At 44.0% G+C, this 288358-nt stretch overlaps 1 protein-coding gene across 1 annotated transcript; it reads right to left on the bottom strand.

The window, feature by feature from the left end:
• Positions 1 to 70811: 70811 nt before the first annotated feature.
• Positions 70812 to 193905, bottom strand: ERCC6L2 (ERCC excision repair 6 like 2). The gene is made up of 19 exons (XM_059656405.1): positions 193530 to 193905; positions 188081 to 188505; positions 173084 to 173206; positions 170514 to 170707; positions 168206 to 168367; positions 167599 to 167806; positions 160407 to 160547; positions 157430 to 157543; positions 157025 to 157144; positions 146906 to 146977; positions 146173 to 146318; positions 136713 to 136808; positions 133273 to 133372; positions 123708 to 123860; positions 118579 to 118659; positions 115895 to 117044; positions 109613 to 109767; positions 80972 to 81153; positions 70812 to 72808 (listed from the first exon to the last, which is right to left on the bottom strand). Exons 1-19 carry the CDS (start codon positions 193573 to 193575, stop codon positions 71842 to 71844), a joined length of 4635 nt encoding a protein of 1544 aa, XP_059512388.1. The 5' UTR covers positions 193576 to 193905; the 3' UTR covers positions 70812 to 71841.
• Between the last annotated feature and the right edge of the window lie 94453 nt (positions 193906 to 288358).

Raw genomic sequence — 288358 nt, forward strand, 5'->3', positions numbered from 1 at the left:
GAACAAATGAGCGTGTGGACGGAGCTCCAAGGCACGTGGCGCTGAGCGCCAATGGCTTCCCAGGGTCCGGGCTGTGGAGATGAAGCGAGCAGGCCCCACCCCCAGAGGCAAGGGATGCAGTCCCGGCAGGCGCTCTCACGCTGTCAAAACTGACCAACGCTCTCTTGAATCTGCTTTGAATGGATTTCCTCATCTGGGCCGGCCCACCCTCAGCTGGACGGCACGCGAGCCCTGGACGATGGGCATGCGCTGGCTGGGCGCCTGACCTTCTCTGCCGCTGCAGCTTGGCTTCCTCCTCACCTGTGAGTTCGTAAGTGTGCTTTCTCCTCTGAGGCAGGACTCGGGAGGTTTCTGTTCTTGTCTTGCCCGACCCCAGAGAGCTAGCATTTCACAGAAGTCAGAGCCTGGGCATCACGGCATCTGGGCCTCTGTTTCCTCATCTCTGAAAGGGGCCCTGCTGGTACTCACCTCCCAGGGGAGGTGGGACCAAGAGGCCAACACATGGAAAGTGCCGGAGGGGACTCCACCGCTCTGCGTGCTCCCAGCTGTGGCCTGACTCATGGCCCCTCAGGTAAATCCAAAGCCACATGGCCGCGGCCAGCAGCAGAGATGCTGGTTGATGTTTCTTGGAGACAGAGAGGATGTGGGTAAGTCATATACCGCAGGCAAAATCCTTGTTAGCCCTTCTTCCGTCTCCCCAAGGTTCCCCACAGGCCGGCCCTGGCTGCGCCGCCCCCCATCACCTTGACTGCCTTGAATGGTGCTACCACCAAAGCCCTGGTCTGTTAGATAATGGGAAGTCTCCGCAGCACCACTGTAAAATGAGGTAAGGGCTGTTCAAAGGCAGCTGGGCAGCACTACAGTAACTCCAGTTCACCCGAGGCCCACACCCAGCAGTCCCGCTTCTGCATGCCCTCGGGCTGTGAGGGTCCTGCTCATCGCACGTGGCCTGGAGGAGTGGAAGACAAAATGTGGAGCAGCAGGCTGGGTGTACAGCCGGTGGGAGTGAAAAGAGGCTCACTGCTCAAAGTAAGGGTGGGGAGAGGGCGGGGATGGCCGCATGGGCGCTGTCTGGTTGCTTGTTAGAAGTGCAGGCTGCTGCACACCAGATCTCCCAGCTCCAGGCCTGCGTGTTCACAAGCTGCCCAGGGGAGCCCACGGAGGGTGGAGCAGCACTGTCTATGGCACAGAGCGCAGCGGCACGCTCTTCCCACAGCCACCCCTGAAATGCTTGTCTTCAGGGGAAGGACAATGGGAGAAGAGGATGGAGAGAAAAGTTGATAAATAAAACTAAGGTGGGAACTACACAAAGGCAGTGAAAGTGTTTTCCAGGGGGAGGAAGGTCAATGTAGGCACCTTTTGCAAGAAAGATTGTTGGTGCAATTCAGTTTCTCCTCACTCCCAATCCTCATGCCCCAAAGGGACCCTGTGACTTGAGGACGAGCCAGAGTTCAAGGTCTCAGCACCCCGGGGCCCTGCCAGTGCACTGCTTTGGAAGTTGGGTTGCCTAGCAGGCTGCCACGCCCTGTGTTTGCCACGGCTGCCCACCAGTCCCAGTGCTCACACCTGGAGTCATGTGGAAAGAGGGAGGGGCGCTTAAGACAGAGCATTTGCAGAATCCAGAGTATTCAGCTAGAAATAATTTTGCCTTCAGTGTCTCAGTACTCTGCTTCCAGCCTGTTGGCTGCCTTACATAATTGCATCGAAGCTCTGGATGGAGGGCTGAGAGGGACTGTTAGTAGCAGAAGCATGGTTTTAAAAAGGAAATGCAGGGAAGGGAAGTGGAGCTGGAGAGTGGGAGGGACCCAGACCACTCCAGATTGCCCGCCCTGAGCTCCTGATTTTTGGAGCTGGCCACAGGACATTTTGGCGTCCTTATTTGGCATTTATTTACTTATTTACTTATGTATGTACTAGTATGTGTGTATGTTTCTTTCAATTCTTTGAAAATTTGGGAGAGCTCAGAGTCAGAAAACGCTGGGATGAGAATATATTACTGTTGCAATTACCCTTCCCAAATGGATCGCGTAGGAAACGTCACTAAACCAACTTTGCAAACAGAGGCCCACCTGCCACCCTTCATTTTCATGGCCAGTGACGAAACGCCGTGGTGGTGATGGGCCTGTCGAGATAGCGTTGTTGCCAACTAGAAAGGAGAAAATAAAGGATGGAAGGAAATGAAGACGGGTGTGGGGCAGGGCGGGGCCCTTCTTGGAAGCAGAGAGGAGACGGTTGGGGTTCCCCCCGCTCCCCAGGAGAAAACCTGAGGCCTGGAGACAACAAAAGGATTCTCTCCACTTTGCTCTTCCTTTCATCAGAGGCTCAAAGACCATTTTACAGAAATGAATGAGGTGCATCTTGTCACTATTACTATTCCTGTTTTAAAGATGGGTGCATGCCTAAGGTTATAAGAAAAATGAGTGATGGAGTACCCGTGTAATCCAGGAGTCCCGATTCTCCACACCCAGCGCTTGGGTTGAGCATGGGCTGCAGCAAAAAGTCTCCAAAAGGGGGAGAAGAACTGTGCGCCTGTGTGTGTGTGTGTGTGTGTGTGTGATATCTTTAGAATTCTGTGGTTGGCACTGTTTCATCTGTAAGACGCATGAGTCTTTCCTGCTCATCCTGCAGAGTGCCTGAGAGGATGGAAAGAGGTAAAAGGGATATGCAAATACCTTTTGAACTCTACCACGGGGTGCAAGCGTCGATATCATGCCAATGAAAGGCATGCTTTCTGTTGTGTTCGTTCCTCTCACCCCAACCCGGTGGGATGAGAGCCTCACTTCTAGGGCTCACTGCCAGCCCTGCCTTGCTCCCTCCCTCGCTTTGGTCCAGACCTCTGGTCACCCAATGCAACTGCCACGAGCCATTGTATGCCTCCAGGTTCCCAAATGTGGCAGAGTTTTCCCATCCTGGACAAAAGGTTAAAAATAAAGGCAATTGGGCGTTTATATCTACAAAGCCAAATTTGTTCAATTGAAAAAACTGTCCTTGCCCTAGCCGGTATGGCTCAGTGGATAGAACATTGGCCTGCAGACTGAAGGGTCCCGGGTTCAATTCCAGCCAAGGGCTTGATCCCCAATAGGGGGCGTGCAGGAGGCAGCCGATCAATGATTCTCTCTCATCATTGATGTTTCTCTCTCTCTCTCCCTTCCTTTCTGAAATCAATAAAAATATATTTTTTAAAAAACAAACAACAAAACTGTCCTTAATTGTGAGCCCCCGCCCTGCTTTTTGGTACTAAAATGCCATTCTAACATTTGGTGTTAAATGGTTGGTGCCAGTGGAGGGTAGGGTATTTTTGTTTCCTTAATGTGCTTTCTTGGAAAAATTACAAGCTGGCCACTTTATATGGGTCCTCCACCTTTTTTGTTTTGTTTTTAAAATGTTGTATTGGTCCATGAAATTCGACAATGTGGGGATCACAGCTACATGCTCAATTGCTTGCCTTCTGAGGCCGGACCCTGTGCCTGTGGTATGGATGGCAATCCATCTACTAGAGCTTTTATGTGACACCGATGAGGAGAGGAACTTGGCCTAGGAGGCCCATGTCTTAGGGGCGAAGCTTTCCCAGAATTCAGGTAAGCAAGTGGGCATCGGAATTCCTGTCAATGCAGGCAGCTGCCTGGCCCACGAGTGGGACCTCCACAGGGGCCTCCCCACAGAAGTCCAGGGGCACCTGCATCGCCCTGCTGCCCACAGCCAGCGTTTGTTCCCAGCGTCCTTAGTTAGAGTTAACAGAAAGACATTTTGCGTGATCATTGGGGGTAATTCAAGCCACTGCAAACGTTTGACAGGTATATTGCCCGTTAATTAGAGCTTTGTGGGAGGGCCGGCCCTCCACCAGCCATTTACAGCGTTGATTCGGAGGAAAAATGCAGTCTGAGTTCCAAATCGCTAAATTAAATCAAACTCCTGAAATGGTTCATACAAGGCGGCATCTGGGGCCCACCCAGGAGACCCCACTGAATCAGAAAACAGTAATTAGCATTTCTGTCACGTGTTCTTCGCGTTGCTCCAAGTCCCTGGGAACCCTCTGAGGCAGATAGGAAGGTGGCTGTTGGACTCTATGTAGTCACCACCTACGTGGGATCCGAGTTGTGATGGATCCAAGTATAAAGTATGCACTGTATTTCAAAGACATTAAAAAAGGAGTATAAGATATCTCATTAATAATTTTAATTGATTACACATTGAAATACCATTTTGCATATATTGTGTTTAAGAACATAGCATTAAAATTAATTTCAACTGTCTCTTTACTGTTTAAAATGTGGCTAGAGAGTGCTAACATACACATATGTGGTGGCTCACATTGTTTCCATTGGAAAGTTCGCCTCTAGACTGGACATAGGCAGGCTACAGCCCACAATCCAAATCCAGCTCATCGCCTACTGTTGTAAATAAAGTTTTATTGGAACACAGCCATACCCATTTGTTTCATGTTGACCCTGGCTGCTTTTGTGTTGCAACAGTGGAGTTGTGGAGTTGCACAGAGACCACAAAGCCTAAGATATTGACTGTCTGGCCCTTTATTGAAAACATTTGCTAATGCTTGGTATAGACCAGTGACTTCCAACCGGTGTAACTCAAGAATTTTTAAAAGATGCAATACCTGACTACTTAGTCAGGGGCACTGACCTCTTTTCCCTTCGATTGTCAGGTAAAAAAATGACAACAGCCAACACAACAATAGCTGTCCCAGGAGAAATGAATCAAAATTCTACCTCTTTTTTTGTCAGATCAGCAAAAAATTAATGTATTTTTCAGTGTGCCGCAGAATTTTAGTTATGAGTTTATGTGTGCCATGAGATGAAAAAGGTTGAAACTCACTGGCCCAGACTACCAGGGTTCGAATCCTGCTTTCCCCATGTATTAGCTGTGCGCTAGGCACGTCTCCTTATGTGTGCTTTCAGTCTTTCTGTCAGCGGGGCAATGATAAAGCAGACCTTCCTCTGAGAGGTTGTTGTGAGGATCAAATGAAACAATATGTATCAACCATAGAGTCAGTGTTCAACAAATTCGTCATCATCACCACCATTTTTCAGATGGCATGACGGGGGGTCAGACAAGTTGTGTGTGGCTCAGGGTCATAGTCACACAGCTCAATGCCATGCCTTCTAACTCATATTTAGTTATTTCATCAGAAGGCCTTTTAAAAATAAAACAAAAAGCCTCTTAAAGAAAAAAGATTATCAGATGCTGGGAGGTAAATTCATGGCTTGTATGGACCCTCTTTCTTCCCAGATGTGGCCTCAGAGTCATTCTCAACACAGCTCTCCAGGCAGTCAACACAAGTGGACTTGGCGTATGAGCTGAAACCTCGTTGTCATCCTGCTCTAGGTACATGGACTTCAAGGTCAGTTTAAAGACAAACTCCAATATAAACCACCTCTGCATATCAAATTAAAATGTATTATACTCCCTAGTTGGTTTGGCTCAGTGGATAGAGTGTTGGCCTGAGGACTGAAGGGCTCCAGGTTTGATTCCGGTCAAGGGCATATGCCTGGGCTCAATCCCCAGTATGGGGCATGCAGAAGGCAGCTGATCAATGATTCTTTCTCATCACTGATGTTTCTATCTCCCTCTTCCTTTCCCTTCCTCTCTGAAATCAGTAATATGTGTGTGTGTGTATGTGTGTGTATGTGTGTAAAATTTTTAAAAAGTGTACTATACTTTTGTGGTCCCCAAGAATTTTAGAGATTTTGAAAATCCTTGGGCATCTAATGCAAACAGCAATACTTTACGTTGACAAAATCTTTTGCAATTTCTACAATTTCTAAGACATCCATAGAAAGTTAACAGAGCAGATACAGTCACTCCATTTTCATAGATGGGAACACTGAGGTCAGAGCATTGGTGACTGCTGGCCTTTAGGAAGCTAGTGACGCCCTAACCGGTTTGGCTCAGTGGATAGAGCGTTGGCCTGCAGACGGAAGGAAGCTAGTGAGAGCAGAACTTAGGTCTGGTCTGCAGGTATCTGTGGCCACTTTCCCGTAGACCAGAATCCTCAGCTGAAGTGCGTAGAGGCCCGCCAGTGTGAATCTGTGAAGCAAGCTATTTGTGTACACATTCAGTGGGAAGAATCGTCAGTAACAAAAGGTGTACTGCCTTTCATTTTTCTTGAGACACGTAGCCTTCTGACCTACCTTTCTCCTCCTACGTGTTGATGATAATAAGGTATTTGCATTTGCTATTGAAGCAGAACACACCGCCCCGAAGCTTGGACACATTGACTGTCGCTCATGACGTTGTGGGTGGACTGGGCTCTGCTGGGAGTTCCTTTGGTTCCACGTGGTTTTAGCCAGAGCAGGGGTCACCTGCAGGCCCCGCCAGGATTGCTCGCTCCCATGGCTGCTGGCTGGGTGCCCCACTGGGGTTGCGCAGTGGAATGTACCAGTTCTTTCCAGGTGGCCTCTGTAAGAGGCCTGGGCTTCTCCCAGCGCCGTGGCTGAGTTCCAAGAGGGAGTGCTCCACGTGTGGAAGCTGAGACGGGTGTCATAGGCCTCGTTTGAGAAGTTACCAGCATCACTTCCACCACATTCTGTTGGTCAGCAAGTCACAGGCCAGCCCTGATTCGAGAAGCGGGGAACCTGACTTCCATTTCTGACGGCAGGAATGACAGTGAATCCCACGCCACCTTCACCCCCCGGCACATGGGCGCAGAGATGTGTCCCTGCTGAAGGGAAACGCGAGAGCAAACAATGGCAGGTGGCAGCTGGCCTCCTGCTTTGGCCTCAGCTAAGAAGTGAGGCCGTGGAGTCAGCAGCCGGCCCGGCCCAGGGGCTGTCGGCCCAGCGTCCCCGAGGCCCTTTCGATTTCCGAGAGAAGGCGCAGTACGTGTGTTCACGGGACGCCTCTGCTCTTTTGATGCGAGCTCAGCCTCTGCAGTCATATCGCAGGGAGCAATCTGCCTCGTGAGCCCCCCGCTTCCCACATCTGCCTTCCATCTCCGGGGGACGGCGCGTCTTGCATGTAAGCACCTGTCAGCAGGACAGCGCGGGCAGCTCGTTTGTCAGAGAATGTCGCTGCCCCGTGGTTGGAAAGAGAGGGCGGAGAAAGGGACATTAATTATCGTGAGACTGGGTAGCCGCCAGGCCAGGAGGCGCGTCTGTCACTCACTCACCAGCATTTGCTTGTCGGAGGGTCAATCAGAGTCTCCTGTGGACCAGGAGTGCGGCAGTGGCAACAGCGGTGCCAGGCAAACACTGTTTTAGACGATGCGCCAGTACTCCCTGCAGCTCTTTCCAGATTCCGGGAAGAGGGGAAAGGAAGACGGGGAGAGAAACCTGGGCCCCAGAGCCGCGCTGTCCCCCACGGGGTGGGAGAGGCCGGCGAGGAGGGGCGCCCCCTCGGGCAGCCTGAGGAGCCAGCCCCAGGACTGGTCCCTCTGCCCGAGCAGAAGGCCCTTCTACCTGCCCAGCCCCACTCGCAGCCCAGGGCCTTTCACCATGAAAACCAAACAGCCTTCAGTTCAGCGAGGAAAAAGTCCTTCCTGCACCTAATGAGGAGTTCCTTAGGGGGAAACTGTTCTGAAATCTGAACCCGGGAGCACTGCACACACTCAACTGTAAGCCCCCAGGACAAACCAGAGGGGACAGAAGCTGGGCTGGGGACCAGGTGTGCCTCCCAGGGTCTGCTTGAGGGGCTCCTGGGGTGGGGGTAGGAGCCAGGCTCTCCCCCGGCCCCGCCTTCTCTCCCACAGAGCATCTGTGTGTGAATGTCCAAGGGCGGGCGTGCGTTTGTTCACCATCCAATCATTCACCCAACAAGCGTTGTTTAGTGTCTAAAGAGCCAGGTGCCTTTTTGGGCTCCGGGAACACAGGCCCTGCACTCGAGATGGGCACAGCTATTCTTGGGGAACATGGGCTTAGCAGCCCAGGAGGACGGGGCTGTGGGTCAGAGGCCACCTGGCTCCTCCCTGACTGCCAGGTGGGTAAGTTGTGGGGCCACCGCCTGTGACCTCAGTGAGCTGTCAGGATGCAGCCATCTTCTTTTTCCAAATGTAATGAAGAGTTGGAGTCAAAACTGAAAATACATTTCCGGGGTGGGGGGTGGGGGGGGTGGGGGTAGGGGGAGCTCCACTTCCACTTCTGAGGGAAGGCAGTCTAGGAGATGCAGTTTGGGCGCCGAAATAGTGCTGTTTTCCAAATGTTTCTGAGGACTGTTCTTCAGGATATTTGAAATCACCACCCCGTAGCAAATTCCTTATTATGTGGGCAAAGTACACGTGGGAAGAGCACTAGAAACATGGACCCATGAAAGAATGAGAATTGTCATTCTGAGGACAGAATTCTGATTTGTAAGTTTTATGTAGTTAATTTGTTGCTAAATAAGACAACTGATTTTACTTCGCATGTGAGCATTATTAGAAGGAATTGAGACCCAATAGCAGCTAACATTTACTGAGCACTGATTGTGTGACAGATGTTATCTTAATAACTTCGTTGTGTTATCTCATTTAATTCTTGCAGGGACCATCTGAAATGGGGGCTCTTACTCCTCCCAGAGATGGGACCCTGCCCCCCGGTTTCCTGGTTCATAACTGGCAGGTCCTGCAATCCCTGGAGGCGAAAACCCGCCCCCTGGAGGAGCTTATGGGAACAGCCATCTGCCAGGCCCAGGGAAGGTAAATGGCAGCCGAGGAGGAAACAGGCTGAGTCCCCAGTCACTGCTTGTTAGGTGGCGGCAGGGCCGCGTGGCCTCCTTGCCTGCAGCCAAGTCCTTCTTCATTCGTTCACGCCGCCTCTTTCTCCTGCGGGGAAGGACAGCCAGTCACTGTGACCAGCTAAGGTGGCCCGCAGGCAGGGCCATGCACACTTTGGGGGACACAGAGATGAGTCAGCAAGTTTATGCTGAGAGCAGCACTTGCAGAGCAGGGTACGAAGCTGTGAGCAAAGGACGCAGTCCTGAGTGACAACAGGGTCTAAACCAGTGGTTCTCAACCTGTGGGTCGCGACCCCTTGGGCGGTCGAACGACCCTTTCACAGGGGTCGCGTAAGACCATCCTGCATATCAGATATTTACATGACGATTCATAACAGTAGCAACATTACAGTTATGAAGTAGTAATGAAAATAATTTTATGGTTGGGTCACAACATGAGGAACTGTATTAAAGGGCCAGAAGATTGAGAACCACTGATCTAAACCAAGCATGTCAAACTCACAGCAATGAATATTTTTTTGTAAGAAATGTTTTAATAAAAATTTTGTAACTTGCCGAAGCCGGTTTGGCTCAGTGGATAGAACGTCGGCCTCCGGACTGAAAGGTCCCAGGTTCGATTCCAGTCAAGGGCATGTACCTAGGTTGTGGGCACATCCCCGGTAGGAGATGTGCAGGAGGCCGCTGATCGATGTTTCTCTCCCATCGATGTTTCTAACTCTCTATCCCTCTCCCTTCCTCTCTGTAAAAAATCAATAAAATATATTAAAAAAAGAAAAAAATTTTGTAACTTAATTTTTACAATATCCTGTTATACATAATTATTAATGACAAACTACAACATTCGCTAATGACTGATTACTAGAATAGTGTTGCATTCATTTCCCTTACATGCCTTACACGCAGGTGCACCATTTCTCTCCACTAATACTAGCAGCGAATATTTTAGCAGCCGATGGCCACGTCATTCGTCTTGTACTGACTTGTTTGATGTGCGCCACAGGAAAGATTTCGCTTTCAGAGAACAAGAAAAATAGGTTTATTTGCATTACGCTTATTAATTTGTGTAGTTATTCAGTGTCTGGTAAGTTGATGTTCAAGAACAAATATTAATTTTTATTAAAATGTTTCATTACTTTATGTTACCGATGACTCATTTATTTCTGCCCTTTGTATTCAGCATGTCTCTAGAAATAAACCTACGTGTCTATGAAAATTGAAGATTTTGTTTTCTGCGGCCACATACACATAAACCTTGTTTATTGGCCCGTGGTAGCCTGTGAGTGTGACATGCGTGGTCTAGGGGGCGATGTGCAGCTTTCCAGGTGGGAAGCAGCAGGAGGCGTGGCAGTGCAGGGCCCATCACAGCCCGCAGTGGCCACAGGGCGTGGGCATGCGGGCACTCCCAGCTCGAGGCCAGAGACCCAGGGAGAGCTGGGAAGGGCCTTAGCGCCATGTCCCGGGCTGTGGTCTTGATTGAAGGAGCTGTCATTGAAGAGCCGACTGGACACGGAATCACGCTGGAGGTGAGACACCACCTAGCATGTGACACCGGAGGGGGGTGTGGGGGGGTAGGGAGAGCAAGGAGAAATGAAAGGGCGGGAAGGCCGAGGCAGGTGCCTTTCCCATATAAACCCACACCCAGTAAAATATACATAATGTGTAATAATGGAACGGATTTCAGTACCTAGCTACTTCCTTTTTGTTACCTATCTTTTTAAAAGTATTGTTTTTAAGCCAGCGTACAGGACGGCGTGGCGTGTTTAAGAAATTTAAAAGAGCAAATAGTTGTTTTTTATAAAATATATTTTATTGATTTTACAGAGAGGAAGGGAGAGGGATAGAGAGTTAGAAACATCGATGAGAGAGAAACATCCATCATCAACCAAGGTACATGCCCTTGACCGGAATCGAACCTGGGACCCTTCAGTCCGCAGGCCAACGCTCTATCCACTGAGCCAAACCAGCTAGGGTGAGCAAATAGTTTTGGAGCACTTTATCTATTTCTTGGGTGAGAGCCCCATGTGACGTGTAGACCTTCCCTGTTAATTAAAGCAGGTTTGTATGGGTGTCCCACCAACTGCTGTCCATGAACATGGACCTCCAGGTGGGAAGCTGTAAGCCCACCTGGCTACGTCTCTCAATATGCATTGCCCAGCACAGTCATTTCCCTAAATCGCCATCTGGGTTCACACACACACACACACACACACACACCCACCCATTAGTCCATAGCAAGGCTATTTAATTCTACTCTCCAACCAACTCCATTTTAGCACAATAAAACCTAAAGGGACTTAATGGCCAGCAATTGAGGGTCTGGTGAAATGTTTGTCTGGGGGAAGGATGTAAGAGATGAAGCTTTTGATCACTTTGGGAGCGACCTTGCCTGCGGGCTGGCACTGCGGTCTGGACTTGCTCTGAGTTTATAGGAGCGGCCTCCTGGCCTGGTCTTCGGGCAAAGTCACCGTCACACGTGCAGGGCCTGTGGTTCCAGAGCCTCCGCCTCAGCACTATCCGTGTTACACTGGCCCCTGGCTGCCCGGCCCGACTTCAGATGTCCATCTCCCAGTCCCTGTGGGGAACCACCTACTTCTGGTTTGGTAAATGGTTCATCATCACTGCATTCGACTTCCTTTTATGAACAATTAGGTGGATGCTGTCAGCACTGCTTCAAACCACTCTGTATCTTTCACTCCCCTCTACCCTGTAATTTATAAGCACTATGGGTCGAGAGAGAGAGAGAGAGAGAGAGAGAGAGAGAGAGAGAGAGAGAGAAAGAAAGAAAGGGAAAAAAGAAGCCTCCAGAACTTTTATTAGCTGCTGAAATGCATTAGGGTGCATAGACTTTGAACAGCACAGGAGAAGATAACCATGCCTGTAATTGGAATAACTCGCCTCAGTCCCCTCTCGGCTCCCTTTGCTAACCTCTGCATTGTTTTATCCCCAGGATTTATTGATGACCTGCGATCACCCCCTCCCAGGCCCCGGCCCGCTGGGGTGTTTGTGGGGGAAAGGGCAATGCGCGCGGCCCACTCCCTGACCCGAGCCGCCCCATAAATCAGGGCCTGCATTCGTCTGTGACGGTGAGACAGATGGCAGCTGTTGTTGGAGGAGCTCAACAGGAATCAAGGCCTGTGATCTTTCCTGTTGCTAACAGGCCTGATTTTTTATGGCTGTCAGCATCCTTGGAATGGCTGCGGGAGGCACGCAGGGAGGCGGGGGTGGGGCCGTGGCTCCCGAGCTCTGCTTTCTTCTCCCGTAAGGGGTGGGGGGGGTGGGGGGGCGAGCCACAAAGGGCTTTCCTTCTTCCCCACGGGCCGGGCCAGGGGCTTGGCCTCATATTCTGTTTCTGAAGAATTTTCTTAGAGCGTGTGAATGGCAAAGCTCAATGGACTAGTAACCAAGACCTTCCAGAAAGGAAAATGGTGGTCAGCTTCCCTCTGCCCTGGGCACAAGGACCCTTAGCCTCGCCCGACCTGAAAGACGGCAGCTGGAGTCACATCTGAAACTCAAGGGCCTCTTAGGGCGCAGGCTTGTTCCCCAACTACCTTTGATGTGGAAATACTAGTAAAAGCAATTCCTTAAGGCTACTGGTGATTCCAACGTTTGGATTGTTTGCTTTTCCAGAGGGATGGGCAGAAAATTCAGGAAGGATGAAGAGGTAGGATGTATGGGTAAAGGATGAAAAGCAAAGAGCTTGCCAGACAAAAGAAAGAAACGCCAGCCCGCTCTGAGGTACCTGATTAGGGGGTATTAGCGGCAGAGATCCGGTCATTAAGGTGGAGTTGGACCACAGTGGGTGCAGCGTGGAGTAAACAGTTTATTAACAGTCCTGTGTGGTCCAGCAGCCTGCCTCCAACACTCAACCTCCCAGCAAGAACAGTGCCGGCCACAGGGCAGGGCTGTGTGGCCCACAGCAAACAGAGCCTGCAGAGCCCAGAGGAGATAGTAATAGAATCCCAGATGCAGCCAAGTGCTTTCCAGGCAGGAGAGAGAGTCGGTTTATTTATTTATGTGGGGCTCCAGGCCTGCCTCAGACCACAGGGACACTCAGCTTGCAGACAAAGCAGATACACCCACGAAATTGCATGCAGCAAGTTCCAGTGGACGTCCAAGTTCGTAGAGACATTTGGGGTCTGCTGCGACCCTTACGGTAACTGTATTTGCTGCTGGGGGATTGAGCCTGCAGCCAATGTCCACTTCTTGAGTCTGAGTTCATGGACAGAAGTGTACATATATGACAGTTCCAATCTTACTTAGGGTCCTCTGTTGGCCAGTAAACTGACAACTACACTCAGTCTCCAGAGGTCTCACCCATTCAGAAAAGAAAATGAGCGAACATCCTCAAAGTCAGTTTACAAAGAAAAAAAAGCCACTCAGATGTTTCTGGAAAGGGCAGGTGTCCTGTCTTTCTCAAGACTGATTGTCAGGTGGGACCCCAGGTGTCAAGGGGGTCAGGGCACACAGTTTAGACCTTCTGGACTAATACAGCAGACAGCGAGGCAGGTGCGTGGGTTGTTCAAAGCATCCTTTGCTAAGAGCCAGGGCATTTGGCCTTCCGAGTCATCTCTGAGACTGATTATTGACTTCCATGTACAAGTGTGGTGAGACCCTGCCTTTATCCTTCCTTCTTCTGGGCTCACTTACAAGGAGGCAGCAGAGGCTAAACAGAAGCAGAAATATTTTGCTCCCCTTTGAGGTGACTGCTCTGATTAGGGCTCCACTTGAACGTCTCCCACCCCAGCTGTAAGGATTTGGGGGAGGCTTTTCCATGCGTGACCCACGTCCTTAGACTGGGACCCCAGGGAGGGAAGAGTCCTGCCAGCTCCTTCCTACCACGAGGGGACGTCCCACTGCAGGCACCAGACAGGGAGAGTTCCAGGACCTGAGCAGACAGAAGACCTACCGTGGAGGCAGGATAACGTCCCCCAGAGATGTCCCTGCTGTGACCCTCGGAACCTGTGACAATGTTACATGACAAAGGGGCTTTGCAGGTGTGATGAAGGGTCTTGAGATGGGGAAGTGAGGCTGCTGGGTCTGATGTCATCACAGGGTCCTTCTAAGGGAAAGAGAGAGGCAGGAGAGGTAGAGGAGCTGTGACGCCATTGCTGGCAGGAAGGGGCCACGAGCCAAGGAACGTGGGCAGCCTCCAGAAGCTGGAAAAACAAGGAAATGGACTCTCCCCTTGAGCCTTCAGACGGAATGCAGCGCTGCTGACACCTTGGTTCAGCCTAATGAGACCCATTTTGGACTTCTGATGTCTAAAACTACGAGATAACAGATTTGTTCTGTTTAAGCCTATGAATTGCGGTAACCTGCGGCAGCAGCAATCGCAAGCAAATGCACTCGTCATTCATGGAACGGTCTGTCCATGTGTCAACCTCATTGTTAAAACAGCATTGCTTCTCCTACACAGATGTCCAGCCCTGCTGTGGTTCGAACAACTCAGAAGAAAAGTGGAGCGTTGAGGTGGAATTTACTGTTTGAGAACAGATTCAGCAGCTACCATAACCATCAGGACAAGTAAATCGTGCTTATGAGAGCCGAGGGCAGGAACCAGCTAGGACAAATGGAGGGGCAGAGGCAAGGTGGGCATCCACTTTCATTCCGGGGTAATTCTGCTGTCACCGCAGTGTTTTGTAAAGGGTTCTCTGGACATCGCTGTCTTACAGGCCTGGCCCAGTGTCTGGGAAAGGCATGCTTAAGACTTTTTTTCTAATTGATAAATCTGATTTAAGCAAACACACACAGGCACACACAAATCCACACACAATTGGGTCCTTATTAAATTTTATCCCACCTGATGTAGTGAGCTTGGTTTTGCATACAGGCTAATGGAAAGGAAAGCAGGAGCTCACAGTGGCTGGAGTGTGGGCTGTGGAGTCAGAGAACTGGGTGTGAATAAATGGCCTCTGTTCACACTAGTGAATGACCTTGGATAGTTTATTATTGTCCCTGAATCTCCATTCCTTCCTGGAGAAGGGAGCTAATCCTCGTCCCGACCGTCACAGCATCACTGACAATGTTAAATGACAGTGTAACCGCAGAAGGCCAGCAGATTCATTTCTGCTCCTGATTCCTGGTGACCTGTGTGATCAGGGTGGTGCCCCAGGCATTTCCCTTAAAATGAAATGACACTGATTAATATCTTGAAGATGTTAGCCAATAACAATCTTGGCTTCCTAATGAAATGTGGGAGGGGATGTGGAGGAGGGGAATGGTTGATTAGCCAGGTGAGCCGAAGTAAAGCTCCCAGCACGGCTGAGGAAACCCCCATGACTGCTGGTTATGGTTCAGGAATGAGTCACCTTGCCTTGTCTTCTGGACACAGAGTGAGTGCCAGGAGGCTCACCTTTTGTGGGTAGCCCTTTCCAAGGTCACAAGCAAGAATGACTGTCCTTTCCAGGACTTTGAAAAATGTGGGTGGCTGGGCTCTGAGCAAGCCACCGTCAGGAATAGTGTAACAACTTCAGGAGGTGAGAGAATCACTTGCAAAAATCCAGGAAAAGTAGAAATCAGGAAAATTGGTAATACCCAATCTCCTAGCTATCAAAGAACAAAGCTATCGTGAACTCCCAGGAAACAATAAACCCTGGAAGAGATTAAGAATCGAATTCCAAAAACTGAGAAGAGAAGTGAACACAATGATTAAAATTCCAGTTCTGGATGGGAACCGAAGCGGGAAAATTCCAGGTTGAGAACTCAAGTTGGGCTCAAAGACTATCCCTCCCAACTCCAGTTCTAATTCTATCAACGCTTCACATCAAATAAGCTGCCAGGACTTCTTTTGCTCAGACAGCAGCTAATCCATCTGACCCGGAGGTAAGATATTTCTGAATAGTTTCTAAACCAACTGAATCTTGTCTCCCCTTGCAGTCCTGAGCGCTTGGGGAATTCCTTTCTTCCTCTTCTCCCACACCCTTCCTCCTTCTACTTTTGGGCATCTCTTCCTCATTCCTTTTCCTCCATATTCCCATGTTAGACGTCTGGCTGTGGGAAAGATTTAATTCCAAGAGGATACAAAATAAATGGCCTGGCTTAGAAGCCTTGAGGATGATTCAATAGCACTCTCACACTCTATGGTTGGAGGCTCATGGAGAAACGTAGTAAGGACAAGGGTCTTCTGTGGAAGGAGGCGAAATTAAAAACAGAACGAAACATTGATTTTCAGGGTCATACTTTGAGTTTAGCGCTAACCGTTTTATTTTCATAAAATAAAATACAAAAAATGAAAGTGAGTCCCTTATGTGTTGCAGCGGGATTAGGATGTCCTTGGGTTTAAGAAAAGCAGCATGGGATTGGTCAAAGCATGTGCTTTGATCCCATAGCAAGGAGGCTGCAAGTTTTCATGACTCAACAAATAGTTTAGCTGCGGCTTGCGAACCCTGGTGGGTGCTGTTGCCCTGAATACAATTTCCATCGGATTATGTTGTGCTGAGGCCTGGGTTTTGTTACTATTTCAGAGTCTTATCTCAGTTATCACATGTTTCAAATGCCAGGAAGAGTTGAATGCAGAAGCAAGGGCTACGCAGATGACACGAACTGTGCTACCACAAGCCACCCTCCCTCCCTCGCAGGTGATGCTGCAGATTTGGAGATCTTTCAGCGCAGCAGAGGGCATCTCGGTGGTTGGGGAGTGATATCAGGGTGTCTGGGAAAGACAACAAAATATGTGTGAGGCATGTTGAAAGCCAAGTCCAAGTGTCAATCTGGATTTACAAAGGTGACTAGTGTGAAAAGAAGCCCAAAGAAGAGTACTGACTGGTCCAGATGGCCCAGGATATGCTGCGTAACAAACAATCCCCCAGGTTTGTGCCTCACTGACACTCTTGTCCATTGCACACCTGCATCATGGCCACTGGGGACCTTGCTGATGAGAGCTCTCTCTGGACGCATGCCACCACCACTGACGAGACAGGACAAAGAGACTCTCACCGGTTCTCAAAGCTTCCACCTGGAAGTGACACGCAGCCCTTCCACTCTCATGTCATAGGCTAGAACAAGTCACATGGTCATGGCTAACTTCAAAGTATCTGACCATCTCCTTTTACTTTCATTTTCTAATAAAACACACGTTGGCCCAGGTGGTGTGGCTCAGTGGTGGAGTGCCAACCCATGAACCAAGAGGTCACGATTCGATTCCCAGTCAGGGCACATGCCTGGTTGTGGGCTCGATCCCTGGTTGGGGGGTGGTGCAGGAGGCAGCCAATTGATGGTTCTCTCTCGTTGTTTCTATCTCTCTATCCCTCTCCCTTCCTCTGTCTCTAAAATCAATCAAAAACATATTCATTAAAAAAAAACCTTCAAATTTTCAAGCCTAACACTCTGTTTTTTAAACTTAATCTTCATCTGAATTTAGTTTAATACCTGCAAGTGGAAAAGGTATCTATATATATAAAACCCTAATATGCAAATAGACTGAACAGAAGGACAACTGAACAACCGAACAACTGAACAACCGGTCGCTATGAGGTGCACTGACCACCAGGGAGTGCACGCGGAACATGGTGGGTGTCAGCAGCAGGCAACAGAGCATGGAACATGGCAGGTATCGGCCATGGCGGGATGGTGGAGCAGGTGAGCGAGGGCGCCAGACCAAGGCGGGGTGCCAGTTGCTGTCATTGGGGCAAGCCTCTGGTGATTACTGAAAATTCTTTGCTCCCGTGCACTGTGGTCCCACCCGGTACTCCCACCTGCTGCCGGCACCCAGTGCTGGCCCCAGTCAATCAGCGCCATCAGCAGATACCAGGGGTGGCTGCCAGCCCCAGTCACCCCTGAGGGCTTCTCCACCTCCCCCTGCTCCTGAGGGGCGGTTGGGGCAGCCGCCGCCGCTGGCACCCACTGCTGGTGCCGGCCCCACTCGCTCCACACCGTCAGTGGGTGCGAGCAGAGCCAGCGCCATCAGCGCCATCAGCGCTTGGGAGCGGGGCTGCCGGCAGACAGGGGACTGGGGGCCACGGCAGGAGGGGCCAGGCAGGGGCACGGAGGATGGGCCGAGACCTGGCCCTGTGCCCACCGAAGCCTCGAGGCCCACAGTTCCTTTCAAAGTGCATGAATTCATGCACTGGGCCCCTAGTAATAAATAAAAAGGGTCTGGATCATGTTCTGAGGTGTCATCCCTGCTGAATGAGGAGCCTCATTACAAGAGAATATTACTGGGGAGACAGAAGTATCAGGCTGAGAGGCTGACATGCAAGTCCACTTGCCAAGGGGAACCCCCCCGAACAGAAGCATCTTTGCTTTGCTTACGCAAGAGCAGGTCCAAGACCAGCGGCGTGGCAGAGCTCCTGAGACAGCCTCTGCCAGCGAAGGCGAGCAGCGCCTGGGAGGGTGGCCACGGAGTGTTGCTAGTATGTGCGTTTCTGTCTCTGGGACAGTGAAAACCTGCCTCCTGTCCAGTGATCTCCTCCAAGACCAAAGAAGTAACATGTCCTTTAGGGACTGAGGCTTAACAGTAAGCGTCATGGTTTGGAGTGGAAATATGCAACGGTTCCTCGAAGGAGAGGCCGGATCCCAAGCCACTCAGACCTGTATGTAATCTACCGATCACCCACAGCTGCAGGTCCTCCTGGGCTGGTGAACGGGATAGATGTAAGGTGCCTCCCGGGCCCCTTAGAAGTGAAGCTGCTGGGAGAGCTGCAGGCACCATCCTCAGCTGTCAGCCCCTCTGCGGACCGGACCACCTCAGGTACAGGCAGCTGCCTCCCTCAAGGCCACGTCCCGTTAAAGAGCAATCACATCCAGTGACTGACCGCTGAGGGACACCATCCCTAGCAGAGCCAGGAGCACGTGTCAGTGTCCTGAGGTGGCAACAGGTGTCAGGAAGGTGAGCAGGGAGCGAAATGCACTGTCGCTGGAGCCACGGGGGCGATCACCATGAGATCAGTGAGCCAGGCAGGGACAGACCACGGAGGCCACGACTGGCCACGAGAGCATCTGGGATTTTATTTTAAGGGCAAGGGGAGATAGGGGCCACTGGTTCAAACAGGGGCATCTGTGATTTAGAAAAAGACACTCTTCTCTCAAGCAAAAAAAAAAAAAAAAAGTTAATTGAATGATGAGTCTAGTGCACGGTTTGAACACCCATTCACGGTCCTCCTGCTGGACGGCAGGGCCGCAGAAGGCTGGCCCTGGCAGCGGAGACCGTCCGCAGAGAGGAGGGGGAGTGAGGAGGTAGGAAGGATACCAGCTCTGGAGTGTGATCAGCAGCATGCACGGAGGCTCATGGAAACAGTGGTTCCATAATTCAAACTGCATTTAAATCATGGCCAGACATGTGCACCCTATTAGGAAGCAGGCAGAGCCGCTGCTGTGAGGACGCACCCTTCACTCAGCCCGGCTCTCCCCACGTGCTCACTCAGCACCCTCGACGTGGGGGTGCACGTGCAGCCAAGTGTGCCTCCACCGCCCACACCCCTCCACCTGTACGCGCCCCATGCTGTCTGACAGCTGGCGAGGGCTGCGTTCCTGTGCACGGCTGGCTCCCTGTCTCTGAATGAAATGCTGTCTCTCTCCTATCAGATAGGAACTGTGTTCAGCTGCCAGTACAGAGGGCCAGCCAGAGCTGCTTAAATAAGATAAAGGCTTGTTTATCTCTCACATAAGAGGATCCAGACGCAGGGAGCAGACAGATAGGAGGAACGCGGACCCCAGATGATTACAGAGCTGCCACAGAAACCCTGGGCCTCTGCGTCTGAAAGGGGAATGCCCCACACGGTGTTTGATCTTTTAAAGGAGCCTTTCCATAAATCCTATCAACTGAGGCTCAGGTTCCGTTGGCCCTGACTTAGTTACCTCTCCTCCCCACCGTGTTCTGATGCAGACATATCGCTGTTTGTGTTAATAATAAAAATTCCCACGTTTATGACTGTAAATATTGTTTACCCCAGCTCCAAGAAATGAACCAGTTCTTTTCTTAGGAAGAACATTTATTATAAACGTTTAGGTTTTTCCTTGAGTTTCGACTAGCCTTTTTTTTGTGTTTACTACCTGCCATTATAGCTTCAGCGCCCCCCACCCCACCCCCACCCCCACCCGGCCCTGGAGTCTCCCTCCTATCAGCTATTCTGTTTTTTTTCCTCACCCGTCCTAGGACCTTCTGTTCTATGTGGCTGGAACTTTCTGCTTAGTTACTCCCAGCTCAGCAAACAAAGAGGTGCTACCCCAGGCACCACACCGACAGGAGTAAATGAACCATAATCCCCGTCCTGAAGGGTTTCACAGCCCTGGGATGGGGACAGGCCCGGGAAAGATGAGCAGTCCCGCCCTGCGCATGTACTCGAGGAGCTGGGCGGGCGGCAGCGCAGGAGAGGAGGGAAATCTCTCCGTGGGATCGAGGAGGCTTCTCAGGAAAGGTGGCACCAGGCCTTGGAAGAAGAACAAGGGAGCTGTGCTCAGTGGAGAGGCGGAGGAAGGGCATTCCAGGCGGAGGCAACAGGCACGGAGGACAAAGCCAGGGAGAGGACTGGCCCATCCGGGGGTGCGTGGAGGCCTAAGACACACAAGGGAGAGTCCAGTCGGTTGGTGAAGCGGGTCACAGCCTAAGCTACAGGACCTTCTAAGTTTTCCAAGTTCCAACCACCCACGTATGCATTATGAGCATGTCTTATCTGCAACTTGTGGGTGGCCTACGCAAGCCTATAAATGTAGGCAGAGCATTAACAAACCAAGACATTTCTGTACAAAAAAACAATAGTCTCTTCGATTCTGGTTGTTGGTTTTTCAGCCCCAATTCTGACAGGAGGCTGGCATGCTTCACCTGGCCCGCGCCTCCCCACCAACAGATTGCCGGAGGCCTGGGAGGATGTAACAGAGAAGAACTGGTGGAGTCACTCTAGTATGCAACATCTTGGCATTCCCATGGCACTACCAAGTGTTAGAATTCAAAACGGTTTAACATCTCTCTTGCACTCGAAATCTTCCCTGCCTTCGGACGCTCAGTGTTCTTACTTGGTGCATACTTTGCTTTCCTTTCAAGAGGCAGAGCTGGCCTGAGTCAGAGGGTAAAGACCCTCCCCCTTCCCACCTTTCCGGGTTATTGGGTTTATTCTGCGTTTGCACCATGTTTAAGTGCTTCAAAGGGGACCAGGGCAGACATAACCTCACCTCGCAGACTCCTGGCTCCACATGACAAGCCTCCTGGGGATTTTTACGATATTATTGGCTGAAAAACATTTAAAATATCTTTCCTCCATAAATGCATGGGTGTAGAGTTTCCCTGCAATGCCCACATTATGGGTAGGAAGTAGACGATTGGACAACTGTTTATTTTTTGGAGAGGCTCATACCTGGAGAAAAAATACCTCCCTCCCCCTTAATGGTAGAGCCCACAATAACGCACTTCATGATTGCTCCCTTATCAAATTATTTGCCCTTATAGGTTAAGGTGTTGTAGTGAGTTTGTAATAATAGCTCTTCAGGAAGAAGCAGAGAGGAAATTAGTATATGTGTTAAATTGGTTGGTGGAATTCTGCAACGGTGTGTGCGTAGGAAGGCAGGTAACACTAATCACATTTTGAAATCTACTCCTAAACCTAAAACCTACTTTGTAAATTTTGTTATGAATTTTTGAAAGTATTGAGTTTGCTCATTTTTTTTTTCTCCAACTAACAGTGAATGTGCCTCTGGTTTGACGCTGGGCACGTGAGGGGCCGTGAGGACATGACGACACCGAGGCCCTGCCCCACAGGAACGTGGTGGCCTATCGGCCAGAGGGGAGGAACCCCTCCTGCCACACGGTGGGCGCTCAGGAGGCCCAGGGGTGTTAGAGCCTGCGCGTCCCACTCCCCTGCTCACATTTTCAGATTTGATTTCTGCCCCTAAAATGAAATCCTCTGTTCAGACCAACAAGTTCCACTGTTATAAAGTGTCTTAGAGTATCTTTAAGAAGTCTTTCTGGTCATTGCTCAACTGTGGATCCTTGTCTTTGGTCCAACCTACACTACAGTGTCTTTCCTTGGCCTCCAAATGCCAGCATTGCCCCTGCGGACTCTCCTTCCTTCATGAAAGGAGGGTCAACGGCCCGCGGCTCCCATTCCAAAACTTCAATCTACTCCAATGTCATTCGGGAATCATTTCTAGGTATGTCTGCACACAACACACACACACACACACGTGTGTATATAAATGCATATACACATGTGTGTCTGTAGAGTATACGTTATGTATATATGCATATATATTACACATTATACACGCGTGCATATATTTGTGTATATATTAACATTTCTGCTTGTGCCTCTTTTCCCTTTGCACTAGAGGTAGGTAGTGGGTGATCGGACAATTCTTTTTTCCCAGTGGAAGGTCGTGGGGAGCAGCAGGACAGAGTGCATGTGATGTGTCTGGAGGTCAAAAACTGCGATATTGACAAAGAAATGAAAACATGAGTTGGTTTATGGCTCCAGATTTCACAGCTCAGGGAATACAAGGAATTTTGTAATAATCAAAAGAGGCATGTCCCTGTGGTGTCCTCATAACTGAGCTTGAGTCACGCCTTTGGAAGTGAGCGATATTATACAATTCTAGTGATAAGACCACTTGGAGTTAACGTGACCCAAGTCCCTGCAGGGCTTATCAGCTTCGTGGAAACATGGTGGCAAACATCCCTTCCACGCTGGGCCCCCATTTGATACCTGCATCTGGGGGTGGGCGCAGTGCACTGGACCAGGGCAGTGGCTCTCAACCGTATGGGCGCACAGAATCACCTGGAGAACTTCGAAGTCACTCCTGGCGGCGCCCCCCGCAGCGTCTCCCCTGAGCGGTACTTTTACGAGGCTGGCCCTGGGCCCTTGAAAGGTGGTTCCACAGTCCCACCAACTTTGGGAACCAGTGCAGTGGGGTCATCGGCCAAGACACTTGATATTTGGGGCCAGAAACTACCAAGGTGGCCTGTCTTCTCTCCTTTTCCAGAGTGGAAGGTCGTGGAGAGAAACAGGACCAGGAGCGTGTGATGCGTCTGGAGACGGGAGGCCCAGGCCCTCCGGCAGGGAGCAGGGGCCTTGTGGCTGTGGCCATGGCTGTCAGTGCCCGGCTTGTGGGGACCCCGTAAGAGGCCCCTAGGAATGCAAAGTAGGCAGCCGCGCTCTGCGCTCTGCGTGCCTGTGCCGGAGCCACGGTCCCAGAAACGAACGGTGGGGCAGCACGGAATCCGGAGGACAAGAGGACTCTGTTTCAGCAGATCCATTTATAAGGAAAACAGCAGACGCAAAAGGCACACATGGGAATATTGTTATTGGAAAGAGCATTTTCCTAAAGAATTTTTATAAATGGAAACTGCCTCAAGTTCAAGCCATATTTAAAAACACAACCACATGGGTGGCAGGAAGGAGGGAACAGCTGTGTTCAGATGTTTCTCGGAAGGGCTGCGCATCCGACCCCGTTTAGCTGTCTCCCCCAGGCCTGGGTGGCTGGGGTCCTGCTGCGCTTGGACCCACCCCCAGCCCTTCTGAGGCCTCTGTGACCAGCCAGATGGCCACGCCGGGCGCTGGGGGAAGGGCTATCCCTTTTAGAGATAAAGTTTCCCCCCGGGATGACTCAGGAACAACGCGTTTTGCTCCTGGAGGGAGAGTGGGCACTGACCACGTGAGCGAGTGAGAAGTCAAGCGGCCCAAGTCCAAGTCCCCGAGCGGTGTGAGTGCAGCTGAAGGCCCAGCGTTGCCTCGGGGTAGCTCGGGGATTTCCTCTCGCTTCCTTTGACCCATAATGGAATGGACTGGGCCAATTTGGGGTATTTCTGGGCGATTGCTTGGGAATGAATTGAAGGGATTTGGCGAATTGGAGAAAATAACTTTCTGAATAGATGAGGAGCGAATGCTTGTTGTGGTGCGCAGTATAGGCCGTCTTCTGTGGCATTTTTGGAAATTGCCATGGAACTTAGCTTTTCTAGAAAAAACCCATTTCTATGTGAAGTGAGGTATCTGGTCCACCCCCAGCTCCGTGCAGCAGGCAGTTGTCTGGGCCCAAAGCAGCGGCGGGCCCAGGGCAGGCGCAGAGAGATGTGTTTAACGAATGACAGAGTAGAGGTCGCCCCTGTGAACTCTCAGGAAGCATTTCTGAAATAGAATCGTCGCCCCTCATCTGCGGGGGCTACATTCCAAGACCCTCAGTGGATGCCCGAAACTGTGCATAGAACCGAGCCCTTGATATACTATTTTATCCTATATGTATATATCTATGATAAAGTTGAACTTAAAATTTAGGCACAGTAAGAGATTAACCGTATAACTAATAAAATAGAATGATTACAACAATATGCTGAAATAAACGTTATGTAGTCTCTCTCTTGAAACATCTTATTGTGCTGCACTCACCCTTCCCGTGATGTTGGGAGGTGACACCATGCCTACGTGACTAGATGAGGCGAGGCGGTGACGTAGGGTCGTGACGTGGTGTTGTGCTACTATAAGGGTGACTCGGGCACAAGCTACAGTTGATCTGATTGATAATTGAAGAGGCTACCGAGTGACAAATGGAGAGTGTATACAGTGTAGAGAAGCTGGGCAAAGGAATTGTTCAAGTCCTAGGCTGGGCAGAGTGGGACGTCTCAAGATTTCATCGTGCTAGTCAGAACGGCACACAATTTAAAACTTACAAATTGTTTATTTCTGGAATTTTGCATTTAATATTTTTGGACCTTGGTTGACTAAGAGTAACTAAAACTGGGGAAAGCGAAGCCCTGGATACGGGTGGACTGCTGTAGACAAAAGACCTTTAATACACATTTCCCCCAAATTAGTCATGTCAGCTCCCAGGAAACAAAAACTTTTCTGACCGCCTACATATTGTCTTATATCCTATACATGTAATCGATGTAATAAAATCGGTTTCTCCTACTCATGACGCCTTGTGAGCACATGCTATGGAATCAGGCATCATTCGGGAGCTTTGTAAATACTAACCCATTTCTGTCCTCACACGGGGGTAGGGACAGCTCCGCCCCTGTCACGTCCCAGGACATGGAGGCACAGAAGAGTTAGGGCCCCAGCTAGTGAGCGACGGAAGGGGGACTCCAGCCCATGCAGTTGGACTCTGGACCGTGCTCCCCTAACCAGCGCCCTGCACTGCGTCTAGGAGCCATGGCTGTGCCTGGCCAGCACTCACTCCTTCCTTCCGGGATGCCCTGGCCCACCCCATGGCTGATGTCCTCACAGGACTCTGTCCCTGGCCATGATTCATTGGTCAATGGATGTGCCCCTGATTCATTGGTTTATGAGTTCTTTCCCCAGTGTTTTTAAACTTGAAACTAGCAAAGAGTCAAGGTTTATTTCTTTCCAATAATGGTGAAATCCAGGAGTTGATTGGCAGGCACATCTGCCACCACAAGGGGAAGGGTCTCTGCAACCAGAGAGAGGAAGGCAGCTCAGAGACACGGGGAGAGACCAAGAATCCTGGGGCCTTGGACCTCTGGGTCCTGACGTTCCCACGGCTGGCCAAGCTCCTGCCATGGGCTCCATGGTCTCTGTACCAGCTCCCCTTTGGGCTGAAACTAGTTTGAATGGGGTTTCTGTCACTGACAACCTAGACAGTCCTGACTAGTAGAGGCCTTTTATCAACAGAGGAGGCCTTTGTCCAGGGAGGCATGGGAGCCTCTCCCTCAAGGCCTGCCCCACAAGATGGGGCCTGTCCAGGGGGGCTCACACCCTTGTTGTTACTCCTGATGTTTCCAAAGATGCTGCAGGAATTTATCCCGTGATCTCCTGTGAAGGGACTTTGCTGGTGGGGGAGTCTCTTTCCCTGCCCCTTAAAGTTAGGCAAGACAGGTGACTTGCTTTGATCAGGAGACTGCCTCAGAGGTGGGTCCTGTGACCTCCAAGCCTAGGCCTTAAACAACTGTGTAGCTTCTGCTTTTGCCATCTTGGATCACTGCCCTGAGGCAACCACATAACCACGGTCAGCCCCCTGGAGGGGAAGAGAACTCAAATGTCCAGTGAAGAGCCAGCGGGTCAATGGAGATGACAGTGACAACGGGACCCGCGCCGTTCAAGCTTGTGTTGTTCAAGGGTCAGCTGTCCTTTGTGGCCTACGGAATGCTTCGGCACCTATAACGGCAGGAGAGGGCTCTTCTTAGCTAGCAGGCTGCACTGAGGCTGAGCACCGCAGTGTGCGTAAGGGCTCAGTGTGTGATGGCTCCTGCCTGGGAGAGCGGGTATGCTAGCTGTGCACCGTCCCTCTCCGTGGATAAAGCCCTGGGTGTCATCTGAGCGCTGGTCCAAAGAACACAGAAGTCTGCTTGAAAGGGCCCCACTGACCAGATCTAGGATAATCTGAACATCAAAATAAACAGAGATTATAAGGAATTATAATCTTTTGAATAGGACAGTAATCGATGAGTCTATATTGAAAGAAATGAGTAAATAAAGAGACAAATGTGAAGAAGGAATGTGCTTTCTTACAGCCTAATGCCAACGAGCGCATTTATAATTAGTGGCGACTTTCCGTGGAAGGGCCACTCTGCCCAGCAATATTGAAACATCCGTGGCACAGCAGGTGGCCTGCGGGGAGAGGGGGGCAGGGAGGGGGGAGCTGAGGGAAGTGGGGGCGGGGGAGAAGCCTTTACATTTTTAAGTTTTTTCCTTTTGGAACACTCTACTGAGATATAATTTACATACATACAGTTCACACATTTAAAGTGTAAGATTCAGCGCCTCTTAGTATATCCCAGATTTGTGCACGATCACCACTGTCACATTTTGAACACTTTCATCACTGCCCCCCCCAAAAAACCTATACCTTTTATCTATCACCCCCATCTCCTCAGCCCCTTCCAGCCCCCGGCAACCACTAACCTATTCTCTGTCTGTAGATTTGCCTGTTCTGTACATTTCATGTGGACTCCTACACATACGGCCTTCAGTACCTGGATTCTTTCACTTAGTAGGTTTTCAATGTTTATCCATGTCGTAGCGGTTATCAGGGCTTCTTTCTTCTTAAACAAATGAACTAAAGGTTGTTAATTTCTTCACAGAGCAGGCCTAGAACTGGTAGCTCAGAAGGTCGCTGGGGCCACACTGAGGATTGTAAACCTCTAGTTGTTTTAAGAATAGCCAACAACGCAGACTTTTAGCCATTTGTGGTCTGCCTGCTCTGCACACCCTGGGAACCACACTGAGTACCTGCTGTGCATCCATGAGATGGAGCCCTAGGTTTTAAGGTCCCAAGTGCTACAGCCCTCTGAGCTCTCTCACCCAAAGACTTCCCGCCTGGTTGCTGAGCAACATCACCTGGACACCTGAGCTCCCTTCCCACCCCTCCCCCTGGATTTCCTTTGCCCTGCTCCCCTTTGGGATGGTGGCCCCCTTGCCATAAGGCTATGCACAGTCTCATGCTGTGAGGGATTCCCCTTGCATGCCATCCCATCCCAGGGCCGCCCCAGGGAACTTTGTGTGTGTCACTTCCTCCGAGGTCATCTCTTTTTCCTCCATCACCCCCTAATCTCTCATGATCCCGACAATTCCTTGTCATTGTTGAAGAGCATTTCACTATATGGATAAACCACATTTTGTTTATTCATTCATCACTTGACGGACATTTGGGTTGTTTACATATTTGGGCTATTATTTTTGCTGTTATGAGCATTTCATGTACAAGCTTTTGTTTGAACACTTGTTTTCATTTCTCTTGGATATACGTAGAGCTCGGTGTAGAACTGCTGGGTCACATGGTAATTCTATTCTTAATCTTTTGAGGAACTGCCAGATTGTTTTCCAAAGTGACCGAATCATTTTACATTCCCACCAGTAGTGTACGATGGTTCCTATTATTCCACATTCTTGCCAGCCCTTGTTATTACCTGACTTTTTATATTACAGCTATCCAAAGGTGTGTTAAATGGTATGTCATTGTGAGGTTGTTGTTTTTTGTAGCTTTTTTACAGCTTAAAATACTACACATTTATTTTTAAAATGTTATCTTTATTGTTGGAAGTATTATTGACGTCCTCCTTTTCCCCCATTGACCCCTCCTAGCCCCCCGCCGGCCCCATCCCAGGCCTTCACCACACTATTGTCTGTGTCCCGGGTTATGCATATATTCATGTACGTTCTTGGGTTATTCTCTTCCCATCCGCTCACCCATCCCCAACCTCCCTCTGAGATAAGACAGTCTGTCCCATATTTCTAGGTCTCTGGATCTATTTTGTTTATGTTTATTTTGTCCTTTAGACTCCACATATGAATGAGATCAAGAGATATTTGTCTTTCTCTGACTGGCTTATTTTGCTTAACATAATACTCTCCAGGTCCCTCCATGCTGTCTCAAAGGGTAAGAGATTCTTCTTTTTTGCTGCTGTATAGTATTCCATGGTGTAAATGTACCCCAGCTTTTTTATCCATTTGTCTACTGATGGGCACGTGGGCTGTTTCTAAATCTTAGCTATTGTAAATTGTGCTGCTATGAAAATTGGGGTGCATATATTTTTTCTGATTGTTGTTTTGGGTTAAAATAAATAAATAAATAAATGAATAAAATATTACACATTTATTAGCTCACAGATCTATAGGCCAGAAGTCAGTTGGGCTTGACTGGATTCTCTGCTTAAGCTCTCACAAGGCCAAAGTCTAGGTATCAGTGGGCTGGGCTCTTAGGTGGAGTCTTGGGGAAGAACCCATTTCCAAGCTCATCCAGGCTATTGGCAAGAGTCAGTTCCTTCTGGTTGTAGGACTGAGGTCTTTGTTTCCTTGTTTACTATCGATGAGGGAAGAGGGTCACTCTATGCGCCTAGACCCATCTCTTTATGATGTGCTGCCAATAACAGCACATCAAATCTTTCTCCTGCTTCAGATCTCTGACTTCTTCCTCAGTGACCAGCCAGGAAGAAACCCTCTGCTGCTAAGGGGCTGAACTGATTGGACGAAGCCCCCTGGGATAATCTGCCTTTTGAATAACTCAAAGCCAACTGATTAGTAACCTGAATTACATATGCACAATCTCTTTTGTCATGTAGTTTAACATCATCATGGGTGTGCTGTCTCCCCATAGTCATAGTCCCAGAGATTAGAGAGGAAAGTCTTGGGAAGCGTTTTAGGGTTTTGTCAACTCCATATATACCTATAAGCAACAGTTCTACAGGTGTCCCAGGAGCCAAATACAAGAATGTTCGTGATAAACCCCAAATTGTGATATAGTCATAAGATGCCATCTGGACAGCAGTAAGAAACACCAGTAAGTGAAATCCTGTACAGCAGTAAGAAATACACGAGATTCTGTAGAGGAGTAAGAAATACGCGCACGACAGCTGTGCTCATCAACAGGGACGGATCTCACGAACAATGTTAAGAAAAGAAATTTATCACAAAAGAATGAATAAATTGGCCCCTTTCATGTAAAATACACATAGAGGCAAAATGAGCCTGCCGTGTGGCCAAACTTTACTGCACAGGGACGCACGGAATGTGGTAAGACCGTAACAGGGAAGGAAAGGATTCTCACAAAAGTCAGGATGCAGTTACTTACGTCTCAGAGACTAGGACGGCGGGTGCCTCAGGGAGAGGAATGAGAGAAGCTTCTAAGTTACTCTCATGTTCTGCTTTCGAAAATCCTCACCCAAAGATATGTTTAGAGAGAAGGGAGCGGGAGAGAGCGACCATACACGTCGCGACTGGTGATGGAACCTGCAACCTAGGTATATGCCTTGACTTGGAATAGAACCGTCAACCTTTCGGCGTGCGGGCGACGCTCCAACCAGCCGAGCCACTGGACCACGGCTCCCGTTCTACCTTTTAGCCTGTTCTCCTTGTGGCTTTGATTTGTATTTTCTGATAACTACTGATGTGGAGCATCTTTCCATGTGCTATTTGTATATCTTCCTTGGAGAAGTGTCTGTTCAGGTCCTTTGTTCATTTTTAAGCTGGGTTATTTGGCTTTTTATTCCTGAATTGTAAGAACTCTGTATATTCTGGATACAAGTCCCTTCTCAGATATATAATTTTCAACTGTTTTCTCCTAGCCTGTGGGTTGTCTTTTAGCTTTCTCAGTGGTATCCTTGGAAGCACAGAAGTGTATAATTTTGATGAAGTCCAGTTCATGTATTTTATATTTTATTACTTACGCTGTTGGTGTTATACTTAAGAATTCATTGTCAAATCCAAGATCATGAAGACTTAGGTCAATGGGGAAAAAAGGAGACATATGTAATGCCATATGTAAGACTTGAAACAATATAGAATTTTTAAAAAATGATTGTCTTTTTCTAAGGGTTTTATAGTTTTAGCCTTTACATTGAGGTTGTTGATCCATTCTGAGTTAATTTTTCCTATAGCATAGGATCCTTTACACGTGGTTATGCACTGTGTCGTGCCATTTATTGAAAACAAAAAACAAAAAACACACACACGAACCCCAAACAGTTCTTCCCCCCACCGAATTGTCCTGCCATCATCCATGTCTAAAATCATGGGTTTCTTTCTGGGTTTCTTTCTGGATTCTCAGTTCTACTCCATTGATCTGTAAGTTTTTCCCATTGTCAGGGCCACCATATCGTGATGCTTAGAATGGAGGCTTTTATGTGACTCATTCCCCCAACTAATGAATCACTCAGGTCAGGCGCTGTCCCCTGCACCTAAGGGTGTGGTGCCTTTTAAAGGCGCTGCTGCCCTGAGTATTTTGTCCTGGCTGCTTCTCTGTGCATGTCCGTTGTTTCTCCTCCCTTTCAGCCATTCCATTCCATCCCGCCCCCCACCCCCCCCACCCCCCCCGTGGAATACTGCCCTCCACCAGGTCTCTTGCAGCTTCAAGGTCATCATGACCTGATCGAACTCAGTCTGCGGGGGATGGGGGCTCCTCTGCGCTCCCGATTCCCACGGACACAGGACTTTGGGGGTTTGACTCTGTGTCCTTCACATTTTCAGCTCTGAATAGAGAATGCCGAGGTTAAACCCACGGCATGAAACAGCTACTGAGGCATGGAAAGGATATTCCAGAAGTACGGGGACACTCCAGGGGAGAAAAAGAACATGGGTCCAATTCCTCAATATTTGGGACTTCAGCTTTCAAAAGTCCTCTAGCCGTCCAACCCCTGGAGGGAGGTCAAAAAGAGATGCTGAGAAGTGACCCATTTGTTACCAGGAGTACCATGGCTATAAAAACCCCTCTCGACCCGAAACATTTCTAAAAAGGGAAACTTTACAACCCCCCCCCCCGCCCCCTGGACCCCAACAACTGCCACCTGCCAACACCCCCAGCCGAGTTCCAGATCAGACCGCAGCCGGGCTGACACCCTGACGGCGGCCTCATGAGACCCCATCCCCCGTGAGACCCCATCCCTCATGGGACCCCATTGTCTTCGGACCTGGGCCTGAGCTCTTGACCCACAGAAGCTGTGAGATAATATACAGGCTTTGCTTTAAGCTGCGAAGTTTGTGGTAATTTGTTAGACAACAAAAGGGAACGAGCGGACGCACCAGTGGACGGCGCTGCTCCGCAGACGGAGGGAGGACGAGGGAGTCTCCCCAACAGCTCAGGAGGGGCGGCTCGCCCGCGGGAGTGTGGCTGGCATGTGTAGAGCAGACTCCCCAGCCTTCTTCCTCTGCTCCGTCCCCAGGCACCCCAACTCCTGTCCCTCATTAGTCTCCTTAAGTCTGACATTAAAACAGGTTTTCACAGACTAGAAAGCGCGGTGCAAGCACCCTTGGGCGTTGCCGGGCGCAGCCACCTCTCCCTCGCCCCCCCCCCCCTTTCCCGTTGGATCCCTGAACTCCTTAGGAAGCCCAGCAGAGAAGAGTGGGATGTCTGGGGTGGGTGTGTGAGGACGCACCCTCTAGGCCAGGGGTGGGCAAACTTTTTGACTCAAAGGCCACAATGGGTTCTTAAACTGGACCGGAGGGCCTGAACAAAAGCATGGATGGAGTGTTTGTGTGAACTAATATCAATTCAAAGTAAACATCATTACATAAAAGGGTACGGTCTTTTTTTCAATAGTTTTATTCATTTCAAACGGGCCAGATCCGGCCCGCGGGCCGTAGTTTGCCCACGGCTGCTCTAGGCCAGTGGTTCTCAACCTTCCTAATGCCGCGACCCTTTAATACAGTTCCTCATGTTGTGGTGACCCCCAACCATAAAATTATTTTCGTTGCTACTTCATAACTGTAATTTTGCTACTGTTATGAATCGTCATGTAAATATCTGATATGCGGGATGTATTTTCATTGTTACAAATTGAACATAATTAAAGCATAGTGATTAATCACAAAAACAATATGTAATTATATATGTGTTTTCCGATGGTCTTAGGCGACCCCTGTGAAAGGGTCGTTGGGCCCCCAGGTTGAGAACCGCTGCTCTAGGGGCTGCAGCCCGGCAGAGCACCGGTGGACATCTGGGGGTGTGTGTGTGAGGACGCACCCTCTAGGGGCCAGCAGAGCGCCAGGGAACGGCCGCGGAAGCCAGGGAGGAGCCGCCGGTGCGCAGCCCGCATAATAGCGGCCAGCCCAGGCCGTGCCACCACCTCCTCCAACTTCCCACCCCCACCCGCTCCTGCGGAGCGGGACCGCTCCCTCCCAGGCTCTGAGAGACTGTAGACCAGGAGCCCTCCCCGCCAGTCCTCTTCTCCCATAGCTTCTCCCACGGAAGCGCCAAACCGCGGGACCCCGCTTTTCCCCAGGGGGAGGCGAGGCCGCGGAGCGCCTTCCTTTCTTTGCACCCACCACGGTCCTCTCCCCGCAGCCCAGCCCGTGCCTCCCACGCGATGGGGTTCCCCCCTCCCGGCCCTCAAGCCCGCCCCGTCGCGTTCACTGCACCTCGATTGGTGGCTCTTCCCACCGTCCCTCCGGCCACTGCGCCCCCAGCACAGTTTGCTGGGCACACGTGCCGGGTGCAGGCTTCCTGCCGGGTCACGTGCACGCACAGGGTCTCCTCCCGGTGTAAGCTGCCTGCCTCCCTCACGCCCGTCGGGGAGGAACTGATGAGGCGCCAAGGCCTCCCGCCCTGAATCAGCCTCCAGCCAGGGTCCCCCAGGGCGAGGCCCGGGGTCCCACCCAGAGTGGGTTCGCGTGCACAACAGGGCTGCGCGTCGCCATGGGAACCTCGCGACCTGTCCAGGGGGCAGGCGCCCAGGGCGTTGGACACCCCGCGAGGTTAGCGGCCACCTATTTCCATTCGCCGCAGGAGGCTGGGCGCAGGGAGCCCTGGGGAATGCGGGTGACCTGACCGCAGCGCCTCTCTCGGGGCAGAGGGCAGCCGCCAGGAGAGGTGGGCTGCTGGGGACAGAGAGCCCTGCCTGTCCCCACGAGTCCCCCTGTAGGCGGCTCCGCGCAGCTTCCGCCTGTTGGTGGTGCACAGCGTTCAGGGCCCTGGCTTCCTCCCACCTTCAGCTCCTGCTTTACTTCAAAGCCCCCCCCCCCCCCGCCCCCCCAGCGTCCGCAGCCTCAGGTGACCAGCACCTGCAGGCTTGTCATTTAAGCCGAAAGCTCTTCGCACACGGAGTTCGCCAAGTCGCGTGCGGAGGCGTGAGCGAGTGGAACCGGGCGCCCCCCCCTCCCCGCACCGCGAATCCGCGCGCGGAGCCCTGGCAGGCGAAGCTAAGCCCGCACCAGCAGTGGAGGGTTTCCCCGCGCCCTGGCCCATCTCACCTCCTGCGCGGCAGAGACCGGCCCAGCAGCGCGTGTCGGTCCCGCTCTCTCTCGGCCCTGCTGTGTTCTGTCTTATGGTTCATGTCATTTACTGAGTCAGTTTCCGCTGATGGTCGTTGGGGTGCTCCGCAGTTTTTCCCGAGCGGGCTTCCGGGGTGGAAGTCTGGCTGGAGGGGTTGGGGGGGCGGCTGGCCGTCATCCCTGTGTCTGTCCCGCTCAGGGATCCACAGCCAGCGGAGCCCACGGACTCGTGGAGATGCTCCATCAGGCAGAGAGGCCACCACAGACACAGGTCGGGACAGGGCCCGGGAACCCACTGCTGAAGGAGCACAGACACAGGTGCTGGGCCCCTGGGTCCCCCATGGAGCCGCCATGGCACAGGGTGGGACGGTCGCGCTCTGGGAAGCCTGTGCCGTGGGTTCTAATCTAGACCGACCTCACTGGGATGCTGACTGCCCGCACTCTGAGCACAGGCCACGGCCTTTCTGCCTCGTCCCCCGGGCTGAGGCACCAATGCTGAGTGGCCTGCCCCAGCCACCACTCTTCTTGTCCTTGTGTTGCTTCTTTTAATTCCCAGTTTGAAACCCACCCCCAGCCCTGCTTTGCCCTCCTTGCAGCCCCTTTAAACACATGCACATGTTTTTATTGACTTTAGAGAGAGAGAGGGAGGGAGAGGGAGAGAGAGGAACATCGATGTGAGAGAGAAACACACATCCCGTATGCACCCCGATCAGGGGTGGGACCTGCAACCTGTGCCCTGACTGGGAATCGAACCGGCGACCTTCTGGTGCACAGGATGATGCCCAACCAACTGAGCCCAGTGGCCAGGGCAGAGCCCCTTGCTATAGCTTTTTCGGCCTCCTTTTCCAGGATGAACTGAATCAGGTCAGCAGGCCTTCATTGAATGCCTGCTGTTTGCAGAGCACTCCTGTCCTCCTTACCCTGTAGGGTTCCGAATGGCAGGCAGTTGTCTAAGGGATTCCGGGGTGTCCCATCACCCCCTTGGGCCTCGGACTCTTTCAGCCTCCTCGGAAGGTGGTCCCAGGATAGCGACGCACGAGGGGAGGGGCCGTCCCCCGCTCACCTGTCTCCTGCCAGCGCAGGGCTCCTCTGGGCTGTGCTCGAGCTCCAGCTCTGAGTGATTTGCTGGAGGTTGGGATGCCAAGGGCCACACCGGCTCGGGGCCAGGTCGGGCTTGGTGGCGAGGGACCTTAGAGGTTCCTAAAGCCAGGGCCGCGGGCAGGGTGAGGACAGACAACGTGCTTCTGCAGGCTGGACACGAGGGAGCTGTATCCAGTCAGAAAACGTCACCCACCCCTGTCCCCTCCTCTCACCCACAGTCCCCAGGGCTCTGGGGGGACACAGGGTGGGTGACAGACAGCAAGCAGCAGGGCCTCAGGCCTGCAACCGCCAGCCCGCCCCTGGGCTGTCAGAGAGGCGTGAACAATACGGCCGTTCACCTGGAGGCACAGGCCAGGCTCCATCAAAGCCGCGCGGCAACCTGCAAGCCGGGTCTCAAGCCCGCAGGTCACAGGGAGGGAACTGTGTGCCCCCGCGGACAAACCGTGAGCCCGGCGGAAACCTGGGTGGCAGCCTGGGTGGAAGGGAGGTGGCTCTGGCGGGGGCACAGGGAAGCGGGCGCATTATAAAGGCCCTTTGGGCCTTGCCTCCTGAATGGAGCTATTTATCGGGGAATCCATAATGTTGGAGCAGCTTGGACTCCTTGGCAAATCCCCGGGCAAACCTCTTGGCAGGCTTTCCCTGATGGAACATCCAGAGAGAAAAAGTCCCCTGTCCCCGTCCCTGGTAACCTCTGGCCCGGCCCACCGGGATCTTGTTTGCTCTGGCAGACAGGGAGCCCATTCAGAGCCCTGGGTGGCACAGCGGAGTCTGGCCCGGAGCGGTGAGGGCGGGGCGGGGGGCGGAGGGGGGGCGCTCTCTAGAAGCCTCCTCTGGCTCGGGCGGAGGTGGAGTGCTGACTTTATTCTGGCCGGTGAGAATGACTGACTTTACAGTTCTGTCTTGCCCCATAAACCAGAAAGCCACTTCCAGCTGGTGAAATGGGGCCAGGTGGGCGGTGTCTGGTGCCACCCTGCCACAGGAGGGTGGCGGCCGGCGGGCTGTGGTCTCTGCTGGCCACAGGGAAGGCGATCCTCCGGCCGTCTGTCCGTCAGCAGCAGGCGTGGGCGCCAGGCCGTGGCCGCTGCGAGCACATGGGCTGTGCCTGCCCCCGGCTGTGGACACCCACAGCTTCCCGGCTCAGCCTTGTAATTATGACGCCATCAGAGCGCTGTCTCTTTACACAGGAGGGGCCGCCCAGACGGTTTTATTTGCCAAGGGTGGGAAACACTGCCTTACCTTCGGCTCAAGCCACATCTGGGTAGGAAGAGGCCGGGAGTGAATTCCACAGCACGCTGCCCCGGGAGTCTCCCGTCCTTGGAGGTCAGACGGGCCCTGGTTGGCAGCCGCTGGCTGGAGCAGCCCAGCCCCAGGAGAGGACGACACCCCCTTTCCAGCCAAGGGCGGCCATCACGGGGAGAGCAGGGCACCGCAGGGGACGTGCGCGTTTCCCCCTCCGCCTTCTTGCCTTGCTGGCCACAACTGCACGCAAAGAGCTGAAGGCGACTATACGATGCTGAACTATTTAAAATGCTTAGCTAAACACGCTGGCTTGTTTGCTTTCTGCTGATAGCAACAGTGCACCCTCAGAGCCCTTTCAAAACTCCCCAGTGTTTCGAAAGTGGATAAGGGACTCATTCAGTGACAAGCGAAGTCTGCCCGAGCCAGGAATGAAGCCTGGGTTTCATGAAATGCGGACTAGTCACAGACCACACATGGAGGCATTTCTGAACTCAGCTCTGCCCACCTCCTCTCCCCCTCCCTCCCCCCACCCTCTCAAGCACACTCGTCCCACCCTCACTCCTCCTCCTCACCCTGAGGGTGGGGGTGTAAAAAGATAATTTTCCTCCCAGGCAGCAAGGTTCTTCTAGCTGAACATGAGACAGATTAACAGGAGAAAGTTCCAAAGTTTATTATCCATATGGACATGCAGGGTCCATAAGAATGTGACCCAAAGATGCCCGGGCAGTTACGGATTGTTTATGTGCCATTTTGGACAAAGGAGCAGGGGGCAGGGGTCTGGGATTTCAATGGGGAAGCAGGCAATTCACAGGTAGAGGACAGAAAGCCAACGCATGGCAAAGACATTCCTGCCGGGCCACCCAGAAAGAATGGGAGGAGAGGGATCCGGCAGAACCGGTTTCTCAGGGACCCTCCATCGGTCGCAGCACTTGTCAAATGGGCTCAGGAGGAGCCTGGGTGAGGATGCGGGTCCCTCCGGAAGCAGGCCCTCCGTCGGATTCCCGCAGGCAGGGGCGGCTCAGAAGTTGTAATTATGAGTCTTCTGTTTCTTAATAGCCAGCTTAAAATCAGCACCTCCAAAGGCACATCTTGGGGTGGCAAAACTTGGGTCCCCTTCACCGACAAACAGGGGTGACTGAGAGTAGCAGTGTCCACAGCCAAAGGCTGGGGTGTGGGGAGAGGCCAGGGCTAGGAGGTCCTTTGTTAGGCACAAAGCGATGACACACGGGATGACTCCGGTGTGCACCCCTAACCCCTACCCCACCCACCCTAAAGGGGCCTCGAAGAGAAGCCAGCGGCGCCTAAACTAGCTGCCAGTGTAAACGGGTTTTTGTGGTGTCCGAGAAAGGAGCCTCAAAGGGCACAGGCCTGGGAGCAGTTTAAATGCAGTGGCAAGATTACTGGGGTGAAGGCAATAACATGCTCTCGGGGTGCAGTGGGTGGGCAGCAACTGCTCTGAGAGCCCTGATAATCCTCCACATGTTTCCTTCGTTTTGGGGAATGAGCAGGCTTCTCTCAAACCATCCAACCTACTTCCTGCTCTTCCTGGGCTTGGTTCTCCTCTGAACCAATCCCTCTTCTGGATCTCCCGGGTTCCCGCCCCTTATGCAACCGGATGCTTTCCCAGGCGTGGCTCTGCCCCTTATGGTGGCCATCTTGCCTCCCCCAGCACAGGCACCCAGCAGAGGAGTTCCCTTCACTGTCCCCACACCCCCACCTCAATATGGGCAGGAGACTGGCTGTTCCCTGGGGAGATTCTTCCTGCTCACTTGGGGATGGCTGGGGGATTGAGCCCCTTATCAGGGGTGTGTGTGTGTGGGGGGGGGGGGGGCAGGGGAGCCCTGGGGAGCCTGGGATGGCTATAGCTTCCTAGTAAATCAGGCCCAATGTCCGATTCAGGCTCATCAGGCTTAACGTCCGATTCCATGTGCTCCCTTCCTGAACTAACTAGGCACCTACGTTAACAAACACAGCTGCCAGGGAGGACACTGTTGGGGCCCAGTGCAATTGTTGAAATCACATTTGTGTGTGGCGGCAAGAAACACACATTTCCCTAAAAATGAGGCCAGGTCTGTGGGTGGGAGCACAGTCCCAGAGGTAGGGAGGCCTAACTGCACAGAGCACTGCCCTTTATCCACGGTTATGGGAGCACTGCCCCCTCTCAGACGTGTGGTTGTGGGAGCACTGCCCCTATCAGACACGTGGTTGTGGGAGCACTGCCCCCTATCAGACACGTGGTTGTGGGAGCACTGCCCCCTATCAGACGTGTGGTTGTGGGAGCACTGCCCCTATCAGACACGTGGTTGTGGGAGCACTGCCCCCTATCAGACGTGTGGTTGTGGAAGCACTGCCCCTATCAGACACGTGGTTGTGGGAGCACTGCCCCCTATCAGACACGTGGTTATGGGAGCACTACCCCTATCAGACACGTGGTTGTGGAAGCACTGCCCCTATCAGACACGTGGTTGTGGGAGCACTGCCCCCTATCAGACACGTGGTTATGGGAGCACTGCCCCTATCAGACACGTGGTTGTGGGAGCACTGCCCCCTATCAGACACGTGGTTATGGGAGCACTGCCCTTTATCCACGGTTATGGGAGCACTGCCTCCTCTCAGACGTGTGGTTGTGGAAGCACTGCCCCCTATCAGACACGTGGTTGTGGAAGCACTGCCCCTATCAGACACGTGGTTGTGGGAGCACTGCCCCCTATCAGACACGTGGTTGTGGGAGCACTGCCCCTATCAGACACGTGGTTGTGGGAGCACTGCCCCTATCAGACACGTGGTTGTGGAAGCACTGCCCTTATCAGACACGTGGTTATGGGAGCACTGCCCTTTATCCACGGTTATGGGAGCACTGCCTCCTCTCAGACGTGTGGTTGTGGGAACACTGCCCCCTATCAGACACGTGGTTGTGGGAGCACTGCCCCCTATCAGACAGACACGTGGTTGTGGGAGCACTGCCCCCTATCAGACACGTGGTTGTGGGAGCACTGCCCCCTATCAGACACGTGGTTGTGGGAGCACTGCCCCTATCAGACACGTGGTTGTGGGAGCACTGCCCCTATCAGACGTGTGGTTGTGGGAGCACTGCCTCCTCTCAGACGTGTGGTTGTGGGAACACTGCCCCCTATCAGACATGTGGTTGTGGGAGCACTGCCTCCTCTCAGACGTGTGGTTGTGGGAACACTGCCCCCTATCAGACACGTGGTTGTGGGAGCACTGCCCCCTATCAGACAGACACGTGGTTGTGGGAGCACTGCCCCCTATCAGACACGTGGTTGTGGGAGCACTGCCCCCTATCAGACGTGTGGTTGTGGGAGCACTGCCTTCCATCTGCTGGGTGGCTGTTGGCCACAGGAATGTGAGGCTGCACAAAGGTGAGCCTGTGTATCTGCTCCCTGGCTGCAAACTGCAGATGGAGCGAAGTGAACCTGACTGGGGCCCATTTCAAGTTTGGAAGATCGTGGGTTTTCTTTTTTCTCTTTTTAACTTTTAAATGTAAGCTCCAGTGTTTCCAGAGAGAATGAGGCAGTTCATTCCTGAAGTATTTATGGAGCTTCGTGGGTGCAGTGACAGGTAAGTGTGTGGGGAAGGGCACGTGCCCAGCCCTCAGCCCCAGTCCCAGTCAGATGCTGCAGGGCAGCTCCTTCTTAAAGGACATGCTCCCCAAGGCCCGGCCCAAGAGACATTACTGCCATGTGCGGCTGGGCAAAGCTTGCAACGATTTTTCACGCCCCACCCCCTCCCCACAGCTGTGGAGCGATTGCCCTGGGAGGCGGGGAGGCGGGGAGACCATCTTCAGTGGCTTCTCACGATGCTTCCAAGACAGAGACCTGAAGAGAAGACCTGTCTTACCTCTTACACTCACACTTTTTGAGATGAGAAGATGAGTTAGCCAAGAATAAAAGTTGGAAGCCCAGAGGTTCTGTTTGGTTTGGAACAAAGAAGCCCACAGCCCAGGTGTCTCAACGGGCCAAACTCTTAACCTGAAGCAGTGCAGCGGCCAGGAGACGGAGCTCGCCCCTGAGCTGTCGCAGGTGTCCCTGAAGTGTCCTCATGGCCTGGGACATGCTGGGGAGATCGTTGACCCCGCTCCCCAGGCCAGAGCAGGAACCAGAGATGGAACGAGGGCTCCTGGCTGAGCGGCCACTACACAGGCGGGGAGTGTCCTCTCTCCACTCCCCTCCTGGGCTGACGGAGCCTGCTGCCTCCTCTAATGACGTGTCACCTCCCACAATGAACTCGGTTCTAACCAAGATCTGTTCTTCAACCGCTTTGCCCTCTATTCCTTCCTGCAAAATGGATGCCCAGCTTTCTGTCTTCCTGGTGTCACTGCTCCTGCACCCCCGTCCCTCCACCCCCATCCACTAGGTCACCCCTGGGTCAACAGGCCTCCGGAGGGGCAGGAAAACACAGCTTCCCTAGACAGTAAAACAGAGACCATGATTCTGATCTTGCAGATGGTGTGAAGATACAGTGAGATTCTCCCCTTTTCTTTAAGTCAGCAAATATTTATTACATCTTATTATGTTCCAGGACCAGAAATATTGCCAGTTCCCAGGTATTTGCTACATACTCTGGAACACATTAGCGGAGAGGGGAGTAGCTTTCTCGGACATTATAAATAGGTGTGGCCGTGACTAGAGGGCTCACCGGTACCCAGTACCTGTATCCCTCTCTTCCCCGTATGCACCCCAGGGGAATACATTCCCAGCCTCCCTTGCAGTCAGATGGAGCCACGTGACTGGGTTCTGACCAACGAATGTGAGCAGAAGCAACGTGGGCCACGCGCAGGCCCGGCACACAGGAACCTCCACATCATACAAAGAGGAACTCAAGTGGATCCCGAACTGAAATGTAAAACATAAAACTATAAAACTTCAAGAAAAACATAAAAACGCTAGATCCTCCAATAGGTCATGTGGTGCAGGGATAAGCAAAGAGTTCTTGGGCTTGACATAAAATCACAATCCATAAAAGATAAAAATGAAAAATGAGACTTCATCAGAATTTAAGAGAAAGACCCTGTTAAGAGAATGAGAAGACAAGCTATGACTGGAAGAAAATATTTACAAACCATGATTCCATATGTCTAGAATATATAAATACTTCTCAAAACTCCATAGTCAAAAAGAAACCACCTCAGTAGAAAATGGGCAAAAAAAACACGAAGAGACCTTTCGCAGAAGAGGGTAGACAGAGGACAGCAGGAGCAGGTGAAAGGTGTCAATATCATAAACCATCAGGGAGATGCAGGTGACAGAGACAATGAGATATCATCACACCTATCACACGGCTAACATGTAAAATAGTGGCAACACTCAACGATGGCGAGGTCGACAGAAACCGATCACTCGTCCATCTTGCAGGGGGAATAGAAAGCTACACAGGCAACTGTCTTCCACCCAGCGTTACACTCCTCAGCATTTATCCCAGAGAATTGAAAACGTATGTTCACACAGAGACATCGATAAAAATGTGCACAGCAGCTTTATTCATAGTAGCCTGGAAGTCTCTTTCTACAGGTGAATGGTTAAGCAAATTGTCGTCCATCCATACCATGGAATACTATCTATATATATAAAAGCCCATGTGACCATTACAACTGAACGATCAAAATGACCAGAATGACCGGCTGACCAGTCACTATGACGTGCACTGACCACCAGGAGGCAGACACTCAATGCAGGAGCTGCCCTCTGGTGGTCAGTGTGCTCCCACAGCCAACCTCCCGCATTCGGCCAACTCCCCTGGTCCCTTCCCCCAGTCGGTCTCTCCCCACAGCCAGCTGACCAACCTCCCGAGGTCCCTCCCCCCTGTCCCTCCCCCTGGCCAGCAGGCCCTGATTGGCCCAGCCTCTAGTTCAGCAATAAAAAGAACAAATTATTGCTACATGTAACAACCTGAACGAATCTCCAGGGAATTACATTGAGTGAAAGAAGCCAATCTCTGCATGATTCCACATATACATAATATTATTAAAATGACAAAACTATAGAGATTTAGAGCAGATTCTTGGTTGCCAGGGTTAAAGAGGGTGAAGTAGGAGAGAAGTGAGTGTGGCTATCAAAGGGCAGCATGAGGGATGCTTGTGGTGCTGGGACTGTTGCCTGGTTTGACCATGTCTACGTCGTCACTGGCAGTGTTGTTGTGCTAGAACAGTGATGGCGAGCCTTTTGAGCTCGGCGTGTCAGCATTTTGAAAAACCCTAACTTAACTCTGGTGCCGTGTCACATATAGAAATTTTTTGATATTTGCAACCATAGTAAAACAAAGACTTATATTTTTGATATTTATCTTATATATTTAAATGTCATTTAACAAAGAAAAATCAACCAAAAAAATGAGTTCGCGTGTCACCTCTGACATGCGTGTCATAGGTTCGCCATCACTGTGCTAGAAGCTTGTAAGATGTTACCATGGAGACAAATTGGGTGAAGGATACACAGATCTTTCTTATTATTTCTCCCTCTGACACATGACCTTTTCGCGTTTCCCTTACTCACCGGATGACTGGAGACTCTCCGAGGACCCAGAAGAGGGCAAGCCACAGAGGGAAGGCGTCTGGGTCCCTGAATGGCTGTTTGGAGTCAAGTCACGACCTCACTCTCGCACACTGGACTGAGTTGCAATCAAGGAAACACTTTTCCTGTGCTAAACCACGATGTCTGGGGGCTGTTTGTTACTGCAGTCGCTTTTACTCACCCTGACTAATGACCCATGGGAGGATCTAGGTCAGTGATGGCGAACCTATGACATATGTGTCAGAGGTGACACGCGGACTCATTTCTTTGGTTGATTTTTCTTTGTTAAATGGCATTTAAATATATAAAATAAATATCAAAAAATATAAGTCTTTGTTTTACTATGGTTGCAAATATCAAAAAATTTCTATATGTGACACGGCACCAGAGTTAAGTTAGGGTTTTTCAAAATGCTGACACGCCGAGCTCAAAAGGTTCGCCAACACTGATCTAGGGTTTTAATCTAAATTCAGGTTCCACAGGGAACCAATAAAGTGTGCTGATTTTTCCATGAAGCTATTTTGGTTTCTAGTGCGAAGAAATGACATTGCCCTGTCTGTGCACAAAACTGGGATCAGCTCCGCGTCAGCACGCACTGGCTTTCCTGGTCTGAGTAAGTCACTGGGCGTCTAAATGCTGTCCTCCTGGGCCTGGAGACTCAGTTCAGGAGGCAGGCGGGCCTGCATTTAAGTACCGAGGACTCCTCAGGCCGGGCTAGGGGCTGTGTGCCCAGCACTTCCTCGTGGTTCTCTTTGGACCCAACTCTTCTGGCCATCAAGTTACTCTCTGTCCTAGCCCCAGGGGGACCGTTCTTAAAAAACGAACCTTATCAGTTACCTCGGCTAAAAATAATGACAATGAAAAACAGGGCTGCTATTACTGCTATCATAGCTGGATGTATCAAACACCTACTATGTTCCTAGCAATATTTGTAAACAACCCCAGTCTCTACTCCTGGACTTGTGCTGGCATTTCCAAGCCCAGCCCTCCAGCCCCCCAGCCCTCCAGCTCCCTCTCCTCCCCCCAGAACATGCTCTTCACCTGGCACTTACCTGGGTGCTCACCTGGGCGCCCCACAGCTCACCCTGGGGGCAGTGTGCCCACCCTCTGAGGCTGTGCCTTCAGGAACAAGATGCGGCAGGCCTGTCCTGAGGGCCTGCACCCCAGTGCTGGGCAGAGCGCTCTGCACACAGCTTGGGAAAGTCTGAGGGCGCCTCCTAAGGGGAGCTCCGGGAGCGGGCCCCAGGCCTCTGGCAGGCCACCATGAAGCCCTGTTGCACTAGTTTCCCCTTGCTGCTGGGACACACTGGTAAAGCCTGTACTAGTAAATGAGCATCTTGCAGTCCTGTCGGCTTGGTCTCCCTGGGCTAACATCCAGGTGTTGGCAGGACTGCACTCCTGTCCAGGTGCCCTCACTCCCTGGCTCCCCCGCTTTCCTGTCCTCACAGCCACAGGGTGGGGCCTTCTCACGTGGCATCGCTCAGCTTCCTCCTCTGCCTCCTGGCACCTTCGGGATGACCTTGGGCTCAGGATGACCTGGACCGGCCTGGGTAACCCTGTAAGCTCCCATGTGAGGTCTGCGCTGGCAGCCTGAGTTCTGTCTGCTGCCCGAGCACCCTTCATCGTGGGAGGTGACAGTGTCGCGGCTCCTGGGAGTCAGGAGGTGGCCATCACACCCGCCACGCCGGCCCCCAGCAAAATGAGGAAAATGGCAGGGTAGTGACTTTCCCATGAAGCTAATTTGTTTTTAAAATTATAATTCTGAATGCATGAAGCGTCCTTTTGGAAAAAAAACGTGAAAAGTTGGCAAACTGAATTTATCCTGGTCTATAAAGTTCTAACTTGCAGGAAGCAATGCTTTGGCCCCAAGGACACCTTCCCCGCCCCCAGCGTCACTTACACAGGAGCCGGAGGCTGGCAACCTCACGGTGCAGCGAGGCTGGGTGGGGCCTGAAGAGCCACGGCCTGGCTGAGGAAGGTGGAAATGTGAGGGTGCCCGCGCGTGGCGCTTATCATCCCATTCAGACGGGCTCCCCGATGAGTGCCACGCTGGCTGAGGTGGGACCCGCCGGTGAGCCGCCACAGGTTAGCTGCGGGAGGCAAGCGGAGGGAACACGTGTCAGCATCCTTAGCCAACCTGTGGGCAAGGGGACATGTATATACACAGGCTTGTTTTAGGCTGACGTGGTTCCGTGGACTCAGAGGGCTGTGTGGTCTTTGACAAGTTACTCAACTTCTCCCAATCCGTTTCCTGACATCAATAAAACAAAGCGCACAGCACCATCCTCAAGGGCCTGAGGAGGCTAACAGCTTCCATGTGAGAGTGTTGGTCTGCACACATACTACACTGTAGGTGTACCAACAAAACTAACATATGGGTACACAAAGAAACATATAAAGGAGACTATAGCAGTCACTTTTATCCCCGCTACCCAGAAATCCCAGAAATAAACACTGGTAATTTTGTGGCGTACACTCTGTTGTCTCCTTTCCTTTCCTTTTTCCTTTCCTTTCCTTGCCTTGCCTTTCCTTTCCTTGCCTTGCCTTGCCTTTTTCTTTCTTTCTTTTGTTTTTTAATTGATTTCAGAGAGAAAGGCAGAGGGAGAGAGAGATAGAAACATCAACGATGAGAGAGAATCATGGATCGGCTGCCTCCTGCGTGTCCCACACTGGGGATCAAGCCCACAACCCAGGCATGTACCCTGACCAGGAATAGAATCATGACCTTCTGGTTCATAGGTCACTGCCTAACCACTGAGCAGCACTGGCCAGGCTGTTTTTTCATTTTTAACCAGCAAGAATAAAGCAATTTCAATACTTTAATGATATCCTACAGAATCCTACCAATGTAGACAACTGACTTTAGTTGGACAACAGAAGATGTTCTGATTTTTAAAAAATCATTTAAAAATATATTTACCCTCCAATATTTCTAGATACTCAGCAATACCTGCTTTGACTTCAGTCATGTTTTCCTTTTTTTTTTCCTCCTAGAAATTTCTGGGAACTTCTACTACTTTCTACAGCACTGGTCTGAAAGGACACAGCTTTTAGAACCACCCTGAGCTTCATCCATGCCCACAGATGCCAGGGAGCCCAAGGACAATGAAGGTCGGGAGGAAAGAGGACACCTGAGTCCTGTTCCACATTCCTGTCCTGAGCTGTTTATTTCATGACCCGGGTGGTGGCACGGTGGCTGGGCTCAGCCCACCTGTCTTCTGGCTCACCTTCCTGATCTGCTGGGCCTGGAACACTAAACTTTTCCAAACCCTCTAGCACCTGAGCTTGTACACGTGAGTTCAGGTTTGTGACAAGCCTGGGACTGAGAGCAGGCGGGGTCAGCCACTGTGGTTCCTGGCCAGCAGGAGGCAGAGGGCCTTCCGTTTCGCTGGCATAGACAGTGGTGAGCAGGTGTGGCTGTGTCTTGGTTACAGAGGAGGGAACAGCTCTGTGGTGGCTTTGGGAGTCATCCCCGAAAGCTCAACCTACAGGTGGCTTTCCAGCCCTCCCTCTGATTCTCTAAGCCAGTGGTTCTCAACCTTGGCTGCACATTAGAATCACCTGGGAATCTTTTTAAAATCCTGATTTCTGGGCCTCATCCTCTGAAAATTCTGTTTCTTTGTTACTAATGTTGTGGCCCCACCCCATCACAAAGACACAGAATTTGGCTGGTTGAGAACCACTGCTCTAAGCCATTTTGCTTAATTAAGCCCAATGCCCTCCCAGCAGCCAGCATGGATTCTGTTCCTGGCCGCTGAGCCCTCCCTGAGACTGCTGCTCTGGAGGGTCTATTAGGAGCGTCTGCTACACGTCCACATTGTGCTTGGCAGGAAGGGGCCCATCGGAGAAGCACTGTGACGGCTCACGCCATGCCGCAGCGAAGTAACTGACTCTTTTCTCAGCAGCCGTACGAGCAAAGTGCCGTTGTCCGTCCTACCGTACAGGAGGGGAAACGGAGTGGCAGGTGGATTAATTTACCTGTCTGCAATTGCTCATCAAGAAAGAGGAAAAGGCACCCTTATCCCTGCACTGTCCAGCTCCCGGGCCTACGCTTCATCCCCGCCCTGTACTACTCTCCGTGTGCCTACAGTTTGGGCCTGGGGCGGGGGACCTTGTTTCTGCCAAAGGCCATTTCGATATTTATCACATCATTCGCGGGCCATACAGAATCAGCAGCTGAAAAACTAGCCTGTTATATTTGGTGAAACATAGAATTAACTCACCCCTAATGGCTTGGCAGGGCCAGACCAAATGATTTCGTGGGCCTTATACGGCCTGCAGGCCGGACATTCCCACCCCTGGTCCAGGCGAAGTCTGAGAGCTGGTCTGATGTCTCATTTTTTTGCACAGAATAAAACCAAATACCATAAACTAAAGTACAGACATGCCTTGAAGATGTTGCAGGTTCGGTTGCACCACAATAAAATGAGTGTCAGAACATGAGTCACATGACTTTTTTGGTTTCCCAGTGTGTACAAAACTTATATTTACACTATACTATCCTATATAATAAAAGTAATATGCAAATTGACTCTAATGGCAGAACAACCATGACGACCACTGGACCAGTCACTATGAGGTGCACTGACCACCTCTTGGTCCCTTTCCCCAGCCAGGGGCGGGGCCAGCAAGCGGGCAGGAACAGCTGACCTCTCAGTCCCTTCCCCGGTCGTCAAGCACGGATCACCTAATGGCGAATGGGGAACTGGAGGTGGGTGGCAGTGGGGGCGGGGCCAGCTGCAGGCAGCTGGGGAAGATGGACCTGATTTCAGGCCAGGCCTAGGGACCATACCTAAACACAAATTTTGTGCACCGGGTCTCTAGTAATCTAATAAGTGTGCAATACCATTATGTTAAATAATGTATGTACCTTAATTAAAAATACTTCATTGCACCCTGGCTGGTTTTGCTCAGTGGTTAGAGTACCAGCCCATGAACTGAAGGATCCAGGTTTAATTCATGGTCAAGGGCATGTACCTGGGTTGCAAGGCCCAATCCAGACTCAGGGTGTGTGCAGGAGGCAACTGATCAATGTGCCTCTCTTACATGATGTCTCCCTCTCTCTCTTTCTCCCTCTCTCTCTTTCTCTCTCTCCCCCCTTCTGTTCTCTCTAAGAATTAATGGAAAAAATATCCTGGGGTGAGGATTTTGAACCAAAAACAAAATATACACAAACAAATTTCATTGCTTAAAAATGCTAGCAGCACCTGAGACTTCAGCAAGCCGTAACCTTTTTGGTGGGGGGTCTTGCCTCCGTGTGGACACTGCTGACTAATGAGTGGTGGCTGCTGAGGGCGGCGGTGGCTGTGGAAATTTCATAAAATAAAACAACAATGAGGTTCGCCACCTCGATGGGCTCTTCCTTTCACCTGAGCACTCGGAGGCCATTGTAAGACTGTCAATTGGCCTGATTCCAATACTGGTGTGTCTCAGGGAGTGGGGAGGACCCAGGAGAGGGAGGGAGCCAGGGGAGCCAGCTGCCGTTGGAGAAGTCAGAACTCACAATGTTTATAGATTAAGTTCAGTGTCTTATGTGGGCGTGGTTCCTAGCACCGCAAAACAACGACAATGGCAGTATCCAAGACCACTGATCACCCATCACCCAGCAAATAGAACAATGATGAAAAAGTTTGAAGTTTTGCGAGAATGACCAAATGTGGCACAGAGATGCGGAGGGAGCACGGGGTGCTGGGAAGGGAGTGCTGGCAGGCTGCATGGAGGCGGGCGCCCCAGCAGGAGCAGGAGGTGGGGCTGGCGCACCTGTGACTGGGCTGTATTTTGACTCTTGGATTTTGTTTATGTTCATTTGAGCATTTACAAATCAGACCTGAGAGATTTCCAAACAAGAGACCATAAAGACCGCACTGCTGTTAGGTTTTCCTACATGGAGGGTAGAGTTGCTCTTTCCCTCGCCCCCCACACCAGCCTTCCGCAGTGATGTTCCACAGGAGGCCTGCTCAGCTCTAAGGAGCTGACTTGTAGGTCCTGCATCTCACGTCTGGAATATTCAGCCAAAGTTACGGCTGCAAAAGTCGTGTCCAGGGTGTTCCCTAGGAGACATCGGAGGGCGAATCGCACTCCCTCCACACATAGTTCTTGCTTCCTTTGCAGGGAAGCTTCGCAGGAAAATTGCTTTTCTCTTCACTGCTCCACAGGGACAACGTATCGCTACTTGAAGAGTCGCGTGTTCCTGTGGTTGCTTGGTTTGGAATCGCCACAGACACTCAGACTTCTGCAAAACTCCAAGTATGAGCTGCATGGAATGCAACCCAACACACGATGTCTTCCATCCAGCAGAGCCCCAGCCCGCTCATCACCATCCTCGGAGCCAGGCCCCAGAGCCGCACTGCAGCATCAGGAGCTGGAGAACGTGATTGCAGTGAGCGCATCTCCGGTCTTCCCACCACCCGTCTGCTCATCCAACACACAAACAGGCGATGCTAACTCGATGGGATTACAGATGCCCAAAGCACCCAGAAGAAGGCAGGCCGGGTGCGGCACTCATCTGCTGAGTATGAAATCTCTCCCCCGAGGGAGTGCTCCGCACACAAGGCCAGTCCCGAAAGCCGATACCACCTTGGCCAGGGAGGGGCGGTGGCGCCATTGGGAACGCTCGCCAGCGGTTACCTCAGACAATGTAAACACAAAACTGGTGCTTGTGTTTATGTGAAGTTATTGGCAACAGGCCCATTCCTGGGAGACAAAGATTATCTTGTTTACAGCAGCATCCAGATGATGGACAAGACTCTGCATAACATAAATCCAAGTGTGGTGGGGGGCGCCGTTAGCATAAACAACTTCCCTCAAGCAAAACAAACCAGCCGAGACGCAAGCTGGAATTCATTTGTTATCCAGCCCGGAGCTGACTTGTTTCAACATAAAACAACTGCAAAAGCTGAGGGAGAGGAGTGAAGTCCGCGGGCATCGCGAGCCTGTCTTTCGGGGCTGCCGGTTCTGCAGAAGGTGTTTCTGGCTTTGTCGGGCCGCATTTCACCTCTGCGGTGCTGCCACCCGTGTCCCTGCCCAGGAGGGCGTGGCTGTGGCCTGTGCATGCAGGAAGGCCAGGGGGCCACCAGGACACTTGCCATTGTCCTTCCTAAAGCACTTGTCCTGGCGGATAAATCCAGACTTGGGAACCTTGTGAGTTTCACGATATAGAAGCAGACATTAGGATTTCAGGGTGAAGGCACAAAGCTGTTGTGTGGGCCCCGCTGGGCGATGATCGCTGTCCTCTTCTGGGATCAGACTTGCCTGGGACACTGCAGGCCCTGGGAACGCTCACCTAAGGGAGAGAGAAGCGAGCAGACCAGCCAGCTCCGGAGAGAGGAGGGACTTGGGGCTCCTGCTGACTCAGCAGCGAAGGCCCTCAGCAGGGACGGGGCCTGGGAAGCACAGGGACCCCAGAGCGGGTGTGGGCATGAAAGGAGGAAGCCTCGGGGGAGGCCACACCGGGAGCTTCCCAAGGAAAAGAAACACTGAGCCCTAGCCAGTTTGGCTCAGTGGATGGAGCGTTGGCCTGCGGACTCAAGGGTCCCAGGTTCGATTCCGGTCGGGGGCATGTACCTTGGTTGCGGGCACATCCTCAGTTGGGGGGTGTGCAGGAGGCAGCTGGTCAATGTTTCTCTCTCATCGATGTTTCTAACCCTCTATCCCTCTCCCTTCCTCTCTGTAAAAAATCAATAAAATATACTTTTAAAAAAAGAAAGAAACACTGAGTGCGTGCGAGCATGTGTGTGTGTGTGGTGTGCATGCATGGGTTTCTGTGTGTGTGTGTGTGTGTGTGCGCGTGTGCATGGTGCATGCATGGGTTTTCGTGTGTGAGTGTGTGTGTGCGTGGTGTGCATGCATGGGTTTCTGTGTGTGTGTGTGTGTGTGTGCGCGTGTGCATGGTGCATGCATGGGTTTTTGTGTGTGAATGTGTGTGTGTGGTGTGCATGCATGGGTTTTCGTGTGTGAGTGTGTGTGTGTGCGTGGTGTACATGCATGGGTTTCTGTGTGTGTGTGTGTGCGTGTGCATGGTGCATGCATGGGTTTTCGTGTGTGAGTGTGTGTGTGTGTGGTGTGCATGCATGGGTTTCTGTGTGTGTGTGTGCGCGCGCGCGTGTGCATGGTGCATGCATGGGTTTTTGTGTGTGAATGTGTGTGTGTGGTGTGCATGCATGGGTTTTCGTGTGTGAGTGTGTGTGTGTGCGTGGTGTACATGCATGGGTTTCTGTGTGTGTGTGTGTGTGCGTGTGCATGGTGCATGCATGGGTTTTCGTGTGTGAGTGTGTGTGTGTGTGGTGTGCATGCATGGGTTTTCGTGTGTGAGTGTGTGTGTGGTGTGCATGCGTGGGTTTGCGTGCATGTGTGTGGGGGGGCACAAGAGAAAGATCAGAGCACTGCCTCAGGCGGGTGCAGTACCCTTGCTCCAGCCCAGCCCGGGGGACACCAGAGTGGGAGGAGGACCAGGCTGCAGGGGCTGGCGGGGTTTTCTGCCTTTGCTGTCTGATGGCCTCATTCGTGTTTATCTCGGTGACCCTGGTGTCCTGCCCAGGGGAGGGTTCAGCAGGAGTGACCATCTGCGGCCACCTGGGCCTGCTCTCTCCCGCCGGCCCGGCCATCGGGAGCCGGCACCCTGAGTGCTCTTCTCGCTACTGACTGTTGTGCCGCCCAGGGAAGTCGCCTGTACCCATTGTCTATGGCCTGAACCTCTTCCCCATATGTTGATACCTTTGGCCTCTGAAAGCAAGTCTTTCTACCACCTAAGCCCACCTGTGTCCTGGCTGCCTTTACTGTCCACAGTCTACCGCCTGACCGCACCTTCCCTTCACCTCGACCACCCGGCATGTCCCTCAAACAGGGAACTGCACTCAACCGCTCTCTGTCTGGCCACTCTCCCCCACTGTCACTCACATGCTCTCTGATTTCAGAGACCCCCCAGGCCCGACGTCTCCATGTCCTTCTCGTCAATGAGGTGCCTTCTGATCCTACTTCACTCTCTTCTCATGCCACCACCCTCCTGCCTTCCCGCCCCTTCAACCTTGGCCTACCTGCCAAACCTTGACTCGGATCAGCGCACTGTCCATCTCTCTGTCTCACACTTCGGCAGCCTATAGTTACCTGCTGCTTTTAGCAAGGGGTCAGAAAGCTTAACAGCTCAAAACAAAATCCACTTGTTATCTCACACCGTTTCTGTGGCTTAGCTGGCGCAGAGGCTTGGGTCTCTCAGGAGGTGCAGGGGGTGTCAGCCCAGGCTGCAGTCATTCGAAGGCTGGACCGTGGCCGGAGGGTCTGTTCCCGTCTGGCTCTAGGCGGCTGCCTCGGTGCCTGCCACCAGGGCCTCTCCCTAGGGATTCTTGAACATCCTTATGACGTGGCAGCTCGCTTCCCCCGGAACAGAGCTAGTGATCCAGGGGGAAGCCACAGAGGTTTCTGTTACCCAGAGTTGGAAGTCACACACCGACACTCCCGCTACATTCTATTCCTTAGAAGCAAGCCACTGAGTCCAGCCCCACTCAAAGGCAGGGAACTTAGACCGACTTTCGAAGAGAGGAATGTCAAGTCATTTGTGGACATACAGTGGGGACTTACGAGTGTCCCGACTATTTTTTCGAGATACGAACCGTCTCTCGGCCGATTTTTTGCTTTGAGTTGCGAGCTAAAATTCGGGTTACGAGCAGCTTCAGATACCCCACCGCTAGTTGGTGCAGCGAACGTCACAGTGAACGCCACAACATCAGCCCAGCATCACGTGTCTCACTCGTTCACTTTTTGATTTGACATACGAGCAATTTGAGTTACGAGCTCCGTCACGGAACGAATTAAACTTGTAAGTCAAGGCCCCACTGTATTTCACAACCTCACCGCAGAATTCCTTCTTTCCCTCTCGTGACAGCTATCAGCCTTCTGTCCTGCCGCTGACTGCAGCCAGAGACAACGTGTGAGACCTCAACCCCGATGGATCCTGTCGTTCTCTGCTTCTGTGTTTGGGCAGCTGAGCCTGGATCCAGACAAATCCCAGCAACAGGCCCCGGGGGCCACGCGGACATGCCATCTCCAGCGTAGCCGGGCTCTTCTGCTCCAAGACCCGGCGACCCTCCTGCTCTGTGTTGGTAGCACACCCAGTGTCCAGCTCTCTCCTCAGTCCCAAACACCACCCCCCACGCTCCCTCTCCTTGGGCCATTTGCCTCTGACTCCACCGATGACTCCTGCTTCCTCTCTTCTCTCGCAAATGAATTAGTATCATAGACTATCTTCCCTCACATCTTAGGGGATGTGAGCTTTCTCTCCTTTTATTCAAGAATCATCATTCTTGGTCCAGTTCCCCCTCCTTCCAGCAGCCTTTCTAGTGGATTTTGGCCATGGAGTGAGAAGGCCCAAACTCATGTTTGTTCCAGTAATTTTTAAAAAAATACAAAACAAAATAATAGTCTGTCTTTGGCCCAATCTCTCCCTCTCCCCACTCCCAGGAAACATGCATAACTGCCTTTCAGAGAACGTCCTACACACCTTCCCTTCACAGCTGACCTTCTAGAAAGAGTGGTCCGTACTCTCGGTCACTTTTCCCTCCTTTCCCACCACCATCCACCTCTCCACCTACATCAGCCCGCACTTCCGTGGCCTCCATGGCACTGCCAGGGGCCGCCGCACAGCCAAGTGCACGGGCGCTGGGTTGTCCTGTCTGTGTGGCCTCAGCGTAATCCTAACCCCCCTGGCGTCTTTTCCTGTTGGACATGCTTCCCTGCCCCATTCTCCTCCGGCTCCTCACTTCTCTCTGGCTTTTCTGCTTCTTTTGAGAATGTTCTTGGTTTCTTGGAGGGACCTCAGCAAACTCATGCCACCCTCGCCCTAGCATTTCTGAGTCCAGTCCTTGTCCAGGAGCTCAGAACCTATGACCCAGCTGCCCCGGACACGGCTCGCGCCTGGAGTCACACATGAACCTTAACCTCCACATGCCCCAAAGTAGACTGATTGCATTTCCTTCCAAATGGGCATCCCTGTCCACCCGGTCACTCAAGTCAGAACCTGGGAGAACTTCCATCTTTCCCTCCTATATCTAACCAATTAAGTAATCTCGGAAAACAAAACCACAGCTAAAATGGCTGAGGCCACACTGCTGGGTTCACGGCTGCGGCTGCTGGTGCTGGGCAAGGCTCCTCGCCTGCCTGTTTTCTCATCCATAACCTGGGCCTGGTCACAGCACCTGCTTCATAGCAGTGCTGTGCTGATTGGGTGATAAATGCTTGTAACGCCAAAGGATGAGAGCTCGGTAAAGGCTGGCTCTCACCATCTGGTCCTCTTCATCTCCAGGGGCAGACATTGCCCATGCAGTGCTGCTCAAAGTCTGGCCCACAGGCTGGGACCAGCTTGGGAAGTGTTTGTTACTGGTCCACAATGAGATAAGTGCAGACATTGAGAATAGCCTTTAATAGCACTGAAGGCTGGCCAGTGTAGCTCAGTGGTTGAGCGTTGACCCGTGAACCAAGAGGTCGCAGGATGGATTCCGGGTCCCAACACATGCTCTGGTTGTGGGCTTGATCCCCAGGAGGGGGCCTGCAGGAGGCAGCAGATTGATGTTTCTTTCTCCTCAATGTTTCTATCTCTCTATTCCTCTCCCTCTTTCTCTCTAAAAATCAATAAAAAACATGCTTTTTTTAAAAAAAGTATAAAATAGCATTTAAAACTGATACAGCAATTTGACAGGATAATTTTAAAAAATATGTTTTTATTGATTTTAGAGAGAAAGGAAGGGAGAGGGAGCGAGAGGGAAACATCAATGAGAGAAGCACTGATTGGGTGCCTCCTGCACACCCTCTACTGGGGATCGAGCCCAAAACCAGGGTATGTGCCCTGAACTGGAATCAAACCAGTGACCCCTCAGAGCATGGGATGGGCTTGACCAACTAAGCCACACAGCTGGGCTGGACAGGATCATTTTATCCCTGTTGAACCTAATAATATATACGTGGGGTTTCACCACCATCAGGACGGCGACTATCAAAAGACCAGACAGTAGCAAGTGTTGGCGAGGCTGTGGATACACTGGAACCCTTGGGCACTGTTGGTGGGAATACAAAATGGTGTAGCCACGGTGGAACAGTACTGTGGCTCCTCAAAAAATTAAAAATAAAATTACTATACGATATACTAATTCTACCTTTGGGCATATACCCAAAAGAATTGAAAGCAGGGACTTGAAAATATATTTGCACACCCACATTCATGGCACTTTATTCAGCCTTAAAAAGAATGGACATTCTCACACATACTACAACATGGGTTAATCTTGAGGCCACTGTACTGAGTGAATGAAGCCAGCCACAAAAGGACACGTACGGTGTGATTCCGCTTACGTGAAGTTCCCGGAGCAGTCACATCCACAGAGACAGGAAGTAGGGTGGTGGCTGGCGGGAGCTGGCAGGAAGCGGAAGCGGGAGTTGCTGTTTAATGCTGGGTAGGTTCTGTTTTGCAAGATGAGAAAGTTCTGAGATCGGTTGTACAGCCATGCGAGTGTACTGAGCGCTACTGAACTGCACACTGGAAAATGGCTAAGATGGCACAGTTTATGTTATGTGTACTTTACTTGAATTAAAAACCTTTGATTGAGAAATTAGGGTTTGTATTTTGTATGTCTTTTTACATTTCCCTTTTTGTAGAAATTCATTTTACAAAAGTATCTGTCCGGGAAGGACGGGACACAAAAGGGCCCAAGTGGGCCCTTTGCTTCCAGCACAGCCTGGCAGGGTCTCCTCCATCCTCGGGGGTACCTGCCAGCAGCCCCCCCTCCCCAACCCAGGCCTCACCTGTGCCACGTGATCTTTCTCAGTGGCAAGGCTAACTTTGAGTCTGTCTCCTGCAGTTTTTCAGTTGCTTTTTGCTTGCTTCCAGACCCAAAGTCCTCAGCTGGGCACACAGGGCCCTCTGGGCTCCAGTCGGTGCCTCTGCCCAGCCTCACGGCCCTCCTCCTGGGGTGGACCTGCCACCCCATCCTCCACCACGGGGCCCCTCCAGGGCATTGGCTGTCCTGCTTGCCACGCCTTTCCCCAGGTCCGCCCACCCCCTTCCTGCTTGCCTGAGAGCCCGCCTTGTCCAGGGAGCCTCCTTGAAGGACGGGTTTCGCTATTTCCGCACTAAGACTGGCCAGGGGATGAGCCTCCTTGGCGCTGAGGCTGATGTAAGACACCTTGGAAGTCCGAGGGCAGGCTCTGTGATGGGCCTCGGTGGGAGCACTAGGCAAACGGGCTACTCTCCACCCCTCAGGTGACTCCTGGAGGGTGTTCCTGCCACTTGCCAAGTGTCTTTCCCTCCTCCAGGCACATTAGCAAACCAGCACAGTGCAGGGTCCTGCAGAGCTGAGGGGTGGGAGGTGTGCGATCACAGGGCCCCAGGGCATGAACCCTCTGTCCCCAACCCGCGCAGACGCCATGGGCTTCCACCTGGGGGAGCAGAGGCTGGGCCAGGCCTCTGGCTGCTGCCCAGCGAGCAGAGAGCAGGTCCGCGGCGCTTGGCGTCACCACCCTGAGCAGCTTGGCTGCTTCCCCAGGCTGGTCCCTGCGGGCCGTGGCCTCTGCTCCATCCTGCAGGGGAGACCTCGCACTTCCGGCTGGCACGGCCCGACCCTGCTCTGGGCACCTGGGTTCCAGCCGTGCGCCCCACCCCCCAAGTATGTTTTGTGATCAGCCCACATTATAACTGAAGACAGAAAGGGCGTCTCTTTTATTCTGTGAAAGGCGCATCATCCTGAGGCAGCCTTCCTTCTGGACAGCTAGTTCCCAGCCTCCCAGTGTGAGTGAGTGAGTGTGAGCGTGTGTATGAGCCTGAGTGAGTGTGTATGTTAGTGTGAGGGAGTGAATGTGTGTGAGTGTGAGTGTGTATGTTAGTGTGTGTGAGTATGAGTGAGTGTGAGTGTGTATGTTAGTATGTGAGTGTGAGTGTGTGAGAGTGTGTATGAGTGTGGGCGTGAGTGTGTATGTTAATGTGTGTGAGCATGAGTGAGTGTGTATGAGTGTGTGTGTGAGCATGAGTGTGTATGTTAATGTGTGAGTGTGAGTGAGTGTGTGAGTGTGTGTGTGAGCATGTGTATGTGTGAGTGTGTGTTTGTGTGTGAGCCTGAGTGAGTGTGTATGTCAGTGTGTGAGTGTGAGTGTGAGTGTGTGTGTGTGTGTGTGAACCTGAGTGAGTGTGTATATTACTGTGTGTGAGTGTGAGTGTGTGTGCATGTGTGAGAGTGTGTGTGCTTTAAAACAGCAAAAAAAATCTTTATAATACATAGACCCAACGTAGAAATTAGGAATTATTTATGGTTTCCTGCAATCCTCCCAGGTATAATATGTCAGATTCAAACTGGAAACTATGTCTGGGATGAAATCCTACTTGAAACAGTTTCTTGTGGTTCATATATTCATGACTGATGACTGGTGGCTTTGCACAAACAAAATGAATATTATAATTTTGTGGATAAGCAAATAAATTACTTTTTATAGGACTCAGGCACTTCCCACGGAAGCTTTGATTCATCCAAAGAAGTGCCTATGCACACAGGTCACTGACTCACCAACGTGCAACCCCTGAGGCCGGCTCTTAGGTTAAACAGGAGGCAGACTTCCTGCTTAAACAGGGAAATATAAAATGTCCAGATGCAGAAAGATTCTGTGTTGACATTCGTAAGCCAGCTGGGAGCCTGGAGAGTTTGAGGCCTGACCTCCATACAAGGGAACGGACCTTTGCAGGGCCCCGGAGCCCTGGGGGTGGGGCGGGGGAGGACAGCGCCTGTGGGAGAGGCCAGCGAGCACCGTGGCCCGGGAAGCTCTCGGGCAGGGCTGTGCAGGTCGGCCGCGGCGGTCAGAGCTCCATTGGCTCGCTGCTGATTTTAGTTGCTGCGAGGCGTGAGCGGTGCTGCAGAGTTTTCATGGCTCTGGACCTGGACATCACCAGGGACAAAAGATTCCCGCTGGGTAGCTCTCAAAGCTGCGGGGCTGCGTTTGTATGAGCACCCGAACAAGCCCCCCTGCCCCCCCCCCCGGGAGCTGCAGTGAGAGACGACGCCTGGACCCCAGGCAAAGGGAAACCAGCTACAGGGATGGGACCCCAGCTACAGCGACGGGACCCCAGCTACAGGGACGGGACCCCAGCTACAGCGACGGGACCCCTGCTACAGCGACGGGACCCCAGCTACAGGGACGGGACCCCAGCTACAGGGACGGGAAACCAGCTACAGCGACGGGACCCCAGCTACAGGGACGGGACCCCAGCTACAGGGACGGGAAACCAGCTACAGCGACGGGACCCCAGCTACAGCGACGGGACCCCAGCTACAGCGACGGGACCCCTGCTACAGCGACGGGACCCCAGCTACAGGGACGGGACCCCAGCTACAGCGACGGGACCCCAGCTACAGCGACGGGACCCCAGCTACAGCGACGGGGCCCCAGCTACAGCGACGGGACCCCAGCTACAGGGACGGGACCCCAGCTACAGGGACGGGACCCCAGCTACAGCGACGGGACCCCAGCTACAGCGACGGGACCCCAGCTACAGCGACGGGACCCCGGCTACAGGGACGGGACCCCGGCTACAGCGACGGGACCCCAGCTACAGGGACGGGACCCCAGCTACAGCGACGGGACCCCAGCTACAGCGACGGGACCCCAGCTACAGCGACGGGAAACCAGCTACAGGGACGGGACCCCAGCTACAGGGACGGGACCCCAGCTACAGCGACGGGACCCCAGCTACAGCGACGGGACCCCAGCTACAGCGACGGGACCCCAGCTACAGGGACGGGACCCCAGCTACAGGGACGGGACCCCTGCTACAGCGACGGGACCCCAGCTACAGCGACGGGAAACCAGCTACAGGGACGGGACCCCAGCTACAGGGACGGGACCCCAGCTACAGGGACGGGACCCCTGCTACAGGGACGGGACCCAGCTACAGCGACGGGACCCCAGCTACAGCGACGGGACCCCAGCTACAGGGACGGGACCCCAGCTACAGCGACGAGACCCCAGCACCGGGTTCGCGGGAGACGCCATGGCACAGGCCCTCTGGCAGGGGGCCAAGGTGCTGAAATTTCAGCAAAGCAGGCCTTGCTCGGCCCGGTTCCCGCTGCCGTGAAACGCGGCTCTTCCCTGGGCTCCCTGGGAAGCATGCGAGTGACTGTTCAGTGGTGGGTCCTGGGTCTCTCTCCGATGAAGGGAGCTCGCTCTATGGCACTGGCTTGGGGCTCAGGGTGTGTGGGGGGGGGCGTTCCGGGTGGGACACTCAGGCCCAGCCTGGAGCTGGGAGGGAGGGGCGTGTGGAAGCCGCCCCCGCTCTGTCCCCAGCACCGCTGTCCTTAAGCTGCAGGCCTCGGAGGACCCTGTCGAGGAGTTGCAGCTGGTGCCTTAAGTTTTCTACCTTTATTTGATCCCAATGTTGTCCAAAGTTAGTTGGATCTAATTTTTTCATAAAGGTGGGAATGTTTGTGTCCTGTTAATGTGGCCAGAGGACAGCCAGCCGGACCAGGCCTGTGGGGGTGGGGGTGGGGGTCGGGGTCGGGTCTGCAGGGACCGGGAGGCTGTGTTGCTGCCCAGCTGACCTAGGCAGTGGTCCCCGGGGTTGGGGAGCAAGACGTGCTCAGAGATCTTACACTTCAGTTGCCTTTGCAAACAGTTATGTAAACACATATTCAAGCTGGTTGCTGCCCTGAGGGTTCTGGCATGTGGTCCACCCACCCCCTGGGTCCTGCTGCTGGGCTCGCTTTATGGCTTTGGAAGGCAACCGGACTGGAGCAGGCCGCGGACTTTGCTGATGCCAGAAAATCATTTTCTCTTGGATCCGAGCCCTCTTTCGCTTGTTGAGAAGGGGGCTTGTTCTGGCTGAGCTGGCAGGAGATGCATCATCTTGTTGCAGAAGACCACTGAAAAACCAAGCGACGCTTTAGAGAAAAGGAGGGACACTGTTTATTTACCCCAGCGGACTCAGGGAATAACTTTCCAAATCTGAGAAAAGTAACATGCAGGGGGCTTCTCTTTTATATCTTCCTGGGGTCTTTGTCCCACAAATATGGATTATGCTTCCGGTCCTTTTCGCGGGCCTTGCAAGAAGGCCCCCAGGTGTTGGGGTCTCCAGGCCATATCTGATGGTTTGGCCTGGCGCCAGCGTTAATAACCCTCCCTCCGGGCAGTGCACTGTTCACAGTTTTATGGCCTCTGTCACAGGTTCTGCAAGACCAGCTGCTGGGAAGGAGGTAGTGACTTAATTATAGGTTATCAAGAACGTACACGGAGCTTGCTGGCATGGATTCCAGTTGGTAGCCCCCCAAATATCAGGGTTACATTGGAATTAGCCTTTTTTAGCCTTCTCAATCTCACTCCTTTGGATGTTCCAGGCGCCCAGTACTGACCTGACCTGGGGGGCGGGCGGCTTAGTGGATAAGCAATAATTCAGGCTTCGGCTCAAGTGTCCTTAGGGAGGCCTTCCTGAAAACAAACAACCCCAAAACAAACAGGCGGAACAACATAAAATGACCCATCCAGGCCTCTTCTGTTACTACCACTTAACCCTACCTGGAAGTATTTCTTTCTTTGCTTGTTGATGATCTTTGTCCCACTAGATGTGAGCTCTGTGAGAGCAGGGACCTTGTCAGCACGCTCACCGCTCTGTCCCTGGCATCTAAACAGTGCCTGGCTACAGGAGGCGCTGTGCAAAACCGTGGAGTGAACGAGTGTGCTTTAAAATGTGCAAGGATTTGTTTATTCACGTGGGTAAGACACTCAGAAATGACGAATGTCATGAAGGAAGGCGTCCATAGCACAGGTCCCTGTGCAGGAGGTACAGTGCGGGCGCAGGCCCAGCTCGGGAGCGCAGGGTGCAGTAGGCAGCATGGGCACGCATCTTTACCGTCTTTACCGTGGTTTTCTTGGGAAGCAAGGGGCGAGGCAGGGTGAGCGGCTGAGCAGGTTTAGGAGGAGATGGCTGGACTAATTTCCGCGAGCTCTGGGCTCGGGTGGTGACCCCTCTTTGTTCACTGCCTGGTGTTGAGTATTGCCTCTTGGAATGGAAAAGCCTGATGGAGGAGGAGGCTCTGTGCATGGGCTGTCCCTCCCCGGTATGCAAGGCCCCAGGATGTCAAAGCATCATCACATCTAGAAAATAAGCAATATGATTCAAACAGAATGACTCTGACATGTGCAGCCACGTAAACGGTGTGGGCAGAGGTATTCAGACAAAAGTGAGAACCAAACATACTTGGAGCGAGTGAGCTAAGAAATGAGGGGGTCATTCCCTTTCCATTGACCTTGAAATCGACCTTTCCTTTGGGTGGTTCTGTCAAGGGAATCCTCCGTGGGAGTGATTTTTCTGCCCCCCCCCCCCCAATGTTTTTACTGGAGCTTAACGTACATACAGAGAATCCCAGATCTCGAAGGTCCAGCTCATGAGTGTTCGCAGCTGGACACACCCAGGAGGCGGCCCCCAGACCAAGAAATAGAACGTGAGCAGCCGCAGAGACCCTCTTGCATCCCTGCGTTTCCCGCGGTAACCGCCATCCTGCCTCCCACCAGCGTAGGTGGGCTGTGTCTTTTTCACCTTCGTATAACTGGATTCATACTGCGTCTCGTTCTTTTTCTGATTATATTTGTGAAATCCATATTATTGCGTAGGGCTGACTCTCATTGCTGTACAATATTCATTGTGCAGGCGTACCACAGGTCCTTTATCCATTCAGACGTCAAGGGGCCTTTGGAAATGTTCAGTTTGGTGCTATCACCTCTCCACTGGCTTTGGGCCCCTGGGGTGCCGGTCAGTCTCTAACTGTGAGCAGCAGAAGTTGGCCTGGACTTGAATCAGGAAGGTGGGTTGATTGGAACCATTCTAAGTGGCTCGCAGAATAGAAGGAAACAGGGAGCAGCAGGCTTTGGAAAGGATTTGAATCAGGGCTCTCCCTCCTGGGAGATACAGAAGCGGGAACTCATGGGCAGGCCCTGGCAGGGCGGCTCAGTTGTTAGAGCATCCTTCTGACACGCCAAGGTTGCGGGTTCTACTCCAGTCAGGATGGTGGGGCTGCGGGGACAGAGCTGCATAGCCTGAGCATGAAGCCGGCGCTTGGAGGAGAGCAGAACTGAGTGGCGAGATGAGGACACTGCGCCTGGCTGACGTCCACTGAGCTTCTGTATCGAGCTGCTCCTGAAAGCAGCGCCCACCAGGAATGGTCCTTTTTGCTTAAGCCCGTTGTGTCATTTGCATCAGAAGAACTGCAGCAGATGGAAGAGATTTCTCTAGAAAACTTCAGAGGGAAAGGCTTGGAACCACTGCCCTGGTTCAGGCATCAGTACAGGGGTACGTGCTGGAAAGGAGGAGGTAGAGTCAAGATTGTTAAGGCTGGTGACTGAGTAAACATGGCGAGAGGAAGGGGCGAATCTGATAAAAAAAGAAGGTGCTCAGATCTGGCTGCTAAGGTCAAGGATTGACAGTAGAACCATTGAGTTAGGAGGTAAGTAGGATGAGCGTGGAGTTGAAGATCAAGAATTCCGTGTGAAGTGCCCATATGTCATCCAAGGGGGATGGTCACACCAAAGCAACAGGGGTGTGAGTCTGAAACTCAGAAGAGAGGTCGGGTGGTGCTGGAGGTCTGTGGTCACCCCCACAGATGAGTCAGAAGCATGACAGCGGATGGAGAATGTGTGGTGGGTACCATCCCGCAGCGCGGCACAGAGTCCGGGGCAGCCAGGAGCACGGTACCAGGAAGGAGCAAAACAGCCAGGAAGTGGTTCGCCGGGGGATGTCACAGGCCACCTCATCCCTCCCAGGAAAGCAAACTGAATTCCTTCCTGAGCACGCTCAGACCCATCAGGCAGTTTTCAAAACCCATGTCCCTGGCTTCCCGGTATCCATTCTGTCACACCTTCTCTTCATGGTCGGTCACTGGCACTGTCACCAAAGGATGGGAAGGAAAAAGACTGAGACAGGGACCCTGACAGGGGAGGGAGGGCTTTGGGGCTGCATGGCGGACGCTCACCTGCCCGTTTCTGAAGCGACTAGACTAGGAACAGGCCCGGGGCTGAGTCGCTGTCCCTGGAGCAGTAGTGAGCGCCTTCGAGGTGGTAACTCAGTTGACTTCTGGGAGGCACTTCATGCTGAAGGAGACAGATGTGAAGTTACTGAGGACGCTGCGGTGTCCCTGAGGATAAGTGCTGACACTAGCATCCCCACGGGAACAGTTCATCCTGAGAAGGAGAATGCCGCTCTCTCGGACGGGCATCAGGGCTGTTAGGACGCGTGGTCATTGCTTTTACCGACCCCGGCACCCAGCAACGCCTCCCGTCTGGCTGTCTTAAGTCCTATTTAATTCGTGTGCACTTCACATCCCCCGGATTTCTTGTTCTGCACCCAGAGGAGATGGAGCTCTTCCTGTCCGGATTGGAGGACACCTCCTCTTTCCTGCCACACCCCCGTTTGAGTGAGTAATTGAGCTTGGGTACCACACAAGCTCGGTGCTGACAGCCTCAGAGCTCCGTTCTGAAACTGTGCTGATTCTGTTTAAAGCATCAAGTTGTAGCCCTGGCTGGTTTGGCTCAGTGGATAGAGCGTGGGCCTGCGGACTGAAGGGTCCTGGGTTTGATTCCGGCCAAGGGCACATGCCTGGGCTGTGGGCTCAATCCCCTGCAGGAGGCAGCCGATCAATAATTCTCTCTCAGCATTGATGTTCCTATGGCTCTCTCCCTCTCCCTTCCTCTCTGAAATCAATAAAAGTATACATTTTTTAAAAAGAAGCATCAGTTTGTATGCCTTTTAGTGGTAACATAGAAAGCATCAATTAAAAACAGTTAAAAAACAAACCATGTTTACAAAAGTGTGGGCGGTCTCTACAAGCCCAGTGAGGGATGCAGCGCAGGCCCGGGGCGAGGAGGACCCGCCTTCTCTGTGGCCTTTGAGTCTCATCTTCTGGAGCTTCAGGAACAATAACTTAAAAATCACATCAAGAAGCCACAGAGCCTCTAGTGCAGCGGTTCTCAACCTGTGGGTCGCGACCCCTTTGGCGGTCGAACGACCCTTTCACAGGGGTCGCCTAAGACCATCCTGCATATCAGGTATTTACATGATGATTCCTAACAGTAGCAACATGACAGTTATGAAGTAGCCACGAAAATAATGTTATGGCTGGGTCACAACATGAGGAACTGTATTTAAAGGGCCAGAAGGTTGAGAACCACTGCACTAGTAGGAAGTGTATTCCAGGAAGAATAAAAATGCAAAAGTGTCACAGAACAGATACAAGAGCAAACAGATGGTGCCTGTTCACTGTCGGTCTCTGCCGGTCGCATCCGGGTCCTGGTCGGGCAGGCGGGAGGAATCACCTCATTCTCATGCGGGAAGTGATGTGATGTGGTGTGAGGTGTGGGTCCTGGGAGGGGGCCACGGCTGACTCCTGACTTCCCAGCCAGGAATGAATCATGGAAATCCCGCCCCTCCCAGGACAAAGGCAGCTCAGATAGGCCTCATTCACATGCAGGGGAGGTGGCGGGAGACTGGTGCTTGGCAGGGCGGGGAGGGCACGGGGCCTGCAGGGCTCCCCTCCCCGAGCCTGTTTGTGGGGAAGGGCGAATGTCACAGCCTGCGGGGGCGAGGACACCTGCGGTGTCTCCCGGGTGCAGCCGGGAGGGAGGGCAGAGGGGGCTGTCAGGGGAGCACCGGGGGAGCCAGATGGAGACACTGTTGTAACTTGTCTGTCCAGAACCTCAGACAGGAACCCAGTACAGGCAGGTGGAGGAGCCACGGGGCTCCTGGGGAATTCCTGATCCAGCCCGGCCTGGCACCCACCTGCCCATCCGCTCAGCTAACTGATGCCCTTGCCCCCTGGCCTCCAGACCCAGCAGGGGCTGTGGTCCCGCCCTGCCTGTTGGGAAGGCGCCGCTGTGATGGGAAACAGCTCAGGGGGCGGCTGGGCTGCTCACAGCTGCGGGCCCGGGCCCAGCTCTCCTGTAAAACAGATGATGATAGTACCGGGGAGGTGATCGGGCAGCTGAGTGAGAAGCCCACCTGAAGTGTGTGACAAATGACAGTGAGTCCTCAGTCGCCCTGAGCCCATGCCCTGCCCCAGCCCTCACAGAGGACGGGTGTCCGCCCCGAGGCTGGTGCCTCCTGCTGGGGAAGGGGTGGAGCGGGGCTGGGAGGTGGAGAGGTCTGCAGGCCTCGGTGGGAGGTGGTGGGCAGAAAGCAGGCCGGGCAGTGGCCTGGGGTTTGGGGAGTGTTTGGAAGGTCATAGGGGTGGAGGCAGGAGCCATGCCTGGGACCCGAGGCCCTCGCGACAAGCCCAGAGGCTTGTGAGTGGGGTTCTGGCTGGGGGTGGAGGACTTCATGCATCTGGGGGCCTGCTCTCCTCCACGCACCGCAGCTCCCCGGCTGCCAGCGGGGCGACCTGAGCCACCGGCTGACAATGCGCTTGGGTCAGGCCAGGAGGTCCATCTTGCTGAGCTCCCTTCCTCCGTCCTCCCTCCCATCCTCCCTCCTGTCCTTCTTCCCGTCCTTCCTCCCGTCCTCCCTCCCGTCTTTCCTCCCATCCTCCCTCCCTCCCGTCTTCCCTCCGTCCTCCCTCCTGTCCTCCGTCTCATCCCGACATTCGCACCCGGGCGCGAGCTCCGTGGCCAGAAGGGACGGCGCCCCCGGCGGGAGGGGACCCTCTGGGCCCGGTCCCACCAGTCCCCGCGGCGGCTGGGGAGGGGCTCGCCTTTCATAACCCAAACTCTGACCCACAGGGCCGGCGTGGTGTCCACGTGCGGAGCCCCTCGTGGGCTGTGCGCCGCCAACTGGGGTGTGTGCGACCCGAGGAATCGCCGCACCGCCAGCCTGGGCTCCCCGGCCCTGCCCATCGTGACCCCGGTGTCCCCTTCGCCGCACCGCCTGGCCGCTTGGAGAGCAGCGGACCCCCGCTTCCCCTGCACCCGGAGACTCGGCCTGAGGTTGGCGACTAAGCCTGTGGGGTTGGCGCTCCTGTGTTCCACCAAGCACCAGAGCGCATCGCACTAGCATTCTTCCCCCTTCCCCCCAGCCTCCTTCCCCCCAGCCTCCTTCCCCCTTCCCCCCAGCCTCCTTCCCCCATCCCCCCCAGCCTCCTTCCTCCTTCCCCCTCCTCCTCCTTCCTCCTCCCCCCTCCTCCTCCCCCCTCCTCCTCCTTCCTCCTCCCCCCTCCTCCTCCTTCCTCCTTCCCCCCCAGCCTCCTTCCTCCTTCCCCCCCAGCCTCCTTCCTCCTTCCCCCCCAGCCTCCTTCCTCCTTCCCCCCCAGCCTCCTTCCTCCTTCCCCCTCAGCCTCCTTCCTCCTCCCCCCAGCCTCCTTCCTCCTTCCCCCTTAGCTTCCTTTCTCCCTTCTCCAATGGAGACGACCCTGATTCTGAGGAGCAAGTGCCTTTCCTGAGGGGCTGGGGATGGGGCACAGATCTCCAGCCCAGGTTTGGGGGTCCCCTTCCCCCGCAGAGGTTTCCAGCCATGAGCCTCAGCGGCAGGTGGCCTTCCGGAAACTCACGGAGGAATGCTCAGATGCGCTTTCCTTTCCTGGAAGCCATTTCCACCAATACAGGCTCTCCGATAGGCGCGGGCCCTGCTGGAGGGCCAGGTGGGACCAGGGGGAGGGGACACCCTGATGGCTCTTGGGGACTGCAGCGCAGGCAGAGCAGCAACCCGCTCCTGGTGGCCGCACTGTCCCACAGAGTGACAGGCAGGGAGGAAAGGCCGAAGGCCCCACCCCCACTCAGCAGGAAGCCTCAGTGCTGCTGGGGATCCCACCTAGGACTCCTGGTCTGGCTCTCTCTTCCCCCTTTTGTGCCCGCGCCCCCCCATCTCGGAGGTTAGGCTTTTTGTATTTGGCCAATCCCAAACCAGGCACTTCTCCACTCGGCCACGGTGGCTCCTGCTGTCTGGGGTTCTAAAGGCCAAGAGGCCAGGAGAGGCCTTCCGGTCCTTTCAGGCCTGGCCGCCGCCCCGCCCGCCTCACCTCGGGGGGCCTTTCCTGACCGTCCAGCCGAGCACGCTCCTTGCCCTCCTGGACGCTGGCAGCCACCTCGCTTCCAGCACGCAGGGAGCACCCGCTGTGCCTGGCGCCTCGCTGGGCCTCGTGCCCTAACTCACATGCCCTCCGAGGGGACACGGCTTCTGAGCCGGCTAGTCCACCGGACGTTCCCCAGGGACTGCGGGCGCTGCTGGCCTTTCAGGGCAGCATGGCAGCTCTGGGCCACTTCAGACCCATGGCACCTCTGCTACGCTGAGCTCTTTTCTGGCAGGTCGGTGAACTGCTGCCCAGACGACTTGCTGGCGACCTGGCCTCTGCGTGCCCCAGGTGTCCGGAGCTTCCTCCCACGTGCTCAGCCCGCTGAGTTTTCCTGCCGGGATTTCCCCGCGCAAGTGGAGCAAGAGTGAGGTGTCCAGTAATCAGTGGGGGTGGCGGAGTAAGGGGCCTCCGTGAGGCAGTGCTGGGGAGAGGGATTGCGGAGGGAAAGCTATAGGTTGCTGGACATCGAGAGCTCTCCGGGAATGTGACCTGGGTGCTTGAGGAGAAGGGGTGCACTCGGGTCAGAGGCTCACCCCGAGGAACCTGGCGCTTTGCCAGCAGGCCAGGTGGGGCGTTGGCAGTGGGAGAAGGGCAGCGAGTCCTGGCCGGGCGAGTCTGCCACTGCAAGCACCGTGAGGGCGCTGGCAGGAGAGCAGGGCAGGGATCCGGTCATGTGAGAGCAGAGGTTGTTGAACACGTTGGCATTTATGTTTTGAAAAATTAAGAGTTTTGTTTTGATCAATGCTTGTATAATAGTTTCAGGAAAGAAAAAACTATGAATTAGCTATCATGAGCCTTCTCTTGAAGTCTCTCTTTCAGTCCATAAGCATGTCTCACTTTAGATAAAATAAAATCCAAAGGTAAAAGGTATTTTGGGGCCGCTAATTCATGCTTTAGTTTGACAAGATGACTTACTAGAGTTTCTTGAGAAGAAGGAAATTCAGAAATGCATACCTTCTCCCTTAGATAAGCTAAAAGAATAGAGAGTCCTAGTTACTTCTTTCAATGAGATGGGGGGGGGAGGGGGGAAGCACTTAGGTAGCCAAAATGACATCTGCAGAAAGACGCGTTCTTGGTTCCTAACTGTGAGAGAGAGCAGGACGTAACCAGGCACGAACGTCCGCTGGGCGCTGGCAGGTGTCGCTCAGTTGGCTGGAGCGTTGTCCCGGGCACCCGGAGGTCGAGGGTTTGATTCCCAGTCGGGGCACATACATACCCAGGCTGAGGTTAGATCCCTGAGGTTGGGGATGTATGGGAGGAGGTGGATGAGTGATGTTTCTCTCTCCCCCTTCCAAACGTCACGTGGAACCAGCCACGGGGGTAGGGTGGGGTGGGGACGGTCCTCTGATGAGGAAAAAAACAAAAAAAAGTCAACTGGACATCATCGGTGTCAGTGACAGAAAGGCATCATACTCCTATAATTAAGACTGGTCTTAAATTTGGACATTTAGAGGCTAAATATAACCACCGTACTTCCTTAACCGGCCACAAAGCAAACCGAGTCTGTGCTGACGTCTAGTTGGAGGCCCAAGGCTGCGCCCGGACGTTCTTAGGGGCCGTGGGAACGCCGGGGCTCGGGAGTGCAGAGCGGCTCCAGCGGCTCCAGCGGCCCCGCCGTCCGCGGGCCTCGCACGGGGCTGGGACGGCTCGGAAGCAGAGAGGTCAGCCACCTGAGTCCTGGCCAGCGACAAAGTCTTAGGCCGAGCTGCCCATCAGAGCTGTTGTGAAGCTCCAAAGTAAAACTGGGTCCAGGGCTGACCCTCAGCCTCCTGACCTGGAATTGAAAAGCCTCTGCAGGAGGCTCGCCCTGCCCTCGGGGCTGGGCTCCTCCAGCCTCTGACTCCCCGCGGGAGGGAGGGCCCCTCTGGATCTTTGCCCCGAGGGGCAAAGGGGAAATGCCCAAAGGGCTGTGTTCATACTTAAACTCTGCAGCGGTGGTTGCCCTTAGAGAAAAGTGGGCTGCTTTCCACGGCCACAGACACACATGGGACACGTGGGGGGGGGCGTGTTCGGGCTGTCACGGAGGGAACCTGCAGCTCACCAGTGCCAAGACCTGCTCCGAGCGGACCGCCCTCCCTTCAAGGCCGCCCGCCCGGAGGCCCTGCGTGTGGAGCGCTGCGCAGAGCAGGGGCGTGGAGCTGGGAACGGGACCACCTCGACGGCGAGTGAAGAATGAGGCGCGGGCCTGCAAAGCACTGGGCACTCCGGGCTCTGGGAAGCCGGGCGACCTCCGCGCGGGTGCCAGGCTCACTGTCCACCGGGCTGATGACACGGTGACCGCGGCGCTCCATTCCTGCCTGGCATGTTCAAACATGACCTCCGGGCAGGCAGCGACCCCTCTCTTTCGGGTTTTATCGCCTTGTAAACGTCAAAAAACCTTTTGGGAATTGACATATATGGTCATCAACTCTTACGTCAGGTAAGGGCATGAAAAAGACTAAAAACTATGGTCGTGTCACTAAAACAGGGTTATTTCAATATTCAGGCAGGATAACTTCAGAATTTAAAAACTGCACACATTGAACTTTAAAAGCTACCCTCGGCTGCACGTGGCTTTCTCGCTTTCTGTGGACTGACCCGGGGTGTATCACCAGCTTGTCTCTGCAAACCAAGGCTCCTAGGCCTTGAACACGAACACAAGGGCGGCCACCCACCCGCACACGTTAAGCTACTCAAAGAAGTGGTTTCAGGGCTTTAAGGGAACCTGCAGAATTCAAGTGCAAAAGCCTCTCAATATCTCGCCTCAGCTTCCAGTATTAATAACCGTGTTGGGTCTTGGCCGGCGGCTCGTTGGTTGGAGCAGCATCTCCTACACCAAAAGTTTCGGCTTCAATTCCAGCTCAGGGCACATGTTTAGGTTGTGGGATCCATTTTCGGGGCACGGACATACAGGAGGCAACTGATCGACGTTTCTCACACCAATTTTCTCTCTCAAGTACAAAAGTATATCCTCGGGTGAGGATTAGAAACAAAACAATGTGTGGAGTGCTAACAGCCAGAAACTATCAGTGCTTTAAAGAGACGTGAAAAAGACATATTGTGGCAAATAGACGCACAAAACTTAACGTGGAAGGTTTTTCAGTAACGATCTCATCCCTGTGGTTTTCAAGCTAGCGCTCCATGGAGCCACAGGGGTACTCCTCGAACCTGAAGAGCTCCATTTTAATTGCTTTAAATAGTTGAGCTTCCAATTAAGATAGAGTTCAACTGCTTAAAAGAATGCTTGAATACCACTAATTCAGTCCCTCTCCAATATCAAGGGGAAACTGAGGCCGAGAGAAGCCCAAGGTTTGCCCGGGGCCACCTGTGTAATTGGCAGAACATGGCGGCACAACGCGTGGCAGGAAGGACTCGTGTTGTCACCTCAGTGACCTCCAACGTTCGCGATCTCCCGCTGCTGCTCTGCCTGCTGGGCCTTCCGACCGGCTTCTTCTCACCCTGGGCCTGCGCCCTGCGCGCACTGCTGCTCGGGAGAGCGAGGACAGGCAGACCTTTCGCTGGCAACTGCCGGGAAGTAATTCAAACTCCAGGCCTGTCTGTTTGCTCCCATTTTGACTATTTCTGATGACAGTCTCTTTAATAGTATTTTATTATATTTGAAGGGTATAGAGCTAATATTTTTATGGAATTTTATGATTGTCAGGTCAGGTCCATGTACAGAATTTAAGGTATTTTATATTATGAAAGACATGCTTTTATTAAAATGCCTGAACTCTACCCTCTGTTCTATACACTGAGATGAAGAGGCTTCTATTTGCTTATCTGAGCTCCATGTACCACGGATCGCATGGGGAGAACATTTATGGCAAGTCTAGCTCACCACAAACACATTCACTTTGTAGCAAGCACCTGGGTGGTGAAATGTGGCAGATGATGTCGACACAACTCAGCTGCAAGTAGCAAAACAAAACAAAACACCCCCCACGCCCCCCAAAAAAACACCCTGAAGAAAAAAACTTTACATAACCTACAACAATGATTTTTCAAACTGTGGTTCTCCATCATTAGTGGGTCATGAAATGAATTTTGTGAGTTATGAGAACACACACACACACACACACACACACACACGCACACACATCCATGTACAAGAGCCAAAAGTGCAATAGAGGAGAAAATGCCCAAGTACCCTGATGCCTTAGGGTAAATATGATTTCATAAACCTTTCCCCTCAGTCATATGTCTGTATGAACACATATCTCCTGCTATGATGTAAAATATATTTCACAGCCCTCAACATTGCCCCAGCAAAAACATACTCGGCCGCTCGGACCCTGGAGGAGAGATTTCTTTCTGACTTCTTTTGGTCATTTCTGAGCAGTGGCTCCTCCCCCCGGGTCCTCTGAGGGCCTCTCCCCTCCATACAGTGACAGGGACCCCTGAGCACCACCGCTGCCGGTTCACCGCCCTTTTCTGGAAACGCCCGCCCATCAGCCTGCGCGAGCTCAGTGGGGAAAGCCGCTACGGTGCATCTGAATGTGGTCAGAGAAGCTGCGGGTGTCGGCTGCCAGGTGCCAGCCCGGCCAGGCTTCACAGACAGGGCCTCCGCTGTCACCTGGAGCAGCGTCGTACCTGGACCCCTGCAGCTCCTAGCACAGTCCGCGCAGGGGCTGAGCGAATGCTTCCAATGAAGGAATTCAGCAATGAGCACATGCCATTGGGTGTACACCGTATAAGTTAAATCCAACAGGATATAAGTTTCAAATAAAATATTTACTCATTTCTTTATAGTTAAGAAATACAAAAGTACTCTACAAAGCTTTACATTGATTAGGTCCTGGTAGTTGTATGAAAAGTTGAGACAGTGACATTTGGGGCTAAGGTAATAATCATACTACTTCAGTATCCTATCTCACATGGTAAAGTTATACATTAGCCCTTTGATTCTGAGCAGTTATAAACTTACTATTTTAACATAATACCACATATTCAGTTCTAGTAATTATTATCACCTACCAGCAGTTCTCAACTTGTGGGTCGCGACCCCTTTGGGGGTCGAATGACCCTTTCACAGGGGTTGCCTAAGACCATTGGAAAACACATATATAATTACATATTGTTTTTGTGATTAATCACTATGCTTTAATTATGTTCAATCAGGAGGTCGCGGCATTAGGAAGGTTGAGAACCACTGAAAGTAATTTAACAACAGTAGACATGATACTGAGGGTAAAGGAAAACAGTTAACGTAATAATTTTCAAAATGTTAGTAAGAACATGTCAGTGTACACTTGATTTGGGCAGGGGGTGAACATAATCTGGCCTATGATTTAATGGGATCTGGGAGAGTAAACCAAAGCTTTTTAAACTAGAAGGACGCCCATCTTGATCAAACTCGACCCCTTCATCTCTCACATTGGGAACAGCTGTAGACCAGGGTGAGTGACTGATCCAAAGTCACATAATGACTCAGCAAGAGAGATGCCCAGGTCTCCTGGTAAACACAGAATTGTTTCTGTTGCTTAAGAGGTTTACGGAATAAAATTAATTTTTATTCTATAAATAAAATTACATGTTATAATAAATCACATGAATAAAATCATAACTTTAAAAAGATCAAATAAGATATCAAGGGAAGCAAATACATGATAACATTTTGGACTTAAAAATAACCCTAGAGCAAGAGTTTAATAAAAATAAATGTTGACAAGTGTGTTCAAGTTAACATAATGAGGCTGAAAGAGTGTTGTAAACGTTGATGGCAGAAATCTGTATGTTTATGCATTATTCTTGCGTTTTGGTTGTGTTTTCATCTGCATCACTTGAATTTACTTTTTTCCACAAAAAGTTCTCGTTTGATTTCCAAAGCGAAGTTTCTGGCTCCCCTGTCCTGGAGGGTGCAGCCAGGGGCACTTTGTCACACAGAGTCTCTATCACTGCCAAGTCGGTGAGTTTGCTGAGACTGTCGTCATTCTGCTCATTCAGGATGTCCCAGAAATCTTTTGGTCTCTGTTTTGCTTTTTCCATGGGCCCTGAAAGAATTTTCCTTGGCAGTCGTGTGGGACTGTTCCCGTGACTTTTAAAGAGGTCATCAAGAATAGAGGTGTCACCCAGTAAGCCTACCACAGAAATCTTTTCTAACACTGCATTTTTTATCTTTTTGTTTTCCAGTTTGAAAAGGGGTTCATTTCTTGAGATGCCCATTCTTGTGAGGCCCTGCTGGTCTTTCATAGTATTTTCTAACCTCCTCTCACATGCTTCAGACTCCCTGCTCAGGGAACTGGACGCTGTGGGATCTTTGGATACTTGGCTGTGTTTTTCGCTGTCAGTCCCTTGGGCAGAGCTCATAGGTAATTTCGGAGTTTCTGCATTGTTAGAAAGCAGCTCTTCTCTACAGAAACCATGACTTTGAGGCTTAACTGATTTTTCCGTATATCTTTTTGGGCTGCAAATTTGAGAATTTTTTTTGGTAGAATCTTTAAATGACAAAGTTTTGGAATCTGGCAGCTTTTCTTTTATAGAAGACTCTCTCTTTTCAGACTTATTCCTGCCTCTCTTTCCTGCCTCGTGGACAGGTTTAACGAGTCCTGCAGCAGAATCCACAAAAAAATCTTTGACCTCTGGATGCTGAGAAGCATAAAAGTCTCTTAGCATTCTCTGTCGTTCTTCTGATGTGGCATTAGTTATATGTTGAGCAAATTCCTTTACAGAAGACAAATTAAAATACGAAGCCATTTCTTCAAATTGCTTTCTGAAGATTTAATGAACAAAACTAGTGGTTATTTTTATTACATTGTATTCCTAAAGAACTTGTCATCATGACATGAGATGTAGAAACAAAACAATCTTATTCCTTTAGTATATATTACCTTAATTCCATAATAAAAGTGCATTTTACACTAGCAGAATGTGACTTATTTCTTTACACTAGTGAAAAAATGTTTTAGCTCATGAAATCACCAACTTTAAAAATTATTCTGATTTATACTATTAGGTATTTCCTGGGAATTATGAGATCCTGGCAAGCTACTCTTCCAGTCAGCCAATTTATGACTGACATGAGAATAATAATTCATATAATCTGTATTTGAAAATCTATATTGCATTCAAGTTCCATAAAATAAAATTGTCAAAGAAGGGTCTTAATAAATAGAAAAGAAAACATTCTGAAAAATAAGAAAGGAATTTTTTACTTCTCTGTCCTTTTTCCCCTTCTTCCACACAAATACAACATGAAATTTCACACAACTTTTTGATGAGCCTAAACAAAAGTCCTAAACTTACAAATGTAGATTCTTTCTTCCCCTAATTGGTCCGATTTCAGTATAGACAGCTAACCTAAAAGGTAAGATGCTATTCTTTCCCCCACAGAACTAGGAACAAATAATCGTAAAATGTATATGGAGCCACAAAAGACACTGAATAGCCACAGGAATCTTGAGAAACAAGAACAAAGTTTGAGATATCGCATTACCTGATGACAAACTCTACTAGAAGGTCATAGTAATGAAAACAACATGTTACTAGCATAAAACAGACACATAGATAAATGGAAGAGAATTGAGAGCCCAGAAATGAACCCATGCCTCTATGGTCAATTCATATGTGACAAAGAAGGCAAGAATATACAATGGGGTAAAGACAATCTATTCAATAAGTGGTGTTGGGAAAACTGGACAAATACATGGAAAAAAAGAAATGAGACCACTTTCTTACACTGTACACAGAAATAAACTCACAATGGATTGAACACTGAAATGTGATATCTGTAACCATCAAACTCTTAGAAGAAAGCATAGGCAGAAACTTTGATATCGCTCATGGCAACAGTTTTTTTGGATACGTCTCCTTGGGCAAGGGAAACAAAATGAAAAATAAACAAATAGAACTACATCAAACTCAAAAGTTTTTGCAGAGCAAAGGAAACCATTAATAAAACAAAAAGATAACCTACTGAATGGAAGAAGATATTCGCCAATGATACATCTGATAGGAGTTAATATCCAATATTTATAAAAAACTCATACAACTCAACACCAAAACCCCCCAAATAATCCAATTAAAAATGGGCAGGGGACCCAAATAGATATTTATCCAAAGAGGACATACAGATGGCAATAGACATATGAAAAGATGCTCAATGTCACTAGTCATCAAAGAAATGCAAATTAAAACCACAATGAGCTATCACCTCACACCTGTCAGAATGGTTGTCATCAATAAAGCAACAACAAGTGTTGGTGAGGATATGGAGAAAAGGGAACCCTCCTTCACTGTTGTTGGGATTGCAAACTGGTGTAATCATTATGAAAAACAGTGTGGAGGTTCCTCAAAATATTAAAAAATAGAACTACCTTATGACCCAGCCATTTCACTTCTGGGTATTTATTTGAAGGAATCCCAAACACTAATTTTAAGAAATAAATGCATCCCTATGTGCACTCAGCATCCTATCTAATAAAAGAGAAACATGGTAATTAGTGTACCTCTGCTACCCTTCCCATTGGCTAATCAGGGCGATATGCAAATTAACTGCCAGCCAAGATGGCGGCCGGCAGCCAGGCAGCTTGAAACTAACATGAGGCTTGCTTGCTTCAGTGACGGAGGACTCCAACGTTTCCCGCCTGCCGCTGCCGGCCTCTGAGCTTGCAGTTTGAAACATTGTTACAAATATAGAAGCTAAACAAAACCCCAGAAACCTGCTTTCAGCCAGCTGGGATCTCAGAGCTGGAGTCGATACAGAGTTTCGATTATAGAACCCAAACAAACCAGATACCTGCTTTCAGCAGCTGAGGCCTAAGAGCTGGAGCCAAGCCTCAGAACTAAAGCTGGCCCAGAATATAATAAGAAAAAAAAAAAAAGGAGCGGTTGGGAGTTTCAGTCACCCGCCAGCCTGAAAACAGCCCTCAGCCCCTCACCCAGACTGGCCAGGCACCCCAGTGGGGACCCCCACCCTGAAGGGTGTGTGACCAGCTGCAAACAGCCATCATCCCCTCACCCAGGCTGGCCAGGCACCCCAGTGGGGACCCCCACCCTGATCCAGGACACCCTTCAGGACAAACCAGCTGGCCCCCACCTGTGCACCAGGCCTCTATCCTATATAGTAAAAGGGTAATATAGCCGAAACCGGTTTGGCTCAGTGGATAGAGCGTCGGCCTGCGGACTGAAAGGTCCCGGGTTCGATTCCGGTCAAGGGCATGTGCCTGGGTTGCAGGCACATCCCCAGTGGGAGATGTGCAGGAGGCAGCTGGTCGATGTTTCTCTCTTATCGATGTATCTAGCTCTCTATCTCTCTCCCTTCCTCTCTGTAAAAAATCAATAAAATATATTAAAAGAAAAAAAAAAATTAAAGGGTACTATGCCTCCCAGCACTGGGATCAGCGGAGCCGCGAGGCCTCCTGGCACCGGGATCAGCGTGACAGGGGGCAGCGCGCAAACCCCCTGATCGCCCTGCGGCTCTGTGTGTGACAGGGGGTGGGGCCACAACCTCCCTAACCGCCCTGCTCTGTTTGTGACAAGGGAAGGCACCCCTGATCAGCCCTGGTCTGTGCCTGACAGGGGGGGAGCTCCCCAAACCCCTGATCGCCCTGCGGCTCTGTGTGTGACAGGGTGCGGCGCCCCAACCCCCTGATCAGCCCTGCTCTGTGTGTGACAGGGTGTGGCGCCCCAACCCCCCCACCCCTCAAGGGCCCTGCTCTGTGTGTGACGGGGTAGAGCCATAACCTCCCCATCAGCCCTGCCCTGAGTGTGACAGTGGCGGCACCCCAACCCCCTGATCGGCCCTGCTCTGTGGGTGATAGAAGGTGGCACCCCAACCCCGCCCCCCCCCCCCCGCCATGGGCCCTGCTCTGTGTGTGATGGGGTAGAGCCATAACCTCCCCATCGGCCCTGCCCTGAGTGTGACAGGGTGCGACACCCCAACCCCCTGATCCGCCCTGCTCTGTGTGTGACAGGGGGCGGTGCCCCAACTCCCCTATCGGCCCTACTCTGTGAGTGACAGGGGGGAGCTCCTCAACCCCCTGATCGGCCCTGCTCTGTGTGTGACGGGGGGAGCTCCCCAACCCCATGATGGGCCCTACTCTGTGCGTGACAGGGGGGAGCTCCCCAACCCCTTGATTGACCCTGCTCTGTGCGTGACAGGGGATGGAGCCCCAAGCCCCCTGATGGGCCCTGCTCTGTGAGTGACAGGGGGCAGCGCCCCAATCCCCTGATTGTCCCTGCTCTGTGCGTGACAGGGGGCAGTGCCCCAACCTCCCCATCGACCCTGCCTTGAGTGTGACAGGGGGCGGCGCCCCAACTCCCCAATCAGCCCTGCTCTGAGCCCGACCAGGGGCTGCACCTAGGGATTGGGCCTGCCCTCTGCCACCCGGGAGCAGGCCTAAGCCAGCAGGTCGTTATCTCCCGAGGGGTCCCAGACTGTGAGAGGGCACAGGCCGGGCTGAGGGACCCCCCTCTCCCCCCGAGTGCACAAATTTTTGTGCACCGGGCCTCTAGTCCTATATAATAAAAGGCTAATATGCAAATTGGCCAAACGGCAGAATGACCAGTCGTTATGACACGCACTGACCACCAGGGGTCAGATGCTGAACGCAGGAGCTGCCCCCTGGTAGTCAGTGCACTCCCACAGGGGGAGCACCACTCAGCCAGAAGCTGGGCTCACGGCTGGCGGGTGCAGTGGTGGTGGTGGGAGCCTCTCTCATCTCCGCAGCAGCGCTAAGGATGTCTGACTGATGGCTTAGGCCAATGGACATCCCCCGAGGGCTCCCGGACTGTGAGAGGGCACAGGCCAGGCTGAGGGCCCCCGTACAAGTGCATGAATTTCATGCACCGGGCCTCTAGTTACTTATAATAGCTAAGATATGGAAGCAACCTAAGTATCCATCAATAGATAACTGGATAAAGAAGATGTGGTACATATAGACAATAGAATATTACTCAGCTATAAAAAAGAATGAAACCTTACCATCTGTAACAATATGGATGGACCTAGGAGGTATTATGCTAAGTGAAATAAGTCACACAGAGAAAGACACATACCAGATGACCTCACTTCTATGTGGAATCTAAAAAACAAAAACAGACAAAACAGAAACAGACTCATGGACACAGAGAACAAACTGATGGTTGCCAGATGGGAGAGGGGCTGTGGGGGCTGGGTGAAAAAGCCGGAGGGATTAGAAAGTACCGATCGGCAGGCACAAGAGTCACAGGGGTGTAAGGTCCAGCACAGGGAGCACAGTCAGTAACACTGTAGGAACTGTGTGTGGTGCCAGCGGGTACTGGACGTATTGGAGATTTCACTTCGTAAGTTCTATAAATGTCTAACACTATGCCGTCCACCTGAAACTAATATAATACTGAATGTCAACTGTAACTGAAAAATAACACACACGCAACAATAAAAGTACATATGTCACTTCAAATATTCGGGAAAAACAGACTGGCACTGGGTAAGGCGGTGAGTTGCTACTTGAGGAAGTGAGCTTCACACTTAGTATAAGACACTAATTAAAGCTGCTACATGCATGTGTGGGAGATGGGCCTCTGGGGCCCTGGTGGGATGGAGGCGGAAAGGTTGTCTCAGACTCTGCTCCTTTCCCCAGGTGAGGGCGCTGTGGACTGAATTGTGTCTCCCCCTACCCCACAAGTCCTATGGTGAGGCCCTAAGCAGTCCTGTGTGAGTATATTTGGAGACAGAGCCTTTAGGAGGTAACTACGGTTAAATGAGGTCATAAGCAGTCACCAGAGAGCTCTCTCTGTGTCATGAGAAGACACAGTGAGGAGGTGCTGCTGGAAGCCAGGAAGAGAATCCTCCCCAGGAACCAAATCAACTGGCACCTTGATCTTGGAGCTCCCAGAACGGAGAGAAATGTCTGCCATTTAAACTCCAGTCTGTGGTAATTTGTTAGGGCGCCCCGAGCAGACTAGGTATCACGGAGGGTATCACTTTGCTGATGCGGAGTCTGGGCCATGAGTCAAGAGAGCCCAATGTTTGTAAACATTCCTTTAAACAAAAGCCATAGATGGTATTGCAGCATGTGACTGAAAGTCCCCAAGTTTTAGAATTACATCTGTATTTAAATACTATTCCTTAAAACATTCATTTATTCATTCAACAAATGTGTATAGAACCCTCTGATGTGCCAGGCACTGGGGTAGGAACGTACAACAGCACAAGCCCTAGCTCCCTGTCTTCCAGAGCTTTCTGAAGGTCAAGCCCGAGCAGAGTGGGAAACCCCATGGTGGGGCCAGTGCCGCGCCCAGAGGGGACCTAACCAGTGACTGGCAGTGGGCACGGCAGAGCGGAAGGCTGCTCCGCTGTCCCCTGAGGCCAGTCAGGCAAAGACGAGGGATGAGGCCTTCCAGGGACAGGCCCTGGTGCACAGAAGAGAAGAGAAACGGACGAGGACCAGCTGGAAACCGCGAGGGGTCCCTACGCCACTTTCAGTTTGAATTCTGCACATAACAGAGAATCCTGGGGGTAAGATTTTTAAAAAATGTGTGTAAGTAGAGCTTATTTTTGCCACTCCCACAGGCACTATAGCGTTTGTTTCCTTTGATTTTAGGGGCAGTCCTCACTGCGCCTCATGGCTGTGGCCTCAGGTGAGCAGCATGGTTCCATCCTCCCCACCCCGGGCCTTACTGTCCCAAATCCAGGTACGAACTCTGGCTGATCAGCAGCCATGCTCGCGGCCAACAGAATATTTAATAAACAAACATAAGCTTCCAAGTTTCTGCCCTGGAAACTGCTTGTGCCCTTGCTGGAAAGCAACAGCATGTTCTTAAAAGGGTCCGGTTTTCACTTCACGTGAGGCAACCACGGTACTATCATTTTGTTTATTAACCATCTCCAGATCCACTCTCACGGTCTTTCTAATATTTATGTGTGAAGACTGCTATTTACCCAAGGCTTGGTGGTGCCTCAGCAGCTGCCCCAGGCCATCGCCTTGGCCGCTCGGCCCTCTGGGAGGAGGCTGCTGTGACCGGGATGCAGTCAGTTACGCCGAGAGTGTTACTGGAATTGCTCTCACACGGGGACTCTGCATTGCCCAGGAAGGCTAGTCCCACTAAGCTTGCTTTTCTGCTTTATAAATGATCTCTTTCACAACTTTCCTCTCCCTAATCTCTCCCCCTGAACTGATGACTTTCATTGTCCTTTAACTGAGGAAATATCACTGTATCTGTGCCCATCTTAGCCTCTTCTCTGTTAAGGCCTGGCAAAGACTGCATTTGGCCAGTGGCCTAGATCCTGCCCTCTCCTGCCTCCAGCACTTCACTCTTTTCATTCACTCTGGCATGACCTCTCTTTTCCAGACTGGTCTGTTTCCTGGACACACACAGGTTCTATTATCTTACCAATTAAAAAAACTTACCCTCGATCCCACAATGCCCTCCGGCTGCGGCTCCGCTTCATATTCCAACTTAAAGAGCTGTTGCGGGTCTGCCCACTCACTGTTTGCCCCCTCATCCCAGCACTGTCTACTCGGACTGCTCAGGTCCGTTCTCTGCTGCCCACTCCAGGGGCACTTCCCACAACATCTGACCCAGGTAAGAGCTCTCTCCTTTTCAAACTCACTTCTCTCGGACTTCCAGGCCTCACCGTGCCTCCTACTCAACGCGCCTTCACCTCCAGCTCAGTCCTGGGGCTCCTCCTCTCCTCCGTGCTCCCTACCTGTGCTCTTGTCCCAGGGCTCCAAACACCATTTATAATCTCTACGCAGAGATTCTAAATTTAAATCCTAGTCTCAAGATCCCAGAAGAGCAATCCATCGCCTGTTCAACATTTTCATAGGACCTCAAATGGAATATGAGCCAAAGAGAACTCCTGTTTTGTGTTTTGTTTTGTTTTAAACTCCAAACTTGTTTCTCTCTTAGTTTTCCCCGTTCAGTAAAAACAACCTGCTGCTCAAGACAGAAAGCTGGGAGTTATTCTGTCTTCTCCCTTTCCCAGCAACGAGTCCAACATGAAACACATTCATTTAGCTGTGTCTCCACGGCAACCACCCTATTGCAAACCACCATCACATGTCTAGTTAGTTCCTTCTGGTCTCCCCTGGTCCATGCTGCCCTCTTCCACACAGAAGCTGGACACTGTTTTAGAAACATACATCAGACCCTATCCTGCTGCACCAGCCTTCCCCTGCACTGGGAATAAAATCCAAACCTTCCCACAACCCACCACTCTGCCTCCTCCAGCTCCACCTACATCTCTCCCTTCATCCCATGCCACTCGCTCCTTGGTTTATTGTGTACTGAGTGCACTGGTCTTCTCTCGGTTCCTCAACACATCAACCCTCTTCCCTCCGCAGGGATGCTCTAATTCTGGTCCTTTGCCCAGTTATCCCTCGGGTCTCATGGTAAATGTCACTCGTGTGGTGCAGTCTTCCATGACCACCCAACAGAAAGGTAGTTACACCCCTCCCTACCCCGTTATTCTCCATCAAGGAGGCCTGACCCTTCCCGTCTCATAACAAGTGTACCATTATGCAATTACTATGTTATTTCACTTTTGAAATGTATGCGTCAATGCCAACCCCCATCCCACTGAACTATAAACTCTGTCTTTTTTTTTTTTTTTTTTACACTGTATATGCAGTACCCAGCACAATGCCTGGGTACATATGAGGTGTTCAACAGATATTAAATAAGCGAATGAATATAATGCACTTAAGTATTTCATTTGCCTACATAAAGTGATTTCCTTTTTTTTTTTTTTTTTTTTATCAATTCAGGGATTAGCTTTCTAAAAACATCTAAAACATTTGGAATTTAGTTCTTAAATTGTACAAATTCAGATTTTTCTGAAATATTCAGATGCCAGGTATGGCTAACATTAAAATAGTTTGTTTTACTAAGGAGCTGTGTTTCCTTTGAGAATCACTCTCAGAGTCCAGTGATGTCAGAGGCGACATACCTGCGAACCCCTCTTGGTGTTTCTCCCAGTATGAAGGTGGTCTGGTCGGTGTGGTAGACTTCCTTCTTCTTCTGGCTCACGGGGTGTGCAATGTAAAGGGGACATGAAACGCCTCCTTCACTTGCTTGTTGAACTTCCTTAGCATGTGTCGATGTATCTGCCTTCATTTTGTCTTTATATGTCTGAAAAAAGGGAAGGAAGCAAAACGAAGTCTCAAAAATAGTCATTTTTGGTCAAATTAGGAGACTGTATTGTTTTCAATAATCAAATATATCATATTCTCCAACTGATATTATCATCAGAAGATGTTAACATAGATATTTAAAAAGACACATCATCAAAACAGAAAAGTAACGGTAATACTATGATGTTTCCATTATAGCTATGGTTTAAGATATATGTTAAAGATATACCTTTCCTAAAGATAAAGTAAAAGTAATGGCAATAATATATTTCTATTGGCAAGACTGGGCATAATGATACACATGCTGACATCCACTATCCTAAATAAGAATAAAAATTAGTGATTATATAAATAATGGCATAAAAATGGGATATTTAAAAATTTTAATTTGGTAATTTTTCTCAAAATTATTAAGAAGACTTTCTCAGTTTTTATGTAAGTAGTGTAAGTAAGTAGTCAAATTGAAAAAATCATAATCTTTACGTGATAAATAAGAAAACATTTTCATAAATCCCACTTTACCTACTGGGTTATAAGAATATTTAGTGACTTAAAGATGCTAACTACAGTTAATTGAAATTATAGATGGAATCATATTTATTTTACAGACTATGGGTTATTTGGTTAACATAATTGTTAAAAAGAGTGGGCCATTTAAACTATATGGCTGCAATTTCCCTGACCAAGATGGTACAGTGAATATGTGGAAAGTTACCATCCCATTCCCCAAAAAGAAATACGTGGATACAATTTGACAATAAAATTGTATTTGAGTTTAAAACTAAGAAAGGAAAATCTCTAGGTGCCCAAAACAAAGAAGTAAGATTAGAGTGGTGAGGGGGAGCTGAAGCTCAGTAGCCACCAGGGACAGAGTCTTAAGTTATAGTTTGCAGGACTCCATGTGTGGAGGGGAGATAAAAATAATGTTTTAACTCCCTGAATTAAAAAAAAAACAGCCATCCAAAAAAAATACAGTAGCAGTTAAAATTATATCCAATTTGCAAGTTAAAGCAAGAAAACCCCAAACTGGAGACACAGGACAGAAGCAGGCTACCTTCTTACTCTAGACAGAATCACTGGTGAAAAAATGAAATGCCAAGCCTGTGCCATTTGTGGAGTCTGACTTTGTAGAACCTAGGTGACATGGAAAATCTAAGTTAAAAACTAAGAACCTCTGAAAATCATAAGATCTCAATGAGGAGTAAATACAAAAACATACCATAGGAAGGCATCAATAATCTAGAGAATGCTTGTGATTCCAATTTAGGATCATGTAAAACCCACCATCATGTAAGTGGCAGATGCAACAAATGTGAGAATATATATCTGAGAAACTATAAGTAAAGCCATTTGAAAGACTTTAAATCATTAGCATGTCCACAAAGAAAAAGAATGAATCTATCAGTAAGAACTGTATATTATAGTAGAGGCCCGGTGCATGGATTCATGCAGTGTGGAGTTCCTTGGCCTGGCCTGCGGGGATCGGGCTGAAACCAGCTCTCCGACATCCACTGAGGGGTCCCAGATTGTGAGAGGGTGTTCTCGGGTGACACACCCTGGAATTGGGCTCCCTCCTCTCTGGTTCCAAGTGTGTCACCTGAGAACTGCAGCTGCCAAGTCACCACAGCTTGGCAGTTCCTGCATGGAGTGTCTCGCCCCCTGGTGGTCAGTGCACGTCATAGCTACAGATCAGATGGTCAAATGGTCGCTTAGGCATATATATATGCAGATTTGAGAAAGAACCAAATACAATCTCTAAAAAGGAAATATAGTTTTGAAATTAAAAATAAAGATAGAAACAAACTCAAAATATGGGTTAAACAACAGACTAAACAGCCCTACTACCTACAATGATAGTTGATAAAACTGAAGAATAAAATTACTCAGAATACAGTACAGAGATTAAATAAGGAGAGAGAAAGAAATTAAGAGACAGAGGACATACCAGAGAGAACAGAGAAAATGGAAGAGAACTAAAGGCATGAATCCTCAAACCAAAAAAGGAGAATCCCAAGTAGAAAAAATAAATCTGTACCTTATTATATCACAGATAAAAGGAGTATCTTTAAAGTACCAGAAAGAAAAGACAAGATATCCCACCAAGAAATGATAATCAAACTAAAGGCAGACTTCTCATTAACACCACTACCACCACCACCATCACTACCACCACCAGATGATAGAGATAATGCCATCAACATGTAGAGAGAGAAAACTGTCAATCTAGAACTCTATACCCAGTTAAACTATCATTTAAGAAATTTTCCAGACATACAAAAACTATGAGAGTTTACTAGACAAAGATTGTTGATGACATATTATTTTTCTTTTATGGGAGTTCAATGGAATTGAAGTGGCATATATCAATGAATGTGGGTAGGTAATGGCTTTTTATTTTACCAATATTTACTAAGTACCTGTTATGATCCTGTTACCATGCTCTGCAATTGAGAACAAAGGTATTTACAAATACAAAGGTACAAAATACCCTTATATAAACATACACAAAATAAGCTTAAGGGACTTAAAACTGACAAGCCTATTTTTAAAAAATATGTCTTTATTAATTTTTAGAGAGAGGAAGGGAGAGATAGAAACATCAATCAGTGCCTCCTGCTCCCGCCCCCGCCCCCCCCCCCCAACCCCCACTGGGGGTGTGTTTTACATCACAAGAAAACAAGAGCCTGCAAACTAGGAATGTGTCCTGACTGGGAATTGAACCAGAGACCTCTTGGTTCATGGGCTGATGCTCATCCACAGAACCACACTGGCTGGGCAACAAGCCTATTTTTTTAAATTTTTTTTTTGAAGATGGCACATCTAGATTTTTCTTTTAAAAAGAAATCATTTATCTCTTTAACATATGTTGAGTTTCATTTTACTGAAATAACCTGAATATAAGACAAAACATCCTATCTAATAAAAGCCCAATATGGTAAGTGTCCGACCATTCAACCATTGACCAGTCGCTAGGATGCACATTGACCACCAGGGGGCAGATGCTCTGACTGGTGGGTTAGCTTGCTGCTGGGGTCCAGCCAATCGGGACTGGGCGAGACAGGCCGGACATGCCCTGGAGCCCTCCCATGATCCCTTCTGGGCTGGCCAACCTCCCGCAGTCCCTCGTCAGCCGGCTGGCCCCAATCAGGACTGGGCAAGATGGCCCTGATCAGCTCTGATTGGCCCCAATTGGGGCTGGGTAAGATGGGCCGGACACACCCCGGAGCCCTCCCACAGTCCTTCCCCAGTACCAATTGTGCAGTGGTGGGGTCCCTCCACCTGGCCTGCACCCTCTTGCAATCCAGAACCCCTTGGGGGATGTCAGAGAGCCGGTTTCGGCCTGATCCCCACAGGCCAGGACGAGGAACCCCACCGGTGCATGAATCTGTGCACTGAGCCTCTAGTAAGACATAACTCTCTGTCATTTAACAGCAAACCATTTCTAATAAAAATAGATTTCTTTCAAAATCTGCTGTGACTCATATGAACAAACACAATGTTGAAAGTAGTTTTTCTAAATATAATAAATCTTTTTAAAAAATATATTTTATTGATTTTTTACAGAGAGGAAGGGAGAGGGACAGAGAGCCAGAAACATCGATGATAGAGAAACACTGATCAGCCACCTCCTGCACACTCCCCACTGGGGATGTGCCTGCAACTAAGGTACATGCCCTTGACTGGAATCGAACCCTGGACCCTTGAATCCGCAGGCCGACACTCTATCCACTGAGCCAAACCAGTCAGGGCTATAATTTATTAAATCTTAAAAAATTATTGATAAGGAGAGGAAAATGCTGATCTTTAAAGATAAGTTTGAAAGAGATTTGAAGCATTTATATTACACCACAAGAAAAAAAGATGAATGTTAAAAGTTTCTCATAAAAAGACTCATTATCTTAGATGATCTCTAAGAAAAAATGTTTGCATGAGGATAAAGGGAGTAAACTGAAAGAGAAGGAACTGTGCCAACCAAGAACACTCCCTCCTCATAGACTGCAATTTCTGACGCCATGGAGAAATCGTGCCAGGTAATGGCCATTTTTAGTTATTTACATGATTATGATGGGTCTTTTTGACTCTGGAAGCATTACAAAGCTCATATTTTGTGTAGATACATTTTTCATAAATTGATTTTATAAACTCCAGGAAAATTTAGCCTTTCTAACCAAACCTATCAGATATGTGGATCTTTCTGTTTTGGCCCTATGCACGAATTTCATGCAAGGGGCTCGGCCCTCGCAGCCCCTTGTAGCCTCAGCCGGCCCTCGCAGCCTTGGCTGGCCCTCGCAGCCCCTCGCAGCCCCAGCTTCAGCCCCAGCTTCATCCAGAAGGTCATTCTGCTGTTTGGTCTAATTAGCTTATTAGCTCTTTATTATATAGGATTTTAAAACCTCATTTTACACAATAATAAAAAGGAAAAAGCATTCATCTCTCACATGAGCTCAATGGTTCAGATTTCCATTTTAGTAGGTACTTTAACACTTTACTGAAAGGAGGCTGTGAAACAACATTTTGTTCATCTAACAAACATTTAGTGCTCTTGATATAAAAGTTGGTTTCACTACTTTATAATAAAACTAGAGGCCCGGTGCACAAATTCGTGCACAGGTGGAGTCCTTTGGCCTGGCTGGTGATGAGGGCCGTCTCACCTAGTCCTGACCGGGGCCGATGGGGGCCAGCCAGCCAGGGAGGAACCACAGGAGGGCTCCAGGGCGTGTCCGGCCCTCTTGCCCAGTCCCAATCGGCCAGACCCCAGCAGCAAGCTAACCTACTGGTCAGAGCATCTGCCCCCTGGTGGTCAGTGCGCATCATAGCGACTGGTCAAGCAGTCAACAAAATGGTCAACCAATCTGTTGGACACTTAGCATACTACACTTTTATATATAGGACTAAAGGCCTGGTGCACGAAATTCGTGCACTGGGGGAGGGTGGAGGTCCCTCAGCCCAGCCTGCCCCCTCTCACAGTCTGGGAGCCCTCAGTGGATGTCCTACTGACGGCCACAGTCTGGCAGCAGAGGCTCGGAGCAGGCGCCCTGTGTGTATATGTGTGTGTGTGAGTGTGTCCCCACTGGGGGCCTGCCCCCAGCCACGTTGGAGGTTCAGAACAGTCACTGTGTGTGTGTGTGAGTGAGTGTGTGTGTCCCCGCTGGGGGCCTGTCCCCAGCCACGTCAGAGGCTCAGAGCAGGTGCCCCCTGTGTGTGTGTGTGTGTGTGTGTGTGTGTGTGTGTGTGTGTCTGCTGGGGGCCTGCTCCCAGGCGCCCCTCTGTATTGATCTCTCAGGCTCCTGGCCTTGCCTGTGTGCTGCTCTCTCCCTTGAGGTACGGCCAGGTCAGGGTGCTGTCTGTGGGCCACGCTTGCCTGATTGCGGATCGCTGTGGTGACCTGCGAGCAGGCCCTGCTGGGTGCTGCCTGCCCGTGGTGCCTGCCTGATTGCAGGTCACCGAGGCAATGCCTGCTGGGCTCACATTGCCAGGGTGACGCCACCAGCGTCCTGCCCCAGCCACTATGGGTGCCGCCATCTTTGTCACGGAGTGACGGTCAATTTGCATATTACTCTTTTAATAGATAGGATACTATCCTTTACAATAGTATCTATTACAACACAGATGCAATCCTTTATAATAGATTTCTTCACAATCCTTTAAAACTAATATAAGGAAAATAGTGCCACAGTGCAATTGCAATTGTAGTGACAGTTATAATTTATTATAAAGCAAAGCACAAGGACTGTGGCCAACATGAAAAAATTCTGGCTTTGTGAACTGGACTCAAACTCATTCATTACTACGTATGTCAAAGCTGCAACACTATGATACTGAGGCAACACATAAAGTAGCAACAGCAATGAAAACTCAAGTAATGAAAAATTCAGTAAAATGAGCTGGATTAGGAATTTAGAAGATGAGTTTGCTTGCTCAAGAAAGCAAAATAAATCTACTCCTCTTTCCCCCAGGGTATAAAATGGCCAAAATCTGGAACACTATGGCTATATTGATAGGAAATTTTGAAATTATAACATGAAACAGAAACCCCAGTTTTTGAAAAAATCCCCTGATTGTTCTAACTTTTTCTTAAAAAGCTTCTTCAAAATTATCCATCAAGATTTGCCTTGAGAAAGTACCTCTATATCTGTGATTCTGATGGTTTACTTAAGATTTACAGTTTTGATAATAAGAAATTATGAATATAAGAACTTTGTACAGCATTTGTATAAGTATTTCTGCTAATAAGTATTTTAGAAAGCTTGACACTGTTAGAGTATAATTTAGTTATTGCTATGTTCATGATTATTTCCATAAGTTATTGGATATTGCTAGGTATTTCTACTATAGTATTTGTATAAAAAATCAAATTCAACTTATGGAATCTTTATTAAAAAGAAAACAGTAAGTGTAGGAATGCAGTCATAATTTCTAGGTAGTATAAACATACAGTTAAAAATTCCATTTGATGATGAGATTTATTTCATGGAAATGGGGGTTCTTACGAAGCTTATTTATCAGAGAATACTGAAGTAATAATTCTAATTTATGAGTAACACATTCTCCTCCTTTGGACATACACATAAAATATAAAGCGGTCAGTTGCGAAGTCCATTGTCAAACAGGTCTAAAAGGGTAAAGGGTGGACTATGACCGATTATGTAAGTCCTAATTTGACTTAACTAATTAAAAACAAGTATATAATATGTTATCTTTACAAAAGTAATTATTAGCTATTAAAAAAAATCAGAATATAAAAATTGTTTAAATTAAAACATTAAATATATATTATTTCTATAATTGGTAATTGTTCCAATATATTTTGGCTGAAATAGTCTCCTCACCTACCCACAATTAAATGTTGAATTTGGAAATGGCTCACCTCAAAGACTTCATAAATATCTGCTTTGATTTAATTTTGATAAAGTTATAAAATTATTATTGATTTTTCTGATGTATCTGTAAAATGTGTTTGAAAATATATCATAAAAATTACTATTTAAAATTGTACAATATGTATTTTATAAAATAAAGCTATGATTATTTCAAGTTATAAAAGACATATATTAAGATTATAATAAATGAGAGGGCACTTTTATAGGAAAAAATTCCTCCTATAGTAGCCAAAGTGTATCCACACCTAATCAACTGTGCACAATTCTGTACAACTTATTTCTTTTTTAAAAAAATTTCATTTTTAAATTACAGTTTACATTCATAATGTATTAGTTTCAGGTATATAGCATAGTAGATAGACAACCATACTTTACAAAGTCTATTTCAAGTACCCACCTGGCACCATATATAGTTACTGCAATATTATTGGCTATATTCCCTATAATGTACATTACATCCTATGACTATTTTGTAACTACCAGTTTGTAGTTCTTAATCCTTTCACCTTTTTCACCCTGCTTCCCAACCCCTTCCCTGTATCTATGAGTCTATATACAACTTATTTCTTACTATCAAGTTTTAGGTTTATATTAGTCCTACCAGGGAAGTTTCTTATCTTCAGACCAATAGTATGAAACATTCAAATGATCTTTGATAATATACTTTCTTTTCCATTGATCCACTGTCTATATTTGAAGGCATCAGATCTAAACCTTACATTATTTTCATTGAACTCATCATTTTTGAAAGGCACACTTATAAAAGATAAGGCATATATAAATTTTCAATATGAAAGAGTGAGAAAAAATAAACTGACTTAAAAACTTTGCAGATAGTAATCTTTGATGTCAGTGTTCTGAGAAAATGTAAAAGTAAATATTCTTCCCTACCTCACAGCCATATGACTACATTAGCATTTTTCTACTTACTCTTCTACATATGAAATCTATCTTTATATACCAGGAAACTACACTGGGGTAGTACAGAGAATATTTAGGGAAAAGAAAAGCTCTTTCCATTAATAGTCTTTGAAGAAAAACATAATTTTGGAGGTAAATGACTGGAGAACTGTAGGGGACACCTACGTAGGAATAGCAAGGAAGTGAGAAAAGTTGATAGGGATCAATATTTCCCATACCCACCCTCGCCATAAAACACGGGGCAAGAAATACTGCAGTCAAGGAGAGTATGTTTCAAAAGCAATCATGAACAGTCTCCAGTTCCATTTGGCAGGCGAAATACGACCGTAATCTCTGCCATCTTTCTCAACCTCCTCGAGGCTAATTCCTGGAGATCCATCAATAGCTGGTGCGGATTATGCTGAGTTATTCTCTGCTCATCTGTCTCCCATGGAAGGCGATGGGCTGGTGGTGGTGGTGGTGGTGGGGGGGGGGGGGGCAGTGCACAATGAAGCAGAACAGCCCGAGAGGATGGGCCAGCTGTCCACAGTCGGCTATCAGAAATTACTGAAATGTTTTATTAAGCAAATTTTGGAATGAGTCTGTCTACTGAGCTGGTTTCTCTAGAAAACACTTTACAGACAGAATACACAGAACAAAGAGCAGTGTATATTTAACAGTCATAGGGACTGATTTTCCCTTAACCATAGGACCAAGCTTGATCAGTTACTGAGAAGATTGGAAGCAGGAAGAATATTTTCAAAGGAATGATGAGAAGGTCCTCTGGCTCTGACCCACTGAGAAGCCTGCGTGGAAGGAGCAATGGCAGTTCGGTGCTGCGATCGCCAGAGGACCTGCCTGCCCCAGGAAAGCTCTCTGATCAGCACCTTGCTCCCGAGAGTGGAACAGAGTCTCAGAAGCCATCCTGGGCATCCATGTGGCACAGGCCCTTACATTGACCTGATCACAGCAACGCTGCCACCACGCCTAAGAAAGGCAAGCACCCTTCCATTTGTTCCCTGTCATTAAGCCTTAATTAGTGAAGTCTGCAAGGCAGCGATGCTTTTGTTTACACATCTGTTCAAACAAAAAATTTAAAAAGCAGTGTTGGGTAAGGGCCAACACTGTAAACACATAAAAGTCAAACTTGCTTGTCTTTGCAAAGCAGGGAATCAGGGGTACTATACTAGTAAAAACATACAGCACGTGCAAATACATTTATTCAAATGGCATCCGAGAGTCTAAAATGTCAAAAACTTTTAAGGATCTTTGCACAAGTGTGAAGAAGCCTTCCTCAAAGTAATCATTCAAGGTATCTGGCAGGAGGTGGGAAGTGTCTCCCAGGACTCAGCAAACCTAAGGCAGCCGAGAGCTGCCCTGGTTGTCTTCTCTCCTAGAGAAAAGCCAGCTGGTTAGAAGACCTACCACAAACATATATGAAAGTCAGGTTTTCTGTACATGTTAAAAATCACATTCAAATCTGAAAAAAAACCACACTTAAATTCAAATAAAAAATGTTTTTTGGGGGAATAGATGGATTAAAGTTTGTAACTATAGCTACAATCTATCTCTATATAGAGGGGTGGGCAAATGTCGATTTTGAATAATAATCTAATAATATATAATATATAATATATAATATATAATATATAATATATATACATATATATATATGTATGTATATTATCTCCCCCACATTCAAAGGCTGTTAAATCGCATTGTTTACCCATATCTTCAGGGAAAAATATCACTTCTACTGTCGTGGTAAACAACCTGCTTCCCTATTTATAATGGTCTGGCCCTCTAGCAACTTCAGCGTGAAATTATAGCTAATTTGCCTACAAACGTCAGGTGGCCATAATAATCTGGCCACTCAGTGTATATAAAAGCCTAAGTGACCATCCAACTGTCTGACCATTTGCCCGGTAGCTATGAGGTGCAATGATCACCAGAGGGCAGACGCTTCGACCAGTAGAGGAGGGAGCTGTGTGTTAGGTTGCTGCCAGGGCACTGTTGGCCCTGAATCTGCTTCACACGCACCCCAAACCCAGAGATCAGTTTTGGCCCAATCCCTGCAGGCCAGGCTAAGGGACCCCCACCAGTGCACGAGACCACGTACCGGGTTTCTAGTTGTATTATAACTGTAAAGCTACGTTTGCCCACCCCTCTATCTTTAATACTACTTTGCTGTCTGAGTGAGCCATGAAAGGACAGCTGTATATTGACTGCCCTGAGCTTAGGTTCCTTTTTATCCACGACAGTCCATTTCTCATCATCCAAGAAGTTTCCCTATTTAAAAGGCAGACGAAGTGACAGCTGTGGGAGGACACACACTGCAAACAGAAATGTGGGAGCCCCCTCTCCTTGGGGTCTAACCTGAAGGCACTGCCATTCACGACCAGTGGTCAACCCGTGGGAAGGAGCCAGGTGAGGCAGTGTCAGTTGCCTTCACCAAAGCCCGCAGATGAGCAACCGGGAGGGTTTACTAATATCCCCAGTCCTCCACGGGCAGGAGGCCAGGGAGAAAAGTCCCTTTAATATTCCTACAAAGGCGAAAGAAGGACCGGAGCTGTCTGAGGACTGGGGGCGAGGCCTTACCCAGACACTTACTGTAAACCTTCGGGGAGGTTTTCTCTCTTTTGAGCCCATCGGGATCCGTAGGGTAGGGGATTTGACCTGGACTCCCACTTGTCTCTTCCATTTTTAAGTCACAATTCTAGCAGTCTGTGAAGAATCTCCACTAAGTGGTAATGGGCAGGTCCTTAGCATCTTATAGCCCTGATCTCAACTCCAATCTTTGTATTGAGTTTTATTACTGTAAACTTTTCTCTAAAGACTCTTTGAAGGTCTTATATTACACTAGGGGCCTAGTGCATGAATCTGTGCACCTTGAAAGGAACTGTGGGCCGCGAGGCTGCAGTAGGCACAAGAGTGGGTCTCGGCCCATCCTCCGTGCCCCTGCCCAGCCCCTCCCGCTGCAGCCCCCGGTCCCCTGTCTGCCAGCAGCTCCGCTCCTGCCACCACTACTCCTACACACTGATGACTCCAGCCCCGCTCACGGCATGGAGCGATTGGGGCTGGCGCTGTCAGAGGGTGCAAGCGGCAGCTGCTGCCCCAAATCACCCCTCAGGAGCAGGGGGAGGTGGAGAAGCCCTCAGGGGTGATCAGGGCCAGCAGCCACCGCTCACACCCACTGATGGCCCCAAGTGATCGGGACCAGCACCGGGCACTGGCAGCTGGTGCGAGTGGTGGCTCTGGCGCTGGCTGCGGGTGTGAGCGGGGCCAGGGCTGGTGCCGGCAGCAGTGCGAGCACTGGGCTGGACCGTGGTGCATGGGAGCAAAGAATTTTCAGTAACCCCAGAGGCTTGCCCCGATGACAGCGACCGGCGCTCCGCCTTGGTCTGGCGACCCTGCTCACCTGCTACACCATTCTGCCATGGCCAACGCCCGCCATGTTCTGATCATGCCCCCTGGTGATCAGCGCATGTCATAGCGACCAGTTGTTTGATTGTTCTGTTGTTCCACCGTTTGGTCTATTTGGATATTAGCCTTTTATTATATAGGATAATACTTGTTATATGACAAGATCACAGAAGGGTGGTGCTGATGGGAAAAAAGTTAAAAAGCCTTTCTTTGCAGCACCCGCACCTGACTGCCTTCCCAGTGGCTGGCACTTCCCATGAGGAGCCTAGCTCCTCATTCCCCTCCTCCATGGCCCCGGATGGAGGAAGTATAGGCTGACTTGGTCACTAGGCTACCAACGGTTCTCCAGCGGCTAGGAGAGAACATTTCAAGCAACATGCCACAAATGACACTGAGATATTGCAAACAGCTGTGAGATAAAATACAGATTATTATTAGTAATAACAATTACTAATAATCAATAATAAAGCACTTACAACTCTGAACGATTCCCTATAACCACATTATTTCACTCTTCTTACTCTGATACTAGAGGCCCGGTACATGAAATTTGTGCATGTGCAGGGGTGTCCTCTCAGCCTGGCCTGCACCCTCTCCAATTTGGGACCCCTTAGGGGATGTTCGACTGCCGGTTTAGACTCGTATCAGGCCTAAACTGGCAGTCAGACATCTCTCTCACAATCTGGGACTGCTGGCTTCTAACTGCTCACCTGTCTGCCTGCCTGATTGCCCCTAACCACTTCTGCCTGCCAGCCTGATCACCCGCTAACTGCTCCCCTGTTGGCCCGATCGCTCCCAACTGCCCTCCCCTGCAGGCCCGACCACCCCCAAATGCCCTCTCCTGCAGGCCCCATTGTCCCCAACTGCCCACCCCTGCAGGTCCACTTGCCCCCAACTGTCCTCTCCTGCTGGCCCGATCACCCCCAAATGCCCTCTCCTGCAGGCCTGATTGCCCACAACTGCCCTCCCCTGCTGGCCATCTTGTGGCAGCCATGTTGTGACGATGTCATGCAATGCCACCTAGGCTTTTATTAGATAGGATGCTTTCTTGAGTCACACAGGAGAGGAAGCAAACATTCACAGAGAAAGGCCGCATGATGTGAAATAGCAGTTCTGAAACCTTTTGGTCTGTGGGGGCGCAAGAAAACCCCAAAACTTTCCTCCCACCTTCTAAGTTCTTCTAGCTAAACTAATAAATGAACAGAGAGAGATCAACAGGAGAACTTGACTAAAATTTATGTTATGGATATGGTACCTTTGGGGGTGCCATAAGATATGAGACCCAAAGACTCACTGGGCAGTTAAGGTTTGTTTATATGCCATTTTGACAAAGGAGAAGCTGGGCAAGGGTCTGGGATTTCAAAAGGGAAATAGGCAATTCACAGGTAGAGGGGAAAGAGCACGCATGAGGCAAAGAAATTCTTGCCGGGCCACCCAGAAAGAATGGGCAGAGAAGGCTTTGCTCCGATCCTTACATCTGCCACACTTGACTCAAACAGGCCAAGGTGAATGTGCTAAGAAGGTTCCCTTCCTGAAGCAGGTTTTTCTATCTGAATTGCCTTTAGGCAGGAAGGGGGAGGGTCAAAGGTTCTGAGTCTTTTGTTTCTTAATAACCAGCTTAAAATCAACAACCCAAAAGGCCCATTTGGGGTGGGAAAACTCTGGTCCTTCAGATCTTAGAACACCATATACTTTAAAGATTATTGAGGACTCCAACGTTCTCTCGTTTATGTGGGTTACAGCCATTGAACATTTATAATCTTTATTAATTCATTAAAAAACAGGTCAAGCCGTGGCCCGTGTGGTTCAGTGGTTGGGTGACATCCCATGCACCATTAGGTTGCTGGTTCAATATCCAGTCAGGGCACATGCCTGGGTTGCGGGCTCAGTCCCTGGTAGGGGGCATGCAGCAGGCAGCCGACCCATGTTTTGCTCTTACATTGATGCTTCTCTCTCTCCCCCTCTCCCTTCCTTTCTCTCTTAAATGAGTTTAAAAAAAAGTAAATTACATGTTAACTTGATTTTAAAGAGAGAGGAAGGGAGAGAGAGAGAAAAAAAACCCCCACATCGATGTAGGAAACATCAGTCAGTTGCTGCCCAAATACACCCCAACTAGGGCTCAAACCCCAACCTAATATGTGCCCTGAATAGGAACTGAACCCACAACCTTTTGGTAGGGACAATGCTCCAACTAACTGAGCCGCCCAGCCAGGGCCTAAATAACTTTTTAATAACAACAAGAAATTTCCTATTATCCAACGCAAACAAAAAATGAGAGAAAAGAGTGGCTACGTTTTACTTTTTGCAAGCCTCTGTCTAAATAAAAGACAGCTGGATTCTCATATCTACTTCTGCATTCAATCTGTGGCTACAATGTTGTTTTGGTTGGAGCATATGAAGACAACCAGTCTCGTACAGATATGTAGAAGCCATCAGAATATTTAAATAGGCTTCTCAGACAATTCCTTTCTGATACTATATCAAAACTCAAGATTAATTTCATGTAAGATAGAAACTATAAAAAGGGGTTACATGCTAAATCTGACCAGCTCTGGGAGCCTTACAAACTTAAGAGACATGGGATGGTCTGACGTTAAAACCTCCTAACTAAAAGCCAGTCATGGCGGGCAGCCATGTCACAGGGTGGTGTTTTTCCCTAACGAAGGGCAATCTCCACCTTAACTGAGCCTGTCTGTGGTCTTTTTTTTTTTTTTTTTTTTCCATCTACAATAACATACTTTTGGCGTATCAAAGCAATTTCCCCTTTTCTGGACCCCTGGAAGCACAACCATTGCACAGAGACCACAAATCCCCATTGTTACTGTTATCATGTTAATTACTGATTATTAACTATCTAGCCTATACCCACCAATACAAAAGTATGTGTCTATTATTTTACTTTATTATACAATCCCAGAGATTTCCCTGCTTTGCTTTCTCCCACCTCCTGATCTATCACCAATGGACTTCCTTATTCCTCCTCCTTTCATTGTAATGTATAAAATAAGGTGCATAACTGCTATTCTCTGGAGCATTTTCCCAATCTGGTGAGATTTTGCTTTGTGGCAATTGTCATGAGTTTGTCTCATATAAATTTAAAAAATATTCTTATAGGTTTAGATGTTTCTTACATTGACATCAGTACATTTTTTATATTGTTAAAATTAAAATTTATTGGTATATCTTAATGGAATTTCACACACAATTTTGTAACATTCACTGGTCATTTGAAAAATACTGATGAACTGAGTTATGCGGATCTTCAAAATGTTGACATTCAATTATGCAACACTGTAAAATCGTATTAATTGTTAACAACACCAACTGCCTCACAAAACTCTATGGGCAGGGTTATGGTGGCAAACTGTAAGTTTTTCAATGTTTTAATTTTCACTTGAAAGCATGAATTTTATCACTGGCAACAAGTACTGTCTGTTGTTTTCCTTGAAGCCACATACTCCATAAGTTCATTTTAAAGAACATATTTATTAAGTACACAAATAAATAACCCCAATTTTGTGGCAGGCAGTTCGACAGACCGGAGCAGAGCAAGGACAATGGGCCAGGTACAGAAGGTCACCAGGGTGAAAAGGCCCGGGTGCCTAGCAACAGGCAAAGCTGGGAACACAAGGACCTCACTTCAAGGGCGACCTTTTCTCCCCCAGCATATCGCTGGCCATGTGGTGTAGACCCCTGGCCTTTCAGATCGCGGGCCATGCAGTTCGGACCCTCCTCTCACCTTTCCTCCCCTGGTATCTTGCTAGTCATGCAGGTTAGACCCCCTTAGAGGGGGAATGAATAAAGGGCTGGCAAATAGCTCTTAAGCATTAAGCCCCCATGACAATGAGGTTCTGACCTGCATCAAATACATGTAGGCCTCAGTTGTGTTTTAGGACCAGGAAAGCAGTAAAACCAGACAAGCGATATCACAGCTGCCCTCAAGACTAGCTGCCTTGACTAATGACCTCCTGCCCTGGTGCCAGCCAATCAGGGAGGCCATGACCCTGAAAGGACACACCTGGAAAGCTGATGCATATTCTACTGAGATCCTTCGCTAGGACCTTCCCTAGAATCCCACCTTAAAAGCCCTCAGGCCTGAGAGCTCACCGCACTGTGCCTGGGGCACACCAGTGCCTTTCCCCTTCTTGTAGTGAAAATGGCTGTGGGGATCTGCCCAGGTTGACCTCTGTGTGAGAATTACCAACAATAAACATTTGCTGACCTATTTTGTGCGGCCTACTGCCAAGTGGTGGTGTTTATAGACATGTACTCCATGGCCTGGTCCTTCAGCAGCCTGAAGAGAGAGCAAGCACACGGGGTATGGACTGAATGTAGTGCCACCGTGTCGGCAGTGATGACTGGTACAGAGAGTCTGGAATAGAGTGATCTCTGAAGACTAAGCCTTCATGGAGGAAGTAGAACTTGACTTGGATTCACCTGGGATGAAGAGCAGACAGATGATCTGGCTGGAGTGCAGGCTGAGTAAATGTATTGAAGACATGAACGCCAGGCAAACCTGAGAGCACTCCTCATTCAGATAAGAGGGGCTGTTTCCCCTGCTGATAAATATATTGGTCCAGTGGTAGACCTGAACAATGTCAAGTTATCTCAAGAGAATTTCCAGGAAAACTATGAAAGTTATTCCTGGAAAAGATAGTTTAAACCACTTAAAAAATTCTCAGAATATAGTTATGAGGTCCATTTTACCCTAAAAACAACCAAAAACCTATAAATGTATTTTAAAAGTATCAGTATGCAAGACACTATTTTAGGTCTCTGGGGTCATCAAAAGTGATTTAAAGCTATAGCTTGCTCTTTCAAAGTTCAGAGTTTATTAGAAAAGAAGGGAAAATGTGTTCTTAAAGAATTATAATAAAAACTTGGGAATCATCCTATCTAATAATAGACAAACACGGTAATTAACCGTACCTCCGACACGCTTCCCATTGGCTAATCAGGGTGATATGCAAATTAACTGCCAACCAAGATGGCGGCTGCCAGCCAGGCAGCTGAAGCGAACAGGAGGCTTGCTTGCTCCAGTGATGGAGGAAGCCAAGGTTCCCCGCCTGCCGCTGCCCAGCTCTGAGCTCCAGATGCAACAATGTTGCAATTATAGAAGCTAAACAAACCCCAGAAACCTGCTTTCAGCCAGCCAGGCCTCAAAGCTGGAGCTGCAACAGTGTTTCAATTATGGAAGCCAAACAAACCCAGATACCTGCTTTCAGGAGCTGAGGTCTCAGAGCTGGAGCCGAGCCTCAGAGCTGGTGCTGGCTCTAAGTTCCAGTGACAGCCATAGAAGGTAAATAAATCCCAGAATAAAAAAAAAAGAAAAAAAGGAGAGGTTGGAAGCTTCAGTCACCCGCCAGCCTGAAAACAGCCCTCAGCCCCTCACCCAGACTGGCCAGGTACCCCAGTGGGGATCTCCACCCTGAAGGGGGTGTGACCAGCTGCAAACAGCCACCATCCCCTCATCCAGGCTGACCAGGCACCCCAGCAGGACCCCCACCCTGATCTGGGACACACTTCATGGCAAACCAGCCGGCCCCCACCAGTACACCAGGCCTCTATCCTATATAGTAAAAGGGTAATATGCAAACTGACCCTAACAGCAGAAAGACTAGGAATGACTGGTCACTATGACACACACTGACCACCAGGGGGCAGACGCTCAATGCAGGAGCTGCCCTCTGGTGGCCAGGGCGCTCTCACATGGGAGGAGCTCTGCTCAGCCACAAGCCAGGCTGATGGCTGCCAGTACAGCGGTGGTGGTGGAAGCCTCTCCTGCCTCCTCAGCAGTGCTAAGGATGTCCGACTGCAGTTTAGGCCTGCTCCCTGCTGGCAAGTGGACATCCCCTGAGGGCTGCCGGGCTGCCAGGGGGATGTCTGATTGCCATCTTAGGCCCAATCCCCCGGGGAGCGGGCCTAAGCCAGCAGGTGGTCATCCCCTGAGGGGTCCCAGGCTGCGAGAGGGCACAGGCCGGGCTGAGGGACCCCCCCTACTCCCCCCCCTGCGTGCACAAATTTTTGTGCACCGGGCCTCTAGTCCTATCTAATAATAGACAAACATGGTAATTAGCCATACCTCCGCTACACTTCCCATTGGCTAATCAGCAGGATATCAAATTAACTGCCAACAAAGATGGCGGCCGGTAGCCAGGCAGCTGAAGCGAACATGAGTCTTGCTTGCTCCAGTGATGGAGGAAGCCAAGGTTCCCCGCCTGCTGTGGCCCAGCTCTGAGCTCCAGATGCAACAATGTTGCAATTGTAGAAGCTAAACAAACCCGGAAACCTGCTTTCAGCCGCCAGCGGGCTCAGAGCTTAGAGTGCCAGTGATGGCAACAGAGTTTCAATTATAGAAGCTAAACAAACCCAGATACCTGCTTTCAGCCAGCCACAGCCTCAGAGCTGGAGCCGGCTCTCAGCTCCAGTGACAGCTATAGAAGGTAAATAATTCCCAGAATTAAAAAGAAGAAAAAAGAGGCTGAGAGCTTCAGTTGCCCACCAGCCTGAAAACAGCCCTTGGCCCCTCACCCAGACTGGCCAGGCACCCCAGTGGGGACCCCCACCCTGAAGGGGGTGTGACCAGCTGCAAATAGCCATCAGCCCATCATCCAGGCTGGCCAGGCACCCAAGCGGGACCCCCACCCTGATCTGGATCACCCTTCAGGGCAAACCAGCCGGCCCCCACCCATGCACCAGGCCTCTATCCTATATAGTAAAAGGGTAATATGCAAACTGACCCTAACAGCAGAAAGACTGGGAATGACTGGTCACTATGACACACACTGACCACCAGGGGGCAGATGCTCAATGCAGGAGCTGCCCTCTGGTGGTCAGTGCGCTCTCACAGGGGGGAGCTCTGCTCAGCCACAAGCCAGGCAGCGGTGGTGGTGGGAGCCTCTCCTGCCTCCTCAGCAGTGCTAAGGATGTCTGACTGGAGCTTAGGTCTGCTCCCTTCTGGCAAGTGGACATCCCCCGAGGGCTGCCGGGCTGTCAGAGGGATGTCTGATTGCCAGCTTAGGCCCAATCCCCTGGGGAGCATGCCTAAGCCAGCAAGTGGTCACCGCCGAGGGGTCCCAGATTGCGAGAGGGCACAGGCTGGGCTGAGGGAACCCCTGCCCCCGAGTGCACAAATTTTTGTGCACCAGGCCTCTAGTTTATAATAATAAAAGTGTAATATGCAAATCGACTAAATGACTGAACAGCAGAATGACTGTCTGGACAACCTTCCGGACGACCACGCTATGACACCCACTGGTGCCAGGCCAGTCAAGGCAGGTGTGATGCGATTGGTTGGGGGCCCGGCCATCACCCCATGATTGCCCTGCAGAGGGAGGCCCAGGCCACCAGCCGGTGGTCTGCGGTGGGTGGGCAGGGCCTTCTTCTGCGGGGGTGATCCATCACAGAGCCTTGGCTGAGTGGGCTGGGCCTACCATTTTGTGGTGATCAATCGAGGGCACAGGCCGGGCTGAGGGACCTCCCTCCTGCCCCGTGAGTGCACGAATTTCAGGCACCAGGCCTCTAGTCTATATAATAAAGAGCCAGGATTGTAACAACTGATTATGACCAAAGGCTCGACCAGACCAGAAGTCAGTGCTGGGTTGCCGTGGCGACCCAGCACTGACTGCTGCGCTGTTGGCGCCCCGACCCAGAACTAACTGCCTAGGGGGCTGCGGATCAGGCCCAGAGAGAGGCCTGCAGAGAGAGAGGCAGGGTCTGATCTGTAACCTCTGTGGCAGCCGTTGATCAGAACTTGCCTCTCTTTCTCTCCTGGCCTGGCCAACAGCTGCACCTCCATTTCTCTCCAGGTCTCCACCTGGGCTGCTGATCAGCCCTGCCTTTCTGATCAGGCCCCATTGATAGGCAAATCTGGGTGTCTGTAAGGAGACAATAGCTGCCTAGGAGGCGGAGCTTCTGATGCTGACTGACATAGAAACTGACCAATTAGAACCAAATTGGCCGGCAGAGGAGGGCAGTTGGGGGCGAGATCAGGCCTGCAGTTAAGGTCAGTTAGGGGTGATCAGGCAGGCAGAGGCAGTTAGGGGCAACCAGGCCAGCAGGGAAGGGCAGTTGGGGGCGAGATCAGACTAGCAGGGGAGGGCAGTTAAGGGCGATCAGGCAGGCAGAGGCAGTTAGGGGCGAGCAGGGGAGAGCAGTTAGGGGTGAGATCAGGCTGGTAGGGGAGGGAAGTTGGGGGCAAGATCAGGATGGCAGGGGAGGGTAGTTGGGGGCGAGATCAGGCCGGCAAAGGAGAGCAGTTAGGGGTGATCAGGCAGGCAGAGGCAGTTGGGAGTGAGATCAGGCCGGCAGGGGAGAGCAGTTGGAGGCTCAATCAGGCCGGCAGGGGAGGGCAGTTAGGAGCAATCAGGCAGGCAGGCAGAGGGGTTAAGGGCAATCAGGCAGGTGAGTGGTTAGGAGCCAGCAGTCCCAGATTGTGAAAGTGGTCCCTGATTGGAGTAGGTGAAGGCTGGGCTGAGGGAACCCCCCCCCCCCCCCCGCCCCATGAACGAATTTCATGCACCGGGCCTCTAGTACTTTAGAATAACAGGCCACTTAAAATACTCTTGGGTGAACAGAAAACCTGTAAGAGTAAAGATAACTTACTTCCAGCTCTGGGGCAGGCTTTGTGGAAGAGATGCCATACCTGAGGGAGGTCCTGACAGGCAGAAGAGGACTGGAGATTTGGGAGATTAGAAAAGTAAGGCTATTCCTTGAGAGAAAATGCCCAAGAGGAAAAGGTAAAATCATCATGCTTTGCCAAATGTCTTTGGCAGGGTAGATACTGCCAGCAGGCTTGCTATATCTCTTGAGTTCAGATAGAGCTTTTTAAAAATGTATGTTGTTGAAAGTATTGCAGATGTCCCCACAGATAGAGTTTTAATTACCTAAAATATTTTTTAAAGGATAGGATGCACTCAGTACACATAATTTAAAAAAAATTTAAATTCCTTATTGTTGAAAGTATTACATATATTCCCCCCCCACCCCCCGCCACTGACCTCTCTCTGGCTGCTCCCAGCCCCCAGCACATGCCTTCGCCCCCTACTGTCTGTGTCCATTGGTTATGCTTATATGCATGCATATAAGTTCTTTAGTTGATCTCTTACCCACCCCTCCCACCCTCCCCTGCCTTCCCTCTGAGGTTTGACGGTCTCTACACCTGATTTTTTGTTTGTGTGTTTAATTGTTAAAGTGAAGGTAATTCTTCACAGGCATATTATCTTGAAAAACTAGACTGATTTGTCATATTGGAAAAGTAAAAAGGAATAAAAAAACAAAAGTAAAACCTCCCAAACAAAATAGTATCTAGAGTAAATAAGGGATCGATACTCTAGGGATTTAAGTCAACTGCCACTGTGGAGCCTAATGGAAGCCACTTACCCTCTTATTTTTAAAAATCAGTAAAATAAGATGTTGCATTAGTCTCCAGGAATCCTACACATTCTAAAATACAATGATTCCCTAACCTTATAATTTTGCTTTATTCATCCTATAAAAATTCTGAACTCCTATGTGCAGAGGCAGTGTTTCCAGATGACAGAGGCATAGGTGTTTCCGTTAAGTGTCCATGTCCAACTGACACCTTGGTCTTCAAAGAGGGAGAAATATAATTTGAAAAGGGCTAAGTGCTTACTGTGCTTTAAGTCACCAGGTGGAGCCCATCAGAGTTCAATGAGGCCTTATATCTCTAAGCTTTTTTATTGTTACTTAGAAGGCATTATTTGAAGAAATAGTATTTTTTAACTTTTTAGAATCTTCCGCCTATTCTAAACAGAGAAACTGTTCAAAGAGACCATATCTATCTTCTATGCAACTGGAAAGATGACCAGCTACAAGAGTTAGAATCAAACTATTTCCTAATAAGCAAAGACTATTTTTGTCAGTCCAGTCCATTGCCAAATTAGTGTATGATTCCTTTCAAAGACTATGTTTTCCTACAGTATTCTTCATGACAAATCAAGGCAGGTCCTTCATCTATAAAATGATATCTAGAGGACTGGGCTAGATATCTTTTATAGTATTCTAACATACTCTACTATTGATACTATTAAAAACAAAAGTAATAACAGGTCATTGTAGAGAATAACAGAGGGAATTCCACTCATCACCTCTGCTGATAAATAATAATCATAATTACAATAATAAAATGTGTTTTATTGTGAGTCATTTTAATGCTTTTCTTTAAAAGAGTTGAATGTGTTATGAACACATCAGTCACATTACTTCACGAATTCTGGTAGCATCACTGTGAGGAAGGATGCTGCAGCTTCTCATGCCACCAGCTAGGAGGGGATAGGGGTACGTGTTTATTGTTAACTGGATTTTCCTTCCTCTGATGAGGTAACAAGTGCTCTTCACAAATGATAAACCATCTTTCTGAATTAACCCTAGTCTTAAAGATAGAAACACAAGAGCCATTTTTTAATCCAACTCTAGTCACATAATTTTGTACATACAGAGTGGGGCAAAAGTAGGTTTACAGTTGCGAGTGTGCAAAACACAGACTTTATTTTTGTATTATTACTTATTAATTATTGTATCATTTTCCATACTAACAACTATAAACCTACTTTTTCCCCACCCTCTATATACACTCACAATTTAAAAAACCTTGATCTTTACTAAAATTACTTGAAAGAATGACTTTCTGATACAAACACATAAAATCCACATTTAGCTATAGAAAGGAAAATGATAAAACCATAAAAAATCCCACCCAGTAAGAGTTAATTCCATTACATGCTGAAACCATAAACCTTACTTACTGGACTACTCCATAAACCAGTCATTTGTGAACAATTACTTTAAGCCATCATGCCACTCACTATCCTGAAAAATAGGGTAATGGAATGCTGTATCTCCCCAAAGTCTGCTCATTGTAAACAGTCCGTCCCTCCTCGCTGACTCCGAGAGCTGTATAAACACACTGCAATCAAATCCACCACAGCTCATAGAAATCCTGTCTTTAAGTCATCTACAAAATGCAATCTAATACAAATACAAGAGAGAGCGGTTCTTACTAACACAATATTTTGTATTTACAGTACTCTGAACAGTGCTTAAACCTGCACTGGTTGTATGAAAGGCGCTCTCCCCCACGCCACCCGCCCCCAGGCTGACAAGCGTGCTCAGTTCTCTCCTTTACACCACACTGCAGTAACATAAAGAAGGGTTTACTATTAATCCAGGTTTTACTACAAAGCGACCCGTTATTTCTCTGTCAAATACTGGCGAGAATGCCAAGTGTCTGTCATCCAATTCAGGGGATTAAGTCTTCTTTTATAGTCTGATACTTGTACCAATTTATAAAAATACAGATATAGTTTCTTAGAGTTGGTCACAGTCTATATTTTGGCTTGGAGTCAGGCAGCAGAGGTTGACTATGACAGCTGGCAGGAAGCTGAGGGGAGAGTACATCCTCCCCCTTTCAGGCACCACATCGCAGTTGCCATAGTGATTAATCCTTAATTGAATGCTGTCTTTGTACATTTCTTTTCAGAAAACTTTAAGTAAACTTAAGTTGAAAACATGCAGTTGATTGAAAAACAGGTATAGCTACGTTGTGTGACATACTTCCATATATTAAAAGAATGAAGTAACTCTAATAAAGGTATTATCAGTTCCTTCAAATACTTAAAATATTTTTGGGGGGGTTTGAAGCTTAACCCTAAATTATAAAGGTTTTCCCTCTTGTTATCAGACATCTCATTCTTAAAAAAGCTGCCCAGAAATGGTTCTAAAAATATCCAAATACATTTTAATGCAAAATGAGTTATTTTATATTGTTTGTATTACTGTATAACCAAGGTGTAATTAGATTTTAGGAGAGGTAGGTTTTCATTCAAGACATTTATAAAACGTGGTCTATGAATAGAAATTATTTATAAAAGTATGAACTATAAGAAACCAAAAGATAGATGAAAAAGATAGTATATTAGGCCTTTTCTTAATATATAGTTGAGTTTGAAAGCAGGTTCCTAGCTTTTGTCATTTTGGTTATCAACAATTATATCAAAAGGACTGAGAACCTCTGAAAGACCAGAGTTTTATCTAGGCTTACGGTAGACATGACCTCTTTGTCAGTTTTCCATTTAGTCTATTCCTGTGCAATTTAGTTAAAGGCTTTCACTTAGACTCAACGTAGTATCCCTTGGAAAGTGAAATTCTTGCATGTTGTGATCCCTGTCAGTCGTGTATTGCCGTCACACAAACAAACAGGATTTGTTTCCTTAGGCAGTGAAGCAACACCTCTGTGCTGGCTGCAGACGCACGTGCACACACAGACCTCACACACATGCCCACACACGCACACACACACACACACACACAATCTTTTCAGACACATGTAAAGGTCTCTAATAAAACGTTGGTGACAGACATGAAGCACCCAGAAGAATTCTCAGTAATCAAAAGATTCTTGATGCATGCGAGCCCCAGGTGAAAGATACTGTCCTGTAGGTGAAGGTCTGGGACTTGGGGAGTCTTCAGAAGCAAGAGGCTTGCAAATCTCTCTCACAATATGGCTGAGTCTCTTTTGTCTTCACCTTGCTTCATTTCCCTTCACCGTAGTTTATTCTTTTCTTCCCACAGCTCTTTTTCAATTTTTTTTCAAAACTGCAAATTCACTATTGCCACCCAACCACCATACTACAAGTTGCAAAACCTTTCAGTGAGTGAGATACATGTCTTTAACCAATGCTTCAAAGATTACTCATCGAAGGTGCTGAAGTCATACTAACCAGATATGGTGAAGTCACTGAGTGTAAACATTTTTTTCTTAGATAGAATTCTGTGGTGTGGCTCTGAAATGTCATCAACATCTCATCTATGTGAAACAGCAGTATCTTAAAACGTCTTTACAAATATTTTAGTAAAGAGAAAAACACACTACCTTCATTCTATCTCCCTGACATGACTGAGTAGTATTTAGTTTCCAGAAGAATTATAATGAGGAGGACCAGGATTACTATGTGTAACGATACTGCAGAGGTAGTCTGCTGCCAGTGATGCCTCCCTCGTTTGAATGTCTGTCAGCAGCTACGGAAATATTTTAAATTAGAAGCAGTCCCATCAACTGATGAATCTAAAGAGAAAATAAATCTATCCGCTTTAAAGAGAAAAATTACTAATAACTTTAATTCGAATACAGACTCTCATAAAATAAATCAATATAAATTATAAAGTACTGAGTGGCTTTCTATTTCCATAAGCAAAAACTTAATAGTCACATATAACATTTTGGAAAAATATTCTACCATGAACATTATTAAGTTTTGTTTGTTTTAATCATTTTTTAAATTGATTTGGGGGGGGGGGGAGAGAAACATGAATGGACTGGGGGCTGAACCTGGGTATGTGCCCTGACAGGAAATGAACCCACCACCTTTTAGTGTATGGGGACAATGCTCCAACCGGTGGAGCCACACTGGCCATGGCAAACGTTCTTGTGGTTTTCTTAAGGGAGTCCAAAGCCCCAGATTCCCTAGTACCACCCGACCTTTTATTTATAGGTAAATGCAGTTGCTTAGAACTATTTATGGATTATTCCTGTGGTTCCCTCACGGATCAACGCCTCTGGGGGAGTTAAAAGGGGACAGCAGTCTTACCCAATGGTAGTACTAACAAGAGTAAGCCCTCGATTTTGTGGACCTCGATTTAACGGACTTTGGATTTAATGGACAAAATTTCCGGCTTGTCTGTCATATATGAACATTAACAACCTCTTGATTTTAAAGTGCTTCTAACCAGGATTTTCTTAAAATTAAATTAAGAAGCTATTTTTTTTGTTATTAATTCACTGTTATTTTTAACAAATTTGAAGCGAATGGGCCATATGTTGGAAAAAACACTGTAGTAATTTTGCCAACATAAATATTACATATCTACAACGATGCTCAACATATTTAAAGCCAAGAGTCACCGCTGGTAAGCAATGTTGGGGAATGATTAGAATGTGAGAATTGGTTCTGTTGTCATGGGGTGTGTTTCTGCAGCTAAGCCACGCCCCAGCCGGTGTATGTGTTTACTTCAAGGTAACTGATGAATTCACACATTTACTAGACCTATTCAGTAGAAATGTAAAGTTACTGTAATAGATATAGAAAACTTTCCAGTGGAATTAAACTTTTCATACATACTTAATTTTAATTACACAAACATGTCTGCATAAGTAAAAACAGGTAAATTAACTTGTCATTTCTAAAGATAGGAATTCAGAAAACCTACTTTATTATATAACAGATTTTCAGCTTTGACGGACTTCCCCTCGCCTGAATTAGTCCATTATCTCGAGGTTTTACCGTACTTATTATTTATTGAGTGCTATGTCGTGTCAGGCACTGTTCAGAGCATTTACAGGTATTACTTCATTTAGTTTTCATAAAAACCTTTGGCGGTAAGAAGTATAATTGTTTGTATTTTAAACACCAGGAAATTGAGGCACAGAGAAGGTAAGTAACTTCCTCCTGGTCACACCAGGTTATGAGGGAGAGCAGAATGCAGACTCTGACATTCTGAGTGGAGTCCATGCACAGGCTAGTGATAACCGCCAAACTCCTCCTGCCTCTGGGAGGCTGCACAGTTCATCAGATTGAAGATGAGACTCATTATATTTAGTTCCTTACTTGTTTTCAATTAAACTGAGAAAAACACGAGGTATGTCTCAGGGGTTATATTTTATGTCAAAAATACAGTAGCTTTAGTTTTGACATTGGTGAGAAACTAAAAACATCACAAATATATATGATCACTATTTTAAAAATTCTAATTATCAAATGTCAAGTAAGATCTTTCTTTTTTAATGGTAAGTTTATAACGTTGTCCCTGAGTATTTTTGTTTGTAGGTAATATAACTTTCAAGATGTTAAAGTACAGCTATATTAATAACCTGGTGTATTAAATGGTATAGGTCAAACCTGATGAATTGAATCTTGTTCTGTTGGATTTTCACGTATCAAGTTTTGATGTACAGAAGCCAGCCACTGAAATGAGCATGCTGAACAGACAGTTCTTGCCTGCTAGCCCTGGTGGCATGAGATTGGACCCCCTGCTTACTGGCTTTAAAACTTGCCTGAATATTTTACACCAACCATGATTTAGTCATGAAACCACACATTTTTTCCTATTCCCTGAAAAAGATGTACTAAATTGGTCTACGTGTCAAGGGTCTCAAAGGGCATATGAGAAATCCTAGGGGATAAATCCTCCAATTTGTTTCCTGGTAAGAAATATCCCTCATCATAAGTGCCCCTGTGAAGACACAAGGTTTCTGATGAGGTAGCGCTGTTCACCTCAAGAATGTTGGTGCTGAGAAAGGTTGAAAACTACTGGTATTACTAATACAAAGATAAATAAATTTCCTGCCACTAAAGGCAAAGTATATTTGAAGCATTTTCATTTTTGAAACTTTTCTTGAGAAGGTTCCAAAGGGACTTTTTCTTGCTTCCATATCTAAGGGGTTGCTTCTCAGGTACATTTTGGGAGAAATTATATGCCTGTAAATTTCTTCTCTGAAAAACATTTAAATAAACTAGTAACTAATATCCAGTTATTTTATTAACAGCTATTACAGAGGTTTGCCAGCTATCTTACCCTTTTCTCATTAAAATTTGTTTAGGAAAGGGAATGGTTTTTTCTTTTTTAAAGCTAATACAAAATTGGCTGTCTATTTAAGAGATACCAATATGCTCTTCATTCTAATAAAGCAGATGCCTGGCAAACCCAGCACACTTCTGCCTCTCTTCCCCAGAGAGCTCCTACAGGGCAGTCAGGCTGCAGAAATGCTGTCTACAGTGTTGGTTGAGAGACAACATATTTCTCGATCAAGTGACAATATAAAAAAGCAGCATACCTGGGTCATGAAAGAATGTTCTCATGAATAGTATTTTGACATCGGGCCTTTTGATTACATTAAAATGCTAAAAGCACCGTGTTTCAAAGTCTGCTATTACATTTACCGAAAGATATTGCAAGACAACGGACTGTTCGTTCACTAGGTCACTCAGTGGTCTTCATTTAAAATCCCGGCGACAAGTTTCCTTTATATTAAATGCTGGGAAAAGCTTTTCTCCTCCTCAGAAGAGCTGGTGTTTTTCCGCTGTCAAGGACAACATTTAGCTCAGTGCTGCTCAGCAGGGTGTTACGGCATTCTGGGCAAATCAATTGTTGCCAAGTGGGATGTCCCCCTCCCACCACGGCCATTTAGCATCCCTGGCCTCCAGACATTAATGCCAGCCAGGCACTCAGTCATTGTGACCACCCAAACTGCCCACACACATGATCAAATGCACGAGTAGAGAACACGCTAAATAAATTGTTTACTTGCTTTGTTCTGTCTACCAGGCAACGCAATTAAATTTGTCCTTAAAAAAAATATCCGGGTAAGACCATTATGTTCTATATTTCTACATCCTAACTTTCTCCCACTCTTGAACTTCCAATTTAAGTTATATTTCCCTTGGTCCCGAGTTTCACTTTCTATTCTGATTTTATCATTAAGACAATCCAAATGATTTTAGGAGCCCGATGAGGAACAAATAAATGAAGATCTCTTGGCAGTTCAGAGGCATTAGCCCTTTCATTCTTAAAAGTAATGCTAACTTGAAACAAACCACTGTTTTACAAAATATGCATTTTTAACTCCTACACATAAAGTGGTAGAAAAACTACTCCTCAGACACTTAGTTCTTAGAAATTAATAAAGGATAATAAGCCAAAAAGAAGAAAATAGTTTTTAAAACCTTTGATGAAAGTTACTATCTGTAAATAAATTTCACATTTATATAAGACTTTATTTCTATATAATATCAATTTTAAGCGAGAAGAGTCCACAGTTTTTTATTACCTTTAACATTATAAAAATCCTTTTACTAAAAAATAAATAAATAAATAAATTCTATATGAACCTAGTTTTTGTGTGTCTTCATTTTAGATGAAAAATTTTGGAGGAAATTTGTTTTGGGTTCTGATTTAACTGCATGATTCCCTCAGATTCCTCATTGATTGGCAAACTTTTATTGAGGGAAACGATTAAGTAGCTCAATAATTTTAGACATTTAGATACTGATTTGTCTTTTACTATAAAACATCTTCAGTGGCTCCAGTGCCCCAAGTAATGTTCTGTTTTTTACACTTATTTGTATGTCACTTATAATCTTAGTAGCTACTTTTGAGGGGTTGCTTAGTGAAGATCTTATTAACTTCTGTGAAGATGAGATAAAAACTGAAGATGACATTATGCTATATGCTTCTTACCTTAGACGTGCAAACAGCTATGTTAGCAGGAAGCTGGGAAAACTGCTTCAGTTCAAATACATCACGTGCTGCCCATCGGCTCATGTGATTCTCAGCTTTGCTTGATCCAATCACATTCTGGTTTGAGTGAATGTAAGCCACTTCCTGAACACCATCTAGAGGTAATTGATGTTTATTCAGTGATGTCTCATTAGAAAGCAATATGGTTCCATGTATAATTTAAAAATTATCAGCAATACACGAAAAGTCAGTTATACTTGTTTTGTTTTTAATCCTCAAGAAAAATATTCAGTTTGTCTGTTAACATCATAATGGTCATTTAAAAAAAAATTAAAAAGAGAAAGAGTTCAAATATGTTGGTCTAGGTTAACTTGGAAGGACTTTTCCCTCTCATCAATATGAGAATTTCTAAGATTAGATAACAATCTTTTTAGACTTAAACCTGAAATGAGAGTTTTGCCCAACAGAAAAGTTGTGGTGAAGGGTCATTTCTATGAATTTGTTGTTCCAGTTGATTTTTAAAAAAAATATTTGTATTGCTTTCAGAGAGGAAGGGAGAGGGAGAGATAGAAACATCAATGAGAGAGAATCATTGATCAGCCTCCTCCTGCACGCCCCCTACTGGGGATTGAGCCCGCAACCTGGGCATGTGCCCTTGACCAGAATCGAACCTGGGACCCTTCAGTCCACAGGCTGATGCTCTATCCACTGAGCCAAACCAGCTAGGGCTCCAGTTGATTTTTAAAAATTGTTTAATAATTTAAGCTCAGTGTTAGCCTCATCTGTTCCTTTCAACATGGACTTGATTACAGTGATGAAGTGGGAGCGAGGGGTTTATGACCAGGGAGTTTCGTTTGGTTGGCTTTGTTCAGTTTTACTGTTTGTATTCTGACTTTTTTTGTACATATGCCCAGAGAATGTCAAGATTGGAAGCTTTTTAGGAAATGAAAAAAATTAACTTACAGCTTTTATCTGAAAGAAGTTTAAAAAATGGCTACATTTTTTATTGCTTTGCTTCTAGGTACCTATAATTTACTTTAAACTGTGGTCATAAAAGAGAAGGCTAGAACTAAGGTCTGTAAACGCTCTCTCCAACAGCTCTGGCAATGAACCTCGATTATGACCTTCAACACTTGTGCTGTTTCAGTCCTGAACTTCTCTCAACCAGACTCGCCAATCATGCGAAAACAAGATGTTAAATAAGATGACTGAAAGAGCAACTAAGATCATATTCTCACGTTTCAAAGCACCAGGGAGTATGCATGGCAACAGTTTAAAACCTTCCAAAGCCCTCACCGGTTACTCCGTGGTTAGAGCATCGGCCAGTGGACTGAAGGGTCGAGGGTTCGATTCCAGTCAAGGGCACATACCTGGGTTGCAAGCTCAATCCCTGGCCCCAGTTGGGGTACGTGTGGGAGGCAACTAGTTAATGTAGCTCTCACATCGATGTTTCTCTCTGTCTCTCCCCCTCCCTTCCACTCTCTCTGAAAAATCAATGGGAAAAAAAATATCCTCAGGTGAGGATTAACCAAAAATAAATAAAATAAAACCTTCAAAAGGATTCTTCTGGTAGAAAATTTAATCAGATTTTTCTTAATTTTGATGATAAATTTTATGCCTTACTCAAAATAGCATTAGTTACACACTAGCTCTTGACATCTTTTAGACAATAAAATCCAAACAAAAAAACTCAGCTGATTAAAAAAAATAGTTTATGTAATAATTCCTCAAACATAAAATCTAGTTGTAGCACACAAACCAAACGATAGTCCAGTAATTAGTTCAGCAGTTCTCAACCTGTGGGTCATGACCCCTTTTGGGGTCGAACGACCCTTTCACAGGGGTCACCTAAGAGCATCGGAAAACACATATATAATTACATATTGTTTTTGTGATTAATCACTATGCTTTAATTATGTTCAATTTGTAACAATGAAAATATATCCTGCATATCAGATATTTACATTACGATTCATAACAGTAGCAAAATTACAGTTATGAAGTAGCAACGAAAATAATTTTATGGTTGGGGATCACCACAACATGAGGAACTGTATTAAAGGGTTGTGGCATTAGGAAGGTTGAGAACCACTGAATTAGTTACAAGGGTATCAGAATGTATACTATCATGAACATTAAATATATTTTTATTGATTTCAGAGAGGAAGGGAGAGGGAGAGATAGAAACATCAATGATGAGAATCATTGGTTGGCTACCTCCTGCACGCCCCTTACTAGGGGTTGAGCCCACAACCCAGGCATGTGCCCTTGACCAGAATCGAACCTGGGACCCTTTAGTCCACAGGCAAATGCTCTATCCACTGAGCAAAACTGGCCAGGCCCATCATGAATTTTAAATGAGACTACTAATAACTGCAAAATAAAGCCTGATTTGCAAATAAGTTAATCACAATGATGGTTTCCACATCACTGTATCCTTGCTTTTACACTAGCTTTGTGCATATAGTTTTTTGGGAACTAACTCTCTAAATAGCTTCTCGGCAGGTGGTGGTGGCAGGGAAGCAGTTCTTCCATCTCTCTGAATCCCACAGAGAGCAGACAGTAATTAGAGAGCAAAACCCACGCCACAGACAGCACTTACTCCGGAATCAGGTGACCAGATACCCACGTGAGCCCGAAAATACAGGCACGTGGGGACCCACCAACAGCTACACACTCTGCACCGCACCAGGGTCTGTGTGAAGGAAGAAGGAAGCTACAGAATGGCACCTGCTCGATCTGAGAACAGGAGACCACAGAAGAGCCAACAAGTATTCACTGGGAAGCAAAATGGGCCAACTGGAGGTAGCAGCTGATCTGGGAAGGTTCCCACTCCCCAAGGCTGAGTGGGTGCATGGGGCGGAGGCAAGACAGCCTGAGGGCTGGAGCAGGCTAGCAATTAGTAACTTCCCAAACTGACCCAGGGGGCTTCCAGGTCAGGGCCACACCATGAGGAAAGGAGAAGATCCACCAAAGGAGGGGAAAGGGATAGGGATGGGCAATCCCACCACAGTTTTGAAGGTTATACAAAAATCACAGATATGGATCTTTGTGAAGTTACATAAATGCTCCTAAACTCTGCCTCATTTAAAAAAATCAGGGAAAATTTTTTTATAAGAATAAGGAAGAGGGTCAAGTCTCATAAAAATTATGAGAGAAAAGAGAATAAGCAGCAGAATTTATCCCTATAATGAAAACATGCCAGATATATGTGCTCACAAAACAAATTAAAACAGTAACTGATTTCAAAATGAGGTAAAAGAGTTCAAGAAAATGATAAAACACAGGAACCAACAACATAAATCAGAATTAAAATAACTTAGAAATAGGTGGCAGAACTCAGGAAAAACTCAAAATTTAAAAAAATTTATTTCAGCCCGGCCAGTCTGGCTCAGTGGTTGAGTGTTGACCTAAGAACCAGGAGGTCACTGTTCGATTCCTGATCAGGGCATATGTCTGGGTTGCAGGCTCGATCCCAAGTAGGGGCTGTGCAGGAGGCAGCTGATCAATGATTCTCATCGTTGATGTTTCTCTCTCTCTCTCTCCCTCTCCCTTCCTCTCTAAAATCAATAAAAAACATTTTTTAAAAATTATTTCAGAAATAAACACTAAACTAGAAAGAGTATAAGATGGAATGAACACAATAGATAAGCAAAAAAGAAATGAAAAAGATATAAAAAAGGATTTGAGAGGATGTGACAAATTCAGGTAAAGAGCGAACATTTGAATAACAGGAGCTTCTGAAGAAGAAGGCCAAGCAAACAAATAAAACAAGTAACTAAAAACACTAGCATAAGAAAGTCTTCCTAAAATCAAACCCAAGTTGAAACTATATTATGAGAACACTGACCAACACTGCTATGGACTGAATGTTCCTCCTCAGTTCATATGTTGAAGTCCTAACCCCAGGGCGATGGAATCTGCAGTTGGACTTTGGGAAACAATTAGGTCATGAGGATGGGCCCTGAAGAATGGGATTAGTGCCCTTATATGAAGACACAGGAGAGAGATGATTTATCTCTCCACCAGGTGAGACACAGCAACAGGGGGGCCGGCAGGAAACCAGGCAAAGGGCCCTAACCAAGAACCTAACCATGCTGGCGTTGTGATCTTAGTCACCCACACTTAGAACTGTGAGAAATAAATGTAGGCAACTTAATCTTTGGTAGCTTATTATAGCAGCTGAGCTGATTAAGACAAACACCAAAACACAACCTAGTAAAATCACTGGACAATAATGAAAAGAACAAAAAATGCTTTGAACATCTAGAAAAACAAACAAACAAATGGACATGTAACACAGCACTTCATGCCAGAAGAAAATAAAGCTACATATTTAAAATACTTAAGAAAGTGTGAGCCAAGAATTTTATATCTAGCAAAAATGACTTTTAAGTATAAAGGGCACAAAGTGTTATCAACAAGAATCTGAGATTGTCCTCATGAGTACTTCCTGAGGGAGCTCCTAGAAAACAAGCTTCAGAAGACTAACGTGACTTGAGAAACACTGATATAAGGACTAATGGGGAGCGTTATATGTATAGTTACCTGCAAACCAAGAATAAATTAATTCTAAGAGGGGAGGCTATGCAACACAATGTCTGCAAGTTCCAACACTGTGAACATAGTATATCTATTTTAAAAGTAGGAAGAAATGGGAGAGCATGTTTTCAGGAATCGTAATGTAGTATTATTGGTATTTTTACTTTTATGACTTTTATATATATGGGATAAAACAAATGAGTAATTATGGAACATTATAATTAAATCATTACCTATATGCTTAAGCACCAGAATTAACATTATAGAGGAAATGGTATACAAATGTAATACATAAGAGGTTTAATAAAAGCTCTATAGTCTCAAATTATCAATATAAATATGAGAGTATCAATATAAATTCATGAAGTATTTAATCATATATAAAATGCACATATATGTATATAAATACATGTATACATAAAAACATGTAAATATAAATATATACACATGTAAATATAAACATGTATAAACATATAAACATATGTATAAAAATGTGTGTGTATATATATGTTCATAGATATAATCTGCCCACAGAAAAGGTCCCAAAATAATAACCAAGCTAGTAGTAGCCATGATCATTCCTAGCATAAGACTGAGATCTTGAAACATGCTTTCTCGCTAAAAGAAACCAAGCCTTCTTGTCTGGGGCAGGAAACGTATGAGATGAGCCTGGGAGATTTTGCAATATCAGAGAGCAATCCAAGATTACGAGCATCATGACAAAGGGTCTCAGGAACCAAAATGCTCATGTCCAAAGGCTCCCATTGTCCAAAGATGAGACAATTAAGCTTCAATAATGACATTAACTGCAATAGATTGAGACCCATTAAAAGTATTTGAGTCAATTAATTCATGATTTTCAGAAAGACCATTCCTTCTAAGGATGATAGGGACCCATTTATTATACTAAAAACTGATAAGGAAATGAATTAAGTATTTCCCCTGCCTTTTCTATGTGAACTATAGCACTGGGTAAGTAACAGCAGATGTAAGTATCTCCTTACAGAAGCATTCTAACTAACAAAACAGAAATGAGAGAAGTAGAAAATAACACGTTGCTATTCTGAGTGAATAAATAGTTATAGGCATTAAGCATCAATGGCCGTTAAGATAATAAAGAGAGACCAAAAAATATCTTGTGCCTCCCATAGTTTTGCCAAACACTAACATTTATCGTGTCAAAAGGGACTGAACCTCAGTTTGATACAGTCTCAGATATGGCTCAATGGCAGGAAATATACAGGGCAGAGGAATATGTTCAGCCTCTTTAGAGAACACAATTAGCAAAATCCAAATTGAGGAAAACTCTATAGATAGCTCAGGTAAATCAACAGATAAATCATAAGGAAATGGAAGGGATGAAAGAAGAATACTATAGAATAAAAGAGATTATATAATTTTTTAAAAATGAGACCAAACTATGTCTAGGGATACATATTTGTGTAATAAAATTGTAAAAAAGAAAAAAAAGTAATTAGTATAAAAGTTGGAATAATTAGTATTTATGAGGATGGAGGGGCTGTGATTAAGATGAGGCAATGGAGAGGATTCTGGGGGAGGTGACAAAGTTTTCTATCTTGACCTAGGTGGTCTTCCCTTTATCCTGCCACCCACCCACTTACCCATTTGTGCCTCAATGCTTGATTGTAAAGAGCTATTTCACAAGCTCATTCAAGAATCTCTTACAGATCTATTTAACAAAACAAATAAGTAAAGTTTTCAGAAAGTATCTGTAGTTACCTAAAAATTTATCCATTGATTCATTTATCTGCTCTTGATTGGCAATGCTCTCATTTGAAAATTTCATTGGTTTTCTTGGTACTAAAGTGCTATTTTTCTTATGCCTAGGCAATTCTGAAGAGAAACCAATTTTATCTTTAATAGCATTTGGTCGATGTTTCTGTTTGGAGAAACCAATGTTGCTAACAAAAAAGTCATCATCTGAGGATGAAAAATCATCAATAACCTGAGAATTACAATCTTCATCTGTTGCATACAGTTGGTTTGCTTTCTTCATTGTTTTAGAAAAAGTGTCAAGTTCCCTTTTATTTTCCTTTTTTCTCTTGGACCTCAAAGAACTAGTAGTTCTTTGTTTTCTTACTCTTGACTTGGAGGAAATGTCAATGTCATCAGATTCATCACTAATATCACTACTACCTCTTCTTTTCATAATAGACTTCAGGGTCACGCTCTTAGGATTTAATTGTTTTGAAATTAGTCCACTTCCTCTGACATCAGCCTTTCTATCATCACCATCATTTGTTATTTCTATAGGGTTTTCTGTTTCAGAATCTTCAGATCTATCCGCGGGTGGCCTAGACTTTAAACTACTCTGAAGGGATTTCTGAGTTGTATATTGTGTGGGAAGGATGACATCACTATCTTCTGATTCTGTGACATTCTGTAAAATGCAGTGGTGGTCAGCTGTATTTTTAAAATTCTTCTTATCAGACTCAGAAGAAATAGGCTGTTCTAAAATCTTTTCACTTTTCTCAAAAACACATTTTTCACTTGGATTTAGGATATTAGCTGATTTCTGATGTTTTGAAGTACCAAGAGGGGCTTGATTTTTCTGACGACCAACGTCTTTGGCTTCTGCTGCAAGGCACGGGGGCTGCTCCTCAGGACTTTCATTGTCGGAGGCAGTATTTTCATCACTGTCATCAACTGCTTTCCATTTTGTCTCGAGCAATTGAGAGAAGCCACACTGGAGTAAGGTGAGCTGCCCGGGAGGACTGGAGGCTTTACTTAGGTCAGATGCTTTGCCTTTGGCAGGCTTGACTCTGGAGTTGTCCACCAATTCATCGTCACTGAGGTCGCTGCAGAGACCGCATGCATCTTTTGCCGGTGGTTCCGCACCTCTGTGTTCTTGACCGTCAGGCTCTCTAGACTATGACAGAAATATCAGAAAATGTCAAGAGGATGACATCACATCTATCATACTGGAAAGGAATTAAATTTGGGCAGATAACTTGTACAAGTCTATTACATAGTATTTTGTAAAAGTACACTTCATAAACAAAGGTAAAGGATTTAATACTATGGTCTGGTACACTATTTTCTTTTTTCAAGTTTAACAACTTTCTCAAAATAAACAGCAGTTTAAGCTAGAACACCACGTGACCATTCTGGCCTCAAAAGGGAAAAGCACACAACTTACTGCTCCCTGTAGCCCAGCAGGTGCTTCTCCTCGTGCTTTGAGGAGGAGACAAACAGGAGTTAACAAAGAAAAGAATTCGCAACTAGAAAATGGTTCTAATCAATTAAAATTAAAAATAAGGTCAAACAGAATCTTGACAACCAGAAGTAAAGGAAATATTGAAGATATGTTGAAGCAAACTTTGCTATAAATTTAAGTCCATATTTAATTTTTTCACATCAGTCAGAGCTAAGTGTATCTTTCAGTTTCCTAAAACTGAGGCTTTATTAGTCAGCACTTTTGGGACAGTATTATCTAGCAATACTTCTGTCAACATTTGCTATTCATGTATTTCCATAAATTAAGAAAAATGTTCACCCACATTTCAAATCATACCCCTAAAAACAAACAAGAAAAAACCAGCAACAATAATAATTTAAAAATCTACACATAATTTTTACTTTTAAAAGATCTTTTGATAACAAATACAGATTTTTGTATAAGTGAGATGACAAACTACTAAAAAGATAGTAAGATCAAGGACTGAAATAATCTACGTAAGAGAATAATTTTGATGTTTGGATTTAATAATCTTAAATACACTTAGATTGCTATTTTCCCATTTAATTTGTTGTCTAGTAAACATCATTTTAAAAGGAGACTTATGGCCCTAACTGGTTTGGCTCAGTGGACAGAGCGTCAGCCTGCGGACTGAAGGGTCCCGGGTTCGATTCCGGTCAAGGGCATGTACCTTGGTTGCGGGCACACACCCAGTAGGGGGTGTGCAGGAGGCAGCTGATGGATGTTTCTCTCATCGATGTTTCTAACTCTCTATCCCTCTCCCTTCCTCTCTGTAAAAAGTAAAAAAAAACAACCAAAAAAACCCCAAAACAATTTATGTAATACTTTAAATAATAAAGAATTTAAATTTAAAAAAAAAAAGAATTCACAGGAATAAAATAAAAAATAAAAAAGCTATCAACATAAGAAAAATCATTTTAGCTTGGATTGGTCACTTATACAGAGCATTTAATTTTGGACTTACGGTTTTGTTTAGTTAAAATTCCACTGTAGATATAAATGCCCGATGGGTGCTCTTGTTCTTATGATACAAAATGTTATATTAGCCTACATTATTAATTTTCCTGACAGTCCTAATTTTGTGTCCTTTTTAAAAGGCATTTTCTTTACACATCGAAAAATGAAGGGGAAAGGGGAGGAAACGTAAGCCTGTCACAGTCCATGATTTCTAGGCGTTCTGGGCTACAGATTCCAACATGCTTACTGGTTCTCGGTGGTGTTCTTGAGGTTCTTCTTTCAACCACGTTGTGGCTGTCATGACCCCTGCTTCCACTTGGCCTTCTCTCTATAAAGAATGCAAATAACTGTGTAAAATATGGGGTAGAAAACACCCAGATAGACAACAGCAATGGCATGCGAAAACTTGGCGTTAAGAAAGAGTGCAGCTTGCTTTAGTTCTCTTAGTTATTTTTAAATTTGCTAATTAAGGAACTCATATACACTTTATATAACATTTTAAAATACTCTTAATTCTTAGGTAGTGGAGTGGCACAGCGAAAGCATGCGGGGCCCATAAAATACTCTTAATACTCTCACTTCTTGTTTTAATGCTTACTTTTTCAGATGGAAAACTAACAGTGCTTTTTAGACAACTCCATTTAAAGCTCTAGTAGGTAAGAGAGGGTGGGAAAATCTTGTATGTATACATAGAGTAATGACTCCGTAATAACCATGTCTATGTAATAATCACAGTAAGGACATTGTCTACATTTCAAACAGCACAGATAATGTTGAGTACTGAGAACTTGATATTCTAGCCCAGCCGTGGGCAAACTATGGCCCGCAGGCCGGATCCAGCCCATTTCAAATGAATAAAACTAAAAAAAAAAGACCGTACCCTTTTATGTAATGATGTTTACTTTGAATTGATATTAGTTCACACAAACACTCCATCCATGCTTTTGTTCCGGCCCTCCGGTCCAGTTTAAGAACCCATTGTGGCCCTCGAGTCAAAAAGTTTGCCGACTCCTGTTCTAGCCTATATTGCTAGTGTACTTATTGTTCATATTTATTAAAATGCTTATTGATTCCTTAGGTATAGCAGTAGACCTCAAAATGAAAAGGCCCATCCTAATATGAAACTTAAAAAGGTCTTAATTATATAACAGGTTTGCTATATCTTTTGGGAAATTATCTATAATAATCAAAGCATAATATGCAAATCAACCGAACAGCAGAACGACCATCCAGATGACCTTCCGGACAATCATGCTATGACACGCACTGGCGCCAGGCCAGCCAAGTGATCGCACCCCATGCCTGTCGCCCACAGAGGGAGGCAACTGGTGTGTGTGTGGGGGGGGGGGGGAGGGTAGAGGGGCAGCGCTGCACAGATGGCAAGCAGTGGCAGCGGTGGGGGTGGGGCCAGCTGCCAGCAGCCCAGGGAAAGAAAGCCCTGATAGGCCCTAATCGCTGGCCAGGACTAGGGACCCTACCTGACGGGTCCTGGATTATGAGAGAGCGCAGGGCCGGGCTGATGGACACCCCCCTCCCTGTGCATGAATTTTGTGCACTGGACTTCTAGTTTATGCATATAGAGCTTTTGGTATATCATTTAGCAGAGGTATTTAACTGCCTAAATTCTAGAATATTAAATTTTCTTCAAAAGGAAATTAATATATTTCTCTTTTAAGGCTTTATTTGTTGATAGAATGAGAGGAAATAATACTACCATCACCAGAGTTTCGAATGTCCAGCTTATGAATACATAGACATACCAATGGCATGGTTCCAGCTACCTGGTATCTGTCTGGGCAACAAGTGAGAATTTCCCCTACAGATCTTTAGAGCATGATAAACAGCTCCGAATGCCATACTTTCTCTTCCAATGCCTAGAAGCTATTACCGCCAAGGAGTGGGGAGCCTCCTGCCCATGACTGACTTTCATCTTTCCAACAGATGCGAAATGGCTGAACAGCTCCAACTGGCAGTACCAGAAACCCTCAAGCGATCAGAACCCCTTTGTGACAGCAAAAGGCAACTGCAATTTTCTGCTGCAGTGCAGCCCAGCACCGTGGTTACATGGGTAACTCCTCTGTTTTTCTCCTACCCTCTGACCCATCACACTATCACCCTGGCCCAAACCACTCCATCTCTGGGCTGATTATTGCATACCTTCCTGCCGCATTTCTTGCTTCCATTCTTGTACTTCTGCTGTCTAATTCTTTTTTTTTTTAATATATTTTATTGATTTTTCACAGAGAGGAAGGGAGAGGGATAGAGAGTTAGAAACATCAGTGAGAGAGAAACATCAATCAGCTGCCTCCTGCACACTCCCCGCTAGGGATGTGCCTGCAACCCAGGCACACGCCCCCAACTGGAATCGAACCTGGGGCCCTCCAGTCCGCAGGCCGACGCTCTATACACTGATCCAAACCGGTTAGGGCATGCTGTCCAATTCTTAATATTTAACCCAGGTAATGCAGATCAGACGATGTCATTCTTCTGTTCAGAACCCTCTGATTGCTTGTTGGCTCTTCAAAGTCAGAGTCAAAGTTCCTGTATGTCCCCGCTTCCTGTCAGGTCTCTGGCCCCTTCTCGCTCTCTTGCCAACTGCACTCCAGCCCCTCGGGCCTCCTGCCATTTGAAATCATGCTGTGCATTCTCCTCCCTGAGGGCCTTTGCATTTGTTCCTCTGTCCCAATCACATCTTCTTCCCGGTCTCTTCAAAGGACAAATGAGTCTCACAGTGAGCTCTGCCCTGGCCACCCCATTTACAATTGAGATGTGGTTTCCTGACAGCCTCCCTCCCTATCTCCCTTCCCCGCTCTCATTTTTTTTTTTTATTGAAGTACAGTTTACATATAACACTGTACACATTTAAAGTACACAGCATGTGACGTGATACATTTATACACTACAGTATGATTACCACTGCAGCTTTAGCTAACATCTCTAGCATGCCCCATAATGATAACTTTTTGTGTGTGGTGAGAACATTTATGATCTTGTCCCTCAGCAATTCTAAAGTATATAATACAGTAGTATTGACTATAATCACTGTGCTGGGCATTAGATCTCAGAACTTACTCATCTTCTACCTGCTCTATTTTTAGCCTTGGAACCTATCATCATAATATAGTCTAAGCTTCACTTATTTTTTTCTGCTTATTATTTGTCCCCCCACATAGAATTTTTTTATAGGCAGGAGTTTTTTGGGGGTGTATTTTATTCATTTCTGTATACTTAGCTCTATGCACAGTACTTGACATTTAGTATATATTCAATAAATATTTGTGAAATGAACTCTCAACTCTAATTCTAAAGAGAAACTATGATGTAGATTTAAGTCAATGAAAAATATAAGTAAATTGTTCAGAAATCATCAGATTAAAAATGTCCTGTAAGTTCTACATCTTAAAACATTTTAAAGGGATTATAGCTTTTAAAAATTAAAATGTATCACTAGAAATGAAATTCATCTTTTATGTTATGATACATGCTTTTATTATAGAGGGCTTAGCATAATCACATTTAAAACACTGTTTGGCCAAAAGCAGCATGAACTGAACCAGGCCTGAATAATTTTAAAATCTGGTTGACAACAAATGAACAATTTTAACTCAATATTTAATAGCTGAATGCCAATGATGTGCTTAAACAAAATAAACCTGGGAGTCCAGTCATTAGTCAATAGACACTCCTGGAGAAGAAATAAGATATACTTGGGACACCCAGAGAACAAGAGCAATCTCTACTTAATAACTCGTCATACTGGTATGTCTTACCTAACACTTGTTTAACCAAAGAATAGGTGGCTAGTCTCATAAAATAGAGAACTAAACTATGGCAGAAAATGGCATAAGTAATATAATGCTAATATATTTTATAATAATTTCAAATTAGAAACATGAATGCCGGCGGGTATGCTGTTTAGTACTCTGAGGTAGAGGCAAGGTCTGAAAGAGCCCAGGAGGCCAAACAGGGATATTCAACAGATGAGAGGGAAGAAATGGGAAAGCGAGTCTGTAACAGGAAACAGCATATCTGAAAACATGAACAAGATCAAAGAAAGGGGCTTTAAATGGGCCACTCAATTCAGAATCGGTTACTATAAAATAAAACTCAGCACAGACACCAGCAATGATATACCAGCTGTAACAGTCACAGGGTACTAATAACATGCCCCTTCCTGTTAGCCATGCATCAGTGTTCACCTACTAGTATTAGGCTAGAGCAGTGACGGCGAACCTTTTGAGCTCGGCGTGTCAGCATTTTGAAAAATCTTAACTTAACTCTGGTGCCGTGTCACATATAGAAATTTTTGATATTTGCAACCGTAGTAAAACAAAGTCTTATATTTTTGATGTTTATTTTATATATTTAAATGCCATTTAACAAAGAAAAATCAACCAAAAAAATGAGTTTGCGTGTCACTTCTGACACGCGTGTCATAGGTTCGCCATCACCGGGCTAGAGTCATACCGCTACCTGCTTAACATATGCTTTCTGATGTTACATGTTCACCATGTAAATGTTCTCTCCCACCTCCCACCAAGATGGTCTAAGTTCTTTAAAGACAGGGACCAATTGTTCCTTGAACTGTTTTTATGGTACCTAATGAATAAATGAAATATAGAGTGTTAACGTTTTATTACAAAGTCCTGAAAATTAAGGAAAATATCCTTAATTCTAAGATTCGGTTTCTTCATCTATATGATGGGGGTGGGGGGTGGTTTGAAAAAAAATGATAGTCCAGGATTTTATAATACTAAATATCAACTAGAAAATAGGTTAACGGCCTCAGTAGCGTGGTATATTAAAGAATTTAAAAGATTTTTTAAAGGATATAAATATCTCATTTGAAGAATAAGAAACATCTGTATGCTGAGGATGAACACAACTGGGAGAGTCTGAAATATTGGTGTGGAATTTTTACTGGGAACAGAAAACAAAAATCTCCATGAAGACATGAGAGTACATCTCAGGGAATATTTGGTAACTTTTAATCAAAACACATTTTATACTTTTGTTTATTTAGGAAAGTCTCTTTTTTTTTTTTTTTTTTTTTTAGTTCCTGGCTTCAACAGCTGTTTCAAAATAATAGACTTCTCTTTCCCAGTCTGAAAATGGCATTGGAGGTCACACCATCTAGTATATGTGTCTGTATTTGTGTGTGTAGATTATTTTTTAGTATGCATGGGAAAAATCTTATGATAGAGGTACAATAACTCATTTCTTATTTTTCAAAAAGTAGAAATTGTAAACATAACGGCATTTTTTATGAATAAAACCACAAATTTCCCTGAAAAGGCACTAGCAATTATATTTCAAGTTTCCTGAGGGAGAAAACGATGTTTAAAACATTGGAAAGGTCAGAGAACAGTTTCACACCTCCAGGATGTCCTTCGTAAGACAAGACCCTTGGGGCCTCAGTTTGAAGATATTATAGAGTCCAAAAAGCTCTCCTCGATGTTCTTTTGATCCTTGAACTGCTTCAAAATATCGCTTGGCATTTTCGCTTCCAACCACCACACACTGAAGTTGCTAAAACAGAAAAAACACAAGACATTTTTGAAGTGTTTGCTCCAACAATATGTCAGAATTTCCTGGCATTCCATGTATATGCACAGCTTTAGCTGGAGCAGGCAGATTCTCCGTAGGGAGGAAATTTTATTTTCCTAGCAGATGTTGCCATTATGGTGAAATAAGAATAATCTGGCCAGTCCTATTGAAGAAGACTAGTTTATCAATTTCTACCAACTCAGTCAAGATCACATCTTGAAGGACTAGCCACCTGACATGAAATGTTTAATTATATAGGCATACATTTGGGTTCACTCTTCTCCTTTCCCGACTATTATTACAATGGGAACTACTAAAACTGATAGAAATAATTACTACATTATCAAAGTTAAATTATAATCTGAAGTAATCATATGATAACCATATTAGTGTCAAACTAACTGGCCATGGTTACATTGTCAACTAAGAGCAAGAACCCATTTACTGTTTATAAACATTGCATCTTTGAAATAATCTATACTAACAAAAGGGTAATATGCTAATTAGACTGGACATCTTTCGGACAAAGCCCCAGTGGTGGGGGCCGAGGCAGAGGTGGTTAAGGGCAATCAGGCTGGCAGGGGAGGGCAATTAGGGGGCGATGAGGCCAGCAGGGAAGAGCAGTTAGGGGCGATCAGGCCGGCAGGGGAGCAGATAGGGGGCAATGAGGCCGGCAGGGGAGCAGTTAGGGGCGATCAGGCAGGCAGACAGGCGAGCGGTTAGAAGGCAGTGGTTCTGGATTGCGAGAGGGTGCAGGCCGGGCTGAGGGACACCCTCACTGTGCATGAATTTCATGCACCGGGCCTCTAGTTTTGCATATATTAAGAATATTAACATGGAACCCTTAAGGACATATGCCACTTTTGTATCAATATCAATGTGTCTATTTACTGGCTATTTTTAATAAATGTAATGTAAACATAATCTGATTAACCCCATGTAGTTTTAAATTACTTGAAAGAAACAAAAAAATGCACAGAATGAAAACAACTTCAGTCTATTGTTGATAGGATTAGTAAGATATCACATGTTATTGTGATTATCAGAGTTGATTTGTACTGTAATAAATTACTCTAGGCAACTAAAATTATTCTTAATAATAGCTCCTATTTATCAAACACTTACTACATGTGTAGCATTTTTACATTCTCTCATTTAATCCCTTAAACCCTGTAAGACATTAACTCCTGTCCTGGCCGCTGTGGGTAAGTGGTAGAGCATCAGCCCACGCACTGAAGGGTTGAGGGTTTGATTCCCAGTCAAGGACACATACCTGGGTTGCAGGTTCAAACCCTGGTCCTGATCAGGGCGTGTGTAGGAGGCAACCAATCAATGTGTCTTTCTCACATTGATGTTTCTCTCTCTCTCTCTCTCTCTCCACACCCCGCCCCCACCTCCCTTCCACTCTCTTTAAAAATTAATGGGAAAAATATCCTCAGGTGACGATAAACAAAAATGTTTATATATATATAAAATATATATAAAATCTCCTTTTCAGAAATAAAGAAACTGGATTTGCTCTATTTTAGAAATAAAGAAACTTACATTTAGGGCAATTAAGTGCCTTGGCCACAGCTACCTAGCTAGGAAGTATCATTTCTAGAATTTATAGAAATAATATAGGCATACAATTGGGCTGAATCCAAAATTTATTTGTAATAAATAATTTTTCACCTTCAGGATGTTCCTCTTAAAACAAGACTCTTGTGACCTTAGTTTGAAGAAGTTATGGATCAATGTATCAGCTTAATCAATTCAATATCAATGTCCCAGAAGCAGGGGCTGCCCTTCTGGGAATACAGAACCACAGTTCAGTCGATGAACCAGATGGCCTCATTACCGATGATTGTACCCTCGATACTGACTTTACCTTAAACATTGTATTATCAGACTGCAGCACTATTAAATATAATCACCAAAAATAATTTGTAAGCATTAAATCTGAATCTTGTAAGTGTAATACCAAAGTTTTATCACAAAACTTATATAAAAGGCATAGTACTTTATACTTAAAATGAGTTTTCCAAAGTGGTTCCAGTAAAAGAGAAAGCAGATGAATCCATCTGTAGGCTAACTATATATATTTTAAACAACACCAGAATTCAAGAGGGTAGGGAAAAAAATAGTAATTGGAAAATGTAGCTTAGTTTCTAGCTTAAGAAAAACTCATATAAGGCAAGAAAATGCTTGGATTTGTTCACAATACAAAAGAAAAGAAGGAATGCTCATCACGTTGAGGATTTCATGACCCCCTCCTCCATTTTTAAGGTCAGCAGTGTGGCATCTTCATGTCCTTCTCTCTGACCCTCTTCTTCTGCCCTCACATCTCCTCTTCTCTGTGTTTGATCCTCCTGCCCTCTCCCCCCATGAGGATCATTGTGATTACATTGGGCCCACCCAGATAATCCAGGTGCTTTCAGGGGATTAGGATGTGGACATCGTTGGGAACCACTATTCAGTTCACCACAGTGAGAAGTGCACAAAGAATTATGAGGCCTGTCAAAATGACAGGATTATAGAGGCCTGTCAAAATGACAGATGCCACCTTGATAGGGTTCCCACTGGCCAAAAATGATATAGTTTGAATATCAATAGAGTCAATGAGTTGCAATGTTACTGAAGTAGGAACCCATGAGTCCACACAGATTAAATAAATAGAAGAGAAGGGGAAATAAGCTCTCATGGTAGAATGCCAACAAATTTTTAAAAAGCAGGAATAGTGGAAATAGAAAAATCACCATCTGACAATTATCACAGTGGTAGCTGATTCAGGAGGGAATCAGCAGTGAATGCTAAGACCAATGGGTAGAGGTTTGATGAAAGACAGAACATTAGCATAAACATAGAGATTTTCCCATAAAATATTTATCAATTACAACCAGAAAAAATGGCAACTTGCAGTGGAGAAAGCCAGCAGACACAAACTTGCTTGGTGATTAAGGTTAACATCACCAACACCGGGGCAGGGCACCACCATGTGCCTTCTGACCAATGCAATGAGCAGAGCACAGAACTGCTTCATACTGTTCACGGCCAGGCTTCTGGGCTTGAGTCTGGGCATGAGGAAACATCAATGGACTGATAATGAAGGAAGGAGATCCTACACAGGGAAGGCCTATTCTTTAAAACTATCAAGAACATGAAAGCCGAGGAAAGCTTATTCCAGGTGTAAGAAAACTAAATAGACACAAAAATAATGTAACCATGATCCTGGTTTGGATCCTGAACCAGTTAGGAAAAAGGAAACATTACAAGGACAATTGGTAAAATGTGAATGGGTTCTGTGGATTACAAGGTAATGGATCACTGTTAGACTGTTATTTTCTTCACTTGGATAACTGAGTTTTCGAGAGGACAGTGAGGGGAAAAAGCAAGTTGCAGAACAATATGTAAAACTGAGTGTTTATAATGCATAAAATTATTTTTTTATCCTCATCGGAGGATGTGTGTATTGATTTAAAGAGAGGGAGGAAAGGAGAGAGAGAGAGAGAGAGAGAGAGGGAGAGAGAGAGAGAGAGAGAGAGAGAGAGAGAGAGAGAGAGAGAAACATTGATGTGAGAAACATCAATTGGTTGCTTCACACAGGCACTCTGACTGGGGATCAAACCTTCAAGGTAGGTATGTGCCCTGACTGGGAATTGAACCCCCAACCTTTTGGTGCATGGGACAATGCTCCAACCAACCAAGCCAACCAACCAGCTCAAGCATAACACTATTTTTATATGTACATATAAATAGGAGAGTGTCCTTGTTTGGGGGAAATCCACACTAGACAATTGAGAGGTGAGAAACCAGCAACTTTCAAATGGTTCAGAAAAAGAATAAAGATTATAGCTGAAAGAAAGAGAAAGCAAATGGGGTGAAATGTGAACAACTGGGGAATTTGGATGAAGTTAATTCAGAGTTCTTTGTGCTGTTCTCACAACTCTTCTGTAAATAAAAACTTATTTCTAAATACATTTCTGAAGGCCAAACTTTACATTACATGCAATGTTCCAAACCTGAAGGACAGTTGCTGTGGACTTGTTCTCTACCTTTTTTTTATTTTATTTTTTTACTTTGTTGATTTTTCAGAGAGAGCAAGGGGGAACCATCGATGTGTTGTTCCCCTTACTAGTGCCTTCATTGGTTGATTCTTGTATGTGCCCTGACCGGAAGGAACCCACAGCCTGGGTGTACTGAGGCAATGCTCGAAGCAACTGAGCTACCTGCAGGCCTTGTTCTCTACCTGTTTCTTTTACTTGGGGCCTCTTCCCTTCTTTTCCTTCTGTTCTCTTCTTCAACTAAAAGACTGATAATGGTGGCTAACCACTATGCTGGTACAACTGAAACTAATACAAAATAATACTGAATGTAAACTGTAATTTAAATTTTTTTTAACATAAAAAAATGGCTTTCTTTTAGATGAAAACTTTGCTCTTTGCTACTCAGCCTATCTTTGGAGTTTCTCATTGTTTGGGAATATTTTTCCTCGTACTCTGTTGTTTCCAAGGTCCTACAACCTCACTTACTATTTGAATATACTCTTTATATTTCTTTCATAATCTCTTCTATTAATTTTGTTTTCTCTGAGATTACTTCTTTTTTGGAGTGCCTGCATTAGTGCCTACTGCTCCTGTAATATTATCATAAACTTAGTGGTTTTAAAAAACAGAAATGTATTCTCTTACAGCCTGGAGGCCAGGAGTCTGAAATCCGTGTTACTGGGCTGACAATAAGGTTTTGGCAGGGTCATGCCTTCTCCAGTGGCTCTAGGGGAGAAACTATTCTTTGCCTCTTCCAGCTTCTGGTGGCTGCCAGCATTCCTTAGTTTGTGACTCCATCACTCCAGTATCTGCCTCTGTGGTTATGTTGCCTTGTCCTCTGTCTGTGTCAGATTTCCCTTCGATTCTTTCTTAAAAGGCCAATTATGATTTAGGCCCCACCTGGATAACCTAGGCTAATCTCCCCATCTCAAAATCACGAGTTTAACCGTAACTGCAAAGACACCTTTTCCCCATATAAAATAGCATTTATAGGCTCCAGGGATGAGGACCTGATATCTTTGAGGACCATTTTCAGTGCTTATTTTCCAAAATTGTTAAATGATTACTTTTGTAGGGTGTTCAACTGTCTTCAAATATTATGCTTATCTCACCCCACTACAGTGATTATTCAAAGTGGGGAGGTGCAATTTTCTGGGCACTGGGAGGAATTTTCTTCTTGATTTCAGCAAAATGTTGCTCTGCCTTGCTTCTTTGCTCCCACTATTTCTAAAGACTGTCTCTCGGGGGCAGACACCTCTGCTGGCTGTAATTTGTGTAATGGGATAATGCTGTGAGGGTTAAACCACCTTGTTAGGTCATCAACAATACCCCAGAGAGTGGCTATCACAGTTACCCCCAAGCGCCCTTATTTTTTTAGCATCTGGTAACTCTAAATTTGGAATATCCAGAAGTTACACCTACCCATTTCACTAGCCGTTCCTGACTGAGCTTAGTTTGGTTTCTTCCTCTAATCTGATCCCATCTGCTTTCTGGTTTTCAGGGTTCCTTATAATTTCTGGACCACAGAGTAAACTTTTCTTGTTTTCCAACATTTTTACAGGTGTTTTTTTTTTTTTTCTAGAAGTTATTTTTGGATATTTATTTTCCCCCAAAGATCTGAGAAACATGTGGGCGGCTAGCGTGTGTATGCCATATGTACCCTTGGTTCAAAGTCCAATCAATCTTTTAAATCACATTTAAGTTCCTCACATGATTGCCATCTTATATTTACTTGTGCTTTCCAAGTTGTATGGCTGAATCTTCCCTAAGTGGCTCACATTTAAAAAGTATTTTACTAAATAACTAGATCCTACAAAGTTCTAAAACCTTAAATTATTCTCATCTTCTGAAGCCTTTTTATTATATAGTATATAATATACATTATATAACAGGCCATTTTATCTCATTATAAATAGTTATAGATGAATAGTTAAAAACTACATACAGGGTGGGACAAAATTTAGGCTTACAGTTGTGAGTACACGAAACACAGAGCTTATTCTTGTATTATTTATTAATTATTATATTTTTTTCCATATGAACAACTGTTAACCTGCTTCTGCCCCACCCTGTACATATGTAGTAGTGGGACTATGAAAAATCACATGATTGAGGAAAGATTCTTACTTGTGATAGGCTAAGAAATTATTCTAAAGAACTGCTCCTAAGTTGAAAAAATAATATTCTACTTTTTTCCAAGATTGGTTAAACATGTTTAAAAAAATAATTTTTAAGTAGTTGTGCTATACCAGGGAACAAAAAGATGAAAGGCTTCTTATAGAGCTAAATGCTTTAAGAGAAAACAAAAACTGCTGTGTACAGATCTATTTTTAGAATTAAGAAAACAGCATTAATTTAAGATTGGATCATTCTTAGGTTAACTACCACCACATGTGGCAGATGTTTGCTCTTAAAGAAATGCCAGCTAAATATATAGGGAGTAATTCAAATTTAACATTTATAATTAAACTTGAACCTCATTCCAAATCTTCTCAAGTCAGCAATTATAAACTAAATAAACCTTGTTTATTTAGAGGCATAACTGGAATAGTAATTGATACCCTAAGGATATTAAAGAATTAATGCAATTTTAGATAAATACTAAAAGCACCAGCGCAGTAGTGCGGGCTCCTGAGTCCTATAATTCTATTTACTGGGGTGGCTCTGGAACCCAGTTTCATTATGTACAACATGAAACAGTCGCATACGCTATCTCTAAGGCACTTCTCACTTTTTTTCATGTCATGGGAAATATAGAAAATGGCAACATATGTAACATATGAACATTTACCTGGAATAAACAGAGGTTGTTACTCAAAGCTGGCTTTGACCATCTTGCTACTTAGAGTTGTGGAATGGGTGTCCCAGGGCACCTGTATCCCATCTGTGGCATATCATTATGTCTTGGCCCACAGTCTGGGAAACTGTGACCTCGCTACTCTGTTTGTGCTGTACACACTAGTTGTGCTGGCACTTCTTGGAGCTTGTTAAGAATGAGTACCTTGCCTGGCCGGTGTGGCTCAGTGGTTGAGTATTGACCTATGAACCAGGAGGCCACAGTTTGATTCTGGGTCAGGGTACCTGTCTGGGTTGCGGGCCCAATCCCTGGTGTGGGGTGTGCAGGAGGCACCGATCAGTGCTTCTCTCTCATCATTGATGTTTCTATTTCTCTCTCCCACTCCTTTCCTCTCTGAAATCAATAAAAAAATATATATTTTTTAAATGCAGAATCTTGGGCTCCACCCAGACCGACTAAATCAGAAGCTGTGTTTTAAGGATCCCCTAGATCAGTGGTCGGCAAACTGTGGCTCGGCAAACTGCGGCTCACGAGCCACATGTGGCTCTTTGTCCCCTTGAGTGTGGCTCTTCCACAAAATACTGGCTCTTCCACAAAATACCGACTTCTGAGCATGGGCCACGAAGTTTCAATCACACTGTACGTGCGTGCCTGCACTTGGTATTTTGTGGAAGAGCCACACACAAAGGGCCAAAGAGCCGCATATGGCTCGCGAGCCGCAGTTTGTCGACCGCGGCCCTAGATGATTCATGTGCACATTAAAGTTTAAGAAGTATTGCTGTAAGAAACTTTCAGCTCTAAAATTCAATGAACTTAAGGATCTGTTTTATAGAAGTACTAGTGGCCCAGTGCACAGATTCGTGCACATTGAAAGGAAATTAATTAAAAGAAATATTTTAATATTGCTATTCACCCTTTTTCTATAATGGAAGTGTCAACCAAATTCACGATCGACAATGACAGATCAAAACCCACACGTGTGATTGGCACCAGTGAGAGCTTTATATGTATTGTGCATGCGCGAGTCAACTTAGCCTTTTATATGTTTAGATAAACTTGTTTAACACGTTAAGTGCCCAGTCAGTCATTGGTGACTGACACTATACTTTCTGCCTGGAAGATAAAACAGGCTGGGCACTTAAGGTGTTAATTAGACCTGCTTTCTGATTTAGCTCAATTTTTTCCAGCCCAGTGAAGTACCCCAACTTCTCTTTCAGGTAATTGTCAGCAACACAGGCGTAAATATCAACATGAAGCAGATTATTATTGTAGATCACACAGGGAGAACAAAGGGTAAAATATTTAACTGCAGCAGTGTTTGACTATATTCTGTGCAGTGAGAAAACCTGAAGTCATTTCCAAGTTCCACCATTTCTTATTTCTTTTCAGTGGGGTCAAGTTTCTAAACTTTCTAAATCTCCATTTTCTGGCTAAAGAAAGGAAAATAGGATTCCACTGAGTCTCCTATCTACCTACTCCAGGATTTCTGTGAGGATCAAATGAGATGAGGCACATGAAAACACTTCACAGACATTTGGTTACAGTGTGAAATGTTTGCACCTGGCTATAAAGCAAGTCAGGTTGCTGGGCTAAAGAAACTCCAAGGAAGCTAGTTGCTAGGGAGAGGAAGCAAGGCGTTGCTACATGATGTCATTACTCGGCGCCCACAGCAACCATTTCTGGGCTAGGCTGGGCTGTGTGCTGCATTTTGTGCCATGGGGTCTTGGCAGCATTGGTTGCGATTTGGTGGGGTGTCGCTCTGGGGTGGTAGTGGGGCTTGTGTCCCACTTGGAGGAAGCCAAGTGTTGGTTTGTCAGCGCCAGGTCCATGGTGCCATTTCTTTTTAAATGGCCAGTGCGCGTCATGGCAGCTCCTGCGTTGAGCATCTGCCCCCTGGTGGTTAGTGCACGTCATAGCTACTGGTCAAAGCGTCTTCCTCCTGGTGGTCATTGCGCGTCATAGCTACCAGTCGGAGGGAAGGACGGACACTTAGCCTTTTATATATATAAACTAGAGGCCCAGTGCACGAAATTCGTGCACGGGTAGGGTCCCTAAGCCTGGCCAGCGATCGGGGCCGTCCTTCCCCTGGCTACCGGCTGCTGACCGGGGCCTTCCTTCATTCTGCGCCACCCCCTGGTGGTCTGTGAACGTCATAGCAAGCAGTCGAACTCCTGGTCGAACTCCTGGTCGAACTCCTGGTCGGCTGAACTCCCGAGGGGACAATTTGCATATTAGCCTTTTATTATATAGGATATTCTAGAGCAGCGGTTCTCAACCTGTGGGTCACGACCCCTTTGGCGGTCGAACGACCCTTTCACAGGGGTCGCCTAAGACTATCCTGCATATCAGATATTTACATTATGATTCTAACAGTAGCAACATTACAGTTATGAAGTAGCAACGAAAATAATTTTATGGTTGGGTCACAACATGAGGAACGTATTTAAAGGGCCAGAAGGTTGAGAACCACTGTTCTAGAGTATATTTCATAATCTTACCAAATGCCATATTACAGTTAGGATAAAACAGGCAAATGTTTATTTTTTAATTAAAAGAAGGGAAATATATTTACCTGTTTGTATACCTGCCGTAAGTACATGATCTCCTCCACAGTTCCCAAGGATATCAGCCTAAACACTTTGACATCTCTGCATTGCCCAATCCTGTATGCTCTGCAAAAATATTAAGAACAAAAGCAAACAAAAATCAGGTGAAACAACTTTGGGTTCAGGCAATATCTTTTGGACATAAAAATGGAAGATTACTGAAATTTTAATTTAAAAAGAAACATTTTATGCTTATATATCAGGGGTCCTCAAACTACGGCCCGCGGGCCACATGCAAATACAAATATTGTATTTGTTCCCGTTTTGTTTTTTTACTTCAAAATAAGATATGTGCAGTGTGCATAGGAATTTGTTCATAGTTTTTTTTTTTTAAATATATTTTATTGATTTTTACAGAGAGGAAGGGAGAGAGATAGAGAGTTAGAAACATCGATGAGAGAGAAACATCGATCAGCTGCCTCCTGCACATCTCCCACTGGGGATATGCCTGCAACCCAGGCACATGCCCTTGACCGGAATCGAACCCGGAACCCTTCAGTCCGCAGGCCGACGCTCTATCCACTGAACCAAACTGGTTTCGGCCATAGTTTTTTTTTAAACTATAGTCTGGCCCTCCAACGGTCTGAGGGACAGTGAACTGGCCCCCTGTTTAAAAAGTTTGAGGACGCCTGTTACATATGCTATACTATTTAATAATAGTGCAAAATAGAAATTCATATAAAAAGCCCAGTTATGGAAAAGTATTACAGAAAAATATACATATCAACTTTATTTCTGTTACAAATATTAGCTTTTATTATCCAAAAATTTTTCTTAAATTCAGATTTTTCTTTTATTGTAATCTTAAGCTTAAACTTATGAATGTTTCCAAATCATTACATTTATATAAAATTCTCAAAAATGCAAACTAATGATATAAAGCAGATCACTGGCTGCTTGGGAATAGGGACTTGGGGAGGGGCCGGAGAGGGACTATAAAGTAGTGTGGACCAAAGGGGCCACATGCTCACCTGACAAGCCCAGGGAAGGCCTGCATGGTGGTCTTGGAAACTCAAAGACCTAAAGTCACCACAAAGGATGGTCCGAAATTTAACTAAAAGCAGTTATGGTGGGTAGTCACCTCCTAGCCCTGTATCTTCCCTGACAAGGTCGACCTTTACCTTAACTGAGCTTAATAACTTTTTGCATCTGTGATAACGTATCATTGAAATGTCAGGGTAACTTGTAATTTCCCTTTTTCCCGGACCTCTCAGGGTACAACCAAATGTCCTGGGCTCCAGGACAGAGACACAAATTCCTTCGTTGTTATTGTTATCGTGTTAATTGTTGACTATAAACTGTCTTGTACCCACCCATGTAATGTGTCTATCATTTCACTTTTTATCCAATCCCAGAGGTTTCTGGCCCCCTTTGCTTTCTCCCGCCTCCCTAATCTATAAGACAAGGTGAGAGACAGCCATTCTCTGGAGCATTATCCCAATTGGCTAAGACTCTGCTCTCCGGCAGCTGTTGACAGCGTGGCTCAAATAAGCTCAAACTTCTTCACAGGTTTGGGTGTTTTTGCATTAACAGTAGCAGAAGGGATATTTGTGTGTGTGGGGGGGGGGTGATGTATAGTGACTATTTCTTAGTGTGGTGATAGTTTCATTTGTACATATATATCAAAACTTATCAATTGTACACTTTAAACATGTGCAGTTTATTGTGTATTAATTATATCTCAATGAAACTGTTTTGTTTAAAGAAAAAAAAATCTGGGTAAAAGCAGTTAATCAACTGGTAAGGCTATGAAAGTGCAGATTGGTGGTCCACATCCAGAGATTTCCCTGGGGGCTGTCTGCCTAAATCACTCAGTTGACTAGTACCCCAGGTGTTTTGGTAGGAACCACAGTGCTAATTAAAACTCTAACCTGACTCACAACACTGGTTAACTATGGTTCTAGTCCCTGCAGGTTCTCCCAGGTGGAGCTTTAACAGATGCTCTGAATGAGGTCATCTTCTCCTAAATACCTGTTACAGTCCGGGGGGGGGATGTGCCAGGCCATACCGCCTCATGCTTGAAAATGTTACAATTTGGGGGTACATAATTTTGAGCTTGTTTAAGTTACTCTGTGTTGTTATAGTTGGTGCTCCTTGTGCCTCCTTCACCCCCTCGTCCTCACAGAGAAAGGCTTTACAAGAGGGTATCATGGGGTTCCAAAAATCTTACACCTCCACAGGGGAATGGGGGCTCCTGTGACACAGCTCAGAGAATGGTAGGTGACTGCAGTGCCACTTCCATCCTGCAGCCTAGACACAGAGAGGCTCACAATCCCTTTCTTTCCCACCACGGATCTGGGGTCTAAAATTTTTTTAAACGGATTTAAGGAAAGTCTTTTGGGTGTCCGGCCATCTAATTATTATCCAATTGTTTGGTGAATGGGATAGATGGTTAGAGTACATACTAGAGGACCGGTGCATGAAATTTGTGCACTGGTGGGGGGGGGGGCGGTCCCTCAGCCTGGTCTGTGCTCTCTCTCAGTCCGGGACCCCTCAGGGGATAGCTGGCAGTCAGACATCCTTCTCGCAGTCTGAGACCCCTTACTCCTTACTGCCCACCTGCAGCGGAGGCGGGAGAGGCTCCCGCCATTGCCGCTGTACTCACCAGCTGTAAGCCCAGCTTCTGGCTGAGCAGCGCTCCCTCTGTGGGAGTGCACTGACCACCAGGGGGCAGCTCCTGTGTTGAGCATCTGCCCCCTGGTGGTCAGTGTGTGTCATAGTGATTGGTAGTTCCACCATTTGGTCGATTTGCATATCAGCCTTTTATTATATAGGATGTCACAAATTATTGCTCTATTGTATCATATACCCATTAACATAAATTTCTTTGTTGATAAACTATTTCATATTTTTGTCTTTATTTTTATAAATAATTTTATCTCCTTCTTTCTCACTCTGGCATCTTTTGGCATTTCTCTTTATCTTTGGAACGCATAAATATCACGAAGATGTAGCTATGTATGTTTTCTCTCCTGTCCAGGTCATTATTTATGTTCTAAAATATTCATTTTTTCCTCTGTGCTCTCTGTCAACTTTGGATTGTGGTTTTACTCTGCTGGTTTCTTGATCACACAGATTCTGTTTTCATTCTCTATTTCAGGAGTTTCTCAAAACTTCTAATCTACTAACAGTGACCGCTCCTATTTTCCTGAAGTACTGTGGACCTATTCTTTCTTCTTAAATCAATTCTGACATAATAATGGGACTTTGAGATGAATGGAAAATAAATAGCTATCAGCCTGCCAGTTGGATTCAGAAATCCATGGTTATCTTAAATGGAGTTTTTTTAAAACAAGGTTTTCCCTATCTTCTAATCACAGTCATATGATAAGCAACCTAAACAATTCAGAAAAGAGGTTAGGTTAAAAGTATTTTTAGGTCAGTTTACATTTTGTCAGTATTATACCTGTCAATGGCCTGAAGATCATTGGCTGGATTCCATGTAGGATCAAATAATACAACAACATTGGCACCAACAAAATTGAGGCCTAGTCCACCAGCCCTGGAGGAAACAGAAAGAACATATTAAAACAGCAAAGTAATAATTGTTGTTCTATAACTCAACTGTGCCAGATTTCTACAACAAATCAACACAGCATTACACTTACATCATAAAAGGTGATTAAAACACAAATATTCCCCAAATGAAATAGCTATGAAATATTATTTTTCTACCACTCTAGAATATCCCTAAAAAATTTGACCATTACAGTCCATGTAAGTAGACTATGCTGTTTATAGTTGAATATTATTTCTGTAAGGTTTTCCTAACATAATTTTAAAAAACTATTAGTATATTGCAGCTAAGTAAAGTAATATACACATTTTTAAAAATCAAGCCAGGAGTAGATATACTTTGTCTTTTTCTTCCCACTGTGTGCAAACCCTGGATATTATATATAAAATAAACATAAGACAGTGAAGAGTAGAGAGAGCACAGACTGCCTAGGAACTACAAAACATGAGGAATGACATGACAGTGAGTTTCCTGTGTGTGGTTTCTTTTCCTGCTTAATATATCCCAGACTGGGTTCTGGAGAAGCTAGTGAACTGGAAATGCTAACAGTCACAGACCAAAAAGGCCCCAAGTAAATCCTTCTTCCTTTAGCTAAAGAACCAGGAAAGATGTATCCCTTTAAGACGGAAATATGTTAGACAATAACCAGTCTATTCCTGTAAACACCATGGGAAAATCTGTGGCCCCACCCTCAGCCTGGCCGGAAAGGCTAAGTGAGGAGACTGAACTTCCACGCTTGCTTGAATGTAATGAAGCACCGTCAGCCCCCGGAGGCGTGGTATCAGAGAAGGCTGATGAAGAAGCTGGGACTTCCATTTCTTCTTAACCAGGCCCCCTCTGAAGTATCAGTGGGGGTCAACTAGAAAATATGAATGAGCCACCTCACTCCCAGGATGTCAACCGAGGCCAAGTAGAAAACATGGATTTCCATCCCTATGTGGCTGGTATGGTATCTGGGTAAATCAGATTTAAATATCATCTAAAGTTTTAGAACATAATACAAAGAATACCCAGCACATAATAAAAAATTAGTGGTTATACCAAGATCCAAGACAATCTCAATGTGAAAAGGAGACAAACAACAGATGACAATAATGAATCAGATGTTGGAATTATCTAACAAGAATTTCAATGCTGCCGGGAGCCGGTCCATCCTTGCTGTTTCAAGGGACCTGGCATATATGGCATATGGCTCTTAATATGTTTGCTCACCTTCTTGGCGCTGTGTTTTAACCAAGGTCACCTCTCCGAGAAAGGTTGAATCCCCAGGTAGGGATTTTCCCCTGAAGTTAGGGAGGGAATAAAACCCCTCAACTAAGTGCCAGGCGGGTAATTAATCCCTTTAACTACGAACAATCATGCTTAAACTACATAATCTTTTCTCCCTGGAATGGAGATAAGAAACGCCCTAACCTTTGTAATAGAAATTGACAGGATTAGAATCAACTGGTATAAATACAGATGCAACAAGACAAAAACAGACAGAACTCAGAACAAGACAGCAAGAGACAGAACTCAGACAGGGCTTGGAAGACAGGACCAAGAGAGACAGAGCCTAGGCACAGAACCTACACAGAACGTTCTCTAGAGACAGAAGAACTTCGCTGGCGAGAGCATGCCGGAAGATCCTGGACAGGGACTGGCCTCGGAGCCTGGAGGCGGAGCCTGGCGAGAGAGCATGGCAGGGATCCTGGACTGAACCTGACTGCGGAGATTGGCAGGAGAGCCTGACTAGAACCTGGACACTGAACCTGACTGGAGTACCTGGACAGAACCTCTCTGGAGATCCTAACCAGAACCTCTCTGGAGATCCAGACCAGAACTTGGCTGGAGATCCGGGCTAGAGATCCTGGCTAGGCTGCTGATCAACTGAACGCTGTCTCTGTGTCCTTCCTTCTTCGCCGTCTCCGTCTACGCCTTTGGGGACCCCTGGACCCGCTGGGGTTGGACCCCGGCACAATGCAATCATAATAAAAATGCTTTGATAAGAAATTACAAATATGCTTGAAAAAAGTAAAAATAGAAAGTCTCAGCAAAGAAAGAAAGGATATAAAGAAAAACCAAGTGAAAATTTTAGAACTGAAAAATAACTGAATTACAAAATTTGATGGAATGGACCTGACAGTACAGTGGAGATAACCGAGAATAGAGCCAGAAACACGAGAACAGGTCAATGCTATTTACCCCATATGAACAACAGAAAGAAATATACTGAAAGAAAATGAACAGTCTTAGAGATCTGAGGGACAATAACACTCATATTATTATAGTCCCAGAATGAAAAGTATTTGAAGACATATGGTTAAAAACTTCCCAAATTTGGGAAAAGCCATAAACCTAGATTCAAGAAGTTATATGGAACTCTAAAATGGATAAACCCCAAGGAATCCATGTCAAGAAACATCATAAACTTCTGAAAACAAAAGACAAAGAAAAACTCTTGAAAGCAATAAGAGAGAAATGACACACTACTTTTAGGGAAAACCGACTCAAATGATACACTACTTTTAGGGAAAACCGACTCAAAAGACAGTCGATTTCTCATCAAAAACCATGGAGGTCAGAGGCAGCTGGACAACATTTTTCAAATGTTTAAAAACTGTCAATCCAGAATTCTATATCCAGCAAAATATCCTTCGGGAATGAAAGAGAAATCATGGCATTCTTTAATTAAGATAAAAACTAAGAGAATTTGTCAACGACAGACTCAAAGGAGGAAAAATAAAAACTCCACAAAAACTGAAAAACCATCCAATATCAAATCTTGTCAAATTTAGCTCAAAAAATGTATTTCTCTAGTTACTTCTACATTTCTATTTTCCCTGCCCTATTTCAAGCCCTTATTATATCTCACCTGTAAGTATTATTTCATTGGCTTCTTAACTGTCTTCCCTTACCTCAGATCTTAAATCCATTCTCATTATTACATAAAATTATTTTAAGCACAGAATACAAAAGCTAGGTATGCCACTCCTCTGTTTTAACTCCCCAATTCTTATCCACCAGAGACCAGCTCTTGTATTCTTAGACTTTATCTCCCAGAACTACCACTATATTTAAAGTTGTCTCCATGCCCTACTTGTGATTTTCTTTGCTCTCTTCTTTGCCTGGCTAACTTCTACTTGTCCTTCAGCATTGCTAAGGAAGGATGAACTAAATATTGCTCCTTTGTGCTTCCTCTGATTGGCATTTAGCATATTGAAACCTATATTGAAACTACCCTTTCACATATTTCTTAATTAGTCTCTCTATCCTCATATTTTTTTAGTTAAACTTTAAAAGAGCTGAGTCAGAACCTTTTACATCTTTTCTTCTCCAGGACCTGTCACAGAACACTCAGTTAAATTAACTAATAATTCCTCCTATTTAGTCACATACCCAGGTCTTCCCTCCCTGTATCCTAAGCTCTAACCATTTAAATTCCCTGGTCATTTTTGTACTAATGCTATTATCTCTGCCTGAAATGCCCTTTATTTAAACCTGCTTTCCCTTCTAATGAAATCTTATCTATAATAGGCCAGTTTAAACATCACCATCCTTTTATGCTCTTTCTTGACATGCCTATTCTTTAAATGCTCATGGAACTTTACACATAACTCCAGTAAAGCATATATTGCTCATAATGCTCTGTAGAGGCAATATATATATATATATATATATATCTGTTATTTTTCTTATCCTACATTAAGTAAGGACCAATGAAGACAACTGAATTGAAAAAAGGGGTGTGAGAATAGTTAGACAACATAAGAAAATACAAATTAGAAACAGTTTTTTGCATCTATTTATATAAAACCCTAATATGCAAATTGACCAAATGGTGGAATGACTGGTCACTATGACATGCACTGACCACCAGGGGGCAGATGCTCAACACAGGAGCTGCCCTCAGCCCGCAGGCCCCAACCAGTGGCAGCAGCTGGGGGCTGGCGAGTGGGCAGCACCAAGTCAGCCAAGGTGGGTGCAAGGGGGGGCCCCGATCACCCTGCCAGTCGCCCCACAGATCAGCCCTGATCGCCAGCCAGGCCTAGGGACCCTACCTGTGATGCACTGGCCTCTAGTAGTTATATGATTCTAATGACTTATTGGAGTAGTGGTTTAGAATCTCTTTCTTTATGGACATTTAACAAAAGAAATACCATCATCTTTCTGAGGAAGTTGCGATACAGTTTTCTGGAATGAGGTTAAGAAAAATACGAAATTACTTTTCTCAAGAGTCTTTCAAACTATGGTTCATGGGATTGGAATAATTAGGGGCACCTAAAAATTGCCTGACAAACCCAAAGTATCCTGACGTTTTAAAGTTATGTGTCCAATAGAAAATGAATTGTATCCTTTGGAAAATTACTTATAGAGGTGATGGCATACAGGTATCACAGATTTTCTTGATCTCAAAGGAAAGAGTGAGTTGGGATAGTGAGAAAGTTTTGGAAAGAATTTAAAAATGGGTAAATTAGTGGAGTGGGTGGGACTTAGACACAAAATAAGCAGAACAGAAGTTAAAAGTTTATCTAGTATTGTGATGGAAAAGAGTGAAGAAACAAGGTTCATAAGATTATATAATTAGATAATTATAAGAAAAATGAACAAGATACATCCAAAATAAAAATTTAAATTAAGAAATATTTTCTAACATTTAAATGAACAACACCAACAATAAATGCAACCAACTGCTTCAGTTAGTTTCCTGAAAGTAAGGTCTGACGGGAATTATCTCAGATGCCCATCTAAGCCGCAGGAAGGCCTCTCCCAGGAGGTTCTGAAGGCAGAACTGAAGGCTGGCCGGGTAGCAGCAGAGGCAAAGCTCCTTCACCTAAAAAAATCTCTAAGCTCTGTCTCTGGAGATGAGATGATTCTGTTTCATGATAATGCAACTCAGAGTCCTGAACTTTAAAATCTGTAACTCTGTTGTTATATGACTAAAAGCAAAGGTCTCTCCTTAAGCAAGAAAACAAAATATAGACCTTTTCAAGCTGAGGACTGGTATTAATACAGACCCATAATGAGCATGAAGGCTAATCATGCCTTAGATCTTTCTATTTTCACATCAAATAAGCATATAAAAAATTATACTTTAACTATATGTTAACATTCCATAAAAATGCCTTCAGTGAATTAAGTTTTATTGTTAGGTGTTAACTATTATAAAGGGTGAAATGAAATATTCACTTGAATAATATTTATGTGAAAATCTAAATAAATGTAGAGATACTATGTTCATGGATAGGAAGGCTCAATATCATAAAAATGCCAATTTTTTAAAGTAATTTATAAATTCAGTGATTCCAAAAAAAATTCTCACCCAAGGGAAATTGCCAGATGACCCTTCTCTAATTAACTGAATGAGATGATTATAAAAAACTAGGCTTTGAGGTACTGATATTCCAGAATAAAGATAATTTAGAGAACAAAAGAGCTTGGAAAGCAAGAAAATTTTTAGATGAAAAATTATTTCAAGTAAAATTATCAGATTTAAAAAAAGATTGGAAAATGACATTTCTCAGAATATAGAGCAAAAAGATAACAAAGTGGAACATGAATGAAAAGTTCAGAGATTTAAATAATCCATATGGGAGCTCTAAGATCTGACAACCTGGAATGCGAGAGGAAGAGAGATACTGGAAAAATAGAAGAGACACCATCGACAAAGAAATAATCCAAGAGAATTTTCCAGAGTTGAAAAAGAAAACAAGCCTTCAGATTGTGCCAGCACAAGAAATGAACAAAGATCCACACCAAGACTCAAATATCACTATAAAATTTCAGAATACCACAGATGAAAAGGAACTCTTGTGAGTTACCAAAAAAGAATGAGAGTCAGATTGGCCTTAGACGTCTATTAAGCAACATTAAATACCTGAAAACAGTGCTTTAATAACCTTCCATAACCAGTCAGGAAATTATTTTCAATTTAGAACTTAGTTGGCCAAAGCAGCAATTAAGTGAGAAGGCACATAAAAGACATTTTCAGATATTCAAAGATGCAGACAATTTATTTTCTATAATCCTGATTTAAAAAATTAATTGAAGATCTTCTCCAGTGAAACAAGGAGGCAAACCAAGAATGAAAATGGCATAAAATTCAGGAAAAGTGGGTCCATGCAAAAAAGCAGTGAAAGAAAATTTCAAGTTAACAGTTCTTTATCAGGTCTGGAGAATAATCAGTCCAGATTAAAAGCAGAGTACAAAAGACTTCAGGAGCAAGTTCTTCAGGATACAGAGGAGTCAACAGAAGAGAAAGTGTGATGGTGAATTGGTAATATATTGAAGACTATCACTACTCTAAAAGGCAAAAATATACGGAAGGTAAAGCATTAAGAAAATTAGGATTAAAATATGAAATACACTTAACTGTGTAAACATAAGATGATGATGGAAGTGTTAGAAGAGAGAACTCATTTGAGGTTGATGTTAAGACTGTTCTCCTTGAACTGGCCAAGAGGTCACAAACATTCAGAGAAATTACCTTAGCACTCTGTGGTCCAGCATTAAACAATGTTTACAAAGTCATAATAATGTAAATGCTGTTTTTTAGCCTCTAAATTTTAGAGGCAATCTATGGGTAGAGCATGAAAGACTTAGTTATTTTTGCAGGACTCCGAAAATTTCTAATATCTCTGATGAGGTAACAGTTAAAATAGTTGACAGATAATATGAATAGGTGACAAAAGTAGAAGAAATGGTAGATGCTAATGCTAATACCACCCATTACAAACATTTAGAAGATACTGTAGGAAGTAAATGGACTAAAACATTAAAAATTAAGGAACATTATTTAAAGTTACTAAAGTATTTATAGACATACTAGAGGCCTGGTGCACGAAAATCATGCACTGAAGGGGGGGAGGTCCCTCAGCCTGGCCTGTGTCCTCTCGCAGTCCAGGACCCCTCAGGGGATGTCCACCTGCCGGCTTAGGCCCGATCCCCGCCACCCCCCTCCCCCCGGGATTGGGCCTAAGCCAGCAGTCAGACATCTCTCTTGTAGTCTGGGGCTCTAGAAGTCCGGGACTCCTCACTCCTTACTGCCTGCCTGCAACCGAGGTGGGAGAGGCTCCTGCCACTGCTGCTGTGCTCACCAGCCGTGAGCCTGGCTTCTGGCTAAGCGGTGCTCCCCCTGTGGGAGTGCACTGAGCACCAGGGGGCAGCTCCTGCGTGGGGCCAGGGAGGGATGCAGAGGTTGGCCAGCCGGGAAGGAACTGCAGGAGGGCTCCAGGGTGTGTCCAGGCCGTCCCACTCAGTCCCAATCAGCCAGACCCCAGCAGCAAGCTAACCTACCGATTGGAGCGTCTGCCCCCTGGTGGTCAGTGCACATCATAGCAACTGGTCGACCGGTCAACTGTCTGCCCCCTGGTGGTTAGTACACATCATAGTGAGTGGTTGAGTGGCCTTAGCATTATCATTAGCATATTATGCTTTGATTGGTTGAATGGCCCACTGGACACTTAGCATATTAGGCTTTTATTGGATAGGATAATAAAAATAATAAGGACTTTGTTAAAGGTGGGGAGAGAGTAGCATAAGCAGACCAAGTCCTCCTCTTTCATAACAGAATCCAAGCTGTGTAATGTTGATAAATGAAAAGAAAATGAAGACTTAGTATTCTGGCAAAATAATGGAATAAGCTAATGTGATAATTCTGCTACACACCTAGAAATTAAATATAAACTATTGCAAAATGAGAAAAACAAAACAAAAACTGAGCTTATTTATGTCTTTTGCAAAACACAGCTGAGGAATGTATTTATTATGTTATGTAAGATTCTTTACTATGTAAAGACTTATGCAATGAATTACTCCTTGAATTCAGTCACAGGAAAACAGGAATCTAAAACTCTTCCCTTCCCTTAGTTGGGATGCCAAGCAGAAGTCAAAGCAAAACCACAGCAGCGGAAAACTCCAACCAAAGGATCTCCAAGGAGGAAAAAGCCCCACTGACGATAAGCTCAAAATAAAAAATTTGAAAATTTGTGAAGATGCCATCTACCATAAGCAAGAGCCAGAGGAAACATCAAATAGAAGGGTTAGCACCTCCAAGTACAGGAGTTAACAGAGCAAAAATGCTATTCAAAGGAATTTTTTCAAAAAAGATTAAAATTGCTAAAGAATTAAAAGAAAGGCTAGAAACCATAAAGAACAAAATATGAGTAAAAATAATCAGGCAGATTTGAAAAATGTCAAATAGAACTAAACATAAAAAGTACAGTCTTTAAAAATTCAATGGATGGATTAAGTAGCAATTTCTAATACAGTTGAAGAGATAATTAGGAGTTTATGGCAGATGACATCAAATTAGATTGAGGGTGAGCTGACTGAGAGATGACTGCTTACAAACAGTTCTGTACTATTTGAACTGTTGAAAGCATTTATTACTTTGAAAAACGTTACTTATAAATTAATATGCAGTTTTTAATTTAAATTAACTGAAGACAGTATTCTGTCATTTATTGCTTTGAAAGAACTCGGGTGAGAAATTATAACTTGAGTTCATTCACAGGAAATTGGGAATCCAGAGCTTATCTCCTTTTGCCTTAGTTGTAAGAATTCAAGAATTATTTTAGTCCTAAACAGTAAGTAGCTCACTCATCATACATATAATTTTCTTCATCATTTAAGTAATTTTTTTACTTATTTTTACTTTTTACATTTTATATAAATTTATTTTTAAAACCCCTTGAAATTCTTTCTGAAAGACAATGGGAGCAAATCTATAGATGCCAACAGTTACAGATTTGTTACCCACCAGAAGATGAATTTTACTTAGGTAAGTTTATATTGCCTTTACTCTTCCTCTTAAGTGTGTAAATTCTTGAAAAGGTTTTCATTAGAGATTTGTAGGCAGGTGTTAGACCTGCTTTAACTTTAATAAAACCTAGAATGGGAGTTGCTCTGGTTGATTGTAGGTAGAGACAAAGTAGGGAAAAGCCTGGCCATGGCCCTGTGAGCTCCCTAAGGCTCCTTGAGCACAGTTTGCAAACCACTGCTACACATGATTTTCTGTTATTTGATAACTCCATTATTTAATTAAGTTTCATTCTGACCATGGACATGAGACAAAACACCACTGCAGAAAATTCCTTTAAAAATCTATTTTTTGGAGTATTACCTTTACATATGCAGACACAGAAAGGAAAATTCAGTGATGATAAAGGAATTGAGAGAATAGGTTAGGTAAAATTCAAGAAATCATTAGTCCCTCATAATTAATAGCATTTTTACTGCTTCTCCTTAAAGTCAAATAAAACAAAGCAAAATAAGCCTAACCACTAAAAAACCAGTCATAGTTTTAAAATTACCCTAAATCTTAAAAGCAATTAGATAAAAATCAAGTTATCAAATTTTATTTTCTTACATTGTGGAGACAAGGCAAATGTTGACATCTTGAGTACTGTTGAACTCTTTCACGATCTTGATTCTTTCTTCTGATTTTGTACTGCCATCGAGTCGTCGGTAATCAAGCCCAGATGCCATACAGTATTGCTGCAGCACGTCAAGCAGCTAGAGGGAAGGTGGAAAGACGGGCAAAGGTGAATTCATGGTTCAATAAGCTTCATACCATACAGAGAGAAAACTGACTAAGTATTAATTATGACTGCTCACAATTTCTTTCTTATAATTAGAGCATCAGATAGTTTTCTGACTTCTGACCCATATATTTCATTATCCTGAAACTGGCTTTAACCTTAACAATCTTCCTTTAAAAAAAAAATCAGTCTTTTAAGAAAAAAAATCAATCTTGAATTTTTAAAAGTAAAACCAAATAAAAAGAAAACTATTGGCCAAATCATTTATGTAAATATATTTCATTTATTTATGCTATTTTCTACATTTTAAAATCTCTTAAATGTTTTAAAGAACATTTTAATTATCAACAAAAACATCAACAGAAAATTAAAAATCTATTTTTGAGTTTGCTACATGACAGTATCCCTGATGTAATTGAGATTTATGTCTCCTCCCTCACTACCATTTCCTACAGTATGTATAAGACAGAAAAGATGGCTGGATGCCAGTGTGTATTTGAGGCTTTCTGCTTCAGGAGTTAGGACTGGGCCATTCAAGAACGCACTGCAGACCAAACTCACCTTGGTGGAGAAGGAGAAAAGAAGAACTTTATCTTTGTTTTTCCTGCAGTGATTTAAAAGCTGCTGAAGGACCTGGAAATGAACCACAGGACATCAGTGAACTAGTTCCAACTAAGAGTACACTTTGTATCACTGGGCATCTCTCCTGAGATTTGTAAGGTGTGACTTCGAGCCCTGAGTTTGCAAATGGCTGTCAGTGTGAGGAGCATTCCCTGCTGTCCGCATGTGAATGTCCAAAGCTTTCCTCCTAAGGCTTTTGGGCCACATCACGGAGCCTAAGCTGACCTGGGTCCTTCTCTGCCCAAGGATGCATGGGCTTAGTACAGGCTATGTCTGACCCGATTTTACCTGGCAAGCATTTGTTCTTTTTCTGACTGTTTTCCTGTAAAAATTATAAACCCCATCAAATCCTCTACTAGGTAGATATTTTTAAACCATGCAGCTCTATTATTCTGCTCCTCAAAGAACGTAGTTTGAAATTTTCTCATTTTGGTCGTAGAGACCGTAATTGCCATTGTATTACTAATACTGCAACATGAAATTAAAGGTGCCCAACTGCCTAAAAAAACACAATGAGCCATCCTGCCGTAACTGGCAAATGCAGAAGCAGAGGGATGAGGGGGGCGCAGGCACGAATGAGTCCCGTCCATGTGAGTGAGGACAAGGAATCGCAGGGACGTGTGTCCTGCGTTCTTGCTGCACATTCGCTGCTGAGTGTGTGCTTCTTTCTTACCTGTCTTTGGTTTTCCTCACATGTATTCAAAGTACCTTGTGCCCTGGGTTTTCGGTGTCTAAAATGTTAAGATCTGCATCAATAGAGCAATGAACAATGGGCCTTTTAAAAGCTGTGTTTGAGAGCGTTCCCTGAATGCACAGGGGCCCTCAATGAGCCTGTTTTCAGCAAGAGAGGTGTGTGCAATGTTTCACTTGGTTTTGTACTTGATTTGATATCTTCATTAAATGCTAAGATGCAATATCGTTCACTTAGAGTGGGGAAAATGCAAAATTGATTTTCTTTGTCTTTTTCTTTATTGCTTTTCTTTACTCCTTAAACGTGCTCTTAAAATGTGTTCTAAATGGATTTTTATTCCGTATCACTGCTTTGGCCAGGAGGCTCTCATGACTCTCAGTGTCCCAGAGTCTCAGCTCCAAAGGTGGGGAGGAGGAGCTCTGGACTGACAGTGAGAATTTGTTCCACGAACGCAACACTGCTTCACTCTCATTTTTAATTTTATGCCATCTGTGTATGTTCAGAGATGCACAGTGATACAAATATTGAGTTATTACATGTTTTCAAATGAGCATTTTTCATCCTAAATTTGTTTGCAAATATATTTTTAATAAAAGTTCAAAACCAAGTTTTAGCACCTAAAAACAGAGTATACTTCGTACATATAAGAATTTCTTTAAAATTATTTTATATAATATAACCTCAGTCATATTTCCTAATTCCTTTCATTTTTGGCAAGTTAGAGAAATAAAGTATTAGATATTACATGAAGTGTTAGTCATCGTCACACGGTGAAAAATGAGGTAAAGTTCCCAAAGACTTTTATTCTATCTCATGTTGTTTTAATAAAAAGGAAGCATTTTAGATTATGGGACACATTTAAATGGATTAATTCAATTTCTAAAATATACTTTCTTTATACCTACAATATGTTCAGAAACTAAATTACAGAGCAGCATTCCTTTTAGGAAGTATTTTCATTTCCCCTAGAAGAGGTAATGAAATGTGTTTAATTACATCTAGGTTCTAAAAGTCTTGATATTTATTTTTTTTAAATAGTCAGTCAGATACATACCTCTTCTCATTTTCTCCTCTCTGTTTCTCTATTTATAGTAAGTCCTGACTTCCAGATTTGATTTTGACCTCAAAATGCCAATAATCTGCCCGACACACAGTGCTTTTAGGGAGGAAGCAAATACTCCAAAGCCTGTTTATAACAGTAACACTATCATTTTAAAAGCAGGCATTTCCACATCTGGCAATGACAGCTCTAGAACACTGTGGAAAAGCAGCCCAGGAAGGAAAGAAAAGGAATTTTCTGAACACAGTCCAAGGTTTTTTTTGAACTTTACAATAAATAGTAACTTTATTTATGCAATTATGTATAAACATTTAATCTTTTAAATAAAAAATTTAAACTCAATATAGCACTCTTTTAATATTTGAGCAAGAGAAGACATTGTCCTAACTCTGAACTCTACCCTGCAATCCCTCAAAAAAAAAGCTAAGAAGTTAAACGAAAAGTCTACTCAGATAACCAATCAAGTTGTGAGTAAAAATGTCAGAGGTAAGGTAAAATTATTTTAATACTTGGAGAACATATACTAGTAGTTTTATTGACATTTAACTTTATCCTATATAATAAAAGGCTAATATGCAAATTGTCCCCTTGGCCAGGAGTTCGACTGAGAGTTTGACCAGGGGCGGGGCCCCTCCCCCCGGCCGCCAGGCCCTGATCAGCCTTATTGGGGTGGGCGGGCCTGCCGGACCCAACCTGTGCACGAATTCGTGCACTGGACCTCTAGTTTTTTAATAAAATAAATGATTCTATATAAAGTATATGCATTTCATTTCACATAATACATTAACTTTTTAAATTAATACTTTATTTTTTAGAGCAAAGAATTGAGCAAAATATACAGAGGAGTCCCATAGACTCCCTCTTCCACTCATTCCCACCCCTTCTCTACCCAGCTTCCTCTATTAAGATCTTATACTAGGGTAGTGTCTTTACAACAACTAATGAGTGAACACTGATAAATTATCAACTAAAGTTTATAGTTCCCATTAAGGTTCACTCATTGTGTTGAACAGTTCTATGGGTTTTGACAAAGGTATAATCACATCTATCTACTCTAACAGTATGATACCGAACAGTTTCACTACCCTAAAACTTCCCATGCTCCTTCTATTACTCTCTCCCTACAAACCTCTGATCATTTTATTTTCTCTCTAGTTTTGCCTTTTCCAGAATGCCACATACAAGGAATCATACAGTACGTAGCCTTTTCAGACTGGCTTCTTTCACTGACCAACATGCATTTAAAGGTGCCTCTGTGTTTTTTTGTAGCTTGAATGATCATTTCTTTCTATTGTTAATACTCCACTGTCTGGACAGACCACAGTCTGCTTATCCATGTACCTACTACTGAAGGATATCTTCAGTCTGCAGGCTGACGCTCTATCCGCCGAGCCAAACCAGCTAGGGCTGAAGGATATCTTTACTAGTATTGCTTGCAAGTTCTGGCAATTGTGAATAAAGATGCTTTAAACATCTATAGGCAGGCTCTTGTGTGACACTAAGTTTTTAACTCATTTGAGTAAATACCAATGAGTGTGATTGCTGGATCTTATGCTCAGAGTTTAATTAGCTTTATTAGAAAATGCAAACTGTCGCCCTAACCGGTTTGGCTCAGTGGATAGAGCATCGGCCTGTGGATTCAAGGGTCCCAGGTTCGATTCCAGTCAAGGGCATGTACCTTGGTTGCGGGCACATCCCCAGTGGGAGTGTGCAGGAAACAGCTAATTGATGTTTCTCTCTCATCGATGTTTCTAACTCTCTATCCCTCTCCCTTCCTCTCTGTAAAAAATCAATAAAATATATTTAAAAAAAGAAAAAAAAAAAGAAAATGTAAACTGCCTTCCAAAGTGGCCGTACCATTTTGCATTCTCATCAGCAACAAATGAGTTCCTATTGCTCATATGCTAGCATTTGGTATTGCCAATATGTGGGGTTCAGCCATTCAAATAGATATGTAGTGGTATCTCACTGTTGTTTTAATTTATAATTCTCTAATGACATATGACCTTGAGCATCTTTGCATCTGCTTATTTGCCATCTGTATCTCTTCTGTGTGAGGTATCTGTTCAGGTCTTTTGCCCATTTTTTAATTGAACTGTTTTCTTATTGTTGAGTTTTAAGAGTTCTAGGTATATTTTAGATACCAGTCTCTTATTGTTTTGCAAATATTTTCTCCCAGTCTGTGGCTTGACTTTTCATTCTCTTAAAGACATCAATATTTTAAATCAAGGATATATTGCACAGAAATCCACTCTGATTACTATTGCATTTTTTCAGGCATTCTTGAATATCTTACAGTAAAAACAAAAACAAGTAATAAGAAAAGCGAATGCTTTTGGACTGGAGGTCTTTATTAAGGCTAGTTCAAAAAATAAAAACAGAGTCATTAACTAAATGAATAACTATAAACTAATATCCCTTTTAGAAATTTCATAAATGTCAGTGTAGTCACTATAGGTTGGAGTCTTAACAATACAGACCCACTGTTTTACCACTCACTCATTCTTTACAGACCAGGGCAATCACCTAAAAAGGAATCTTAAATTTGGAGATATTCACAGTGAAGGAATCTTGTTTCTAACTTTTCTCAAATTAGTCAGGCATAGAGATTAACATGACCCTTGTATGATTCCAGCAGCACTAAACTTGGTTTCCTAGTCTTTCCCCCCCCCACTCCCCACAGTAAGTGGCTTTGTGGCATTTCTCAAGGGAAAGAAAAATGAGGACTTTTATCGGGGTAATGAATGCAATGTGTGACCATCCTCTTGAATAGTAGTTGAGGTCAACAGACCTTGACACTTAAGAGAAAGAGCTGGAATTCATGAGTGCAGCTTTGAGGCTATGAAGGTACAGTGGGCATTATGTCCACAAATAAATTGCACCTGCAGGCTAACCTATAAGAGAAATAGAATGAGGATATTTTATTACCTGAATTAAAGAAGTACATGCAACTTGGAGTTCTTAACCCCGTAGGCAATAATTCCATAATAAGCCTATAGGTTTTCAATCACTAAATCACCACATGAAGTTGTTAATCAAATGATGAAACACAGCCTTAAAAATATAACCCAGTCTCTTTCACAACACAAGTAAATTACATGCTTCCTTCACATATAAAGGCACCCAGCCTCCAGCAACAATTTATGCTTGGTTTTACCCTTTTAAAAGTCTTAATAAAATATAAATACAATAATTATCTTAATCAGACACTACTTTTCCTAATTATATAACTCTAATTAACAGTATGTTTTAAAGCATATGTTTAATGGATATATAAGAAAGTGTAGAGCTATAAATTTTCATTTAATTTCAAAAGTAGTAACTTTTTAGTAGAATCATAATGAATAGAATTTAAATAAATAGCAATAGATAATGCAGTTTTCAATGAAGGCCATAATTTTTAGAAATAATCTACTGGCTTAAGTTATGGGAAAAATTAGTACTCAGTCCTAAATTAATGGGGATTTCATATTTTTTAATTTAAAATAATAAAAGTCAATAAAATTGGTGACAAAATAGATTTACCATTGTTAGAAAATATTATTTGAAATATATCTTATTAATCATAGAATATTCTCACCAGAACAAACATATATACACATATGTATTTTTTAAAGATTTTTTTATTGCTTTTTAGAGAGGAAGGGAGAGGAAGAGAGAGCAAGAAACATCAATTTGAGAGTGAAACATCAATTGGCTGCCTCCTGCACGCCCCCTACCAGGGATAGAGGCCAAAACCTGGGCATATGCCACCCTGATCAGGAACTGAACTGGCACCCTTGCAGTGCATGGGGCAATACCCAACCAACTGAACCACACTGGCCAGGGCCAAACATATTTATTTTAAAAATACATAACTCTCAACAATGTGGATTAGGTATAGAGGGACATACCTCAACATAATAAAGCCTATATGTAACACTCCCACAGCTAACATGCTTAATGCTGAAAAACTGAAAGCTTATCTTCTAAAATCAGGAACAATATAAGAATGTCCACTCTTGCCTGGCTGGTATGGCTCAGTGGCTGAGCATCAACCTATGAACCAGCAGGTCACTGTTCAATTCCTGGGTTGCAGGTTCAATCCCCAGTAGGGGGCAAGCAGGAGGCAGCTGATCAATGATTTGTTCTCATCATTGATGCGCCTCTCTCTCTCTCTCTCTCTCTCTCTCTCTCTCTCTCTTTCTCCCTTTCCCTTTCTCTCTGCAATGAATAAAAAAATATATATTTTTTAAAAAAGAATGCTCACTCTTGTCACTTTTTTTGTTATTGTTAATCCTCACTCATGGATATTTTTTCCATTGATTTTTTTTTTTATAGAAAATGGAAGGGAGAGAGGACATTAGGGAGGGAAGAATAGAGAGGAAGAGAGAAAATTAGGGAGACTCATCGATTGGTTACCTCCTGCACATACTGACCAGGGACCCAAACGACCCTGCAACTCAGGTAGCCCCCTTGACCAGGAATCAAACCTGCTACCTTTAGGTGCATGGGCCAAAGCTCTAACCACGTAGCAACACTGGCCAAGGCACTCTTGCCACTTTTGTTCAATATAATACTAACCATCCTAGCCAGAGCAATTAGGAAAAAGGAGGAGGAGGGGGAGGGGGAAAGAAAAGAAAAAGAATAAAGGGCATCCAAATTAGAAAAAAGCAAAACTACCTCTATTTTTAGACTACATATTATATATAGGAAAACCCTGAAGACTCAGCAAAAAATCAAAAGCTGTTAGAACTAACATACAGATTCAGTATACAGGGGTGGGCAAAGGTAAGTTTACAACTATTCATTTGGAAAATAATACAATCATTTATAAATAATACAAGAATAGACTCTGTTTCACATACCCTTAACTGTAAACCTACTTTTGCCTCACCCTGTGGTTGCAGGAAAAAAAATCAACATACAAAAATCAGTTGCATTTCTATACACTAATAGGAACTATCAGAAAAAGAAATTAAGAAAACAATCCCATTTTCAACTGCATCAAAAATAATAAAATACCTAGGAATAAATTTAACCAAGGAGATGAAAAAGACATGTACTCTGAAAACTTTAAGTCATGATGCAAGAAATTGAAGGCAACACAATAAATGGAAAGATGTTCTGTGCTCATGGATTAAATTAATATTGCTAAAATGTTCAAACTACCTAAAACTGTCTACAGATTCAATGTAATTCCTATCAAAATTCCAATGGCATTTTTCACAAAAATGGAACAATCCTGAAATTTGAATGGAAGCACAAAAGACCTAAATAGCCAGAGCAATCTTGAGAAAGAACAAAGCTGAAGGCATCACACTTTCTGATTTCAAATTATATTACAGAACAATAATAATCAAAACAGTATAGTATTGGCATAAAAGCAGATAGATACACAGATCAACAGAACAGAATAGAGAGCCCAGAAATGAAATCATACATATCTGGCCAATTAATTTACAACAAAGGAGGCAAGAATTTAAAATGGGGAAAGGGCAGTCTCTTAAAAAGTAGACAGTCATATGCAAAAGAATAAAATCAATCTCAAAAAGATATCAACACCCCCATGTTCACTGCAGCATTATTTACAAAAGCCAAGACATGGAAACAACATAAATGTCTGTCAATAGATGAATGGATAAAGAAGATGTGATATATATATGTGTGTGTGTGTGTGTGTGTGTGTGTGTACACACACACACACACACTAGAGGCCCAGTGCACAAAAATTTGTGCACTCGGGGGGGTCCCTCAGCCCGGCCTGTGCTCTCTCGCAGTCTGGGACCCCTCGGAGGATGTCCACCTGCTGGCTTAGGCCCACTCCCTGGGTGATCGGGTCCAAGCTGGCAGTCAGACATCCCTCTGGCAGCCCAGGAGCTCTCAGGGGATGTCCACTTGCCAGCGGGGACTAGGCCTAAGCTGCAGTAGGACATCCTTAGCGCTGCTGAGGCGGGAGTGGCTCCCGCCATCACTGCTGTGTTGGCAGCCAACAGCCTGGCTTGTGGCTGAGCAGAGCTCCCCCTGTGGGAGCGCACTGACCACCAGGGGGCAGCTCCTGCATTGAGTGCCTGCCCCCTGGTGGTCAGTGTGTGTCATAGTGACCAGTTATTCCCAGTTGTTCTGCTGTTAGGGTCAATTTGCATATTACTCTTTTATTATATGCCTGGTGCATGGGTGGGGCTGGCTGGTTTGTCCTGAAGGGTGTCCTGGATCAGGGTGGGGTTCCCGCTGGGGTGCCTGGCCAGCCTGGGTGAGGGGCTGAGGGCTGTTTGCAGGCTGGTCAAGCCCCCCAGCAGGTACCCTCACCCCTTGTGGGTATGGCCAGCCTGGGTGAGGGGCTGATAGCTGTTTGCAGGCTGGCCACGGCCCCTTCAGGGTGGGGGTCCCCACTGGGGTGCCTGGCCAGCCTGGGTGAGGGGCTGAGGGCTGTTTTTAGGCTGGTCACACCCCGTTCAGGGTGGGAGGTCCTGCTGGGGTGCTGCCCAGCCTGGGTGAGGAGCTGATGGCTGTTTGCAGGCTGGCCACGGCCCCCAACCACCCAAGCTCCCAGTGGAGGCTGGCAGGAAGCAGGTATCTGGGGTTTATTTATCTTCTATAATTGAAACTTTGTTGCCTTTAGTGAAGGCCACAGCCAGCTAGGGCAGGCAGGAAGCTTGGCTTCCTCCATCGCCAGGGCAACCAAGCCTCCTGCTTGCTCCAGCTGCATGGCTACCGGCTGCCATCTTGGTTGGGTTAATATGCATATAGTCGCTCTGATTGGCTGGTGGGTGTTGCTTGGGGTATAGCAAAGGTACGGTCAATTTGCATGTTTCTCTTTTATTAGCTTAGATACACATACACACACACGATAAAATATTATTCAGCTACGAAAAAGAAGGCAATCCTATCATTTGAGACAACATAGATAGACCTTGAGATAATTATGTGAAGTGAAATAAGTCCGACAAAGACAAATAGCATATGATCTCACTTACATGTGGAATCTTAAAACAAAACATCAAACTCAAGAGATAGAGAACAGATTAGTGGTCCCAAAGGCAGGGGGTATGGAACAGATGAAATGGGTGAAGGTAGTCAAAGGATACACGCTTCTGTAAAATAAGTAAGTCCTAGGGAAATATTGTACAGCATAGTGGCTGTAGTTAACAATACCATACTGTATATTTAGGAGGGAATAGATTTTAAAAGTTCTTATCACAAGAAAAGAATTGTACTTATGTGAGGTGATGGATGTTAACTAGACTTATTGTAGTGTGGTAATCATTTCAAAATATTTGCATTTATCAAATCAATATGTTGCAAAAATAAATTAATACAATGTTACAGTCAATTATATCTCAGTTAAAAAAAATACACTCACAAGGTTCTAAGGTAATCTTTCTAGTTTACATATTATACCACTGAATTTAGAGATCCAGGCAAACTAAACTAGGTGAACTTATGTAGATTAACTGCTAAAAATATTTCCAGAATTTCAAGGAAAAAAAAACCCTACCTTAATTACTTCCTTCTTATTTTTATGCCAAAAGAAATAACTTACTTTTTGCTAATTAAAACATAAAGTTGGAAATCGTTCTGTAAAAATCTTTGAATCCATAAATAAAGATTCTCGATAGTTATGAAGGGATTAAACAATTGACTTCTGCTATAGGAGGCTAGAAACTCTGTATTTCATGCATTTGTGACAGGCAATGCCCAGAGACCTGGGTCACGGTTGGGAAACCTGGCCTTACTTTTCAGACCCTCCCTCAGTAATTCCTTACCAAGAGCACACCTCCAGGTCAGTTTCCCAGTCTACAACAATGCTCCCTTGCACAAATGAGATACAGCACCTTGCAATTTTGGTTGGCAAGTAAAATCAAGAGACAGGAAATTCAGTGTAGAATAAAGACCTTGAAAACCCTTAGAGTTCTCATAGAGAACCAAGAGAACTCTTCAAGAAGCTTCTTTCTCTTATTCTGAGCTCCCACCTATCCTCATCCTCCCATTTGGCATTACCATTTATAGATCTGGTAAAGTACCTCAAAAATTTGAAGACAAATTATTATACATGTGGCAACAGCATACATTTTTAAGAGGATATGAATCCAATACAATAGCAAAGTTTGAAGTATATTTAAGAAAACTATTTCTAATTGAGAACACACCAGATGCAGGTTCATAGTGAGCTACTAAATACACATACAACTAGACCATTTGTCTGAGGCCACCATCTCTTCTGAATGACTGGGCATCTGTTCCGATTAGCTGGTGTCCCTGTCATACCATTTGATAAATATTTTGTATATCATCCTTGTGTATATGAAAACTGAAGAAGAGCACTTACCTTCATTTTTCCACTGTATTTTGGGTCAGAAAGTGTTTCAAAGGCTGCATCTTTGCTTTTCTGCACAAAATCTGGGAATCTGGAAAAAACCTGATCACATATCCTTTTGATGAGTGTTTCCTTAAAAGGAAGAGGTAGATGAAGAGAAATATCAACTTAACACATTTAAACCTGTATAAATTGAATATAAAATTTAAAAAAAGACTTATTTAACTTGTTTAAAATTTCTCACTTTGATTAAAAACTTAAGTGCATATACTTCTTTGGCACACAAATTAAAAATGAGCAAGTCAGTTCCCTCTTAAATTTCATACAAAAATAAAGATATTTGGTTGGAAATTTCGTATAAAATATAAAGTATTTATAACAGATAGCATCACAGACATTTTAAAAGGCAACCCAAACCTGCTGTTTGGAGGTGCTAGCAGCCTGCAGTAGCGAGACGTGGTTAGCTACCTTCTGAAGGACTGCAAGGTAGCTGAAATACAAGGTTTTCACTGTTTCACCATGTGAATTGGTCTGCAACCAGAGAAACACAGAAAATAAAAACAAGCAAAGGACTAATGTGACTATGTAACTACATCACAAAATATATCACTTACAATATTTATTATTGGGTTACTATTGGCACAATATATTCTGAGAAAATGATGGTCAATTATTTATACAAAATATACATAAATCACTAATGTGGAATCATACTTTTGGTGAATCACAACAGTGATTTTTTTAAAAAAAATTGATTGTAGAGAGGCAGAGAGACAGAGAGAGAGAGAGAGAGAGAGAGAGAGAGAGAGAGAGAGAGAGAAACAGCTATATGAGAGAGAAACATTGATCAGTTATCTCTCATATGGGCCCTAGTTGGGGATTGAACCCACAACCTGGGTATGTGCCCTGACCAGGAATCGAACTCACCACCTTTTGGTGTATGGGATGACACTCCAACCGAGCCACACTGGCCAGGGCAATACAGTGATGTTTTTAACAAAAGAGGGGAGAATGACCTCATTCTAGAAAGTATTTATCCTCCTGATACAGTCATAAAAATGCTGCTGTAAGAGTTAATAAAACTATAGGGTAAGGTGGCAGTGTTGTATAGACCAGCAGTCGCGAAACAGTGCTCCACGGACCACTGGTAGTCCGTGAGATCCAAAAGGTTGGCGACTGCTGGTATAGAGCCCTTTACTCTCTCCTCTCATTTATATTCCAAGGTTTCCTAGGAATCTGAGCTATTACAAAAAAATTGAAGTGGTTAAAAACAGCAAAATGAGAGATTACAATAAATATAAACCTAGATAAATATTTATCTAGGTCCCTCTAGGTATGAAGTTATGTGATAGGTAACTTGATAATAAAATAGAGGTGAAAAAGAGGCAGAAAATATAGATAGAAGGTAAAAAAATATATGTTTCTAAATAAAAATAAAATACTTTCTATATTATACACTGTTTCTATTAAAATAATACTACATCTCACATCAGAATAAGGTTTTAAGCCTGCAATGAAACAGTAAGTTTACTATTAGTGGATAATGGATTTCCTGAAAATGAAATAAGATTTTAAGATGAAAGTAGAATATTTCCTAATGAAAGCTAAAAAGGAGGATATCAAATTGAAGCTACTTTCAAACACTAGTTTTTAAAAAACATATTTGAATCTTGTATTTTACTGTGTCACTATTTGATATTATAAAATATTTTTAATATTTATTTTTATTTTTATTTTTTTAAAATATATTTTATTGATTTTTTACAGAGAGGAAGGGAGAGAGATAGAGAGTTAGAAACATCGATGAGAGAGAAACATCGATCAGCTGCCTCCTGCACATCTCCTACTGGGGATATGCCCGCAACCCAGGTACATGCCCCCGACCGGAATCGAACCTGGGACCTTTCAGTCCGCAGGCCGACGCTCCATCCCCTGAGCCAAACCGGTTTCGGCTGATATTATAAAATATTTTTTAAAGCTATTCCTTTTTATTAACTTAGTAGAGGCCCGGTGCATGGATTCGTGCACTGGTGGGGTCCCTCGGCCTGGCCTGCGCCCTCTCGCAATCTGGGACCCCTTGGGATGTTGGAGGCCTGGTGCACGGATTCAGCCTGATCCCTGCAGGCCAGGCCGAGGGACTCCACTGGTGCACAAATCCATGCACTGGGCCTCTAGTATTCATATAAGATCTTTGGTTAATCTCTTCCCACCCTCCCCCCTCCCCACTTCCCTCTGAGATTCATCAGTCTGTTCCATGTTTCCATGCCTGTGCATTGAGCATCTGCCCCCTGGTGGTCAGTGCGTGTCATAGCTACCGGTTGAACAGTTGGACACTAAGCATATTAGCCTTTTATATATATATACTAGAGGCCCAGTGCACAAAAATTTGTGCACTTGAGTGGGTCCCTCAGCCTGGCCTGTGCCCTCTTGCAGTCTGAAGACCCTCGGGGGCCACTTCCCCTGGCTGCTGGCACCAGTTTTCCTCTGGCGCCCGGAAAGCAGGCCTTTGCTCTTCGCTGGGAGGGGCCGTCGCGGCGGGCTTCGCTCTTCGCTCTTTGCTCACCACTCAGGCCCCGGGGGCGGAGCCGGCGCGGCTGGCTTTGCTCTTCACTCACCACGTCGGCCTTCGTTCACTGCTCCTGCCCAGGGCCAGCGGGCTTCACTCCATCGCTTGGCGCCTACATATGCAAATTAGCCGTCATCTTTGTTGTCAGTTAATTTGCATATCGTGCTGATTGGCCAATGGGAAGCGTAGTGAAGGTACGGTCAATTACCATGTTTGTCTATTATTAGATTAGATAGACTAGAGGCCCGGTGCATGAAATCGTGCATGGGTAGGGTCCCTAGTCCTGGCTGGTGATCAGGGCTGATCTGTGGGGCAACCGGTGGAGCGATCAGGAGACCCCCGCTGGCACCTGCCTCAGTCAGCCTGGCGCCATCTGCTCGCTGGCCCCACCCCCCACCGGTTGCCTCCCTCTACAGGTCGACCGGAAGGGCAATCAGGGGGCCCCGACTGGCTCCCGCCTTGGCCGGCCTGGCACCGCCCATTCGCCAGCCCCACCTCCAATCGCCCTGCTGTCGCTGCCAGTAGCTTCCCTCTACGGAGTGACCAGCGGGGCGATAGGGGGCCCCTGCTGGCACCTGCCTTGGCTGGCCTGGAGCCTGCAGGCTGGGGGCAGCTCCTGCATTGAGTGTCTGCCCCCTGGTGGTCAGTGCGTGTCATAGCGACCGGTCGTTCCACTGGTCGTTTTGCTGTTCGGTCGATTTGCATATTAGGCTTTTATTATATAGGATGGCTTCTAAAGTAAAGAAATGTCTGAGGAAAGCTGCTACTTACAATAGAGTACTATGTAATCAAAACAGGATAGTAAAGATATCAAACTGAAATGCTTGCCTTATAACAACAATTTCTCCTTTTTCGACCACTGCTGCAGGTACATGGCTCAGAAGATCGAAGTATCAAAGTCACATCTTCTGTTTCTAATACTGTCTGATAGACAGCTTTCTGAAAATCTGTCAGAGAACAATACACCATCTACCAAGAAAAACACAAGGTAATTATCAGTATTTTTTCTATAGCAATAATAATCACAATGCACATAAAATTTCATAGATTGCAATAGTGAAAATTGCACATAAACCATGTTATTTTTTCTAGGTACATGATTAAGACAATTTCTCCAATTCTCCCAAATTCTTTATTAGCACCCTACCCTAAACTATACAAATTATAATTTTATTTTAAAATAAACCTCCAAGAGTTTGTTTTTTAATTAAAAGAAATCAAAATGTGAAAAGAACAACTTGTGAGATTTCCTTACAGTCAAATCTCGTTTCTCCAACGTCTCCCATCTCAAACAATTTGGTTTTCTACCAAGTTGTTCATAGAAAAAATGTCTCAGTTGTTGACCAAAACTTCAGTTTTCAACCTGACAACCCTTCCTGCTGATACCTCAGTATGACAAAAAGCATCTCTCAGGCAATAAGTAAACAAAGGACAGAAAGCTTCTGTTGCTGGCAGAAATGGAAGATTAACACAATTTAAAAACATAAAGAGGCATCAAAAATGCTAATGTTGCTAAGGGTGTGAAAGTGCTCATAAAAACAACAATCACAGGCAAATGAATAGGCAGAAAAACTGTTGTTAATTGGATAAACTAAAAGCAGCAGGTGATAGCATTTCAGAGGCAGTGATATATGAAAAATTCATTTAAGGCTAGTAGGGTGTGGTTTGATAAACAAGAAAAGAAGTCTATATTTATAAACAGTATATTAGACATGAACTGTATATAAGAAAGGTAAAAACAGGGAATCATTTGGGGGTCTGGAATGGATTAACTCACATTATTTCTAATGGGGAAAAATGATTCAGTTTTCAAACATTTAGCACCCTACCCTAAACTATACAAATTATAACTTTATTTTAAAATAAACCTCCAACAGTTTTTTTTTAATTAAAAGAAATCAAAATGTGAAAGCTTCTCGAACAGCCTTCCAGAACAAATTAAGTTCCAGAACCTAGGTTCTACTGTATAGGGTGGGGCAAAAGTAGTTTTATAGTTGTGAGTATGCAAAATACAGTTTGTTCTTGTATTATTATTTATTAACTAGAGGCCCGGTGCACAAAAATTTGTGCACTGGGCGGGGGGGCGGGGGGGGTCCCTTAGCCCGGTCTGTGCCCTCTTGCAGTCTGGGGCCCCTTGGGAGATAACGACCTGCTGGCTTAGGCCTGCTCTCGGTTGGCAGAGGGCATGCCCAATCCCTAGGTGCAGCCCCTGGTCCGGCTCAGAGCAGGGCCGATTGGGGAGTTGAGGCACCGCCCCCTGTCATACACAGAGCAGGGCAGATTGGGAGGTTGTGATGCCACCCTCAGTCACGCTTAGGGTAGGGCCGATTGGGAGGTTGCGGCACCACCCCCTGTCACACACAGAGCAGAGCCAATCTGGGGGTTGGGGCGCTGCCCCGTCACGCATAGAGAAGGGCCCATCAGGGGGGTTGGGGCTCCATACCCTGTCACGCACAGAGCAGGGCCAATCAGGGGGTTGGAGCTCCGCATCCTGTCACACACAGATCAGGGCTGATCAGGGGGTTGGGGTGCTGCACCCTGTCACACACAGAGCCGCAGGGCAATCAGGGGGTTGGGGCGCCTTCCCCTGTCAGGAACAGAGCAGGGCGGATAGGGAGGTTGTGGCCCCGCCCCGTCACACACAGAGCTGCAGGGCAATCAGGGGGTTTGGGCGCTGCCCCCTGTCACACTGATCCCAGTGCCGGGAGGCCTCTCGGCTCCGCTGATCCCAGTGCCGGGAGGCATATTACCCTTTTACTATATAGGATAGAGGTCTGGTGCATGGGTGGGGGCCAGCTGGTTTGCCCTGAAGGGTGTCCTGGATCAGGGTGGGGGTCCCCACTGGGGTGCCTGGCCAGCCTGGGTGAGGGGCTGAGGGCTGTTTTCAGGCTGGCGGGTGACTGAAGCTCCCAACTGCTCCTTTTTTTCTTTTTTTTTATTCTGGGCCAGCTTTAGCTTTGAGGCTTGGCTCCAGCTCTGAGGCCTCTGTTGCTGAAAGCAAGTATCTGGTTTGTTTGAGTTCTATAATCGAAACACTGTATCAACTCCAGCTCTGACATCCCGGCTGGCTGAAAGCAGGTTTCTGAGGTTTTGTTTAGCTCCTATATTTGTAACAATGTTTCAAACTGCAAGCTCAGAGGCCGGGAGCGACAGGCGGGGAACATTGGTTTCCTCCGTCACTGAAGCAAGCAAGCCTCATGTTAGTTTCAAGCTGCCTGGCTGCCGGCCGCCATCTTGGCTGGCAGTTAATTTGCATATCGCCCTGATTAGCCAATGGGAAGGGTAGCGGAGGTACGGCTAATTACCATGTTTCTCTTTTATTAGATAGGATTACTGTATTATTTTCCATATGAACAATGTAAACCTACTTTTGCCTCACCATGTAGGGTTTTACATGATCAGCCTATCATGCAAATAAATGATTAAAATTTAGGTCAATAAAAAAACTAGATAAGAAACAATGGAAAATTTTAGAACAATGGCATGAATTATAATTACCAAATTACTTGGAAAACTTAGAAAAATATAAAAAACTTCATATTACTGAAAACAAGCTAAAGTATTTGTATTTAATATCTTCATATTAATCCATAAAATTAATAATAATAAGAGTTAAGTAAATACCTATGAAAGCAACTACAAGTTTCTATTTTGAACCCAAATTAAAAAAGAGAAAAAAATATAAAATAATGCCGTAAGTTGCAGGCAATACAATTTACCTTCTATTTCTAGTAGCACTGGAAATTGGTAATATTCTTCTAGCTATAGCTTATGTAAATAGGGTCATAAAACTAAAGATACCCATAATAGAACTTTGAGCAATATGATTAACTAGAGGCCTGGTGCACAAAATTGGTGTACTTGGGGGGTGTAGGTTCCTCAGCCCGGCCTGTGCACTCTCACAGTCCGGGAGCCCCGCGATCGATCACCCCAAAGAGGCCCACCCAGCCAGGGCTCCATGATGGATTGCCCCAAAGAGGTAGGTCCTGCCCACGCAGCCGAGGTTCCACGATCGATTGCCGCGCAAGGGGTGGCCTGGGCCTCCCTCTCTAGGGTGATTGTGGAGCCCCCCCACCATTGATCGCCCTGTTGGCCAGTGGTCTGGGCCTCCCTCTTTGGGGTGATCGACTGCGGAGCCCCCCCATCTATCACCCCACAGAGGGTGGCCTGGGCCTTCCTCTGTAGGGCGATTTTAGGGCGATAGCAGGGGCCCCCCTGACCAATCGCATCGTACCCATCTTGGCTGGTCTGGAGCCAGTGCGTGTCATAGCTTGGTCATCCAGACAGTCGTTCTGCTATTCAGTTGTTCGGTCGATTTGCATATTATGTTTTTATTATTATAGACTAGAGGCCCAGAGCATGAAATTCGTGCAAGGGGCTTGGCCCTTGCAGCCCCAGCTGCCTCGCAGCCCCACCCCCCACCCATTGGTCATTCCAGAAGGTCATTCTGGAAGGTCATTCCACCATCCACTCTAATTAGCATATTAGCTCTTTATTACATAGGATAGGGAAAAGCCATCCTATATAATAAAAGCCCAGCAACTGAAATGGCGGAACAACTAGAGACCAGAACAACCACGGCCCCTCACCCTGGCCGGCAGCCCCCCCAGCGAGCGATTATGGGCAATCAGACAGGCAGGTGAGCAATTAGGGGTGATCAGGGAGGCAGGTAGAGTGCTTAGGGGCAATCAGGCAGGCAGAGGCAATTTCGGAGGATCAGGCAGTCAGGAGAGAGGTTAGGGCAATCAGGCAGGCAGGCGAGCAGTTAGGGCCAGTGGTCCTGGATTGCGAGAGGGATGTCCAACTGCCGGTTTAGGCCTGATCCGCAGGGATCCGCAGGGATTGGGTCTAAATCAGTAGTCAGACATCCCCCAAGGAGTCTCAGATTTCAAGAGGGTGCAGGCTGAGGGAACCCCCATGCACGAATTTTGTGCACTGGGCCTCTAGTTTATTTATAAATATTTATATGTGTATATCACACTACAATAGAATATTACCATAAAAATAAGACAAAAATGTGCATCTGAGCAAATACAGGAATGTCCATATAAAACAGTGCTAGATTTTAAAAAAACTATACATAAAATATTAGCTATATCTTTACTCTACTTGAATACAAAGGTACACATAAGAATGAAGAGAATACAAAAAGAAGGTGGGGAGTCAATTATTAAGATGTGGAGGGAATTTTGAGATATTATTTTTCCCAGTTTTGTTGACATATAACATTGTGTAAGTTTTAGGTGTATAATGTAATAACTTCATACATATTCATATTACAAAATTATTACAACAATAAGGTTAGTTAACACATCCATTACTTCACATAATGGTGTTTTAATATTTTTTGTTAGAACATTTAAAATATATTATCTTGGCAACTTTTGAGTATAGACTATAGAACAGTTAACAAAAGTCATTATATTATGCATTAAATCCTCAAAACTTATTCATCTTATGAAAGTTTGTATCCTTTGACTAATATCTCTCCATTTTTCCTGACCCTTAGCCCCTAGAAACTACGATTCTACTCTTTTTCTAATAGTGTGGCTTTTTCAAAGAAATATTCTACATATAAGAGAGATCATACAATATTTTCTTTCTCTGTCTGAATTATTTCATTTAGCATAACGTCTTCAAGATCCATCCATGTTGTCACAAATGGCAGATTTCCTTCCTTCTTATGGCTGAATAATGTTCCATGTCTAAATAGATGTATCAATAATTCTTTATCCATTCATCTGTCAACAGACAGGTTGTTTCCATGTCTTCACTACTGTGAATAATGTAGCAATGAACATGCAAGTTCTGTCCCTATGAGGGCAATTTCATTTCCTTTGGATATATAACCAGAAGTGGGACTTGCTGGACCATATGGTAGTTCTAGTTTTAATTTGGGGGGTAACTACCATACTGTTTTCCATAGTAGTTCTGCCAATTTATATCCCTACAAACAGTGCGCCAGTGCTCCCCTTTCTTCACATCATCGCCAACACTGCTATCACTTGTCTTTTTGATCATTGCCATTCTAACTGGCATCAAGCCATGCCAGAATTGTGGTTTTGCTTTGCATTTCCCTGATGATTAGTGGTACTGAGCATCTTTTCATAAACCTGTTGGCCATTTGTATGTCTTCTTTGGGAAAATGTCTATTCAGATCAGGTCAATATTTAATCAGGTTATTATTGTTGCAATTGAATTAAGTCTCTTATATATTTTGGATATGAACTTACCAGATAGATGGTTTGCAAATATTTTCTCCTATTCTGTAGGTTGCCTCTTCATTCTGATTGTTTCTTTTACTATACAAAAAGTACTTAGTTTGACAGTCTCACTTGTTAATTTTTGCTTTTGTTGCTTGTGCTTTTGGTGTCATATAAAAAAAATCACCTCCAAGACCAATGTAAAGGAGCTCTTTCCCTATGTTTTCTCCTAGGAGTTCAGTTTTATGGGTTCAGGTTTTATATTTAAGTCTTCAATCATTTCAAATTAATTATTTGCAAGTGGTGTAAAATAGGACTTCAATTTCATTCTATCACATGTGAATAGTCAATTTTCCTAAAATATTTATTAAAAGACTACCTTTTCTCCACTGAATATTCTTGGCTCCATTGTCAAACATTAGTTGGCTGTGGCTTTGTAGTAAAGTTTGCAATCATTTTAACAATATTAATTCTTCCAATCCACAAACATGATATATCTCTCCATTTATTTGTGTCTTCTTCAATTTCTTTAATCAATGTCTTATAGATTTTAGTGTACAGGTCTTTCACCTCTTTGGTTAAATTTATTCCTAAGTCTTTTATTGTTGAGTTGGTGTTATTAAAAAATGTAGTAACATTTACTGAACACTTCTTACATATCACACATTTTAGAGCAACCATATGAGGCAGGCACTGTTATCATCATTCCCACGTACCAGATAAAGCAACCAAAGTTTGAAAGACTTAACAAGGTCATAAAACTCATAAGTCAGGGAGTAAGGATTCAAACCTATGATATTTTATTTCAGAGCCCAATCTCTAAACTTCTATGCACAAGTTTCTTTTCATAGTTTTATGGTATTGTTCTTACTAGATAGACAACTGACAACTAAATAATATATATTAAAATGCACAAAACATTTTTAAAAAGTGAAGGTCCATGAAGTTTTCCAATTAAATAATATTTACTTGAGGTAAAAAGTCAAATGTTATATCAATTTCCCCAACTTGTAAATCAGTACCATATTTTTCTTTCAATTCTATCTTTTTAAAGTAATAATCAACAGGATATCTTAAGACTAAAGGGTATTTGTTAGAATTGCCCTTATTTGAGACAACATTAGTTAGATTTAATTCATAGCAATTTATAGAACTTTTATTGCATGGTTTAAGCTAGAAGATCCACACAATTAAAAACCATAAAAGAGAATTACTATATTTAAAAAATCCTCTTAAAGTCAACTCTTTAAATTTTCTTAAACAATTAATATAATTGTATTTTTTCTACAAAGTTGTAAAATTAGGTTAGTTGTGTCACTAAAAATAGCATTTTATAATAAACAAATGTATAATAACAAAAAGTTTTTAACCATTTTGGTCTTGTAACTAGAGTTAAGGTACCCAAGAATATACTGAATTATAGATAGTAGACAATGTAGGAATTACAAAATATGAACAGAAAACACATTAGGGAGAGAAGCTCTTCTTTCTTCATTGAGGAAGAATTCTATAAAAAGTATTTTTGTTCTAAATAAGAGAAATCAGTTCAATGTACACTAACAATACACCTGTTAGCTGACAGGTTAGTAAAGTTAGTAAGGAAAATGATTGGGCTCAATTAATGTTTTCTGAAACTCTACATAAAGCAATTTTTTTCACACAATATAAAAAGCAAAAATTACATTAAAAATTATAATAGATTTCCTCTTAAAAATAATTAAAAAAAACACACTCATGTAAAACTTTAGATAATAAATTATTTTTAAAAAGCACACACACAACTAGAAATTAATAATATATTCAAATGCAGTTCTCACCCGGTCTTCCTTCTTAGGCAACTGATCCTTGATTAGAGTCTTGGTACGCCTGAGAAACCATCCAGACATCTTTTTTGCAAGCCGTTGCATGGCCTTTCGGCCAGTAGCTAGTTCTCTTTTTGTTGCTGTGTGTCTCTGACCATGTTCTACTGGGTCAGAAAACTGCTTCTTGAAGTGGATCCTGCTACCTAAAAGTCCTGGCACAGCCCTTCGTAAAGGCAATAAGGAAAATATCAGTGCTTTATTAAATGATCTAAAAGGAAAGACATGGGCTTATTTTTGCTTCTAAGAAATAGACTAAGTCACTTGTTTGTAATGACAGCAATAACAAAAGGCAAGTAACAGTCTTTATGAGTTTTTCAGTAAATAACTGTAAGATGATGATAAATTGGTAAATCAGTTCAGACATTTATTTCAGGAACCAAGAATAATATATAAAGACAGGTTTTCATGGGACTTTATTCTGTATACTATGTTTGGGATCAAATACGTCTGTGAACAAATAATTGTGATTTTTTCCCCCAGAAGCTAATAATTTGCAAACAAGATAACATTAAGTTAAAGATGTATTAAATAATTTTCCAAAACATGAAGTGTTTTCACTCACCAGTCCATAACACACCACAGTTCTTTCATGTTGTTCTGAAGAATGGTTCCAGTGAGGCCAATGCGAACATTACACTTTAAAGCTTTCATAACTTCGGTTACTCTAGCCTTTGGATTCTTGATTCTATGAGCTTCATCCACAATAACAGCTGACCATTCCAAACTATTAAGTGGGGGGGAAAAGGGGGGGGGGGAGGTTGAGAAAATGTCCCTTGCTTAGCTTACATAATTTTTAGAAAGCAGCTTTCTCTATCAAAATTTTGGAATTTTTCCCCTCTTTACTCTTCGATGATCCCATAACAATCTCACCTAGTTAGTTAAACGGTCACAGGTTTGGACAGCCCATGAAAATAAAATGCATATGGAGACAAAAAGGTATAGAGGTTCTGTGTAATGATGGTGGAATAAAAAACACTCATTTTCCATCAATAAATGACAAAATGAAATTTTAAAGTAATAAACAAGAGAAATAAATATAAAATATAGGAAGCAATACTGATAATGTTAAATCTGAATGAAAAAATCAATATAAACTCACAACTTTAAAAGTTATATTATATAGCTTTATCTGCTAAAAAGGTTTAGAATCAATTATTACCCAGCAGCAATGCGCACCTCTAGCAGTCAATCCACTAAAAGGAACCAGAGCCCCTGAGAAACGGTTGATTTCAAGCGTACAGTAGGAGAAATAATGAAGAACCAGAAAGCCCAGATGTCCAAAGACATCTTCAAAGGATCCAAACTAACCGGAAATGTGAGCATCATTAAGAATGGCTATGATGGAGTATAAAACACTGAATAAGTAAAACCCAGGAAGTTCTATGGAAGAAAAATAATTTGGATTTTACATCTGAGGGGAACCAAAGTTTTGCCACCTAAAGTATGCCTTTGGGATATTAATTTTAAACTGACTATTAAGAAACAAAATACTTAGAAAAACCCATGACCCTCCCCTTTCCTGCCTAAAGGAATTCAGATAGAAAAACCACTTCAGGAAGGGAATCTTCTTAGCATATTCACCTTAGCATAATCATCTTAGCACACACAGAGCAGATATGACCACCAGGGAGGATCCAACAAAACTCTGTTTGCCAAATTCCCCTGTGTCCATTGTGTGGCCCAGACAACATTTGTTTACCAAATTGGCTATTTCTTGTCTCCCTGTAAATTACCTACTTTCCCTCTGAAATCCCAGCCCCCTGCCCTCCTCCTTTGTGCAAAATGGCATATAAACCTCAACTGCCCAAGAGTCTTCAAATCTCCTATCTATGGCACCCACAAATGTATATCCACAATAAATTTTGGACATTTCCTCTTGTTAATCTGTCGCATATCAATTTGATTATTAGTCCAGATAGAAGAGCTTAGAAGGTGAGAGGAAAGATATCTTTTGCACCCCCACATCTCACATACATAAAAACTATCTCAAAATAGATAATCGAACTAAGCGTAAGAGCTAAAATTATAAAATGTAAGAAAAAAATCTTGTGACTCTGAGTTAAGATACATTTCTCAGATATGAACACCAAAAAAATTGGTAAGTTGGACTTCATCAAAGTTAAAAACTTTGCTCTTGGTCTTACAGACACCATTAAGAAAATGACAACATATGCTGCAGACTAGGAGAAAGTAGTTGCATAGCATAACCTAGTAAAGAACTCGTATACAGAAAGTATAAAAAACTGTTACAACTCAACAAGGCTAAAACAATCCAATTTTAAAAACTGGGTAACAATTTTACTAGATATTTTACCAACAAAGATATACAGATGACAAATAAGCACATAGAAGTTCTCAACATCACTAGTCATTAGAGAAGTTCAAATTAAAACCATAAGACACCACTACAAACCCATTTGAATGGCTATAATTTAAAAAGACGGACAATATCAAGTGTTGACAAGGATATAGGAAACTGGAACAGTGGTTCTCAATATGTGTATGTAATTTTTGCTACTCATTCACACAACAGATTCACCTAATTAAAATAATTCATGAAAATGACTGTCTTAGTATTGAGGCACCACATGCATAAAAGGTTGTATATAAGATTTAGCACAAGTCTTAACATTCTTTAGCAGATACTTTTGGAGAAGTTATAGAGGAAATAGAATAAGAAACTGTGGAAAATCTGATGCAGCTTTTTCCTTTTTAGAAAATAATTATTATAGACTGCCAATATCAATGATACTGAAATGAAAATAAATCATGCTAAAGAATATTTACAGCTTTTTAAAAAAATTATAAAGATATAAATACAATTGAGGTAAGCAGAACAACAATGCAATCATTCCCATTATTGTCATTACCTGTTAAGCTCATCCAAACATAAGCGCAGTGTTTCATAAGTTGTTAGAGCAATTTCACACTTCCTCTGCTTTACCCGAATCAGTTCATTGTCTTTTTTGTTACCATGTAAAACAGTGACTCTGAAATACCCCCAGGTGTCCAATTCATCCCTCCAGTTGTAGAGGACAGAAAGAGGAGCAACTATTAAGAACATCTAAAAGAAGAAGAAAAAATTTGATTTTTCTAAAAATTTCATATTTCCTCAAAATGAAAAAGAACCCCAAAGTGAAATCCAGAATATCAATAGCCTTATTCTTTTTATTTTTGACACTGCAGTTAATAATAATAAATACAACTGAGAAATTGGATATATCTGGAGGTAGAAGACCACACACACAATAAAAACACTTTACTATTTCATTAGTTTTTATTAGGACTAAATAGATAGTTAACCTTATCAAAAAAAAAAAAACCAGCTATTTTTTATTTCCCTACCAAAAAAAGGAGTTGACAAGGGAGAGGTAATTTTACAAAACAGAAAAGAGGTATGATCAGGATTCCAGTAACAACTTCAAGGAGGACTTCATTTCCCTAGTCCATTTCCTCTCCTCCTTTTTCAGGTACTATCAGTTGAAGACCTGGAAAATTTACTGGAAAAATGAAAGCAATTAGAGGAAAACCTTGGAACTTCCAGTCAAGATGGCAGAGGAGGTAGACGCTGTGCTCGATTCCTCCCACAACCACATCACAGTTAAAACTAAGCTACAGAACAACCATCATCGAGAACTACCTAAAGTCTAGCTGAACAGAAGTCCTACACCTAAGGATATACTGAAGAAACCATGTTGGTAGGAAGGGCAGATGCTGAACAGGTTGGTCCCACACCCATGTGTGCGTGTCAAAAATCAGTAGGGATATCTGGGTTGAGGAGGTTCCCCCTGAGGAGTAAGGGGTCCCACCCCCACACCAGGTTCCCCAGTCCAGGGTTCCAGTTCCAGGAAAAGAATTCCCATAACTTCTCACTGTAAAAACCAGTGAAGATTATGGGGGGGGGGGGGGAGAGAGAGAGAGAGAGAGAGAGAGAGAGAGAGAGAGAGAGAGAGAGAGAGAGAAAGAAGAAGAAGAAGAAGAAGGAGGAGGAGGAGGAGGAGGAGGAGGAGGAAGGGAGGGAGGGAGGGAGGGAAGAAGGAAGGGATGAAAGGCAACCATTAGTGTCAATTAAGGTGGCTACTAGTATATTTCACCACACCACCAAATGGATCTTTCTTTACTTCTCTCTTCTCCCATTCTTGTTCTTTCTAAGATATTTTAAAATACTTAAAGTATTGCTTTCCCTAGTTGTTCTCTCCCCACTGTCTGCTAAATGTCACAAGCGATATATAAGAGACATGTAAGTTCGTCACCGACATTTAGAACCGAAGAACAACTGAATCCAGGGCTAAAAACAGCACCTGGACTCTTGGAGAATTAAAACACATTAAGAACCATAATGTTCTTTTAGGATTAAATTTAATTTGATGCTCAGGATCCATTTATGCTATTAAATATAATAAAGAGAATTTAAAGTAATAATAATTACCTTAAGCCAATACTTTGCAAAAGTTTGCACTGAAAAGTCCCTAATGATACACAAAAATAAATCTGGACTTTTCAGCAATCTATAATAATAAAAGCATAATATGCTAATTAGACCAGATGTCCTTCCAGATGACCTTCTGGACGAAGCCAGGGCTGCGAGGGAAGCCTGGGTCTCAGGTGCCAGAGGGATACCAGTACCGGCAGCTGGAGGAAGGAAGGCCTACTCTTACATGTACTTCGTGCATCACGTCCCTAGTCATATATGACAGAATCTTTTAAAACTTGTGGAAAGTGGTTCATTACCATAATATAATAAAGACTTCATAAAACCACTCTCTTCATCTCTATCCAATTTCCTGGATGCTGAGAAATATATAAGTGAGACACATAAATATAGTATACTTTTTTTTGCATTTCATTACTTTGTTAGAAATATTTTTTATAAAATCATGTGTAAGATATTTAAAAACATACACCTACAAAGGAGAAAGCTGACATATGGACATGAATAGAACTCATAGTACCAAGGTCAGAGAGACAGGGACCAGCCTAGACCTTAGTCTTCCTGATTCCACCTTCAATGTTCCTTGTATAAGAAGAATTCATTTCATATTTTGGGAATGTAGTCTTCTAAGCAATTTTAAATATCAATGACACCCCTTTGCTACCAGTATCTACAACTGTATCATTTTCATTCTCACATAAATACAAACAGTACATGAACTTCAACTAAATTTGCATGCACATTCATGAATATTTAACAAATTAATCAAACTAAATCATATAAATCTAGCCACGCAAAAGATGGAAACCCTAAAACAAGTTCAAGCTGAAATTATATTTTGCCATTTTGAGAGTCAATCATATTTAACTTGAGAATAAAACTGATAATCCTTCAAAAATTAGGTTTACAAAACAAATATTCTAATAATGTTTTAAAAATCTTGTTTTAAAGTTTCTTTGTGCTTTTGTAATATCAGACTCATGAGTTGTATACTCCTAGGTATCTTACCTTTCTTGCTATAGAAGAAGGGGGTTCCTTTTTCAGACTTCTTAGTAAAAACTCTGGCATATTATTTTCAATATCCTCACGAGTTCCCTTTTTATGCAAAATGGCAGCCAAAAATGAAATAACCTGGAGAAAAAACACCTTTTTCAATCAATGTGTATAATGTATCATAGATGGACAATATTTTACTGCTTACATAACTACCTACCTACTTAGTAACAAACATGCATTGGCTTTATTTGTATTAACAAGGATAATATGCATGTTATCCTTGAAAACAGTAAAGGAATTCTCACATTGCCTCTCCTCCATGATAAGTTCTACCCACTCAATGAATTATTTCTTGATCTCGTCAGTTGGGACATTATTTTCTTATTTGCTTTGATCCATGAAAAAGAACTGTTCTATTAGGACAAACTGCATATATTCTTTTTTCCTTGTAAAATGTAAACTCACGGGGACAATATTTAGCTCATAAATTTGTGTACTTGTTTATCCAATAAATATAGGTGAAATGACACAATGGTGTTTTAAGATAAACTAAGATAATTCATCAATATACATACCATTCTAAAAATCAAGTGAAAAAGATAAACATAGAAAAAAAGAAATATAACTTCATATAATGAAGAGCAAGAAATAATCAATTGTACTTTAGTTGCTTGGCAGCTACGTGAATTTGGGCCAGTTAGTTAACCTCTTTGAATAACTGTGAAAATAGCAAAAACAATATTGGCAGGTTGTTTTAGAGATTTAAGGGAAAGTATGAGCTACTCAGATGGGGGAAAAGAAGTTATTATTACTTTAGAAAAATAAATTATAAAACCTAAAAAAAGAGAGAATTAGCAAAGCTATAGGAAAATAGAATTTTTAGTATGAGTGTAGATATTTATACTCTGAGTCCCAAGTAATAGAAAAACTGAAGTATTTGAAAAGATAAAAGCTAAAAACTTTAAAAATGTGACCAAAAAATAAATAAAATAAAAATCAAGTCATATAGTCCATATCCACTAAGAACATTAGGCCAAAAATATAAATAAAAAATTTTAAATCCAAAAGTTTAGGTGCTTCATAAAAAACTGTTCAAACCTTGAAACACTGAAAATAAATCTTAAAAATATTCAAAGGAAAAAACAACAGAGCAACAAGCCCACAAATAACTGAGCTTGCAGCTAAAACAATGAAAGACACTATAAATAGAATACTTTCAAAGTGTGAAAGAAAATAAATCAATCTAGTTTTATACATAGTAAAATTATCATTCAAGTGTGAAGATATTTTCAGACAAACAAAACCTGAGACAATGCATTACCAAAAGAGCCACACCAAAGAGAACAACTAAAGGATGTTTTCCGGACAAAGAAAACGATCCTATTTAGAGCAGGGAAAACTTAAGAGCAACAAAAATAATAAATACATAGAAAATATAAATGTATATTGACATTATGAAACAATAAAATATTTTGTTGGGATTAAATAACAGAAGAATTAAAAGATATGACAACAGCCGAAACCGGTTTGGCTCAGTGGATAGAGCGTCGGCCTGCGGACTGAGGGGTCCCAGGTTCCATTCTGGTCAGGGGCATGTGCCTGGGTTGCGGGCATAGCCCCAGTGGGAGATGTGCAGGAGGCGGCTGGTCGATGTTTCTCTCTCATCGATGTTTCTGGCTCTCTCTCTCTCTCTCCCTTCCTCTCTGTAAAAAATATTAAAAAAAAAAATGATATGACAACAATATACATGAGTTAGAAAGGGCACAACTGCAGTTACTATATTCAGAGGTCCTTATGCTATCTGGTCATTTCAAATCATTGCTACTTTCTTCCACCAAATTTCACTCCTCCTTCCTCTGAGTCTAGCCCAATTTTTGTAAATGTTCTGCATACAAATTGGTTGTTACAGAATAGTCATGGAGATTTAAAGTATGGCCTAGGGAATATAGTCAATAATCCTATCTAATAAAAGAAAAAAAGGGTAATTAACCATACCTCCGCTACGCTTCCCATTGGCTAATCAGGGTGATATGCAAATTAACTGCCAACAAAGATGGCGGCCGGCAGCCACACAGCTGAAGTGAGCAGGAGGCTTGCTTGCTCCAGTGATGGAGGAAGCCAAGGTTCCCGGCCTGCTGCGGCCCAACTCTGAGCCCGAAAGCAACAATGTTTCAATTATAGAAGCTAAACAAACCCCAGATACCTGCTTTCAGCCAGCATAGGCCTCAGAGCTGGGAGCGCCAGTGAAGGCAACAGAGTTTCAATTATAGAAGGTAAATAAATCTCAGAATAAAGAAAAAAAGGAGAGGTTGGGAGCTTCAGTCACCCACCAGCCTGAAAACGGCCCTCAGCCCCTCACCCGGACTGGCCAAGCACCCCAGTGGGGAACCCCACCCTATAGGGGGTGTGGCCAGCCTGAAAACAACCATCAGCCCCTCACCCAGGCTGGCCAGGCACCCCAGTGGGGACCTCCACCCTGAAGGGGGTGTGACCAGCTGCAAAGAGCCATCAGCCCTTCACCCAGGCTGGCCAGGCACCCCAGCGGGACCCCCACCCTGATCCAGGACACCCTTCAAGGCAAACCAGCTGGCCCCCACCCGTGCACCAGGCCTCTATCCTATATAGTAAAAGGGTAATATGCAAACTAACCCTAACAGCAGAAAGAGTGGGAATGACTGGTCACTATGACACACACTGACCACCAGGGGGCAGACGCTCAATGCAGGAGCTGCCCTCTGGTAATCAGTGCGCTCCCACATGGGGGAGTTCTGCTCAGCCACAAGCCAGGCTGATGGCTGCCAGTACAGCGGTGGTGGTGGGAGCCTCTCCTGCCTCCTCAGCAGTGCTAAGGATGTCCGACTGCAGCTTAGGTCTGTTCCCTGCTGGTAAGCGGTCATCCCCCAAGGGCTGCTGGGCTGTCAGAAGGATGTCTGATTGCCATCTTAGGCCCGATCCCCCAGGGAGCAGGCCTAAGCCAGCAGGTGGTCATCCCCCGAGGGGGGCCTCTAGTATTCTAATAATTATGTATGGTGTCAGATGAGTGCGAGATTTATCATAATGATCACTTAGTACGTTATATAATGTCTAATCACTGGGGTTTACACCTGAAACTAATATAATAGTGTACGTCAAGTGTAACTGAAAATTTAAAAAATGACAAAGAAAAATAATAGAGTAAAATAAAATACTTAAAAAAAGATAATCTGACAAGAATATTACAATATGTACATTAAAATTAACAGGTACATTTCTCTTACTCATATAGAAACAAAACTTTTAAAATATTAGGAAATGGAACACAGAAATATTTTTAAAAGGCATATATACCAAAACCAAGTTTAGTTGATTCTGAAAATATAGTTTGGTTTCACCTTCAAAATTTAGATATTTAGTGATAGGTAGGTATCATTGGTAGTATACTTAGCTTTCTTAACTCTTAACTTCCTTAAAATAAAAGTAGGATGACCTATTTCATTACAATATTCCTACATGCTACATAAAGTGGTACATTAAGTCTTAGTACTGTGAAAAGTTAAATATGTATATTTTCATCACTTAAGCAACCATCCAAAAAAAAATTCAAATCAGAATAGTTAAAAAGTCAATAGAAGAATTAAAGTGGAATTCTAAAACTATCCTACTAACACAAAGAAAGGCAGGAAAGGAGAAATAGTAAAACAGTAAGCAGTCTGTTCAAACAGAAAACAAATAATAAAATGGTATATCCAAATTAAATAAAACAGGAATTACATTAAATATAAATGGGCTAAACACTCCAATTAAATATCAAATTGTCCAGATGGATAAGAGCTGTGTATAAGAGATATACTATAAATACATATAAAGACACTGACAGCTTGAAATAGAGGGTTTGAAAAGATTTACCATGCAATCAGGAAACATAAGCATACTGGAGTGGCCATGTTCACATCAGATAAAATAGATAGTATTACCAATAGTATTACCAGAAATAGACATTTCATAATGATGAAAGGGTCGGTTCATTGAGAAGACATAACAGTCATAAAGGTTTATGATCCCAATAACAGAGCCTCAAAATACATGAAGACAAAATGGTTAGAATTAAAGGGTAGACAAACCTACAATCATATTCATAGTGGGAGACTTTAACTTCCCTACAAAAATCTGAACATTATCAAACACCTTGACATGATAACTCATATTTGTAGACCATATCCATCTGCAGACTACATATTTTTTTTGAAATGCACATAGTATGTTCAATAAAATGGGCTACTAAAAAACTCAATAAATTTTTCAAAATACTGAAATATTACAGACTAGCTACTATGAAATTAGAAAACATTAATGAAGAGATATCTAGGAAAAATAGATAAATATTGCCATATCAAATATACACTTATAAATAACCCCAAAGATAAAAAAAAAAAAGAATCACACATAAAAATTAGAAAATCCTCTCAATTACATGAAAATATAACACATAAAATTTGTGGGATGCAGATAAAGCAATACTTGAACATAAATTTGGAGCACAAAAAGGTAGGTATGAAATTAATGACCCAAGGTTCTATTTAACAAACTAGCAAATGAAGAGTGAAATACATTCACAGTAAGGAGAAGGAAAATAATGGAGATAACAGCAGAAATCAAAGAAATACCAAACAAATGAACAACAGAGAAAATTAACAAAGCTAAAAGCTGGTTCTTTGAAAAGAAACAAAATCAATAAACCTGAAGTTGGGTGAATCAAGAATAAAATAGAGAGTATACAAAGTATCCATAAGAATACAGAGAGATATCACTTAGATCCTACAAACATTAAAATAATAATAAAGGAATATCATGAATAATTTTATGCTAGTCAATATGACAATTTAAATGAAATGGGTAAATTCTTTGAAAAATATAATTTATCAAAACAAATGTAAGAAAAAAAATAAATAGCCCATATCTATTAAAGTAATTGAATCCACTATAAAAAATGATAAAAATAAAATCTTTCTTTAAAGAAAACTCCAGGTCGAAAAAATTTCACTAGTGAAATTTCATCAAATATTTAAGGAGAAAATAACACAAACTCAGAAAAGAGCGGAGAAAGAAACACTTCCCAATTTATTTAATGAGGCCTCCATAACCTTGCTATTAAAACCAGACAAACACATTATTTGTAATAAATATAAATCCAAAAATTCTTAAAATATTAGCTAACTGAATCCAGCAATATATAAAATAAAATCTCATTACCAAATTGGGGTTATCCCAGGAACACAATATTGGTTAAACTTAAAAAAAAACAATCACTATAAATCAGATTGATTTATCAACACAAATAAAAGAGAAAAATGGTAATTGGCGTACGAGCTACCCTTTTCATTGGCTAATCAGGGCTATATGCAAATTAACTGCCAACTAAGATTGGCAGTTAACTGCCAACAACAATGGCGGTTAATTTGCATATGTAGGCACAATGCAGGGAGGCGAAAGGGAAAGCAGGAAGAAGCCCCCTGCCACTGACAGTGATCAGAAACCCAGGGGGGAGCTAAGAGCTGGGGGGCAGGGCAAAGGCGGCCCTGGGGCCGCCTTTGCCCTGCCCCCCAGCCATGATCGGAGAATCAGGTGCCTTTTCCGCCCTGGCCAGTGATAGCAGGAAGTAGGGGTGGAGCCAGTGATGGGAGCTGGGCACGGTCGAAGCTGGCACTCCCAGGAGGTAGGGGTCCCTTGCCTGGGCCTAAAGCGAAGCCCACAATCGTGGGGCCGCAGCAGCTGTGGGTCCCCACTGCCCGGGCCGGACGCCTAGGCCAGAGGTGTCAGGCCTGGGCAAGGGGCCGATCCTGCGATTGGAGGGTGATGGGGATCAACACCTGAGGGCTCCCAGTATGTGAGTGGGGGCAGGATGGGCTGAGGGACACTCCCCCACACACACACACACACCCAGTGCACGAATTTCGTGCACCGGGCACCTAGTATACTATAATACATTAACAGAATAAAGGAGAAAAATGTGATTATCTAAACTGAAGCAGAAAAGTATTAGAAAAAATTTAATACATATCCTATATAAGAAGTAATATGCAAATTAACCCTCATGCTCTCACAACATGGCTGCCTACCACCAGGCCGGCACAGGGGTTAGTGAGGGACGACCAAACAACTGAACAAGCAGGCTGCATGGGGCGACCAGGCCAGCAGAGGGGTTAGTGAGGGACAACCAAACAACTGAACAGCAGGCTGCGTGGGGTGACTAGGCTGGTGGGGGTGCCATGAGGTGCGACCAGGTCGGCCCGGGAGGGCAGTTGGGGGCGACCAGGCTGGCGGGGGGGGGGGGGGGGCAGTAAGAGGCAATCAGGCCAGCAGGTGGGAGGGGTGCAATTGAGGGTGAGCTGCTTGCTCTGCCCTGTTGATCCCCTGGGACCCTGCCCTGCCCAAGCTGTGCACTGGCTTTTGCATATGAAAGGCCTGGCCCTTTGCAATCTGAAAATTACCTAACCAACTGCAGCTGGGTCAGAGAGACCCAGAACTTCCAAAAGAAGGCCCAAGGCTCCACAGCAGCTTGCATTGCTTCACGGCTGAGCTCCTGCTGGGTAGCCTCAGGCAGAGGCTAAATTAGCACCTCCTTAGATCCAAGAGCCAGTGTACCCAGTGGTCAGAGTGGGACCATCCAGATTACAACTCCTCAGATCCATAAGGGACACAATCAGGGGGCAGACTCAGTGAGCACCAAGGCCCCACTGAAGCAAGTCTTGCCCCATAAGGGTGTCTCCAGCACAGAAGTTCTCCCACTGTAGACACAGCTGATTCTCACAGCCAATTGGCCTGGAGGTCAATTCCTCCCAGTGATACCAACTACAATCAAGGCTTAACTACAACAAGACTGTGCACAAAGCCCACAAGGGGATGCACCAAGAGTGTCCACCTCAGGTAATTGGGGAGGCTGAGCCAGTGGGCCCTATAGGACACCTAACACAGAAAGCCACTCTATCAACACAGAGAAGCATAAAAAATGCGGAGACAAAGAAACAAGTCACAAATGACAGAAATGGAGGAAAACAAACTACTGGATATAGAGTTCAAAACCACACTTTTAAGGTTTTTCAAGAATTTTCTAGAAACCGCCGATAAACTTTGTGAGACATTCAAGAAATCTAGTGAGACCGCCGATAAATTTAATGAGATCCTCAATAAGTCTAGCGAGACCCTAGAAGTTGCAAAAAAGGACCAAATAGAAATTAAGCATACACTGACTGAAATAAAGAATATTATACAGACTCCCAACAGCAGACTAGAGGAGCGCAAGAATCAAGTTAAAGATCTGAAATACGAAGAAGCAAAAAACACCCAACCGGAAAAGCAAAACGAAAAAAGAATCTAAAAATATGAAGATAGTGTAAGGAGCCTCTGGGACAACTTTAAGCGTACCAACATCAGAATTATAGGGGTGCCAGAAGAAGAGAGAGAGCAAGATATTGAAAACCTATTTGAAGAAATAATGACAGAAAACTTCCCCCACCTGGTGAAAGAAATAGACTTACAAGTCCAGGAAGCGCAGAGAACCCCAAACAAAAGGAATCCAAAGAGGACCACACCAAGACACATCATCATTAAAATGCCAAGAGCAAAAGACAAAGAGAGAATCTTAAAAGCAGCAAGAAAAAGACAGTCAGTAACCTACAAGGGAGTACCCATATGACTGTCAGCTGATTTCTCAACAGAAACTCTGCAGGCCAGAAGGGAATGGCAAGAAATATTCAAAGTGATGAATGCCAAGAACCTACAACCAAGATTACTTTATCCAGCAAAGCTATCATTCAGAATTGAAGGTCAGATAAAGAGCTTCACAGATAAGGAAATACTAAAGGAGTTTATTACCACCAAACTAGTATTATATGAAATGCTGAAAGGTATCCTTTAAGAAGAGGAAGAAGAAGAAAAAGGTACAGATACAAATTATGAACAACAAATAGATATCTATTAACAAGTGAATCTAAAAATCAAATGAATAAATAATCTGATGAACAGAATAAACTGGTGATTATAACAGAATCAGGGGCATAGAAAGGGAGTGGACTGTCTATTCTGGGAGTGGGGGAAGGGATGTGGGGGATGCGGGAAGAGACTGGACAAAAATCATACACCTATGGATGAGGACAGTGGGGAGGGGGGTAAGGGCAGAGGGTGGGGTAGGAACTGGGTGGAGGGGAGCTATGGGAGGAAAAAAGAGGAACAACTGTAATAATCTGAACAATAAAGATTTAATTAAAAATTAAAAAAATAATAAAATAAAATAAAAAGTAATCTTTTGCTTTGCTTTTAACTCATCTATGGATTGTTTCATTATATGAAAACTATATTCCTAATTATGATTCATAATTCAATCTATTCATTTTAGATGATATAAAATCTTAATTCTAATTTAATTTTTCAAATTCCATGAAACAAAGATATGTGAAATGTCTAGTCTATTTAACAATTTTATCTTTATAAAAAGTTCCATAGAGGGTGACTAAATTTATAAGCTCTAATTATGGATTTGCTTTATTCAATTCACTACATACACTAATAATTTAAAAGAAAAATCTTTGCATTTCATTTAAATAATCTACACTACCTCCTAAGATTATGCATCTACCCACCCTCCAAAAAAGTAGGTTAAAATAAAGATAAACAACTTTAGTTGAGAATACACACTAACTGAAATACTTCTAAAATTATGTTTAAAGATGAAAAGAACAAAAATAACCATTTAAATTAGATACCTATGCAATTGTAAAAGTCCTGCATCCTATATAATAAAGAGGTAATATGCAAATTAACCCTCACACCCTCACAAGATGGCTGCCTACGACCAGGCTGGCAGGGTGGTTAGTGAGAGACGACCAAATGACTAAACAGCAGACTGTGTGGGGCAACCAGGCCGGCAGGGGGGCTGTGAGGGGCGACCAGGCTGGCAGCAGGGGCAGTTGGCGGTGACCAGGCCAGCAGGGGGGGAGGGCAGTAAGAGGCGACCAGGCTGGAGGGGGGGCAGTTAGGGATGACCAGGTCTCGGGGGGGGGGGTGCAGTTGGGGGTGACTAGGCCAGCAGGGGGGGCAGTTGGAGGTGATTAGGCTGGCAGGGGGGGCAGTGAGGGGCAACTAGGACGCCAAGGGGGGCAGTTAGGAGCGACCAGGCTGGCAGGGAGGGGGCAGTTGGGGGCAACCTGACTAGCAGTGGGGGGCAATTAGGGGAGACCAGGCCAGCGGGGGGGGGGGGCAGTTGGGGGCAATCAGGCCAGCATGCAGAGGCAATGAAGAGTGATCAGGCCAGCAGGGGGGGCAGTTAGGGGCGACCAGACAGGCAGACAGGTGAGAAATTAGGAGCCAGTAGTTCAGGATTGTGAGGGGGTCCCGGATTGGAGAGGGTGCAGGGGCTGAGGGGACGCCCTCTGTGCACGAATTTCATGCACCAGGCCTCTAGTTTCAGATAAAATATCACTCTGAGAAAGCTTTCTGTTTTCACAGGCATTCCTTTCTAAATGTCAGGAAAACATTTTTATAGGCCATTTCCCTCATGTACAGACAGCACATGATATACAGGATAAATCAGAGGCCAAAAAAGAAAAGCACTTTATCTTTAAAACATGAGAACATTTTTGTTTCTTCTTTAAAGGACCTGTGGCTCTGCAGGTTAATTAGTCCCTCACAGTGGATATTATGGGATCTTATCCATGAAACACAGCCAATATTACTTTTTCTTCATTACTATATTCTTAAATGAATGACATAATTTGTAATCCTAAGAACTTTTAAATTTTAGTATAGTTCTTGAATCTCAGATCATATTATCCAAAAGATGGTGTTGACAATAGCCTAAGAAAGCTGTAATTATCAGCAACCCCACCATTTCTCTCAGGATTGAGGTTTACTATACATGTCTTTTTTTAAACAATAGCTTTCAGAGGTAACATCTTTGATTATGTAATATCTAATAATACAAAAGCAAAGATTCAAAGAAAATCTTTGTAGTTTCCAAATTTCTCTTCTGCTGCTCAAAAAGTACTAACCGCATCTTCTTCACATAGTAGATGGGGAAACAAACTTGCGAAGCACATGTTGTACATATGTAAGAGTTTTAAGCCTGTGCCTATTAAAGTGAATTACCAAATTAAGATTAAAAAATAATTTTGATTCAATGAGTGAGATTTCCTTTTATGATAAACCTTTCAAATACTGTACGAGAGCTATGCCCTTTAATGAAAAAGTGAGAAAACACACAAACCTTTAATGTCCTAATTGATATCACTCAAATTAGTTCTAAGTTTTGGTGGGATTTCAAAAGCAAACCCAACACAAAGAACGAAAATACCAATTTCTGTGTAAAGCCTCCCCTGACACCCACAGGCAGGCCTGCTCTTCCTTCCATCCACTTGCAAGACGGGCTGAAGACCCTTTGGCTTCATTTCTTTTGATCACCATTTGTGAACTCTGCAAATACAGTGATTGTATCCATTTATATTAGGCTCTTCAGAATCTAAACCACATTAGGTGCTTAATAAATGTCAGCTCATTGAATGAATGCAGTTCATTAAAAGCTAAATAAGAGACTACAAGATACAGGCAGTAAAGGGTAGAGAGAAGGAAAAAAAGAATACTAAATGGAAATGAAAATAGTTACTTCCTGTGTATGAACTTAGATAGGGAAGTCATTCAGTATTCCTGTTGCCTCAGTTTCTTCATTTATCAAATAAAAAAGCTGAACAAGATTATCTCTAATATCTATTTTTAAATATTTTAAGTAAAATGGTCATCATTCTATGTATAAATATTCTCATAGACTAAACACTCTCTTAACCAACCTTCACTGAACCAAATCACCAAATTAACCAAAGTTTTCTACCACTCCGAAAAACAATATTCTGAGCAAAGGTTGTCAGACTTCAGTGGGCCTCAAATAATCTGTTAAAACACGGATTGCTGAGTCCCACCTCTGGAGCTTCTGACTCGGTAAGTCTGGGTTAAGGTCCATGAAGTTACAATGCTAACAAGTTCCCAGGTGATGCTGATGCTTTTGGTCCAGAGATCACACGTTTGAGAAAGCACTGCTATATAGTAAGTGCCCTTTCTATCCCCCTTCTATCAGTTGAGCTATTTGATTAGCAAAGGTCAGTTTCCAAAACCTATATAGTCCAGTTGAAATTGTTTATTATAGTTAAATAGCTAATTAATTAATTAATTAATTAAAATTATGTAGTTTATTGCATGTCAATTGCACCTCAATAAAGTATATAAACAACACGCAAGCAAACACATACATACATACCTAACCAAACTGCTGAAATTAATAAGACCGACCAAACCAAGTTTTATGAGGACATGAAACAACCATAATTCTCATACGTTCTTGGTAGGAATGCAAAGTGGTCGGAACACTCTGATAAAAGGTTTGGCAATTTCTTACAAAACTAAACACACATCAGCTCTATGACCAAGTAATTCCATTCCTTATTATTTACCCAACAGAAATGAAAACACAAGAGACTGTTCAAGAAAGTTGTCAATAGTTTTACTTATAACAGCTACACGGGAAACAGTCCGCCAGCAGGAGGGCGGGTGAACAAAAGGGAGCACCTATTCCTACACGACGAGCGCTGAAAAGGCAAAGCTCATCTCTGACGTAAGAAGCACAACAATGCCCGCCCCTTGGGGCCGTACGGAACGAGAAATGAAGACAGTTTCTGAGGTGATGATATAATATTCCGTACCTTGAGGGGGTTTATTTTACTTATTACAGAGATGTACATTTGTCAGAATTCACAGAATGGTGAGTATACTTAAGGTTTGTGCATTTCATTGTAAATTTTATTTCAAAATGAATAAAATAATTATAAATAAATTTTGAACTCTAATAACATGAGAGCTCAAGTATTTGGGGATAGAATATACTAATATCTGCTACTTTAAAATGCATCCAAAAGATGGCTTGATGGATGGTCAGATATGTGATAAAGGCATATGTAAAGAAACAGAAAATTAACAGAATCTAAATGGTGAATATTCATTGTACAATTCTCCCCACTCTTCTTTATGTTTGAAAAGTTTCATAATAAGATTTTTTTTTATCAGCTTGTAAGATAGTAGTGATTCCACTTTTTGCATATTTATGTATGTCTGTGTGTTCATGGACATGCATATATGAATTGTATGTTATGCATATATTTATGTATGTTGTACCATGCTCACTGTCAATCAGATCCTTCCAATTCACTTAAAAAAACAACAACACACAAGTTCCTCCTATTCCTTAATGATACAAAACAAACAAAAAAGAAACTCCCTCAAAATCCCATCCTCTTCGGCTACTAGTAGGTCTCTTTTGTTTCGTTTCCTTTCAAGGCCATATTTCTTAAAGAGATGAGGCTACTCGCTGTGTCCAAGTCTTCACCTACTTCTTCCTGGCTTGTAACTCTAAAATTCTAGCAAAATGGCTTTTGCTCAAGATAACAATGATTTCCATGTCACTAGATTAAATAAACATTTTTTAATCCTCATCCCTTGAAGAATGAAAAATATCAAATTTGCCTACTTTTAAATTTGAAATGAGGGAGGCAAATTTTATTTGGTATAATAAAGCAAGCTTTTTTTGAAGAAGAAGAAGAACTCAATTTCATATTATGGCCGAGTTAGAATGTAAGAAGAGGAAAACTTAAGGGATGATAACAGAAAAATGAAAAAGGAAAAATATAAAGAAGATAATACTATAGTTCAAACAGTAAATGTCAATGTTCTATTTTCATGGGCCTAATTCTACTGCATTTTTAAATACTAGTGACCTCATTAACATCACATTTCTTCAACAGTTAATGAGGTCACTAGTTCACTAGTGTATACACTGAGTGGCCAGATTATTATGACCACCTGACATTTGTAGGCAAATTAGCCGTACACTACATCGAATGGGATATGGAAGCCAAAGGCCTGTTCGAACACCTTTGCTGTCTGCAGTTACCAAGATAAAACGTCTCCAATTCGCACAGGAACACAAGGATTGGACAGTTGAGCATTGGAAAAAAGTCATGTGCTCCGATGAATCACGTTTCCAGTTGCATCATGCAGATGGCAGAGTGAGAATTTGGCGGTACCAGCATGAAAGCATGCACCCCACATGCATGAATACAACCGTTCAAGCTGGTGGGGGCAGTGTTATGGTTTGGGGCATGTTTTCCTGGCATGATTTGGGCCCTTTAATTCGTGTGGAACAACGTCTGAATAGCGCAACATTGCTGATCAAGTTCATCCTGTCATGTTGATGGCGTATCCCAATGGAGATGGCTTCTTCCAACAAGACAATGCACCATGCCACGGTGCTCATATTGTGCAGGAGTGCTTTCAAGAACATGAGGGAGACTTTACCTTGCTTAGGTGGCCCCCACAATCACCAGATCTCAATCCAATTGAGCATTTGTGGGACGAAATTAAAAGAGCCATCAGGCAGCTGGTTCCACAACCATCAAATCTCACAGAACTCGACAGTGCTATTCATCAGGCACGGTGTCAGATTCCTCACATCACCTTTCAACATCTCGTGGAGTCAATGCCAAGAAGAATTGCCGCAGTATTGAAGGCAAAAGGTGGCCCAACGAAGTAGTGATGGGTGGTCATAATAATCTGGCCAGTCATAATAATCTGGCCACTCACATTCAAATATATCCCACATTCAAAGGCTGTTAAATCGCATTGTTTACCCATATCTTCAGAAAAAAATCACTTCTACTGTTGTGGTAAACATCCTGCTTCCCTATTTATAATAGTCCGGCCTTCTAGCAGCTTCAGCGCGAAATTATAGCTAATTTGCCTACAAATGTCAGGTGGTCATAATAATCTGGCCACTCAGTGTATAGTCATTATATCTCTAGACTCTATCTTATATGGGTCTCCCAAACTTCCTATTTATGTAGAAATTATTCTCTGAATTACGAGAACCAGAGAACTAGGTCCCCAAGGATCAGACAGTCCAGCTAAGAATCAAAATTAGTACAGAAACTACTTCCTCGTCTTCAGGAGATGAACTCTCAAAGACTTTCACAGCATATAATACAACTCAGAGCCTTCCAATGATTTCAGTGTGTCAGGTAACATAAAATCATACAGTGAAATCACTTTATGAAGTATAAAATACAGGGAATTTCTTTGTAACATGGGCTTCACAGATGAAAACTAAACTTGAGCCTAAAACTTGCAGAAGAATTTGCACTGTACTTAAATAGTTTTAAGGTAGGGTTCCCAAACTGCAGGTCACTTTTTGTTGCACCCTCACCTTTCTGATTTGGAAGATGAACAAGCATTGGCTAGTCAAAGAAGTGTGAGAAAGAACATTCTAGCGTGGGCAAAAGCATCGCGAGAGACAGAGACAGATGACCCAGCTAAACTGTACCTGAACTTGTGACCCACAAAAACTACAATATGATAAATGTGCATCATTTTTAAGCTACCGAATTTTGGTGTAATTTGTTTTGCAGCAATAGCTAACTAATGTAGATCCTCTCAGCGGAAAGGCATGTATAGTGCATGTAAATTCCAGCACACATTTTAGGGAAATGTCTACCAATAGAACTCCTAGTGGCCCAGGGATCCCAGGCTAGGGAACTTCTGATGCAATGGGCACAAAAGGCCTGTAAGGATCAATTTAACAATGCTATCCAGCTCAATAAATATCAGACCACTTTCCTTCCATCAAGTATTACTAAGAAAGTTAAACTAATACAACTGATATCTTACTGCTAGTACTACCAAAGGTAAAATCAAGCCAAAACATTATTTTGAATAATATATTTCATAAATACTAAGTACTACTAAGTAAGTTCTGAGGATAAAATAATGACTAAGGCATTGTCCTTAACTTTACGGACTTTACTGTCAGGTGGGTGACACATACACACACCAGCTATCATAAGAACTGAGAGTAAAAACAAGAGATTTCCATATGGTACCTACTCATATTTATAATAAAATGACTTTATGGAATATTAATTATCAAGTAATTAAAGTAATTACCTGTACTGTTTTTCCCAGTCCCATATCATCACCAAGAATACACCCTCTTCCTTGGATGAAGTGTCCATAAAGAAACTGGGCTCCTTCCCTTTGATAGTCTCTCAAATACCTATTAATGGTGTAAGGAATGGAGTCTCCATCTTCAGATAACTGAAAAGCAACAGCAGATGATGGAAATTTTCGGTCTGGGAAATAAGGTTTTTCTAAATCTTCATCATCAAATATGAAACTCCTGGAGCAATCTTTAACAGATTTTACTTCTTGAAGTCTTTTAAGAGGTACTTTCCTTTCTTGAAAATCTGAATATAAGATGATTGCAAATGACTTCCCATTTTCATCCACGATGATAGATTTTATACTTGCTTCACAAAGTTTTTCATTATCTGGAGAAGGGACAAGACATCTTTCTCCTGGGTGCCATATGTCTGTAATAATAAAGAAGAAAATAAAGTTTCCAAATCTAGCTTATAAAAGTACCACCTCATTTATCCACTACTACGAGAAAAAAATACCTCACATAAATACTCTTCTAAATAACTGAAACAAGATAAATTATACATATAACATGTATAAATATTTTCCTTAAATATATCATCAGATGTTCTATACAAAGGAGAATAAAGGGTACATAATCTATTTTCAGTCGTTCTCACCCTGGTTGCATCATAATCTCCTCAAACATGCTTGGACATTACCCCTGTCGATTCTGATTTGGTGGATATAGGCCATGGGCACCCGGTTTTATTACTTTGTTTGATGGTTACTGTTGAATTCAAAAGTTGATTCTGCTCCACAGCCAGGGCTGAGAACCACTGATTTAAATATCCATGATGACTCATTAACATCATAAATATTATTCATGACATGGTAGAGTAATAGAGAATAGGACTTCCTGAGCAGTAAGCTAAAATCCTCTGGACAGCAATGCTTTTGTAATTCTTCTATCTTCTTTTTCACAGTTACTCCATCTTCTTTCTCTGGAGACAGCTGTATCTTCTCATTGTCAATACTGCTGCTTCTAACCCAGGGGTCCTCAAACTTTTTAAACAGGGGGCCAGTTCACTGTCCCTCAGACCGCTGGAGGGCCGGACTACAGTTTAAAAAAAAAAACTATGAACAAATTCCTATGCACACTGCACATATCTTATTTTGAAGTAAAAAAACAAAACGGGAACAAATACAATATTTGTATTTGCATGTGGCCCGCGGGCCGTAGTCTGAGGACCCCCGTCTAAACTGTTGTTTTATGTGTATGTGTACAACTAACCACGAGAACCCCCAATTCAGTGATGTGTACCAGCTTTGTCAAGGTTTTTTCCCTTCTAGGTTTTGAAGAGTTAAGAGTATTAAGAGACAGATAAATTCTAAGATCTCTTTTTGCTCAGATTCTATTATTTTTTGGAGGGTCTGACCTTTATATACATGAATTTATTCTGTACTTAACTGTAGAGCTGTTTTATTTTCTATTCAGAAAATATAGCACTATGATTGGGGAGAGGAGTCTCTATAGAGTATACTATTGGTACAATTAAAAAGTATCAAATAGAGGAAATTAAGTAAAAATAATTCTGCAAATGAAATTTCTTATAGCAAGAACACCAGAGGAATTATTTGGCTACAATGGTAAGAACAGTAGGAATTACTTTTCTCACACATTTCTCGGTGAGATTGGATGACCACTGCTAGTTTTCTAGGTCTTCTCAATGATTTCAAGTTAGGTTTTGATGACATTTATGATTATAATATGACTAGTATGTCTATATTCTCTCAAGAATAGCTCATTATGCTATTTCTCATCAGTTGTTCTTTAAAAGTAAAACCATTATTCCCACTAACTGTGGTGAGACTGTTTTGCATAACATTCAAAGTACACAGAAAAAATTTGTTCTCCCACTCTAATATTTGGATTCAAACTATTTGAGAACTGCTACGCTATTCTAAAAGACGAAGTTTAAATGTGAATCTAAAACTTTGATCCACCGTACAGGAAATAACACATAGATCAATAGGCCCTATTTCTAAAATAGTAACTCTTTGGACCTTAAAACATAAATTAACCCTTATAGCAATTCTTAATACATTATTTCTGTTTCACGTGATTTGTTTGGCTACTCAGCAAATGCCTTCTAATTTTTAAAGACCTAAAACTCATTTTTTTTTATTATTCAACATCTATGACTTAACACCAATTATTAACTAGATACTAATCCAAACGATGGGTACAAAATTTTAAAAACCAACGTAAAAAATTATAATGATGTGGCACACCCTCCCTGGAGCGTCTGTGCCCTTCCCCGCCCCCTCCCCCAGACATGCAACTCCCAAACTCTAAACAGCCAGGGCAGCAATGGGCAGGGCAGTTCATCCCAGGCCAAGCCCCTGCACCTGTGCCCCAGGCCCCCTTTTCTGACGTCTCAGTGAACCAAAGCAGACCCGCCGAGGCTCATTTCCCCACCTAGTCCCTCTCCTGTTTTCGTCGGCCCTTCCTTGTTTCACTGTCTCAGCTTTAATAATCATCCTTTAAAATTAAGAAAAAATTATAGTGATTAAACCTAGCTAAGAACCAGACTTTCTGAATCTCATTAAATGGCAGCATCGTGTAACCAACTTTTCAAGGTATAAAGCCTTCAGTCTGCCCTTATTCCTCTTTTTATGTTACTCCCTACATCCAATCCATCAGAACGTCCTGCTGTTTCTACCTCAAAAATGTATCACTTTTCTCCACGAAACAACTGTTGCCAAACTATTCTGTAGAGTCCGATTTTAGCTACTTGTTATTTTGGATCTTGCAGGCCTTGCCCTTGTAATGTAAAAGAGGCCAGACAACACATTAAATACTTGGCTATGGCTGTGTTCCCATAAGACTTTATCTACAAAAACAAGTGTTCCAGATCTGGTCCACAACCATGGTTTGCTGACTTCCGCCCTGAAGTATGCCAGCTTTGGCTTTCTCCTCAATTACTGCCATAGGCTCCCAACCATTCTCTCTGCAGCCACTATTTCCCCTATAATCCATTTTCCATATAGCAGCAATACTGTTTAAAAATGCAAATTATTAGCAAATCTTTAACTTAAAATCTTTCAATAACCATCCGTGGCACATTAGCCCCTGTGTGATCTGTCTGTACTTACTTCTCCAACTTACCCTTGATTCAAACATGCTAAGCATGTCTTCTCCCAGCTGTTTTTATGTCATCTCCTCGGAGATTTTGTCTCTGACCACCTTATTTAAAGTAGGGTGCTCCATTATTCTCTAACTCATTATTTTATTGCCTCCACAGTACTTATCCCAATGTTTCTCATGTTTACTTGTGTTTATCTGTCTTTCCCACTAGAAAATAACTTCTTTTCAAAGAAAATGTCTGTATTGTTCTAAGTTTTATCCCCAGGACCAGCACACAGTAGGTATTCAATAAACATGTGCTGAATTTATTAACGTAAACACATCCTTGATCTCAGAGATCCTTGATACTTCCTGAGGGAGACAGCTACTGAAAGTTTACAAACATGAAACTGTCGTAAGTGTTCTGGAAGAAGAGAACAGTGAGCTATAAGAAAGAAGTATCGAGGAAACATGGGGAAAAGGTCTAAGAAGAGTGTGTCAGTCAGAGGGTACAGCATGGGCAGAAGCCTTATGGGCTTCACACAAAAAAGTATGGCATTCTACTTGGTTCCTGAGTTTGGCTAATTTCTAAAACTAAATAGTTAAGTTTGAGCTAGGGCTGGGATCCTTCAGGATTCAAACTCCAGAATAAATCGCTTAAATTGGGAGGATTTCATGTTGGGTTGAATGGTGTGTGTGTGGTGGGGGGGGGGGGGGGGGCGGGGGGAGGAGAGGGGGGGAAAGTAAGGCTCCTTATGATCTGGTCTGTTTTCCTCTTTAACGTCATTTCCTACCAGCTCTCCCTCTTGCATTCCAAAGGGGCCTCCTTGCTGCTGCTCACCGTGGCAAGCGCGCTCCCACTGCTGGGCTCTTGGGCTTTCTGTTTCTTCCCCAACACTCTCCCTGAATACCAACCAGTGACTGATGCTTTCACTTCATTCAGCTCTCTGCTTTAAATGGCATCTCCTCAGAGGGGTCTTCTCTGACCACCCAATCTAAACTAGAAGTCCCTGCCTTTCTCTCTTCCTCTACCCTGCTTTATTCCGTTTTCAGAGAAAAATATTACATATCTGTTATTGTTTATCTCCTCAACTTAAACATACGTTCCCTGGAGCAGGGCTTAATCTGTGTTCACCGCTACCTCCTGGGCACCTAGAACAATATCTGAAGCTCAAATACGTGCAGAATGAACAACTATTGACATATAGCCAACATCCGAAGGCTTTGTGTGTGCCAGCATGTGCTTCGGAGGTAGCAGCTCATTTAAGCCTCCCAACCACCCTTGCATTACTTCAGGTAAGCAATATCATCAGTTCCATTTTACAAGTGTTGCAACAGATAAAGGTTAACCAACTTGCCCATGGCCACACAGCTGCAGAGAGAGAGCCTGGTATGAACCACGGTATCTGATCTGGAAGCCCATGCTGTACCAGCTCACACATGACTGACCACTTGGCAGGAGTAGCCCCTACTCCTCTGAACTGAGGCATGAGCATCCCAGTCACTATAATCTCCACTCAACAGCTTCATCTATTTATTTCACCTGCCAGGGCTCTACAGGTATTGATATTTGTGCTCCCTGGGTTAGAATATCATTAATTCTGTCCTTCAGTTTTGACTTGTTACATAAACCTCTTTGAATTTTAGCTCTGAGTTCATCTATTTAATGAGATCGTGATCGTCCCCAAAGGAAAGTATGTAGACAAACATTGGGCATGTTGCTGTTGTTATATCGCTATAACGAAAGCTATTCATTCGGGGGCGACAAGGTATCTCTGATGACTTGTGGCAGATAACTAAATCCTATGTAAACGCCCTCTTGGTGATTCTTTAAAAGTGTACTTATAAGTCCCTGGCTCAATACATTATATATTAAGCTCTTTGTGTTATAAAGTAAACTAAACTAAAAGTCTCTGCGTTTTTCATCAACTTAACAACAAACTTCTACCATGAATAAGAAACAGGACGTACCAGGATAAAGAATAAGAAATACCAAACATAGACTGAGCGCTTATTATGGGCCAGACCCTGGGTCACAAGTGCTTTGTATACACCGTCTCATTTAATAATCACAAGAACTCAGACAGGACCTCAGTTCTTCGTGCCCAAAGCTGCTCAGCAAGGAGCTGTCAGAGCCGGTACTCATCCCAGGGCAGTGTGACAGCAGAGTCCGGCTCCCAGCGCCGAACCGCAAGGCAGTGGGCCCCGCCTTGGAGGGTTCGCACCTCCAGCTGTCACTCAGGGGCGCCGCCGGGTCAAACCCCAGCCCCGGGGGACCAGCAGGAACAGGTCCGCCCGGCGCAGCACAGAGCGGGGTCAGCGGAGTGGCAAGCTCGGAGCTTATACCTTTGCCGGCGGTTTCCACGCGGGGCTTCGGGGCGGAGGGATCCATCTGGCCCGGGGGCGGGGCCTGGCAGCCTCGAGGACGGCGGGGAGGGGGCGAGCCCGCAGACCGCGGACACCACCACCTCCCGCCCCGCTCCGTGCATCGCCCCCCTAAACCCCGACGCCACCGGCGAGAGAGAGCAAAAGTGCAGCCTGATGCGGTCCGGGGAGAAGGAGCGGTGGCGTCCGAGGCAGGGGCAGAGCCGAAGAGCGCTGTGGAGGCTGGCGGGGCGGCGCTCACCTAGTCGGCTGGGGCTCCGCTGCCGAAGAGAGAACAGCCGACATGCATGGCGATCCCTTGACCCTCCCTCTTAGGGCGGGCCTCCCACTACGGCCCACCACAACTTCCCGCCCCGACTCGGAAAATCCCGCGAGATCGGGCTTCCGAACTGTCATCGGGATCTCGCGAGAACAAAATCTTGGTTTACAGGGGCGGAGCCACTCTCCTGCGCTCTTTTCTCCCCTGAGAGCTGGAACACAAAAGTTCGCGATAGTTGGAAGTGTCGCGAGGTTAGATGCCGCTCGCTCACGTGGTGCAGGACCTGCTGCTCGGGGAGCCTAGGAGAGGCTCTCGGGCTCTGTCCTGCTGTGGTTCTCCAAGGGCGGGTAAGAAGCGTCACGGTCGTCCCCAGGACCTGCTGATATTTGGCGTTTGGTTTCCTTGTTCCAGCTGCAAACCCAGGAGCTCTAGGAGGCGAGCGCTTCCTTCCCGGGTGCTGCTGCAGCCCCGTGGGACGCCCACGCCCCGGGACCCCCGCGGGTGAACTTAGCGCGTTTTTCTTGTCAGACACTAAGATACAGCAAGTCATAAAAATCCTAATGGGAGTACAAAACCAGCAGCACGTGCCACACACAGAAGGCAGAGGTAAAAATGCCATGAAAATCGAGTGTTTGCGTGTGTAGCTCGAGCTGCCAGTGGTTTGTAGGGCACAGCACGTCTAGCCTGTTTTTCAAAGCATCTCCGGGGCAGCCTTCCGCCCAGCAGTCGGTTAAACGGGAGCTGCGCACCTGACACTGTTCCAGGCCGACTGCATTCGGGTTCACGCAGAAAGGCTCCCCTCACTCGTTGGGAGCTTTTGTAAACTGTACCGTAGTTCCTTGAACCGGGCTAGCCCGAGTGGACCTGTCTTAGGTCCTGAGGCTGCTGCACAAGTCACCACAGACTTAAACAGCACAGAAGTGTAGCCTTACAGAGTGTAGACGGCACAGATGTATCATCTTACAGGTCGGCAGGGCAGAAGTCTTCCGCGGGTCCCGTTAGGCCAGCTCACTGGAGGCTCCAAGGAAAAGCCCTTTTCCAGCTTCTAGACTAGAGTCTAGAGAGACATCATTGGCTCCTGGCTCCCTTCCTCTGGCCCTTCCTGCCGCAGCTAGGAAAGATTCTTTGATGTTTAAGGGCTCGTATAAGATCGGATCGACCTGAACAATCCAGGATAATTTTCCCACTTCAAGGTCTATACCCTTAATCTCGTTAACAAAGTCTCTTTCCAATGAAGAGTAACATTCATGGGCCTCTAAGATGAGGATGCGAACATCTTTTGGGGGTGGGAGGTGGGGATTAGTATATTCTGCCTCCCACAGGGTCCTGATGAGGAAAACTATGGCTCTTTGCTCCATCAGTATCAGCTTTCACAAAACTTACTAGCAGATAAAAACTTCGTATCTCAGAGAAACATCCAACTCACCCACTGATTATACGTAAGGTGTTCACTTTCACACATCATTGAGAAGTTGTTCATAAAGCCTCCCTGCTTCAGTGTCCTGACCCATGACAGCAAAGGGGCTAATAATAGTAATCTACCTAAAAAGGGTTATTGTAAGAAGTAAACATACCTAAAATAGTACCTGGTTATAGTAAGGAATATATGCATTGCTGTTACCATTATTATCAATGGAAAGTCGTATTCTGCATAGGCTTTGCTTCAGTTTAGTATTTTTGGCTAAGAGTTGGTACTAACATTCTAACTTAGATTAGACTTTTGGACTAGATTCTAATTTAAAACACCGTAAGTTGTAAGGCACGTTATTTAGGTACAGCTTTTAAAGCGGGGGGGGGGGGGGGGGGGAGTTGGAGCCTACTGATGATTATTGTAATTCTTGATTTTAATATGCACCCTAATATTGGAAATTTTTAAATGTAGGAAAAATATCTGCTTCTTGCAATTGATGAAATATCTGTTTTACTTAAACCCTTTTCACATTGTTTCTAAAACCAATGGTAAAGGGAAATTTTAATCCAGCTTACTTTTTTTCTACAACTACCAGAGAAGTTTGATTTATTTTATCCCACTGAAATGACTAGGTGTGTAACATAGTCTTATTTTTCTGGAGGTCCACTGATTTATGATGTTGATCCTTAAAAAGTTGACCTCTTAATAGAAGTCAAGACGAATTTAGAAGTAAAATTTGATTTAAATGAAAGAAGTCATCTAGTGGAAGGAATACCCTTTTGACTTAAAGAAGAGGAGGAGGCTTCATTTTTCTGAGTATTTATCCTTTAACATCACCACCATGGCTATGATGCATAGTGAAGCATCATGACATAAAAGTATGTTTTAGTGAATTAGATGACTCACAAATTAGACATCCTCAAACATTCTCCCCGATTATGTCCCCCCTCCTGCTTTCCTGCTTAACAGTGGCTTTAATCTGGGCCCATAGCAAGAACATCCTTGTTTAGGTGCTGATGTTGTAAACATCTAACACTATGATGCTAGTCACCGCAAAATGAAATTGAGTCTTACAAAATATTCAGGAATTCCTGAGATCAATATAAGTAATGTTGAATAACTAAATCATGTGCAAAGTCATTGGCACAGAAGGATCTAGAAAAAATAAGCCTATTAAAACTACAAAAAAAGGCGGGGTGGGGGGAACAGATGATGATAGCATAGGGAAGGAAAGGAATAAGAGATGAGTAAGGACAAGGTAGAAATGGTAAAAATAGAAGTGTCGCCCTAACTGGTTTGGCTCAGTGGATAGAGCTTCGGCCTGCAGACTGAAAGGTCCCAGGTTCGATTCCGGTCAAGGGCATGTACCTTGGTTGCAGGCACATCCCCAGTAGGAGGTGTGCAGGAGGCAGCTGATGGATGTTTCTCTCCCATTGATGTTTCTAGCTTTCTATCTCTCTCCCTTCCTCTCTGTAAAAAAAATCAATAAAATATATTTTTAAAAAATAGAAGTGTCCTTTTATTACAATAAGTAATCTAAACCTTGAAGTTTAAAAGTCAAGGTTGCACAAGAATGGATATGCTTAACATTACTGAATGGTACACTTAAAATGGTTAAGATGGTAAACTTTATGTTGTTTTTTAACTAAAATAAAACAACTCTGATCAACAAAAGGACAATATGAGGCTTAAGCCAGGTATAGTGAAAGATAGGTAATCAATGGCAAGTTAGTGTTAGGAATATGATGAGTATTATTACATCTTGAACCTTCACCAATGCTGTTTTTACTTCTGACTCTCATCCAGTACTCTAATTTAGAGGTGATAAAATAGTTTGAGAAATATTAGGGGTTTACCAGGGTCACAAAATCAGAACTAGAACATGATTCCTGATTCTAATTCTAATATGGGCATATAAAAATATTTCACAGGAGATAGTTTTAAATTTGAAAAATTAAAATCTGTGATTCTGTTTCATATACTATTTCGTATCTCACATCAGGTAATAAGCCTAAAAGTCCTTCAGCAAAACACCCAAGGACTTCAGGTTGAAATGCTTTTAGGAAAATACTCAAAATGCAAAAAAGTATGTAAAATACTCAGAGGCCAAACATAGAGAAGGGGCTGAAAAGTAACTTATTAAGCTGGCACTTATGTCGCTGCTGTCCTGGAGGCATTTGCCTATCTCAGTTACCAAAAGCTCCAAGTTTTAACAGCCTGTGGGAACAGAAGACATGGTCTTAAGCTCTCATAAGGTCCCAAGTTGGAACTGAGATTCTCATTTGATATCAGAAACCTGGAAAGGTATAAGTTAAAGAAAATGTAATCAAACCAAGGCAGGAAAGGAGAAAAATAAAGCAAAAACATGATTAATAGAAAGCACAAATTAGTAACTATATATTTATGCAAAAGCAATAAATGTATTAAGCAGATTAATTTTCTTGGTATAGGTTCTCTCAGATTGGATAAAAACTAAATACAGCTGTATGTTATTATAAGACTAGGGGCCTGGTGCACGAAATTCATGCACTGGGTGTGTGGGGGGGGAGTGTCCCTCAGCCCAGCCTGCCCCCTCTCACATACTGGGAGCCCTCAGGCGTTGACCCCCATCACCCTCCAATCGCAGGATGGGCCCCTTGCCCAGCCTGACGCCTGGGCCAGAGGCGTCAGGCCTGGGCAGGGGACCCTCATTTCCCCCATCACTGGTTCTGCCCCCAGCACAGGCCTGATGCCTCTGGCCCAGGCGTCAGGCCTGGGCAAGGGGCCCCCAGACCCCTCCGATTGCTGGCTCTGCCCCTTGCCCAAGCCTGACGCCTCCGCCAGAGGCGTAGACCCCCATCACCCTCTGATCACCTGATCGGCCCCTTGCCCAGGCCTGACGCCTCCGCCAGAGGTGTCAGGCTTGGACAGGGGACCCCCATCTCCCCCCGATCACTGGCTCTGGCCCCCGCCCAGGCCTGATGCCTCGGCGAGAGGAGTTGACCCTCATCACCCTCCGATCACCAATCACCGGATCGGCCCCTTGACCAGGCCTGAGGCCTCCGGCAGAGGTGTCAGGCCTGGGCAGGGGACCCCCAGCTCCCCGCGGTTGCAGGCTCCGCCCCTGCCCAGGCCTAACCCCTCTGGCCTAGGCGTCCGGCCCGGGCAGCGGGGACCCGCAGCTGCAGCGGCCCCGCGATCGTGGGCTTCGCTTTAGGCCCAGGCAAGGGACCCCTAGCTCCCGGGACTGCCAGCTTCGACCGTGTCCAGCTCCCATCGCTGGCTCCACCCCTACTTCCTGCTATCACTGGCCAGGGCGGCAAAGTCGCCTGATTCTCCGATCATGGCTGGGGGGCAGGGCAAAGGCGGTCCCAGGGCCGCCTTTGCCCTGCCCCCCAGCTCTTAGCTCCCCCCTGGGTTTCCAATCACTGTCAGTGGCAGGGGGCTTCTTCCTGCTTTCCCTTTCGCCTCCCTGCATTGTGCCTACATATGCAAATTAACCGCCATTGTTGTTGGCAGTTAACTGCCAATCTTAGTTGGCAGTTAATTTGCATATAGCCCTGATTAGCCAATGAAACGGGTATCGCCGTACGCCAATTACCATTTTTCTCTTTTATTAGTGTAGATATACACCTGAAAAATAAAGGCAATAAAGGTTGAAAGTAAAACAAAAAGATATAATGGAAAAATAGTAAAGAAAAAAAATACTTAGAATAGCTCAAAATAGTAATACCAGACAAAACAAGCTTTAATGTAAAAAGCCTCAAGGATAAAGAAATTAACCACATAAATGTAAAAGGCACCTCCTGCACCTCCTCCTGCTCCTGAGAGGCGATCAGGGCCGGCAGCTACCACTCACACCTGCTACCAGCGCCAGAGCCGCTGCTCGTACCCACTGCCGGTGCCATCAGTGGGTGCGAGCGGCAGCTGCTGCCCTGATCGCCCCTGAGGGCTTCTACACCTCCCCCTGCTCCTGAGGGGTGATCGGGGCTGGCAGCTGCCGCTCGCACCCGTTGCTGGTGCTGACCCCAATTGCTCTGCACCATCAGCGGGTGTGAACAGCGCCAGCACTGTCAGCACATGAGAGCAGCGGGAGCGGGGCTGCTGGCAGACGGGACTGGGGGCTGCAGCGAGAGGGGTCGGGTGGGGGCACGGAGGATGGGCCAAGACCCGCCCCTGTGCCCACTGCAGCCTCACTGCCCACAGGTCTTCCAATATGCACGAATTCATGCACTGGGCCCCTAGTTCTATATATATAAAAGGCCAAGTTGACTCGCCCATGCACAATACATATAAAGCTCTTGCTGGCGCCAATTGCATGCATGTGTTTCGATCTGTCATTGTCGATCATGAATTAGGTTGATACTTTATTATAGAGAAAGGGCAAATAGTGATATTAAAATATTTCTTATAATTAACTTCCTTTCAATGTGCATCAGTCCGTGCAACGGGCCACTAGTAAAAAATAATAAAATACTTAGGAATTAACTTAACCAAGAAGATGAAAGTCTCGTACACTGAAAATTAGAAACATTTCTAAAAGAAATTAAAGAAGACACAAATAGATGGAAACACAGCTCATGTTCGTGGATTGGAAAATTTAATATTAAGATGTCCATACTATTCAAAGTGATCTACAGTCAATCTAATTCTTATCAAAATCCCAATGACTATTTGAAGGGGAGGCAAAATTCATATAGAATTTCAAGGTACCCAGAATAGCCAAAATTGTAAAACCTACCCCAAAATTCATATAGAATTTCAAGGTACCCAGAATAGCCAAAATCAATCTTGAAAAAGAAGAACAAGTCTGGAAGACTCATACTTTCTGATTTCAACAATTATTACAAAGCTATAGCAATTAAAACAGTGCAGTACTAGCATAAAAACAGACACATAGAGCAAAGGAATAGAATAGAGGGACTAAAAATAAACCCTCACATGGTCAAATGATTTTTTAAAAATATATTTTTATTGATTTCAGAGAGGAAGGGAGAGGGAGAGATAGAAACATCAATGATGAGAGAGAATCATTGATCGGCTGCCCTCCTGCACACCCCCTACTGGGGATCAAGCCCGTAACTCAGGCATATGCCCTTGACGGGAATCTAACCTGCAATCCTTCAGTCCGCAGGCCGATGCTCTATCCACTGAACCACGCCGACTAGGGCTGGTCAAATGACTTTTAACAAGGTGGCAGGACCATTCCATAGGGGAAAGGACAGTCTCTTCAACAAATGGTGCTAGGAAAACGAAGTCCACATGCAAAAGAATGAAGTTGGACCCTTATCTAACACCATATACAAAAATCCACTCAAAATGGACCAAATAACTAAATTTTAAGACCTATTACACTAAAACTCTTACAAGAAAACAGAACAAAAGCTTCATAGCATTGGTTTTGGCAATAATTTCTTGGATATGACACCAAAGGCATAAGTAACAAAAGAAAAAATAGACAAATTGAACTTAATGAAAATTTAAAAATTTTGTGCATCAAAAGACACTATTCACAGACTAAAAGGGCAACCAACAGAATGAGAGAAAATATTTGCAAATCATATATCTAATAAATAATTTATATTCAGAAAATATAAGGAACTTGTAAAACTTTACAACAGAAAAAACAGCCAGATAAAAAATGGGCAAAGGACTTAAATAGACATTTCTCCAAAGAAGATATATGAATGGCCCATTAACACATGAAAGGGTGCTCAACATCACTAAGCATTAAAGAAATGCAAATCAAAACTGAGGTACCACCTCATACCCATTAGGATTATCATTTTTTATTCTATTTTTATTGATTTCAGAGAGAAAGGCAGAGGGAGAGAGATAGAAACATCAATGATGAGAGAGAATTATAGGTCTGCTGCCTCCTGCACACCCACTACAGAGGATTGAGCCTGCAACCTGGGCATGTGCCCTGACCAGGATCCAAACTGTGACCTCTTAGTTCATAGGTCGATGCCATGCTAGCCAGGCCCATTAGGATTATTTGCTATCAAAAAATAATAATTGTTGGAGAGAATGTGAAGAATGTAATGCTTGAGTACTGTTGGTGGGAATTAAAAATGGCACACCCATATTCATAGCAGCATTGTGGACAATAGCTAAAATGTGGGAGCAACCCAAGTTCTATTAACCAATGAATGGGTTGTAAAATATTATATATATACATACAATGGAATATTATTCCACCTTAAAAAGGAAGAAAATTCTCCAATATGCTACATATTGATAAACCTGAGGACATTATGCTAAGTGAAATAAGCCAGTTATAAAAAGACAAATACACTGTGATCCCATTTATATGAGGTACTCAGAGTAGTCAAAATCATAGACAAAATGTTACCGTGATTGCCAGGGGCTACGGGGAGAGGAAAATGAGCTATTGTTTATAGGTATAGAATTTGAGTTTTATATGATGAAGTTACAGGGATGGATAGTGAAATGTACACTGAATTGTACATTTAAAAACGGTTAAGGTGGGCCCAGCTAGTGTGGCTCAGTTGGTTAAGCGTCAAGCCATCAACCAGGAGATCACAGTTTGATTCCTGGTCAGGGTACATTCTCCAACTGTGGGCTCAATCCCCAGTGTGGGATATGCAGGAGGCAGCCCTTTGATGATTCTCTCTCATCATTCATGTTCTTATCTCTCTCCCTCTTCCTCCCTCTCAATAAAAACATGTTTTTTAAAAATGGTTAAGGTGGTAAATTTTATGTTATGTGTATTTTGCCACAGTAAGAAAAAGGGAAAAAAACTGTTATTTACCAACAATATGAACATTCAAATAAAATTGCAAGAATATACAGATAAATCTTTAGAAGAAGATAATTCAACAAGGCTTGTAGTGCAAGTACAGTTTATAAAAGTCAACTGCATTGCTATACACTAGCAACACAAATTAGAAAATATAATTTTAAAAAGAAACTATAGTAACAACCAAAAATATAACAACAGCTAATCTTTTAAAATATATGCAATAAATTTGTAGAGGGAATAATAATACTTCCTTATTGGAAATTTACCTAAAAGGAGGTATATACTATGTTCATGGTGTGAAAATTTAATATAATAAAGATGTAAATTTTCCCAAAATTAATCAGTAGATTCAATGTGACTCCCTTTGTAATTACTGGCAGGTTTTTCTCACTGGACCTTGACAGGGAAACTGTAAAGGGAAATTGTAAAGTGCCAAGAATGATCAAGACAATTGTGGGAGATCAGAAGTAAAGGAGCAACTATTTAATAAATAACTTAAAAGCTTGATTTTTTTCATAGGGGAGAGAAATGGAGTTGAATTTCTCTTTAACACAACATGCAAAATTAAATTTCAAGTAACTGCAAAACCAAACGTAAAATGCAAAACTTTAAAATTTTTAGAAAGATTTAAATGTAGAAAGAAAATATAAAACACCAACACCAGTTTGGCTCAGTGGATAGAGTGTCCGCCTGTGGACCAAAGGGTCCCAGGTTCAATTCCTGTCAAGGGTATGTGCCTGGTTGCAGGCTTGTCCCCAGCCCGGGGCCTGGTTGGGGCTCTTGCAGGAGGCAACCGATCAATGTTTTTCTCTCACGTGGAATTTTCTCTCTGTCTTTTCCTCTCTCCCTTCCAATATCCTTGGGTGAGGATTAAAAAATAAATAAACCAAGAGAGCAAGTTCTTTTCAAAATTCAAAATTCTTAGCCCAGCACAGCTATCAAATACTAAGTGTATGGTGAAGTAACAGGATGGTGAAGGAAGTGGTATAATTATAGCATTTGTAGGAAGATATACAAGGCAGTTGCCTTTCTAAATAGATCTTTATTTTGTGTCTTTAAGTGCCTAGGACTGTATTTATTGTTTGTATGTTAAAATTTGCATGTTAATGATACATATGTGGTTATGTTGGAAGTATTTCTTTTAGCATAATTTAACATAAGATTTTAATTTAATGGCAATCAAGTGAAAAAATTAGGAACATGCAACATTGATAAGAGGTATGTATTACATATGATTAATTTATTATGAACTCTATCAGCATAAAACACAGTATCGATATAAGAATATGCTACTCAACTTTAAGTTAGCATTATAGAAATGAAGTAGGTTAAAAGTTATATGTAAATCAGCAGGTTATTATTGCTTTAATAAACATACCAAATACAGGCTTAATTACAATGATATTTTAGAATGCCCAAACTATCTTTGAAAAACTAAATACTAATGAAGGTGTATTTTTCCAAGAAGTTAAGTAAACTCCAAAAATTTATTACATATTAATAAGAGAATCTCCCCCCACAAAAAGATCCAGTTAAAGTAATGATGAGAATTAATATATGAAACTATATGCTTTATATATGCTTGTACTAAGCAGTATAGAAACAGTAATATCTGGATCACATAAAAAATTACAGGGTGAAAATGTTTTCAGTTCTTACCATGGCTCCTCTAATAGTCTACAGATTATATGATCTATGGGGTCCACTTCAAGACTGAGATTCTATGTGATTACTGTTAAAGATAACTTTTCCCTAAGGTATTTTAGACCACATCACTTCCTGAACTGTCATTGCTTAAATTCTTCAAACAAGGCAAATGTTTCAAAAAAGAAGCTATATACACATGGGTTAAAATGTTAAAGTTCAAATTTTGAAGTATGCCTATATACTTTGTAAAGGTTGTCGCCGAAGGTTTACATTTCAAATGTGTTTTCAAAAGAAGCAATACCATAGGAGCCATGAAACAACGTAGTTATTATAGGATGTGCAGACTTGAAAAGGAGTTTATTCTGAAAGCAAATATAATATTATGCTTCCTTCATAAGAATCACTTTATCACATTGCCCTATATTCATCAAAATATTTGAATGAGATGGCATGAGCTGGGAATTGATAGTATTTGGTTAATAAGTTAACGTGAGGAACTAATTAAGACAGGGAAATATGAAAACCATGTAAAAGTTAAATGAGTTTATTTTTGAACTGGATACTGTTTTTCTTTATTATTATAAAGCAACTCTTTCATGGGGACTGCTCTCTCCAATTTATGCATAGATTATTTGGCAGACTAGTTGAAATATTCCACACCACTTTTGCTTAGTAGAATTGCAAAACCCAATGAATTCATATTTTTAAGACTGTTAGTACCTTCTCAAATTTCGATAAATCATTCAATTTCTGTAGAAAAACACGGGCTTTATTTTTCTTACTATTATTTATTTATATAATTCAGTTTCATAAACAGATTCTCAATATCTAAAGCCTGCAAGAATTCCACCAGCCAGAGCACGTCTGTTTGCATTTATCAATGTTGTTACAATAATGCCTCTTACAGACATGAATTGTCCTGAGGATTTCTATATTCGCAACCAGGAGAGGATCCATCTTTTCTTTTTCTATTAACCTTTTTATTACTTACCAGAGGCCTGTTGCACAAATTTGTGCATGGGCGGGGTCCGGCCGCCCTGCCGTGATGGAGGCCCATCGGGCCAGGCCAGTGTGGGGAGGGGCTGTGGGTGGTTGGCCGGCCAGCCCTGCCCCCCAATCAGGGTGGGGGGGGGGGGCTGATTGGGGTGGGGCAAGCTGGGGGGAGGAGCTGCAGGCAGTTGGCCGCATGCCCCGCCCCCAATCAGGGTTTTGGGGGCCATTCGGGCCCGGATCATGCTGGTTGGCTGCCACAGTGTGCGTCATAGCCACCGGTTGTTCCAGTAGTTCTGGTCATCTCGCCATTCCAGACACTGGGCTTTTATATATATAGATGGCTGCTATTCTGTACATTATGAACTATAGTCATTATGGTTTCCACTTAGATATTCTTAACAGAAAAAAGAAAAATTGCCACTTCTTTCCACTACTAAGTATTTTAATTATTGTATAGTGACTTTTAAGTATTTTATTTATTATGTAGTGGTATGTATACTAGTCTAAAAGAGTACAGTACAGATTTTGTCATCTATATTATTCCTTCAAAAACAGATGGTCCTTCTGAATTGGTCACAGTTTAGTAGAGGAGAAAGGGCTACACAGGCCAAGTACAGTGTGAGAAGTGACATGTACAAAGAGATGCTGCATTTTTACTGAGAATATCTTTCAAGCTCCAGATATGTGTATAAATCAATGATAATTTGCATGATTCCTTTCCAAACTATTTATTTTCTTATATTTAATATAATCCATAGTTCATTAAATAGAACTAACTCAGTATAATGTTAAGTTCTATTAGATGTCTATTTCTTGTTTCCTACAAAAACTCCCTAGCTATTGAAACAGGTTACAAAAAAATATTAATTTTATAGACTCTTAGAAAAATTGTCAGTTCCCTTAATGTGTATTCATTTAGTCATTTATTCATTCAACAAATTTTATATAGTGCACTTATCATATGCTAGGAACTATTCTAGGCACCAAAGATATAACTATGAAACAGAAGGACATGGTCCCAGCCCTCATAAAACTCAAAGTCAATAACGTCCAAGTGTGTTAGCTAAAACAGAGAGATTGTATAGACCAGCAGTCGCCAGCTGGTGGTCCATGAACCACTGCTGGTCTGTGAAGTCTGAAAGGTTGGTGACCACTGGTCTAAGTAAACCTTTGAAGCAGTGGTCGCCAACTGGTGGTCCACGAACCACTGGTGGTCCATGAGGTCTGAAAGGTTGGCAACCACTGGTATAGACTGTTCCACAGTTAAGTAAGACAGGTTGCTATTATTGGAATAATTTTCATACTTAGACCCATCATACTAAAATTTAAGAATATAAAAAATGAAGAAACTTCCAGAGAGAAACAGCAGATCACTCACAAGTAAATAGGTAACATACTCATTTTTTAGATGCTTCACAAACTTCTGCAAGGCAACTAAGTTGTATTTTTTTAGTATTGAAGAAAAATCTGAAGATAGAATTTTATATGTATCCAAATTGTCATCCTATATAATAAAAGCCTAATATGCTAAGTGTCCGGTCGGCTGTTCAACCAATCAAAGCGTAATATTCTAATGATATGCTGCGCTTGCTATGACGTGCACTGACCACCAGGGGGCAGACACTCCGACTGATAGGTTAGCTTGCTGCTGGGGTCTGGCCGATCGGGACTGAGTGAGAGGGGCCCTCCCATGGTCCCTCCTTGGTTGGCCAACCTCCCATATTCCCCTGCCCTGATTGTGCCACAGATGGGTATCTCAGCGTGGCTTGCACCCTCTCACAATCTGGGACCCTTCAGGGGATGTCGGGGAGCTGGTTTTGGCCTGACCCTGCAGGCCAGGCCAAGGGACCCCACTGGTGCATGAATTTGTGCACTGGCCCTCTAGTTTAAATATAAGAGTACAATAAAAAATAATCTCAGCCATTTCAGGCCTCAGAAACTTTGGCACACAAAGACTCTTTAAAAACAAACAAAATAAAAATCCTCTTGCTTACAATATTAGTAAGAAACTTAATACCCCACTTTTTATAATGGATAAAACAATTAGAAAATCAATAAGGAAAGAGTGGACTTGAAAAACACTGTAGATAAATGTGACCTAACAGACATATCAGAACCCTCCTCCTAGCAACAGCATAATACAAATTTTCTCAAGCACATAGGAACATTTTTCAGAATAGACCCTATGTTAGGCCACAAAACAAATCTTAATAAATTTTTAAAGATTTAAATTATACAAAGTATCTTGTAATTACAGTGTAATGAGATGAAATCAACATCAGAAAGGACACTAGAAAATTCACAAATCTGTACACATTAAGCAATACACACTTAAATAACCAATAAGTCAAAAGAGTAATTACAATGGAAATTTAAAACATCTTGAGAAAAATTAAAATAACACAACAAAGTTAAACTTGTGGGATGCAGCACAAGTTTACTAAGTGGGAAGTTTATAGCTGTACACACTTTAGAAAGAAGAAAGGTCTCAAATCAACAACCTAATTTAAGGAACTAGTCAAAGAAATGAAATCCAAAGACAGTAAAAGGAAGGAAATAAAGATTAGGGCAAACCCACAGTCAACATCATACTCAATGGGAAAAAACTAAAAGCATTTCCCTTAAGATAGGAATAAGACAGTCTTCTTTCACCACTCTTATCCAGCATGGTACTGGGAGTACTAGGCACAGCAATCAGACAAGAAAAAATAAAAATCATCCAAATTGGAAAAGAGGAAGTAAAACTCATTTGCAGATGACATGATTTGTATATAGAAATCCTTCAAGACTCCAACAAATAACTACTAGATCTAATAAATGAATTTGGTAAAGTAGCAGTTTACAAAATTAATATTCAAAAACCAATGGCATTTTTACACCAATAATGAACAATCAGAAAGAGAAATTAAGAAAACATCCCCATTTGCTATTGCAACAACAACAAAATATAAGGTACCTAGGAATAAATTTAATCAAGGAGGTAAAAGACCTGTACTTGGAAAATTATAAGACACTAAAGAAAGAAATTGAGGAAGATATAAATAAGTGGAAGCATATACCATGTTCATGGATAGGAAAAATTAACATTACTAAAATATTCATACTACCCAAAGCAATCTACAGACTCGGTGCAATTCCTATTTAAATACGAATGGCATATCTCTCAGATCTAGAAAAAATGTTCCAAAATTTTATATGGAACCACAAAAGACCCTGAGTAGCCTCAGCAATATTGAGAAAGAAGAACAAAGATGGAGGTATCACACTACCTGATATCAAACTATACTACAAGACCATATTAAAAAAAACAGCATGGCATTGGCACAAGAACACACATATAGATCAATGGAACAGAATAGAGAGAGAGCACAGAAATAAAACCACACTTTTTGGTCAATTAATATTTGACAAAGGAGGCAAGAACATACAATGGAGTAAGTCTCTTCAATAAATGGTGTTGGGAAAATTGGACAGTTATATGAAAAAAAAATGAAACTAGACCACCAAATTACACCATACATGAGAATAAACTCAAAATGGATTAAAGACTTAAATGTAAGTCACAAAACCATAAAAATCCTAGAAGAAAACATAGGCAATAAAATTTCAGGCATTTCTCATAGCAGTATTTTTGCAGAAATAGCTCCTAGGGCCAGAGAAACAAAGGACAAAAAGTTTTTTAATGGGACTACAAACTAAAAAGCTTTTGCACGGCAAAGGAAACCATCCACAAAATGAGAAGAGAACCCACTGGGTAGGATAACATATTTGCCAATCAGACATCTGATAAGAGGTTAATTTCCAAAATATACAAAGAACTTGTACAGCTCAACACCAAGAAGACAACCCAATTAAAAAATGGGCCAAGGACCTGAATAGACACTTCTCCAAAGTGGCCAATAGACATATAAAAAAAATGCTCAACATCACTATTCATCAGAGAGATGCAAATTAAAACCACAAGAAGCCCAGCCAGTGTGGCACAGAGGTTAAGCATCGACCCATGAACCAAGGGGTTGCTGGTTCTATTCCTGGTCAGGGCACATGCCCAGGTTTTGGGCTCAATCCCCAGTAGGGGACATGTGGGAGGCAGCCAATCTACGTTTCCATCTCACCATCTTTCTCCCTTCCTCTCTAAGATCAATAAAAACATATTTAAAAAAACAATAAAATAAAACCACAATAAATGCCACCTCACACCTGTCAGAATGGCTATCATCAATAAATCAACAAACAACAAGTATTGGTCAGGATGTGGAGAAAAAGGAACCTTAGTACACTGTTGATAGGCATGCAGACTGGTGCAGGCACTGTGGAAAACAGTAGAAGTTTCCTCAAAATATTAAATATGAAAACGCCTTTGACCCAGTGGCCTCACTTATATCCAAAGAAACTCAAAACACTAATTCTAAAGAATATATGCATCTCTATGTTCATTGCAGTGTTAGTTAAAATAGCCAACATCTGGACACAGCCCACGTGCCCATTAGTCAATGAAGGGATTAAAAAGCTGTGGTACATCTACCCAATGGAATACTACTCAGCTGTGAAGAGGAAGGAAATCTTACCCCTGGGACAGCATGGATGGCCATGGAGATTATTATTCTAAGTGAAGTAAGCCAGTCAGAGAAAGACGGATATAATCTCACATGTTGAATGTAATGAACAAAAAAACCCTGACAAAATTGAAACAGGAATGGATACATGGAACAGACTGACAGCTATCAGAAGGGAAGGGGGTTGTGGGGCTGGATGAAAGAAGGTGAAGGGATTAAGCAAAATAATAATAATAAAAAAATACACAAACACACACACACACAGGCAGTCCTTGGGTTATGTCACACTCGACTATACCTTGTTTCGTGGTTTTGTCGCCATCTCCCATTTATTTATAAAAAATAACTTCCTTCATTTCAACGTATGTACATATGTGCTTTATGTTTTTTATTATTTATTTACCACAAGTAAAGGTCAGGAATTGTTATCTTTCTTTTACATTTTTTTTTTACTGTTTCACTTCATTACTGCTGTGTATGTGCTCCATGTGAGTGACTTAGGTGCTTATGTAGGTGGGTTCCAACTTACGGCGAAAATTGCATTATGTCGCGCCATAGGAACGGATCTCCGATGTAACCGGAGGACCTACTGTATACACACACACACACACACACACACACACACACACACACACACACATTTCACATAGACACAGACAACAGTGTGGTGATAGCCAGAGGGAAAAGGTGGGTGGGGGTGGGGGTAGGCGGAGGTGGGCAAAGGAGGGATGAATGGGGATAGGAAAAAGACATTGCTTTGGGCAATGGTTGCACAATGCAGTGTGTAGATGATGTTTTATGAAACAACCAGAGGCCCAGTGCACAGATTTGTGCACCAGTGGGGCCCCTCGGCCTGGCCTGCAGGGACCAGAGGACCTCCGCGCTGCCCCAGCCCGGCCTTACCCGCCACTCGTCGGGCTCCAGCCGCTGTCTGCGTTGATCCCACACAGCACGAAGTAGTGTGCGAAGCAGCAGGTGGTCTGGGAGGAGCCCGAACCCAGGCTGGGCGCTGTGCCACTCCCGCTCATCCTGGCCCCACTGTGCCTGCTGCTCGGGTGTGCAGGGGAAGTGTCCGCGGGAGAGGCTCGTGCCTCCACAGCTGCACTCACCAGCAGTGACCTTGGCATCTGGTGCCCATTGGTCAGCTGAGTAGCACTCCTGCTGTGGGAGTGCACTGATCACCAGGGGGCAGAGGCTCAAGCTGCCCCCGGTGGTCAATGGGTGTCATAGTTACCAGCCGGTCATCCAGTCATACAGTTGCTTAGGGGTTTATATATACAGATGTCACCCCAATAAATTCAATTATAAAGAATAGACTCTTTTTCTTGGAAGTGTACCATTAAATTTAGATTTCTCATTTGTCTTCCTTTTCTTTCACTCTGTCACTCTTTATTCCTGCCTTTTCTCCTTTATCCCTTCTCTCTCCCTTAAATACTAAGAATACTATATGCTTTTAAATGGCTTGTATAATGTAAGTGAAGAAACTAATCACCATAAGAAAAAAATAAAGTGGCCATTTTTCTACTCCTACACCTATCTATACTAATAAAAGGGTAATATACTAATTAAACTGGACATCTTCCAGACCTCCTTCCAGATGTCCTTCCGGGCAAAGCCACAGTGGTGGGGGCTGAGGGAGAGGCACTTAGAGGCAACCAGGCCTGCCAGCAGTTAGGGGTGACCAGGCCAGCAGGGGTGGGAAGTTAGGTGCAACCAGGCTGGCAAGGGAGGGCAGTTAGGGGTGACCAGGCCTGCAGGGGAGGGCAGTTAGGGGTGACCAGGCAGGCAGACAGAGTGGTTAGGGGCGATCAGGCAGGCAGGCAGGTGAGCAGTTAGGAGCCAGTGGTCCCGGATTATGAGAAGGATGTCTGACTGCCAGTTTAAACCAGCAGTCAGACCTCCCCTGAGAGGTCCCAGAATGGAGAAGGGCTGAGGGACCCCCCCTCCCGCGCATGAATTTCGTGCACTGGGCCTCTAGTCTATATATATAAAACCCTAATATGCAAATAGACCGAACGGCGGAACAACCAAGCAACTGGTCACTATGACGTGTGCTGACCACCAGGGGCACACACGAAACATGGTGGGCATTGGCAGCAGGCAACAGAGCGCAGAACATGGCAGTCATCAGCCATGGCAGAGGGTGGAGCAGGTGAGCGGGGGCATCAGACCAAGAAGGGGTGCCAGTTGCTGTCATTGGAGCAAGCCTCTGGTGGTTACTGAAAATTCTTTACTCCCACGCACCACGGTCCCACCCAGCATTCACACCTGCTGCTGGTGCCAGCCCACTTTCACCTGCTGCTGGCGCCAGCCCCAATCACTCTGCATCATTAGTAGGTGTGAGCAGGGCCAATGCCATCAGTGCACGGGAGCGGTGGTGGTGGGAGCGGGGCTGCTGGCAGACAGGAAACCGGGGACCATGGCGTGAGGGGCCAGATGGGGGTATGGAGGATGGGCTGAGACCCGCCTCTGCCCACCGTGGACCATAGTTCCTTTCAAGGTGCACTAATTTGTGCATTGGGCCCCTCGTTACATTATAAATTGTCTATAAAGTCTTATTACTTCAAAACTCACCCTCATCATTAAATAATATGTGCATGGCCCTGACAGTCACTTTTCATATACTTTCTTTTTCTAAATAAAAGGGAAAACTATGCTTGAAGAATTGAAAATACATATATTAGAGCAGATATAAATAGAAATAATAAAAAAAGATAACACCATGGACACAGACAGTAGTGTGGTGAAGACCTGGGGAGGGCGGGGATGGGAGCAGTGTGGAGGAGGTCAATGGGGAAAAAGGAGGACATCTGTAATACTTTCAACAATAAAGATAAGTTTTTTAAAAAGATAAAGGAAATTGGCAAACCTTTAGCTATATTGATCGAGGGCAAAATAGAAAAGACTAAAATAAAATCAGAAATAAAAAAAGGGGACTTACTACTGATTTTACAGAAATAAAAATATAAGAGAGTACTATAAACAATTGTATATCAACAAGCTGGATAAAATAGATGAAATGGACAAATTCCTACCAAGACTAAATCATGAAGAAATAAAAAATCTATAAGGAGATTGAATCAGTAATCAAAACTGTTAATAAACAAAATTCCAGAACCAGATTACTTCACTGGTAAATTCTATCAAATATTTAAAGAAGAATTAATACCAGTCTTTCTCAAACTCTTCCAAAAACAAAAAAAGAGAGCAACATTCCTTAACTTATTTTATGAGGCCAGCATTGCCCTTATACCAAAGCAAAACAAAGAAAAGAAAACTACCAACCAATATTACTTATAAATATTCATGCAGAAGTCCTCAACAAAATATTAGCAAACCAAATTCAACAGCATGTTAAAAGGGTTATACACCATGACCAAGTGGGATTTATTCCTGGAATGCAAGAATGATACAATATACAAAAATCAAGCAGTATAGCACCACACGAACAGAATGAAAAAAAAAAAAAGATAATCTAGATACAGAAAAGGCATTTGATAGAATTTAACACACTTTCGTGATAAGAACACACAACAAGCTACGTATTGAAGAAAACTGCCTTAACATAATAAAGCTCATTTGTGGAAAATCCACAGCTAACATACTCAATAGTAAAAGGTTGAATGCTTTTCCTCTAAGATCAGGAACAAGGCGAGGATGCCTGCTTTCAGTCAGCATAGTGCTGGAAGTCCTAGCTAGAACAATTAGGCAAGAAAAAAAAAAGGCATACAAATTGGAAAGGAAGAAGTAAAGTTATCTGCAGATGATATGATGTTATATGTAGGAATCTATAAGACTTCACAAAAATGGTTTTAGAACTAATAAATGAAATCAGCAAAGTAGCAGGACGCAAAGTCAATATGCCGAAATCATTGCATTTTCATTCACTAACAAAGAACAATCTGAAAACAACCCAATTCAAAAATGGGCAAAAGACTTTTCATAAACATTTATTCAAAGACAGTATGTAAATGGTCAATAAGCACATGAAAAGATCACTTAAAAATCACTAATCATAAAAATGTAAGTCAAAATCACAGTGTGTTGGGGAGCACACGAGACTTGGTTGGAAAGTTTGTAAGGAGGACATTCTGAGAAAAAGGGAAGGTTGCCTGCCCTGTTTATCAGAATTCTGACTTAGGGGAGTGCCGAAGGCGGTGCCCCTAATTATTCCTTGACCCCCAGGTGTTTACTGGAATCCTTATGCTTAATCTTTTGGGTGTCCTTGCTTAAAAGACACTACAAACACATGTGTCCTCCCAAGATTACTTAACCTGCTGACTGTATCTAAAAGATAAACTTTATCTCAAACTGCTATTACAATAAAATGAGGCAGGCAATCGAGGCTATCTGGTTCCTTTAGCCAGGCAGCCCCTTAGCCTTCTCTTTCACAGCAAACAGTTGTGTCTGAGTAATCTATTCATCTGCAGCTGAGGGTCTGCTGGTCAGCCTTGGCAACAATGAAATACAATGGAACCTCATTTCTTGAACTTAGTTAGTTCCAAAAGACTGTTCAAGAAGTGATTTGTATGATAACCAAATCATTTCCCCCCCATCTATAATAATAAAAGTGTAATACGCTAATTAGACCGGACGTCCTTCCGGACATCCTTCTGGACAACCTTCCAGATGAAGCTGGGGCTGTGAGGGAAGCCCAGGTCCTGGGTGCCAGAGGGAAGCCTGGGTCCCAGGTGGCAGAGGGAAGCTAGTGCCAGCAGCTGGGGGAAGGAAGGCCTACTCTTGCACGAATTTTGTGCATTGGGCCTCTAGTTAGAAATAATGTAAATTGAATCAATTTGTTCCAGACCCTTCTTATATACAGTACATGTACCATCTAATCTATAAATACATTTCTTAAATTTACCGAATCACCCCATACTAGCTTTAAATGAATTTTTCACATATCACTGCCTTCAAAATGCTATTACATGCTAACTGTTTTTCCTTTATTTAATCAACAACAGTTTTTCTACCTATTCAATTGCCTGTGATTGTTGTTTTGTGAGCGCTTTCACACCCTTAGCAAGATTAGCATTTTATGTTTTAAAATTGTGTTAATCATCTATTTTGCTAGCAACAAAAGCATTCTCTCCTTTCTTGCCTGAGAGACACTTTTTGTCATGCTAAGCATGAAAGGGTTATCAGGTCGACAACTGAAGTTTTGGTCAAGAACCAAGACATTTTTTTCTGTGAATATCTTGGTCAAGAACTGAATTGTTTGAGATGGGAGACATTGGAGAAACAAGATTTGACTGTACCTTACTTCACACCCACTAAGATGTAGCCCTGACCTAGTTGGTTGGAGCATCATCCTGTACACCAAAAGGGTTTGAGTTTGATTCCCAGTCAGGGCACATACCTAGGTTGTGGATTCGATCCTGGGTTGGGGCACATACAGGAGGCAACCAATCAATGTTCTCTCTCTCTCTCTCTCTCTCTCTCTCTCTCTCTCTCTCTCTCTCTCTTTCTCTATTTCCTCACCCTCTAAAAATCAATAAAAGCATATCCTCAGAGGAGGTTTAAAAAAAAAGATGGCTATTAATAAAAACAAAGTGTTAAGGATGTGGAGAGACTGGAACCATATGCATTGCTTGCAAGAAAGTAGAAGTAAAATGGTGCAGCCAATATGTAGAATGGCATGCCAGTCCTCAAAAACTTAAACATAGAATTATCATATGGTTCTAAAATTCTAGATTCTAGATTAGCATCAATTTAGCAATTCTCTGCAGGTATATATAAAAGAATTGAAAGCAGGAGCTCAAACAAGTATTTGTATATTCACATTCATAACAACATTATTCACAATAACCAAAAGGTGGAAGCCACCCAATGGATAAACAATATGCAGTATATACATACAATAGAATATTTTTCAGCCTTAAAAAAAGAAAATTTGGACAAGTGCTGTAATGTGGACATTATGCTAAGTGAAAAGCCAGACACAAAAGGACAAATGCTCTATGATTCCATTGATATGAGGTACCTAAAATATCCAAATCTTCAGAGATAGAACGTAGAATGGTGGTTCCCAGGGTCTGGAGGAAGGAGGGGATGGAGACTTATGCTTTAATGGGTACAGAGTTTCAGAGATGGAGGGTGGTGATGGTTGTACAACAATTTGATTGTACTTAACACTGCTGAACTGTGCACTTAAAAAGTTACATTTGCAAATTTTGGCCTGCAGGGATCATGTGTATTTGACCACATTATGTGTATTTGACCACAATTAAAAAAATAAAGAATAGTTAAAATGGTAAATTTTATGTCATGTATATTTTATCCCAATTTTAAAAAATACAAACACTTTTGGAAGAAGAACTCCAATAAGAAAAGAGAGAAATTCAGCATGCTGTTTAGAGATATGGAAAGTAAGGGTGAACAAATAACTTTTTAAAATTTGTATTTGTCTAAAAATGTAAAGAAAGAAAATAGTGGGGAAACAAGGATGAAAAAAATGGAGAAAAACACATTTATAACAATCCAAAACTAAAATTCTATGGGAACCAAATTATCTCAGGGAAAATTTGAAAAAAGATGAGATAATAAATAGTAAATTATTTGTATTGTTTGAGGGAAGATACAGATATTGATGACTTGGGAACTAGCAAAATAAGTTTGGGATCACCCCTTAGAAGAATAAGATTAGAATGTATATCTCAAACCACAGAATATTTTATTTATTAATTTGGAATAAAGCAAGAAAACATAGGAAGAGGAAAAAGAAACCATAATAAAAGGAAATATGAAATACAAAGACAACATAAGTAATTACAGTAAATGTAAATGCTACTCATATTGGATTATACAACAAAACACTAAATGCAAAAATAAGAGACCTTCAAAACAAAAAGATAAAGATAGAAGTTAAAAGTGTTGAAAACTGTACAAAAGAAATACAAACAGCAACAGTGAAAAGGGCTAGAGTACCAATCAATTGTCACCTTAATAGTTAGCGAAAAGACACAGAGATAGCTCTGGCTGGTTTGGCCTGCGGACTGAAGGGTCCCGGGTTCAATTCCGATCAAGGGCACATGCCCAGGTTGTGGCTCCATCCCCAGTGTGGGGTGTGCAGGAGGCAGCTGGTCAATGTTTCTCTTTCATCATTGATGTTTCCATCTCTCTCTCTCCCTCTCCCTTCCTCTGTGAAACCAATAAAAATATATTTCAATTCCATCCATGCTGTTGCAAATGGTATGAGTATGCTAAGTGAAATAAGCCAGTCAATGAAGGAAAAATACCACATGATGTCACTCATTTCTGGATAATAAAGACCATTATAAACTTATGAACAAAAATAGATACAGTGGCAGAGCTGCCTCGAACAGATTGTCAAACTGCAGCGGGAAGGCCGGGGAGGGTTGGGGGGCAGGAGGGGGGTGGGTAAGAGATCAAGCAAAGGACTTGTATGCATGCATATAAGCATAACCAATGGACATAAGACACTGGGGGGTAGGGGAGGCCAGGGGATTGTCAAGGGCGGGGGAAAAAAAAATGAGACATATGTAATACTTTTTGTAATACTTTAAGCAATAATAAAAAAAAAGATAAAATTAAAAAAAGAACTCCTACCACTCAACAATAAAAAGACAAATAAATCAATTTAAAAATGCAAAAAATATATATATATTTTTTAAAAATGACACAAATATATAGCACACACACACACAATAACAGGTCAAGAAGATAAGTCAGGAAATTCAGCAAAGGCTAGATACAAGATCAATTTTTTCCATATTTTTATTGATTTCAGAGAGGAAGGGAAAGAGAAAGAGATAGAAATATCAATGATGAGAGAGAACTATCTATTGGCTGCCTCCTGCACGCCCTCCCCTGGGGATCGATCCCACAACCCGGGCATGTGCCCTTGACCAGAATCAAACCCGGGACCCTTAAGTCCATAGGCCAATGCTCTATCCACTAAGCCAAACCAGGTAGGGCAGTACGAGATAAATTTTTAAAAGTCAACAGCATATCTCTGTACTAATGATGAGCATCTAGAAACATACCAGGAAATAAGCTATTATACAGAGCAGAAGAACAACGATGTAGTGCCTAGTAATAAACTTTAAAAATAATATGCAAGACCTCTCTGGAAATTTTTAAAAATCTCATTCCAGGGCATAAAGTTCTAAATAAATAGTTTACCCTCATGGATAAGGTACCATTCTAAAAATATCAATGCCCCTCTCCTCAAAGCATGCATAAATTCTGCGGGATGGCATCAGAATTGTAGCTAGGTGCTTTTGGGCACTTCAAATACTTATTTTTAAATGTATATAAAAGAATAAAGATCTGCAAATAGCTAAGTCAACTTTTAAAAACAAGACTAAAAGAGGGGAATTTGCCCTACCAAGACTTATACTATAGGAATAAAAAGCAGTGTGGTACTGATGCAAAAACAAACAAACAAAAAAATGAAGAAATGGAACAGAATCGAGATCTCAGATGGAAGCCTAAGGAAAGCACAAATTATTTACTGTATGCTAACGGGAAAATTAGCTCGCCATTTTGAGAAAAGTAAAACAGATCCATATCTTATACCATACACCACATACACATGTGACATGTGTATATCTCAGATATATCTCAGATGAACTGAAGACCTAAATATGAATGGTAAAACTACAAATCTTAAGAAGAAAATATAGGCGAATTTTATAATCTTATATTTTAGTGTTATAGTGAAATACTTCGTAAACAAGATATAAAAAGCACACATAAGAAGGTAAAAAAATGATGATTCAATTTTATCAAAATTGTTCAATGAAGGCTACTGTAGCCAAATTAAAACTTACATGCTAATATTTGCCCTAGCTGGTTTGGCCCAGTGGATAGAGTGTCAGCCTGTGGACTGAAGGGTCCTGGGTTCGATTCTGATCAAGGGCACATGCCCAGGTTGTGGGTTCGATCCCCAGTAGGGGCGTCCAGGAGGCAGCCAATCGATGATTCTCTCTCATCATTGATGTTTCTATCCCTCCCTCTAACTTCCTCTCTGAAATCAATAAAAATATATTTTTGAAAACCTATATGTTAATTTTAGAATGCACAAGAAAACCTCTGCAAATCAATAACAAAAAGTCAGGAAAAACTAAATGGAAAAAGCACAGGCTATATACAGGCAAATTATGTAAGTGGAAGTCTAAATGGCTAAAGAATATAAAAGGGATATTCAAATGCATTAAAACTGAGATGAAATTAATTTAAACAATTCCATGAATTACAACTAGGCATCCATTAGATTAACAAGTGTTAGGAAATCAGATAAGGTCAAGTGTTTGCAAGGATGTAGGAAAACAGGAACTGATGTGTACTGCTGCTAAGAGTAAACTGGTATAGCTAGTAAGATTCGGTGCTCAGTGCTACAGAATATACACCTACCCTCCACACCGGCCAGCCCTTCCCTGGGTATATATAACCCACAGAAATTTTCACAAGCAGTAATCACTGATGCACTGTTTGTGGTGACAGGTATTAAAATAAATCTTTGTGTTTGTCACTGGAGAATGAATGAATAAAGCGTATTGGCCGCTTGAAGTAATAACAAAGCACAAAGCAACATGAATAGATCTTAAAAACCCAGTGCTCTGTTAGAAAAAATAAAGTAGGACAAAGTCTACTAAAATATGGAACTCCATCTTTTACAAGATTACATATGCATTTCTGTTATACATCAAATTTAAGTAGCTGCCTATGGAGACGGAGGGGAATGGGAATGGGGAATGAGGGGGAAAGGAACAAATATCTAAACTAGGTGTTTTGCTTCAACTATAATGATTGGATAATATGAACTAAGGAATATGATTAATTCATCTCGGCGATCAATTGAAATAATAAAATAACACCTCTGTACCTAATGAATGTGCAGTATAGTGTAGGGAGATGGCAAGGCTTACTTGCTATGGAGTTAAAAAATACTGAGTGAAATAGGTGATATACAGGTGTAATCGAAGATAAGCATAGTCAGGAAAGAAGCATTCTGGAAAAGATGGCATTTTTAGCTGGCATTGAAAAATAGTTATATTTAGATGTGGAAGTAAAGTGAAATGTTATTCAATGGAAAGCAAACGGAGAAGTCAGAAAATGAAAATGGTTCATGTCAAATGTGGAAAACAGTGATTGAGTTGTGCTGGAGCATTCGGTGCATGAATGGGAATGAGTGAGAGAGCTCTCAGTGGACCTGACAGGCAAGGCTAGAGAGTCCAGCTAATGCCAGGGCAGTGGGAACCCGCCGAAGGTTTGTAGCAGGAGAGTGGCATTGCAGGGACAGAGGGGTCATTGCTGATGCTCCCAGAGTTCCTGCTGACCTAAGCTGTCACGTCCATTTCATTTGCGACAGTGATTTTAGGGGCACAGCTAGGGTTCTGATTTCCTCGTACTTCCATTTTATTGAATAATAAGGGACTTAGCAAATTGGAGCTACCTCCAAGAAACAGTGAAACGAAGTCTGGGAAAACCCCTGATGTCGAAAATTAAGCTCTGTGTGTTCTTGGTTTCTTGCTGCTGTTTCAGCTTCATTAAATTTCTGTTCCTGTTTCCACTCTAAGTCATTATGGTCCTTATTTTATGGCTTTAAGTTCCTAAGTCCAACAAATTTTTGTACTAGGGGTATTAAAACCCAGCCTTGGGCTAGGCGGACACCAGACCAGCCAGGAGTCTAGCAGTGGCTGCATTAGGTTACTGCATCGAGATCGAGGTAGATAACCGAAGAGCCGAACCGGAGTCCTCAGTGCCAGGCTTGGGAAGAAGGCAGGTCTTGGGATGGCAGGTGAAGGCAAACACTCAAGATCCTATGGACCTAATTTGAAGTAGCCAGGTTATCCTGCCCTGGAGACCTGGTCTCACTGTCGTTATACTCAGTTCTACAAGTTAGCAAGCACCAGACTCGAAAAAGCTCAGCCCAGTCCTCCTGCCTTCTCTCGTCACTCAGTGAATGTGAATGTTATTGGATTATTCTTTTCTTCTTGCCCAGTTCCTTCATGCAAAGACTCCTTTGCCAAGAATAGTCCTTAAGTCCCTGATCCCAGTTATCGAATTCCCTGGAACTGACCTCTGGTATTTAGATATTTTTGTCCATGAAATTCTTGTCTGACTTTTGAAGATTTCCTGAAGCTTGGCCTCGCTGAAACCCTGACTCCAATAGCAGGTTCACTCTTACCTGAGTCCGTAAAACCAAACCAGATGCTAATATGAGGAATTAAGTTTCTGTGACTCAACACTTAGATGCTCTAGCAGCAAGGGTGCCCAGTGACGTCATGCTGTAACCCGGAGCCCCAGTTTTCACAACAGATTTTTATCTTGCTCTTTACCTTGCACACTTCGCTCTTTACTTACAAAAGTCCTTGAGTGGCAACATTCTTGGTAACAAGATCCCTCCAGGTAATAATAGCTCAGCCTTGCTCTTGCACTTCACCTCGCCATCTCTTCTGCTGCCCTCTCATTTCCTGAAGCTTTGCCCTTGAACAATGGCTTCCTGGTACTTACCTGTCATACTCAGTATAATGACTGTGCCTCAGAGAATTAGTAAGGAAATGCACATGTTCTTCATTGGGGGAGGGGGAGGGTAGGGCCAAGGATCCATTAAAAGGGTGATATCCATTACTGAGGTCTTAGAGGCTACGAATTGTCAATTTGGGTCAAGAAAAGATCTATTGTTCTACCTTGATTGCATATGAAATTGGGGCTAGAGGGAAAGTGTTTAGTGAACTTCAAACCCAGGGATAAGTGTAATAGTCTGCAAGTCATATTTCAAACATCAACATCTGCCATTCTATATTCCAGGAAGGTACCCCCCCCCCACACACACATACACACCATCTTTATAACAGGGAAACAATCCCTGTTTTAGGGGAATGTCTCAGCAGAAGATAGAGAGCACGGGTGTGCTATTCCTTCTTAAGCCCTTCTATTTTCATGAAATCTTAAATCCTCACTTCTGATGCCTACCTATATTACTAGCCACCCAATCATAGTTTCCCTGTAGTTCTGACTTTACCAGCCTTCTTGCATACTAGCAGTGGAAGACTGAATAGATCACATGTCCAGACTGAACAACAAATAGATGATAGTCGTTTTGAAAGATGATCTTATTCTGCAGGACAAATCAAGCAAACTGTTGGAGTCACCAGGAAAGGGGCCATGGATTGTTTATGACCTTACCAGGAGCACTACAGTCTTGTTGGATACCACATGTAGATCACTTATGACTTCTCAGGAAAGGTATGAAGAGGGGAGAAGGTGGGAGATCATTTTCTGGAGGCACCACAAACTGGGACCAATATCTGCTGACCATTGTAACAAATGATCTTGATATTTGCTAAAATAAATATCAACGTGTTTAAATAACCAGTTTTAATAATGACTTTGGTTTTTAGCAAATCCTAAAGAGACAAAACTCATTAGAATAATTTAGAGGAGAGAGAAAAGGTCACAAACAAAAGTCTAGTCCTCAGATATCCATTGAGCATCTTACTTGGAGAAGGGATCAGGTAGTTTGATAATCATGTAAGGGTTCTAAAACCTTTCTAACTTCTGCCATACTAGCTGCTTCATTATCCCATTTCTCCTCAGAGATCAGGAATAATATTCTTAAAATTAGAAGGGCCTATGTGCTTAATTCAGTGAAGAAGAAAATGAGAAATTAGGGAGATTATGTGGTAATGTGGGGAACACAATTCCAAGGGCTAGAAAGCAACTCAGCTAGAGAAGAAAGAAGGTTGAGTTCCAGGGTCTCCTTCAAAGACAGAAAGGAAAATCCCAGGCGATAGACTGGGTCAGATACAGTTTTTATGTGACTGCAGTTCAAAGGCTTACATGGACTTTCTGATGGAGCCAAATACAGTGGGGCCTTGACTTAGGAGTTTAATTCGTTCCGAGACCGAGCTTGTTAAGGAGCTCGTTAACTCAAATTACTCTATCAACTCAATGCAAAAAATCGGCCGAGAGACAGCTCGTATCTCAAAAAACTCATTAGTCGGGACACTGGTAAGTCAAGGCCCCACTGTACCAGAAAGTAATATTAGTTCCAAGCCCAAATTAGGTTCTAATATATTACAGCTTTTAGATATAATCCTATATAGTAAAAGGCTAATATGCAAATCGACCAAACAGCGGAACAACTGGTTGCTATGATGCGCACTGACCACCAGAGGGCAGATGCTCAACGCAGGAGCTGCCCCGTGGTGGTCAGTGCGCTTCCACAGAGGGAGTGCCGCTCAGCCAGAAACCCTGATCTGGACTCACAGCCAGACTGCGAGAGGGCACAGGCCGGGCTGAGGGACCCCTCCCGAGTGCACGAATTTCATGCACCGGGCCTCTAGTCTACATATACTAGTAAAAGCCTAATATGCAAATTGTCCCCTCAGGAGTTCGACTGGGAGACCAGAAGTTCGATTGCTTGCTATGATGTGCGCTGACCACCAGGGGGTGGTGTGGAACGAAGGAAGGCCCTGGCCAGCAGCCAGCAACCAGCAACCAGGGGAAGGAAGGCCCCAGCCGGCAGCTGGAAGGCCCTGATTGGCCCTGATCTCCAGCCAGGCCTAGGGGCCCTACCCATGCACAATTTTGTGCACCAGGCCTCTAGTATTCAATATAACTCTTGACATTTTGTTTCACATACACCCTTTTTCCTATCATTCTTTTAATAAACATTTATTAAATATCTATTCTATAACAGGTATAACTCTAGGTAAATTGGCCAGAAGTTAACTAATTGCAAACTAGTCTCCTATATACCAATTTAGCAAAGGCTCTATTTGTCTAATAATCAATTTGCTGAATTTATCAAAAGTGTATTTTAAGAAATATTCTTCTTGAAAATATTAAATGCATGTATTCATAAGAACATTTCAAGGAATATTCAACTTGTAACAAGTGATGACATAGGCAATCCAGTGTTCTAATGACCATTTTATTGTAGTCTTTTTACTAAGTATTGATTAAGGAATTTATCTTTAGGTTCTTTGTATTTGCTATGCCTTAAGCCTGGACTATTCTTTCCCCAGATACTTTCATAGCTCATGCTCCGAGTTGATTCTGGTCTTGGTTCAAATGCCATTTTGTCATATACTTTACTGGATGTGTCTGTTTAAAATAGCACCCCCTTCACTCATCCAGGGCAGGGACCATGGATCCACACATGACTTCACCAGTGTCACTCACTTTCCTGGCTGCTCTCCAGGGGATGGAAACAAGATCTAGACCACTGATATCCAGTCTGGAGCAAAAGGAAGAGGAGGTGCGGGTGGGACTTTGTAGCACCTATCACTACCTGATGTTATTCTATGCGTTCATTGTTCACGTCCCCTAAATGACGAGAGCAGTGACTTTTTATTATTGAAGCTCCCTCATATGAGTAAAACACACCAAACATATCTGGACATAGTAAGCACTCAATAAATACCTGTTGGATGAATTAATTGAATATATAAAAGAATAATTTCTTCCCAGTGGGCAAATATGTTCAAGAAGGATATCAGCTAAAACTAATTTCTGGCAAATTAACTTTTAAAAAAATTGATTTTCAGAACCCTGGCCTCCTCTACCAGATAATGTACCTAAAGAGTTGACCAGCTCTCTCTTTAATTCTCAATTTAAATGACTAATTAAATGAACTTTAAAATCTCCTTTCCTGGGTTTAATCCTCTTCTATACTATAAATGATTCTCAGAGGCATGTTGCACAGTAACTCAGATTATACATTTTACTATTTCTTTTTATAATTGAATTTATGACCTTCTGGGCCAGAAACACATATGCTAGCTATATAAGGCTCATTTTCCCCAAGTATCAAGTTAAAAGGTAAATTTTGAAAAGACTAAAATGTTGCCCTAAAATAAATATTGTGTACAAATAGTCAAATTGGTCATAAATAAACATTGAGTTTTCATCTTATTTTGAAAAGAGTTTAAAGAACTAACTTATCAATTATAATATATTTGTAATTAGTTTCATTTGCAGTCACTCAAAAACCTTTGGACATTAGTTTTACTGATATTTATAGCTTGGGTTAATTACCAGTTCCACAGTTCTTTACAGACTGTCTTACTTCATGCTACTCATTATACAGTTTAGAAGTAGCGTACAGATTTCCCTCACACTTAGTTGGTGCAATAAAAATCTGGTTATTTTTATAAATTTCATTCATTTTTAGGTATTCATAAAATGTTAATATTTTAGAAGCAGAAAACCAACCGTCTAGATAGTTCTAAGACTTTGCCTATTAGTACTGGATAGTATATTAAAAATCACAAGATAATGCTAAGGGGAAAAACAATGGCACACTGACAGAAAAATTATATTTTTAGTGTAGTGTACCCTACTCTAAATAAAAATGTTTGGATTACTTACAAGAATGCAAGGAGGTTGAATATGAATGGCATGAGTCAATTGATAAATGTGTGCTCCATATTTTGCTATGAAGTCATAAAGTACAGGAGAGAGGTCTTACTTAGTGGCACTTACATTTTCTAGAATCAGAAAGACTTTCATTTATTGGATAAGGCCAAGTCTTTTATATATGCAACAGTAAAAAGCCAACATAAGCACCTGTAAGTCAGGTCAAATGTTTAAGATGGATCTAAAAGACTAAACTTAAAATCCATAAGAAATACACAGGAGAGATGAACAAGTTAAATGACACTATGAAGAAATAATCAAACACATTTGGAATGTAGGACATTATGCAAAACAACTGGCCTGGACACTTTAAATGTTTAGTGCCAAAGAAAAGGAAACGTGTGTGTTGACGGGTGGAGAGAGCATTGGTCTCACTTGAAAGAGACTAAAGAGACAGCAGAAACCAGCTCTACAACATATTACATAAAATATACGTAGGGGAAAATGAAGAAGTGTGTATATGGGTGGGGTTTTAGACGGGATTATAGAAGCATTGTTAATTTTCTTGGGTGTGTTGATGATACTATGATTATGCAGTAGAATGCCCTGTTTTTAGGAGAGACAGTTAAAATATTTAGGAAAGAGTTTTATGAAGTGTGCAACTTCTTTGAAATGGATTCAGCAGACACACACACACACACACACACACACACACACACACACTCAACATGCACACAAACATATAGGGCAAAATGTTAATAGTTGTTAAATCCAGATAGTAGGTATGTAAGTGATATGAATGTTTATTTTTTTCCTTCAAATTTTCTCTCTGTCTGAAAATGTTCCCAATAAACTGTTGGATAAAACAAAAATTATTTAAGCATTTATAATAAAAGACAGATCCTTTTATAATTTTTAGAAAAGGATCTAAAAGAATTTTCTTTATTGAAGACACAGAGCTAAGCTGAAGAATGAACTCTTTACAAAGAATGTCATTAGCCTATTACTAAATAAAACGCTAAGAAAATAATGTAATCTTTAAGATATAGGCAGTTGGCTTTACAATATCAGTTATCTGTGTTTCTCCATATTATATATGCTCTCAGCATAAATGAGGATGCTAATGTCTTAGAACACTACACAACTTTAAACTTATAGAGATCAGCATATTTTTAATTATTTTCAATGTGACTTAGTATAAAATCTAACAATCTTAAGCAGAATGACTGAATAAATATTTTACAATTCAGCTAACATAGCACATTAATCAGTTGAATTTACCTGAGTAAGTGTGGATCTCATTGAAATTGTGTCTTGGCATCTCTGTAATACTGTGTTTAGTCAAAATGCTTCCCAGTGGATGTGTCTTTTTTACAGCTCAGGTGGGAGAAACAAGCTTAGTAGCAAATTGGTCTACCTGTTAAATATAAAAGTGAAACACTAAGCTGAAGAAATATCTGTGTTGTGCAATTATTATGAATTTTCCCTTAATACCTGGCATTGACATTTATTGATACACTAGTAAGCAATATGATTAGGAATAAGTTACTTATTTAATTCGGGAGCTTTTGGCAAAATGTAATTACATAAATTAAAATAAGGCCTCTGTCATGTGCTATGCCCTAAATTAGCATTGAAAAGTTTAAATTTAAATAATTGATATTAAATAATTTTAATTATCCTTGTTTTCACTCTACTATTAATAATGTTACTCTTTCTTTTCTATTTAGCTTTCTTTTGTTCGAATGCCCTATGTACCTTTTGCTTCCTTTTGCTTTTTCCTTTCACTTTATTTATTTTTATTTTTTTAAACTGTTATGATATCCTGTGGCTTCCAGCAAGCCATGGGAGCATCAACAAGTTCTTAGTCATTATCCCTCCATCATATTCTCAAACCCAGCCCATCACTGCAGCTTCATCTTTACTAGAGCTCCCAGGACTGGCAACCCGTTCTCAAGTGCTTGATGATCTAGGTCTGCTCTGAAACCCACAGTGAATAACATAAATACAAGGTTCTTCAAGGCAATTAGGAAGAGAGGACCTGGGTCCCATGGCAATCTAACATTAAATTTAGCGTTCTAATTACCTTTAGTTGACTGTAGATTTCCACCTTGCATTCAAAAGCCCATCTTTCAGTCAACTGCCTTCAGCGATCTTCTGCCGATGATAACTTCTTAGGGAGGAAGGTTTTATCTTTCTGAAAATCTGAAACACTAGAAAAAAGTCTTATTCTTGGATGCCAAGTAAAGAGGTCTTTTTAAAAATCTGTAAAGCAAGTCATTGTCTTCTGCTATTTTAAGAGTTAGAACTTGGTAGCAGTAGGCACTTTGCATTAATATAACATTCTAATCTCTTGAAAAGAAAGCTTCCCATTATAGACTTGGTTTGTTGTCATCATTGAGGTAACGGCCACCTGAAGGGAAACTTCTACCCAGAAACTCATTTCTTCTGCTGGAAGATATCAAAAGTAGAAGGTGGGTAGTCATAGTGAGATTGCTTATCACCAGTGAACACGTCAATTGAGTCATACAAAGAACATTTTAAATGGATTTTTAAGAAGTTGAAAGGTTTGCTTCTCTTGATTAGTAGTGCAGGGAGGGGAAAAATAAGCTTCAACAACTAATAGGTAAATATAGTACTCTTTCCTGTAGACTCAGGACATTTGCAGAAGCTCATGCATGAATAAATCAGCAAGAAAAAAAATAGTGCCAATATAAAAGAAAATAGTTAATTTTCTTCTTGTTCCTACGAAGAAAGTCTTTTGTTTGCAGATTCGTACTTCTGCAACAATTCCGAGAATAGAAAGCTATGCCAAGGATTAAAGCAAAACTTGGAGAATTTCCTTTAGTATCTAATTATGGTTTTATAAATTCTCCATCTTGATTTGTTAGAAGTTTAGACCCATAATTTACAAAATTATGAAATGGGGACGGTGTAACAACCTTCCCTCCTTCTCTCCTTGTGGTTTCTCTGTCCTGCCCTTCCTCACTGGTGTCCCTCCTGGTCATGTCATCTGTGTGTGCCTTCTTTGATCCCTTTTCCAGAACATCACTGCGCTCTCAAGGATGGACGAAATGACTGGCTTGAAAATCTGTCTAGCAGAGGATTTGAAACCCTCCATTTGTATTTATTTTAAGCCATCTCTTTTCTTTTTTCCATTTGTATTTTATGGCATAGTTGCCATGGGCTACTGGAATTTTGGTTTTAAAACAAACCAGAAACATTAAAGCCTATCTTTCAAGTGAATTATATTTTGTGATGTTGTTTGTTGACTTTTATTACAAAATTAGAGCTACATTATTCTGGAAGTAATTATAGTGTCTGCATAAGGCTAGTTTTTAATGATATATTTAAATGAATTATTATAGGTAAAAATATGAATGATTCTAAAAAATATTAATAAATTCTAAACCACTAAGAAAATAGCATATGTATGCCTAAGTGACCATTACGATCGGTTGACCGGCCACCCAACCGGTAGCTATGATGGGCACTAACCCCTCAGGGGGCAGACACTCAATGCAGGAGCTGCCCCCTGGTGGTCAGTGCGCTCCTACAGCCAACCTCCCAAGGCCGGCCAACCTCCTGTGATCCCTCCCCCTGGCTGGCCAGCCCCAATTGGCCCTGATCTCTGGCCAGGCCGAGGGACCCCACCCATATATGAATTCGTGCACCAGGCTGCTAGTATAGTGATAACTGAAAATAAGATTTCCTAAGCACAATTATTGTAAAGTATCTGGAGTTTGGTGCTTTTCACACATTGTCCCCATGGTTGTGGCAATTCTACATCTTTACATTAAAACTTTATAGTAATTTAGTTCACTATCTCCCGTCTTGAAATAAGATCGAACTTTTAAGTTTATTTTGTGTATAAAAGCATGTGCCTTTCTGGGACCTTGAGATTTTCCCATGTTCTGTAACTGGAGTCCTATCCCAGAAGATCTGGCCAGCATCCTGCTCCCATTTGAGATAGGAGAGAGCTTGGGTTTGACTTCTTCATTGGGTCCCTTCAGATAAAAGACCATCCTCACAGGAGATATATCTCCTCCTCCAGCATGCCACCTCATAGGAAGAAGGCATATTCCTTTCCAAGCGAGAGGCATCTGGAGTTATGGCAATTACATTCTGATCCAAACCCGAAGCTGCCTTTTTTTTTTTTCCTTTATAAATAGGCCAAAAAAATAATTATCTTTCTCCTGTTGACTCTTGATGCCTTCTCAGGACCCTGACATAAGATGATAACCACAAGATATTATCACAAAATATCTTGAATTCAGGGTGGCCATTTCTATTCAACCTAACCCCAAAGCCATGCCATCATTTAACTAAAAATAGACTATAGTGGTAATGATAACTCACTGTCCGCTCTGCGGAAACTCCATATTCTTGCCAGATGTCTGGGGCAGCTGCTGGAAGGCACTCATTTCCCACTCCCGAGGTTTCTAGGCAGAAGTCATCCTTTCAAGGAGCACAGTGCGGCCTCCTGTTCTCCTCTGGGAGGTAGTGACTGATCTGAGCAGGGAGCTTGGGCTAATGAACTGAGCAGTACAGCTAAGCGCCTCCCTCCTTCTGTATTGTTGGGGTCTGCTTCCTTGCATGGGCTTTAGGCTCTTCTTGATTGTGAAGTAAATGATACGGGCTTTGTCATTACAGGGGAGCAGGGGGCTGTGGTTTCCCAACACTGCCTTTAGGGATGAATAAATCTTTTAATCCTGAGGTTAGAAATCAAGAATTCCATTCTTCTCTTGTTTCTATACCTTCTTCTCCCAATGCTCTATCAATAATGAGGCTGACAATTGTTCTTCATCTGCCTGCTTCCACTTCCTATCTCAAATGGTTCTGAACTCCCACGTAAAACAGGGGTATAAATGCATCGACCTCCTTGTGTGACAGCGGTGTCCAGAAGGAGGGGGTTCCAGGAACTGGTCCTCGGCCCCCACCAGGTAGCATCCATTTTTCTCTTTCCACTTCAGTGACGAAGTCTTTAGTCCTGGCAAATATCAAAAACACCTGTGATGCCCCCAGTGCCACAACCTCTTCAACCAAAGGTACTGCTCCGGCTGTTGCTGGAATCAAAGCTGTAAAGGCCTGACGGGGAGGACAGTGCTGTCTGTACAAAGGGCCCTCTTCATTGTTGCTGGTGGTGCTCCCTCCTCTTACCACCAAAGCTGCTGACACCTTGGCTCTCAGTGTCCCAGAGATTCAACATATGACCCCCATATTTCCCTCTTCTTGGGACCATGGCGTGAACACATGAGGACGAGACGGAAGGACCACCGGAGAGAAATACTCCACGCTGTCCAGTGCACAAATTTTAAGAGTGCCACTCCATGAATTTTATGTATGTCGACAAGAGAAATTCCAAACCTAAAGAAAGGGTTATTTGAGTCAAGGCTGAGGGCCAGACCTGGAAGTAAAATCTCAAAGGATTGAGCTGATGCCCTGGGGAGCAGCAGTTTTGCAGCTCATATTATATATTAGAATCAAAGCAGAAGACATAAGGAAGGTTCCATGAAATCTGTTGGTGATAGATCAGGGAGGTGGGAGAAGGCAAAGTGGGGAAATCTCTGGGCTGGATAAAAAGCAAAATGGAGAGATACATACATCTCTTACATTGGTGGGTGCAGGCAGTTAACATTTAACACACACAGCTCACAGAAGTATGCGGGTAAAAGATAATGAGGAATGTTGGTGCAGCCTCACCCGGTGCGGGGGTGTTTCTCTCTGCAGGTCTGGAGAAGAGCTCATTTGACATTTGAAGTATGTTATCTTAGTTTCACAAAAACAATGGACAGCGCTTGCTCAAGGTAAAGATTAATCTATTATTATAGGCCTAAGACCTGTCTTCCCATTAGAACCTGCTCAGTTAGGAATTTGTATGATCAGAGCATCCCCTATGGTTGATTTCCGTTATTTAGCTCTTCAGGCCTGCCAGGTAGCACCCTTTTTGTTCACAGTAATGACCATCAGGTCGAAACAGAGAACATCGTCAGCACGCCAGGAGCTCCCTCTCCTGCTTCCTCGGAGCTCAGATCTGCCCCGGCCAGCCCAAAGGTAATCATGATCCTGCTTTCTATCACTATAGATTGGTTTTGCCTGTTCTTGAACTTGAGGTAAATGGAATAAAATACATATTCTCTTGTCATTTATGTGAGACGCATCCATGGTGTTGCATACCTCTGTAGTTTTATTGTATGCAAATGCCACCATTTATATTTCCATTATGCTGCTTTGGTTGGTACCAAATATGTCTTTTGATGGGCATATGCACTTTTTTTTGGTTTCATTTTAACAGAGTTTATTTTTTATAGCAGTTTTAGGTTCACAGCAAAATTGAGCAGGAGGTATAGACATTTCCCATATACCTGCTGCCCACACATACACACAACCTTTCCACTATCTACATCCCACACCAGCGTGGTACATTTTTTTTACAAACGATGAACCTACATTGACACATCATTATCGCCCAAAGTTCACAGTTTACATTAGGGTTCACTCTTGGAGTTGTACATTCTATGGGTTTTAACAAACGTATAAAGACGTGTATCCACCGTTATAATACCATGGAATAGTCTCACTGCCCTAAAGAGCTCCTGTGCTGTGCTGCTCATCTTTCCCGCCCCCCTGTCCCTGGCAACCACTGATTCTTTTGATGTCTCCTTACTTTTGCCTTTCCCAAAATGTCAAGTGGTTGAAATCACAAAGTATGTAGACTTTTCCGATTAGCTTCTTTTACTTAGTAATATGGATTTAAATTTCCTTTAGGCTATTTCGTGGCTTGATAGCTCATTTCCTTTTAGCGCTGAATAATACCCAATTCTCTGGATTTGCCAGTTTATTTAACTATTCACCCACTGAAGGGCATCTTTTTCCCCCTAAATTTTAGCAATTATGAATAAAGATGCTCTAAACATGTGAGTGCAGGTTTTGTGTGGACATAAGTTTTCAACTCTTTTGGGTACATAACTAAGAAGCACAATAAATAACTGGATTGTAAAAGTGTGTTTAGTTTTGTAAGAAACTGCCAACTGTCTTACAAAATGGCTGCACCACTTTGCTTTCCCACCAGCAGAGAATGAGAGTTCCTGTTTCTCCACATTTGATGTTGCCAGTGTTCCGGATTTTGGTCATTCTCATAGGTATGTAGTGCCATCTCATTGTTTTATTTTGTGTTTTCCTAATGACATATATGATGTAGGACATCTTTTCATATGCTTATTGGCCATCTGTATATCTTCCTTGGTAAGTTTTCTGTTCAGATCTTGACCCATTTGTTAATTGGGTTGTTTTCTTATTGTTGAGATTTGAGGGTTCTTTGTATATTTTGGATAACAGTCTTTAATAAGATGGGTCTTTTACAAATACTTTCTCACAGTCTGTGGCTTGTCTCCTCATTTTCTTAAGAGTATCTTTTGCAGAACAGACATTTTTACTTTTAGTGAAGTCCAGCTTATCAATTCTTTTTTTAAGGCTTTTGCCTTTGGTGCTGTATCAAAAAAGTCATCACCATACCCAAGGTCATCTAGATTTTCTTCTATATTATCTTCTAGGAATTTTATAGTTTTGCATTTTAAACTTATTTCTATGACTCATCTTGAGTGTTTTTTGTGAAGGGTCTCAAGTCTGTGTCTAGATACATTGTTTTGCATGTGGATATCTAGTTGTTATTGCTCCATTTGTTGAAAAGGCTATTTTCCTCCATTGTATTGTTTTTGCTCCTTTGTCAAAGATTAGTTGAATGTATTTGTGTGGTACTACTTCTGGGGTTTCTATTCTGTTCCATTGATCTATTTGTCTATTCTATTTGTCTATTTTCCAATATTCTGCTTGATTACTATCGCCTTATTGTCATTCTTCAATTCAGGTAGTGCCAGTGCTATGATTATATTCTTCTCCTTCAATATTGTGTCCACTATCCTGGGTGTTTTGCATCTCATAAAAAATTTAGAATCAATTTGTTGATATCCAAAAAATAATTTGCTAGAATTTTTATTGGAATCGCATTAAAACTGTAGATTTAATTGTGAAGAACTTTATAATATTGAATCTTCCTATCTACAAACATGGATGATCTCTCTATTTAGTTCTTCTTTGATCTCTTTCATCAGAGTTTTGTAGCTCTTCTCATATAGATCGTGTACATATAAGATGTATACTTAAATATTTTATGTTGAGGGTGCTAATGTGAATGTATTGAGATTTTAATTTCAAGTTGTACTTATTTATTGCTGGTTTACAAACATATGATTGGCTTCTGCATATTCACCTTGCATCCTGAAACCTTGCTATAATTACTTATTCATCCCAGGAGTACTTTTGTTGATTCTTTCAGATTTTTTTACATAGACAATGTGTCATCTGCAAACAAAGACAGTATTTATTTATTCTTTGTCAATCTGTACACTTTATATTTTCTCTTGTTTTCTTATTGCATTAGCTGGAACTTCCAGTACAATGCTGAAAAGGAGTGATGGCACGGGACATCCTTGCCTTTGTTCTGATTTGAGGAACAATTTCTAGTTTTTAGTCGTTAAGTATGATGTGTTGTAGTTTTTTGGTAGATATTCTTTATCAATTTGGGGATGTTCCCCTTTATTCTTAGTTTGCTGAGAGTTTTTATCACGAATGGGTATGTTGGATTTTGTCAAATGATTTGTCTGTATCTACAGATATGATCATGTGATTTTTCTTCTTTATCTTGATTATGTGATGGATTGTATTAATTGATTTTGAATATTGAAAATGCCTTGGATGTCTGGATTAAATACCACTTAATTATGGCGTATACTTCTTTTTATACATTGTTATATTCAATTTGCGAATATTTAGTTGAGGATGTTTTGCATCTTATATTCATGAAGGGTATTGGTCTGCTGTTTTTTCTTGTAGTTTCTTCACGTTTGATGTTAGTGTAGAATAAATTAGGAAGTATTCCCTCTGCTTCTACTTTCTGGAAAAGACTGTAGGGAACTGGCATAAGTTCTTACATAAACATTTAGTGGAATTCAACAGTGAACCTGCCTGGGCACGGTGCTTTCTGTTTGGAGGGTTATTAATTATTAATTAGATTTCTTTAATAGATACAGGCCTATTCAGATAGTCTGTTTCTTCCTGTATACATCTTAACAGATTGCCTCTTTCAAGAAGTCAGTTCTTTTCATCTAGAATATCCACTTTTCAGACATAGAGTTGCTCATAATATTTATTATTTTTAAAATTTCTGTGGGATCAGTAGTGGTGCCTCTTCTTTCATTTCTGATATTAGTAATTGTATTGTCTCTATTTTTTTCTCTTAGTCCAAGTAGAGGCTTATATATTTCTGATATTGGTAATTTGTATTGTCTCTATTTTTTCTCTTGGTCCAAGTAGAGACTTATCAGTTTCATCAATCTTTCAAAGAACCAGATTTTGTTTTCATTGATTTTCTCTATTGATTAGCTGTTTACATTTTATTAATTTCTGCTCTAATTTTTATTATTTCATTTATTCTCCTTATTTTTGATATAATTTGCTCTTTTTTCTAGTTTCCTAAGTTGAAAGTTTATATTATTGATTTTAGATCTTCTTTTCTAATATATGTATTTAATGTTATTCATTTCCCTTAAGTACTACTTTTGCTGAATCCCACAAATTTTGATAAGTTGTACTTCATTTTCATTTAGTTAAAATTGTTTTTAAATTTCTCGAGATTTCTTCTTTGACCTACGATTTATTTAGAAGTGTGTTGTTTAATCTGCAAGTAATTGTGATTCCAGCTATTTTTCTATTGCTTTCTAGTTTAATTCTCTTGTAGTATGACAGCAGGCATTATATGATTTCTTTTCAACCTGTTAAGATGTATTTTATGTTCCATAGTGAGATTTGTCTTATTGAATGTTCCATGTGAGCTTAAGGTAACTATTCTGCTGTTGTTCAAAAAAGTAGTCCATAGATATTAAGTATATATGTTTGATTATGATTCTGTTGAGTTTAACAATGTATTTATTGATTTTCTGCCTGATAGATCTGTACATTTCTGATAGAGGGGTGTTGAAGTCTCCAGCTGTATTAATAATACATCCTGCATATCAGATATTTACATGACGATTCATAACAGTAGCAAAATTACAGTTATGAAGTAGCAACGAAAATAATTTTATGGTTGGGGGTCACCACAACATGAGGAACTGTATTAAAGGGTCCCAGCATTAGGAAGGTTGAGAACCACTGCTCTAGAGTTTGTAATATACATTTACAACTAATCCCAGTCCACTTTCAAATAATACTGCACCACTCCAGGGGTAGTACAAGTACCTTATAATAACAAGATAGTCCTCATTTCTCCCTCCTGTTTTTTGTTTCATTGCTGTCATTTATTTTACTTATACATAACCACATAATAGCATACATATAAATATGTATCAGTATACTTTATCAAATACATTGTTGCTATTATTATTTTGAACACACTGTTATCAGCTGATGAATTAAGAGTGAGAAATAGAAGTTTTTATTTTACCTTCACTTATTCCTTCTCCATTGCTTATCTCTTTTTTATGTAGATTCTAGTTTCTGACCTATATCATTTCCCTTCTCTCTGAAGAACTCATCTTAACGTTTCTTGCCAGGTTCAATATTGGCAAAAAATTGTTTAAATTTTTGCTTGTCTGAGAAAGTCTTTTTTCTCCTTCATTTCTGAAGGATAATTTCACAGGATACAGAATTCTGAGTTGGTGGTATTTTTTGCTCAACAAATCAAATATTTCACTCCACTCTCTTCTTGCTTGCATGGTTTCTGATAAGAATCTTATATAATTCTTATCCATGTCTCTGTATAGGTAAGATTTCTCCTCTCTCCCCCTCTTTTTGGCTTTTTTAAGGATAATTTCTTTATCTTTGATTTTTCTGAAGTTTGAATATGATTTGTTTAGGTGTAGTTTTTGGGAGCATTAATCCTGCTTGGTGTTCTCTGAGCTTCCTGTCCCATGGTTTTGTGTCTGAGATTAATTTGGATAAATTCTCAGTCATTATTGCTTCCAACATAGCCTATGTTCCTTTCTCTCTTTCTTCTCTTTTTCATAGTCTCACTGTGCATATGTTACACCCTTTGTAGTGGTCCCACAGTTCTTGGATATTGTGGGGGTTTTTTTTCTGTCTTTTTTTTTTTCTCTTAGCTTCTCAGTTTTGGAAGTTTCTATCTACATATCCTCAAGCTCAGAGATTCTTTTCCTCTGTCATGTCCAGTCTACTAATGAGCCCATCAAAGGCATTCTTTATTTCTATTACATGGGAGGTTTTTTGTTTGTTTGTTTTTATCTTTAGCACTAGAGGCCTAGCCTGCATCCTCTCACAATCTGGGACCCCTTGTGGGATGTCTACCTGCCTGCTTAGGCCCAATCCCTAGGATCGGGCCTAAGCTGGCAGTCAGATATCCCTCTTGCAGTCCGGGGCTCTTGCAGTCTGGGACCCCTGGCTCCTTACCACACACTGCAGCAGAGGTGGGAGAGTCTCCCGCCACTGCTGCTACACTCGCCAGCCATGAGCCCGGCTTCTGTCTGAGCAGCGCTCCCCCTGTGGGAGCACACTGACCACCAGGGGGCAGCTGCTGCATTGAGTGTCTGCCCCCTGGTGGTCAGTGTGTATCATAGTGACCAGTCGTTCAGCCATTCGGTTAATTTGCATATTATATAGGATTGCTTTTTGGCTCTTTCTTAGAATTTTCATGTTTGCTTACATCATCATCTATCTGTTAGTCTCTGTTGTCTACTTTTACCATTAGAGCCCTGTGGTATTGTGGTATCATTAAAATATATATATATTTCCCTTTTGTCTTTGGTTCCTGGTACAGAGCTTCTAAAACTCTTGTAAATTCCTGAGTAATAGGGGTGATAAGAGCATCTTTTGTTATTCATAATAAGCCCCTTTTAACCATTCAGTAGTTTATGCTAATAAGGTGACTTGGGGATGGAGGCTGATTGCCAGAGGAGCCAACCATATGCTTATAGGTTAGAACTTTCAGACCCTAATCCTGAGCTCCAGGAGGGAGATGGACTGCAGATTAAGCTGATCACCAATGACCAATGATTTAATCAATCATGTCTACCCAATGGAACACCCATACAAACCCTAAGTGACGGGGTTTAAAGACCTTCTAGGTTGGTGAAGGCATCCATGATCCAGGAACACCCTGAACTATGGGGACAGAAGCTCTTGTGCTGGGAACCCTTCTAGACATCACCCTATGTACCTCTCCATCTGGCTGTTAATTGGTAAATGTGAGTGTTTCCCTGAGTTCTGTGAACTGTTACAGCAAATTATCAAACTTGAGGAGAGGGTTGTGGAAACTCCTGATTTGTAGCCAATGGACAACCTGGGGACCCACTACTTAGACCTGGCTTCCAAAGTGGTGGATAGTTTGTGGGACTGAGCCCTTAGCCTGTGGGGTCTGTGTTAACCCCGGGTTGTTTGTATCAGAATTGAATTAAATTACAGCACACCCAGTTGGTGTCCTAGAGAAATTGGAGAATTGCTCAGTGTGGAAAACCCACACATTTGATGTCAGAAGTATTATGAGTAAAGAAACTATTTCCCTCAAAGCCCTTAGCATATTAATAAGTTATTTGAAATTCATGGTCTGATAATTCTAACATCCCTGCCATATCTTAATCTGGGTCAGATACTTGTTCTGTCTCTTCAAACTGTGTTTTGTTTTTTTGTTTGTTTGTTTGTGTGGGTTTTCTTGCCTTTTGGTATGCCTTGTAATTTTTTTCTTGCTAGCTGAATGTAGTGCACTGGGTAAAAGGAATTTTAGTAAGTAGGCTTTTAGTGGCATGTTGCCAGAGGAGGAGAAGCATTCTATAGTCCTATGAATAGGTCTCAAGTTTTTAGTGAGCCTATGCCCTGGGCTGTGAACTTCACAGTGCTTCTCAGTTCTTCCCCTCTCCTGAGGTGAGACAGGATGGCTAGAGTGAAATGGAGTTGGGTTTTTCCCTTCCTCAGGTTGGTTAGGCTCTGATAAAATCTAACAGGTTATATAACCGGACAACCAAGGGGTCTGTGCTGCCTGTCACTACTTAAGCCAATTAAGCAGAGACAGGGTTGAATCATATATGAGCATTTATTCTAATCCTGCTGGCAGCATGGGAGAGCAGCAGGTCAGCCACAAAAATGTGCTCTGCAGCCCCATAAGCCAACTGCTTATATAGGGTAGGACTAGGATTACATGGGGAAGTAGGGATATAGGCCTGGGGAAGTAGGGGGCTGGGGTGGGACTCCATTGTTTGGGCAACAAGGTTGTCAATCTTTCCATGATTATTGGCAGTTCTTGAATGAGAATGGACCACATTCAAAGGTTGACTCCCAGGTCCAAGGTTGACTCCTAGGTCCCGGGGCGTACAACTCCCAGCCAGGTCAGAATGTCCTTTCTTTAGCCAACACAAGGCAATCATGGTTAACAGAGCATGATTAATATTTCCCATAACCACAGCTAGTCCCCAGTATTCTATTTTTGCCCCTAACAGTTAGACTCTGATAAACTAGTTTCTCTTGTGGGCAGGTCTAGTTAAAAAAAAAAAGAAGAAGAAAAAAGAAAAAAAGAATGCTCTGGCTTATTTCAAAATGGTTTCTTTTCCCCTCTCCTTTGCTCGAAGCATGAGGGGATTTTCCTTTGATATTCACTGTGAGAACTTCATAGAACTAAAGAGACTCACAGCTTTTACTGGAGCCAAAACTCACAAGTGTGTCCCTCCCCCATCACTGGGCCCCTCTCGGATTTTTCAGTCTCAGACTTGTCCACATTGAGCCTTCAGCAATTTGTCAGTTACAGTCCAGGTTTTCTAACCTTGGTACTGGTTCCCAAGGGGGTTTCTGCTCATGAGTTTCAGCGCCAGTAGAAGCTGTGAGTCTCTGTATTTGCCTGTTTGTCTCTCTTCTTTTGGAGGTAGGGGGTTGCCCTGTGATTCACTTCACTAACACATCTAAGAGTTGTTTTATTTTTCTGTTTGTTCAGCTTGTTACTTGTTGTTAGGATAGAGTTGTTACTGTAGGTAGCTAGGTTTTAATAAGAAAGGAAGCAAAGGGAATCAGACATTGTTGAGATTCATGGGTGTTCGGGCACCACATGTGCCGAGCCAGCTCAGCCAAGTGTTTGAAAGCCTGAGTGAGGGCGACGAAAGGATGAAGAAATGACAGAGAATAAGCTGGGTCTAGGTGGATCTTCCTGTGCCTGGCTGAGGTCACAGAGAGAGATCCAGAGGCAAGCTAAGCCTTTATTTTATAGTCAGAGGTAAACAAGGTAAGTGGTCGCCATAGTTACAATGTTCTTGTGAGTTTCACTCCTTTTGGCAGCACTTGCTGCACTTCCCACAGCCCATTAGCTACCTAGGAAGGATCTAGGGAGCATCATAAGGTCAGGCCTAATTATGCTAAGAGGACTGTGCCCTCTAAGCTGGGACTTGTTTGTGGCTTTGCCAACAGGTCAGTCTGAGGCTTAACCCTATAGCCGTGCCATACACATGGGCTGGGGAGCATGAGCCTGTTTGTTTCACCAGGAAGTTATAGCTTCACACACACTCTAGGGAATCACAGCATTGCCCCCAAAGAATGAACACCCTTCCCTTGCCCCCTCCAGTACCAGATTGTTGGGGGAGCAAGGGGAAGTAAGCACATGACAACCTAAGTCAAAATAGTGCAGGGAGAGGTGCTTGACCATAGAGGCCTTTCAGTCATTGGTCAAGAGGTAGACCCATTAGAAACCTGTGAAAGCTTTGGAAAATGATTGGTTATTTTGAAAAAGCTGCGGGTTCTTCCCATGCCCAAGATAATATAAACCCAGATTAACGAAGAAGCTCTCTCTCTCTTGCTGGGTGACCAGCACGTACCCTGTGCACTCATGCATACTCTCTACATAGCCCTGTGGCTTTAGCAACCATGTGGCTGACAGTGGGTTGTGTGTACTGTAAACACAGACTCCAGGGGGGGGCCTGGATACCGCAGCACAGCAACGAATTGCAGCCAGGAACACAAGCTAAGCTAGCCAGACGCGGCACTGGATGAAGCATTAATACAGCATGGGATCTCTGGACTTTGGGCTTCTTTCTGGCCCAGATTTTCCATGGCAAGGTGGGACATTGGGAACCCAAGAGGGGCACTCTTTTGATTCTGCATTGAGCACCCAAATAAATCTTACCACCAGACCTTATTATCCCTTGCAGATCCCCAAAAGTGCTTTTTCTTGCAGCACCACCAGGACCCCACTTCCACTAGCAGCAGAGTGATGACTTCCAGCTTCCTTAGGTGCCAGACCAGAAATGGGATATACATTTATTTCTGTCACCTAGGAATAGAATTTCTGGGTCATGAAGTATGTTTGTTCATATTGCTAAAGAGTTTTCCAAAATGGTTGTACCAATATACACTACCTTCAGAAATGAAAAAGAGTTCTCATTGCTCCACACCCTCACTAGCTCTTGGAACTGCTAATGTTTTCATCTTTGCCATGCTGTGTAGGGCACCTCATTGTGCGCCATGCTGTGTAGGGCACCTCATTGTGCGCCATGCTGTGTAGGGCACCTCATTGTGCGCCATGACTAATGATGGCGCACACACTTTCATTCCATGCTGTATTTAACTTTTATTTCAGTCCCTTGGTTTTAGACTTATTTATCTGAAACTTTCTTTGCTTTCTGAGGTTGACTCTGAGATAGTTGGCTCGTATTTCCCCTTGCCCTTATGTCTATTGCTATTTGCCTGCTCTGCCCATTGAGTCCTGCACCAGCTTCCAAGATACTCAAGCCTCACTCTTTCTGCTCCAACTACCATGAGGGTAGTTAAGAAAGAACTAGCCCTGGCCAGGCTGCTCAGTTGGTTGAGGCATTGTCCTGTGCACCAAAAGGGTGTGGGTTCAACTCCAGGCAGCCACATCCCTAGGTGGTAGGTTTGATCCCCAGTTGGGGCATGTGCATGAGGCAACCGATCAATGTTTCTCTTGAACATCAATGTTTTTTTCTCTCTCTCCCCTCCTCTCTCCCAAATCAATAAAAACATGTACTCAGGTGAGGATTTAAAAAAATAGAAAGAAAAAACCAAACACCAACACTTTCTTCCTACAATAACTCCCACCCTCTAACTTCCCACCGAAGCTCCCTGGATTCCCATGCGAGTAGACGCCCAGTCTCTTACTATGTCTGATGATGCCCATGTCTCATGGTGAGAATGGCATTACCTCAGGCAGGGGCTCTGCCACACTTAAGTAAATTAAAGGAATAATTTAAAATTTCATTCTATGGATTTTTATTGAACAGAAAATGCCAGAGATATGACTTGGACATGACTATGGGTTTCTTCTAAAAGACAATTCAAATTTTCAGTTCACAGAGATTCCAAAACCAAAATTTAACTGGTGACTCTCCAACTGCTGCCATCGAGGGCTGGACATTAAGAAGCCACAGGCCTGTTAAAAGCTTTTGAAAAATAGAAGTTGTCTTCTGCAGTTGGTGCTAATAAAACTATATCTTTGTCTAGGAATGATTTTAATTTTAGAAAGTTAATAAAAGTAATAGAGAGAAATGACTTAGTTTGGAATGAAGTTTCCAATTGCAAGTACAGTAGGTTTTAGAATAACTTTGTTTCCTTCAATGCCGTTTCATCACAACGTTGAGGAAAATAATGGGTTCTGGGCGGGGCCACTGTCTGTGTGGAGTTTGCCTGGTTTCCCCGCGTCTGCATGGATTTCCTCTGGGGACTCCAGTGTCCTCCCACATCCCAAAGATGTGCACATGACGGAAACTGTATGTCTCACTTGCCCCAGAATAGCGAGTGTGGGTGTGTGAGGCATCCTGTGATGGAAGGGTGTCTGTCCCACCTTGCACCCTCAGCTGCCAGGAGAGGCTCTGGCTACTGGAAACCCAGAACCGGAATAAGCAGTTTGAAAATGTATTATCTTACTTGTTTTTAGTAATCTTTCTTAAATGTATGGAAAGCTCACATTTATTTCAATGTTTAATAAGGTTTTGGGTCTTTATTTAGAAGTTTGCTGATATTTTTGCAACTAGAAATTTGCCGTAGGTACATACCCTTGTTTATATCCATTAGCCTGTGGTAAATTGGTTCCGTCACATGTCATTTCACTTAAGGTCATGGTTCCCAAGAACTGGTAGATAATGTTAAGAGAGGATTTGTACTCATGCTACTGCTGGTGACTGTATTGAATTGAGATCCCAATTATTTGAGCAAATTAAAAGTTACGCATTACCCACAGCGGATTATGATAAAAACCATAAACATTACCAAACAGAGAGTGGTGGCTTAATTTAGAATTAATAAGTTGAAATAAATAGAAGATACCATGAGTTTTGAACTTAAATTAGCAAAATCTTTTTAAAAGCTTGATTATTTATTTATTTATTTATTTATTTATTTATTAAATATATTTTATTGATTTTTTACAGAGAGGAAGGGAGAGAGATAGATAGTCAGAAACATCGATGAGAGAGAAACATCGATCAGCTGCCTCCTGCACATCTCCTACTGGGGATGTGTCCGCAACCAAGGTACATGCCCTTGACCGGAATCGAACCTGGGACCTTTCAGTCCGCAGGCCGACGCTCTATCCACTGAGCCAAACCGGTTTTGGCAATTCTTTATTTGAAGACTGTCTTCAACAGTAAACTGCTCAAATTTCTTCTGTGTAGTATTGAACCAGTTCCTACATAAAAAGAATTAAAGAATTGGTTTCAAGTCTGTCCACAGAAATCAGTCATTACGCATCTTTGAAATATAAACGTATTATTTTGAAAGTTGATATTAAACCTTAAGGGTTTCAGCAGGATTTTTTTTAGTGTGTAAATTCTAGCATTGGTTTCCCAAAGTGAGTTTTAAAACAGATTCTCCAACAATAAATGCACCTGGGGATCCTGTTAAACTGTAAGTTCTGATTCATTAGGTCTGGGGGGTGGCCTGAGATTCTGCATTTTAACAAATTCTCAAGAAATGCCAATACTACTGGCCTGCAGATCACACTCTGGGTAGCAGGGCCGGTGACCCCTGATGAGCCCTCATTATTTATGAAAACACAGCTGGGAATGGTACTGAAAGTGATGTGTTGCAACAGGAAGAACAATGCCCAAGTATCAAATGACATTAGTTCAAGTTTAAGTCCTGCCAGTTGCTAGCTGAGCATTCTTAAACAAATTCATGCAATGATTCTGAGCTTCAGTGTCCTTACCTATTACATGTGTGTAATACCCACCTTACCGAGCTCAAAATACAGCGAAATTTCTTCTTACTTGAAGGTTAGGTTCTAAATAAATGTGTAAGGCAGAAATGTACGTATATATGTACGTATATATGTACGTATATGTAATGTAATGTAATGTAATGTAATGTAATGTAATGTAATGTAATGTAATGATATATATGTATAGGCTTGGAAGTACCTTTAAATCTCTCATTAAGTACATCATTTAAATAAACCCAACACAGGTAGGTAGAGGTTTTGCATCCTTGTCTACATGGTGATCTCGTCCTAGACCTAGTCCTAGACTGTTGGCATCATGGTTTGTTATAACATCTTTCAGTCCCAATGAGGTTCAAATTCCCCTCCATCACCAAGAAGAGGTGGAGAGTACAGTAATAGTTCAAATCACCTAAGGATCTCCCCCCCCCCCCCCCGCATCCTCAAAGACAGAGAGCAATTTCAAATTAACTTTCAAATACATTAGTGTAAACTGCTGTATTCTTTTTCAGAGAGACTAATCCGCGACGTTCACTTATAAACAGAAACTTAAATTGCAACAGATGTTTCCCTTTCTGAAACGGTCCTTGAATTCATTGACAGACCTTTGGCTAAACTGATGAATTAATTTGTTCAGGCCAGATTTCATAAATCCTCTAATAATTCTTCCCTTTACACATATTGACTTGATTTTTGAGATCTACAGCATGTGGTTTAAACGTTTTAACCTTTACTACTTTAATCAACTAACATTTATTTCAAGATTGGATGATGACCGACCATTGAAAGATACAGTTAACTGAAAAAATAAAGTCTAATTTGTCAGTTAAATAAACCTGGGTATCTAAATAATAAGTAGAAATCAATCTGTGTCACGGAATTTTGAAACGTTTGGCAGCTTTGATGTAACTCTTTCTCTTCCAGGGCCATGTCGATGATAAATTTCTGGGTATCGCTACCAAGCTTGGAAATGCATATTGTTGCCACACTTAGATGATTTAGCATGGCCGTACACAAGCTGGTTTTTAACTATACAAGTAGATTTATTTATGATGTGTTAGATTCTTTTTTCATTAATACATGAAAGCTAAGTACCAATTTAGCATGGTTCAAGTCAGGCTTTAATACAAAACTCAGCAGAGCTATTGAAAATGTAGTCTTCTTAACTCACTACACTAAACTTGACATGAACATTGCTTCCCATAAACAAGTTTAAGATCAAGTTTGATAAAATTTTCAAAGAGTATATATAAACACTTTAAAGAAATGTTTATAGAAAACTTGATTTCTAGACCCTAATTTACCAAAGTCATGGGTCTTTTTTTTGTGGTTAATTCTAAAAGGGGAGTATAATAAGTAGTACTTATTATAACAAGAATGGATTTAAGGTGGTAACATGTTCCTTTTTGATATGAGCATTCTTATTGTCTAGTATTCCCGTCAGATTATTACAGTAAAACTGGGCATAATCTTAGGATAGCATGCCTTCTGTGTATTGGGAAGGTCATGGCTATGACTGTCCTAATCTTAGGTTAGTTAGGTGTAAGACAGAGGGTAAAATACACAGAATAGTGTTTCTCAAACTTGAATGTATATTAGAATTATCTAGAGGCCTAGTTAAGACACATCGCTCAAGGGTGCCAATGGGAAAAGGACCCTTTCAACAAAAGATGCTGGGAAAACTGGATATCCATATGCAAGAGAATGAAGCTGTATCTTACCTTACACCAGTGGTTCTCAACCTTCCTAATGCCACGACCCTTAAATACAGTTCCTCATGTTGTGGTGACCCCCAATTTCATTGTTACAAATTGAACATAATTAAAGCATAGTGATTCATCACAAAAACAATATGTAATTATATATGTGTTTTCCGATGGTCTTGGGCGACCTCTGTGAAAGGGTCGTTCAACCCACAAAGGGATAGCGACCCACAGGTTGAGAACCGCTGCCTTCCACCATATACAAAAAATAACTCAAAATGAAACAAGAACCTAAACATAGAAACTAGAACTATGAAACTCATAGAAGAAAACAGAAATTTTTAAAACTCAGAAAACTCTTAGAAAGCTTCATAACATTGGATTTGGCAATGATTTCTTAGACATGACATCAAAAGCACAGGAAAGGAAAGGATAAAAATAGATAGAACTTCATAAAAATTAAAAACTTTTGTGCATCAAAGGGCACTATCAGGAAAGTGAAAAGATAACCCATAACATGGGAGAAAATTTTGCAAATCACATATCTGATAAGGGATTAATATCCAGAAAATATAGAGAACTCATAAAACTCAACAACAAAAACTTAACCACCCAATTCAAAAATGGACAAAGGTTTGAATAGATATTTCTTCAAAGAAGATATACAAATAGTCAACAAGCTCATGAAAAGATGTTCAGGATCACTAATCATTAGGGAAATGTTAATCAAAACCACAGTGAGATATCAATTCACACCCATTAGAATGGCTATTATTTAAAAAACTAGAGGCCCAGTGCATGAAATTTGTGCATGGGGGGAGGGGCTCCCTCAGCCCAGCCTGCACCTTCTCCAATCTGGGACCCCTTGGGGGATGTCCAGCTGCTGGTGTAGGCCCAGATCATCCCTCTTGCAATCAGGGACCACTGGCTCCCAACCACTCACCTGCCTGCCTGCCTGATTGCCCCTAACCTCTCTGCCTGCCTGCCTGATTGCCCCTAACTGCCTCTGCCTGCCTGCCTGATCTCCCCTAACTGCCCTCCCCTGCCAGCCTGATCTCACCCCCACTGCGTCTGCCTGCCTGATCACCCCTAACTGCTCTCCCCTGCTGGCCTGATCTCGTCCCCAACTGCCCTCTCTGCTTCAGCCTCCACCACCATGGCTTTGTCCAGAAGGAAGTCAGACGTCCGGAAGATGGCCAGTTGACCCGGTCTAATTAGCATATTACCTTTTATTAGTATAGATAGATTATATAGAATAGGATTGCTTAAATGGGGGGTGGGCATCCTTTTTCAGCAGGAGGAGATGTTCTTGGCAGACAAAAATACATAATCCCTATATCTGGACTGATAGCCAGCCATATGCACTATACTGCCAAACCGGTCATTAAAATATTGAACCGCTTTCTTACACCTTACACCAAACAGCTGTTGCCCTTAAAACCCCTACTCAGCCCCCACCTTAGGTTCTGCCCCTTTGCAGGTCACCCAGATTAGGTTCTGATTTGTCAGTTTCTATGCCAGACAGCATCAAAAGCTTCACCTTCTAGGTAGCAATTGGTTCCTCACACTTCACCCAGTTTGGTTCTGATTGGTCAGTTTCTATGCCAGTCAGCATCTCCAGGCCTATTTCTGGGCCTGATCAGCGTGGCGGGGCTGATCAGCAGCCCCCGTGGAGGCCCGGAGAGAAACAGAGGCATGGCTGCTGGCGAAGCCCGGAGAGAAAGAGAGAGGCAACAGCTGATCAACAGCTGCCACGGAGGCTGCGAATCAGACCCTGCCTCTCTCTTTGGGGAGTATAACAAGTAGTACTTGTTATAACAAGAATGGATTTGCAGCCCCTCGGCAGTCAGTGCTGGGTCGCTGCGCTCGCAGCACTGACTGCAGGGCTGACTTCCGGTTGGTCGAGTCTTTGGTCATTATGGACCCTGGGTTTTTATATATTAGGATAAGGAAAACAAGTATTGGCAAGGAAGTGGAGAAATCGGAACTCTTATGCATTGTTGGTGGGAATGCAAAGTAGTGCAACCACTGTGAGAAACAGTTTAGCAGTTATTGAAAGAGTTAACATGAATTACCACATGATCCAACAATTTGTATATACTAGTATATATTCAAAGAATTGAAAGCAGAGACTCAAACATATACTATACACCTATGTTAATAGCAGTGTTTTTCACAATAGCTAAAAGGTAGAAACAACCCAAATGTTCATCAACAGATCAATGACTAAACAAGATGTGGTAAGTACATACAATGGACTATTATTCAGCTATAAAAAAGAATGAAATGTAGATATATGCTACAACACAGATGAACCCTGAGAATATTATGCTAAGTGAAATAAGCCAGACACAGAAAGACAAATCCTATATAACAAAAGCCTAGGTGGCGTCGCGCGACATCATCACCAGATGGCTGCTGTGATGATGTCACAAGATGGCCACCACAAGATGGTCATCACAAGATGGGAGGGGAGGGCAGTTGTGGGCGATCAGGCCGGCAGGGGAGGGCAGTTGGGGGCGACTGGGCCTGCAGGGGAGAGCAGTCTGGTGTGACCAGGCCTTCATGGGAGGGCAGCTGGGGGTGACCAGGCCTGCAGGGAAGGGCATTTGTGCGCAAACAGGCCAGCAGAGGAGGGCAGTTGGGGATGATTGGGCTGGCAGGGGAGGGCAATTGGGGGTGATCAGGCCAGCAGGGGAGTGGTTAGGGGACAATCAGACAGGCAGGCAGGCAGGTAGGCCAGCAGTTAGGAGCCCACAGTCCTGGATTGTGAGAGGGATGTCTGACTGCCAGTTTAGGCCTGATCTGAGCCTAAACTGGCAGTCAGATATCCCCCAAGAGGTCCCAGATTGGAGAGGGTGCAGGCTGGGCTGAGGGACAACCCCCCCCCCCCCTACCCATGCATGAATTTTGTGCACCGGGCCTCTAGTATTACATAATTTTATTTATATGAGGTACCTAAAATAGGAAAATTTAAAGAGAGAGAAAGTAGGACAGAGGTTATCAGGGACTTGGGAGTGGGATGGGAGAAGGCAGGGTTATTGTTTAATGGGTGCAGAATTTCTATTTGGAATAATGAAAAAGTTCTGGAGATGGATAGTTGTAATGATTGCAGAACAATGTTAATGTACTTAACATCAATGAATTGTATATTATACAAATGGTTAAAAGGGTAAATTTATATTATGTATATTTTTACCACATAAAAACAACAACACAGATTCCTGGGCCCTATCCCCAGAGTTTCTGAATCTACAGATTTGGTTTGGAGCCAGAGAATTTACATTTCTAACAATTTCCAAGATGATGCCCAGGCTGATGGCCTAGAATCCATACTTGAAGAACTCTCCTTTAAAGACTGGTTCTTCTTACCCAACAAGAAAAGGAATTCAAAAGAAGATTTTAAAAAATAAAAATGATTTCAAATTGTGTGCCAACTCTGATTGAAGGTGGTAGATGCCTGAAACTCAGTGTTAAGAAGGAGTCTTTATATACAAAATATATTTTTATTGATTTCAGAGAGGAAGGGAGAGGGAGAAAGACATGGAAACATCAATAATGAGAGAGAGGAGAAACCAAGATGGCGGCATAAGTAAACACCGGAAATTGCTGCCTCACACAACCACTTCAAAAATACAACTAAAAGACAAACGGACATCATCCAGAACCACAGGAAGGCTGGCTGAGTGGAAATTCTACAACTAGAAGGAAAGAGAAAAGCATAGTGAGACTCAGAGGAGGTGCGGAAGTAAAGTGCAGAGGTACGGAGGCACACGTGGAAAGGGCTGGCAACTGAGGACACGGTTGTCTTTTTCAACCAGGAGTGAGTCTCAAGCTCCTGACTGCTCTGAACTCTAGTTCCGGGTGGGTCTCTGGGGACCCAGACTCATACAGGGAGAAATTGGACTGTTTGGCATCTGTCAGAACTTGAGGGCGGCTTTCTCTCAGAGGTGCTTGCAGCGATTACTGGGACACTGAGACTTGGGGCCTCTTAGGGTAGGACTGAGGAACAGCCATAGCTGCTTATTCCTCCCTGTTGATCCCTCTCTGCCCCACCCAAGCTGTGTGCAGAGGCTTTTGCTTATGAAAGGCCTGGCCCTTTGCAATCTGAAAATTACCTAACAAACTGCAGCTGGGTCAGAGAGACCCAGAACTTCCAACAGAAGGCCCAAGACCCCACAGCAGCTTGCATTGCTTCACAGCTGGGCCTCATCTGGGCACCTCCAAACCCCAAACAAAGAAGAGGAATCTGCAGATCTCTCCATAGCTCCTGCTGGGTAGCCTCAGGCAGAGGCTATATTAGCACCTCCTTAGAGATCCAAGAGCCAGTGTACCCAGTGGTCAGAGTGGGACCATCCAGATCACAACTCCTCAGATCCATAAGGGACACACTCAGTGGGCAGACTCAGTGAGCACCAAAGCCCCACTGAAGCAAGTCTTGCCCCAGAAAGGTGTTTCCAGCACAGAAGTTCTCCCACTGTAGACACAGCTGATTCTCACAGCCAATTGGCCTGGAGGTCAATTCCTCCCAGTGATACCTACAACAATCAAGGCTTAACTACAACAATACCGTGCACAAAGCCCACAAAGGGGTGCACCAAGAGTGTCCACCTCAGGTAATTGGGGAGGCTGAGCCACTGGACCCTATAGGACACCTAGCACAGAAAGCCACTCTATCAACACAGGGAAGCATAACAAATGTGGAGACAAAGAAACAGGTCACAAATGACAGAAATGGAGGAAAGCAAACTACTGGATGTAGAGTTCAAAACCACACTTTTAAGGTTTTTCAAGAATTTTCTAGAAACCGCAGATAAATTTAGTGAGACCCTCAAGAAATCTAGTGAGACCCTCGAGGATATGAAAAAGGACCAACTAGAAATTAAGCATACACTGATTGAAATAAAGAATATTATACAGACTCCCAACAGCAGACTAGAGGATCGCAAGAATCAAGTCAAAGATCTGAAATACGAAGAAGCAAAAAACACCCAACCAGAAAAACAAAATGAAAAAAGAATCCAAAAATATGAAGCTAGTGTAAGGAGCCTCTGGGACAGCTTCAAGTGTACCAACATCCGAATTATAGGGGTTGCCAGAAGAAGAGAGAGAGCAAGATATTGAAAACCTATTTGAAGAAATAATTACAGAAAACTTCCCCTACCTGGTGAAAGAAAGAGACTTACAAGTCCAGGAAGCGCAGAGAACCCCAAACAAAAGGAATCCAAAGAGGACCACACGAAGACACATCATAATTAAAATGCCAAGAGCAAAAGACAAAGAGAGAATCTTAAAAGCAGCAAGAGAAAAAAAGTCAGTTACCTACAAGGGAGTACCCATATGACTGTCAGCTGATTTCTCAACAGAAACTATGCAGGCCAGAAGGGAGTGGCAAGAAATATTCAAAGTGATGAATGCCAAGAACCTACAACCAAGATTACTTTATCCAGCAAAGCTATCATTCAGAACTGAAGGTCAGATAAAGAGCTTCACAGATAAGAAAAAGCTAAAGGAGTTCATCACCACCAAACCAGTATTATATGAAATGCTGAAAGGTATCCTTTAAGAAGAGGAAGAAGAAGAAAAAGGTAAAGATACAAATTATGAACAACAAATACACATCTATCAACAAGTGAATCTAAAAATCAAGTGAATAAATAATCTGATGGACAGAATAAACTGGTGAATATAATAGAATCAGGAGCATAGAAAGGGAGTGGACTGACTATTCTCGGTGGGGAAAGGGTGTTGGGGGCGCGGGAAGAGACTGGACAAAAATCGTACACCTATGGATGAGGACAGTGGGGGCGGGGAGGTAAGGGCAGATGGTGGGGTGGGAACCGGGTGGAGGGGAACTATGGGGGGAAAAAAAGAAGAACAACTATAATAATCTGAACAATAAAAATTCAATTAAAAAAATAATGAGAGAGAATCATTGATTGGCTACCTCCTACATGCCCCCTACTGGAGATTGAACCTGCAACCCAGGCATGTGCCCCAACCGGGGATTGAACTGTGACCTCCTGGTTCATAAATTGACGCTCAACCACTGAGCCACGCTAGCCAGGTGAGAAGGATTCTTGAATCGTGCCCAGGCTCAGTGGTAAAAGTCTCAGTACAGAGTAGCAATATCCACCATAGATTTAGGAGGAGTGACTGACAGCACAAATGCCACATATGTATCACCCACAGGTTGATGGTTTTAGTCTTGTTCTTATGGTATCCGTTTTATACACTCAATTTAACTAATATCACAGAATTAGATCCCTTTGATGGAAGGCTATGGAAAAGGTAAGTAAATGTGGCCTAACCAGGGTGTTGGGTCTTAAATTTTGGTGGGTGTGGGATGGGGAAATAGAGGAGGAGATGAGAGAATTGGAATAAAGAGAAGAAGGCACAAGGACAAAAACTGAGAGAAACGAGCTGGAGAAAAGAGTAGGCAATAGAAAAGTATGTGCAAAATTTTCTTGTAGATTCCCAAGCACTCAATTAATAACAGCCCGAAGCTGGAGAACTGGGTTGAAGACTAAAGACTGTGAGGGGGGTAAGGGTGGGCAATGCATTTTTCAGGGACCAGCCTCATCACTTGCTCGGCTCAGAATCTCTCAGGCATGGCTTTTCTTAGGCAAGTTGTACCAGAAGCCTGGGCTACATCTGGAATTCCAGAACTCTCCGTGATTTGAATATGGCCAAGAGAACACATGTGGTCCACAGGCTGCATTTTTGCCACCCACAACTTTGGGCCACATTTATAGGAGCCAGTGAGAGAATCAAACTGCTGAGTCAGAATAAAATCTAACACTTTAAAAAATATTATCCAAATAGACAGCCATACATGTTGCCATATTAAGCAGGAGAGTCATCCCATTAACAATAATCTATTGAGACACAAAAGGCATTTACAGCACAAATTATGTTATAAATAGAGGTAAAGCAGACAGGAATGTGAAGTCAGGAATCTTAAATTCTGCTGCAAGCCCAAGCTCTAAAAAAAAAAAAAAAAAAAAAAAAAAAAAATGCATTCACCTCTCAATTCAGTTCAGTTTAATAATATTTCTCTAGTATCTACTAGGCACTTAGATGTTGTATGAATAAGACCAAGCATCTGACTTGAAAGTACTTAAAATCTAATGAAGGGGATAAGGTAAATACACAAATCAATAAATGCATGACATGGTATTAAAGACGTTATGATGAGAGACAAGCAAAACATTGACCAAGATTAAAAAACAAAAAACAAACAGAAAAAAACACAGTAAGCTATTAACTTTTCCAAAATCAATTCGAGTACACTTAGCACGTCCAGCTCCCGACACAAAGTAGGCATTTAATAAATGGGTTTTTTTTTTTTTTGACTGAATTAAATGACCATATCTCTTCCCACCTAAACAGTCTGATAATGGCTTAATTTATTCACTCTTAATTTGCATAACGAGACCAGTATCTACTTCTGTGCCACAAAAATCATACATAGATTACTGCATTGAGAATTGTGAAATGGCCCTGGCCTGCATGGCTCAGGTTGGGCATTGTCCTGTGCAGTGAAAGGTTACCAGTTTGATTCCCGGTCAAGGCACGTGCCTGGTTGCAGGCTTCCATCCCCAGCAGGGGGTATGCAGAGGCAGCTGATCAATGTTTTGCTCTCCTATCAATGGTTCTCTCTCCTTCTCCCTTTCTCTCTCTCTCACACACACACACACACACACACACACACACACACACACAAACACACACAAAGAATTGTGAAATGCTTTATAGTCCTGGGCTCCTCAGGTGGACGATGAACAATTTTGGTACCATCTACAAAATAAAAACATAAATCAAAGAGGGTTTAAATAGAAGAAGATCTGGAGAGAGCCATAAATAGAAACATGGCTAGAGAGAAGTTAAAATCTGTAGTAGGGTCAGTAGAGTTGAAGGCAAGGCTTATGTACTGTTAACCGGTGAAACTCGTGTTTGCTTTTACCAGAGGAGAATGGAACAGTTCTCAAGAGCAGACTGCAACAAGTCCTACACACCATGTATGAGTCAGCCACCCAGTTCTCTGTTAGCACCCAGCTCCCATCCCCCATCCTATTGGGCGCGCTGACCCACTTTGCGGGGCTGAGGTGGAATGTTTGAGGGCCGGGACCCCTTCCTTCTGCACCGGGAGGGCAGCCCCGCAGATCCGGCTTCCTGTGCTTGGCGACAGGGAGCCCACGTTGTGGAGGAAAAGGAACAGGAGTCGAGCTCCTTGGAATTTCTTGGCAGTGGAAACATTTTTTAAAGGAAGTGACTTCAAGGCCGTGACTCAAAAGTTATGAGGTTCTAAATGTGGTTTAGCAACTTTTTTTTTTTTAAAGGAAAAGCCTAAAACTGATTAATTTATTTCTGTTCTTCTGAAGAATAACCATAAATATGTTATGGTTCTTAGTCATAATTAACCTCACTAAATACATAAGCAAGCAAAAGCCCAGGTGAAATAATACAGCAAATAGAATGAACGGAGAGAAATCAGGCCTTTTGAAGAACATGATAGAATGCTGCAATACAGGATTTTATTATCTGCTTTACAGTTTTTATAAGGACGAAATTACAATTCCTTTCACTTTTCTGTATAACGTGTCTGTCTTTAGTGCATTACTACTTGACAAATAAGTGAAGGTCTAAGTAACTAACATAATAATACCACATTTACCGTGTAATGTGTTAGGTAATAGTGAGGCATTCCTTCAGCCACCAACCAGTGTCGACACCTAACAAAATTATCTAGTTTCTCTGGAACTGATTTTCTGCCTCAGATGGTGTGCCCCCAGGAGGAGACCCAGAAGCAGATCTGAGTGCAAGCAGTTTCATGAGGAGGGACGGAGTGGTGTGCTGGCCTCGGCGCCCTGGCTGCCCTGCTGGCTGTGCACGTCTCTCCTCAGGCCAGCGAGTCACGCTGACAGCTTGGAAGAGTGTTTAGACCAGGCGATCAGCAAGTGCTGCGCATCAGGCTGCGGTATTTTTGCTTCGTTTTCCCTGTGTTGTGAGCACCAGTTTACCGGCACACGTCGGTATAAGAGCCAGAGTGGAGCGGAGCAGTAAGGAAGGGAAGAGGAAGCAAACAGTTCAGGGCACATTGCTAAGCCTGCTGCCGCTGGAATTAAACCGGAGTTTAACTCTGTGCAGAAACTGTGGGGAATAGGACAGGGCCCACTGCGAAGGTATCACCGTACAAAGGGGTAGCCACGGCTGAGGGCTGGGGAAGCTGGGGTATTTATACACCAGCCACAACCTGTCACTGTAAAGGCTGGGGGAGCAGAGGTGGCTGGTGCCCCCTGGCACTTCTGCCCCCTGTGAGTGGGGGGCTGTGGCCGCATCCTCAGAAGGAGATGAAGCCCCCAGCAGCCGGAACGTGGCAGGCCAGCACTGAAATGATAGGACCCCTTAGGACACCAACAGCATCTGTTATAATATCTTTGCCTACAAAATAAAAATAAAAGCATCGACTGGCTCATCTCACATGAACTTAATGGAAATATTCTAACACAAAATATATACACATATATTCTTACATAGAAAGTACTTGACATTCCTAAGAGAAAGGCAACCTGTTCATTCATTGTATTATTGTTGTTCTAAAAATGATAATGAATAATAATAACCCACCAATCTAGAAAAAATAATTCCTTAACAGAAAGTATAGTTTATTCTTTTCATAAATAAATGTCACTGCTGGTGGCCAGCAATCTGTGAAGCTGAAATTGCTGGGCACATAGTATACAATTTGGGGCCTGGGCAAGGGCCTCTAAAATTACCTTCTCATGGGGCTATTCTGATCCCTAACATTTCCCCCATTGGTTCCCTCACTGGGTTTGGAGCACGAAAGGCCCTGGTGATGATTAAGTTAGTCATTTAAAATATATAAAAGCCTAAGCGACCGGCCAACTGGCCGACCAGCCGGCCGGCCGACAGCTATGACGTGCACTGACCACAAGGGGGCAGATGCTCAATGCAGAGAACGGCCTCTGAGTGTGGCCTTTCTACAGCCGTGGGCAAACTACAGCCCGAGGGCCGGATCCGGCCCGTTTGAAATGAATAAAACTAAAAAAAAATAAAAAGACCGTACGCTTTTATGTAATGATGTTTACTTTGAATTTATATTAGTTCACACAAACACTCCATCCATGCTTTTGTTCCGGCTCTCCGGTCCAGTTTAAGAACCCATTGTGGCCCTCGAGTCAAAAAGTTTGCCCACCCCTGTGCTAGAATTCAAGTTTGCTGTCTTAGATTGTGGATTCTTGGTTAGAATAATTCCTAGCACCCAGGTCTGCACAAGCATTTTGTGGTCAATTGTAGACATCATAATCATCCATGTTTGGAGTGGGAGGAGGGTGAGGGTGCATCTAAGACAAAATTCACATACTTAATAATTCTGAGTAAAACTAACCTAACTGGAATTTCCTAGCTAAGTACTTTTCTTGTTTTTATTAAACACATCCTATCAATTTTAATTTTTCAGGCTTTTGATTTTCTGGGCAAATAAAGCTGTTGGCTTTTCTACAACAAAGGAAATTATTTACTCTTATCTCCACTGGAGACATACACTTCCCTTACCTCTCTTCTCCAGTATGCCTAAAAGATTACAAATTGAAATGATAACAGACTTCAAAGGATGCATTTGTAAAATTGAATTTCTTGGGGTGACATTGGTTAATAAAATTATATAGGTTTCAGGTGTACAATTTTTATAATACATCATCTGTATATTATATTGCGTGTTCACCACTCCAAGTCAATCACCATTTATCCTCCCTTTACCCACTTCTCCTTACCCCAACCCTCCTTTCCTGCTGATAATCACCATACTGTTGTCTGTGTCTAGGAGGCTCTTCTTTCTTGCTTAATCCCTTCACCTTTTTTACTCAAACCCCGCACCCCCCCAACAACCACCCTCCCCTCTGACAGCCGTCAGCCTGTTCTCTGTATCTATGGGACTGTTTCTATTGTGTTTGTTAGCTTATTTTGTTCATTAGATTCCACACGTAAGTGAAATCATATGGTACTTGTCTTTCTCTGACTGGCTTATTTCACGTAGCATAATATTCTCCAGGTCCATCCATGCTGTTCCAAAAGGTAAGATTTCCTTGTTGTTGTTTTTTATAGCCGAGTAGTATTCAATTGTGTAAATGTACCACGGCTATTTTTATCCACTCATCCACTGATGGGCACTCGGGCTGCTTCCGATTCTTGGCTACTGTAAATAACGCGGCAGTGAACATAGGGGCGCACATATTCTTTTGAATTAGTGTTTTGGGTTTCTTCAGATTTACCTCCAGAAGTGGAATTGCTGGGTTAGGGTTAGGGTTAAGATTTAAAAAGTTCCATTTTTACTTTTTTGAGGAAACTCCATACTGTATTCCACAGTGGCTGCCCCAGTCTGCATTCCCACCAGCAGTGAACTAGGGTTCCTTTTTCTCCACATCCTCACCGACACTTGTTTGTTGATAGCAATCCTGACAGGTGTGAGATGACATCTCATTGTGGTTTTAATTTGTATTTCTCTGGTGATTAATGACATTGAGTATCTTTTCATGTCCATTGGCCATCTATATGTCCTCTTTGGAGAAGTGTCTATTTGTGTCCTCTGTCTATTTTTTAATTGGGTTGTTTGTCGTCTTGGTGTTGAGTTTTATAAGTATTTTTTTTAATAAATTTTGAACATTAAGCCCTTAGCAGATGTATTATTGGCAAATATGTTCTCCCATTTAGTGGGTTATCTTTTCATTTCGCTGATGGTTTCCTTTGTTGTGCAAACACTTTTTAGTTTGATGTAGTCCCATTTGTTTATGTTAAAATAGTACATTTCGCCCTGGCAGGGTAACTCAGCTGGTTAGAGCATTGTCCCACTACACCAAGGTTGCAGGTTCAATCCATGGTCAGGGCACATACAAGAAACAACTAATGAATGCATAAATAAGTGGAACAACAAGTTGATGTTTCCTTCTCTTTCTCAAATACATTTTAATCGTACCTCCTTTCTGAATAGCCACTGCAGGTGACCTAGTGGATTTTTATGAACTCATCTGTAACATATCTGTCAATAACAATTTGAAATTAGTAATCTGATAGCTCCTTCATTGCTGTGCCTTCTTGGAATTAAAACACCAAAACTGCAGAAACATCAACCTGAAATATGTCAGGCTGGAGGCATTCTGGGCAAACAGTCTTCTAAACCTTACTAACTTGGGCAGTGTTTCTGCTAATATTCCACCAATAAATAATCTAAACAGAAAAACTAGGTTGGGAATCAGAAGAGAAGGAGTCAGAGAAGAAAACACTTGTCCAAATTCCTGTGCCATCACAGGGCAATGCTGCTCATTGGCAGGGAAGTGCAAGGAGACTTGTACTGTCCTCTTTCATCAAGAGATGAGATTTGGACCCTACCGGTTTGGCTCAGTGGATAGAGCATCCATCTGCGGACTGAAGGGTCCCAGGTTTGATTCCAGTCAAGGGCATGTACCTTGGTTGCGGGTATACCCCCAGTAGGGGGTGTGCAGGAGGCAGCTGATTGATGTTTCTCTCTCATCGATGTTTCTACCTCTCTGTCCTTCTCCCTTCCTCTCTGTAAAAAATCAATAAACTATATATTTAAAAAAAATAAAAATAAAAAAGAGATGAGATTTGGGGGTTACTAACAATTAACCAATAAACTCAGATGAAAAATCATCAATTCCTACTAGAAGTATTTCTGAATGTTTGGGTTCCTAAGTCTAACTAATTCTGTAGGGAGACACAATGCAAGCGCTAATGAACCTGAAGCAAAGTGAGGATTTCATCGGTTCATAAAACTTATTCGGCAAAGCAAAGAATTCATGAGCCTCGAATCGGCTGTTTTGTGGGAGCAGCTTCCTTGCTGGCCACATTAGTAAACAGTTTAATAGACCGTTTAAAACAATCTGTGACTACCCCATGCCTGGTGACCCCGTCCTTGGTTTAAGAGACACTGCTGGAATAAATGGTCTGGCTAAGTAAGAAGGCTGGCATCTTAATTAAAACTCTCAAAAACAAACAGAATTCCACTTAATTCTGAAAATAAACCGGTCTTTAAAAAAACAGAAGTAAATTAAATCTCAACAGGAGACAGCCGCATAAGCCACCAAAGAATGAAGACGAGGGGACGCAGTGGCTCCTGGTGGGGATGCCGTGTGGGGCTCAGGGTGTTGTAGGTGGAATCTGGCAGCTCCTTCCTCGACACATCCTCAGGACAATGCCAGTGGCTATTAAGAGTAATTTGGAAAACGGCACTTGGTGAACATTTTTATGCCTCCAGAGTTATTTCACTCTTGCATGGATCTGGATGTTTAATAACTATTTACTTCAATGGAAGAGCGTGTATTACTCCTTCAAGATCGACTCCCAGGTGCCTATCGTATTTTCCTTACGCCCGAATCACCACCCCACGTCCCTGTGCTGCAGGTGTCTCCATCTAACATTGAGCTTCCTACAGACTTTTCCTTTTTATTGTTTTTTATAAGAGAAAGTTTATTTAGAAAGTCACAGAGGTGGGAGAAGTGAGCTGTAGAGGAAATGGGCTCAAGAAACCAGTTACAATTATGCTAAGTGAAATAAGCCAGTCAATAAAGGAAAAATACCACATGATCTCACTCATTCGTGGACAATAGAGACCATTATAAACTTTTGAACAATAATAGATACAGAGGCAGAGCTGCCTCAAACAGATTGTCAAACTGCAGCGGGAAGGCCGGGGAGGGTTGGGGGGCAGGAGGTAGGGGGGTAAGAGATCAACTAAAGGACTTGTATGCATGCATATAAGCATAGCCAATGGACATAAGACACTGGGTGATAGGGGAGGCTAGGGGACTGTCTAGGGCGGGGGGATAAAATGGATACATATGTAATACCCTTTGTAATACTTTAAGCAATAAAAAAACAAAACAAAACAAAAAAAGAAAAACTATTGTACTAAAAAGCAAAAAAAAAAAAGAAACCAGTTACAGAGGCAAAAGAAGAGCCCTTGGAGCTGAGGAGGGAGAGATACCCTACTTGAGAGATGAGAGAGGGAGGAGAGCCTGGGTGTGCTCTGAAAAAAGAGCGGGGGACCGTAGGGGGTGGGAAGAAGCGCAGCCCTGCTCCACAGAGAGGGCTGCCTAGACCTTTTCTATACAACTTTTCCTTTCTGAGGTGGTTGAAATGTTTCTCAGTATTTATTAATCTGACGTCATGGTAAGCCATAAGAGCTCAGAAGGCTCCAGAATACAAACATTCTGTCAACGTTTGTGTGGTCGTGCTGCCAGTTGAAATGCGTGGTTCAGAAGAACAAAAATCAGATTCTGACCGTGACTGGTGTGACATGTACCCTATTTCTCCTTTCTCTCAAGCGTAAACCTATATGATCACTCAACGCACCAATGTCATCATCTTTAATAATATCCAGTAGCTGTGATGGAAAACAATGAACCTGCTGGACAAGGGTTATTGGGAAAACGCTCAGTATAAGAAGCGAACATGACTGTTAGCACAGATGCCCAGCATCCAGATGGAAACTATAATTCCAATGCACAGGTCAATTTTATTTGTCTGATTGTTTTGAGAGGAGGCAAGAGTTCAATTCCAAAACACTATGATTGTCCTTAAAAAGGTATCATGTCATAAAAAACATAGATTTTTTTAATGGCAAGGTGAGTATATTAGTTTGAAAGAGCTACCATAACCAAGCACCGCAGACTGGGTGGCTTAACCAACAGATTTATTTTCTTACACTTTGGAGGCTGCCAGCCCAAGATCATGGTGTCAGCAGGGCTGGTCTCTTCTGGGGCTTCTCTTTGGCTAGGAGACGGCCATCTTCTCCCTGTGCACTCAGCTGGTCTTCCTTCTATGCAACTGTCCGTCCTATTGCCACTCTTACAGGGATAGAAGTCATCTGGGATTATGACCTACTTTAATAACTTCATTATCTCTTTAAAAACCCTTTCTCCAAGTGCAATTACATTCCGAGGTTAGGACTTTAACTTGTGAATTTTGAATAGGACACAATTTACCCCATAACAGCGAGCAGTGGAAAATACTTGTCCTGCCAATGCTAGGCGAAGTTCCTCTTCCATGTCCCATAGAACCGAACTCTGAGCACCTAAAGAAATGCAGAGCTGCTCTCTGAGGAGAGGTGGCCAGCGCTCCACTGACAGGCCTCATTTCTATGTTTGAAATAGACCCGATTCTTCCGCTCCCCACCATTTCCCCATTTCAGCACCTCTTAGCTCTTTCCCCCAGCGACTGTGCAAAAACATGGGCATCCTGCTTGGTTTTGCTCTTCCTTTCACACCCCATATTCTATTCTGCTGCAAATCCTGTCTAGGTATTTCTCAGTGTGGTCTGAATCCTACCTGCTACACTGCCCGCCTCACTCCAACGCTTGCCTGGATTCCTGAGATACTCCTGTGGGTGTCTGGGCTGCCATTCCTTTACATCGATTTCCCTGAGGGAGCCTGTGGTCCTTGTAAAGTGTAAGTCAGATGATATCCCCTCTCCCTGAGGAAATACAATCCAAGCTAAATTCTTGCTGTGTCTACAGGGCTGAGCATCACCTGACCCCTGGCTAGCCCTCTGACCTCTATTTCTACCAGTTTCCCCTTCATTTGGAAAGTATCTCTCTTCCTTGAATTAGAATCTTCCATTGTCAGACCCTGAGGACAGCATCCTCTCCGTCAGCCCAGGCACAGCCACAGGCCCGTGAAAGCGCGTAACGCACACGTCTGTGTCTGCCTAGCTCAGAGCTGACGGACACTTAGCAGTTATCCAGTTAACTCTACCCACTTAATCTGGATAATTCAATTTGAAATTACAAGTCTTAACTTGTAGTTAGTTAAAATAGTCAAGGTGGCTGAGAACAAAACAGTTGGCACAGAAAACAGATAATTTTTATGTAAGAATGATATCTGTCTTTGAATCAGACTTAATAAGCTCAAGCTTTAGGTTAAAAATATAAAATCTTAATTTGTGCCTGATTAAAAGTCAAACTTATATTTGATTTTTTGTTTTACATTAATTCTATTTATATGGATTAACTCCTTTTAATATTATTTATTGTTATAATTTGTGCAATCTTTACATGGATGGTCTCTTTTAATATTTTTAATATTAAAATTTTAATATTAATCATAAATATAATTAACAACTTTTTCTCAGGCACAAAAATTGCTACTTGCTCTGGGACATAGAAAATTACTATTTTTTCAGTGGAATACCCATGTGAACATATCCTTTCCACCTTCTACATTATATAGCATGTCTATAAATGTATCCACAGAATGAATATACATAATCTAGGAAAACATAGATACTCCTCCCCACTCCAATCATAAAATTCAGTTGAAAAAAAATCCTTAAGCATCCATAACATTAGGCAAAAGTAATGGTCACTGAAACCTCAGAGAGAACAGGGTGCTTTAGATTTATGTGATGTCTGAGGGCTCTGGTTTTTGGAAGGATGCTCTCATGTCTAAATCATCAGATCCTGTGCTGTTCATCTGCCCAAATTGCTTTCCGTTCCATTCCACATTCTCTCCCTCCTTTATTCCATTTCACTGAAGGCTGATCCCCATAAGCTTCATTTCCCAAAAGCTGCCTTACCAAATAGTTTCCTACTGGGTTTGGGGAATGAGAGGCACTGGTTAGAGAGGGGAGGACAGCAAGCAGAGAGAAGCCAGAACATTCTTCATCCTCTCTGCCTGGGCTGCGTTTCCTGTCTTCCATTTGCTGAAAGTCTAGCTAAAGGATGGTGGCCCCTGGCCCCCTCGATGTAGGAGTCTTACAGACAGTGAGAGGCCAGCAAGTCAGGTGGGAGGGAACTGTGACTGGAGGTGGGGGAGGTGCCATGTTTGAGGAATAGGCAGTGGTCCTGCAGAGACGTTGAGAACTAGAACAGACTTTCACCTGCTTTGTCTCCTGGAGTTCACCGGAGGTCAGGTCGAAGGTCGTGGGGGACTTGAATAGAACAGAAACCCACCTGGTGGGTGAGACACTGCGCATGACAATAGGCAATTCTTTTGAGCCATTTTGCTGAAGAGAAGCAAAGGAAGAAGCTGGAGGAAGACATAGGACATTTACTTTCCTTTTTTCTAGTAATGACATGAATTTCTTTCAAGGAACCTCTCTCCCAAGCTTAGTGCTTGTGGTTGGAGAGAGACTCAACCCCCTACCCCGAGGAGTGGAGCATGTGACCCAGCTCAGCCAATTCCATGGCCACTGTGATTGGTTAAGAGATGGGCACATGACTTGAATTAAGACCCAGAACTTCTTTAGAAGCCACAGGGAAAGCACCCTTTGTTTTCACCTGAATTTTGATCTGGGAAGATATGTGTGTGGAGCTGCAAGCAGCTGCCATAGGAATCCTTAGACTAAAGAGAAATAGTCTGGAAAGCTGAGCTCAAGTTAGAATCTCTTGCCTGGATTCATCTGCCTCATGAGTCAATAAATTTCCTTTTTTAAACCTGTCAGCTTGGATTGAGTTTTCTGCTTTCTTGCAAAAGAAAAAATGTCCCAATAACTTGCAAGCTTACAAAGGACTCCCATACACAATTTCCTTTGAGAAAGACAGGACAGATATCATTTCTATTTATTCCGAGGGCTCCCATAACAAAGTACCACAGACTAGGGGGCTGAACTAACAGAGGCTTATTGTCTCACACTGTGGCAGGCTAGAAGTCTGAAACCATGGTATTGGCAGAGCCACGTTCCCTCTGAAGGTTCTGGGAATAAGTCTGTTCTGTGCTTTTCTCCTCGCTTCGATGTCACCAGCAGTCCTTGGTGGTCGTTGGTGGTCCACAGGACTCCCGGCTCAGCTCCCTCCCTGGCGGTCCCACAGCCTTGAGAGCACTGCCTTATTGAATCCCCCACACAAACCTCATCTCAGAGTTGTTTCTGGGGGAACCTAAGCCCACGAGCGCTTACAAAGTGGTGGGTGAGGGGGGGCGGGAGATAGAAACGTGGATGAAACGTGGTAACAATCCTCAGGACATTTTTCAACTAAGCTGAACTTGATTTGAAGTTGTACACAGCCCTAGCCAGTTTGGCTCAATGGATAGAGCATCGGCCTGCGGACTCAAGGGTCCCAGGTTCGATTCCAGTCAAGGGCATGTACCTTAGTTTTGGGCACATCCCCAGTAGGGGGTGTGCAGGAGGCAGCTGATCGATGTTTCTCTCTGATCAATGTTTCTAATTCTCTATCCCTCTCCCTTCCTCTCTGTAAAAAATCAATAAAATCTATATTAAAGTTGTACACCTATTTGTCATCGGAAGGTCAACCTCCAATCGGTCTAGGAACAGTGCGATTACACGGACGGGCCTGGAACCGTGAGGACAGTCCTGATCCTATGGAAGCCGCCCAGCTCATGGTGGCAGTAGGTTTGACCGCTCGCCTTGCTTCACTAAGTTAAACCCAAGCCAGCATTATCCATGTTTCGGTTTGTTGGAGCCTCTGGCTTGAAGTGGCTTGATCAGTCATTCCTGACAAGCTCACAAGCAGGCCGTTAGCCATCTTACGGCCATGAGCTTTAAGGTGGCGAGGTGGGCTCCCCTGGTTTTAGTTTTAATCTAACAGGACAAACAACACCGGCCACACCAATTCAAACAAGCAAAAAGTTAACCTTCCGAATGACCACAGTCCAGATGGCAGCATGGAAGTCATCAGAGCCATTTAATCTTCCGGGAGATTTATCACTGCAGTCACCAAGCCTTTCATGTGGGTTTCTGCCACAAGTCCCCCTGCGCGCACACAGAAGGAGCCTGGAGTTCATGGCTATGACACAGCACATGAACACGGGTTTGTGCAATAAATAAGGCCCTTGAGGCAGAAGGGCTGCCAGGAGGACCATACAGCCTTTCCCTCAGGACTTGTGAAAAGAGCCATACTGGGGCAAGAATCTTCAGAGCTTTGGTGTTACTTCACATTACCCACTGCTTTGCGCTCTCTTCTCCCCCGTTACTGTCCTCATCCTCAGCTCCTGCCAAATGCCTCTTGTTAGCTATTACACATCTCCTTTCTTCCGATTCGGCCTCAGATGTTTTCCCAAACTCTGTTCAAAGGCCTCAGTTTCCCCCTCAAAAATCGTTCCTCAAGAATCATTTGCAACCAGAAGTCCTATGCTGTTTGTCCCATAACGGGGAGCAAAGGCCGGAAAGAAAGTCCCAGGCATGTCACCGGGGCCCCTGGCACAGGGCATGCCCCTTGTCTGCACGCTTAATTCTTGTCTCGGACGCCCTGAAAGCAAGCCCGAGAGCCCATTCTCTGTGCTCATGACAAAATGCCACGGAAACCTGGATGTAGATCGTACAATCACTTCATTTTCAATACAATGTGTTTTTAGCTAAAGGCGGTATTCAGAGGAAAGCCATTTCTTAAAAAAAAAAGAGGAAATGTTTATAGGGTATCATGCTTGTCAAAGCGATTAAATAGTACATAAAGCCCTCAAAGAAATGTTCAAATGTAACTTGGATATGGTTTGAGTATCTGAATGAATTTGATCAAGGCTTCTTGTATATGAAATATAGCCTAAAGCACATTACTCTTGAAAAAATGGAAGTTATTCAGATCTACTGACAAAAATAATATAAATGCAGCCCCTTTAAAATGAAGCCAGAACTGCCACCCCTGAGGAACTGTCTTGAAGGTCTCATGCCTCAAATCTTTGGGATGTTAAGACAGGGCAAAACAGTCTCTGGGCTGGGACTAAAGCAACATTTGCCACAAGGAACTGTTTGCCTGGGTAACAAGAAAGCAGATATTATGACTACTGGATTTATGACTACGCGACTGAAAATGAAAAACATTATTTAGAATTAACCTCACTATGTTAGCTTATCTGCACCAATAGAAATGCCTTCTTTCTTTTGACGAAATTGTTCCCTTCCCTTTCTCACAAACACCCATTGCCTTTGCCTCCTAACTGGAATACTGTTTGGGTTTCTGCCTGAATCAGTGCATCTGCCTGAATTACTGATCTCAAGCGCTTGCTGCTGCTCACTTTGAAAGGCCTTCTCCTTTTAGGCTAGCACTTTGATTTAAAATTGCTTCCACCGGCCACTGATTTAGTAATGTCGTTTGCCATGTAATTCCAAACGACTTTCCAGACTACAGAGCACAGAATTACTGGGTTAAAGGAGACTTCAATCATCTTACATAAGCCAGACAGACTATATCAGTGGTTCTCAACCTTGGCTGCACATTAGAATCACCTGGGAATCTTTTTAAAATCCTGATTTCTGGGCCTCATCCTCTGGAAATTTTGTTTCTTTGTTACTAATGTTGTGGCCCTACCCCATAACAAAGAAGCAGAATTTCTGGAGGATGAAACCCAGAAATCAGGATTTTAAAAAGATTCCCAGGTGATTCTAATGTGCAGCCAAGGTTGAGAACCACTGGACTATATAGAAAGATGTATCGTTTCTTTTGGTCCAAGAACCATGTTTCGGACACTTGTCATTTAAATGACAGGATTTAAGAGAACACAATGACATTTCTAGAAAACTGGTCCAGGGCTGATATCAAATGAAGGATTGATTTGTTGTTTCTACTCAATATAGTTCCATGGCACACATTGCTCGTTCCGTTTAGACATGTGATCTTAGGTTCCTTTACACCATCCAGAGGTCCTCTAACTTTCTAAACAAGGGGCTAGTTCACTGTCCCTCAGACATTCCACACATGCGCACTGCGGGCCCGGGACGAGTTGGCTGCTAAGCAGGACAGGCAGCAGCGGCAAAAACACCCGGCGGGCCGGATAAATATTTTCGGCGGGCCACATGTGGCCCACGGGCCGTAGTTTGAGGACCCCTGATCCAGGCAATCCGAGGCAAAATTGTCAGTCTCATTGTCTATTACTGCGTACCCAGCTGTCTCAGCCTTAGTGGCATAAAACAACAGCCGTCAGGTTATGCTTGTGGATTCTGTGGGTCAAGAATTCGGAAAGAACCCAGCAGAGATGGCTTGCCTCTGCCCTATGATGTCTGCAACCTCAGCTGGGAAGGCTTCTTCCCCGGCAAGGCTGGCCCCAGCGCTGGGCTGCTCAGAGCTGGCCTCACCCGGGCTGCGACCAGGACACCTGCATGTGGCCTCTCTCTGTGGCCTGGGCTTCTCCCGGCACGGCTGACAGGTTCCGAGGGCCACACTCCAAGAGCAAGCATTCCAGAGCAAGGGTTTCAAGAGAGAGACGGAAGGAAGCTGTCTGGCCTTCTCTGACCTCGTCTTGAAACTCACGCAGCGTCGCTTCTGTCGTACTTACTGTCTAAAGCACTCAGCCTGCTCAGAATCCAGGGGAGGAGCCAATGAGGGGAGGTTAGCGGATATGTGCCCATTTTTTAAACCCACCACTATTATGGTGTTGGCAAAATGGGAAAAAAAACGTGAGTTTGACTTTGAATCCGGATTCCTCCATTTCTTAAGCGGGTGACCTTAGGCAAGTTACTTGACCTCTTCCTTCACGGTACAGACACAGGCGGTGCTCAGTCACAGGGTTCTAGGAATAGGCTCAAATCTGTGTTCCTAAGTAGTCGGCTCATTCCAGTGCCCTCCTGTCTTTCTTGGCCACCTTCACCTCCTTCCTCAGGCAGATGCATCCTCAAGCTCCCTCCCAGAATTCCGTCAAAATGTGCTCTCAAAGCCAGTGTGGAGGTGGAACCCCAGAGCGCCCCTCGGTGGCCGAGGAGGGAACAGGTGTGCCACCCAGGGCCGCTGCTCCAGCAGCCACCACACCACCCGCCGGAAGCCCGCCCCTCTCCTGACTTGGTTAGAATGCTCATGCCGTCTGGGGGGGGCCTGCAGGAGGCATTGGCAGACATTCTCTAAGCCCTCAGGAATTTCCCTTTCCTTCAGGAAGTGAAATGGGATTCCACGTCAGGGGCCCACGGGATTTTCCCAAGTATTTGTTTCTGTTCTTTCTACTTCCCATCCCCACCTGGTGTCAAACCAGTTGAGGAAGGGGCGTCCCGAGAAGGTGAAGGGCCTTTGGGCCTGGCTTTTCCTGCCTGAGTTCTTTGGGCACATTACTCACCGCCGGAGCCAAAGAACACAGGATATCCCCAATGTGAGGGGTGTTCAGAGCAGCCCCATATCCGACTGTGACAAAGGAACGCCACGCCGAGTTATTTCTTATTTATTGTCACTGTTACCATTCTTTGGCCACCTCGCTGGCCTCCCTCTGTCACTTCTGGTCTCGCCAGGCTCATCTCCACACAAGAGTCAGAGATCCTTCTAGAAGCATTTCAGGACAAGCCACTCACCTACTCAAAACCCGCTGATGGCTTCCTAATGCACTTGGAGTAAAGTCTAAAAAGTCCCTACATGGCTCCCAAGGACATCTATGGGCAGCTGCCAGGCTTTCCCAGACCTCACCTCCTGCCCTCCAGCCAGGCCGCTGCCACCAGCGCAGTGGCCAGGCCCTGAGCTAAGGAGCGCCACGCTTGGTTCCATGCTCTGCTGCTGCCGTTTTGAAGATTGTAATGATGTTTGAACAAGGGACCCTGCATTTTAATTTCATTTGCCTTTTGCATTGGACGCTGCAAATCATGTTGGGGGTCAACTCCAGCCACACAGCCCCCGCGGCCTCAGGCAGGGCACTGCCTGCGCCTCCTCTCTGTGGAGAAAGCTCACCTGTGACGTGATCACTGGGCTGGGACTCCTGGCTCCACCATGAGCCTCCTGCACCTCTCCACTCAGGTCCCCAGCAGAGACCACCATGTCCCCGTGTCACCCCTCCCCATCCGTTGAAGCATTCCTTCCAAACACAGGCCTCTTCCCAGGACTCTATTGTGTGTTTGCTTAGGTGCGACTGCTTCTTGTTTTCCCCGTAGAAGTGCCTCCAGGGCGGGGGCAATGCCTGGCTTGGCTTTTCTTTGTCCCTGAAGCCTAATAGCTTCCTGGCGCGTAGATGTTTCTCAGGAATCTCTGTTACCTTGTCCCTCGGGGCTGCCCTGGGTGGTGCCCTTCTCGCCAGCAGCACATGCAATTCTATGAACTTGGTTAGAAGAAGAGGCCCTTGGAGATACATCGCTTTGCTTTCATGGCGGTCGCCTGGCTTTTCTCTGACTGCCGTGAGCTCCACTCATCTTAACGTCTCTGCCTTTCCCCTCTTTCTCTGGTTCTCAATGACTATTTCTGTGCTTTGAACATTCAGGGCATGAAAAAGTTCAGATTAATTTTCTAACTTCAAAGAGAGAAATAAGTCCTAGGAAGTGCTAACCCCCTGAACTGGACCTTTTCAGCTGGAGGGGACAGTGGCCGCACGTCCTGACTGCAGATCCGGTCCCCTGCCGTGACCCACACAGCAGCGCGGACACCAGAGCCCGCAGGCCCTTGAGACCAGCTAGCCCAGGCCGGTACCAGTTCGGGTTCTTTCAGGGAAGGAAGGTTTCAGGTTAGACACGGAAAGGAGGGGGGGCGGGGAAACCGTAAAAGGTATACTTGAATTATTCTGGCTCCTGAGAAGGAAATTAATTTCTTGCAATTATAAAACTGTTTAGTTGTAGGCCAGGTGCCTACATCTTCTGACTCTCTCTTTGAGGTTAAATGTCCTTTAATTGAAGAAATAATCATTGACATTTAAATTTCCAATATAGCTTGGTATTCACACCATTCTTGGTGCTCATTTTAAATGAATTTGTCTATCATGGCTCATTTCAGGGTCATTTAGTCAACACCTGTGCTCTCCCTGCATTGTGGGCATTAGTGGCCCAGAATGCCAGGAAGACAGCGAGCAGATGGCAGGTGCCGGCCCGCCAGGCTGCACACCAGGGGTTCAGCAAGGCGCAGGGGGAGCCCAGTCCCAGCACGGCGCCCGGCAGAGGCCTGGGGTCTCACATCTTCTGATTCCCAGTCTTTTTGCGCCCAGGTGAAGAGAAATGGATTAATTGTAATCTTAGGTTCTTGACATACTCTCTCCAGTGGTCCATGCATGCCCGTCTATGGTTTATATGCAGATCTGTTGGTTTTTAATAATTGTATTAACTCCTATGAACCACCCAGCTCAGAAACTAGAACACTGACGTCCTAACAGACAGCTGGGTGGTCCCGTGCCTCCCAAATCCCAAACCGGGGGAAACCATGGAGTCTTGCGTTGCTTACTTCCTTTGCTTTCAAACAAATATCTTTTTTAAATCTATGACATTCCTGAATGTGTTCTCAAAAAGCATGTGTAGTTGGGTTGCCCTGAGCTGTCTGTGTACTAAGGTATGGTGTTGAGGGTAATCTCTCAGGACTGCTCACGTGGTGGGGCGAGCCCGCAAGCAGGAGTGGGCTCAGGCCCTGAGATGCCCCGCCGACTGAGGAGGCCTGCGGCCCCTCCTCCCTCCGCAGAAGGAGCTGATAGCACCGGGACACAGGAGCCTGTTCCTGGCTGGCTTCTCCTCGGAGCCCACCTGTGCTCTGGGCAGGGCTCCCAGCCACCCACTTTGCAAGGCTGCTCACTCCCCCACCTGTACAAACACAGGGCTTCCTGTCACCACGTGGCCGGAGCAGTGCAAGGCTGCAGCCCCGGAGCCTCGCGTTTTAAATTTCCTGATGGGGACGATGGTAGGCCTGGAACACAGCTGTGCTCCCAGGGGCCGCGGCACAGCGTAATTCAATTGTGCCTTTATGATTCCTGTCTTGTCCTTCACAATTTCCCACAAACCTGACACATGTTTCTCTACTCACTTTCCATCTCACGGCGATCACAAGACTTGGCTCTCGGGGAGACTCTTGCAGCACCGGATGGTTTTTACTCCTCAAATCCCAGTGGCGATCAGAAGGTACTGAGCTCCTCATGACACCACAGTACAACATAAGAACACGAAGGTGGCAGGGAGAACCCAGCCCTAAGTAGAGTCCCTTCCTTGTGCTCTGTCACTGCTATGATCAATCGTTATTAAAAACAAGAGGCTGCCCGGCTGGTGTGGCTCAGTGGGTTGAGCATCGATCTATGAACCAGGAGGTCACAGTTCAATTCCCGGTCAGGGCACATGCCCGGGTTGTGGGCTCGATCCCCAGTAGGGGGCGTGCAGGAGGCAGCCAATCAATGAGTCTCTCTCATCATTGATGTTTCTCTTTCTCTCCCTCTCCCTTCCTCTCTGAAATCAATAAAAATGTATAAAAAAACAAGAGGCTGATGTGTAATAGTAGAAAGAACATGGACTTTGACCTTAGGGGGGGGAAATGAGTTTAAATCCCACCTGTGTCATTTGCCCATTATGTGACCTTGGACCTCTCAGAGTGAGTTTTCTGATCTACTCCCCAGGGAGCTGTGAAAGGTACCTGGAAGGAGGGGAGCAGTGGCAAGGCCCACAAACCTGGAGCGCAGGCTACGGCCCAGGTGCTTAATAACTGGTAGCTCTAGGCCAGGCTCTCACTGCCTCCCCTCCGAGTCCCTCACTCCCAAACCTCACCCCCTTCCACTCTGATCTGTCACACATCATGGTCAGATGAGTCATCCCAAAGCAGCGATTGTATGTATCACATTTCCTCCCTCCTGAACCAACCCCACAGCCCGCACAACAGCAGAAACCTTCTGTGGTTTCTCAATGCCTTCAAGATGTCCAGATCCCTTAAGTTGGCATTTCAGCTCGACCACAATTTAGAATCAGTTTACCCCTTCACAGTGGTCCTCGTCATTCCCACACCTGCGTCCTGCATCCTGGGCAGCTGGTTGCTCTGACTATGCCAGATCCCGTCAGGTCTGGCCGTCTCCAGCCCCGCTCCCTCCATCACACTGTGCGCCCCTGCACAGACTGCTCGCCTCCTTTTTAATTGGTGCACCCTCTGTCCTCTCGATTTGCAGTGTAAGTCCCCAGCTCGCCACCGCCCTGCTTCCCATTGGCCATTTAATGCCAATCACCTTGCTTTGTCATTAGTCAGCTGTGTCTGCAGCAGCCAGCACCTGGCACAGGTTCTGTAGAAGATGTTCATAAACGCCTGGTGCGGAATACAAATATAAAAGCACAGATTTCAAAACATTTCCCAGTATAAATGCCTTCATAAACAACTGGAATTCAACTCATAAGGATTTCCTTCCCCAGTTTTTGAAATATCAAGAGCCAGATTGAAATGATCAAGCACTGAGTTTGTGTATTGCTGTTGGTGCATGTGTGTGTGTGTGTGTGTGTGTGTGTGTGTGTGTGTGTGTGTGTGTATGTCTGTGGGCATGTGTTAGGGAGATACATTGAGTGTTTTAGCTTCAATTCAGCCCTGGGGGAAATAGTTCTCTTCACTCCCCCTTACTTGGCTACTCTCAGCTGATAATCTTTCACCAGAGCACGTTGGTGGTTCAAGCATCCCAAATCACACAGGAATTTCGGAAAGACAACTGAAGAGAGAATGAGCCTGACAGTTGTTGGCCAGGTTTTGCCCTTGCGATTTCCCCCAGCCTCCCTGCATGGTTTAATCTATAATAATAAAAGCATAATATGCTAATTAGACCAGATGTCCTTCTGGTCGACCTTCCAGACAAAACTGGGGCTGTGAGGGAAGCCGGTGCCGGCAGCCAGGGGAAGGAAGGCCTATTCTTGCACGAATTTCGTGCATCGGGCCTCTAGTCTTGTAATAAAATGTGCCAAGGTGAGTTGTCTTTCCAGAATTCCCGGGCAGTGGGGAAAGGGGTGCTCTGGCTGTGTTGGCATTGAGGATGGGGACTTTGTGTAAGCTCTAAACTTGATTGTTTAGATTCTAGGCATTCTCAGCTGGAGTTATGCCTAAAGCTGAATCCGGACAAAGATCAAAAGATTATGCACGGGTACCTCACCCAAAATATTTGGGGATTCTGTCAAACTGAAGGTGAAGCTTGAACAATACTGAATTGGAGCAATGGAACAGACTAGAGCTAGTGGCTTTTTAGGAGGCTACTAAATGGCACCCATTGTTCTGCCTAAAGTGGGAAATGCTTTCTGAACTCAGAGGGGGGAGCTAGCCACCCAGCGTGGAGATGCCCAGTCTCTCCATGTGCAGAGGCTGCCCGTATTCTCCAGAGAAAGCCGCCACAGGAACCCTTGCGGAGGGAACCGTGGGGGAGACAGGCTATGTCATGCCGCCACGGCAGCTGTGAGCCCCGGGAAGGGTTCAGACTTGCATAGCAATCACAGTTATAGAACTGGTACTGGTGGCAGATCACACACACACAGCAGGCTTAGTGAGCAACAGTCCAGACGGAGCCCGTCACAGAGCTCGGGACTGGTCCTTCAAGGAGATGGAACTGATTGCGCCCCAAGTGCCTTTGAACGTATTGAGAGGAGATCACACAACTGGGAGAGTGTTTAGGTTTGAACTCATGTACGTTGGTGGGAATCTAAGAAAATGGAAAAACAAGTGTCTCAGTATGATCCCAGCGGAAGGAAGATGTTAGTCAAGAGAAGGAAAGCTTCCTCAGTGCACGCGGAGCCAGTTGCTTATGCTGCTTGCATCGTCACAATTACAGAAACGCTAAATAGCAATCAAATGAAAAGGTCACTATTTTTGAAGAATGAGGGGGTTGGCAGCAAGTGCCCAGGGGCATGATGAGAGTGGCAGAGAAGGGAAAAGAGTGGCGCATTCATCTTCCAAATTGGAAACGCGGGAACAATGCCTAAACAGGAGGTATCGGGGGAAAGCCTGGTGGTTAAGCATGCGATGCTTGCTTCTGGAGAAAGAAAGAGAGAGAGAGAGAGTGTGTGTGTGTGTGTGTGTGTGGGGGGGGGGGTCTTTTTTCAGATATATGAATGAAAGTACAGGCTAAGCTGCTTTAACAAAAGACCCCAAAATACTGAGGCTTAAGTGAGATAGGTATATATTTTTCTTGTTTGATATGGTCCAGAGAGAAGCAATCTGGGTTGAAGGTCGACTCTATGGCGCTGAAAATGTGGCCTCCATACCTGGGACCAAGGCAGCCATTCTAGTTCTTGTCCTCACAGCCAATGGGAAGGGGGAATGGGTCCGGGGAGCACAGATGTCTACCTTGGCAGGAACACGCTCCAGAAGTGGCACCCATCCATTGGCCAGATTGAGGGTGCATGGCCTTACTAAGCTGCAAGGGAGGCGGGGAAATGCAGTGATTAGCTGCTGGCCATGTGCTCAGCTGAAGTCCGGAAGTCCTGTTATTAAAGAAGACAAGAACGGACATCGGTGCTCAACCGGCACCTCTGCTAAATACGCTCTGTAGAATTATTTCATTCTTTCAACTAGATGCATATGTAGCTCCAATTCAAATAGAACTACATTTAAGACATAGTGTCTAATGATGACCTTCTGAACATTAGAAGAAGCGATCAAAACTTGGAGGCAAGCGTCCTAAAGCAGAATGCAGGCACCCGGAGTGGCTAGTGCCAGTCGTGTGGACGCTCTAGGCCTGGGTGGAGCTGCCCACCGAGTCCCTCTTCTCCGGAACACCCCCAGCTCCCTTTCTCCCCTGGGCACGCTGCACATGCTGCAGGGATGCGTGGCCCCTGGTGAACCTGTGGTTTTAGAGTCAATTATTCCAAAAGAGCAAGACTCTGAGATGGAGATTACCAGGTGGGAAGTTTATTGGGGAACACTCTTGGGATCAACACCTGTGGGCAAAGGTGAGGAAGCAGGATGGGGCAGGGAGAAAAGCTAGCCGTTCTGGAGCTGAGATGGACCTTCAGAGGTGTGGTGACAAGGGGGCCAGAACTTTATATCCGGGTACTTCTCAGTCTTTACATGCAAACTGCCCCCAAGACTAGCGGTCTTGGAGTGTAACCTGGGATGAAGCAGCTGGGAAAAGCCTGGGCAATTCCCAGAGGGGGCTGAGTGAGGCTCCCCTCCAGCAGAGCTCCCAGGGGTTCAGGGAGCAAGTCTTCCATTCCTGAAGTGGGGTCTGGACACTGCATCCCAGCATCTGCTGCATCTGTATCCAGGTAGCCTGCTCTGGGTCTCGGTAAATTCAATCATTTGAATTTGGATTCCAGATGTGGTGGCTCTTGTATTTCTCTACAGGAGAACTTCAGTGGTAGTGACTTCATTAGGTTGTTAGAGGGTTAGGAGGTGCTACGGGGGGTTGTGTGGAAGTTGCACGAACACAGCAAGCATCCTGTTTGACTTAGGCCATATTTTTACTGGAGGCACCTTTGTATAGATGTTGAGGATAGAAGAGAAAAATATCTAGGCAAACCAGATGATAACATGCTTACCCTTTACTGTCATCTGTGCCTTAGTGTGATTAATCAACAGCCGTGGGTTTACATATAAAGAACTCTTATCTCCATCTGCCCCCAACGGTTTACTAGTTATCGCAGGGAGTGTTAGAAGTAAGTCTTCACTAGAGAAAGGAATGGTGCTAAGTCTTCTAAGATTTCCACTGGCACCTCCTTCCTTGGTCTGGAAAACCCAGCGCCCAACACATTTGGAATGATGCACTTGACACAGAATTCTGTCCGGTGGCCCCCACCTAATGGAGGGCAGCCTCTGTCATCTCTGTCGCCTGATCCTAATGTCAGAATTTTGTTGTGAGCATGTCAAACTGAACATTTCCTGGAAGGAGCTGGTAGCGTACCAAAAAAGACAAGAGGATGTGGAAAACAGTCGAATAAGTATTATTATGCTCACCTGGTGATCCATGTTTGTATGTATGTGGCAGAATTTGGTCTGAGACCTGCTTTCATTTAAACATTGTCCTAGTGATTCAGTTACATGGGGAAGGAACAGAGACCATTAACAACTACAACATTTTTAAAAGAATCTCATGATTGTCAATAACTAAATCAACTTAGAGGCTAAGGGAGTGAATAATGCCTTGTCTAATTGATGGCTAAATGCTCCAACAGTTAAACTGAAAAATAACAGTACCTGAAATAAATGTGGCTATGCCATTGGTTAACTGCCATGATTGATCATAAAAATAAACTGCCCTGCCATAGAAACTTCTTGCATAATACATGATAATGATAACAAAGTAAGGTAACTTGATTCTTCTAGATAATTCATTTTCAGTTACATGGTCTCTGCTACTGGACTTGGCCTTAGGCAGGCTCAGTACATGGCTCAGGCACTAGAATGAAGTGTTTCATGTGACTGTGGGATGACCATGGAAGATCCCTGGGTTTCACTCTTAGGTGTGGAAATTAAGAGAATTCTAATGGGAGAATGAACAAAAATAAATCCAAAGTCTGGGCTTAGCAGATGTGGTTTTGAGAAGAGGCAGCTTGGGCAATGCAGATAGACAAAGCATGCCATGTAAATATTGAATATAAGAGGCTTAAACAGAGACAGAAGAGAAAGAATCATGGACAGTATGGTAGGCATCTGCAACTCCTGGAGTTAGATCAGATTCCCCACTGCTCCTCCACACAGACCCTGCCAGGGCGGCCCACACATTCACATGTTGGCTCATGACTCTGATTGCCCTTCGGAATGCTCACAAGCCCTCACCACCCTTCAACCATCCCTTCCTTTTGTGCAAAAAGACGATTCCTCCGGCTCTGTTGGCCAATGGCGATCCCCTTGTTGGGACTCCCTTAACTTTGCCACTTCTACATTCAATGCCTTTTCTTCTTGAGATCCGGAGTCCCAGGGAAACTTACTAGGGAAGAGCTTGAAGCCTTTACCTCAGGGTGGGAACCTTTTTTCTTCGGAGGGCCATTGGGTATTTATAACATCATTTGCAGGCCATACAAAATGACCAGCTTGAAAATTAGCCTGCTGTATTTGGTCAAACATTTAATTAACTCACCCCTAATGCCTTGGTAGGGCCAGACCCAGTGATTTCATGAGCCTTATATGGCCCACGGGATGGACATTCCGCCCCCTGCTTTGCCTCATCTGTCCAAGCTATCTCTGTTTCCATTATAATTAGCTAGTTACTAATGGTAATAATAGGAAAGGAGCAAGGGAAGGCCAGGCATTACAAGCATGGCCATCTGGGAAGCTTCACCAGGAAGCTGCAATTTCATGCTCCCCAGGGAACCACCAGTCCATTCCCTGCAGATCACTGGGGGAAGGGGTCCAACTAAGGGGGAGATGGACACCTGTGCAGTGAAGTTGGGGTGATGTGTGGAAGGTGCTTGCCTGTCAGTCTAACTGGGAACAAATATAATTGGCTAGAGGGGGTGGAGCCACTGCAAGCACGTCAAATCTTAGAAGGCTGAAATTCCTAGACAAAGGAATTCTTTTTTTTTTTCCCCCCCACAAAGAAATTCTTGTTCTCTTGTTCCTCTGGCTTTGCTCCTGCTTCTTTGCACTCACCTGTGTTCCCTCCATAGCCATGTGGCCCTAGAAGCCATGGGTCATGTGACACAGGACACAATAGACTGCAGCTGGGAACACAAGCTAACCTCGCCAGACGCTGGCCTGGACTGTGCAGCTATGGAACAGAGGCTCTGGGCAGTGCCCTTGATCTGAGCCCTGCTGAAGATGAAACGGGACTTTCCCCATGACGGGATGGGGGGAGGTGAGACCTTGGAATCTCAGGGGTGTAATTCCATGCAAATAAATATCACTCATCCTCCTGCGTGAGTCTCAGAAAATGCCGTTTCTTGTGACATTGTAAAAAGCCTACTTCCACCTGCAATAGGTGGGAATACAGAGGACACCCCACCAATAACATCTCTACGGACCCAGCACAGAGCTGAGAACCAGGAGGTCCTCCGTATGCTCTGGCTAAGTCTGAGGGGCTGGAAACGCAGAAGACGTGGGTGCTGGGCAGGGAGCAGCCAGGCTCAGGCCAACTGGAGAGGCATTCAAATAATTTTTTAGAAAAACTCTGTTAGCAAAATAAGACTGTGGTAGATCTGCATGCAGAAGGTTTACAACTCCTGACCTTTAAGTGATTAGTGTGGAGGAGAGAAAATAAGTTTCCTTCTACCCTTCTGAGTTCTTCCTGCTGGTCTAATGATCACATTGATATGAGTCTGTTTAACAGGAGAAAATGCCCAAATTTATTATGTATGTACATATGGGGGCTCCATAAGAATATGAGGCCCTTGCCCTAACCGGTTTTGCTCAATGGATAGAACATCGGCCTGCGGACTCAAGGGTCTCAGGTTCAATTCCGGTCAAGGGCATGCACCTTGGTTGCGGGCACATACCCAGTAGGGAGTGTGCCAGAGGCAGATGATAGATGTTTCTCTCTCATCGATGTTTCTAACTCTCTATCCCTCTCCCTTCCTCTCTGTAAAAAAGCAATAAAATATATTAAAAAAAAAAAAAAAGAATATGAGGCCCAATGACCGAAAGGTGAGTTGAGGTGTACGGGCCATCTTGAGCTAAGGAGAAAGAGGGCTGGTGGTTTGGACTTCAACGGCAGGAAGGCAATTCACAGGGAGATGACAAGGTGAAAACATGGTAAACAAATTCTTACTGGGCTTTCTGGGCCCCCCGGAAACCAGGGGGTCCAACAAACAGGTTCTAGGCTCCTCCCTGCCCGCCACACCTAGTTCACATTAGGCTAAGGGGACAGCTCCATTTAAGCAGGGTTTTCTATCTGAATTCCTTTAGGCAGCTAAGGGCGGGGGGGGGGGGGGGGGGAGGGGGTAAAATAACCAGGTCAAAGTAATCAATCTCCCAGAAAGACATATTTTGGGGTGGCAAACTCTGCTCCCCCCCATCAGCAAGCAATTCTGGCTGCCTAGGCTGGGAAGGTAAATTTGTGAATGGAACATGGGAGAAGCATGGTCTGCTCCATCCTGGACTTCCCCTCTTAGCCAGGCTTGTCTCTGGGCAAAGGGACCACCCCAGCAAGCCACGTTCTGCCGTGCACAGGCATCTCACACGAAGGGGCCATTACTCTCTGGGAAGCCGTGTTCTCAGCTCTTGCCCTGACTCTGAGCCCACCTCTTTTCCCTCTGGAGTCGAGCCAGGCCTCAGGCACGGTCTGCGGGGCAGCTGTGAAGGTGGGTGTTGGTGGGCAGGTGGGCAAAAGATGGAAATCAGCGCGGCTTTCTTTCCGTGCAGTGCTGTTTGGAAGCGGAAACGGGTGTGCTCCTTCCCTAAGGATTTGGAGTGGGGATACTGGCATTTGGCAGAATAGAAAGATCTAGACCAAAAGCCAGTTGAGCTCAAAGATAGAAATATCTTTCTTCTGAAAGAAGGCTTAAATATGGAAACATATCCCCAAAGATGCGGGGAAACAGGAGTCCCTATACTTAGTGATGGGACTAAACAGTGATGGCGAACCTATGACACACGTGTCAGAGGTGACACGCGAACTCATTTTTTTGGTTAATTTTTCTTTGTTAAATGGCATTTAAATATCTAAAATAAATATCAAAAATATAAGTCTTTGTTTTACTATGGTTGCAAATATCAAAAAAATTCTATATGTGACACGACACCAGAGTTAAGTTAGGGTTTTTTTAAAATGCTGACACGCCGAGCTCAAAAGGTTCGCCATCACTGGACTAAGAGATAATAAAAGAGGAACACAAATTCTTACAATTTGCCGTTTCGAAGCTACTCATGTAAAAATAAGGTCATGTCTGACTCTTGCTAACAACAGCCCTTTGGGGGCCAGGAGACGTGGAGCAGAATGAATTCAGAAAGATATCTCTCTAAACTGAAAACCATTACTCACCACCCTGCTGCCAAGGCCATTGAGAGCGGCTGCAGGACTGTTCACATACAAGGATACACAGGGACAAAAGGTCACGGGAGGTAAGCAGGCCTGGAGGCCCAACGTCAAAAGACAATAAACACACCAACTTTCAAGAGTTTTAAAGAAGCACAATTGGGCCAAACAAATTCCCACTTCGGCTGCAGAGCCACAACATCCTGTAGCTGATGGAAATAGGACTTGGGCAAGAGCTGGTTCGTTGAGTTTATCATGACTGAAACAGGCACCGGAGGATTAGGGCCTGGAACAGTACCTCGAATGCGTCCTCTGGACTAGAATTAAGACTGAACTGGCATTGGGGAGAGGGGTCAAATTTGGGGGCAAGGTTCCAAGGAGATCCGTAAGAACACAGAGAGAGGACAACCTTTCCCAGAAAATTTATGAAACGTAATGAGTGGCCACTCCGCTGTGATGGAGAGAATGTTCAGGGATATGACGAGTAGTAGTTTTGAGGTCAGGGTGTAGACTCTCAACTATGACCTGAACAGGTATTTTGTCAGCATATATTTGGGTATCTTTCATTGCAGTGCATCTGTAACAAGTCAACACCTGCAAAAAACTCTTAAAATATTCTCTCTGGAAATAAAGTTTTGTTCCAAAGTGGACTGCACAGCAAGCTGCCTGAATAAATGTGGTGGATCTGGCACGCTGTGAGGCAGCGGTGCTAGGAAGAGAACGCCTTCAAATTCCCCGGACTCTGAGAAAAGGTGCAGAATCCTTGGCTTTGTGGCAGCCCAGTGGTCCTGCCCAATGCACATCTCTTACCACCAGGCAGTAAAGTTCTCCATAAGTTACCAGTGCAAATCTAGTTCACTTCCTTCTGATGAGCAGTCACAGCAACTTGACTTTGAAACTCAACTTCAAGGAAAACAGAAAAGTCCATTGTCAGCCAGAGAAAAACTTCAAGCTGAGTGAAAATCACTCCGCAGGTCCTGTGGAATGTAGACTGGAACTACTTTTGAGGAGATCATTAATTTTGTGGAAGTGACACCAGAATCAACGTCCATCCGACTTCATAATCAGCGAGCCGGCAAGTCCCAGGGGAGTGCGCCTGCTTTGCGTTCTGGGCGGTGCTGTGTGAGGCGCTGAGAGAGGAGAGTGGTGCTCACTCTGTATTAATTAAACGTTAGGGCTGGGTTCGAGCAGTCTTTTTTTTTTTTTTTTCTTTAATTAAATCTTTATTGTTCAGATTATTACATTTGTTCCTCTTTTTTCCCCCCATAACTCCCCTCCTCCCAGTTCCCGCCCCACCCTCCGCCCTCACTCCCCACCCACTGTCCTCATCCATAGGTGCACGATTTTTGTCCAGTCTCTTCCCACATCTCCCACACCCCTTTCCCCCCCAAGAATAGTCAGTCCATTCCCTTTCTATGTCCCTGATTCTATTATAATCAACAGTTCATTCTGTTCATCAGATTATTTATTCACTTGATTCTTAGATTCACTTGTTGATAGATGCATATTTGTTGTTCATAATTTGTATCTTTACCTTTTTCTTCCTCTTCCTCTTCTTAAAGGATACCTTTCAGCATTTCATATAATCCTGGTTTGGTGGTGATGAACTCCTTTAGCTTTTCCTTATCTGTGAAGCTCTTTATCTGACCTTCAATTCTGAATGATAGCTTTGCTGGATAAAGTAATCTTGGTTGTAGGTTCTTGGTATTCATCACTTTGAATATTTCTTGCCACTCCCTTCTGGCCTGCAAAGTTTCTGTTGAGAAATCAGCTGACAGTCGTATGGGTATTCCCTTGTAGGTAACTGAGTTTCTTTCTCTTGCTGTTTTTAAGATTCTCTCTTTATCTTTTGCTCTTGGCATTTTAATTATGATGTGTCTTGGTGTGGTCCTCTTTGGATTCCTTTTGTTTGGGGTTCTCCGCGCTTCTTGGACCTGTAAGTCCATTTCTTTCACCAGGTGGGGGAAGTTTTCTGTCATTATTTCTTCAAATAGGTTTTCAATATCTTGCTCTCTCTCATCTTCTGGCACCCCTATAATTCTGATGTTGGTACGCTTGAAGCTGTCCCAGAGGCTCCTTACACTATCCTCGCATTTTTGGATTCTTTTTTCATTTTGCTTTTCCGGTTGGATGTTTTTTGCTTCCTCGCATTTCAAATCATTGACTTGATTCTTGCGCTCCTCTGGTCTGCTGTCGGGCGTCTGTATAATATTCGTTATTTCAGTCCGTGTGTGCTTAATTTCTCGTTGGTTCCCCAATATAAGATCGAGGGTCTTATTAGTTTTCGTGTAGAGCTCATTAAGTTTATCGGCAGCTTCTAAACAGTTCTTGAGAGACCTTAAAAGTGTGGTTCTGAACTCTATTTCTTCCATTGACAATTTTGTCCTGTTTCTTTGTCTCCGCATTTTGTTATGCTTCCTTGGTGCACCCCCTAGTGGTCTTTGTTCGCAGTCTTATAGATAAATCTTGATTGTTGTAGCTAATTCCAGGGAGGGTTTGACCTCCAGGCCAAGTGGCTATGAGAAGCAGCTGTGTCAGTAGTGAGAGAACTTCTGTCCTCTAGGGAGGTGCTAATCTAGCCTTTGCCTGAGGCTATCCGGCAAATGCCTCTGTGCAGGGCTTGGGCGGGGCGGGTCGAACAGGATCAACAGGGTGGGCCAGAGAGAGCAGTTATGGCGGCTCTCAGTCCTGTCCCCAGGGGCTCTGCCTCTCTGAGTCCCAGCACCCGCTGCAAAGCTCGGAGAGAAAGCTGCACTCGCTCTGACCGAAGCCAGACAGTCCCGCTTCTCCCGTTTGAGTCTGGGTCCCTAAAGACTCGCCCAGATCTGGTGCTCAGAGTCTGCGACTCCCTCCCGATTGAAAACGCCAACCGCGCCCTCCGCCGCCAGCCCGCTCCGCGCACTCCGCACCTCAGAATTTGACTTCAGCACTGCGCCTCCTCTGAGTGTCCGTATGCGTTTCTCTTTCCTCCTAGTTGTAGGACTTCCACTCAGCCAGCGTTCCTGTGGTTCTGGGTGATGTCCCTTCCGTTTTTTGGTTACACTTTTGAAGTAGTTGTTCAAAGCAGCAAACTCCGGTGTTAACCTATGCCGCCATCTTGGTTCTCCTCCCGATATATGACCGGGTTTGAGCAGTCTTAACCACAGAACCCAAACTATCAGGCCACGGGGAGGAAATGCTGAATGACTTAAGCAACTACTTGATGAAAGCAAAGCATCCACCACTCCTTCCAATGCCCCCTTTTGTGGTATTTCTTAAGAAATGTGGCAAATGATACCTTTTGTTGTTGATAATCCTCACCTGAGGACAATTTTCCATTGATTTATAGAGAATGGAAGGGAGGGGGAGAGACAAAGAGAGAGAAACATCCATGTGAGAGGGATGCATTGATTGCCTCTGGCATGAGCCCGACTGGGGCCTGGGATTGAGCCTGCAACCAGGATATGTACCCTTGATGGGAATCGAACCTGGGACCCTTCAGACCATGGGTGGACACTGTATCCACGGAGCCAAACTAGCTAGGGCAGCAAATGGTATCTTTGAGAAAAATCTTTAAACTTAACAAATGTTTCTGAACAATACGTGCGCTATAAAAAACACCCACTGGAAAATTCATTTCGTCTATAGCTTATTCAAGTTACGTAATTTTCCTTAAATTATTATTCATTAATTTTTTTCAAAATTTTCTCTCTGATATTCTTTTCTCAAGCCCTAATTCTAGTTTATCATGCTTTGAAACAACTTCCTCTCCCCACACTCAGCTACCTTCCAGCACCTACTTTTAGTTACTTAATGCACTTAAAAAAATGCCAAGCTCTAAAAGGATCTTCAATCAGCATTTTGTAAAATTTAAAAAGAAAAGAAACTCTGGATACTACTTAAATGGCAATTAATAAGGGCTACTAAAATATATTGTGACTATATTGGATTTATGTAGCATCCAACAGGATTAGAGGCGATGCAGCTGTTAAAAGGAATGAGATGGACCTATTTGTGTTAACACAGGAAGTTCTTCAGGACACTGGAAAGTTTTCTTGCACAAGCATCATACCTGTTAGACTAGAAGAGCTTGATTTATGATTTATGAATTATTTTAATGAAACGATTAAACTTTGAAATTGAACCACCGTACTTGTTGCTGTTAGGACTATATTCCTATCATTGCAGCTTTAAAAAATAACATTTGTTGGTTTTTTTTAAAATACATAAAATGATAACGCACCAATGTTCTATAGTCTCACCACATAGATGATCTCTGATAATGTGCTTTTCAAAGTTAATTCATGTCCATAATGAAAAATTCAAGAAGTAAAAAATGAAAGTAATATTCCCCTTCCTCACGTAGCCATTCTCACCCTTATTACCAGCAGCTCTTGTAGTCCTTTCAGAAAACATTTGTGCTCATATGTCAAAATGTGCATTGAACAGACACACACACACATTTTAAATTTTTTAATAGAGGGGATCATATAATCAACAGCCACTGCCTGATATGGCTTACTGTCACATGATGAGATGTCTTGAAGAACTTCCTGTGTTAGAGCAGATAGGTCCATCTCATTCCTTTTAATGCTGCATAGCATCCAATCCTGTTGGCCGCTACATAAACCCAACCTATCCCACAATATATTTTAGGGGCCCTTATTAATTGGCATTTAAGTACTGTCCAGGTTTTGTGTGTTTTGTTTGTTTGTTTGTTTTTAATTTCACAGAATGCTGATTGAAGATCCTTTTAGAGCTTGGCTTTTTTTTTTTTTTTTAAGTGTATTAGTCAATGAAATTCCTAAAAGTAGAATGTTTTTAAACTAAGTTTTCTCTTTTAATCTATTCTAACCGTTTACGTTGCCTATAATTTAGAAAGGGGAAAGCTTTCCAATGTCACGTAGGGGAGGGAAAACAAATGGGAAACATCCGGGACACCCAGCATAGTGGCCCCGCTGCCTTGATTCATTTCACGTTCGAGTGTGGAGGTGCGCGTCGTGCGGACACGCTTGGGAGGGGGCATAACAATGTCCTTCTCCCTCCGGAAGAACACTGTGAGGCTGGCCTCTCCCACTTACCAGGCCTGCAGGGAGGACATTAAGAAATATGATCATTTAAAAATCACCGATACCTGATCAAACCTTTGTGATTAAGCCCTGCTGCCGAGTGTCTCGTTAGCTACACTAAACGCACAAAGCTGCTGGAGGGAACACCTGCCTCGGGTCTCTCTCCGGTGAGCCATACTGACAGCTGTTAGAGCCGGGCTGCAATCACTAAAGAAGACTCTCTGGATAAAACAACTCACCCTGCATATCCCCAGCCATGTATGCTTTTGCCCAACTTAGATGTTGTAGAAGAGAAGCCAGTTTTCAAATCTTGCTTTCATTAAATGCAGAATGTTCATCCTACTGGAAAAAACTCAGCTCCTCTTGCCAGCATTAGCAGCCAGACCAGCCTTTCTGCAGATCAGCACCGTTTGACAGATTGAAATGATGCCGAAGTCACTGGGGTTTGGGAGAGGTTGGAGACTGTGTCCTTAAAAAGAACAACGTTGCCAAGGTAAGTCTGATTAGAGGTTTCGTTTTAGGGAAAAGAGAAACTTTCCTGAGCGAGGCTAGACTTGCTCCACAAATCAAGGCAGACAATGTCCACAGGGCCCTGTGGTGGCGTTTCTAGAGGAGCGACCTCAACCCCCGGAGCCTTTGCTGTCCCTCCTTGTCCCCACGGGCTGTACCTGGGAGGGAGGCCCCGTGCTCACGGAGGCAATGCCAGCCTATTTGTGGGCACAGTGGGCTCCCCAGCTGACTGTCTTTAGGACATTGCTGGGAGCTTAAGGAAACAGACACTTCATGAGTTCCTTTCATTTAATCATGAATAGGACCCATTCTTCCATAGTTTTTCTGTACTTTAGTAAATGATAGTCAGAATTGGGGTGGATTAAAAAAGCAGGCAAAAGCTATGGTCAGTAATATATTTCTGCCCTGAAAATTTTGTACGGAAAGTTATCTATTTATCTCAAAAAACTAACAGGAATAAAAATCAAAACAAATGGAAAATTGTAGAAATAGATGGAATACCTAGGAATGAGAACAGAATAAATCTGCGTTTTTATATGTATTGTTCCATTTTATTCACTAAATCCTTTTAACAAATATTTCTGAGCACTTAAGCACCAGACTCTTCTAGATACAGGTATACAGAGATTTTACACCATAAATAGTTCAAGTAATGTTTCGGGTTTTAAATGGTGCTCATCACAGTTGGCTGAGCAAATAGTGCAAATATAGGGCAAAGGTATACCAGATAAATGCTAAGGAAAACAAGTTGAGTTGTGAAATCCTATATAATAAAGAAGCAATATGCAAATTGACCATCATTCCAACACACAAGATGGCCGCCCCCATGTGGTCAAAGATGGCCAGCAGGGGAGGGCAATTGTGGGCAACCAGGCCTGTAGGGGAGGGCAGTTAGGGGCAATTGGGCTGGCAAGGGAGGGAAGTTACAGTGACCGGGCCAGCAGGGGAGGGCAGTGGTGGGGGGGGGGAGCCAGGCCTGCAGGGGAGGGCAGTGGGAGGGACCAGGCCTGCAGGGGAGGATAGTGAAGTACATACAACCGCGTGAACCTCTGGATCAAACCATATCTGAAGACAATTCAAGTTTGGACTTTTGATTATTTCTACCAGAAACCCTCTACCACTCTTTTCCTAAACCATATTTCTGATACTCACAACAAAAATATTCTAATATTATTATCTGGCAATTTTATACTTGGCCTTATTAAAAATCAAGTAATTAAATAAAGATATTTTCAGACCAAATTTAGCACTCATACAACCTTTTTCAGGCAGTCATACTTAGGAATGAGCAACACCAGGACCTGAGACACAGTGAATTGAACCCAGGACAATGACAAAGGGAAGTTCCAGAATCCAGCTGTGCAGTAAACCTACAAAAACAATCAGTGTGGGGGAGCTAGGTGTTCAGGAAGGAGGTATCCTGGAAAGGAGATTTCATACATTTGATAGTATTCTTTAGAGAATGGAAAAATATTTAAAGAGGTGAAAAAGCCAACAATGCCAGAATAAATAAGCAAATAGAGCCCTAGCTGGTTTGGCTCAGTGGATAGAGCATCAACGTATGGACTGAAGGGTCCTGGGTTCGATTCCAGTCAAGGGCACATGCTTGGGTTGAAGGCTCAATCCCCAGTAGTGAGCATGCAGGAGGTAGCCAATTACTGATTCTTTCTCAACATTGATGTTTCTATCTCTATTTCCCTCTCCTTTCCTCTCTGAAATCAATAAAAATATATAATTTAAAAATAAATAAATAAATAAGTAAGCAAATAGAAGTTCAACACCACTCATTATGTGGATCTACAGTGAACAGTATCTATATGGTCAGAGTAACATAAAAACTTTATTGAGTTTCAGCTTCTAGAATCAAAGTATTGACACAGCTCAGAGGCATTTACCATTTTAGAGCAGAAAATAAATAATACGTATCATCAGCCTTGGCAATGTGGAAGTTGTCAGACAGATGACAGAACGTGGGAAGCAGGAAGGGGAAAATAACAGGAGGAACGACAATGAGCCTAAAATATTTATCTTAGTAACTGACAAAAAAAGAGAGAAATATGTAAGTATATTATTCAAAATTACTAAAGCAACTGATAGAGATAAAAGTAATGACATAACTCCCTGCCAGTTTGGCTCAGTGGATAGAGTATCTGCCTGCGGACTGAAGGGTCCTTCGATTCTAAATTATAGCTTTGCTGGATAGAGTAATTCTGGTTGTAGGTCCTTGCTTTTATTTTTTTTTATTTTTATTTTTTAAATATATTTTATTGATTTTTTATAGAGAGGAAGGGAGAGAGATAGAGAGTTAGAAACATCGATGAGAGAGAAACATCGATCAGCTGCCTCCTGCACATCTCCTACTGGGGATGTGCCCGCAACCCAGGTACATGCCCTTGACCGGAATCGAACCTGGGACCTTTCAGTCCGCAGGCCAACGCTCTATCCACTGAGCCAAACTGGTTTTGGCATTGCTTTTATTTTTTTAATATGTTTTTATTGATTTCAGAGAGGAAAGGAGAGGGAGAGAGAGACAGAAACATCAATGATAAGAGAGAATAATTGACCAGCTGCCTCCTGTATGCTCCCTACTAGGGACTGAGCCCAGAACCCAGGCATGTGTCTGACCCGGAATCGAGCCATGACCTCCTGGTTCATGGGTAGATGCTCAACCACTGAGCAACACCAGCCGGGCAGTAGGTCCTTGCTTTTCATCTCTTTGAATACTTCATTCCAATCCCTTTTTGACTGCAAAGTTTCTGTTGAGAAATCAACTGACAGTCTTATGGGAACTCCCTTGTAGGTAACCAACTGCTTTTCTCTTGCTGCTTTTAAGATTCTCTCTTTGTCTTTAACTTTTGCATTTTTATTATGATGTATAAAAGAAAATTTCAATGCTTAAGAAAGAAATTATACTCCCCCCTACTCATAATTAAAGGAATTCAATCAAATTACTTTCAATTTATCAATTTTGCAAAAATGGGAAAAATTTGATAGTTCCCAAGGTAGTCCAGGATAACAGGTAGAAGGGTTATTCAAGATATTTTAAAGATCAGTATAGCGCCATCTCCAACTCCTTGGAACTGCTGCAGCCATAAAATCTTTATGTCCATCCTAGTGCCTGCCAACTGAAAAGGGAGCACATGTCCTCATAGTCTGTTGGTGGGGAAGTAAGTTGAATAAGTTGGATGCAATCTTTCTTAAGGACATTATTCATTCTCTTTTTTTCCAAAGCCATTAAAAAGTATTTACTGAATTTAATTGAATATTCATCTAAGTAAAACATAAAAACAATATAATTTTAAAGGTGTATTAAAATATAATCCACATACCATACAGCTCACCCATATAATTCAATGGATTTTATTATATTCTCAGAGTTGTGTACCCATCACCACAATTGATTTTAGAACATATTCGCCATCTTAAAAAAATGTTACCTTTTAGTTATCACCTGCCAACCCCCCAATTTTTCCAGCCCAGGTAAACCACTCATCTCCTTTTGTCTCTATAGATTTTCCTGTTCTGGACATTTCATATAAACGAAATTTATTTTTATGTGAATTTTTATTTCCATATGAATTTTAAGATCAGCTTTTCAATTTATACAAAGAGTCCAACTAGGACTCTAAAAGGTATTGTATTAAATCTGTACATCTATTTGGGGAGTTTATTGACATTATGCGGATGCCGATATGGTGCTAGATCAAACCGAATGTTCCCAAACTCTAGGATAAATACCGTTGTTTACTGTGATTGCCTGTCTGGGCCACAGACCAGCAAGAACTTAAATGGAGAGAAAAAGACCCCCTTCCGTCTCTGGCATTGGGGGCCTGGGCTTGAACCCCAGGTCGGAGGGAATTGGTCATGTACAGCCATTTGATTGGAGGTAACTCGGCCTCTCCAACCCGCTTTTCTGAGTTTATGTGTAATGGCATAGACTCTCAACTTCTTTTGTAAGTGTCTTTTTTACTTTGCCTACCATGAGGATTCTCTTTATAATGGGGAAATCGAGGAAATAATCTAGGAAAGTCCCCTCTCTCCGTACACCTTTTCAGTCTCTCTGTACCCAGTCTCTTGATTCAGAAGCACAACAATCCCTAATCAGGTCTGGCAAAGACAGAGTCTCCCTAGAATACTGGGCAGGAGGCAAAGCAGCACAATCAAAGACCAACATTCTCTCTCGGTCTGGAACAGAGGGGAGGCTGGAATGCCTCACCTCAGTGAGTCTTGTCTCTATGGCATTAGTGTGGCATACGGGATTCTTCCTATCATGGCTCTTAATAAGCAGTGTTTTCTTGCCTCTGGACTGGAAGTTCCTTGAGGCCATTTGTTCAGAGCTGTTACTCCAGTACTTAGCAGAGTTCATGGCAGACAAGCCGGCACTCAAATATTTGTAGTATAGGTATTGTCATGTTTCAAAGGAGAGTACCTAGTGTAGTTGTAATGGTCATCAAGTCAGATGATACATGGGGAAGTGATAATAATTTTGAGGACCTACAAACATAGCACATTAGTTTTCAAAAAGAAATTTTTTTAGAGGAAAAAAATGTAAGATATTACCTGAATTTTCTCGTGGTGTTAAAGATACTTCCTATGAACAAAAAAATAAATAAATAAAATAAAATAAAAAATGAGAACACTGGTTCAAGTTAAATATGATTATAAACACACTAGATTCAAAATTTCAGTGGTTCTAATGAGGCCTCATGCAGATTCCCAGTTTCAACATATGGAATTTAAATCACAGAAGATCAGATCTTGTGTGACTAAACATTTTTAACAGTGTGTTTTAAGTCTTATCTTCTTATGACTCTCTTTTCATACCAGTTTGTTTTTATTGGACCACCAGCAGCAGGTTCCTGCCACTTGATAGCCAT

Source organism: Myotis daubentonii, chromosome 11 (genome assembly GCF_963259705.1).
Source record: "Myotis daubentonii chromosome 11, mMyoDau2.1, whole genome shotgun sequence".
Taxonomy (NCBI): domain Eukaryota; kingdom Metazoa; phylum Chordata; class Mammalia; order Chiroptera; family Vespertilionidae; genus Myotis; species Myotis daubentonii.

Bases quoted from the DNA above. Each gene is read 5' to 3' on its own strand.
- ERCC6L2 (XM_059656405.1), bottom strand. From the start codon at position 193,575: ATGGATCCCTCCGCCCCGAAGCCCCGCGTGGAAACCGCCGGCAAAG. The intron at 133,373-136,712 runs GTATAATACTGA...ATATTTTTGCAG, and splicing joins GATCTTCAGGCCATTGACAG to AGCATACAGGATTGGGCAAT. The intron at 123,861-133,272 runs GTAAATATATTT...TTTCTGTTTTAG, and splicing joins TACGGCAGGTATACAAACAG to CAACTTCAGTGTGTGGTGGT.